This window comes from Citrus sinensis, chromosome 9 (assembly GCF_022201045.2).
Source record: "Citrus sinensis cultivar Valencia sweet orange chromosome 9, DVS_A1.0, whole genome shotgun sequence".
Taxonomy (NCBI): Eukaryota; Viridiplantae; Streptophyta; class Magnoliopsida; order Sapindales; family Rutaceae; genus Citrus; species Citrus sinensis.
Window position 1 is genome coordinate 2,425,218 of NC_068564.1, and position 261,469 is coordinate 2,686,686.

The 261,469-nt window shown below is 34.6% G+C and overlaps 33 protein-coding genes, 3 long non-coding RNA genes and 2 other non-coding genes across 74 annotated transcripts; 19 read left to right on the plus strand and 19 right to left on the minus strand.

The window, feature by feature from the left end:
- Positions 1 to 5,686: 5,686 nt before the first annotated feature.
- LOC102609060 (low-temperature-induced 65 kDa protein) lies at positions 5,687 to 8,362 on the minus strand. The gene is made up of 5 exons (XM_006490319.4): positions 8,181 to 8,362; positions 7,889 to 8,077; positions 7,169 to 7,612; positions 6,035 to 7,072; positions 5,687 to 5,944 (listed from the first exon to the last, which is right to left on the minus strand). The coding sequence occupies exons 1-5, from the start codon at positions 8,251 to 8,253 to the stop codon at positions 5,868 to 5,870; spliced, it is 1,821 nt and encodes a 606-aa protein (XP_006490382.2). The 5' UTR covers positions 8,254 to 8,362; the 3' UTR covers positions 5,687 to 5,867.
- A 1,765-nt stretch (positions 8,363 to 10,127) lies between these two features.
- On the plus strand, positions 10,128 to 19,959 carry LOC102610530 (protein SHORTAGE IN CHIASMATA 1). Of its 3 annotated transcripts, XM_025092166.2 has the most exons (11): positions 10,128 to 10,612; positions 11,814 to 11,900; positions 11,987 to 12,073; positions 12,175 to 12,246; positions 12,362 to 14,325; positions 15,674 to 15,875; positions 16,249 to 16,713; positions 17,431 to 18,346; positions 18,431 to 19,080; positions 19,207 to 19,367; positions 19,470 to 19,959. In XM_025092166.2, exons 1-10 carry the CDS (start codon positions 10,313 to 10,315, stop codon positions 19,303 to 19,305), a joined length of 4,842 nt encoding a protein of 1,613 aa, XP_024947934.1. In that variant the 5' UTR covers positions 10,128 to 10,312; the 3' UTR covers positions 19,306 to 19,367; positions 19,470 to 19,959. The 3 variants fall into 3 exon arrangements, with proteins under 3 accessions (XP_024947934.1, XP_024947932.1, XP_024947933.1); XM_025092164.2 differs by having other exon boundaries at positions 10,129 to 10,612; positions 17,431 to 19,080; XM_025092165.2 differs by having other exon boundaries at positions 10,129 to 10,612; positions 16,255 to 16,713; positions 17,431 to 19,080.
- Positions 16,272 to 16,783, minus strand: LOC127900002 (uncharacterized). Its single transcript, XR_008051907.1, has 3 exons — positions 16,643 to 16,783; positions 16,480 to 16,540; positions 16,272 to 16,408 (listed from the first exon to the last, which is right to left on the minus strand). It is a non-coding gene; the product is annotated as an uncharacterized LOC127900002 (long non-coding RNA).
- A 98-nt stretch (positions 19,960 to 20,057) lies between the features above and the next one.
- Positions 20,058 to 24,681, minus strand: LOC102608477 (uncharacterized). Of its 2 annotated transcripts, XM_006490318.4 has the most exons (9): positions 24,495 to 24,681; positions 24,236 to 24,387; positions 23,864 to 24,064; positions 23,643 to 23,765; positions 23,462 to 23,499; positions 23,259 to 23,328; positions 21,080 to 23,092; positions 20,749 to 20,828; positions 20,058 to 20,583 (listed from the first exon to the last, which is right to left on the minus strand). In XM_006490318.4, exons 2-9 carry the CDS (start codon positions 24,305 to 24,307, stop codon positions 20,337 to 20,339), a joined length of 2,844 nt encoding a protein of 947 aa, XP_006490381.1. In that variant the 5' UTR covers positions 24,308 to 24,387; positions 24,495 to 24,681; the 3' UTR covers positions 20,058 to 20,336. The 2 variants fall into 2 exon arrangements, with proteins under 2 accessions (XP_006490381.1, XP_006490380.1); XM_006490317.4 differs by having other exon boundaries at positions 24,236 to 24,681.
- On the plus strand, positions 23,752 to 29,114 carry LOC127900001 (uncharacterized). Of its 2 annotated transcripts, XR_008051906.1 has the most exons (4): positions 23,752 to 23,881; positions 23,980 to 24,088; positions 24,717 to 24,791; positions 28,215 to 29,114. It is a non-coding gene; the product is annotated as an uncharacterized LOC127900001 (long non-coding RNA). The 2 variants fall into 2 exon arrangements; XR_008051905.1 differs by lacking the exon at positions 28,215 to 29,114 and having other exon boundaries at positions 24,717 to 25,126.
- Positions 29,115 to 29,641: 527 nt separating this feature from the next.
- LOC102608192 (transmembrane ascorbate ferrireductase 1) lies at positions 29,642 to 33,279 on the plus strand. Its single transcript, XM_006490316.4, has 4 exons — positions 29,642 to 30,006; positions 32,247 to 32,295; positions 32,427 to 32,626; positions 32,811 to 33,279. Exons 1-4 carry the CDS (start codon positions 29,863 to 29,865, stop codon positions 33,108 to 33,110), a joined length of 693 nt encoding a protein of 230 aa, XP_006490379.1. The 5' UTR covers positions 29,642 to 29,862; the 3' UTR covers positions 33,111 to 33,279.
- A 12,229-nt stretch (positions 33,280 to 45,508) lies between these two features.
- On the plus strand, positions 45,509 to 48,016 carry LOC102607902 (remorin). The gene is made up of 5 exons (XM_052434205.1): positions 45,509 to 46,165; positions 46,519 to 46,578; positions 46,679 to 46,766; positions 46,912 to 46,993; positions 47,614 to 48,016. Exons 1-5 carry the CDS (start codon positions 45,976 to 45,978, stop codon positions 47,812 to 47,814), a joined length of 621 nt encoding a protein of 206 aa, XP_052290165.1. The 5' UTR covers positions 45,509 to 45,975; the 3' UTR covers positions 47,815 to 48,016.
- Positions 48,017 to 54,965: 6,949 nt separating this feature from the next.
- Positions 54,966 to 56,688, plus strand: LOC102607604 (25.3 kDa vesicle transport protein). The gene is made up of 5 exons (XM_006490314.4): positions 54,966 to 55,295; positions 55,661 to 55,824; positions 55,979 to 56,122; positions 56,224 to 56,294; positions 56,391 to 56,688. Exons 1-5 carry the CDS (start codon positions 55,105 to 55,107, stop codon positions 56,487 to 56,489), a joined length of 669 nt encoding a protein of 222 aa, XP_006490377.1. The 5' UTR covers positions 54,966 to 55,104; the 3' UTR covers positions 56,490 to 56,688.
- Positions 56,689 to 57,639: 951 nt separating this feature from the next.
- Positions 57,640 to 60,234, minus strand: LOC102609620 (transcription factor LAF1-like). The gene is made up of 3 exons (XM_015534006.3): positions 59,923 to 60,234; positions 59,020 to 59,149; positions 57,640 to 58,526 (listed from the first exon to the last, which is right to left on the minus strand). The coding sequence occupies exons 1-3, from the start codon at positions 60,068 to 60,070 to the stop codon at positions 57,863 to 57,865; spliced, it is 942 nt and encodes a 313-aa protein (XP_015389492.1). The 5' UTR covers positions 60,071 to 60,234; the 3' UTR covers positions 57,640 to 57,862.
- A 9,992-nt stretch (positions 60,235 to 70,226) lies between these two features.
- LOC102607311 (pre-mRNA cleavage factor Im 25 kDa subunit 2) lies at positions 70,227 to 73,466 on the minus strand. The gene is made up of 7 exons (XM_006490313.4): positions 73,211 to 73,466; positions 72,712 to 72,757; positions 72,073 to 72,166; positions 71,894 to 71,967; positions 71,382 to 71,468; positions 71,120 to 71,230; positions 70,227 to 70,792 (listed from the first exon to the last, which is right to left on the minus strand). Exons 1-7 carry the CDS (start codon positions 73,327 to 73,329, stop codon positions 70,721 to 70,723), a joined length of 603 nt encoding a protein of 200 aa, XP_006490376.1. The 5' UTR covers positions 73,330 to 73,466; the 3' UTR covers positions 70,227 to 70,720.
- Positions 73,467 to 81,687: 8,221 nt separating this feature from the next.
- On the minus strand, positions 81,688 to 83,348 carry LOC102607013 (WD repeat-containing protein RUP2). The gene has a single exon (XM_006490312.4). The coding sequence runs from the start codon at positions 83,166 to 83,168 to the stop codon at positions 82,068 to 82,070; it is 1,101 nt and encodes a 366-aa protein (XP_006490375.1). The 5' UTR covers positions 83,169 to 83,348; the 3' UTR covers positions 81,688 to 82,067.
- Positions 83,349 to 89,974: 6,626 nt separating this feature from the next.
- Positions 89,975 to 97,314, plus strand: LOC102630910 (DNA mismatch repair protein MSH3). The gene is made up of 13 exons (XM_006490308.4): positions 89,975 to 90,986; positions 91,466 to 91,657; positions 91,938 to 92,102; positions 92,220 to 92,318; positions 92,397 to 92,648; positions 92,894 to 93,145; positions 93,228 to 93,359; positions 93,759 to 94,019; positions 94,108 to 94,179; positions 94,806 to 94,955; positions 95,690 to 96,160; positions 96,523 to 96,839; positions 97,047 to 97,314. The coding sequence occupies exons 1-13, from the start codon at positions 90,090 to 90,092 to the stop codon at positions 97,048 to 97,050; spliced, it is 3,264 nt and encodes a 1,087-aa protein (XP_006490371.1). The 5' UTR covers positions 89,975 to 90,089; the 3' UTR covers positions 97,051 to 97,314.
- LOC127900076 (uncharacterized) lies at positions 96,228 to 96,815 on the minus strand. Its single transcript, XR_008052107.1, has 2 exons — positions 96,677 to 96,815; positions 96,228 to 96,574 (listed from the first exon to the last, which is right to left on the minus strand). It is a non-coding gene; the product is annotated as an uncharacterized LOC127900076 (long non-coding RNA).
- Positions 97,315 to 97,483: 169 nt separating the features above from the next.
- Positions 97,484 to 102,533, minus strand: LOC102631209 (single-strand DNA endonuclease 1). 3 transcript variants are annotated; one of them, XM_006490309.4, is made up of 13 exons: positions 102,376 to 102,533; positions 102,117 to 102,274; positions 101,582 to 101,643; positions 101,361 to 101,488; positions 100,781 to 100,832; positions 100,547 to 100,619; positions 100,393 to 100,466; positions 100,158 to 100,217; positions 99,865 to 100,033; positions 99,210 to 99,309; positions 98,890 to 98,972; positions 98,206 to 98,437; positions 97,484 to 98,041 (listed from the first exon to the last, which is right to left on the minus strand). In XM_006490309.4, exons 1-13 carry the CDS (start codon positions 102,441 to 102,443, stop codon positions 97,549 to 97,551), a joined length of 1,752 nt encoding a protein of 583 aa, XP_006490372.1. In that variant the 5' UTR covers positions 102,444 to 102,533; the 3' UTR covers positions 97,484 to 97,548. The 3 variants fall into 3 exon arrangements, with proteins under 3 accessions (XP_006490372.1, XP_006490373.1, XP_006490374.1); XM_006490310.4 differs by lacking the exons at positions 102,117 to 102,274; positions 102,376 to 102,533 and adding an exon at positions 101,816 to 101,942; XM_006490311.4 differs by lacking the exons at positions 102,117 to 102,274; positions 102,376 to 102,533 and having other exon boundaries at positions 101,361 to 101,492.
- A 570-nt stretch (positions 102,534 to 103,103) lies between these two features.
- Positions 103,104 to 104,746, minus strand: LOC102630606 (membrane steroid-binding protein 2). Its single transcript, XM_006490307.3, has 2 exons — positions 104,325 to 104,746; positions 103,104 to 103,866 (listed from the first exon to the last, which is right to left on the minus strand). Exons 1-2 carry the CDS (start codon positions 104,633 to 104,635, stop codon positions 103,458 to 103,460), a joined length of 720 nt encoding a protein of 239 aa, XP_006490370.1. The 5' UTR covers positions 104,636 to 104,746; the 3' UTR covers positions 103,104 to 103,457.
- Positions 104,747 to 108,838: 4,092 nt separating this feature from the next.
- Positions 108,839 to 112,971, minus strand: LOC102630101 (F-box/LRR-repeat protein At3g48880). Of its 3 annotated transcripts, XM_006490306.4 has the most exons (4): positions 112,641 to 112,971; positions 111,882 to 112,032; positions 109,819 to 110,226; positions 108,839 to 109,652 (listed from the first exon to the last, which is right to left on the minus strand). In XM_006490306.4, exons 3-4 carry the CDS (start codon positions 110,175 to 110,177, stop codon positions 109,094 to 109,096), a joined length of 918 nt encoding a protein of 305 aa, XP_006490369.1. In that variant the 5' UTR covers positions 110,178 to 110,226; positions 111,882 to 112,032; positions 112,641 to 112,971; the 3' UTR covers positions 108,839 to 109,093. The 3 variants fall into 3 exon arrangements, with proteins under 3 accessions (XP_006490369.1, XP_006490368.1, XP_052290312.1); XM_006490305.4 differs by lacking the exon at positions 111,882 to 112,032 and having other exon boundaries at positions 112,641 to 112,970; XM_052434352.1 differs by lacking the exons at positions 111,882 to 112,032; positions 112,641 to 112,971 and adding an exon at positions 112,482 to 112,611.
- Positions 112,972 to 123,379: 10,408 nt separating this feature from the next.
- Positions 123,380 to 129,394, plus strand: LOC102629806 (methyl-CpG-binding domain-containing protein 13). Of its 2 annotated transcripts, none has more exons than XM_025102620.2 (5): positions 123,380 to 123,786; positions 125,872 to 125,967; positions 126,265 to 126,414; positions 127,497 to 127,614; positions 127,906 to 129,394. In XM_025102620.2, the coding sequence occupies exons 1-5, from the start codon at positions 123,700 to 123,702 to the stop codon at positions 129,102 to 129,104; spliced, it is 1,650 nt and encodes a 549-aa protein (XP_024958388.1). In that variant the 5' UTR covers positions 123,380 to 123,699; the 3' UTR covers positions 129,105 to 129,394. The 2 variants fall into 2 exon arrangements, with proteins under 2 accessions (XP_024958388.1, XP_006490367.1); XM_006490304.4 differs by having other exon boundaries at positions 123,396 to 123,786; positions 127,497 to 127,659.
- Positions 129,395 to 129,701: 307 nt separating this feature from the next.
- LOC102629526 (uncharacterized) lies at positions 129,702 to 131,380 on the plus strand. Of its 3 annotated transcripts, none has more exons than XM_025102622.2 (3): positions 129,702 to 130,180; positions 130,300 to 130,510; positions 131,031 to 131,380. In XM_025102622.2, exons 1-3 carry the CDS (start codon positions 130,031 to 130,033, stop codon positions 131,036 to 131,038), a joined length of 369 nt encoding a protein of 122 aa, XP_024958390.1. In that variant the 5' UTR covers positions 129,702 to 130,030; the 3' UTR covers positions 131,039 to 131,380. The 3 variants fall into 3 exon arrangements, with proteins under 3 accessions (XP_024958390.1, XP_052289270.1, XP_006490366.1); XM_006490303.4 differs by having other exon boundaries at positions 129,711 to 130,180; positions 130,300 to 130,504; XM_052433310.1 differs by having other exon boundaries at positions 130,300 to 131,380.
- LOC102629239 (uncharacterized) lies at positions 131,307 to 134,888 on the minus strand. Of its 2 annotated transcripts, none has more exons than XM_006490302.4 (7): positions 134,728 to 134,888; positions 133,298 to 133,486; positions 133,016 to 133,156; positions 132,147 to 132,255; positions 131,977 to 132,038; positions 131,797 to 131,900; positions 131,307 to 131,615 (listed from the first exon to the last, which is right to left on the minus strand). In XM_006490302.4, exons 2-7 carry the CDS (start codon positions 133,388 to 133,390, stop codon positions 131,510 to 131,512), a joined length of 615 nt encoding a protein of 204 aa, XP_006490365.1. In that variant the 5' UTR covers positions 133,391 to 133,486; positions 134,728 to 134,888; the 3' UTR covers positions 131,307 to 131,509. The 2 variants fall into 2 exon arrangements, with proteins under 2 accessions (XP_006490365.1, XP_024958389.1); XM_025102621.2 differs by having other exon boundaries at positions 134,623 to 134,769.
- Positions 134,889 to 136,002: 1,114 nt separating this feature from the next.
- LOC102627802 (protein phosphatase inhibitor 2) lies at positions 136,003 to 139,971 on the plus strand. 8 transcript variants are annotated; one of them, XM_006490298.4, is made up of 6 exons: positions 136,065 to 136,148; positions 136,645 to 136,704; positions 137,294 to 137,358; positions 138,600 to 138,712; positions 139,025 to 139,207; positions 139,570 to 139,971. In XM_006490298.4, the coding sequence occupies exons 3-6, from the start codon at positions 137,354 to 137,356 to the stop codon at positions 139,818 to 139,820; spliced, it is 552 nt and encodes a 183-aa protein (XP_006490361.1). In that variant the 5' UTR covers positions 136,065 to 136,148; positions 136,645 to 136,704; positions 137,294 to 137,353; the 3' UTR covers positions 139,821 to 139,971. The 8 variants fall into 8 exon arrangements, with proteins under 8 accessions (XP_006490359.1, XP_006490363.1, XP_006490361.1 ...); XM_006490297.4 differs by lacking the exon at positions 136,065 to 136,148 and adding an exon at positions 136,192 to 136,277; XM_006490296.4 differs by lacking the exon at positions 136,645 to 136,704 and having other exon boundaries at positions 136,003 to 136,148.
- A 139-nt stretch (positions 139,972 to 140,110) lies between these two features.
- Positions 140,111 to 141,318, plus strand: LOC102627506 (hypothetical protein). The gene has a single exon (XM_006490294.4). The coding sequence runs from the start codon at positions 140,546 to 140,548 to the stop codon at positions 141,158 to 141,160; it is 615 nt and encodes a 204-aa protein (XP_006490357.1). The 5' UTR covers positions 140,111 to 140,545; the 3' UTR covers positions 141,161 to 141,318.
- Positions 141,319 to 141,556: 238 nt separating this feature from the next.
- LOC102627120 (uncharacterized) lies at positions 141,557 to 144,737 on the minus strand. 2 transcript variants are annotated; one of them, XR_371981.4, is made up of 2 exons: positions 142,788 to 144,737; positions 141,557 to 142,173 (listed from the first exon to the last, which is right to left on the minus strand). XR_371981.4 is itself a non-coding variant. In XM_006490293.4 (2 exons), the coding sequence occupies exons 1-2, from the start codon at positions 142,997 to 142,999 to the stop codon at positions 141,704 to 141,706; spliced, it is 663 nt and encodes a 220-aa protein (XP_006490356.1). In that variant the 5' UTR covers positions 143,000 to 143,449; the 3' UTR covers positions 141,557 to 141,703. The 2 variants fall into 2 exon arrangements, 1 of the variants encoding a protein (XP_006490356.1); XM_006490293.4 differs by having other exon boundaries at positions 141,557 to 142,154; positions 142,788 to 143,449.
- Positions 144,738 to 147,637: 2,900 nt separating this feature from the next.
- On the plus strand, positions 147,638 to 149,598 carry LOC102626656 (hypothetical protein). Of its 2 annotated transcripts, none has more exons than XM_006490292.4 (3): positions 147,638 to 148,112; positions 148,490 to 148,581; positions 149,310 to 149,598. In XM_006490292.4, exons 1-3 carry the CDS (start codon positions 147,893 to 147,895, stop codon positions 149,319 to 149,321), a joined length of 324 nt encoding a protein of 107 aa, XP_006490355.1. In that variant the 5' UTR covers positions 147,638 to 147,892; the 3' UTR covers positions 149,322 to 149,598. The 2 variants fall into 2 exon arrangements, with proteins under 2 accessions (XP_006490355.1, XP_006490354.1); XM_006490291.4 differs by having other exon boundaries at positions 147,644 to 148,112; positions 149,298 to 149,598.
- A 12,680-nt stretch (positions 149,599 to 162,278) lies between these two features.
- On the plus strand, positions 162,279 to 166,737 carry LOC102626359 (uncharacterized). Of its 5 annotated transcripts, none has more exons than XM_025102902.2 (3): positions 162,279 to 163,611; positions 164,625 to 164,714; positions 166,432 to 166,737. In XM_025102902.2, exons 1-3 carry the CDS (start codon positions 162,394 to 162,396, stop codon positions 166,447 to 166,449), a joined length of 1,326 nt encoding a protein of 441 aa, XP_024958670.1. In that variant the 5' UTR covers positions 162,279 to 162,393; the 3' UTR covers positions 166,450 to 166,737. The 5 variants fall into 5 exon arrangements, with proteins under 5 accessions (XP_024958670.1, XP_006490353.2, XP_015389527.1 ...); XM_015534041.3 differs by lacking the exon at positions 166,432 to 166,737 and adding an exon at positions 166,246 to 166,425 and having other exon boundaries at positions 162,280 to 163,611; XM_006490290.4 differs by lacking the exon at positions 166,432 to 166,737 and having other exon boundaries at positions 164,625 to 164,929.
- A 4,872-nt stretch (positions 166,738 to 171,609) lies between these two features.
- LOC102626069 (heat stress transcription factor B-2a) lies at positions 171,610 to 173,352 on the plus strand. The gene is made up of 2 exons (XM_006490289.4): positions 171,610 to 172,129; positions 172,235 to 173,352. The coding sequence occupies exons 1-2, from the start codon at positions 171,857 to 171,859 to the stop codon at positions 172,952 to 172,954; spliced, it is 993 nt and encodes a 330-aa protein (XP_006490352.1). The 5' UTR covers positions 171,610 to 171,856; the 3' UTR covers positions 172,955 to 173,352.
- Positions 173,353 to 175,251: 1,899 nt separating this feature from the next.
- On the minus strand, positions 175,252 to 177,171 carry LOC102609351 (leucine-rich repeat receptor protein kinase EMS1; the record flags this gene model as incomplete). Its single annotated transcript, XM_052433428.1, is given in 6 exon segments — positions 175,252 to 175,695; positions 175,841 to 176,076; positions 176,079 to 176,381; positions 176,384 to 176,468; positions 176,471 to 176,769; positions 176,772 to 177,171. Coding segments are annotated over 6 exon segments (1,767 nt in total), but the record flags the coding sequence as incomplete, so codon positions are not given.
- A 13,013-nt stretch (positions 177,172 to 190,184) lies between these two features.
- On the plus strand, positions 190,185 to 190,288 carry LOC127900131 (small nucleolar RNA R71). The gene has a single exon (XR_008052152.1). It is a non-coding gene; the product is annotated as a small nucleolar RNA R71 (small nucleolar RNA).
- A 5,591-nt stretch (positions 190,289 to 195,879) lies between these two features.
- LOC102625780 (protein ROOT PRIMORDIUM DEFECTIVE 1) lies at positions 195,880 to 198,149 on the plus strand. The gene has a single exon (XM_006490288.4). It carries the CDS (start codon positions 196,033 to 196,035, stop codon positions 197,464 to 197,466), a length of 1,434 nt encoding a protein of 477 aa, XP_006490351.1. The 5' UTR covers positions 195,880 to 196,032; the 3' UTR covers positions 197,467 to 198,149.
- A 4,731-nt stretch (positions 198,150 to 202,880) lies between these two features.
- On the plus strand, positions 202,881 to 207,224 carry LOC102625498 (E3 ubiquitin-protein ligase XBAT33). The gene is made up of 10 exons (XM_006490287.3): positions 202,881 to 203,475; positions 203,576 to 203,635; positions 204,088 to 204,159; positions 204,297 to 204,481; positions 204,804 to 204,964; positions 205,055 to 205,113; positions 205,199 to 205,245; positions 205,355 to 205,498; positions 205,691 to 205,785; positions 206,298 to 207,224. Exons 1-10 carry the CDS (start codon positions 203,299 to 203,301, stop codon positions 206,837 to 206,839), a joined length of 1,542 nt encoding a protein of 513 aa, XP_006490350.1. The 5' UTR covers positions 202,881 to 203,298; the 3' UTR covers positions 206,840 to 207,224.
- A 774-nt stretch (positions 207,225 to 207,998) lies between these two features.
- On the minus strand, positions 207,999 to 209,376 carry LOC102625223 (CEN-like protein 1). Its single transcript, XM_006490286.3, has 4 exons — positions 208,954 to 209,376; positions 208,804 to 208,865; positions 208,604 to 208,644; positions 207,999 to 208,495 (listed from the first exon to the last, which is right to left on the minus strand). Exons 1-4 carry the CDS (start codon positions 209,152 to 209,154, stop codon positions 208,278 to 208,280), a joined length of 522 nt encoding a protein of 173 aa, XP_006490349.1. The 5' UTR covers positions 209,155 to 209,376; the 3' UTR covers positions 207,999 to 208,277.
- Positions 209,377 to 214,979: 5,603 nt separating this feature from the next.
- Positions 214,980 to 221,770, minus strand: LOC102624374 (homeobox-leucine zipper protein ANTHOCYANINLESS 2-like). Of its 8 annotated transcripts, none has more exons than XM_052433754.1 (10): positions 221,535 to 221,770; positions 221,324 to 221,402; positions 220,047 to 220,261; positions 219,843 to 219,960; positions 219,107 to 219,757; positions 218,710 to 218,814; positions 218,426 to 218,638; positions 216,508 to 216,682; positions 216,057 to 216,424; positions 214,980 to 215,895 (listed from the first exon to the last, which is right to left on the minus strand). In XM_052433754.1, the coding sequence occupies exons 3-10, from the start codon at positions 220,250 to 220,252 to the stop codon at positions 215,503 to 215,505; spliced, it is 2,229 nt and encodes a 742-aa protein (XP_052289714.1). In that variant the 5' UTR covers positions 220,253 to 220,261; positions 221,324 to 221,402; positions 221,535 to 221,770; the 3' UTR covers positions 214,980 to 215,502. The 8 variants fall into 8 exon arrangements, with proteins under 8 accessions (XP_052289714.1, XP_015389524.1, XP_006490348.1 ...); XM_015534038.3 differs by having other exon boundaries at positions 221,244 to 221,402; XM_006490285.4 differs by having other exon boundaries at positions 221,153 to 221,402.
- Positions 221,771 to 231,226: 9,456 nt separating this feature from the next.
- LOC102624089 (RHOMBOID-like protein 2) lies at positions 231,227 to 233,950 on the plus strand. The gene is made up of 5 exons (XM_006490281.4): positions 231,227 to 231,884; positions 232,466 to 232,629; positions 232,735 to 232,898; positions 233,026 to 233,276; positions 233,658 to 233,950. The coding sequence occupies exons 1-5, from the start codon at positions 231,574 to 231,576 to the stop codon at positions 233,773 to 233,775; spliced, it is 1,008 nt and encodes a 335-aa protein (XP_006490344.1). The 5' UTR covers positions 231,227 to 231,573; the 3' UTR covers positions 233,776 to 233,950.
- A 1,376-nt stretch (positions 233,951 to 235,326) lies between these two features.
- Positions 235,327 to 235,400, minus strand: TRNAV-AAC (transfer RNA valine (anticodon AAC)). The gene has a single exon. It is a non-coding gene; the product is annotated as a tRNA-Val (tRNA).
- A 349-nt stretch (positions 235,401 to 235,749) lies between these two features.
- Positions 235,750 to 236,841, plus strand: LOC102608768 (putative non-specific lipid-transfer protein 14). Of its 2 annotated transcripts, none has more exons than XM_006490408.3 (2): positions 235,750 to 236,122; positions 236,590 to 236,841. In XM_006490408.3, the coding sequence occupies exons 1-2, from the start codon at positions 235,767 to 235,769 to the stop codon at positions 236,597 to 236,599; spliced, it is 366 nt and encodes a 121-aa protein (XP_006490471.2). In that variant the 5' UTR covers positions 235,750 to 235,766; the 3' UTR covers positions 236,600 to 236,841. The 2 variants fall into 2 exon arrangements, with proteins under 2 accessions (XP_006490471.2, XP_052290288.1); XM_052434328.1 differs by having other exon boundaries at positions 235,750 to 236,118.
- Positions 236,842 to 239,200: 2,359 nt separating this feature from the next.
- LOC102623793 (protein IQ-DOMAIN 23) lies at positions 239,201 to 244,051 on the minus strand. Its single transcript, XM_006490280.4, has 3 exons — positions 243,495 to 244,051; positions 241,189 to 241,389; positions 239,201 to 240,124 (listed from the first exon to the last, which is right to left on the minus strand). The coding sequence occupies exons 1-3, from the start codon at positions 243,888 to 243,890 to the stop codon at positions 239,369 to 239,371; spliced, it is 1,353 nt and encodes a 450-aa protein (XP_006490343.1). The 5' UTR covers positions 243,891 to 244,051; the 3' UTR covers positions 239,201 to 239,368.
- A 1,967-nt stretch (positions 244,052 to 246,018) lies between these two features.
- Positions 246,019 to 246,668, minus strand: LOC102608478 (stamen-specific protein FIL1-like). Of its 4 annotated transcripts, none has more exons than XM_006490407.3 (2): positions 246,305 to 246,668; positions 246,019 to 246,217 (listed from the first exon to the last, which is right to left on the minus strand). In XM_006490407.3, exon 1 carries the CDS (start codon positions 246,599 to 246,601, stop codon positions 246,308 to 246,310), a length of 294 nt encoding a protein of 97 aa, XP_006490470.1. In that variant the 5' UTR covers positions 246,602 to 246,668; the 3' UTR covers positions 246,019 to 246,217; positions 246,305 to 246,307. The 4 variants fall into 4 exon arrangements, with proteins under 4 accessions (XP_006490470.1, XP_024958281.1, XP_024958280.1 ...); XM_025102513.2 differs by having other exon boundaries at positions 246,019 to 246,228; XM_025102512.2 differs by having other exon boundaries at positions 246,302 to 246,668.
- A 473-nt stretch (positions 246,669 to 247,141) lies between these two features.
- On the minus strand, positions 247,142 to 250,257 carry LOC102623502 (probable methyltransferase PMT15). The gene is made up of 6 exons (XM_006490279.4): positions 249,271 to 250,257; positions 248,673 to 248,883; positions 248,233 to 248,530; positions 247,749 to 248,141; positions 247,582 to 247,659; positions 247,142 to 247,497 (listed from the first exon to the last, which is right to left on the minus strand). Exons 1-6 carry the CDS (start codon positions 249,931 to 249,933, stop codon positions 247,260 to 247,262), a joined length of 1,881 nt encoding a protein of 626 aa, XP_006490342.1. The 5' UTR covers positions 249,934 to 250,257; the 3' UTR covers positions 247,142 to 247,259.
- Positions 250,258 to 252,767: 2,510 nt separating this feature from the next.
- Positions 252,768 to 255,108, plus strand: LOC102623212 (DNA-directed RNA polymerases II, IV and V subunit 6A). Its single transcript, XM_006490278.4, has 6 exons — positions 252,768 to 252,975; positions 253,349 to 253,382; positions 253,491 to 253,663; positions 253,755 to 253,806; positions 254,515 to 254,582; positions 254,753 to 255,108. The coding sequence occupies exons 1-6, from the start codon at positions 252,941 to 252,943 to the stop codon at positions 254,820 to 254,822; spliced, it is 432 nt and encodes a 143-aa protein (XP_006490341.1). The 5' UTR covers positions 252,768 to 252,940; the 3' UTR covers positions 254,823 to 255,108.
- Positions 255,109 to 261,469: the final 6,361 nt, after the last annotated feature.

Consider the following 261,469-nt stretch of genomic DNA (forward strand, 5'->3'; position numbering starts at 1 on the left):
AAAGGGGAAAAGGAAAAAATAGTAATAAAAAAAATGAGAGAGAGAAACAAATATGACGAAGAAGAAGAGTTATTGTGCTATGGAAATTAGTATGGTAATTTTTTTTTTAAGAATTTTATGTTAGGAAATTGGTCGGTGAAGCAGACACGCAGCTAAAGTAAAATTGGAAGAAAAATAAAGAACAAGCACAATAGAGGACACTAGAAATTACGTGGTTCGGCTTTTAGCCTACATCCACGGGCGAAGACAGAAGGAAATAATTTACTAGTGAAAAGGAGTTACAAGTATTGTAGTATTTTAGCTCACTTTCCAAAACTCCAATACACCCAAACTCTCTAACTCACTAGACACCCAAGAGTTTATTAAACTCTTAAAACTCTCAACACTCAAGAAAGCAATACTTCTCTCTCGATGGAATTGAATGCACAAATCGAAAATGGGAGCTCTCTCATTTTATAGCCAAAATTGGCTATTAAAATAATAATTATTCTTTTTCTTGTCAAAATCGTGCTCCCCATTTTCTTCTTCAAATTTCTTCTTTTTCCATTTTCTTCATTCCAAATTTGCTGCTGCCAAATTCTTTTTCTTCTTCTTTGAACAACTTGTTGCTGACCATCTAGATGGCTGCTTCAAACCATCTAGATGGCTGGCTGCTTTATTTCTCCCACTTGGAGATTTGATTGAGGACCAATCAATCTCCACACCATCCTTCTGCTTCGCAATAGTCATGTTGCCTACGTTGTTGCTAAGCCACAGGAGGATCTACTCCAGACAAACTTATCAGTATTTATCGGCTTGGTCAAAACATCTGCTAGGTTCTCCTTCGTATGGATTTTCTGTAAATCCACACTTCCATCTTCCACTACTTCTCGAACGAAGTGATACTGAACTCCTATGTGCTTTGTCCTGGAATGAAAAGCTGGATTCCTTGCAATGTGTAAGGCACTCTGACTGTCACAAAACACAGGAATTTTCTGTTGTTTGTGCCCGAGCTCCTCCAATAATCTTTGTATCCAGATAGCTTCCTTGCAAGCTTGTGTAGCTGCCATGTATTCTGCTTCTGTTGTAGATAAAGCCACAACGGTTTGCAGTTTCGAAACCCAGCTTACAGCTGCTCCCGCAAATGTAAACACATAACCAGTAGTGGATTTCCTTTTATCAAGGTCTCCTGCAAAATCTGAATCCACATAGCCCCTGACAGTAAACTCTGACCCTCCATAACATAATGCAACATCTGAGGTTCCTCTGATGTATCTCAGAATCCTCTTCACAGCTATCCAATGCTCTCCGCCAGAATTCGCCATGTATCGACTGACTGCTCCCACTGCTTGTGCAATGTCCGGTCTTGTACATATCATAGCGAACATTAAACTTCCCACTGCTGATGCATACGGTACTCGAGACATCTCCTTCCTCTCTGCTTCATTGCTAGGACACATACTTGAGGATAATTTGAAATTAACAGGAAGTGGGGTAGAAATTGACTTACAATCTTGCATGTTGAAGCGCCGCAAGATTTTCTTCAAATAATTCTTCTGTGAGAGCCAAATCTTCCTGTTATTTCTGTCTCGGTGAATTTGCATCCCTAGAATCTTGTTTGCTGGTCCCAAGTCCTTCATTTCAAACTCCCTAGCCAACTGTGCCTTCAATTCTTGGATTCGATCTTTGTTGGGACCTGCTACCAACATGTCATCCACATACAACAGTAAAATGATGAAATCATTATCTTCAAACCTCTTGTAATATGTACAATGATCTGAACTGAGTCTGTTGTATCCAAGGCTCATGATGAAGGAATCAAATCTCTTATACCAACACCTCGGCGCCTGTTTGAGACCGTATAGAGATTTGTTCAACCTGCAAACCAAGTTCTCCTTTCCTTTTTCTGTAAAACCTTCTGGTTGGAGCATATAAATTTCTTCTTCAAGTTCTCCATGAAGAAATGCAGTTTTAACATCTAACTGCTCTAGATGTAGGTCAAATGTAGCACACATTGCTAAGACTATTCTGACTGTTGTGAGTCGAACCACCGGATAAAATATCTCGTTGAAGTCAATACTTTCTTTCTGAGCATATCCTTTCACTACCAGTCTCGCACGATACTGCTCCACTTGGTCATTGCCATCACGTTTGATCTTGTAGACCCATTTGTTTCTAATGGCTTTTCTTCCACGTGGTAGTGGTACAAGTTCCTATGTCTTGTTCTTGTGTAGAGCTTCAATTTCTTCCTGCATTGCTGTCATCCACAAAGCAACATCTGAGCTGTTTAAAGCTTCATGGAAAGTTGAAGGCTCTCCATCCTCTGTTAGAAGACAGTATGCAACGTTGATCTCTGTGACATACTCCGAGTGCCACGTTGGCGGTCGTCTCTCACGAGTTGACCGACGAACTTCTGGAGCCTCGGACTCAACTGGTTCTTGTTCCTCGTGCTCTGATGCTGCTTCAGAAGAATCTGAATCTTCTGGATTATTTTCGACATATACCGGCACAGTCTCTGACTTTTCTTTTACAGTGCCATTATCTTCATCTTTTCTTTGCAGTTGATCTTCTACAAAAATAACATCTCTGCTAATGACGATCTTGTGGGCAGTGGGGTCCCACAGACGATACCCATTTACTCCATCAGCATACCCCAAGAAGATACATCTTCTAGATTTTGCATCCAGCTTTGTTCTTTCTTGGGCATTGTACATCACGTACACAGGACATCCAAATGCATGTAGGTAGGAATAATCAGCTGGCTTTCCAGTCCACATCTCCATCGCCGTCTTCAACCCAATAGCTGTAGATGGCGACCGATTTACTATATAACAGACAGTTTTGGCTGCTTTTGCCCAGAATGAATTGGGTAGACCAGCAGTCCTCAACATAGCTCTTATTCTTTCTGTAAGAGTTTTGTTCATCCGTTCTGCCACTCCATTTTGTTGAGGAGTGTATGCCACCGTGAACTGTCTCTGAATACCTTCTTGCTTACAGAAAGTAAGAAACTCGCCGTCTGTATATTCTCCACCATTATCTGTCCTCAAGCACTTGATCTTTTTACCAGATTCAAGTTCCACCCGCGCTTTGTATTCTTTAAACACAGAAAATACATCTGACTTTTTCTTAATTGGATACACCCAACATCTTCTGGAATAATCATCAATGAAAGTCACCATGTACTTTGCACCTCCCATGGATATATCCGGTGATTCCCAAACATCAGAATGAATCAAGTCTAGAATGCATTTACTTCTAGCAATAGATCTACTGAATTTTAATCTATGCTGCTTACTTATAACACAATGCTCGCAAAATGGTAAACTTACCGATTTGAGCCCCGGAAGTAATTTTCGCTCAGAGAGAATTTTCAAGCCTTGTTCTGACATGTGGCCGAGTTTGAGATGGCACATCATCGTTGATTCTTCTCCATTTGACGCGACACACGCATCAGCCTCCTGTAGTGTTTCTCTTTTAAGCATGAATAAATTAGCACTAATCTTTTCTGCCTTCATCAATACAAGCGCCCATTTAACGATCTTCATTATTCCATTCTCCACATGAGTTTTGTACCCATGACTATCCATTTGTCCCAAAGACAATAGATTTTTCTTCAGGCCATTGACATGTCTTACCTCTCCAATTGTGCGAATTGTACCATCAAACATTTTTATTTTGATAGTACCAATACCAGCGATCTCCAAGGCATGATCGTTACCCATATATACAGATCCTCCTGAGATAGGTTCATATGTGTGGAACCATTCTCTCCTAGAGGTAATGTGCCAGGTAGCTCCCGAGTCTATAAGCCAGACATCAGAAAGTCGTTTTCTGCCTTCTGAAACAGTTGTTGCCTCACTGTAGAGTATTTCGCCATCATCCGAGGTACTTGCTACACACCCCTGAGCATTTGATGACTCAGGTTCTTTGCCCTCTCTTTTCTTCTGGTTACTCCAACACTCCTTTTTGACGTGCCCTTTCTTGCCACAGTTGTAGCATTTAACATTCTTCTTACTTCTGGATTTTGATCTACCATGATTTTGACTCCCACTGGGGCCACGTTCTGTTGATCTTCCTCTCGTCACCGATAGCGCCTCCGCTTGCTGCGAACTTGCTTGTCTGTTTTCCTTGTTTTTTCGCCTGCTCTCCTCATTTAATACGGAGGCTGCAACATCGTCGAAAACTAGACCCTCCACTGGATTGTTGTTCGTCAGGTTGATGATGAGTTGATCATACGAATCTAGTAGACTTTGAAGTAGAAGCTCTGCACGTTCATTTTCCTCTATATTATGACCCAACGTTGTGAGTTGTGAAAATAGAGTCTTCAAGGTGTTGATGTGGTCGGTCACCATTGTAGATTCTGCCATTCGAAGAGTATAGAGTTTTCTCTTCAAGAAGATTTTGTTGTGTAGTGACTTGGCCTCGTACAATTTTGTGAGAGTATCCCATATTTCCTTCGCCGTATTTTTCTCTGCCACACTAGATAATACTCCATCCGCAAGTGCCAAGTGTAGATCAGAAATGGCATTGCCGTCTACCTCGTTCCACTTGTCATCAGTTATCTCCATGGGCCTTTCTCCAATTGCTGCCAAGCAATTATTTTTCCTCAATACAGCTTTCATCTTCATTTTCCACAACGAAAAATTATTTCCATTAAATTTCTCAATTTCATACTTTGCCGCCATTTTATTGATAAATACCGTACACAAGCTAGTGTACCACCTTGAATAGTTGTGAGTATGTGTGAGAATGCACACCAGGAAAGTTCCCAGGAAAGACTGGACGGGTCACAATGGTCCCACTTAAAACCCAGACTCCTTAAGCTCTTATCGCTTTTGTGACAGAACTTTCCTAGACATGTACAAAACCACACAGTTGCTTTACTCACACCACTATTCCCTGCTTTGCACCGCAAAATTCTTGGATTGCTTCCACCGTTTCACGTGAATAGTACCGTATACGTGAATAGTACCGTCTATGTAAACAAAACCGTATATGTGAACAGTATTGTATACGTGAATAGTGTCGTATACGTGTACAGTGCCGTATACGTGAATAGTACCCCTTACGTGAACAGTTCCCGACTCCAAAATACAACCAATAGCTCTGATACCACTGTTAGGAAATTGGTGGGTGAAGCAGGACCGCAGCTAAAATGAAATTGGAAATAAAATAAAAATTATTCTTTTTCTTGTCAAAATCGTGCTCTCCATTTTCTTCTTCAAATTTCTTCTTTTTCATTTTCTTCATTCCAAATTTGCAGCTGCCAAATTCTTTTTCTTCTTCTTTGAACAACTTGTTGCTGACCATCTAGATGACTGCTTCAAACCATCTAGATGGCTGGCTGCTTTTGACATTTTATTTATAAAAAGATAATTTTTGTACAACCCTTATTCATAACTAAATTTGGGTTTAAAAATTTTTTTTTTTAAATAATAGTTGTCATCATTTCTCAATAAAATTTAACATTTACACTAAAAAAATTATTAAATTTTTAAAATTTAAGACCACATATTTAGTTTTTTTAGTATTAATAAATATTATTTTTTAAAATATATAATTTAAGTTAATCACAATAAAAATTAATACAATACAGTGTATCACTAAATATTATAAAATATTATTATAATACAATATTAATATAATATAATATAATACAATACACTAATATTAAAATAATATAATACAATGCGACAAACACACCCTATGAAACTAAAACCACAAGGCACTATATTATTACGAACAGAATTACAGAAAGGCCAATTCACATTTAAGAGTACACAAAATACTAACAATAATCTCCAACAAATCCAAGCATACAACACTTCAAAAAAAAGAAAAAAACTTTTATCGCAATAAAATCAAGGCCCCTGTAAGATGGACAGTCATCAGTTTCCAGTCTCCTGAAGCCTGCGCTCCCCAGTAGTGTTGTTATTGTTGCGTCCTGCTTCATCAAGAGCAGAACCTGAAAAAGCCAAAAGAGCTAGTAAGCATCATCAAATCCCAGCATAAGCTTGATCTTACAAGACGGCCTATTCAAGCAACCAAAACTTACCAACGGGGGCACTATGTGATTGCTGAGACCCCGGAGTCTCCTCTCCTTTTCCACCAAACCACGAACCTACAGCACCTTTGATCTTACCCACCACACCCATATTGGAATTATTCACAAAGCTCGAATCAATTCCCTCATTAGAAGTATCATGCTCTGTGGTGCCCAATCTCCTTGCGACCTCCTCAGATTCAGTCACCTTTCCCATTGGCCTACTTGTTATCTCCTCAGGTTCTTCATTCCGATTATGCAAAGCATCTGAGACTACTTCAGTCACTGGCCTGGACGACGTAGACTTGTTCTCCTGCTTTGCCTTCTTCTTTCGCAGAGCCTCAGTTATGACCTGTGAGAGCGCCCGGTCTTCTTCTCCAGGCCTCAATTTCTCTGCAAAATAGTCCTTCACAGAAACTCCTTTGTCTTGCGCCCCAACCCCGTGTTCCTTCTCGCTGCCTGTATTAGTAGTGCCAGGTATTTTCGACATGAGAGTACTTCCAGCCCCAGCAACCTTCTCATAAACTGGACTCAGTTTCTCTGTCACAGTAACGCCAATCTTCTTTCCGTAATCTACTGTTGATGCTGGCATAGAGCTCTTACTCTTGTCCCCTGTTGCATGCATTTCATGCCCTCCTGTGTCGCCTTGCTCGCCATATCCAAGCTTTGAAGCTACAACATTCTTAGCAGAGATTGCTTTAGCAGCAATTGCAGGCGTGGCTGATGATATTTTCTCAGTGTAGCTACCCTGATTCGGCTGCCTGCCGGAAGCAGTATCTCTTGAGCTATCAAGAGCTTCTTTGGCCTCAGCATAATCGTCATGTGGGTGATCCTGTGTTCCTGTGCTATGAAAAGCTTCTCCAGTGACGGGTTTTGGAGGAGTCAATTCTGGAGAGAATTGGTCATGGCTTCCAGTGGATAAGCTGGTGTGAAAATCTTCAGTTCCAGTGGGCCAGTTTTGTTTCTGTCCTGATTTTGATTTTGACTCATCAGAGATGCTCATCTTCTCAAAAGAACTAAGAGTTGGGCTAATTCCTGCTTCTTCGCCGCCTGCAACATTTGTAAGCACATACAATCAAAACTCAGTTCCAAAACCAAAATCAAATACCAGTAACTTTTCCATGAACATGTATAGTTAGTAGGTACCTTTGCCAGTGGGATCGGTCGCTTTGGTCTGATAATTTGATGGAGTATAAGCACCAGCCGTAGCAGGATCCTCCACCAAGCCTCCTTTTGGCCTTTGTAAGTTGACGTTTGGCTGCCCGGAATGTTCCTCTTGACCAGGAATAAATGTTCTTGTTGGGTCCTGGTCTCTGACGTGATGAGTGTCAGTAGTAGTACCAGCATGAGCTACAGGCGTGTTTTGTGGTGCTTTGGGAGCCTCATCCACGACTGATGTCAATCCAACATTGACCTTTGGCTGACCCCTATTTTCCTCATGCTCATGAACACGGCTTCCAGCTACAGGGTTTATGGTTCGCTCCGGAGGCAGAGGATCAACGTCCATGGCCGTTGATCTTCCAGCATTGACCCCAGATTGTCCGGTAGCTTCCGTTGTCCCAGTACTTTTAATTTCTGCAGAGTCATATACTGAAAAATTCCGAAAAAAAAAAAAAGTTCAATTGAGTATCCTGGTTACACTGCTAGTGTCAACGATGCAAATGATGTACCTAAGTAATAAATTCAAATTTGTACACGCAAGTTGTAGTCGTTTGTTTAATTTCCCTCAAAATAAACTAACATGTCTCCTGTTCAATTATTACTACCGGCGTAGCAAAAAAACTGTGCGACACCAACAATGAAAGCTTCATATATATAACAGAAGTAAAAGAGGAGAAAATAGCCTATGTAAAGAGGGAAGCATACTTGGGGCACCATGAATTTCAGGTTCTTCAACCACCTCATCATCATCATCATCATCATCTTTCTCATCAAGATCATGATCATGGTCGGGACCATGGCCATGCTTAGTAAATGTGTCTTTTATCTGCTTTGCCTTTGCTTTCACCTTCTTGAGAACCCATTTCTTCCCATGGTGATGCTCATCTTCACCTTCTGCAAAAAATTAATTAAAACAACAACATTCATGATCATTCACTATATCAGAGGCCAAACAGCATTTGATAACTTCACATAACAGCACAAACTTAGAACTTACCCATTTGATTCTCAACAACCTGGGGTTCTTGCTCGTGGCCGTGGCCATGAGGACGTGCCATTTCGGATTCCATTATCGGAATTTTACACAGAAAAAAGAAATTAACTTGGTGGCCGTTATGGATGAGAATGTATTGTAGTGGAGAAAAGATGACGAAAGCTGGAAGTTTATAGAGAGCGTGGGACCGCCATATCACAGAGGTTTTGCCACTTCGCATAATCGCACGGCGGTGGCTTAATAGGCTTGTGACACGTTTCATTTACCGACATGACTCCACATCATGCCATGTATTACGTGTCTGCTTCTATACGTGTCCTTCAAACCGTGTAAGGTGGTTTATGCTATGGCTGATCTTATCGAAAGCGTATGACACACGAATGTGCAAAATTAAAGATCTCGTGTGGAGTATGTGTCTGTTGTAAACCTGCAAACGCGCGATAGATTTGATTTGATTGATTGATGATAAATATTTAGCGGACTTTTGACGCTTTGAATGTTATTGGAATTGGCAATATTCTTATTCTCATGTTATAAAGAAACTCTTATTAGTTAATTGGTTAATTCATTTTTCACTAGCTTATAACTTATTAACTATGCATGCGTTTGAGATTGAGGTTGGGCAGCTATATCTTTTAAGCTACAACATTAAAATATTAAGTAAACACTAATTATTATAATTTAAAAGTTATGTTGATATAATTTTTTACTTGTATAATAAAAAAATTATTATATTTTTAATAATTTTATCAAAATTATTATTTAAAATTTATATTTACTACATATTATTAATTTTTATTTTATAGTTATATTTTTTTCCACAGAAACTGTATCTTAAAAGCTACAGCACCCAATTCTTATAGTATAATATTCTGTTAATTTGAGTTGCGTTTGCATGAATCATGTATGCCCACAGAAATTAAATACATATCGAAATGTTATATTCCAAGACTATTTAAATAGATTGCAGCCCGTGATTTTAATGAAATGCATGTTCATTCCACAGCTTGTGTGGTTGCATTAAGGATAATGTTTGAGATTGCTGTAGTATGTGACTTTAGTGCAAAAAAACTGATGTGAATACGATCATATATGTTTTTCTATTGACAAAGCCAAAAAAAAATCTTTGAAGAACTATACTTCAGCTTCTTCAGTTGCGGCGGTCTTATATCCACTTCCACTGATAGCATATATACATCAATCAAAGTTTCTAGTTGTCTAGAGTTCCTACAAATACATGAAGACAAGAATTTTGCGACCGGTAGGATATAGTTCGCTTCATTAAACTCTTAATTTCCCCTTAGTTAATACAAATTTTAATTTTAATCTTATTTGATATTGAGGTACTATATTTTAAAAACTACAATTGTTGTAAAAAAATATAATTATAAAATAAAAGTTAATAGTATATAATAAATGTAATTTTTAGATTATAATGTTAATTAAGTAATAGAGATGTTATATGTTTTTCATCGTAAAAGTAGTAGATTAAATCTATTTAGCTTCCACGACAGTAGTTAGTGTTTATTTAATACTTTAATGTTGTAATTCTTAAGTTACAATTATCTAATCTTAATATTAAACAGAGTTTTTAATTTAAACGGTCAATTGCCTATTCTAAAAAAAAGAGTAGATATGCTCTCTTGAGCCGTTTGTGATGGCCTAAATAAAATATTGAAACACATAATAGAGATTTGAGTTTAAAATTCATAATAAGACGACGTAATGTTTGTTTTGTTCATAACAATTCTCTTATTTTGTGTTTGTGTGTGTTATGTTTACTCCATTCTTGATGTTTTTGTTACTTCTTGTGATAATCTGATCTTGTTGCTGTGTTAGTTCTTTAAATAATTAAATGTTCTCGATGCAATTATTGTGTGAGATCGATCTTGGGGATCGATTATGTTTGCCTGTTTGGTTTGATGACAATTGTTATAACAATGTACAAGATATTAACAGATAGACTCGGAGAGAATTTAGAGAAAAGTTTTAAAAAAACTAAAGATGCGCCCTGCGCACCTGCAGCGCAGGTTAGCAAAATATTGGCGCCTATATATAATGGCCAAACCAAAGCCCGAGCGCCAAAATTTTCAATTTGACATTCAAAATTTCGTTTCCGTTACTCTCCACCTGAAATGCGAACTCGCTTTCTCAACACCGATTACTTCACCACGAGCTCCTCTTCTACTCCAATCGAAACACTAAATTTCCTAAGCCTTCCAATTCCTCACGTTTCTCAGTCACTCCTCTCCGTCGGCAAAGACGATCATCTCCGATTCGATTCCGTCCTCGATGTTTCTCTGGATATCGATCAATTGCCGATTCACTCCGCTCTCTCCAAGTTCTTCTTCGACGTGATTCCTCAAGCGATCGATGTTGATTTTCACGATTTTGAGGATCTGCGGTTTCCGATTTCAATTGTCGGCGGTGATGAGGTGAAACGGTGATTTCAATTTGGTTTAGAATTTTTTTGAAGTTCCGTAGCATTGCATTAGATCTATTGTATGAATTTAATTATTACTGTTGTATTTGTATTTACGTTTATTCTTATGTTTGATCCACGTCATAAACATGTCGGTGGTTTTATTAATATAGTATTCTAAGTGTAGAACGCGCATGATACTTATAGGATTTGGATTTTGAGATTATTGATATCTTATGGTACGTGTAGTTGTCTCAACATTGAAAATAGAGCTAGATAAACCGTTAAATTTTTTGAATTTCATATGGCATGAATTTTGTTATTGCTGTTATATTGTTCTTCCTTTTGCTTGATCCACATCATAAACTCATTGTTCTTTTTTTTGTTTTTCCATTAAATATAATGTTACAAGCTAAGAAGATTTATATTTTGAGATTGATGATATCTTAAGAGTATTTGTTTTTGTTTTTCTGCTGTTTGATTGTGAACATCTTTAACTTATTCAAGTCATAAGAATATAGTGAGAGTTGTATTACCTTTTCAATTTGGTGTTGCAAGTGACGTGATATTGGTTTAATACCATCATATGAGAGTCTAAATCAGTGCTAAATTGTTGGGATTATGTGCATATTGTCGGATACAAAATTTGAGGAAGTAGTATTATTCATATTTCATTTCTTAACATAAGAGCCGAAGTCACTTTCTGATCTTGTATTTTATGTGAATAAGAAAAAATAAACACAGCTAATTGAAATGATATTTACTTGTTTTTCTTAAGAATAAGTCCAGAGAGCATTTTCCATTTCTAGCTGAAAATTTCAGTCATTGGAAAGTTTTTGATTTAAACGCAGTTGTGTCTTGCTAAAAGGTAACTCTCCTTACTTCAACTAATCTAACTGTGGGAAACATTCTTCGAGGAAAATAAATAAAGTTTTCTTTCTATATTTCTAGTTATAGCACAATGGTAAGTCATTCCATTATGTTGTCTTAACTTAATTGCCATGATGCCGGGAGGTTTGTTCAAAGGATTTCACAAGAATGTAGATATATTAATGATTTAAAAGAAGATAACATTGGTACAACAGTGAATTGATTTTTGGATTTAAATTTTTTTCACTGAAGTTGTGAAATTGAATTGAAAGGATGTTGATGAATACTGGCACTCTTTCTTGTTCTGTCTCCAATTAAGTGTGTAGGGTTTGTTTGATGTGCAGAAAGAATCTGATATTATTGATGAAGAAAAAGAAGAGGAGAGTAAGAGAACTTCTAGATTGGAAGCCTTGGAGGTTGAACCACCAAAAGTATGATGATGGCTTTCTTGAATATGAATTTCACTTTTGCTTTGTATCCATGAACCCTGTCCAGAATTTAGTTGATGTCACTGCAGAAGGACAATGAGACTGCTATGGATGACCAGAATACACACAACTTTGAAGTAATCCAATTTGAAACACCAGAGCCAGCCATGTTCTTGGTACAGTGAAATTCTATTGGATATATGATATAGATACAATTTGGTTCTATTTGTCTGAAACCTTTTTAGGTCATGTATTCTAATCTGCTTGTGGTTTTCAGGAAAATGGTTCCCTTTATGAGAAAGAGGAGATTTGGATTGTTTCTGAAGTCCCAGAGATTGACAACAATCTAGTAATATTTGAACCGTCTTACAACTCACGTCTTTTTGTAGCATGTTTGCATTTGATTTGGTCCAGATTTCCTTAATGTTGGCATCATACTTAACAAGTCAGCTATTTTTTGCAAGGATATGCTCACTCCAGGGCTTGCAATACAGTATCTTAATGAGGTTCGAGAATCAGTTTATTCTTTTGACGTTGTCGCTTTCGACTACCATGTGGAACAAGAGGCTTCTAACTTGGAAGATGATGGTTCCTTTCCAGACCAAATGCTCTGCCAAAGTTACATGTTTCCTCTCTTGGAAGTGGATGAAATAAGTCGAGGCACTTTGGAAATCCCATCCACAGAGGATGAACTTCTTTCAATTCTGAAAAAACAGGAACTTCAACACTGGACTCAAAAAGATAATATGCTAATTAGTAGCAAGGAGATTTTGGGTTCTTTGGAGTATGATATCTTAGATGTTCTGCTGGATCATAGTTCATCAAAGCAGTGCCTTGAATCTGAAATGGCATCTCAGGACATGTTTCATGAAATGGACTTTATAGGCATGGTGGAAACTTCACAACTTCAAGAAAATTCTAAATTTCATCAATTAATGGAAGACAGTGATTGTCTCTTGTCAATGAGTCCGGTGATATTTGAGGAATTTGAGATATCCAATGTGGACTTATCCAAACTCTTTGAAGTGTTTTTTAGCACACAAGCACCTAGTGAACCAGTAGCATGTGCTTGGATGTTCAGGGAAGACATGAACTTTAAAAATTTTAATGAATTGATTATTATTCAAGAACTAGCTCTAATAGATGACACATTCAAGTCTTTGCCCACACCTGTTTTCTCTGAAAAGATAAGATCAGTGTATGCTGTTGTGGAGGAAAAACTAGCAGATTTAAAGCCACAACCCTTGTCTGCATCTGATGGGATATACTTGGATTGGCATCTTTTGGATGGAGATGAATGCAGTCATAAATTCTTTTGCTATGATCAGAAGATTTTGCAGGAGATAGATTTACACAATATCGATTTTGATCTTGAATCTTCTGATGATGATAAGTTGGTATCTACCTTCATTTTCTCTGATAATGCTTTAAGTGGGCCAAACATGGAAGGATGTGAGGAATCACTGAACACTGATTTTCTTGGAATTTCTGGGCTTTATGGTCATGTTATGGGAGTTAGTTCAGGTAAGTTATTTGAGAATGGTAGTCCAAAACCAGGAAATGCAGAACAATCAAGTGAACGAAATGCTGAAAGGGTTTCGCTTTTCTTCAAATCCACGTCACAGTTCAATGATCTTGACTTTTTCTTGAATCCGCAGAAACCAATCACTGGAGAAAATTGTGAATTTGCAGTAAAGGAATTTGATGCCCTTTCTCCCTCCAGTAACTCAATGGGAGCAGGCTTATCAAGTGATGTATTTCAGCAGTGGGATGTCACATTGTATAAAGTTAAGTTGTCAGATGATATTTTGGCTCTCATTGATATCTTTAAAAAGAGTTATCTTGCCATTGTGCATAATGAGACTGAGCTGAGCTCGTTTGTAACTTCAGATGATTTTAAATTGCTTAGCCTTCCAAAACAACGGCTGATGGACTGTATTAATAGAAAAAGGTTTCAGAAAGCCAATTCTCATGGTGATGGAAACTGTATGGCACTTATCACTTTATGTTCAATCAAACTGATGGCGTGGTATACATGTTTCTATGGCATCCATACAGCTCGTCTATGTGTGGATAAGCTATGCAAAAGCCAGGGTTGCTTGAAATCAAGATTAGGCTCCCTGCAATCACTGGTTGTAGCTGCAGATGGAAAGATTGACAAAGAAACAAGTTCACATCCCTCACTACTTGTTATCCAGGGGATTCTGCAGTCAAACTCTTCCCAAAGTAATTTGAAAGTACTGATTGTCGCTGAGCAATCTTTCTGGTGGTCACTGAAGTGTTTGGTGATGTCCATGGGGTTATCATGTAGTGAGCTACAGAATTTTTACACACATGTGGATCAACCAGATGTCACTAAAGTTTATGGGTCTGCTAGTGCTAAAATGACTGACCTGCCTATTTCAGATTGTTTAATGGTATCTCATGAGTAAGTACAAGTCTTGAAAGAAAATGTTTTACTAATTCTCTTAATAGCAAATATATTTCAAATGCTTTCTGCAATTTATAAATGATTCCTTTTGTGTTGACTATTATGGAGATGGGGCTAGCATATTACGATGTCAGCTGTTCAGACACTTAGTGAAGTCACAATCCACAAGGTTCATCTGTTCAGGGTCCTATAACTGAACATTTTCTCATAATAAAGTTCACTTATTTTGATATTTAAATAAATTATGGTTTTGGGCAATTAGCCTAGATTTTTTTCCACTGTTATTACTGAAATTCTTGCTACATGAGTCCAGAAAGATTCAAGTTTTCTAAATTCACTGGCATATGACTCCTCTACAAGTGTAAAATACACTTGCGTTGTAGTCAAAAGGTCAAAATTTATCTAATTTTGTGGTATACTTATTATGTATGTATTCGAATGTCCTATATTTTCATAGGTATTGGAAGAGGATACCTGACTAAACTGGTCTATGCAGCTCACTGTATATTTGAAAAACAACCCATATGCATACACCTAGGAAAGGGGGAGGATCTTGCTATCTCTGGAGTGGCTTGCCTTCTTGAAGATGTCTGCTAAACCTCCATGAGCACAGTGCCATGTGTCAGGATTTGTAGGTTTTTGAGGATATGAGTTTTGATTTGGTTTACTATGCTGCCCTTAGATTTTAAATTATGGGGACAATATTATGTGCTCCAGAAACTGGCATGAGTAAGGTCTAGGATTATCATAAATCTAGTTCTTGTTTATGCAAAGGTTCATGCATAATGTTACAAGCACATGTAGGATTAAAACATATCAATCGGACACTAAAACATTTTGATACAGTGAGCATCAATTACCCTTATGTTCAGGAAGTTTGTTTTGCCCTGCGGTTGATCCTTGAGTTTTTCAATATTTCCCTATCCATAATAGAATATTTCGTCAAAAATGTTCTCATTTATTTGATTTATTGTTTTTAATACCTTATACAAGTTTGTTTCTGTTGGAAGAATATATTTGGTGTATACGAACCTTTTCTTTTTCTTTTTGTTTTCTTTGTAAATATCCCCTGAAAAGTGCCACAAATTAATATATTGCAAAAAACTGAAATGTGACGTGAATATATTTGGAACCACCTGCCGAGCTGTAAAAGTCTAATGGATATTGATCAGATCTTTTCCACATTGGATGATACAAAATGCTTGGTACTACTTGGGGCTAGTTTCTGCTGGTGTCTCTGATCTGTTAAATTTTGTTATTTATGCCTTCAGTACTAAATGGCATTAGTGTTCACTGCTTGTAATTTGCACAGCAATGTATAATAAGTGCTTTCTGTCTTTTCAAGGTCTGTTTCTGCATCTTTTCCGTTCAACAAATTTAGTCTCATCTTGGAATATGGTGGTTCACATGGTTCATCTAGGATATCTGCTCTTTCCCCAAAGGTTGCTGGCCTGCCTCATCTTCACTTCTTAAAGGTGGAATTGGACGACTCCAGTGCTTCCAGAGCACTTTGTGAAGGCCTTGATGTGCCTGAAAATATGGAAGTGGTAAATTTCTTCCCTTCATGATTGGGCTAACACATTCCAATTGATCAAAATACAACATAAATGTTGTTAATGAACTCTCAATTGTCGGTATCAGTTAGTTTTCTTTCTGTTGTATGCATGGATAATCATCTTCCAAAGTTTGTTATAACTTGGCTGACATATTGTGAAAGATTTTACAAGGTGACTTGCTGTGTTCTAGGATTTAGTTCTGATGTAGTAATGAAATGTTTGTCTGTACATTGTTCACTTGCTGATTTTCTTGCATATTGAGAAAAAAATGTACAACTAGACTGATATACTTCATATCCTAGGATGGAGAGTTTCATTCTTCTCTGAAACCAGATGATAATATGCTAATATGCTTGCTCTGAAGCTGCAGGAACTGCTAGATCTTTTGCCAGTTGAGGACGGGTATCATATGGGATCAGGTGAAGCTGCAGATACCATAGAAGCTTGCTGTATGCCTCCATCAGTTCCTTGTTCACAATTGGCCATAGAATCTGAGCAAATTCAACCCAGGATGATGTCTTACCCTGTCACAGTCATTGTTGTGAACACTCAAAATGTTGATAAGGAAATGATAGTATCCAGAAGAAGTACCTACCAGAAGATTCTTGCATTGGAGAAAGAAGGGGTACAGGTTGTGGAACGTGATTCGGACCTGCCTGTGGATATTATAATTAGTACTGCAACTTGCCTAGTGTGGTATGATTACAGAAACATTGGAAAGAAGGCAACTGCTTTAGATGAGGCTTCTTCATGCTTACCTTTGTGTGTAGAGAACATTGCCACAAACGTCTTGACATTGCTGAGTTTTACTTTCAGTGTCTGCATTATGGTAATTAGAAACCTACGTATCTTATATTTTTCTGTTTTGACCTTCACTTTTCAACCAGGTCTTTGTAGAAAAACTTTCAGCCTCAAGAGGAAAAAGATGATTTGCACCATTGAGTTTGATATCATTTAGCTTTAGCAATGGAAAACCCTAATCATTTTACCTGGAGGCTAGAACATGATATACTGTGGCACCATTTTAGAATTTTGTTGTGGTTAGCAATGAATTAATTCTATAGTCCTGACGTCACATAAAGGAATTTCCATAAGCAATTCAAAAATGGTCTTTGGTACAAATGAGGACCATGAAAGTAAGTAAAAAGACAGGCATTTAACAGAAGTCATTTTTTAATCAATTTTGGTTTAGAATTTATGATGATTTATGCTAGGTGTATTCAGGCTTGGCTGATTTAATGTATGAGTATTGGTGAAAGTATCCACTTAATTGCTGCTTTTTAGTTGCTGGGGCCATAGAGTAAACAACTTGGTGAAGCTGATTTAATGTATGAGTATTGGTGAAAGTATCCACTTAATTGCTGCTTTTTAGTTGCTGGGGCCATAGATTAAACAACTTGGTGTATCACATTGTTCATCATGATAGAATGCGTGGAATTAGGATGACATTGTTTATTGCTGTATTAAAGCTGCTGTAACCGTCATTAATGCATCTTAGAGGACCCTGTACTTTAAGATCGGTAACTCTCGATTGTTCTTTTCCCAGGTTTTTGAAGGTGATACAAACTTCATTTGTACTGTAATGGAATCTTCAGATGGGCTCTATGCAGCTGCAGCAAGCCTGGGACTTGATTTGCAGCTATTTTGCTCCAATTCATCTGAGTTAACAGATGAAATTATAGTGAGCTGCATTGGAAATTCTATTAAGTTGACTAGTGGGCTTTATCCTAAAATGCCTGAGTCAGAAACTCTTGCAGAATCATTCCTTACCAAGTTTCCTTCAGTTAATCCACTGACAGCCCATGCAATGCTCTCTTCCAAAGGCATGCTTCTTGAGTTACTTGAGTGTCGGCATGAGCAAAGGATCATCGCTGTAAAAAAATATCATGTTCCTGAAGAAAGCACAAATTTATTTAGCATATTGTGCCAATCTGGTGAGCATGAGGACTCAAAATCTATTATGACAGATTGCTCTTCTTCCGTATCTTCTGGTTTAGACTCAGATAAAAGTCATTTGAATAGTGATTCTGGAAGAACACAGCAAAAATCCATCTATAATCCTGACAAGATTGACATACTTATGAATGACTTTCTGCAGTTTGAACCATTGAACCAAGTCACTGATGGCCTCTTGAATCCCTCTAAAGTGTTCAAGCTGTACGATTCTTGGAAAGATCATGAGATATTTGATGACTACCAAAAACCTGGTTCATCTGTGAATGAGTTATCTGGCAAAAAGCAGGAACTGGATTTTGACATGATGATGAAAGCTTCTAGAGTCTCCAAGGCATATAATTCTCAGATCTTTGAGTGCCCTCGGATTTTGGAGGAAATAAACGATCCCAAATTTTCTTTGAAAGATAGTCTGTTGGGTCAGAATCAAGGATTAGGTAGTGCTGGGATGAATAATTTTGATTGCCATAATATCAGTAAAACTAGCTGTCTGCAAGAAGACTTTATAGGTGAAGTTGTTGACCTCACTTCAAGTCCCTTATCAGGTAAGGAATTTTTTTCTGTACCTAAGTCTTCATCTCTATCTGCTTCAGTGCCACAGATGGAAAACAATTCCTTAATGAAGTCTAAAATCGCCAGAAGATTGTCATTTGGTAAAAACGGTCTCCTTCATTTCCCAACAGCTGCTGAGCTCAACTCTGGTTCAGATATAGTAGATTCTGGTAAAGTTCAAAGACAGAGTACACAAGGAACTACTGATCATCCAGATGCCGAGAACAACAATGACAAGTTGCTTTTGGAACACCGTAAAAACCTATTAGATCAGGTTTTCGTGCAAAGATTTGCAGGTTCCAGAGGGGTGCCATTCCAAGAAGAAATATCACATTACAATGGAACCCCACTCTCAAAAGCCATTCGTTCAGCCAATCCACAACCAGGTTCACCCTGGACTGTGGAGTTTCTTAACAGAATCAAAGAAAAGAGCAGATTGCGACAGCAGTCTCTTCCTGCTGATACAGCTGCCCCATGTCTTGGGATTTCAGGGAATTTGTCAAAAGTTACAAAGAGAAGAAGTCCGTCCATTCTTGAATTTTTTAAATACCAAGGAGGCAGCACTCCTGGGAAGTTACCAGAAAAAAAGAAGCAGAAACGTTCTGTAAATTCATCTACCTTATCCGAGAACAAAATGCCTTCAACTTCATTTCTTCCAACATGGACTCCTGTTGACAAGAGATCGAGACAGGTTTGTGTAGATTACCTTTTAAAATGTGTGTGTGTGTGTGTGTGTAATTATGAATACCCCACCTCCACATCAAACACTCACAAAAACACAAATTGCATTTCTGTTTATGCATTTACTTTCCTGCAGACTTTGTCTTTTGCACTGAATGAGAGTGGCAACCAAACTAAGTTGGTCTGGAATGATGGAAATTCTCAGAGTATGAGAAAAAAGTTACGGAATCAATAATTGGAATGGAAACAAGAGTAGTCCATGTATGCTGTCTCAGATCAGTTTGAATGGAGTTAGAGGTCGGTCCCTATTCCCTGCATGACAACACTATCTATTCTTTTCCAGAACATACTGATCATAGGTTATTTTATGTATTATTTGAATTTTTTCATTCTGTGCAGCTCATCTAGCCACATGTTTACAACAGTCAACCTGTGACAGCTACTGCAACATTTCTTTGAAGTATGTATATAAATGGGCTCCTACAAGTAAGCTACAATGTCACACTTTTAACCCTGTTTATTGTAGGAATATTGTAGTCAGCAAAATATTGACAGACTTTTCCAAGGTGCTTAGGCACTTATAAGATATCACAGTAAATGGACACAATCTTTGGGATGAATTTGTACAGCATGAACAGAATATTTCATTGGACAGTGTACCGCAGGAATTTCTCTCTCTCTTATAATGTGTGTGCATGTCCATGAGCATGCCTATGCTGCTTATATGCGTCTGTACAAGCTCGCTTCTTTACCAAACAACATTTTAAAACCTAAGATTCTTAAAGCAGAGTCAAACAGTTAGTGACAAGGTTTCAATCTAGTGAATGTTTATAACTTCTACAAGATTTTAAACTTTTTTATAATTCATAATCTTATAAATATTGGATCTTAAGTCACAAAAAAAAGTTAGTTGACAAGCTTAGAGCAAAAATAATGATGTGAATGAATATGATCTTGTATGTTTTGCTATTGACAAAGACAAAAATCTATGAAGAACTAAGCTGGTTTAGTTGCATTGCACGGAGCCTTGTAATTGAATTGGGGGCCTTTTATCCACTTCCACTGACAGCATATATATCAAGATTCAGATTTCCTAATGTTCCTACAAATACATGGGAGAAAAATGTTTTGAGTGATTGACACGATATCTAGTTCTCTTCATTAAACTCTGGCATGATGATCTCAACTAGATTTGCTTCACATAGGATTGAACTACTTCACCCATGGATGATTTGGAGCATCTGAACTGTGGCATCTTTGGAAATTCTAATTCCTTTTACCATTTTTGAGGTTTCTTACAGTCATTACAAGTTGTTGCCTTTCACCTTCAACCTCAGCAAATTTTAGACTTATCTCTGAATATCTCTCTTGCATTTCTTTCAGCTCAGTTTCCATGCGTTTGTTCTTTTCTTTCAGTAATGACACTTCCATTAATACTTCAGTAAAGTTTCCCTCATCACTAGAATGAGAAGCAAGGGCTGTCACTCCTTTCTCAGAGCACGTTTCTCCCTTTCTGCAAATAGAAAAAGAATAGCAAATACAACAATGTGATTAAAAGCTATATACCTAACATTCTTAATAACCTATGTGTCATGTACCATGAGCATGGTAAATGCGGGGTTCCTAGATGGAAAGTTGCAAAGATTTGAGACTAAATAGAAGTGAACTTGAAATTAACCTGATCATATGCCGGTACTCGTCAACCGCTATTCTGTTGTCTGAAGTTTCCAGCTCAGCTTTGTTCAGTTTTTTCTGACCCTGTTCACATGGTAAACTTGTCAGTTTTAACCTTATGCTTGTAGGTGCAGCCAGCTGTCTTGTAAAACAGGTGAGAAATATTTGTGATCAAGTAAATAGTTGATGATTGGACAAAGGCAACTTTGTAAGAATACTGTGATTAACTTGCATAACTGAGTATGTAGCCTTGTGCACATAATCTTTCTATATTCTTTTTTTAAAAGCAGTATTATATTTAGTTTCTGATTAAAACTATTGTGCAGAGCAATCACCTTTCTCAGTCTCTCCTTCATTGATGTCATTTGCGCATCTGAAACTGGACCACCATATTTCTTGAGTCCTTTACCTGTCCTGTTGATTTCTTCTTTTTTCTTCTGCAACTCATCTTTCAATTGGAATACTTGTTTTGCAAGGTTATCTTTCTCCAATTTTTCTTCAATCAAGCTATTTTGTAGTTTATTTTGCTGGACTTTAAGATTCTCTACTTCTGCCTGCAAATTCCCGATCAACATCTCATTTTCACCCTTCAAGGATCTCATAGAAATTAATTCTTCATGCGCTTTTGCTGCTTCCTGCTTTGCTGAAGCAAATTTTTTCTCCAGGTCATCCCTTTCTCTATTCCATTTTTGTATCAGCATATCAGTTTCACCTGTTGATACTTTTGGTTTATTGTCATCTCTTCGCTTTCCGTGTTCGGACAAGTTATACTGCTCCTTTCTAAGCTTCTCTATCTCAGTTCTGAGCATGTGGATTTCTGTAGACAAAGCTTCATGCTTTTGTGCCTCACTCTTGTGTTCATCTATAAGTTGGCTGGAGCTGTGATCTAGTTCCAAATACATTTTCTGTATTTGTTTATCTTTTTGTTCTAGTTGATCTGACAGCTCTTGCAGTTTAACTCCATTTTGATCCTTAATCAAACTAAGTTCGTCATTGGCTTTCTGCAGCATTTCTTCCAAGTGTGCTTTCTGCATACGCTGTTCATTTGCTTCTGTCATTGCTTTCATGGCCAGCTTCTCATTCTCATCAAACTTAGATGCCATGTCCACAGAAAGCCTTCTGAATTCATCCTGAAGTCGCTCGGCTGTAACAGTGTTTTTCCACCTTGTCTTTCTTAGCTCTTCCTCTGCTCGGATGGCCCTCTGTTCCTGCTCTGTTTTGGCATGTGTCACAGCATCTATATCATCTTCAAATTCTTGGGCTTGCTTGTCTAATTCTCGCTTCAATTCCTTGACCTGACATTCAAGTTCATTAATGGAAATTAATGATTCTGAGTATTCCTCTGATTGCTGCTTGATCTTATCCTCCAATCTTTCTGATTGTGATTCGAGTTCTTTTATGGTGGCCAAAGATTCTATGCATTCTCTTGACTTCATTGATTCTTGTTGCTGAATTTTCTCCAACTTTGAAGTGAGACATTGATTTTCTTGTTTTAAGACTTGACAGTCCTCTGTCAGTTGTTTTATGTAAATCTCTAAATCTTCTGCATGTTTCTTGAAAAACTGTATTTCATCACCCTGGTCTCTGATTTTTTGCTTCAACATGTCTACTTCCTTATCTTTGTTTCTCTCCTTCGCCAATGCTTCAAGAGCTAATTGATCCTCTCTAACAAGTTTACTTTCTTCTAGCTTGCTGGAGAGAGAAGATATTTCCATATTTTTCTGCTCCAACATTTCATTGAGGTCTTTCACCGCAAGAATCAACTCAGCGTTTGAATCTTGCGTCTTCTCCAGTTGCAACCGAAGATGTGCACTCACTTCTTTTTCATAGTTGAGCTCCTCTCTGATTTCTTCTTGCAGAAACTTTAAATGCTCCTCAGATTGCAATCGTCTTTCAATTTCTGCAATGTCAATACTGTTCTGTTTCCTGAGTTGTTCACATTCTATTGTCAGAGCATCTCTTTCACTGCTAAGGCTAATAATTTGTCTTGTTTGATCCTGTGCCCGTTTGCTCTCCTTGGCAACCTGTTTTCGGAGAGACAGTAGTTCGAGTTCTGATAATTCTACCTGCCTCATCATTACAGCTATTTCATTTTTGAGTTTCTCAACAGAACCATCTGAACCAAGGTTATCATCAGGGCTATTTGTGGATTCAGCTAAACTTCCATCTGAAATTGAACCAACTGACCAGTCCGTGTTTGATCTCCGATGTGCGTGGTTATGGGTCTTAATGGCATCAACTGTTCCCTGCTGAGGCACAGAGTTCTGCCTGAGAGGTGACTGTAAGCTCGCAGGATCTTCTTGATTATTCTGGTCGGAGTTGCCGTCCCAGCATGATTCCAATGCATCCTTTGGAAACAATTGAGAAACCATTTAGTTACAACCTTGCAGAATAGGCAATGTGTTTTCAATTTGGTACTTCTAAAGTTCCTTTTAGTAGGAACTTTGTGATTTCATGAACTCTTGTTAAAAGAAAATGCTGAACGTATGATGACAGGAGATAGGGAGACCTTACTTCTGCAAAATTTTGGTCCTGTGTATTGCAATTGCTTTGTTGATCCTTATCTTCATTTTCTTCAATATATCTGAGATGAAAATCCAAAATTTGTTGATACAAATCCAGGAAGGCTGAAGGAAGCATAGAATTGAAAAATATATGAATGAAATACATCAAGAGTGATTGATGAATGTCGAGCTAATAGTTAATGTTCGTGTTACCTTTGGTCAGTAGCCCCATCCATCTTCTCAATTGTCACCTATCTCAAGAATAATCATTAATAGGAGGAGTTATAGCAGATATATGTACAAAACTTTGAACATGGACAGAGCATGATCACAGGCAAGACTAAAATTCCTTCAATTAGTGTTTGCTTGTGTACGTGGGAGTGTGCATGCTTACATGTAAAACGGCACCAGAATTTGCGAACTTAAGGGGCAACGACAGAGTCAATGGTTCAGTTTCTGCGGCAAAATCTGCAAAATCTATTGAAGCTTCGCCAAGAAAGCCAGATTTTGAGGAGCCCTGCAAGAATTACAAGAATTAGAATTGCCAACGAAGACTGCAGGAAAGGGGAAAGGAACCAAAGAAATTGAGAAAATTGAGATGATTCCACAGCATACAGTTGAAACTATAAAATGGTAAATTTTCTCTTTGATGTATCCTGTTTTTGGCTCCCTTATGAGCTTCACAGTAACATAGATTGGATTTTCCCACAAACATGTTCCATTTTGAACAGGTACTTTCTCTAGTTTAAACGTCGGCTTCCCAACGTCATCCGGCACCAGAGATATCATCACAGCAGATTTTTTCAACTTCGGCACCTGAAAATGAGGATACAAAACCAGGTGACACTTTTTAACCATTTGAAGCTGTAAATTTACTTGATCTAATCATTAATCATCTAGCCTATATGCTTTCGGCAGCATTCATTTACGTCTAAACTAGGACAAAACAAATACGAATTCTTGGCTCTTGCATTGTGAAATTTGTACCTGGTTACATTGAAACTGCAATTTGAATACAGCTTTGATCTTGTTCTTGTCGTTTCTCCACGACTTGAACATGTTGTGTTGCTAGAAGCCTAAAAATGCTTGTGATTGTCGCTGAATCTTGGTTACAAGTCTCCTCTCATCTCAGTGACATTCTGGCAAAATGATAATGCCCACTTATTCGGAACTTTTTGCAGAAAAATTTAGTGGTGTTATGAGTATTACAGAACAAAATTTTAATTGCTTTACAACTGTGACCAACCTTAAGACCCAGCTCAGACTGATCCTGTACTGGACCCTTTAGAGTAAAATAATAGAAATGCTGTAGAGGGGTTCCAAATTGAGAACTGAAGATTACCTAAAAGTCTGAAAGTCAATAAAAAATGGATGCATTACAAGTAAAAATTAATCTTGCTCTATATTATATTACTGTAGGGAACATGGAATATTGCTGAGTCATAATTCAGTTTTCTTTTTAATGCAGTAAGGCACGAGGTGCGAGAGCTTTAAATAATAGAGATGACCCCAGGGCCTTGTTCATATGGCTCCATCACCGAAAGTAAGCATTCATTTTTATGCTATATTTCATTATTGAAAACATTCTGAATAATTGATTATGCTTTTAATTTTAACAAGAAATTCATATCCACTCTAAATAAGATTAACGCGAGTAACTAGCTGTATATAAACAAAGGAAAATACAGAAATGCGCTAAAGCTAAATGTCAATTTATAAAAGTAGCTCACTTCTCATTTTCTTGTATAGTAGCAAAAGATGGGAATTTTTAAACACAAATGCCCTAAATAATCTTTAGTGCTAGATAAGCGGTCACATGTCAACCGTTTATCTTGTGCAATGAATTACTTACATCTAAAATGTCCAGCTTTTTTTTGTTAAAATATGAAAAAACGAAATAACGATATAACTACAAATAATGATGTACAAATATGCGTACAAAAAAGTGATATGCCGAGTAGTTTTCTAAATTACCCATAATTTTAAACTATTTCTATAAATTTTCAAGAAAAATCTAGCTTCAAACCAAACAAATCAATGTGGTGTCTTTACATGTTGAGGGAAAAATAAAAGAAAAAGGTTTAGGGCTCATATCGGTAAATAGGTGCAAGCAACGAATTTTGTAAACACAATTGTGGTTTGATTTTGTAACAACAGTTAGGTGAGAGTATGCCCCTGGGAACCGCTTGAATGCGAGGTGGGGATGGTCTAATCTAATGTTCTAAACAACAAAAGGCTATAGGGCATCTGACTGTCATTATTGTGGCATTATTGCAACATGCAGAGTGGGATCATTGTAATTTATAAATTATTTAATGCACAATTGAGGGTTCTGAACAGGTTTGCCCTAAAAATGTGTCCATTTAATGCTTCACGCCATTTTTGAGGTCGCAAGTCAGGTCTCCAACGACTTTGTCTTGTAAATGTCTGAGAACACGTGGGATCATGTGCTTCTGTCTCTTATAATGAGATAATTAAAGAAAATCATCCTTCTTAATTCCTTATATTTCTAATTTTTTTTTATTACATCTTAAACTCGAAAATACTTGAGAAATATGAGCTACTACAAATTACAAAAAATTGGTGCGATGTATGCCTATCTCTTCATGGTTATTCACACTATATGAGTATTAATGTAAACCTTTTTTTTTCTAAATTAAATTTTTGATAGAACACTTATTTAGAAAGGGGGGAAAAAGTTAGTAAGTTGTATAGAATGAAAGATATATACCTTACGTGAGGCATTAATCCATGCATTGAATTTTCTTTTTGCATCTCCAAGCAAAGGGACAAATTAAAAGGAGGGGGGGGGGGGGGGAGGGGGCGGGGAAACAAAAAACATGAAGCAGTGTCTAATCAAAAGTGTTAGTGGTTAAGACTTAAAGAGGCATTCCCTTATCTTTTAAGTAGTGTCTTCTCTTCATTAGTTTCTGCCGACAATTTGTAAAATTTCTTTTACTCTTGCGATAAAATTAGCCAATTTCTTAATTAAGTGAATTAAAAATTTAATACAATTGTTGGGGATATTTGGGGTGATAAATCATTGAAGTGTCAGCATGTTTTTTCACATGATATGAGATATTTTATTTTAAAAGAAAACAGTACTAAAGTAATGATGAGCTATTTTATGATGTTTGATTAATTTATAATTTCAATGCTACCCTTTGATGATAACAAAATTATACCACAAGTTTAGTTACTTACGATATATCGGATAAAACTATTGATTGAAATTGAATCATCACTATCCATTGATAATAGAGTTTTAAAAACGTTTCATTCAAAGCCATTTGAAGCAATAAAACTAATAATGCATACTAGAAGCTTCCTTTTCTCGTCATTACTGAAATGGACCACTCGTACCCACTTATAATGGCAAGAAACCTAAAGCTTGTCAATCATCATTCATTCATTGATACTTTATATTCCTGAGTTGGTACTAGACGTGGTGGAGAAAAATGATTGAAAATTATCCAAACGGTCCTCTCCTTTGGGACAAATCACGTCTCTTTCTGACGTGTGGCCTCTGTGTTGTGTGGTTTAAAATGCTGGTTCCTCATAATAACATAACAACTTTATATTTCATTTCTAAACTATCTAGTGCATATGCAATTTTTATGTATCAAACAAGTATAGTTGTATTTGTCTAGTTGACACTTCACAGTGTCAAATTGTAATCTTGTTTAAATAGCTAGTTTGATAGACACGTATTCGTCAATTTAATCGTCATGTTGTGTTGTATTATATTATATTAATTTTATTTTTCTATTTAAAGCTGAGCCAATTTGTTGTCTCTAATGCCGGCAATTTATTCCAACCAAATTTTATATTTGTATCGAACATAAAGAGACTTTTGTTAAAAAAAATACATTTAGATCTCAAACACATAGAGGTTTGAACTTGAAGTCAAGGCATTAAGCTATCCCAAGCCAGCTATTCCTTTGTTATGGAGAAATGAGTTTTGAGTTTTCATGAATGACTCATCCTCTTTTGTAAATATTTATAAATGTGGAGGTAGATCTTGAATTTCCAACTTCTTATGTTTAGTAGATACTAGGTTGTGTTAGGTTATAATTTGTATGGGTCAATAGATTTTTTTAATTCGGATATTAGTAGATTGTATTATCAAAATTAAAAATAAAAATGAAAATGAAAAACAAAACAAAACGTACAAAAGAAAACAAAGTCAGCCATGTCTAGATCAGATCAAAGTCACACGGTGGAGAAGGTAAGAGTGGAGGAGGAGAGTTTGGTATAAAATTTAGAAACACAAAAGTTTGTGGAGTCCCCAAGTGTTTGTTTACTTCGGAGGTCAATAGAGAGATGTGCTCTTGGTCTTGGCTAACTAACATGTTGAAATCTTCTTATGAAAATATGCAAATGATAATCCAACCGGATTCGGACGGCAACAAATAGTCTCTTATTTAACTGCCAACAGCGATAATTGTTCTTAGCCGTCAATAAGTAAATTTAATCATTTTTGTAATCAAAACATATCTAAGATTAGATACCCTGAAAACGCAGTATTTTAGTCGAATTGCGAGATCAGTGCGGATGCGAAGGTTGGTCCATACGAACAACCACTTGGTCAATGTTTGGGTTTCGGATGCGTACGAGCCCAAATCCCAATTGGCCCAGAATTTTTGGGTTAGGTTTCCGAAGGATCGCACAGCGTGAAGCCTGATCCAACCTCATTTTATTATAATTATTACTCTATTTTTTTTTTTTTTTTTTTGTGTTGGTTGGTGTTTCATTTATGTTTATGAGAATTATTATGATGGAGAAGTTCTTAAGAGTTAAGATTTGTTTAGATTCTAAGTAACATGATCTTCTCCTGATCTGATCACTATCGAAATTTTAATGATTTTTCACCATATGTAATTTAATGGTAGTGTATGGATAAAATTTAATTTCTTTTATTTTTTTATTTATTAACAACTAATCAATAATTAAATTATTTAATCAGGACATAATCAGATCCGAAGAAAATCCTGATCCAGATTGTAATGCGGCTACTGGCTACTACTAAACACTGCATATCTGCAATCCTCTCTAATTCCTCTTGATTGGTCTTCACTCGTATTGGGGATTGGGGGGGAAGGAGATTAGAAGGGTCCACGAGGAAGATGACAAAATCATGGCCATAAATTTCCACATCCTCTGGAAGCACGGCAAAGCGAATGGCACATCTCTGTTAACATCAATTAAAGAAGAGAAATGCCGTGATGTCATCGATGACTTCAAACGAAATTGGGTTCTAGAAGAGTGAAAAAGATCCACGGCCCCCGCGGACAATAACATACCCTTCGCCCTTGCTGTCCGCGTGTCACGAAACGCACGGACCACGGCGTCGTATCGTTTCTCTGGTGCCGCCAATTGAAAATTTTCACCTTTTTAAAATCCTAATTTACCTTTCGTAGATTTTTATTCATCAATCTATTTATCATTTTTGTTATATATATACACAAATAAAGTAAAATGGGATTTCTATTGACTTTACTTACATTCTGCATATATTTTTTTTACAATTAAATCTAAATTATTTTGTGTATGGGTAAATGAATTTGATTTGAATGCGGAAAAGGACAGCAATACAATAGATTGGGTCAAATTATCCAAGCCAACTCAAAGGAGATATGAATTTTGAAGCCCATTCCCAGCAATACAGAAGACTAGTTGTGGATGATAATTAAGAAAATTATTAAATGGCAACATTCAAAAACTTATATATTCTTTCTATGCTTTTTCAATCTTTCATTAAATGGTACATAATTTTATGTGTCTGTCACAAGTATGTTATGATTCCAGCCCTATCTAAATCTAATTGCTTTTGTCAGCCACCACGGTGTCCTTATCTCCTTCTTTATTTTCCTCCTCTTTTGCATCTAATCAAACTGAAATTACATACACAATAGTGTCTTGTTTAGTAATAAGGAAAATTATGGTCAATTTACATAACTAACCCCTTACTTTTTTAAAAAAATAAAATAAAATTGAATAGCTAAAATTTGACATTTCAAACATAAATACTCATAAATAGTTTATTGTAATTTCAACAAGAGATCGACGAACGATCAACAAACAATTTATGATCAATGTACATGTTGAGCATCTAATTTATGAGGGAGCAAGAAATCCTTTTTCCAACCTTAATTCGTTTCATCACAACCTTAATATCCTTTTTCCAACCTTTATTTTGGGTTAATTTTGTAAAATTATTATTTAGAAAAAGGAGTACAACGGTACAAATTACAATGATTTCACGGGTAACATCTTGATGGCGCATGTTTGGAAAAAAAAAAAAAAGGGGGGGGGGGGGGGGGGCGGTGGGGGCATGAATTAGGCCAAGTAGTTAGCTTATAAGGCAGAGGAAGAGACACGAAGCTGTGGAATGTGAATAACCAGCCCAGTAATTAGCAAAGTCCACGTGGCACCGACCCAAGATGAAACAGAGATCTCCATCCAACGGTCGGAGTCAAGTAAAATAATTCGTACAGAAACAACAACTCAGCATACGTAGCCAAAGAAACAGATAAAGGGCCAACGACTTTGGTAACTCTGTAAGCAGCTTTTCTTCTGCCTCTCAAAGAAGAAGAAGAAGAAGAAGAAGAGAGATGGCTATCGGAGTAAAAGCTCTTCCGATCACGTTTGTGGCACACGCGGTTGCCATCGTGGCTGCGATTATGGTGCTGGTTTGGTGCCTTGGCTTTCGCGGTGGATTAGCATGGGAAGATACTAATAAAAATCTCATCTTCAATGTAAGTTCATTTCTTTTCTGGGTGTACGGAATTTTTCGCGTTTTTTTTTTTTTTTATCAAACTGGTTTATGACTGCAACTGTGTCCTGTGTTCTGTCGCTGTTGATTTTATCAAACTGCTCTGCTCTGTTTGTGTCCAACAAGATTTGAGTTTGCTCCTGTTTGTCTTATCATCATCTTTGAGGTTTGGTTAAGTGAATGTTGACTTGTTTCCTCGCATAGAATAAAATTACGATCCAGTCCTCAACAAGTTTTTTTTTTTTTTAGGGTTAATTTTATCTTTCTCTTTTCATGTGCCTGGGAGAAAATTAAGTCCATATGCTCTAACTGCATTTGGATCTTTTTTTGGTGATGTTTGTATTGGGAGCCATTCCATTGACTTGTGGCAAGTTTTTTTTATTTTTTTATTTTTTGAACTTATTTACCCTTAAATAATCTCTTCACCCTAATAAAAAGATAAAAATAAAATCATCTCTTCGAATTTCTTTCACTATTTTTTTGTTACCACATTCTTGGTTTAGTTTTCTTGTTGCTGCTAAGCATTATTACTCAAACCACACTATGGTAGAATAGTGATAATAACAAAACTATCCACTAGCTGAATGGTACATCATGGTTAAGTCAGATTAGTAGCTCTTGTTTGCTTTTTACTAAATTGATGTAAGTGGTTCCGATAAATTTATGATTTTTTTTTTTCAGTTGTTTATGGTCTAAATTTTAGTGGGAGTCTAGATACATACTTATGTAATACACTTAAGAAATTTGTTGAGTATTAACTTAAAAATTTGCTCCAATAAATATGGGGAAATATCTACTCTCTATACAAAAGAATTTGAGGTCCCATTGGAGGGCCAGAGGCGTGAGTTCACCATGGGGACAGCTAAGTCTAAAGATATTTATGGTTTGTTATATCAGTAGATTAGATTTGCGAAAGTAATATTTTTTCTTTTTATTTTTAAAAGGAGTAGTATAAACTACTAACCACAGCTAACCTTCACATGATCAGCTACCCTCCTTTTTTGTAGCTTAAATTGGTACCTAACTCTTGTTTTTTATTCCATAAGGTTCTTGAAAATTAATGCTTTCCCAGCTACCACAATTAATAGTTCCTCTTAAAGAATATATCAATTATTAGACTTTTCCCAGAAAATTCTTTACAGCAAGAAGAATTAATAAAAGAAAATACTATCTAAATGTGCACTGAGTTTTTTGGCATCATCTTTTGATGTTTACTTGGATCTTATCAATTAGAGGCTTTGATTCAGGATTAGTGAACTACAATTAGGACTCTAGACACAACATAGCCAGTAGCCACCCACTTTTCTTGGACTGAACTTATAAAACACCCCAAGATTTGTCATGTGTCATGTATAGATATGGTTATCCATTCTGGACTTATTGAGCCATCACTCACGTGCTGCTGCAGTGTCTTCGTGTGGTGTCAAATGAATTATTGAACTTATATTTATCATCAAAATTTTTCGCTCACTAATTTTTGTCTATGCCTAATTGTCCAGAAATTTTGACAACGAAAGTTTTGCTGTGTCTTTCTTTGTCAAGATTTGTTTAGTACATATCTCAACCTTGTTGTTATCTGAATTCAATTAAATTGATAGCTGTAATTACCTTTTCTAGTAAGTCGGCCAGATAACCTGTTTGCAATAAGATCTACGTACATGAGAGCATCATACAAGAAGCAATCTTTTAAATAAATGAGGAATCAGGTCAAATTTAGACAATTTTATTATATTTGTGTACCTACCCATGACCCATGACCCATGACCCACGACCCATGTGGCTGAAAATTTGAGGTGATGGGATAGTAGTGACACTTTTTTTCCCCCAATAATTTTTTTTATCGCTTGGAACTTACTTAAACTTATAATATTTTATTACGTCCTTAGTGTCAAAACGTTAATGGAAAAATGCATTGCCAAATGGTAAATGTGATGCTCTTATATAAAAATTTAGGACCTCTCTAAGTTACGATTACCGTAAATGTGATAAATATTTAACTTGTGTAAAATTTAAAATTATTAAAAGGTTATATCTACGCTTCAGCAGTTTATTTTTTTCGTTAGTGTTTTAATGCTATTGACAAAATAATGCGTTGAAAATTTACAATTAATAAAGGAAAGTGTCATTCTCCCAAGTAATTATATATGTTAAGTTTATTTAACAATAACATCCCTAAAACAGTGGTTTGTTTATGGTTATTTATATTATTTTTTCTTTTTACAGCTACATCCTGTGCTGATGCTGATTGGCTTAATCATCATTGGGGGTGAAGGTAATTAATTCAATTTTGTCAATTAACCGTACCATGGCTATACTTGGCAAGTTACATTTTGCAATCTCGGGCATATTCTACTTTGTAGGTTCTCACATAATTTCCTTTTTGCCACTCTACAAAAATTGCAGCCATTATGAGTTACAAAGGACTTAATTTGAGAAAAGAAGTGAAGAAAGTGATACACCTTGTTCTCCATGCTATTGCGCTTATACTGGGCATTATCGGCATCTATGCTGCTTTCAAATATCATAACGAGAGCGCCATTGTCAATCTTTATAGCTTGCATTCTTGGCTTGGAATTGCCGTAATTTCCCTTTATGGCATTCAGGTATTGACCGTTCTTCCTTTCCATGCATAAATTAGTTCCACACAAAAAATTGCGTGACTGTCATATTGAATAAGATACAAACCCGGCATGTATAGCATTATTTGGAACTTTTTTTTTGTTAAATTCATTAAAACTTTCTTGTGATTTCGTGGAACATTGAGCTCAAAATAGATATTACCTGCAGTGGTTATACGGGTTTGTAATTTTCTTCTATCCTGGAGGATCAACTGGACTAAGAAGTGAATCGCTTCCATGGCACGTACTATTCGGGCTGTTTGTGTACATTCTGGCTGTTGCCAATGCAGCCATCGGGTTCCTGGAGAAGCTCACATTCCTGGAGAATTCAGGCCTTGCTAAATATGGCTCTGAGGCTTTGCTTGTCAACTTCACCGCTGTTATCACAATCTTATATGGAGCCTTTGTTATATTCTCTGTTGCTTCTCAGGGTCCGGCTGAGGATGACTACAGCTATTCAGCTATATAAATATGAGAACTGTGTATTATACACGTTATGCTGACTATTAAGTTAGTCATCGGCCTAATTCCTATGCAAAGCTAAAATGCGTTGTGTTATTTGTATGTAATTGTAGTCTTTGTTTGTAGACGTTTGAAACGAGACCATCTTATCAATTACGGTGGGAGTTTATGTTCAATTAGTTCGTCTGTTTTAATATTACATTTCAAATCAACTAAAATTCAAACATTTTCTAATTCAATTATGAGATGTTAGTTCAGATGTACATATAGATCTAAGATGGCTCGATCCATTCCTAATTATTTGTTAAAAGATCAGCTCTTACATGCGTAAGAAATTCCAATTTTTTTTTTTAATTATTACAATATACGGATAATATAGATTTACCAGGATTTTGAACTCAGAGAAAGTTCATTTTACCAATCGTATATCGTAGTTAAAATTATATCTTTATAGTTTCTTTTTTCCTTTTCTTTCTTTAGGGTGAAGTGTGTAACATTAATTTTAATAAAAGGGCTCTTCACATATAGTCTTTGCAACTCCGGTAATTAATAATTAATTCCTAAGATCTAAAATCAAATTCAGTTGTATTAGCCATGCTAAGTCTAGAGCTGGCAAAACGGATCGTCGGATTGTGATCGTATCATGTTAAATTTAAGTTGACCCAAATATGACCCATTTAATAATTATGTCAAAATATTAAGACCCAAAATCCCACATAGAAAACAAATGGTTCCCCAATAATCTGTTTAATCTCTACACATTTAACAAATATTACACACACACGCTGACACGCACACACATACACACCCACGTATACACATACCCCCCAAAGTATTACATATTTACACTATTAAAGTTTTTAATTATATATATGTAAATAATATTTTACACACTTATACTATTAAAGTTCTAAATTTATATAAAATTTTTCAAATAAAATATTGTGTATATATATCTATCATTCCAAAAAAAAATAAAAAGAGATAATCATGTCCAATATTTGAGTTTTAATGACAGAAATCTACAATTAATTAAAAAAGTGAAATCATGTCATTAGTTGGATAAATAGATCAAGAATTTTAACCCGACACAGAAAAAAAATCGTGTTGATAGAACTTGGCCATTTAATAATTGTGTTAAATTTGACTACTTATATTCATTTATTCGCATCGTATTCATATTGGATGATTGAGTATATTAAATTTTACCAGCTCTAGTTAAGACTGAAGATTGATATCATTAAAAGCATGCACATACATGCGCCCATTCTGATTTTCTAATTAGCTCCTGTATGCTGGCAATGGGCATTAACTTTCTAGTATTATTGTTTGAAAAAACTAAATAAAATATCCAAAGCATGCGCACTTTATTAAGCCACTTATTTGATTTTCTTAACATATACAACATGCTTGTGAATTGTAATAACAACTAATTATCAGTAACAATATTTCACTTAATTTGCATGCACCCCATGAGGAGGGTGCCATTAATGATTAATCTAGCAATTTTTTTTTGGGTACGAGGGATTTTTGCTAATTTCATTTCTATATATAAATATATAAATAAAGAGTGAGGATTACATGATATTATATCTGAAGCCACACATAAATTTTTCATATACACATAATGTATTAAAATGGAGGGAGGTCCGGATGGTGTTAAGCCACAAAAAGAGCAAGGCGAAAATTATCTGAAAGGGTGGTAACAAATTCTCCTTCCATTGGAACTTCAACTTGTTTAATAAATTATATTTATTATTTAATTTGATGCATATGGCAGAAATTGAACGAATAAAATTACAGAAATTCGAATCAGAAATCCAAGCTTGGGAAGAGAAAGAGAAGGCCAAAATAGATAACAAGTTTATATTTGTTTGATCAAGATTCTTTTTTGTATGTTTTATTGGAATAATTTGATGGGGTTTTTTAGGATGATACAAAAAATTAATTAATTTCAACGGTATTGGACAGGGCTAAGAGGCTACAATCTGAAATTGAGGCAATAATTAAAAAAAAAGGAAGCAGATCGAGAGGCTAAATTGAAGAACATCGAGGTCTCAATTAACATTATTCTTCTCAATTGCATTGTCATAATAAATTTTCTCTTCTTATATTATCTTATATAAAAATATGGTCTCTTTCTAAATTAAATTTATTTAAAAACAATACATAATGATAAGAGTGATGATTAGTTCAACGGGTAAAAAATGGTACAATAAGTCTGAATTTGAAAATAATTTTAATTTCTTAGATTTTTTTTAAAAAATTCTTGTCTCAGTCCACCTTTCACGTGAGATTGAGTTTTTCTTTAATATTATTGTTAGGTTTTACTTTTATCCCTTAGTTTACTTCATCAAATTATTTATCTCATACTTGTAAATCTTAAATGAATGGGTTATTTTTCACTTATGTTGGAAGTGTACGTTAGACCAAGAATATTTACCATGCATGCATATATACTCATATAGTAAGATTATATGAACTCAAGAGAAGAAAGATCCAAACTAACTATTAAAAAAAATAAAAAGCCTATATTCTTATATTTTACAGATGTAAAATTTGACATTAGAATTGCAATATATCAGACTGAAGCAGAGAGATTCAAGCAATTGAAATTGGAAAAGCGTAACAATGAGGAGGCACTAGCACAGAGAACAATAGAACAAAGGAAAGCATCAATTGAAGCTCAAATAGAAACAGAAAAACTCAAGCTCCGTGAGAAGGCTTCAAAACTTCGTTCTGCAAAAGCACTTCCAAAAAAGTGCTTTGGCTTCTGTGGAGAATAGAAACTCTCCAAAAATTAAATTCAGACATGAAAATACGAAACAGTACTACAGAATATAGAAAGAATTATCTAATTCAGTCCTCTTTTATTATTTTTTTTTGGGGGGGGGGAAAAATGTGATATATCCATGGAGTAAATTTATTTTTTGTAAGAAAAGAACGTTTGTACCTGATGTTTAACTCTCTTGTACACTGAAATGCTTGGGGTTCAAGTCTTCAAGGTTTGAAGATGAAAACTTTTTTTTTTTTTTTTTTGTTTCCCAAATCAAGTTCCGGTTGTACCAAATCTTTACGATATAACCTACTAATATTTGGAATAAAATTTTATAAATATTATTTTTTATTAGATATATGAGGATATAGTTCATATTTTTTGGTCAAGAATGAACTAAATCTATTTCTAAAATTTGCCAGATTCTAGTAGAAGTTAGCAATAAGTAACCTACCTTATTCTAATAAACTAATTTTATTGAAACTCGTGCTAACATTCCTGGCCGGGGAGGGCGTCTCCCTCTCCGACCAATATTGTCTTTTTAATTTTTTCCATTTTTTTTTGTTTTTTTTATCTCTGCTTTTCTTTTATTCCCTTTATTTTATATATATATATATTATATTTCTAGTTTATTCTTTGTTATTGTATGATGGTGTTTGGTGTGCTGGTTGTTGTTTCTTCTGAGAGATGGTTTCGGTAAATGTTTATGGGGCTGCCCCAGTGGTTGAATCGGGGAGGGTACTGTACTCCTATGTTAGAGTCGATGGGTGGCTCTAATGGTTTGTGCTTCTAGGTTTCCAATAGCCTGGGACAGGGGCTCCTCATGGGTTTATCAATAAATCACCTCTGAGAGTAGTTTGTTGTGGTTTTTTTTTTTCCCCCTTTTGGTATACAGTAGTTATCTTAATAATATCTCTGAATTTTAGTTTAGATTCAGAGGTTGTGTTACGACGTTAAATTGTGTTTGTTGAGTTAATAGTTGTAGGTGTAGTTGTAGCGGGCATTATAGTCTCTTCCTTTTTCTGATAGTCAAACCTGTAAAGAATTCTCTAACACCTCATCAGTGTTAAAAGCTACAGAGTATAGAAGAATTCTAACTGTTATTAAAATGAGAATAACTTTGGCTATTAAATAGTCTTACATAACGAACCAAGCAACAAAACAGGAACCAAGTTTAACTGACTCCTAAAGACATGGAAGACTAAAATTAACAAATAACGTCACCCTTAACAATAGGAATTTTATTTTGACTAAGTAGTAACAAAATCAACTCAACATTTCCTCCCTTAAACTGAATGCTAATGCATCAGTTTACATCAGTTTCAGAGCAAACTCCTAATGATGCACGCAGGTTTAGGAAGACATCCAGCTTGAGTGGCTTAGTCATTAAATCGGCTAATTGTTCTTGTGTGCTGCAATAGACCAATTCTACAGTACCAGCCTTTGTAAGCTCCCGAAGAAAATGAAAACGCACATCTATGTGCTTACTTCGACCATGCATTACTGGGTTCTTCGAAAGTTTGATTGCAGAACTACTATCACACTGAATAATAGTTGTCTTACCTTGCTTCAGACCCAAATTATCCAACACCCTTTTCAACCAAACTGTTTGACATGCACAAGAAGCCGCAGCAATGAATTCAGCTTCAGTAGTGGAGAGACTCACTATTGGTTGCTTTTTTGATAGCCAAGATACTGCTTCTGAGCTCAACAAAAAAACATAACCTGAAGTGCTTTTTCTATCTTCTAAATCCCCAGCATAATCACTATCAGTGTAAGCAATGAGTTCATTATTTCCTCCCTTCTTATAGAAAATTCCGAAATCAAGTGTTCCCTTCAAATATCTCAGCACCCTTTTAGCTACTTGGAGATGAAGCTCAGTAGGATTCTCCATGTACCTACTGATAAAACCCACTACGAACATCACATCCGGTCGAGTAGCTGTAAGATACATGAGACTACCCACAATTTGTTTGAAATAAATTTTGTCAACCTTAACACCACTTTCATCCTTCACAAGTTTACAACCTGGAACAATTGGATTTTGAACTGAGTTGCTTCCATCCATCCCAAACTTTTGCAGCACCTGTAACGCATATTTTTTCTGACTGATAAACACACCTCTTGAATTCTGCAAGATTTCAAGACCAAGAAAATACCTCATTTTGCCAAGATCAGTCATATCGAACTCATGTTTCATGGAACTTTTAAATTCTGAGACCATCAATTCATCATTGCCCGTAAAGATGAGATCATCTACATACAAACTCAGAATAAAAAATTTCCCTTCTTTCTCTGTTTTGATGAACAGAGTATGTTCATAGTCACATTTCTCAAAACCCTCTTTCAAAAAATAAGCTTCTATACGGCTATACCAAGCACGCGGTGCTTGCTTAAGGCCGTAGAGTGCCTTTTTTAATTTATAAACCTTGTGTTCATAACCCTTTTTCACATAATCAAGCGGCTGTTCCACAAAAACCTCTTCATTCAGCTCACCATATAGAAATGCCGACTTAACATCTAGCTGATAGATAGCCCATCCTTTTTGAGCTGCAAGAGCTACTACCAAACGAATTGTTTCCATACGTGCTACAGGTGCGAATACTTCTGTATAATCTACCCCATGTTGCTGAGAGTACCCCTTCACTACAAGCCTTGCCTTGTGTTTATCAACTTCACCATTCTCATTAAACTTGGTTTTGTAAACCCATTTCACTCCAATTTTCTTTCCACCTTCAGGTAATTCTGTCAATTCCCATGTATCATTCCGTTTTATTGCTTCTATTTCCACATCCATGGCTTTCCTCTATTTCTCGCTTTTTACGGCATCGTCGAAATGAATAGGATCAGCAGTTGTAAACATGGCCAACTGAACTTCTTCTTCAGATAGTCCCTCTCCTGTCTCATAGTCTTGCATCCAAGCTGGTGGTCTCCTAATTCTCCCTTCATTCGAGCTAGGTGAGCTTTCCTCGGCTGGAGAATCAGAGGAAAAATTCTCCCCTTCTTCAATATTAGCATCAGAATTAGATTCACTTCTCCCTACATTTCTATCGATCTCCACCACTTTTTCCTCACGATCACCCCATTCCAAATCACATGCAATTGCTTCCTCATACTTATTGTCCCAATCCCAGCTTTTGTCTTCCTCGAACACAACATCTCGACTTATAATAATCCTTTGTGAAATAGGATCATAAAGCCGGTAAGCCTTCGACTCCTCGCTTACTCCCAACAGAATACAAATCTGACTTTTATCATCTAGTTTTGTTCGTTTGCTATCAGGCACGTGAACATGAGAGATGCAACCAAAGACTCTGAAATACTCTACCGAAGGTTTGATTCCACTCCACGCTTCTTCCGGAGTCATATTTCTCACAGCAAATGTTGGACTTCGATTTAGAATATGTATCGTCCAGTTGACTGCTTCAGGCCAGAAGGTTTTGGGGACTCTTTTTTCTGAAATCATGCTTCGTACCATATTCATAATGGTCATGTTCTTTCGTTCTGCGACTCCGTTTTGTTGTGGTGTGTATGCTGCTGTCAACTGTCTCTGTATACCATTTGCATCACAAAAATTATTGAATTCTTATGATGTAAACTCTCCTCCTCGATCAGTTCGCAGTGCTTGAAGTGGAGTGTTTGTCTCTTTTTCCACTCGGATCTTAAATCTTTGGAAAACATCAAAGGCTTCAGATTTTTCTGTCAAAAAGAAAACCCATGTTTTTCTACTGAAATCATCAATAAAGGTAAGTAAATACCGTTTCTTGCTGTTGGAGATCGGTTTGATCGGTCCGCAAATATCAGCGTGTAACAACTGAAGGATTTGGGAAGCTCTCCAACTGCTTCTTTTTGGAAATGAATCCCTGTGCTGCTTGCCCACCAAACAGTCCTTGCATAGCCTTGAAGGAGTTTTAAGTTGTGGTAAACCATTCACCATTGCCTTTTGTTGAAGAGTTTTTAAACCCGTAAAACTCAAATGTCCATATCTGCAGTGCCAGAGCTGCACCAGATCCTCAGTAATTGTATTGAAACAAACAGATGTTATAGGTTTAGAAATAGCTTGCAATATAAACATTCGATTTGCAGACATCTTCGTATCCATGATCAAACCTTTCTCATGATGAAACACCTTGCACCTTCCATGTTGGAACAGAACAGTAAGCCCCTTTTCTTGCAATTGCCCAATGCTCAACAGGTTGCTCTTCAATTCAGGTACATAGAAAACTTCGGTAATAATTTGTGTTGTTCCATTCACTTGTAACCTGATGTTACCCTTTCCTATTACAGTCATGCTTGAATTGTTGCCCAACTTCACAGAATCTCTAAAATTTTCATTTAGATCTGAGAAATATTCCTTTTTTCCACACATATGATTGCTGCAGCCCGAGTCAAGATACCACATATCTTCCTTGTTGTCCTTGTTCACATCTACGCATGCCATCAACAACATCTCTTCTTGAGTCTCTGCAAAATTTGCTCCTATCTCATTACTTGGACACTCCCATTGAAAATGTCCAAGTTTGTGACAATTATAACACTCCACTGTGGATTTGTCAAATTGTTGTCTGCCTCGTCCTCTTCCTCTTCCTCGAAAACCTCCTCTACCACGACCTCTTGCTCCTGAACTATTCTCATGTGTTATTTTCAGCGCCTGTTCCTCTCCATTATTCCTATGAAATTTCTGCTCATGAACAATTAGTGAACTTTCTAGCTCATCAATTGAAAGCTGATCAATGTTCTTTGACTCCTCAATTGAACAAACAATATAATTGAACTTCTCAGTCAATGATCGAAGAATCTTCTCTACCACTTTAACATCTTGCATATCCTCTCCATAATTTCTCATCTTATTAGCTACTGACATGACTCTTGAGAAATAATCAATAACAATTTCACCTGGTTTCATTTCAAGGGTCTCGAAATCTCTCCTTAGTGCTTGAAGGATGGAACGTTTCACTCGAGCATTACCTTCAAATTTCTTTTTCATCGAGTCCCATATCTGTTTTGAGGTGTCCTTCTTTAAAATTGTTTCAAGGATGGTCCTGTCAATTGCTTGAAACAAATAATTCTTCACTTTCCTATCCTTTAACTTCATCTCATCGAGGCTCTTTTGCTGTGCTTCCGTTACAGCAGCTCCGTCTGCAGGCTCGACAAAACCAATCTCCACAAGGTTCCAATATTCTTTGGACCTAAGGAAGTTCTCCATTAGCATGCTCCAATGGTCATAATGACCATCGAAGCGTGGAATCGCAGGCTGAACAAAACTCCCTTCACTTGCCATCTCTTTCTTCTCTCGTTTTTCTTGAATACAAGTCACTCAAAAGCTACAGCTTTCTATTCTCAGGCCCACTGGAGAAAAGCTCTGATACCAAATGTTAAAAGCTACAGAGTATAGAATAATTCTAACTGTTATTAAAATGAGAATAACTTTGGCTATTAAATAGCCTTACATAACGAACCAAGCAACAAAACAAGAACCAAGTTTAACTAACTCCTAAAGACATGGAAGACTAAAATCAACAAATAACGTCACCCTTAACAATATGAATTTTATTTTGACTAAGTAGTAACAAAATCAACTCAACAATCAGTTCAGACCTAATGTATGAAACTATTTTTCAATTCGGTTATAAAGAAAAAAATCAATAGTAAACAAGATTTAAGGTTTGGGTTTATCCTAAAAATGGTACTTAAGCCTTAAGTACCATTCTAAATATTATATTTGAGTCTATTTTGACATTGTATTTTTATTTTTGTTACCGTGTATTATTGACGGTTTTTAGCCTGTAATGAAAGGTTTATTTTTTATTTTTTATTTAAAAAAAAAAAACAGTGCTTAACTTTAAGAACGAGATAAGAAAGTGTACCCCATTTAATAAAAAAATAATTTACTGTCCGGAATCCCCTTTTTTAAAAAATTTATTACAATCTTCAGATATACTCTGCCGAAGCATGCACGTTTACCAGATCTTTTTTTTTTTTTTTTTCCTAATCACAAATTTATATGCCGCCACCTACCAAAAGAGAAACTGCGTGCAGTGACAGCTGGCATTCTCTGGAGCACGTGTCCAAGTTGAAAATCATCGATGAAATATCAACGCTGCAAGAATCTGTAGCCATCGTAGAGGCCCACCACGTGGCAGCTGGTGGTTTGATGCGTAACATCTCTCTGGTACAACCACCAACATAACCGGGCAAACTTGTCGGCTTACTTTTGCTCGTACTCCAATTTTCTTTCCTTTTTTGGCTTTTTTCTTTTTTCTTCCTTCAATAGTAGTCAGTTAAAACTGAATCGTCAAAAAAATTTAGAGATCAAATAAAATCCTCTCTACGAATGAAACGATTATATTGATTTAAATTGAGTTACATATTTCTCTTTTAAGCTACTTATTACTTACTAATTGTAAACGAGAAAAAAGAAAGAAAGCTTCATATAGTGTTTTTGTTTTATTCACATTGGAGTTTGTAATTTTATTTTATTTTTTTTAATATATAGTTTTTTTCCACTAACTCAAATTTACGTTTTAAAAAATACAAACATTCAAGATTCATAAAACCTGATCGTTATGCATGTAATTATCATATTGAATTGCATTAAGAAAGCTTGTCTCAACTTGGTAATATAAACCAAAAATCAAATGGGATCCATGTCTATCCAATCGACCAAATTAGGCACTTCGAGTGGTTAATTTTTAAATGGACATACATAGCTAATAATTATATCTTGAAATTTAATTTGACTAATGGTTGTGTTTTGTGATTATGCAGGAAGCATGATCACACACGCGTGTTATTATTATTTTTTTTAACCTTTTAACGGCATATACAATAGATATAAGGCTATGACTATGTTGGATTATATCTATGGTAGAGTACAAATTTCAACAACACATGCAAAGTGATAAATAATAAAAAATTTATTATAACTTTAATCGTGTGATTATAAACGAGTGCTCTACCTTAAAGCATACAAACACGTTTTACAATTAATGCGTAACGAACTTCATGCACAAACACAAATTAAATATATTGATTGCAAGTTAATTTTAGAATTCGACCTCTTTCTTTCATAAAAAAGAGACCAAATTAAATCAACTTATTATTTCTTTACACACGAGTGGAACTGTGTAGAGGCTCGAGGGGGCAACGGCCTTCGGACCTTAGAAATTTTTTTAATGACTATAGTGTGTAAGTATGAAAAAGAAAGGAACTTAAATTCCTTCCATTTTTTTTTTGTTTGTTTGTTATTTTTCTTCTGAGAATATGAATCTGTCTTAAATGGCGAACAAACAAGCCTAATTTCGCCATCACATCAACTCGTCAACATCTGAGATTATTGGTGTGTGAATAAGGGAGGGAGAGGGACCAACGATTTTATTGAGTTTGGCTTTATGCCACATTAACGCCACTGCGCTTTAATCCATTGTGTTTGCTCGCTTTGATTAAGATAAAGGAATGAAAGCACTACTTTTTTTAGAAAAATATTTACTAAGGATTCCTAATTACAGAGATGATAAGATTGATTTGGAATCCACTATCGGTTGCATTTCTTTTTAGAGTTAGAATTAAAGCGAGCAGCTCAGACATTTAAAAGTTGCTTTTATAATTTAATTATGACATAGCAATAAATAAAGAAAATTTCGGCTAAAGTAAAAAAAAAAAAGCTGATAATTAATTAATTAATTAATTAATAATGCAGCCATCATCAATTTGACCGATTGCGAATCCAATAAGAGCGCTGCTACTCACCCCGAATATTAACCTCGAATCGCGCCCCGAATTTAAAATGCACTGTTTTGATCAAATTGAAAACGGTGCGTTTAACCCATGTTTCCTTTCCTTTCTTTTGTCGAACCACAGAAACAGACCTTTGCCACTTCCTTTTAAATTCTAATTGCCGCTGCCGCTTCATTGTAGCTTTGTTGCCGATGTTACTTCGTTCTAGCTTTGTTGCCGCTATCGACCTTTGCTGCCTTTTGGCTTCACGATCTAGAATCCATCGCTGCTTCCTTCAAGTCCACAGTCGCCGCCGCTTCCTTCTGGTTCTGTTGTGGTCACTGCCGCTGCCGCTTCCTTCAAGACCGAGCTCTCTAAGCCCCTCACTGCCGATTTTGACCTTTGCTTCCTTTTGGCTTCATGATCTAGAAGCCATCGCTGCTTCCTTCAAGTCCACTGCTGCCGGTTCCTTCAAGGCAGTCTGCTCTCTCTCTAAATAATTTCATATAAATTTATTTTTAATTAATACAAATTAATTTCATGTATCGTTAAATGTTCCTTCAAGACTCGTTAAATGTTCCTTCGAGACTCTAATGAGATGCCTTACAGTGAAATAGATTTCGTAAATCGTTAAATAAAAATAAGTTTTGGTTTATTTGATTTATAATTATGACTGTAACAAATTAACAATGACGAGTGCCGTCTAACTTAATCATATCTGTAATCTTTAACCAAAAATAAATAAAACCTGCAGAGTAAATTATTAATGCTCATGCATGCAAGAATTTAATCAATCAAGCTAATATTAAGGTGAAGGGATTCAGTGTGAGAATTGTCAAGTTAATTGCATGAACAATTGGCTTGTAAGGAAAAAGCAATGAAAGCAAAAGAAAAGGAGTCAAAGCAAAAAAGCAATCAAAGCAAAACGCGCCGTTTTTGACAATATTCGGGCGAGGATTCGGGGTTAAGGTCGGGGGTAAATAGCTTTTCCCATCCAATAAATAGCACACTTCAAAAACCTGGCCCACTAAAAGGTTCCGTCGCCAACACGATACAGTATTATTGCTCGGTATCTTAATCTCACTGAACACTCATGGGCAGGTACCGTGCTCGCCGATGAATCTTTAGAGGACTACGCAATTTATGATGCGACGCCGTTCTTAAAATCCCATATACGAACAAAAGGGGAGATTTGGAATCTTCTAGGGACGTCGTTTTGGTGGAATCGTGGGCAATTTTTTTTGAAAAATTCTTTTACCAAAAAAAAAAAATTACTATCGACTAAAAATTTTAAAATTTCCCAACCCTCACAGGTCTTATATTGCGATTTTGTTAAAATAATTGATTTTTTTTTTACCTCTAGCTTTAAAGTTACTCTCCGTGATTATCGACTGGTAATTTCATTTTTTCACTCTAAATTTTCTATAATTACTTAAAAAGTGGTTTAGTGGAGATAATATGGCTTAAAGAGAACATGATTATCAATTGCCTCGACACTAAGTACTGTTATTGATCAGGACACATGTCACGATTATAGAGATAATGACATCGCATTTAAAACGTATCATCAAAAAAAGAGATATTGCATTAAAATATGATTCCAAATTGATCAAACGTCTTTCAGATAATTATGACATAAAATAAAGTTTCCAATTTGCAAATTCATTTTTTCTTTTTCTTTTTCTTTTTCTTTTTTTTGCCCTTTTTTGGCGAAATAATTTGAGTAACATAAATCTTCGAGTTACTTTGAACCCCCCCGGGAAGTGGGAACAAAATTTAAACAGACAAGACAACTATACATAATAGTGTTTCCCAGTCAAATAATGAATAGATCATTTTTTTTTTCAAATAATATGAGTATGTTAACTGTCAAAAGATAGACTCAAGTTAAGGAAACAATCTCAAGGCAAGGAAGCAAAGCAATCGATCTAGAATGAATAGCTCTGTTGTTTTGAAAGGAAAATCACAGTGAACCCATGTAATTTTTATCCAGAATCAAACCAGCCTTGAACTTATCCAGAAGAAATAATTCAATTCAATCACAGATTTCTTGTAAAAGCGAAATAAGATTTTCTTGTGGGAGTGAACAAAATAAAGGAAGTATTCCATTTATCCCCCCTATGACAATGAGAGTCAGTCTCACATCCAATCGCTCTCAGCCAACTCATTAACAGAGTAGTGGTACCAAATCCACAGCTCTCAAATATTTTGACACCTACTGTTAACTCAATTTCAACTAAAATATATTTTATATATATTTCAACCTCTATCCTCTTTTTATTTCTTCTTTCTCATTCATTCACCAACTTTCTCCTTGTTACTTGCTTTGTAAAGATCTTCAGCTTTGCTTTAAGCTTAAGGTTTCGGAGCAGAGAGAGACATGGCAGAGGAGGAACCAAAGAAGCTTGAAACTGAAACCCCGACCGAGCCGCCGCCTCCTCCTTCTACAGAACCAGCCGCTCCGGCAGCAGCTGAGCCTCCTAAAGATGTTGCCGATGACAAGACCGTAATTCCATCTCCACCTGCTGAGGATAAGCCTGAGGAATCCAAAGCCCTTGCTGTTGTTGATAGTATGTTATCTCTCTCTGTCTCTGTTTTTCCCTTGGTTGAGCTTTCAAAACAACATCATACTCATCATATACCCTGTTTGGATTTCTTGAAAATAATAATTTTTTAAAACTTTTTTGTTATTTTGAACTGTTTCTGGCTATCTCGAACTCAGTTATTTGAGTAAAATTTAAACAGCAGCAATTACTGATGCATGTATAATCCTCTTTATCATAAATATTCGGTTGGTAATAAAATTTCAACAGGGTATTTATTCAAAAAGGAAAAAAAGAATCTTATATATATATATATATTTTTTTTTAATTTTGATGAAGCTTGTGGTTTTTTTTTTTTTTCAAAAATTAAATCTTGACAGAGGCTCCTGAGGCTGAACCTCCTGCTGGTGAAAAAAGTACAGAGGGCTCTGTAAACAGAGGTAAGAAGCCTTAGATATTAATTATTATTTTGATTGTTAATTAAGGTTTCTTTTACCTGTTATAGTAAATAACTTGTCGCTTATATAAAATAATGAACAGATGCGGTGCTTGCAAGAGTTGAAACGGAGAAGAGGATTTCGCTGATTAGAGCATGGGAAGAAAGTGAGAAGTCGCAAGCAGAGAACAAGTTAAGAGCTAGCTTTCTTGAGTTTTTTTTTTTTTTTTTGGGTTAAATTGTTATTATTATTTTGTTTCATGTGTGACTTTGGCACTTTTGCTTTTATCAATTAATTTCCTTGTACTGAATTATATTTGTCGAAAATTTTGAGCAGAGCTCATAAAAAGCTATCTTCCATTGTTTCATGGGAGAACAGCCGGAAAGCAGCTGTGGAAGCTGAGCTAAAAAAGATTGAGGTAAATGTCAACTTCTAGAGGCCAAGTTATTTCTGTAGCTGTCTCATTTCTTCCGCTTAATTTTGAAAACACTTGCACCACTTAGTAGGGACTAGGGAATAGGGACAGAGAGTCAACTTTGAACAACAATAGCTACAAAATTTTTAATCTAAATGTTACCTGTTTGAATTATGAGCTTTAGCTTTTTGAAGACTAGTGGACAACATAGAATATTTTCAGTTTATAAAAGGTACATGGGAAAGGACTTTTTGACTCAAAAGGCAGAGCGTGTGAGTAATGCATATAACAGCTTGATTCGGTCCACAAGGATCAAGGGAGTGTATTTAAATTCAGTCGGGGCGGTTGCCCCCACTTTCCCTTAATTGCCTCCTCCACGAATGCTTATGGAATGTTTGCATCTGTTGTGCTTCGGCTTACTTTTCAAAACAAATTAAAGAGTTACTAGGCTGTTATTGTTTGCCGACCATCCGCTAATTTATACTTTGACAGTTAGTCCTTCAATTTCATTGAAGATTTGCACCACAACTCATCAAATCCCAAACATGCCCTTAGTTGTTTTTTGACAACTTCCTTTGAAATGCATTCTCTGCATTTGAATTTTTAATATGATAATTGCGCAGGAACAATTGGAGAAGAAGAAGGCTGAGTATGTAGAGAAAATGAAAAACAAGATGGCACTAATCCACAAGGAAGCAGAAGAAAAGAGGGCAATGATTGAAGCTAAGAGAGGGGAAGACCTTCTCAAGGCAGAGGAGCTGGCTGCCAAGTATCGAGCGACGGGCTCTGCCCCCAAGAAGCTCCTTAGTTGTTTTGGAAGTTAAAATTCTCAAGCTTGTTTGATAAATTTAATTCTATGTATATTTCCTTTGAGCATTCATTTGTTTATTTAGTGTTTGTGTTTGAATTCATTATGAAGAATTGGAAAAATGTTCATTATTGTGCGTGCATATTGATGTATTTGTGCGTATATACAATTTGTATGCAAAAGTTTGAAATAATGTTGAATCATAACGTAATAAGAAATGACAGTCTGAGCTCAGGTTATGAAATAATATGGGTATGTTGATGTAAAGAATGGAATAAATAAACAGATAGAGCATCACATGATTATGAATATATTTGGTGCATGTATGCATCTATATTCTTGATGAAGCACTGATAACAGATCTGTTTGAAGAGCCTACCTAGATCATAGTTGAACAAAAACACTACCTCCCTATCTTAAAACCTCTGCAGTTCTCCTTTTCCTAATATATTTGTCTTTTTCCTTTTTCCTACTTAATTTCAAGACTATACACAAAAAATTAAAACCGTAAAAGCAAAAAAGGCATCCAATTTAGCATTTCCTGTGTGCCTCAAGAAGAGAAAACAGCGGGTTCAGTCGGATTAAAGGTTCGGAAAATCAGAAATATTACCCATTTGTTCATCTAGGAATTCCATGCCATCGTCATCCGGGAAATCTAGTAGCAGTTTCAATGCTGTATCAGAAGAATCAGTGAATTCATTAGAGCCAATGGAGTCTGAAACAGCCATCATATCGACTTTTGGTTTGTAGCTGTCATCTTGTTCAGGGGCGGTGTCACTGGAAGCACTAGTTCGGTTAGCCTTTGCTTGATCTTCCACAATCGAACCTGGTTCCAATTTCATTTGCAAAGATGTTTGAGATATTGCATTTTCGCTCAATCCTCCAGATTTTCTAGCAGTTTTACGAAATGATCCTCCGACAATTGAATTCCACAAGCCGAGATAGATATCACTGTAAGGTTTATCTACCAAGGGTGAGTTGAGCAGCGATGATGACTGAATTGATAAGGGTGCTTCAGCTTCAACCCTGGCACTCGCACATTTTACCATCTGACGGGTCGAAGGGAAATCAGATTTGACGGTACTTGGTCCCCAAGAGGAGGGAGATTGGTAAGTTAGCAGATTATGATTCATTGATTGCAGATGCTTCTTAAGCCGCGTGTTCCATAAGTTTTTAATATCATTATCTGTCCTTCCTGGCAGGTGGGAGGCTATAGCAGCCCACCTGAAATGTTTCTTATCAAACCCACATACGCATAAGAGTAAAATTTTGCAGCCAAATTAGTTGGGAAGAGGGTAGAAAAAACAAGCACACGATACAAAATACGTTCTCAACACAACTGATAAATATCAAAATTTACATGAGATTTACGTGTCTACTGTTTTGATAATATCAAAACAATTGATCAATTAATTGAGGCTAACATTGGTAACAAGCAAAGACCAACCTTCCCATTTTCACAAGGCACAAACTGTTTTGGGGCAACTGGTTTGAAGACAAGAGCTTGGTTTCGATACCACGTTAATAAAACCACTTGACCCAAAGGTTTTAAGTTATTCAAGACCTAGACATTAGTATTAAGTCTAAAAGTCCTCAGATGCTGAATCCAAAAACAAACCAATCTAAAGCAATATTGAGGAAAAATAAACAGCAATTGTGAGAAATATTATGCATGCTTATTACTTGTTACCGAACAAGCCATGGAGTTGGATGATAGTGGCCACTTCTTCAGGAGCAAATGGACCGCGTTTAATATCAGGGCGAAGATAATTCATCCACCGAAGCCTGCAACTTTTTCCACTCCTTAGAATACCTAATCAACACCATAACCCATCTTTCAATTAGCTCAGCATTTGGAGGAGAAAGTTTATAACTTTCAAGAAATGCAGTGCGTATCAAGAATTTTTTACCCACAAATGATCTGTTTCTGCTAATGCCTTGATAAAAATTTCAAAACGAGATTTTTTTTTTAAAGAAAAGACAAATGAAAAAAAAAAACAAAAAACCTGCTTGCTTAGGGAGGTGACGCCAGGTACCATGGCCATGTTCCTTGATGTACTGAATCAATTTGGCATCCTCTTCCGGGGACCAAACCCCTCTCTTCATTTTTTCCATATCACAAAATGGCGTTTTCCTTTTTCCCATCTTCAATTTCTCTTTCTAAAATCAAGAAGGGAAGCTTTTTATTTTTGTGTAACAAGAGAGGACAATTACAGAGATTAGAGAGTATAAATGCAAATATGATCCGGGGCTTAAATGCTAATGAATAATAATGTCTTCACTAAGTGATGTGTGATTACATGATTACAAATAATATCAATACACACAGTTAATAATGTGACTCTGGTTTAGCTTTTAATGGCTTGATCACCAAGTAAACCAAGAAAGAGAAAAGTACTGTCAGAAACCGCCAGAAGAACTCTGAATTTCCCAAAGGATATATAAAAGTGACTTTGAAAGATCGTGCTCTGTTCTGTTCTTTGAAAAATTCTATCAAATTAAAATTTTCTTTTTCGAAAATTCTATTTAATCACATGTAAAAGAAATTATAGCAGTAACAACGACAAGAGAGAAAAAATTGATTCAAAAATTGAGTATTTAGACATTAAATTTCAATATATTTTTTTTTTTTATAAAAAGATTTACTTTCATTAACAAAGCTTTGAAAACAAGCACATGATTTGAGGAGGGAAAGATCCCTTCCAAACACAAGATATGTCACTACCTAAGGCTATCTTAGCAAGTGCATGAGCAATTGCATTACAGTCTCTAGAGATATGTTGAATTTTTGCCCTGCTGTTAAGTGAGCTCATCTTTTTTTGAATTTCAGCTATATTCCAGAATATTTCCGTTCTGCTGCTCTGCTTATGGAGGACTAAATCCAAGACTTCTTTGCAATCCGTCTCGACAATTAGAGGAAGCAAATCAGCTTCCATTGCAGTCTGGATCCCAATGTTTACTGCTGCTGCTTCAGCTTGAGCTACATTCCCATAGAAGGATGTTCGGTTGACAGCTGCAGCTATCACTTCTCCATTGCTATCTCTGACCACCACTCCCATACCTGCTTCCCTTTTCTCTTCATTTATGGCCGCATCGACATTTGCTTTAAAAAAACCTTGCGAAGGAGGTAACCAGCTTAATCTCTTTTCTGGTGTGTTGCTTGCTGCTGCTAAAATCTTCCCCATTTTTACTCTTGCATAAGCCTCAACTGTGGCATCAGCTTTGGCTACTGTGATATGAGGATCTTGCTCTATATTTTCAAAGATAGACCCGTTTCTTGAATACCATGCTGCCCAGCACAACGCAACTATCCTCCGCAACTCCTCTTTGCTTCTTCTTTTTTCTATTTCCTTCATCATAGATAACAAATCCTGGTTTATAAGCACCTTCATTTCTGCATAATAGGGAGTTAGCTTCCACATCTGCCTTGCTGGTTTGCATTCCCATAGTGCATGGACATACTCTCAGCCTTCATTTTACACCTCGAACATATTGGATCCTGCATCACTCTCCTTTTCCATAGATTTTCTGCTGTTGGGAGCAGATTTTTTACAGCCCTCCACATAAAAATTTTTATTTTCTCCGGCAGCTCCATTGCCCAAATCACATTCCATTGCCCACTGCTATTTTCAGAGCAAGATGATTCTTCAGAGTGCTTGATCTTCCTAGCTATCTGGTATCCGCTCTTAACCGAATACTGGCCTTTTTTATCATAATGCCATAAGATTTGGTCTGGTTGGGGGCTGATTGGGAGCTGGATTTTTAGAATTTTTTCAGCATCTTCTTTGCTGAAATGCTGATGAATGAGTGTTTCTTTCCACTGATGATTGGCATCTATCAAGCCTGCTACATTGGCATCCTCACTTAAAGTTGCCGGAGCTATAGGTTTAAAATTTTGTGGTCTTGGTATCCATTGGCTCTTGTATACCTGAACCGAGTCCCCTGATCCAATTCTCCATCTCATTCCTTTTTGGATTATTTGTCTCCCCCAAAGTATGCTCCTCCAAATGAAGGATGGTTTTGATCCCAACTTGGCTTGTAAGAATTCACAGCTCTTGAAGTATCTTGCCTGCAGAATTTTCGTCAGCAAAGATTCAGGGTTTTGGATTATTCTCTAGCTTTGCTTGGCTATCAGGGCTTGATTAAAGCATGCAAAGTCTCTAAATCCAAGCCCTCCCCTACCCTTTGCGTGACAAAGACTCTCCCACTTTGTCCAGTGGATACTTTTCCGATCCTTTTTTGCTCCCCACCAAAAACCAGCAACTGCTCGTTGTATATCATCACATAAAGTTGAAGGAAGTCTAAACACACTCATTGCATAGGCTGGAACAGCCTGGGCCACTGCTTTTATTAGAACCTCCCTTCCTCCGCTTGAGAAAAATTTGCTTTGCCATCCCGAGATTTTGCTTAAGATTCTCAACTTTATTTCCTTGAAAAGGCTGACTTTCTTTCTTCCGACCATGGATGGCAACCCCAAATACTTTTCATGTTTCGAAACCACCTTTAGCTGAAAGATGTCTTTTATTTCGTTTCTTTGCCCAGCTGAAACGTTTCCACTAAACAACATGGATGACTTTTCGAAGCTGAAAATCTGACCAGAAGCAGCAGCATAACAATCAAAAATCTGCTTCAGCTTTTTGCAATCTTCCACTGCAGCTCTACTAAAGATTAGACTGTCGTCCGCAAACAACAAATGATTGATGAAGAGCTCTTTGTTGAACTTTAACCCCTGGAATTGCTTCTTTTTTTCCGCTTGAATCAGCATACTGGAAAAAGCTTCTGCACAAATAATAAACAAGTATGGGGATTTGAAAACATATAAAGGGCGGAGTTGAAGGAATCATTGTATAAACTTAAAACGCATTTCTTTAATTTTGATAAGAGAGTGAGTTATCCCGGGGCTGTCGTTAGGGGGGAGGGGGAAGATCTTATAATGCATTTATGAACTCTATGTACACCATATATCACAATAAAAATTCAACTAATTATTCTATTCGTACTTACAAAAAAGATTATCATTATTTAATTTAATTAAAGAAGAATCGAGTCCAACCATTGCTAAGTCTGTGCACTTCAACAAATTTTTTTTTAAATTACATGTAACTTAACATTAGCGTAAATAAAATAAGTCGAATTCAGCTAATGGGTAACAGTTTGATTTAATTTCCATCAACTTTTAAGTCGGCGTTTTTCCGTAAACCCTGGTGCGTGCAGAGCCTACCGTCCTACCCAGTCTCTCCTGTCTCTCAGTCAAATTGCTGCGGCCGTCAAGTTCTTTCCTTCGAATGCGATTGCCACCCACGTTGCCGTGGCAAGTTGGTTGTTTGACACGCAAATGCGCAAGTGCTGAAGCGCTGTATTTTCATTTCAACACCCGCAAAAGCACTGTGGAAAATTGAAATTCTGTTCAACAGTGGAGGTAATTGAATTGACTGACTCTCAAAGATTGTGATTCGGTCAGGGAAAATTAGCCTCGTGAAGTCACAGTCATAGGGTCATCTTTAGGATGAGGCATTAAGTGTTATAGCGTTAAAGTACAGCGAGAAAAATAGTCTATAAAAATAAGGGAGTCTCTATGTTACAATTAATGTAACATACACACTCAACAACAACCACACAAATAATGGATCCACACAATTTGTGTGGTTGTTGTTGAGTGTGTATGTTACATTAATTGTAACATAGCATTTGCCTAAAAATAATGCCTGGTCTGGGTCTTGACCCTTGTCTTGGAGGTCATTTATGGTAAAATGACCCACTTTCAGGATTCATGTTCGATCTTATCATTCTTTTGCTTCCAATCTTATCTGTGTTGTTAGTCTTTAAAGGTTGCTTTCTGTCAGATCTTGGTTTCGTGCCCCGCGATGTACTGGAAGAGTTAATTTTCTTCCATAATTTGAATGAAGGTAATAATGAATTTTTTTAAAATATAAATAAAGTAAATATTTTTTAAATATTAAAAAAGATTAAAATTTAGATTGTATTACATAAAATTTATAAATTAATCTCAGTAATTATCTAATTATAAATATTAATATACTTATCTCATTACATATGAATTATAATTTAAGCATTAATCTCGTATAATTAAAAAAAAAAAGTTTTCTGCCTTTAAAAAAAAAAGTGAAAAATGTACGGGACTTCGGACTTGTAGAGCATCAGCATGTCAAGTAATAGTTAAAATACATAGATAGTGCGCTGTAAAATGTTTACTCTAATATAAATATAGTATAATTGTCGTTTATAAATTTACTACACATATGATAAGTTAGAGGCCACTGTTATGTTACGTTGAGTGTAACATACACACACTCACAGCAACAGTAAAATGACGAGACTTGTTACTGTTGCTGTGAGTGTGTGTATGTTACACTCAACGTAACATAGGGTGACCCGTTGTTAGAATGCTTTAAGTAGCATGCATGTCCAGAACATAAATGATATGTAATGATTGAATTATTCTAAAAAATTAATTTATGTTTATTTTTTTATATATTAGTAAGTATTCCTCTATTAATTTATGTTTTATCTTCTCTAATAAAGATATATGTAAGTAAGGATACAACTAAAATACAAACAAATATAAATTTTAAACTTTAGGAATAATATTTTTTAAAATTATTAATATATTGAAATCTATAATTTTTTTTGTCTGTTAAAACATCTCACTTTATCAAAATGAAGATGTTCTCAATAAAATTAATATATATATATAAATTAGTTACTAAAAAGCATTTTATATATTTTATTAACCACTATTATATTCATCAATTAAATATTTAAGTTATTTATTTATGAAAAATATTCATCAAACTTTGGGGACTATAGAGTTATTTGTACCATCTTCTCAACTAATTTTGCCATTGTTGGTATCCTCTTAATTACTAAGGAAGTTTATTTAATCCATTGAACTTCGAAGATCTAGCTTATATATCCAAGGGCAAAAAGGGATGCGAAAATGATCATAAATGTAATTATGTATCTATAGGAGAGAGATAAAGAATGTTTTTTTGGTGCTTAAAAGGCTTTGTTATACTTTTGCCGCCACTTCACAAAACTTTTGGCCTTTTTTCCACCACCCCCAAACGGTTTCTTACTTCGTTTGCATGCCAAAAAGGAATTACTTCATTGTCAAGTTCCCTCACCTAGCTTGCTCTATTTGCCTTTGTAAAATGTTGTAAAACGCTTTGGCTGTTCTATCTCCCTAAGACTTCCCCCTCAAGTACTCCTCTTCTTTATACACACGCACACATATACATATGAACATTTTAAGATATGCAGAGTCTTCGTTTATTGGTTTTAAGCAATGGTTAAGATGACAATAGTTGGAAGGGTGAGCGATGGGTTACCTCTGGCACGAGGGCCCAGGTACCTGAATCAAGAGCATGACAGCTTCTCATTTTACAAGCAACAAGCTGAGTTCATTCTCAAAGAAATCTCAAGAGGAGCCTTGGCCCCTTCGAAGATGACCATTCGTGTTGATCACCACTCATTTCAGTATCCTCCTCCTCCTCTTCTTCGCAACTAGTATTTTACTTTTAAATACATAAGAATTTTCATTTATAGATGTTCGCATGTTCTAAAATGATTGTTCAACTTTGATTTAACATTATGTTGTAGCTAAACAAAATCAATTACTGTCAAATTTTTATTTTCGATGCTTATCTGAACCTGTGTGATCATATATACACATTGCTTGCTGCACATAATTACTTAACCATTTCATTTAGCATTACAAGAATTCATTTTAATTGAAGGTTGTATGTATCATGAAAGTATTTACCATTTTGAGCAGAAGGGTCGGGCTGTTTTCATCTATTTAATTCATTTTCTTTTTTTTTTTGACACATTTTGTAACTAAGCTATCTGATGGAGAATGGAATCGGCTGCTTCATCACATTGTGTGATTCTTCATATCCAAGAAAACTTGTTTTCCATTATCTACAAGACTTGCAGAAGGAGTTCCAGAAGTTTGATATCAGCCTCATTGACAAAATTACAAGACCATACAGCTGTGTTAAATTCGGTAATGCCCATAACTGCCTCAAATTGTTAGGCTGCTCATTAATATTGAAGGGAGTAAGATATATAATCTTCATAGCATATAGTTTTAACATCCCAGTTGTTTTTTCTTTTTTTCTTTTTTCCTTTCAAATTTCCTATCTCTAATGTGTTTGCAGAAAGCATAATTGGGAATATTAGGAAGCAATATGTTGATACAAGAACACAGGCCAATTTATCAAAGCTGAATGCTAATCGTGGACAAGATCTAGATATAGTCATTGAACATATGTACCAAATTGTTGAAAGAAAACGTCAATCAGGTAAGCTACATATACACGATCAATCCATCGTTTAATAACATTAAAAAAATCATACTATATTGTTGAAAATAATATTACATATCTTTCTTGTATTTTTACAGAAATATCTGAAGAAATATTGACAGCAACTCGTAAACATGTCTCCTCAATATGGGGTTCCCCACGGCTGGAGGTATGTGCGCGTCTCTCAATTGCACAAGTATCTTGCAGATCAGATTGAAATTTTGAAGGAATAGCAATTATTTATTTGTTTATTTCTTTTGGACAGGTGATTGCTCTGAAATGGACACCCATAGCGATCATTGTTGCTGTTGCAGCCATTCTTCTATGGGCCAACCTAGTCCTTACAGACGAATTTATAGTTTAAAAGTTTCTAAATTATGCCGAAATTTTATAACGTGTATAATTTATAATTAATGTATTTTGATGAGTATTATGTGCATAAAAAAAAAGTATGATAGCATGATGTAAATTATTTACGCTAAATAGCTACACAAATTATTTATGATATTGTGGGAAACTCTCCCATTCTAGTCAAGCAATTCAATGACTATTTTTCAAAACTATCATTAGTTGAATTTGTTTATTCGATAATTAGGGATATTGTCAATTTTTTTTTTCTGTTGAAATCAATATATTCCACCTACTCCTTGTGATTTTCATAATACCAAAACATTCCCTCTGGTGCTAAAAAAATTTAAAGGAAGAGATGGGTGCTTGATAATTTATCTTGAAAATATATATAAAAATATTTATTATAAGAAAAAATGTTTAAAAATTAAAAAAAAAACTTATTATTAATTTTCATTCACTTCAAAACATATTTCTTATTTTTAGTACTTAAACTTTAATTTTAATTTTAATTTATATGATTTATTTAATTTATAATAAATATGAATAAAAAATTATTTAAAAATAAGAGTAATACTGTAAAATTATGCTACCAGAAGATTATTAGTTATTATGAAAAACTTAGGGGTAAGTAGTTTATATTAATGTTAGTACGACAAACTGATGGTTTCAATGTGTGTGTGTGTGTGTATTGTTTACCAAAATAAATTTCGTGAAGTAAAATGTTATCAATTAAGCAATAAGCAATCCCTGGTCTGTCCATAAAACTAAAGAAAAAGGGGAACCTCACCTAACTGAACATTGCCAACCAAACATGCATGAGGACATGAGGTAAGCAAAGCAACCCAACCAATGACAATATGACAATGAGTGGCATTGAATTTGAATTTTTATGAAGTCTATGCTACCAGAATCGATTGAATATGCAAAAATCGTTATTTCCTATCAAATAAATTAGAAACATGAGGTCGAAGTGAATAATAAATATGCATTCTCCCCCATATACACATTTGATCATTATTGCTCTTGCTATGGGATAATATGGTAATTAAATTTGAACAATAACATATGAACATGGTAATAATCATTTTGACTATTTTGTTTGCAGCCTTATTGTATAAGTAATGAGAGCACCAAGAGAAATCTTAATTGAAAGGAGAACCAGTTCAAGAGAACAAGTTGGATTCTGCATATTGAAACAAGCAACCGGGTGCGTGCATGTCTCCAATTGTATACAATTTCAAGGGAGAAAAACGACTAACAAATTAGCTAAACTAGTGTGATCACTTGTGGCCCCCTTTATATTTTCAGATGCCAAGATTTTTATTAGAAGTGTAATTAAATGTTCTTCTTGTCATAGGTTGGCCGCTTGGCCTAAAAATTAAAACATCATATGTACATTACATCATTATTCATATTCAAAGCACTACATACATCATCCCCAGAGATAGAATCAACAAACCCAATTCCGGAAAACTGATGATCCTCGAATTTGAATCTTGAACTCAACATTTCATCAACAAAACTGTTGTTGAATCCGTTATGAATAAAATCGCCGCCAAATGCTCCCTCATTGGACAAGTAACCATTCATAAATGTATCACTCGAATCTTGGACCAAGTTGGAGTTCTGATTATTATTATTATTATTATTATTATTATTATTATTATTATTATTATTATTATTAAAGCCTTCCTTGGAAGCCACTTGCTCGAAGGAATTTGCGAAGCTACCATCATTAGCATGATCAAGCGACAGCCACTCTGCAAATAAAAGCTTCGGCAAGCAACTTTTCTGACCCTGAGTTGCACACTGATCAGTACTACCGGCTGATGATTTTTCCATGTGGTGCAACGATTCATAGCTTGAGCTGCGAGTTGAGGGATTGTTATTAGGGGAAGTTGAAGATTCCATATTTTCTGAGCTTGGAGTTGTCGCATTAGCTGCTTCCATTTCTTCAAGTTTGGCTAATTTTTTCTTCAAATGGGAGTGCCAATAGTTCTTTATCTCGTTATCTGTTCTTCCAGGCAAATGCTGAGCAATTTGAGACCACCTAGTTGACCAAAAAAGATCATTCGATGATGTCAATATTTTGATTTTGTTCTACAATGAATAATCTCTTAATTAATCTATTTCTTGTCCTAAGATACCAACTCAAATATTGTTATGCATCTAATTCATCAGTACAGATATAAGCACTAATTAGGATGCCGATTCAATCTAAGAAAACGTTGCATATATAATTGCTAGACTGAGGCGTATATTAAAACACGCAAATGTTCACACTGGAAAAAGACTCCTTTTATACATGTCACCAAAGCTTTTATATATATATATATATACTCGTGTCATGGCATGACCTTTTTGGTTCATAACTAAATTTTAGTTTCATTGACCAACAGAAAGCCCATGTCAACCTTAAATTTGATTGGGGAACCCACGTACTAAATTAGAGGTGGGTCTATTCTATTTACTTATGTAGAATAATAAAAAGTTCTACTACATGTAACAGCACAAGAAAAGTGATAGATCTCCTTCTCGCTTACTTGTTTCCTAACAGGCGATGGACGGTCAGGATTGTCTCTTCTTCTTGCATATTGAACACCCCTCTCTTAAGTCCTGGCCTCAAATAATTAATCCATCTCAGTCTGCAGCTCTTTCCATTCCTTTGCAAGCCTGCGTATATGGAAAATAATAATAATTCGTAAGGTTACAAAGAAGTCAACTATTGGAGGGTAGCCTAGTCAATTTAACTTAAAAGTCCTAAGCAGTCTCTTTCACTTGATGACTTATATATAAATATTATACATGTAAGTATTCATTTTTTCCTCCACGCATAAAAGAATTAATAACCCATCTCTATCACTATGTCTAAATTGTGACAAATTCCTTTGTTGACAACTCAAGGCCTGATGCTGCATGCCATCCAATTAAATAATTAAACAAAATTTGGGAGGCAACAAATAGAATACGAAAATTCAAGATTATATCTTTTATAGAAAAATCAGAACATGAAACATGTTCAGAGTATGGAACCCCATGACCTCTTGTTTAATTCTGAGAAAATGTCTGAACAGGATCGAAATTAAAAACCAAAAACAAACTCAAGATTATATTCTGATCATATGCATTCTCGAACTAACTTAATTGCCGAACCAAATCAAATGCAGCTTCAGTCATCTCATTATTACCTTGAACATTAACAGCTATCGAGCATGCTGCAAAGAAGGAAAAACATTTTATACAAAATTCAACATCTCGCAGCAACTGTGTATTATGTTGATGCTGAGGCCTTGGCCCTTAGGTTTAAATTTAGGCCTCCTTAAATCTGCCTTGGTTAAACTAAAATTCTGATTCCGCTGCTATTTGTTATGAAAATGAACAAAGCATGGCAACTGTAGCAATATAGCAGTATTGAAATCAATGTATGAGTTTGAGGGTGCACTCACCGGCATTGATGGGGACGGAGCTCCAGCAAGGGTGGCCATGCTGGAGTACATAGTTCTTGAGCCTCTGGTCTTCTTCGGGAGACCACAAGCCCTTTCTGTGCTTTGGCTTCGGCTTTGCAATTGGCTTTTCCGATGACTTGCATCCCATTTTTGCTTTAATAAGAACGATGACAGCTTGGAAGTGATCTGGAAACAGAAAGATAAAGCTTGAGCGATGGCGTTATGGGAAGAGCAGCAAGAGCAATAAATAGCCGACCATAAAGGCTTATTGGAGTTGCAACATTAGGTGTTGTTGTAAGTCCACGATTTAAAAAAAAAAATTGCAAAATAAATATTATTAAAGCATGAACTCTGTCCTTCAATAATATGACTTTTTTTTCCCAAAAAAATAAATAAGTAATTAAGTAAACAAAGTGAGCTCCTTACGTGAAGTTTCAAATTTACCCTTTATATTTTTATTAAGTCGTGTTTGAGAAGGAAGGAAGGAAGAAAGTGGAAAAAGCAAGAAAAAGTAAAAGACAAAAGAAAAAGATGTACGGATAAAAGTTTTTTGGGAAAAAGAGACCAAAGGATGCAGGAGTAAAAACCTCTTTCTCTCCAAAAGTGGGAGAGAAAGCATCGTGAAACTGTGACTTATTCTCATTACGCTCCTTAAAATGGCATAAGAGGTGTAAAGTTGGAATCGGCCCTACTCAATTACTCATAATGCAGACTTGATGACCATCAACAAAATTGGCACCATATCTTTTCTGGACTTAATAAATTAATATAAGCAAATAATGATGCATATGCTACAGCTCATTAAAAGCCATGTTATTAAAGAATATGAGAACCGGCATAATTTGCATAAGAAAAATGACAAGGAGGCAGCCTTCGCAGAGTGCCGATCGAATCAGGGGTAAAACGATGTCATTTTACCTCTATATATATATAGAAAGAAAGAAATATTTTAATCCGAAATTTCAAAGTGCGAGAACGTCTAGTAGATTTATGCATTTGAAATTTTAAATTTTTAAAATCTTGCGGTTTTAAAATTTTTCCAGACGTTTTCCGTATTTTATAATCTCAAACTAAAAAATTATTATGTATATGTATATATACATATAATTTTTTTTTTTTGCACGTTTTGTCGTCTATGACTTTGTCGGCTTTATGCTAAGGCTTTGCTTGAGTTAACTTTAAAAATTCTTTTTTGAGATCCAAAATTTTTTTTAAAAAAAGTTCTTTATAAATCATAATAAAATAAGAAATGTTTATGTGGTTCGGTAACCTGAATTTTTCATAATCTCAATAATTTTAGTAATATTCATATTAATCTTACTGAAAAATATTTATTGAAAAGTCATGTTGTTGGATTGGGATAAAAGTAGGTTCCTAATTTCGCTATTGCGTATCAGCACTCTGTGTACAAAATGATTAATAAACCCTTCGCGTGGGTGTTTCTTAACTCTACATTAATTCAACCGGGTATCAAATTCAAAACTAATAAAAATTAAAATAAAAAAGCTGACCCCAGTAAAGTGACATGCATGTTCATCGGATACTCTCGAGGATTTGAAACAAAAGTTGTTTAATTATATACGTTATCCCACCCACAAATTGAAGCCTCATCCATTGTTCAAACTTGATCAGCCTTCATCCGACGGTCGGGATCTCAAGTTGTCAACCCTCGTGAAACTGCCTGTAATATTCTGACCGTCCAATTTTCTGATAGTGCCGTAGTGGGAATGTGGAAAATCTTTGTGGGACAAATTGGAAGAATACTATAGGTTTTCGAGAATTTAATTTATTTTTATGGAAAAAAAAATCCTCAGGTTGTGATTTACAATGATTCGTAAAATCAATGACTTGTTGGTTTGGATAATTAATCAGCAATCATTTACCAATCATTGTCAATGACGAGCCACGCTGGTTTTCAAAAATAATTCGTAAAGAGATAACAATAAGTAACTTTGAAAATATAAAGCTTTTAATTAAACACCCAATGACAGATTGTATCTAATTAATTTTTTCAATAATCGAAACGAATTTATGTCCAATGGAAGCATGAGGAAGAGGGGATGATTCTATCCGAATAAAAATTAAAATTTTATTATGTCAAACCCTTGCTCCTATTTGTTCGTAAAGAATTAAACAAGGGAAGCTCATCACCACCAACTAATCTATATTTTTTAAGTACACCATTAACCTACCAAAGTACCCAACAATTTTTTTCTACAGCACGTGCCGAAATTAAGATTTTTAAAGGAATAAAAAAAAAAGAAAAAAAATGAACATATATAATTAATTAAAAGTCATGGCTGACCATCGATTTATGGCTAAATTAACCCAACAAATAACTTTAAATTAAAAAAAAAACTTTTATGTGTTAGGAGGACGCGCAGCCTGCTGGCTAACTCATGTTTATACCTAATCATAATGTGTACAAATCACCAAGAATTTTATAAGTGTTGGCATGAGATAAGATTCCAACCTAAATTAATTAGGTTTCACACTAACTGGGGATAAAAATTAAATAATCTAAAGATTTAAACAATGACTTTTTGACTATAGTTTTCACTGTGTTAATTAGTTACTAAAATCAATAGATCATGGAGTCAACTCTCAAGTGGATCATTCTTAAACCCTTTTCACCTTGAATTTTATAGATACTGAATGCACAGTTGCTTTTGAATATATATCGTTCAAAGAGTCTTCTGTAAAGCCCTTATATTTATTCACATGAACTTTTTGGGTAAATTTCCTTTTATTCTTCACGGTTAGGCATCAGTTTTGATCATAGAATCTAAAAATAGAGATGTTTATCATTCACCCCTCATCAGAAAGTAGTCCTTTTGCACGCCAGAAAAAATATAAGGAAAGATCAGGGTACTCTCTGAAATTTAGCTTCATTTAGTAAATTACTAAATTTTTATCTTATAGTCCCTTATATTTAATGTTAATTCGTTACAACCCCTTGACCTGAATGTTTCAATGTCACAGTTACTGTCGAAACCAAATCTTGGTTTCGCTACTATTGTTTTTTCTTTTTTTCTTTTTTTGGGTTCTAAAAAAAATAACATTTTACATTAACAGAAGTAATGAAAGGATGTTTGACTTTATTTTGTTTTTTAAATACAAAGACCAATTAGAAATTGATGCCTAATCTTAGGGAACAGGGACTAAAGGGAAATTCACCAAAACATATGATAATTCACCAAATTGTTGATGTTATATTTAAATGACTAGATAGAGCTTGAAAAGTTAGACCTGGAAAGGTTTTTGGTTCAATACTTTACTGATCTCATTAGACACGCACTGACGCATAGATTTAATTCATTTGTGTAATTTTCAGCTTTGAAAAGTCTGATGATGACTATTTTATACGTTGAAGTCTCCTGAGGTCGATTCCGAAACTGATGATCATCATGGAGTTGTTAAGCGGGTAGTTGAATAATTAAAAACTAGAATAGAAGCAAAATGCTGTGTGCCAAAGTTGAAATTCATATCGACACAGCAAGTTGAATTATGAAATTACACATGAAGTTAAGCAAGAGCAATATGTCCTTACTGTTTAAAAAAAAAAAAACTACTTAATTTCGCCAAGGTTGCTACAATTTTTCTGTACTCAATTAATTAGCAGATTCAGTAAATTAACTTTATGTGTCTGCTCTCTCAGTAGTAGAAAATTTTGATCCCAAATGCCTAGGAGAGAATTAAACTATGTTCCTCCCAAATGCCTAGGAGAGAATTTAACTATGTTCCTCATGTAAGAGTTTAGGTAGAAGATGAAACTATTTTAAATATTTTAAAAAAAATCATAAAAATGGAGATGCGGGGTAACGATCCCTATACCGCTGGCATGCTAAGCTGAGTGCTCTACCATCTGAAATACATCACCGGTTGATAATGACACTCTGGAAATTTATTACTCTATTGAGAATGTTGATTAACAAGTTCCATAGTCAATGCTACCATTGTTAATTATGGTTTTCATTTCAATTATTACTGCCTTTGCACATTATCTACCAAACAAAAATCGTCGCATCAATATTCACTATCCTAAATATTTAAAAAGCATCTTCATTCTATATTTTTAATTGGTTAAAAATTCGTTTAATCCTTATTTTTTTTAAGTTAGCATCCATTTAGTCCTTATATTTGTAAAAGTACGTCAAAACATTATTACCATTAAATTATTGACAACCGTACAATTATTTTTGTTCTTTTTAGTTTACTTTTACAATATTACCCTCTTACAATAATGTTAGTTTTTGGACATTAACAAAAAGAAAAAAATTAGTTTACCAATGTAATCCCAAAAAAATAAATAGAAAAAAGGAATATACATTAATTTTGGTGAAACACTCTACTGAGGAGTTAATATATTATTCTTTAATTAATGTCCAAGGAAATTGATTTTTTTTTTACAATATTGATTGTTTTGACATACGTAAGTTCCACAAAAAAAATAGTACTTTTTTGTTTTTATTTATTTTTGGGGTTATATCAATATTTTAATTTTTTTCTTTTAATTAATGCGGAAAAAATAAACATTATTGTAATAGGATAATATTGTAAGAATAAGCTAAAATGAACAGAAAGTGAGGGTAGGGGTGTCAATAATTTAACAAAAGAGATGTTTTTAAGTACTCATGAAAATATAAGGATTAAATGGATGTTAACGTCAAAATATAGGGAATAGATGAGCTTTACCCTTTTTTTTTTAGGTTAACGTCATATAAGGATATATTTATTGACAAATTCAAAAAAAAAAACAATAACACCTAGTTGGGGGACATATAACTAGATAGAAACGTTTCATGAAAATATATAATTGGTTAACCATTAGTCTTTTTAGGGTGCATTTGGGATTGGGGTTGGATAATTGTTGCTTTTAAGTTACAACAATAAAGTGTTTGGTAAATACTAATAGCTGTAACTTGAAAGTTATATTGATATGATTTTTTACTTGTATAATGGAGAGTCTATTATATTTTTAATAATTTTGTCAAAATTATTATTTAAAATTTATATTTACTATATGTTATTAATTTTTGTTTCATAGTTATAATTTTTTTTCCACAACAGCTGCAGCTTAAAAGTTATGGCACCGCAATCATAAACGCACCCTTAATTAAACAAAGTACTTTGAAACCAAGGTTGGCCTAGCGATAGTTATGAGAGAAAAACCGAATTTCATCGATTTTTGCCAATAAAATGCAGTTATGACTCCGATTTTGAATACTCCAACGAGGAGATACAAGAGATTAATTAGTTAAAACCAATAAGAGTGGACTTTTTTTCGTTGAGCATTCATAAGAGAATTTAATATACAATTTTCAATGATTTCCAGACCTTTAGCGTGCTCCCCTTACAGAGTACATATATGAAACTGTTGAATGGACCACTAATTCTATAATTCATCATTTTTCAACTCCCTTAGTGACTCAATATTTTGATCATTAAAGTATAATGGAAAAGAACATAACAGTGATGGTTCACTTTAGAATATTGCCTGCCTAGCCGTCTGCTCAATCGGGGATTGCAATGTGTTTGAAATTGATTAGATCCATTTCATGTTACCTAATCAATTGATGTTAACACTGAAATTAATTATGTAAACTGAGACAAAACTATCTCTCACAATATACATGCGACATACATATATTTTAGTTATATAACGATTAGTAAATTAATAAATTTAGGTAAACATGGCCGAAAATAAATTGTTTTGAATTATGTGAGAATGATATATGTCGCAATTTTGAAGAGTCTCCCTTTTTATATTACGACATATATATGCATAGAAAAGGACCTATAAGTGACCCTTTGCTCCGATATTTATTTTGCTGCGACTGTGAAATCAACTCATGATTGCAGTGGAAAAATCTTAACTGCGGCTGCGCGTCACTTGAGTGAAATCAGTAGAATTGATTCATTACTAGGTAACTCCTCTAGTTAATTTCTTGACTGGTGTTTTGTAATTATCCTCTTGTTTACATAAAGCAAACATATCTATGCAAGTCAAGTTCCATTAATTTCTTATCCCTATTTCAAAGAGAGCATGCATATTATAATTCAGAACAAAATCCTTCATTGTCCGCTGAAAACATTTTAATTTTCTGTCACACTCTTAATGTTTTTATTGTTAACATTTCATATCTTATCAAAATGTCCATAATATATCATAAATTGAGAGATATAAATAACAATTTGGAGCGATGATCATTAACAAAAAGATACAACGAAGGAAATTCAAAACAGCTATACCTCCTCTCCAAGGTAAATAATGACCTCCAAGCAGCTGGCATGGTTCTTACCTTTTGCCCTTTACTTGTTTTATGCAAAATAATAATGTTACAGACAGAAGGTGAATGAATCATAATCATGTTGAGTTAAAGTTAATTAATTAATTAATTATAATATTCAAAGACGACCATAAACACCACCTAAAAACACAGCACGTCAAGCGAAAATATACAGAAGTTTCGAATGTCAACGGCTATTATTGTAAAGCAACATTCGTCATAAAATCAAATCAATAAAATCTCGTCAACTCTTTCGTATACATTGAAAAGGGACAGTACATACAATATATCCCAGCATTACATCACATCCAATGAGGCCAATTCTTGATTTATTTAAGCTAAATATACATATATACATGTATGGCTACATTTTTACGTGCTGAATAATTTGCTTGTACATATACAACAAATTCGTTGACAATGATGCTGAGATTTGTTGTCGGCCGGCGTGATACAAATTAAAATAGCTAGCTATACCGTCGTTTTAGGGATAGCATAAGGCACTAAGATTAGATATTCTTGGACGTTTAGCTTCAATATTCATTTGGCCACCTCTCAGGTGATGAGATCATGCTTTTAACTAACACATCATTGATTCCCATATATTTTTCGTTAATTTTAGTTCTGATTCTTTAACATATAACTATAACTAATGAATGAGGTAGGCTATGAGCTCTATACATGAAGTTTGTGGCTTCATAACGCATTGGAGTTTCTTCTTTTATTGCAGTTATTTGACCCCCTCAAATTGTCTCATAAGTTCTCACTTTTCAGTTTATTTTACTATTTTTTAGAATCAGTTTCAGAGAATAAAAAATAATTTTTTATTTTTATTCTCTCTTCCCCACTCCCTCTCTCTAGCATAACCATCATCCCCCCCCCCCCCCAACCCACATTATCTTCATCAAAAACAAGTACATCATCATCAAGAGCACTACCACAACCTATCTTCTTCACCATCAATCCATCACCTCCACTAATATATATATATGATGAGTTTCGGGTAAAAACCTATTTAATCCTTGTATTTTAAAATTAGTGTCTATTTAGTCCCCGTATTTTTAAAGATACCTCAAAACATTCCTGCCGTTAAAGTATTGATAACTCTACCGTTACTTTTTATTTCTTTTGGCTTACTTTTACAATATTACTCTTTTATAATAATTTTTTTGTTTGGACATTAATAAAAGAAAATAATTAAATTACAAATTTAACCCTAAAAAAATTATATTAATTTTTAATTGTCAAAAATTGTATGCAAACTATCAAGTGTGCAAATGGTGCTTGCAAAAAAAAGTAATATAATTTTTTTAGGGTTAAATTGATAATTTAATTATTTTATTTTTATTAATATAAAAGGGTAATATTGTAAAAGTAAGCCAAAAGAAATAAAAGGTAACGATAGGGGTATCAATACTTTAACGGCAGGGATGTTTCTAGGTATTTTAAAAAATACGGGGACTAATGGACACTAATCTTAAAATACAGGGACTAAATAGGCTTTTACTCGATGAGTTTCAATGTTGATTTTGTTAAATTTTATGACCAAGTGATGAGTTTTGTTGTTATTGATGATATTAGTTTTACTTTATGTGATTATCTACGATTTTATTTAATTTCAAATTGGAATTTAATTATGAGTTTATATTTGATTCAAATTGTAAATCAATTGAAAAAATGAGAGAGCTATGAAAGATGAGAAATTAATTTATTGCGAGCTTGAGAGAGAAGAAAAACATTAATTAAAAAGTGGAGGCTGCTGAGATAAACTAAGAGGATCAAATATCACCACTCTTTATAATTAGTTAGATCTCACATTTTATAAATTTGGGCATCCACATTTAAGGACTCATGCATGCATAGTAAAAATTAATACTTGATTAAATAATAGTTTTTGTTGGTTTTGATTTGAGGATGACATGATATATTAATAATTCTATAAATTTATTATGTAATAAAGTTCTAACAAAATCTTATTTTTCATAGTACCCAAATTAATTTTAATTTGAAACTAAATACAATGATATGTCTATTATTTTCTTTCTTGTACAAGTATAATACTTTATGTATTTCATTAGTTATTGTTGTATTATATGTGCTATGTTAAGATAAATAAGAGAGATATTGGCTTGATATATTGCCTCTAGAAAGTCTTTTTTGATGAGTTATTATATAATCATGATCCGGCCAAAGAATCAATCAACTGATTCACTATTCACTCAAACAAGATCAAATCAGACAGATTTCTTTCAAATCAGACATATTTCTTTAATTAGACTACATTTATACATCATAAAAATCCCTATTATGAACGTGATATCATCTTTATAAATTAATAATTTTTAATTTATCAATATATTAGTATTCGCTAAATTAATAGATTTTGTTTTGTGGTCCCAAAATTATTAATTTATCAAATTTCTACTATAAATCTAATAAAGACCTACATTTTTATTTAGCTTTTAACGTATACCACTCACATTTTTACCTGCTTATTATAGTTATAGCTACTTAGTGATTCTATTCTACAGTGCATCTCAATCCCAAAACATATCATTCATTATCCAAAAGTTTGTGAAACCATTTCCTACTTTGCCCAATTTAAATAACATATCTATCCCTATATACTGTATTTTGTATTGGAATAAGCTCCGCTTTGCTGACCTGCAATTATCGTACGGAAACGTTGACAAACTCATTAAAGCATATTTATTTATAAAGTTATATGTGTATGAGTATGACAAATGGTGATGCATGCAATAGCTAGTTGTTTGACTTGGTTCATTGTGAATTGCAAGTTTCCTGTCACCGCGCAGTCGCGTGCTTCATCTGATCACTTCAGCACAACCAAACAATCATTTTCTTTTAGTATATTATTACTCACTCGTTTTTTTTTTTTTGGGTTTTTTTTTTTTTTCAACGTGTGATGATATGGTTTGCACTTTGCACACAATTAATTGGACCCCGGGAAATTCCACTTTTATGCCTATCTCTTTCTTATCCTCTTTTTGAGTCTTTGATTCTTGACAATCGATATTGTGCATGCGACTGATCAACCGAAACCACCGTTTCAAGAAGCAACTGTTGTGCTTTCTTAATTGAGCAAGAAAACGAGCAACGCATTTCTTGGAATACATTAGTTTTATAATTTTTATCATTGTGATGATGATAGATGAGTTCCTCATGACTATTGTGATGATGATAGATGAGTTCCTCATGACTCACAACGTTTTCAAGTTGAGTAATTGTAGAGCCACAACCATATTATACAAATAAGCTGGGTACGTCTACTATGCATCGCCTCTTACTTTATTTTTTATTACACACCCAAATTGTCATTGTCGACGCCCAAAATTTTACAATAGTATAATACAATACATCATAAGCTGAGCAATAAGAATGAAAATTATAATAGTAATTATATAATACATCTTAATGCCAAGGGTTAAGAACAAAAATTTGAAGAAAAAGATTGTTAGCAACCGAGAACTTCGAATTTAAAAACTCTTCAACAGAATTCTCAAAAAAAAAAAAAAAAAAACTCTTCAACAGAGACTGGGTCTGGGTGTGCGAAGCTTGGAGCAAGGCCGAACTCAATGATTGTTCAATTGATTATAAAATAATTTTTAAATAGTTTATTTAGTTAACTGTGTTCAACAGGGAGATAATTAGAAGATGCAATTTAGACCTTCCATTTGTTTCCTTGGAGCAAGGCCGAACTCAATGATTGTTCAATTGATTATAAAATGGCCAATTGCTCAGCTTGTAGCAAAGAGTATGCCCTTTGAACCCGATAATGCTTTATGAGGAGCTCTGCTTGGCGGTTTATTCAAAATTGATTCCAGAGAATTTGAAATTCCTAATTCAAAAAATAAATATCGAGTATGAGAATGAGATCCTGCACATAAAGGAACATTAACCTGCCTGAACAAGCTTCTCTGTCCCGGTACAAATTGACGGGCACCATCCAAAAATTTACCACTACGCAATTCAAGTTTCACCCACCATAAGGCATCAATAAAACCAGCACATGTGATTTTCTTCTGATTAACTACTAGTCATACAGAAATGTTACAATGAGCAACAAGCTCATACAGGTTACAGTAGCAGCATGATCAGCTCTGCCAGGAAAATTTTGCAAAGAGATCAAGCCTCCACAATCTGTCAAATCCCACAATGGTGACACCTTTCAACATTCTGACATGATGTCAGCAAACATTATGTGGCTATAAAAACTTGAACACAGACCAATATCGATTCACAAACTCAAGCATAGCACATAATAAATAAAATAGTACTAAATGAACAAACATAGATTAGTTTGTCACAATGTCAAATGCGTCAGTCTTCCGCATAAATTGGGAAATCCACCCTAACCAACTCAAAAGTTTGTCATGAAGTACCATCAGGTATCAGCACAAGGAATCGACGCACCATATATTCTTGGTAAAGCTCTAAGAATCTAAGTAGTATCATCCAGGAGTGTGCTCTTGAAATCCATGCTAAAGTCAAGCGGTAATCATATTGAACTGGAATCTGGAAAGCTGTTGAGGAATGGTTGAAATAACTGGCCCATATCTCTGCCACAAAATAAGCGTTGTGGTATAAGAAAAACACCAGTAGTAAAGTAATATTACCTTTATCACAAAACTGACAGAGATTAGTGAGAGCTGACAGAAAAAATAAGGGAAGAAGGATGAAGAAGTGAAGTTCATGCACTAGGCCTATGTAAAAGTCATTTCAAACATATTCTCAATTCAGTCCCAAGTAAAATCTCTATCTACCTATGGAATAGGATATCTTGCAGTTAAAAGTTGACAGTCAAAAATCTTAACAACGTATAACTAAAGTAAGCATCCATGATAATATAAGCTGGCAAATAGATGAAAGGCATGAATTCTAAATACCTGGACGTTATCATAGAGTTCAAACAGCGGTACAGCAAGGAGTTTCAAATTTTTGGGCACAGCAAAGTACTCTCTCTCGGACAAGTGAACAAGGAAAAGCTTCTTACACTCCTGCATTACCATTAATGAAGCAAGAATAGAGAGGGAATGCGTGAGCCCATTACACTAGCAATGTGAAATAAATAAATAAATAAAGATGAAGAATGACTAAGAGGCCCACAACATGAAAAATTCATCATCTAGTGCTTTCAACGGAGTTTACCTTTGGCTTTGTGATGTGGGGAGGGCAGTAAGGATACATTATGGTTTCAAAGTTTGGCCTCCACCAGATTGCAACACATTCACCAATCTGAAATAAGAAATCGGCAAAACGAGATGAACATAATTTAAAAAATTGATCCCAAAACCTGGAATATCCTTAAAGACTTAAAAAAGGGCTAAAAGAAAAGATGCCCTCCAATCATTTCCACCAATATATGCAGTTCCTGATACAACTAGAGTCTAGGATACATGATGAAATGCTACTTTTCTCATCTATCACTAAACACACTAAATGTATATTACTACATTAGTACAAATGAGCAAATAAGAAGGCTTGCATTTCCCAGCCAATGCATTCCTAATTGACACAGCATATAATTTCTAATTTCTATCAGCAGTCCTTCTCATGACGCTCTTAATCTGGGTAATACTACTTTCTAAGTTTTCCCATTGACATTATTCTGAACTCTCAAGTGTACACTCAAATAATTGAAGTGAAACAGGATATAACACCTGCCAGTCAGGCACAAGAGCAGGAGAATTCGCCCCAAGCTTGCTGGTCAGCTTCCTTTTCAACCCCTCAATTTCTGTCCAAAACAGTGAAAAGGATAGACATCACAAACAACATAAGTTCCAATCAACATACATATAAGGGACCCACACAATAATGATGTAGAACAGTAAGATCATACCGTTCTCTCCAGGCTTTAAACGTCCACCAGGAAGTTTGCAGAACGTGTTTCCAATTTGCAGAAGTAGTATGTGAGGATGATTATGTTCCTGAACCTGCAAGATAAAACAACATATAGCAAATATTATTGAAGTTATTACATCAGCAATAGTGTCCTTGCCCAAGATAATCTGAAAATTTTGTTGCTTCTGAATTTTGATATAATCAACATGTTCCGAATTTTGTTGCTTCCAAACAGTGTTCTCTGCAAATATTCTTTATACAGTCCATAAGTCATATGTAAAGGCAAATGTGGATGACAACCATGAATCATAACCTCAGGGTTGCAAAGTCCAAACCACAGAGACAGCTTGGAGAATGGCCCATTTTCATTCCTCATTGGTCTTATAGTTTCTAAAGTCTAATTGGTTTGTCTGGTATAGTGAAGCCAGAACTGAATGGCTCAACCATTTGAAGGTGAATCTAGCAAAATTGAATTGATGAAGCTCAAAATTTACCATTACAAACAGGTATTAATCAAGAAACAGCTGCTGCTACTTAAATACATATGCCAGCTCCAAAATCCATGGAAGAGGTTTCACAACAAAATTATACATAAAGCTGTCAAAAATGTAACTCAAGTAACCAAAACAAAACATACCAGTAAAATTGCTTCAACACTCGTCCTCATGCCCTCTTTCATATAGCTGAAACCCAGAATTCCAAAGCAATTATCATATTCTACTCCAAACATAAATTTCCAAAGCTGAAATATTTCTTATAAGAGAAATTATTTCTTCTTCCCCTAGAAACCAAGATCGTAATTCAGTGCAAAGGGGGGGAGGGGGGGGGGGGGGGGGACCATTTTTATTCAAAACTTTCCCAAATAAATTCTAATTAAAATAAGGTTCTCTAATTGACAAATAACATAGCACAGAATTAAACTAGGATTTCGGATCATAGATCCTTCACTTATACATGTAAATTCAACCAAAACATGAACCAACTTTTTTTCTGAAAAAAATAAAAATAAAAAATCTATATGGTTTATCTAGGGTTTTTCATATCGTACTACGAGAGAGAGGAACTGCTAATTTAGAATTTTGAAAAATAAAATAAAAAGGAGATAAATAAGGAAATAAATAATAAAAAAAACGTACTTGACTTTCATGCGGGCAAGGCGATCGGCGACGGAGGTGTCCTTCTCCATCTTCGGCTCTTTGGTGCCGAATGTGTAACTCGACAGCGGGTACGTGTTCACCACCGGTGACGTCACCATCTTCGACTCTTTCTCTCTCTCTCTCTCTCTCTCTCTATTGAGAAACAACGAATCAACCGGCCTCTGTTTCTCCCCCTTAAATCTTAATTGTTCTTTAGTTAACAGTCGAGTCTCGAGTGGTGTTTTGTTTTGCTTTTGTTGTTATGTTATTTTATATTATTATTCAGTTGCTTCTACTCTCACGGCCGATCATTCTAGCTGGGGTGGGCAAAACCGAACCGGTTCGGTTTGGTTTTTTTCGGTTCGATTTTTTTATTTAAAAAAAATCAAATATAGAAATACTGAACCGAATGTTCTGTTTTCGGATCAAACTTTAAAACATCATAACAGGGCGAGCGAAAGTTGATATTCGCTCCAATGAAACTAAGTTATCTTTGTCATTCGAAGAGTTCAACACATTCTGATTTTTTTTTCGTTTTCGAGTTGCAGGTCCTTCTCCTTCCGCCGAGACGGCCCTCTTTTTTTGTTTTGTTTGTTCACCGTGGCACGAAATCATGAAGAAGCTGGAATAACTCAGAAAGAGAAGAGAGTGGCGCCTAGCCGTTGAAAGCCTTACTTGATCGAACAATCCCAAATTCATTTATTTCAACTACATCAAACGATCTTTCAAATTGGTCAAGACTCTCTGATAATATCATTTGAGTCTCTCTCTTTTATAACATTTTAGTGTGACCAATATTTAAAAAATATTTGCATATAGAAATTCTATTATAACCTAATATGTTTTGAAATTTTTTCAAAAAGGGCATTGACCAAAAGTCAGCAAGGCGAGATAACATTATGACCCCTATGTTTTTGATAAGTTATATTATGGCACATAAACTTATTTTATTTTATTTACGTTTTGAGGCAAAAGTTTTGATATTAAAAATAGTGATGATGATAATAAAAACTATTCAATTTAGTCTAAGATTTTGCATTTTTTTTTCGTATACAAATTTGTAAATTATTTTTTTTTGTTGATTATACATTGATTATAATAGGCCTTGTGTTGAAGTTAAGATGAATGGAAAAACTAATTTGTTAATCTGATCCATTAAGTAAACTGTTACCAAAAACCTAAAATCGAATTGAACCGAAGTATCGGTTCCGGTTCAGTTTTTATTTTCTCTAAAAATTGAACGGATTTTTTGAATTTAGGATCCGAACCGAACCAAAACCAAAAATTTATCCCGAAACTGAACCGATGCCCACCCCTAATTCTAGCTTTGCCATGCGGTTTTTGCTCTTCTCATTTTACATTTCCCATTAAAATTCATTGTACTATTTCTCTCTCTCTCTCTTTTAAATATTTTTTGTGTTTTATTTGTAAGTTGTAATGAAAATTTTTATATACTATAAACATCAGTGTTACGAGTATAAAAAATAATTTATCACCACTAAAATTTAAAAGAACTTCACAACAAGACAAAAAAATATACCATTATGATAGAACTTAGGGATAAATTAGGGCCGATTTTTATTAATTAAATTAAAAGAAAGAACAATTATGAGTATAAAGAAAGAACAATTCGAGAGGTAGGTCAATCTCTCCCAAAACTCCTAATTGTTCCTAACATTAGACAAAACTCAACATAAATCATAAATGACTCTTTAATCTCTTATTTATACATGAACCTTAATTAATAAAATTACTAAACTGCTACTGCCCCTAAAATTAGTAAACTATCCATGCCCTTTATATTTGCGCCTAACATAAGTTTTATTCGCCTAACATTACTCCCCTCCCAAAAAGACACATTGTCCTTAAGGTGAAATCTAGGAAATTGCTGCCTCTTCTTCCTCGGCACCTTCTCCGCCTTCCTCCTTATCACACACAGTCAAGACTTGTAGTGATTTATCCTTACATTGATGCCCTGGTGAAAATCTCTCATTGCATCGAAAACACAACCCCTTCGCCCTCTTATCCTGAATCTTTGTCTCCGTGAGGCGTTTGAAATTCACCCCCCGGTCGTGCCGCACCAACCTGATTCCTTTGGGAATCTCTTTGTAACCCCATCATTTACATTTTCTGGCCTCCCAGTTTTGTGCTTTGTAACTCTCACTGAAACCCTAAAGTATGGGTTTTCTAACCTACTAATGGAGTGCTATTTTGATATGAAAAACCAATTAAACTGCTCATATTAACTCGTTCTACTGTGTTCTTATCTTCAATCATCGGTGCCAACTCCATTAACTCCCCTAACCCTCTCGGCCTTTGCAAGCATAGCGAGGCTCGAATTTATGGCTTCAGTCCCTTTATAAAATTCTCTTCCAATACTGCCTCTGGAATTCCCTTTAGATGCCCTGATAGCAACTCAAATTTCTCCCTATACTCCATAAATGTTATCTCCTGGATCAGAGCAAAAATTTTTTCATGCAACTCTCCCTCTTAAATGGCCTGAAATATTTCTAACAACCGATCATTAAATTCACCCCATGATCTCAATGGTTGTCATTGTTCTCGCCAGTGAAACCACGTAAGGGCCTTTCTCTCCAAACATAACGCTGCCGCCATCAGTTTTTCCCTTTGTGAGAGTCCATTGATGGCGAAATAGCGTTCTACCCTATACACCCATCTATAGGCATCACGCCTTAAAAAATATGCTTTTTCAGTTTTCTTACTCTAGAATTTGCCCTAAATTGAGTCTGCCCTGCCTAATTATACAGCATTGGAGGTCTCCAACCTCCCGAGTCTACTCCAGTTTCCACCAATCCCGAAGACCCAGCCCAAAATTCTCTTTGCCCAGCCGCATTCCGGTCATAACCGCTCTTTCTCTCGCTAGAAATCCTTCTTGGCCAATCGACCCCAAATCCAACCCATTCAAACCCAAATTCGCCTTGCTCGGACCTAAATCCAGCCTGCCCATGTTGTGCCTCACCCCCTAACGCCGCCAAGTTGCCCAGCCCGATTCTTGCGCCATCACCCGCCATGGGTTCTGTGCCACTTGATACTTCTTTTGCCACACCGCCATGGCCTATCGATGCTGTCGGGAGTTGGCTTGAGGTGGAGTTCCGTCAATTTCAGCAACATGACTTCAAGGGATGAAAATTGTTGTTGAACAATATTAAATCGCTCATTAATAATGGCCTTGAGCTATCTGACCTCTGCTTTCAATTTTTTTTTTCAAGTGCGTCCACTTTCTTTACTGCCATTATCCCAAGATTCTTGCTTTGATAGGACTTAGGGCTAATTTTTATTGATTGAATTAAAAAAAAAATCATGACCTACAATTCGAGAGGTAGGACGATCTCTCCCAAAACTATTAATTGTTCCTAACACTAGACAAAATTCAACATAAATCCTAAATGACTCCTTAATCTCTTATTTGTACCTGAACCCTAATTAATAAAATTATTAAACTGCCCCTACCCTTAAATTACTAAAATGTCCTTGCTCTTTTATATTTGCACCTAATATAAATTTTATTGGCCTGACACATTATATGTAAGGATGACAATTTGACTCGATCTTAATTTTGGTCCGACTGGCCCGACCCTATTTTTTCAAGGTTTGACCCGAATATTCGGATTTCGGGTTGGGTTTGAGCCAAAATTTTTAGGCCTGATCAAATTTCAAGTTAGGTCGAATCGGCTAAGCCCAACCCAAACTTATATTTAAAAAAAAAAACAAAATGGTTGTGGAATTGAATTGTGTGTGAAATAAATGGTTTTGGTGTTGAATCGTGTGTTTTAAATTTAATTGCATTGTGTGTTTTTAATGTTGGATTGTAAAATTGAATCGTAAAAAATCATTACTATTAATTTGGTTGTTTTGTGAATTATTTTGTAATTAATTGTTGCATATTTTGCCTATTGTGTTGTGAATTATTTTATGTAACTATTTAGAAAAATCATTTCTTTCATTTTATATTCATGGTATTATAACTAGAAAGAGAACAAAAATTGTAAAGTAACATGAATGAAATTGAGATATGGTCATAAAATTACATGATATTGACAAAATAGAACTCAGCCCCAATCGGGTCTGGCCCGACCCAAAGCACAAATAATAGGGCTTTCCTTAGGGTCAGGCTTGTAATTTCATTGGTGGGGTTGGGCTCGGGCTTAGCCATTCCTAATTATATGTGGGATTTTCCTAAGCTACATTTGTTGTAACTTACAGTTCAACTAAAACATGCAAAAACAAATAACATGAGAGGTGAGTCGAATGCGCCAGTGTGTGGTTTTTCCATTATTTTAGCTGGAATGTAAATTACAACAAATGGAACCTTATATGCGAACTTTTTATCTTTTGTATTTTTTATACTATGTTTTGTTTTGTTCTCCATACATATAGTATTATACTATTATAAATATTTTATTTTCCAATTTTTATTAAAAAAATCGATTTTAATCATATTTGGATTGTGAAACTTATTACATGTTGATATTGTTCATGATCTTTCGTATGATAGAATAACATGACAAGCCGACAAGGTGAGATTTTAAAGCAACATTGTAGTTTTCAGAAAATTTAAGCATCATCACGTGTATCATTAACTTGACAACATTCAAAATCATTACAAAATTCATTGAATTTTTTCTTTTTCATGAGAAATCATGTATTGGCTCAAAACGTATATATTTCTTAGTTATTATTATTTTTAACTTTAATTGAAATTAAAACTGGTTAATGATTTTATCTCGTTTTCTTTTAGTGCGTAAATTATCAGGATAAAATTAGAAATTGGGACTTCGTTCTGGCAAAAAAAAAAAAAAAAAGAACCTCTTTTTGTTGGGTCAAGTTAGGGGAAAAAGATTCTCTCCTGATCTGATTCCTTCTGAGCTTGTCAAGATCTCATACCATGTGTCTTTTAATGGTAGTGTATGGGTAAGATTCAACTTCTTTTATTTTTTTATTTATTAACTACCAATCAATAATTGACTTATTTACTCATAATATGATCAGATCATGAGAGAATCCTGATCCCAAATTAGGTTGGTGCCTACCAACCTGCGTAAGTGCAGGATGTGCGGATTGAATTGAGTTGGAGTTATTAATGGTTCTTTCGACAAAATTCATTTATGTCACTACAAAATTCAACTTAATTTCAGCATCATGGCGTTATGCATTTTCGAGTTTTCTCTACGGCTCTTATAGTGGGTCGCAATAAATTTTTTTAGAGTCATGCATTTGACAAGAATAAATGCTTGGACAAAGAGGAAATTTCTGCTCATTAAGTGTATATAATCTACTTTTCTTGATCCTTTATATTGCCGAAAAAACTTATAAGTTTAACGCCAGCTACTAGGGAAAAAAATAGTAAGATAATCAATAAAATTAACTCTTAATGTCAAAAGAATTTGATGGGTCTCAAAATATAAGAGTGGTTTTTTTGAATATTTTTCTGTAAATGACGTATATAGGGTTTAACTCATGTTTTCCTTTGTTTAACGAGGAGAAATTTAATGGTACATTATGACATAAAATCTCTAATATATAGTAGATTTTCTATACATTAAAAGATCTTTCAAGGGAAAAAAAATGACAATAAGTTAAAGAACGTACATTATTACCAAATGGTTGTAGCTCAGTTGGCAGCGCAGCCTGAGTTTGTGGAAAGAGCTTTCGAGTTCGATTTCCACTAAACAAACTATTTAGGAGGGGTAAAGAGTCTTAACTGTGACTACACTCCGAATCCGAATTAGTCAAGGCCCAATGCGGTCGAGGGACACCGAATGGTTTACAAAAAAAAAAAAAAAAGAACGTACATTATTCTTTCTCTTTCATAAAGACGAAAATTATATTCTTTTCATTTAGAGTTGTTTATCAAACGGTACTCATCAACTTTCATTTGATTACACTCAAACAAACATATAGACTAACATTTGTAAACTTCGAGTGATTTCCTTGAAACAATAGTGCTATACATCCCAAATTTTTTATCCAAAAAAGTTATTCCAAATGATGTGTCATTAATTGAGTGATTGATAATTCTTTACAAGATTCAAATGAATTAATTGTATTATCTCACCAACCAATTGATAAATGACACATCATTTGAGATAACTTTTTGGGATAAAAAATTTAAGATGTGTAGCATTACTCTTCCTTAAAATGACACTAGTCGAAAAATGGACAACAGTTTACGAAAAGCGGTAAAAGTAAATGATTATTTTAACTTCTACTTTTTTGCTACTAGCCGATAGAAAAATAGTGTGATTGGTAGTATTTAATTCACAATAATTTCTCTCTCTCTCTCTCTCTCTCTCTCTCTTTAAATAAAAAAGTACTTTTCTGTAATCCAAGCTTACGAGGATGCTCAAGCTACTTATGTTAAGCCTATTGAAATTCCATTAGTAAGCACATAAGAAAGATGGTCTTCTCCAGATAAAAATTGGTTTAAGCTGAATTCAGATGCAGCAATCAATGAGGCTGACGGTTTAGCCGGACTTGGAGTTGTAATTAGAAATTCGAAGGGAGAATTTATGACTGCTTCAAATTATAGAAGACGCTTCTTCGGTGATATTGAACTTGCGGAAGCTAGTGCAATATTGGAAGGTATCAAATTGGCAGAGGATTTGGGGCTTACCCCACTAGTGGGTGCAAGAGATATGCAGTAATCAAGGTATCAATTAATGTCATTAGGCTCATGTCAAGGAAAATTAATAGCAATTTAGAAATTGATTGGGTTATATCTGAAATCAGTGCTTTTATTTGTAAGAAAAGTTTGTTTGCCGTGAAACATATTCTAAGATCTTATAACTCAGTAGCTCATAAAGTTGTTAAAATGACTCTTGGTCAATCAGAGTCTTGTATATGGGTGCAAGAGACCCCTCCTAACATTGCATTCCTCTTGTAATGTTTTAATATAATGAAGCAAATTTTAATGTAAAAAAAAAAAACACTTATGATCATACATATATTTATATATCTTGATCAGAAGATGATTTAATTTTATCGCGGGGCTTCAGGTAGATAATAACAAATTAACAGTAGAAATGAGATTGAGAGGGGTCAAATGTTAGATACAGAGTGGGTATCCACAGTGTACCAATTTTGCAGTACTAAGACATTGCGAGTACATATGTTTTGCGACACAATAGTGCACGGAGCAGTAATTATTGCAGCAGCAGCTCAAAATGAAAGATAAATTCCAAATAAATATAATAAATCAAAACTTCCATGCTATTCTCCATTTTTGTTTCCGGAGAAGTACGTGGATGTCGCACATCATGGAACACAAAATCATCATAGACAAAACATATAATAGCTATGATAACAACAGTGAGAAAGAATCAGAAAACAAAAAAGCAAGGCAGCAAAATCATAGGATTATATTAAGGGAATTTTTCTCAGCATCATTTTTGTTTTGTCATACATATATTCAATCACCATCAAATTTTAAAATATTCTCTACACCACCTTTGTTTGTAAACTTATATCAATCAACTACTTTGACACTAATAAAGTTAGTATCTATTAAAAAATTTAAATAAAATGATCATTTTTACGCTGAATGGATTAAAAGATCATTTTATCATTCAAAATTTTAAAAAAATTATAATTATAATAATACCCCTAAATTTGATAAAATAAATAATTCTCAAAACCCAATATGTTAATTTTTTGTAATTATAATTTTTAAATGATATTATTATTTTGGTAACTAATTAAGACAATGAAAATTGTTTGATAATTGTAATTGTATGATTGATAACTTTTATTAGTTTGAGATACCTCTAAAAAAAAGAAAAAGAAAAATATTTAAGATGAGTATTACACATTTTTTAGGTCAAAAGGATTTTAAAAAATCAACCATATTTTATCAGTTAATTAAATGGGACTCACACACCCATTTTTTAATAATATTAAATGGTAATTATAATTCGTTTTATTTTTTAAAATTTTGTAAGATAAAATGATCTTTTTAATTCATTTAGGGGTAAAATATTCATTTTATTTAATTTTTTTAACAAATTTTTATTAGTGTCAAAGTAGTTGATTGATATAAGTTTATAAACAAAAATGGTGTAAAAAAACATTTCAAAATTTTATAGTGATTAAATGTGTATATGACCATAAGAGGATCACCAAAAGACTCTTTTAATTTAACTCTTCAAATACTTATTTGCTTACCTATATGGCAAATAGAAGAGTGAAAAAATTAGTAATCTCTCAAAAGACTTTTCAAATAAAAGTAAGTTTATATTATTTTAATCAAAAACTTTTTTTCTCCACCAAAATAATATCAATTATAACACATCTCTTTCTTTAAGAATGAGAAGATAAAAAATAATATAATACTAACAAATTGAAGATTTCAAATGACATTATCCTCCTCTCTCTTTAAATATTAAAGAGAGTGAGCATGATAATCTCATTTGAATAATCTTATTTAAAAAAAATTGAAATATTTTTTATTTATATGCGTCTTAAAATGATAAGTAAAATTTTATTTAAATAACATGAAGCTATAATTTCCCTTATCTAGAAAGAAATCATAATAAAAGCCTCGAGAACCAAAGATACAAAAAACTAAGCAGCGAACACAACAAGAAAAATAAAGGTATGTGTGTCAGATCAGTCCATCTGCTTTCATAAAACAAAGAAATATCTGTGAGTTAGCTCTTGGCACTTCCCATACAGAGCATTTACAACGTGACCTCAGTATATCTTCCTCCTTTACTCCCCACTACCTTAATAAGCATTTTTTTAAAGCTTCATCTGTGATTGATAATATCTCATACCATATTCAGATTGTATCCGAATAAAAAAATAATGACTAACGAGAGAGAGCTAGCTAGCTACCATTTTATTGTGCAGATAAGGGCTTCTTTTTGCCCACAAAAACATGCAGAAGCCCATCTGATCCTCCAGCAACCAGCGTGCACTCGTCCTCACCGACTCGTCTCCAGCACACACTGCTAACGAACCCACGTTCAGACCCAGCTGCAGTAACTGGCTCGAAGTCATGAACCCAAACGGGCTCACCCCATCTCACATCATACACAAAAACTTGATTAGTTTCTGATCCGCAACCCAGTAACCCGCCATGCCTCCACACTGACAACCCCACAAAGTTCCTATTATTCACATGCCCTTTGTACGTTCTAATCACTCGCGAATCATTCACGTTCCACAGCTTTAAACAACCGTCGGTCCCAGCCGTCACCAAAGTATCAACATCGAGAAATCGAATGTATGTGACGGTCTTTCTATGACCGTCAAAGACTAACACGGGGTCAACCATTTTCCTCACATCGTAAGCGTAGGCCTTCTTGTCAGCGCATCCAGCGGCCACCAACGAGCTACCGAAGGGGTGAAACTCGACGCAACACACGGCACTTCGTGACGCGCTGGGCTGCACCATGGAAACACACTTCCCGCCGTCGCAGCGTGGGTCCCACATTTGCATGGTGCCGTCGTCCGAACCGGACGCCCCGAGAACCGGGTCTCCCTTGGAGTAGTCAACGCTCCAGACCCGCCTACCCCCGTGCTCGTCCCGTTCGAAGATTGGGACTTTCTTCTCCAAGTCGTACTCCATGACGACCCCGTCGTAGTCTCCCGACCCCAAGACCCGCCCGCTCGTCCCCGGTTTCCACTTCAAGCTGCTCAGCTTAGCAGGGGTACAAATGTAATAATCACAGACTTTGCTGTGGTCTACCACAGCGACAACTGGATGGTCAACTAATACAGACTTTATGTTGTAAATTCTAATCTTTCTGGCGATTCCACCGGTGGCAAAGACGGAATCAGAGGGGTCGAACTCGATGACGCCTATGGAATCGGAAACGGCGGCGTTCGGTGAGCTGCTGGATGAAACAGTGGTACGTAGATTGAAGTCCCATTCGCATCTGGCTCTTTCGTTTGTTGTTTCAGCTTGGGGCTGCTGATGGTCGTGGAAGTTGCTCATTGCCCATTCATGCGAAGTGGGGAATTGTATAACAAGAAACACACATTTTTTTTTTTTTGGGGCTTCTGCGCCAATCAATCCCCGTTAAGCTAACCTGTGTGAAGTTGACGTGGATAAAATATAGGGTTGTTATCTCTCCATATGAAGCGAAATCGCCCACTTGATTAGTATTCTTCTAACGTATATATTCTCTATATTTATTTATTTATTATTTTCTTAGATTCTTGCTATTTTTTTACTATATTGATACTCAACTTTGCTTTTATCTACAACAATGCCAACCTTTTGTTTGGGGAATTGAAATTAGGTCATTTTTTAAATAACTTGACAATTTATTTACACTGATCCATATGAGTGGGATTCGAACATTAAAACTAATGTGACGTGAGTGGGTTTAAAGGTTAGACCTCTTGTAATACCTTTAGAGATTTTATCAGTTAAACTAACTTAACTAATATATGTCGTAACCAAATTATATTTTACCACATACATTTTGTGTAGTGATTTGGTGCTACTAACTTCAATACTTGAAGTTTTCTATGCTTTATAGTATGTTTTTGGTGCTATTATTGTCATAAAAACACATGAATCTAAATTATTTTAAAATAATTACTTAGATTTCTTGATTTTAAATGATAGTTGATTCAACAAGAAAACTCTTGTGGTGATGCAAAAAATCCAGAGTTTATTCCTGCTCAAATAGATAAGAAAATAATTTATTTGTCATCATGCCCAAAAAAAAAGGTTTACACAGTTCCAATATATATAAGCAATTGGTATCATCTAAGTTTCACTTAGGGAATATAAGCTTATACATATTTGTCTTTGTGATAAATTAAAAAAGAAGCAAAGAAAATCGATCAAGCTCTTAATTATCGAAAATAATGAAATGGCTCGTAAGGGTATTTTAGGACAAGAAGAAATATAAATACCCGACCCTTTTTCTTTTATTAATTTTTTTCTGAATTTTATACGTTAGAGGAGGAGAAGCGTATTAAATGTTAAATTATTATGGGGGAAAGAGGGAAGTGGTGGTGGGTTTTGTGCCTCAATTTCATGTATGGGATGGTGTGGATACAGGCTGTTGGCTACGTTGCCCATACGTGGTTCAAGTGCAGCCTTTTGTCTTCTCAACTTCTCTCAACTCTCAAAGCCTCGGGCTGAGTTAAGCGAAACACTCACGATATCACATGCCACGGCCACCCCTCATTCACATCATTTCACAAGCTAGCCTAAGCAATATTTCTTTCCGCCAGCTAATACTAGCATTCGTGCGGTGAGACATTCAGTCTCCTTAAATTGTGCATCATGTGGCAGTTATGCAATAGCGTATAATTTATAAAGAACGTAAATACGTTTCGAGTCTAATTCTTACACATGCATGCATAACGCTTGAAATTTTCTCAATCCTTCTGATCATTTTACACCCCTCAACCCCACTCACCCCAAATTCAGAATTGGAAATTCAGGAATTTTTCCCTTTCAAGTGGGTGTAAAGTGAAATCGATCGATCATTCCCTGGGCGTTACTTAGGTGTTCATGAATATATATTGTGCTTAAAATCACCTAAGTTTGAATAATAATAATACAGGGATAAAGCTTGACATCTAATGGCCAATAATAAAAGCATTTGAGTTCGTTTAAATAGATATACACAAGAAAAGACATATATTATATTAAATGTGCTTGAAATTAAAGGAATGGTAGCTATTAGCCAACGCAGCCTATCTAACAGGTTGTCTTTTTTATTGGCAACTTGTGGATATTCTTTCATACTTTCAAAGTAATGGATGAAAAAACTGCTGCCTTGTTTTCCAACAAATGACTGAAAAACAACACCAATCAATTCCGTTATAAGTTAAACAATAAATGTGCTTGGAAATTAAAGGAATGGTAGCTCTTAGCTGACGCAGCCTAGCTAACAGGCTGTCTTTTTTATTGGCAATTTGTGGATATTCTTTCATACTTTCAAATACACATGTCATACCTGCATTATTAGTTGTATTATCTCTTATGTGTTGCATAATTTCTCCTAGCAAAAGAAACTTCGGCATGTGCACTCTTTTTTGCCAAATTGTAAATTAATCATTATTAAATTAGATTGATTATACTAACTTTATCTGTTCTTATGTCATTTTAGGGGGGAAAATGAAAATGGACTTGTGCCGTTTATTTTTTAGTGTGACTAAATTTTATTTTTCTTTTTAAATATATCTATTGTGAGCTGTTTATTTTATTAACTTATTACTTATTGTCAGACAATTTTATTTGAATAGAAAAAGTTAATTTTTACATGAATTATGAAATTTGAATGGAAAATTTTAATTTCAAATATCAAAAATACCCATAAAATTCATTTATTCACTATATTATATATAAACCTAATATTTTTTGTATTATCCTTGAAGTTTATTTTTTAATTGCTTTTTATTTCTATTCACATGGTAGCATTAACTAAAGTAAAATATTGGACAAATTAGATTACGTCTATTGTGATGAATTAAAATTAAAACAACAATGTTGACTTTATAATGAGAGTTGATGTTATAATTACATCTTTTATTGTAAAATTAAATTAAGAAACAATGATAGTATTATTCTTTTCATGCTATCAAACTAATCAATTTGTTAAGTTTATAAATTGTGAATAACGAATATATGCACCACTTAAAAGAATGTTAACGTCAAACAACTAGTTTTAAATTTTTTTGTTCAGACGTTGAAAAAAAAAAGAAAAACAAACATATCATTTAAAAATTTCTATTCAAACCTATTCAGACTTCAACTAAATTTAAAACTATTTACATTTCATTAAAAATAAATAAATATAACCTTAGTTCCACTATTGCCTAGCTCTTGTGAATGGAAATAGATATGAGAAAATTTCCTATAAATGCTGGAATTACTAACTTATAATAATTCAATAACGTTCTGTCATATATACATGTATATGAAAATTTATATATCAGACAAAATAAGTTAATACTGATATATTGTATTGCCTCTCACGTACACAACATTTTTTTGGGCCGGCATAAATTTCACTGTTGCTGGAAAGAGTTTACTGCCTCAGCCTCTTACTCTCTTATCAGGTTGCCAAATGCCCAAATAATCCAAATATCAAATGACTGTCAAAAGGGCCTTGGAATAAAAATTGGTAAAGAGTGGCAGACATAAAAGCCCTTGCAGCCTGTGAAGTGTTTTGGTCACTTGCAGGCACCGATGAATGCTTTCAGGCCCAGGGAAGCACTGAGAAACAAAATTTAGGAGGGAAAATTATACCACAATTGAATTTGACGCGGAGTTGTGAAACTCAAGACTTCCCCATGGAAAGAAAAGCAATTTTTAGTCATATGCAACTTAACCTATGTTTGGTAGTCTCCTGACTTATAAATTATAATTTTATCAACTTAGATTTGTGATAACCCCGTTATTGTAACAAAGAATTGTTTGACTATAATCTTTAAGGAGAGAAAGGTAGAAATCCTCGTATGTTATAGTTGTATGAAGTCAGACTTTCGAATAGATTATATTGGATGAGAAAAAGGTAATGGTTATGTTGTAATTGAATTGATTTATATTTTGATAGACCCTTAATTATACAGTAAAATCTCTTTATAATTATATTATTAAGACCAATTAATTTTATTATTATTAGAAGGTTATAACTTAGTAGAGGTATGTATATGTGTGTGTGTGTCTCACACACACACACACACACACACACACATACATATACATATAGGGATGACAATGGGGAGGGGAGGGGACCAATCTCCTCATACCCATCCCCGATATTTTGTGTATGTCCATATCCCCATCAGAATTATTTGAGAGAATTTTCATCCACTTCCCGAATAATAACATGAGATCCCTAAATAATTAATAGATTTTTTTTTTGATTTTGAGTTAATTATATTAAAATAAAAAATTCAAATAAAGGTAAAGTTTGAAATATATCTTACATTAGCATTGATCCATCACAAAAGTCACATGCAAAATACAAATTATCAAAATAATTATCTTTGTCAATCTTTATAATCCTACAATAAAAAGAAAAAGAATTTACTTTTATATCGACAATAAAATAAATGAAATAAATGTACATACTTAATTAATATTTTTAATTAAACAAACTTAAAATTAAAACAAATTTTCCTGGGCTAATAAAATCTACCCGGCCTTTTTAATGTCTTAAATAAAAGTTTAGGATTTTAATTAGTTAATCAAGCCTAAAAAATTAATAATATAAATATTTTGATATTTGTTATTTTTACCAATATTTATAATTTTTTAATATAATTCAATTTTTATTATTTATTTACTAGTAATTTTAAAAAAATAACAATAAAATTAAAAATTAAAACGGGAGAAATGGGGAGGGGATGGGGATTCCACATCATCCCCGCCCCTTACCTGAATAAGAAACTCAGTAAAAAAATTTTCTCGTCCCTTCCCTGAATAAAAAATTTGGTATAAAATTATCCCCGTACCCTCCCTGAATGGGGAAAATCTCGAGGGTAGCCATCCCCATGGGGATTTTTGCCATCCTTATATACATATATACATATATTCTTTCTCTAGTGTGGATACCCTCCTTTTTTTTATGTAGACACGATTTTAAACCATGCGGTTTAAGAGAATTAATTTTTAACTCCCATAAATTGCACTTTTTAAGAGCATGTTCGTATTAAAAAAATACGGGCATTCGCACTTGAGAATGATTATACACACACAAACATAAATACATACGTACGTACGTACATGCACACACACACACAAAAAAAACTATATAAATAATAATTATTATTATATAGAAACAAGTTACTTAATTTAGAATTTAGAAAACTTATAACTTATTACATTGTACAGTTTATTCTTAGTTATAATTGACTCAAATTAGAACAAAATTTTTTTATGACTACATAGAAGTTATTCCTATGTAGATATCACTATAAATAGATTTTGCTATAATATACTAATTGTTTTACCAAATTTCCGCTAGGATTGAATTCGAACCAATTGAGTGGTTCTCTCTAGATCTAGCTCAAATATAATTCAAACAAATAAATTTATATTTGAGGGGAGACTATGCTAAGTTTGGGTTTAAGGGGTTTTTTTTTTTTTAAGGCAAGTAATTTAGCTACTAATGAACTAAAGTAATAGACAAAATGAGTTGAGATGGTCATACAAGGAAAAATAAGGAGAGCTTAGTAAAGGCCTATAAGAGTTGATATAGGGGGGGTGCTAATATACGTTTAGGTGCAGTTCGGATGTACTCGAGGAACAACTTAGGTGGTCTCACAGAATACTTGGTATAACTAGGGTAGCCCAGATAAGCTCATGTGTAAAACACAATCTTGACCTTAAATTAAAAATATAACAAAATAAACATAACTATACATAACACACAATATTTACGTGATTCTGCTTTTGACCTACATCGACAAAAGTAAATCATCACCAATATATAACTGAGATTTTACATAAGATTTTATATTATAAAAGATGAATAACACAATATGTACAAATATTTGCTGTTGATAAAATAAATATGGTGAATAAAGATACAGAGAATGATAATATGTTGGAGAAGATTATGAAGGTAGAGAATAAAAATGGCCTTAAAAAATTAAGAAGTGCTGAAGTGGTTGACAATCTAAAAGATAGATAGAACAAAAAAGAGAAGAAGAGGCAATGATATGCTGGCATGCCCTAATATAGGCGAGTAAAATATTTATATAGTGGAGACTAGTGGTAAGGAGAGTGCATAAGAATTAGAGCTAGATGTTATCCTTAGGTTGAAAGAATATAATGTTTTTAGTGTTATGTGTCATATTTAAGTAAAATGGTCAAGAATATTCTTTTTATATTAGGTTTATTTTTTCTCGCAGATATCTTGAAGTGTCTAACATTGACCCTTGATTTCTAAACCCATCTAATGTAGTAAATTCCAGACTTCTAGTATTTTTATATTGGTCCAAATATTATACTAATTTTACCCTTGTAATTGTCTATGTGTCGTTCATTTTTGGGCTCAAAATACCATTCTAAATTTATCCATATTCACTAATATTGTTCATTGGATTACAACATACTCTAAAATAATAATAAAGAAACCATCTAATACTAGGTATTGATAAATTATTTTTCTTCCCCACACAATTTTGTTTTTGTTTTTCTAACTATTTAAGAATAGATTCATTCACTTACACCGTAGATTATTGGCAACCCAACTCCTCAACAAAAGTTAGAGATAATGGGCTGCAAAGATTCTATATATTCTCCTCTCGTAGTTAGATCGGCGCAGAATTTTGTTTTTTTCCCTCACAAACGTGAACAAAGTAATAAACCATAATAAAATATAATTGATTGATGATCTTTATAAGTAAATTTCAAATTGTATAAATGAACAGACTTCAAGTGATGAGATCTAGAAAAATTTGAACCTGCATATTTCGCCTACCATAAGTAGTACCTACCAACTTTTTAATATGTTATTGCAGTTTGTAAATAGTTAATCGCATGAGCTCTTTCATCTAAGTTCCAACTTTTCAAGTTCTAAAATATATGTGAAGCCAAAGTGTAACCGTACTAATAAAGAGTAGAGTTACTAAATCTTAAGTACTAAGTTTAAGCTTCGATGTAAATTAGTCTCAATAATAATTTGATTTGTAAATATTAATAGTAATATTATGGAACATAAATTATAATAGTCTAATTATAATATTAGAGTGAAAATTTTTTTTTAAAAAAGTTCAAGGTTGAATGCTCGGCTCGCATTAGTTAATATAATTATAAAAAAAAAAAGTCCGAAATGTGCGCCACACCCTCTCAGCTGACAGAAGTGAAAGCGCGCCAAATCCAAATCCCCGTATAAAAACATTTTTTACCCCAACACAAGACAAGAAATCAATCTCAATGGGAAAGCAAAAACAGCAAGTAATTTCCCGCTTCTTTGCTCCCAAATCCAATCAAACAACGGCCTCTTCGTCTGCTTCATCACCGCCGCCACCACTGCCGCCACCACAACAAACCCCGCCTCCCAAAATCGCAGCTACCGTCTCATTCTCCCCGGCAAAACGGAAAGTCGTTTCGTCTCTCTTCCCCCCAAAAACTCCCAAAAAGCCCAAACTCTCCCCCCACACTCTCAATCCCATTCCCACACCCTCATCACAAACCACCCACAACAAAAAGTACACCCCTTTAGAACAACAAGTGGTTGAATTAAAAACCAAGTACCCTGATGTTCTCCTCATGATCGAAGTCGGTTACAAGTTCCGGTTTTTCGGGGAGGACGCGGAAATGGCGGCCAAAGTGCTAGGGATTTATGCCCACCTGGATCATAACTTCATGACGGCAAGCATACCCACTTTTCGACTGAATGTCCATGTGAGGAGATTGGTTAATGCTGGGTTTAAAGTTGGGGTTGTTAAGCAGACCGAGACTGCGGCTATTAAGGCCCATGGGCCGGGTAAGGCGGGCCCGTTTGGTAGAGGGTTGTCGGCGTTGTACACGAAGGCGACACTGGAGGCAGCCGAGGATGTGGGTGGGGGTGAAGATGGGTGTGGGGGTGAGAGTAATTATTTGGTTTGTGTTGTCGATGATGATGGTAATGTTGGGAAAATTCGGAATGGGGTTTTTGGTGATGGGTTTGATGTGAGACTTGGGGTTGTTGCGGTGGAGATATCGACTGGTGATGTTGTTTATGGGGAGTTCAATGATGGGTTTTTGAGGAGTGGGCTTGAGGCTGTGCTTCTTAGCTTGTCTCCTGCTGAACTGCTTCTTGGTCAACCACTTTCTAAACAGACTGAGAAGGTTGTTGTTTTAGACTTTTAGTTAAACTCTAAAATATATTACTATTTGGAACTCATACAAGCATCAATATATTTTGTGTGCATGCATGAGTGTGCGTGTGAGCCTCGTACTGTAATTTAGGAAAACAATTTAGTTTTTAATCATCGTGCAAGGTGGTATTTTTTTTTTCCCCATATATGTGAGAGTAGTGGTTGTGGAGTAAGGAAAACTGGTGTTGAAAGAGAAACTTTGTTCTCAACCTTTAAGAGATGGCTTTATCATGATGGCAGTAGATCCATGTAATTCGTCATTTTACTTTCTAAAAGAAAAAATATGTCTCCTCATTTGAGAATGGTAACCATGTCTGGAGTTCATGTCTCTAAGACTTGTTAGTCCAAAATCTAGAATTATAATTTTTTGTGCTTGTTTGAACAAATTAATACTTATTGTTTCAGCCCTCAAATTGCCTCACTGACCTCGTGGAACTTTTCTAATATCAGATGCTTCTGGCCTATGCTGGACCTGCTTCAAATGTTCGTGTGGAATGTGCCTCGCGGGATTGCTTTATTGGTGGTGGTGCACTTGCTGAAGTGATGTCATTATATGAGAACATGGGTGAAGACACTCTATCAAATAATGAAGACCAAAACATGGATGTGCCAGAGCAGGGAAATCATAGATCTGCAATTGAGGTTTGATGTTTGAGCACTGAGGTTTTCTTTTATGCATGGAGCAAGATTTTAATGCAAATGGTTGTTTTCAGTACTGGTTTAATTTTAGCGAACGGCTGATGCTTATGTATCCACTTTAATTGCTAAATGGCGATGCCATTTGTTTAAATGATAAATGCTACTAAGCTGACATCTGCTTTCTAGTAAGCCATTTATTTTTGTCAGTTGTGATGCTGATTACTCAACCTGACTCTATTATTTGTGCTTTTCATTCCCCTAATATAATTTGTTGGCATTGAAGGGAATTATGAACATGCCAGATTTGGCTGTCCAAGCATTGGCATTAACAATTCGTCATCTCAAACAATTTGGATTGGAGAGAATTATGTGCCTTGGAGCTTCGTTTCGGTCTTTATCAGGCAGTATGGAAATGACCCTCTCAGCCAATACGCTTCAACAATTGGAGGTAGTGTACTTTGTTCACGTATTATGCTGAATTTTTTTACTTTTTATTTTGTTTCTTTCCAGTAAACCAGTTTCTCTCAGCCAATTTTAAACCTGATAGACATGCTATTGCGTTCAGGTTTTAAGGAATAATTCAAATGGGTCTGAGTATGGCACCTTGCTGCATATCATGAATCATACTCTTACTATATATGGTTCAAGGCTTCTAAGACGTTGGGTATGAGATAAACCTATTTTGATTTATACTGCTTGCTGCTTTTCCATAATGATATATGAGTTTCATTGCATGATACAGGTGACTCACCCTTTATGTGATAGAAATTTGATATCTGCTCGTCTTGATGCTGTCTCTGAGATTGCAGAGTCCATGGGATCTTATAGAACTTCAGAGAGTGTTGGTCAGCATGATGAGAAAAATTCTGATGTAACAATTGTAGAACCTCAGTTCTATTATATTCTTTCTTCAGTTCTGACATCTTTGGGAAGATCACCAGATATTCAACGTGGAATAACGAGAATCTTCCACCGCACTGCTACTCCATCTGAGGTAACATTTTTCTTTCCTTGGGCACTAAAATGTGAGCCTATGCTTATGAAGTTATGAAGTATTTCTGTTATTTTTTCTGCTAATATTTTCTGGGTGTGTTCATTACAGAATGTTAAACCTGCCCAGCCACTCCTGTTGAGTTTCAATATAGTGTTTATGAGTTTCATTGTTATATATGTACGGACATATCTATATGACTTTCTGCACGGTATCTGCTGATAGATTTTAAATGATTGGTTGTGCAGTTCATTGCAGTCATGCAAGCTATTTTATATGCTGGAAAACAACTTCAGCAGCTTCAAATTGATGGAGAATATAGAGAGAAAGTGACATCAAAGACTTTGCATTCTGCTCTGTTGAAAAGGTTGATTCTGACAGCTTCTTCTCCTGCTGTAATTGGCAAAGCCGCTAAATTGTTGTCTACAGTAAATAAAGAAGCGGCTGATCAAGGGGATCTGTTGAACTTAATGATCATCTCTAATGGCCAGTTCTCAGAGGTTTGTACTTCTTTTTGGCGGTTGAATTTGCCTAAACATTATAATTCTTAGAAACCTGGTTGATAGGGTTTTTGGCATACAGGTTGCTAGAGCCAGGAAAGCTGTTCAATCAGCCAAGGAGGAATTAGATTCTTTGATTAATATGTGTCGCAAACAGCTTGGCATGCGAAATTTGGAGTTTATGAGTGTTTCTGGAATAACACATCTGATAGAGGTTGGTCAGTTGATTACTTTTAGGTTTATTTTAAAAGAATCTAATCTTTCCAGCTGCGGGCTATATGTCAACCCTCCAATGTGTTCTTCTTTTTGTATCCTGCTTAAAAAAACACACCCACCCACCCGTTCATTTGTCACTTAATTTACTGGCATGTACCTTCAAGAATGGACTTGCTACTTTCTAAATCTTGAATTGAATTTAGATAGTGATCGCAGTAGATGTTATTCTCTTCATTGTGTCCTTTCATGCTCCCTTCTTTGTGTCTCTCTGATTTGATGTGGTCATACTTCGTGGACCTTTATCTCAACAAGATGCTGCCAAATTGTTTATTATTCTTTTCTTTTGGAAGTTCATCATTTGATCCTTACACCTGAACCAGTGTAACTTTGACTGCAGTTACCTGCAAATTTCAAGGTGCCTCTTAACTGGGCTAAGGTAAACAGTACCAAAAAGACGATCCGATATCATTCACCAGAAGTATTGACTGCTTTAGACCAATTAGCGCTGGCCAATGAAGAACTCACCATTGTCTGTCGAGCTGCTTGGGATAGCTTCCTTAAGGAATTTGGCGGATACTATGCTGAGTTCCAAGCTGCAGTGCAAGCACTAGCTGCTTTGGACTGCTTGCATGCGCTTGCCACTCTTTCAAGAAATAAGGTAATCTTGGGATGTTAATTATGTAAAATTCATGCTTCACCTTGCAACCAAATTGATATTATATAATTCTTTCTGTTGTTTGTTGCAGAATTTTGTTCGACCAGTATTTGTGGATGACCATGAGCCTGTTCAGATACATATCTGTTCGGGTCGTCACCCAGTATGTATATGATGCTTACCAGATTTAACTACACTCATTACTTACAGCATTTTGAGGGAGTGTATGGACAAAAAGTATTGATTTCAATATATATTAGTAAAAGTATACAATTAATCAAGTTCCTAACCTGTCATCCATCTTTATTGTTCCTTGTACACAATTTTCATATATGGAAAGCCCAGCAGGGGCTCATCTGCTCCTTTGGTTGTTCCCTGGTTTCTGGGTGTGAGAAAGAATGGATTAGAGAAGAATATTTTTCCCTTGTGCTATAATTTTATGCACTTGTGAGAAGAAAGATTTGGAAGTTTTTCATCATTATCATAGATATTGCAGATTCTTTCAAAAAAAAAAATTTGGTGTGCAAAGAGTATAGAGTGATGTAAATAAGATTATGTTTTTCTTCCTTCCTGTGATGCGGGCTCTAGTAGTTGTATCAGTTTCGTTTGTTTGGTAGTTCATTAGTTGCCTCTGGTTGTTCTGAGTTGCTCTTATTATATGGTTGAGTAATACAAGTACTAAGTTCATTATTGCTTTTACTTAGCGTTCTCCTCAGGTTTGTTCGTTGCTAAGGTGTTCATTTTTTGCATTTTTTTTTTTGTAAATTAATGTTTACTAGTTTTGACCAGGTCCTGGACACCATATTACTAGATAATTTTGTCCCGAACGATACAAACTTGCACGCTGAGAGAGAGTATTGTCAGATTATTACTGGACCTAACATGGGTGGAAAGAGTTGCTATATTCGTCAAGTTGCTCTCATTGGTATTATGGCTCAGGTAGTTGAATAGCTATTTTAAACATATGTTTGTTTTATGCGGTGAATATGAGGCCATAAGCTCATGAATGCCATACTGTGCATCTAAAGATGTTACCTTTTGAAGATATCTAGTAGGATAGTAAGTAGTATTTATTATAATGGGTCAATGTGAAAATAACTGGTTCATTGCTTTCCTCATTATGCTAAATGATAAGACTGCATCTTCTAGGATATCATTTCACTTCAGAGTTCATTCAAATTGTTGTTCATGTTTATCTTCTAGGATCTTATTTCACTCAGTCAGTTGTTGGTCATATTCATCTTCTGGGATGTTATTTAACCTCAGTTAGTTCTTGGTTCTATTTCACTCACTCAGTTGTTGGTCATATTCATTTTCTAGGATATTATTTCACTTCAGTCAGTTCTTGGCTTTCTCTCTCTCTTCCACTCCTAAACCTGGTGTTGAGGTTGTATTCTTGTTCATTGGCTCTCTTATATGCTCCATACTTCGTGACAATGCTGAGTTGGTTGATTTTTGGTTTTTCTAATGCTAAGCCAGTTTTTCGTTCTTCTGGTGTTATTGATTGGTACATTATTCTGAGTACACTTGTGCATGATTTTTAGTTGTGCACTGAAACAGATGAATTTTGTACCAATTGTCTTCTCCTACTAATGATGGTTCTTTATTTCTTCTCATTAATAAAATCAGTGCCTTCTGGTCATTGCTTTATTGATACTTTCTGATACCTCTAGGTTGGTTCCTTTGTACCAGCATCATCAGCGGAACTGCATGTGCTGGATGGCATCTACACTCGGATGGGTGCTTCTGATAGTATCCAACAAGGGAGAAGCACCTTTCTAGAGGAACTAAATGAGGCTTCTTATATACTCCGCAATTGCACAGCTCAGTCACTGGTTATTGTTGATGAACTTGGAAGAGGCACAAGTACACATGATGGAGTAGCGATTGCTTATGCCACATTGGATTATCTTCTAGAGCATAAAAAATGCATGGTTCTATTTGTTACTCACTACCCTAAGATTGCTGACATAAAGACCAAGTTTACTGGCTCTGTGGGGACATACCACGTTTCATATTTGACCTCACACAAGGTTATGGGCCCAATGGACTCAAAATCTGATCAAGATGTCACCTATCTTTATAAGGTTGTGCCAGGTGTCTCAGAGAGTAGTTTCGGGTTTAAGGTTGCTCAGCTTGCACAGGTAATTCTCAGACTCTCTCCAGCCTTTTGTTGGTCTAAGTGATTATATATTCTGGAAGAAAACAAGCTTGCAATAAACTGAGTTTCTATTAAGTTACGTGATGCAAAACACAGAGAGGGAAATTCATAGTGTTTTGCCTGAAAGGAAAGGAAAGGGGATAATAGGAGAGAGAAAATTCCCTTTGTTGACATAGCTTGTCAATTGGGCTCCAGAATTCAGGTTTCATAATTAATCTGGCCAATTAGGGAATCTTTAACTTTTTGGATCTTTGAGATAGAGTTTCATAATTGAGATGTATTGTTCACCTTTTTTATGAAGTTGGCTCTTTTTGTTTAAGTTGATTGTGCACCATCTCATTGCAGCTACCTCCGTCCTGTATTAGTCGAGCCACTGTCATAGCTGCAAAACTGGAAGCTGAAGTAAGCAGCAGAGTCCAGAACAGATCAGCAAAAAGGGACCTATTAGTAAAACTTAGTGATCAAGAACAGGAAGCGCAAGAAAATATGCCCGTATCACCTGAAAGTTTCTACTTAGGAAGGGTAGAGGCTTCTGAAGATTTGATTAGCTCTTACAGGGACTTGTTTCTAAACTTGAAATTTGCAACACATGACGATAACCCTGCAAAAAGCTTCCAGTTTTTGAAGCATGCTAGAAGTATTGCAAAGGAACTAATAATCAGGTACGGTGTATGTGATGAGTATTACTTATTTTTTTCCTCTTAAGTGTTATTCAATTTTGTTTTTGCTCCTTTCATTCTTTCGTAGTAGTATCTTATTTTTATTAAATGTTTTTGAGGTTTGAGAAGGTAGTCACCCTGTTGTCACCTGATTATCTATGATCAATCGCTGACTGATCTGAGAATTCTTTCAATCTTCTGCTTTTCCAGATAAAAGTCGGTTAAGATGAAGCAGATCACAATGTATTCTGCTGAGGACGTTTCTCTAATGACGACTCAGCTCAAATAGTCTTCAGTTTTTTAGATATTTTGTCGCGTAAAAGTTCCTTATATAAAGTGAATGCGACAACCTTGTATAGTTACTAGCAAATTGTCATCGGTTGGCATGTACACGGAACCCGGCAATCAAAATGAGCCGTAAGTTATGATGATGCCCAGGGAGCAATGTAAAAAGAAGTGGAATTTTCCCATTCGGTTTCCTCGGAGTTGTACACATTTTCCCTCATCATATTATTATTATTGTATGCTTTTGTAATCTATCCTTTGAGAAGCAATGTGTTCGGCACAAAATTCCAAGGATTTGAACCAAGTAATGAACTTGAAAAGGCAGATCAAACCTGGGCTGGCCAAACGCACATACACATTCATTAGGATATCACAAGCCCGAATTATAAATAAAAATTCTTCCAGATAATTCTAACTTCATGAGCGATTAAGAAATGTCATCTCTAATGCTGGCAATGAACATTCTAAGCGCTCTTGCCTTCCTCTCAAGCTCAGGTGACTTTTCAGTTTCTGAATCACTTAATTCTATTGTGTTAATAGGCTGATCACTCATTTCTCTAATTCTGGAAACATTTCGGCACTGCACTGGTGAAGGGCTCACAAGGTCAATGATCTCAGCTTTGGCAGCAGTCGAACCAGTAGGATAGCAAGACATGTTGGCATTGCTTTTTGATTCTGCATCAAGCAACAGGTCTTGCCGCCTTGTCAAATCAATTTCAGTAGCAGCAGTCCAGTCTTCTGACATCACTACTCTTGACGAAAAGGATGCATTACTTGATGTGCTGTTTTCTGATTCAATGTCAAGCATCAAAGCTTGGAGTTTCTGATCAATTTCAGCAGCAGAAGATTTGGGTTTTGATTTCTTTGGTTGTCTAAGAGCCCTTCTCTCCTCAAACTCCACAATTTTTTCAGGACAAGCGCTACAAGTAAATAAGGGGGGTGGGGAACCACAGCATTGACATAAGATTCTTAACACACAGCATACTGAAAAACAATTCAAACTATAATGAAGACGACAAAACTAGCAACTTATTATATGTCTGTGATATTGAAATACCAATCTAACATAACAAGGACAGATTACCTTTCTATTAGATCTGCTGGAACCACAGAAGATTTAAGTCCATATGATTCTTCCCATGAGACCTCAAAGCATTCTTTCCCTTGAAGTTTTCTGGACTTAATAATTCCTGTTATAGGGCACTTAACTGGTACCTTCTGTAGCGGAAGATCAACCCCTAGCGCTAATGTATTTGCCCGCAAATTGGCAAATCGACGTAAATCTCTTTCAGCAATTTTAGGAAGGATATACTCATCTGAGCAAATAATAAAAAAATAAGTTAAAAAGAGCATGGAAAGATGCCGGAACTTTTTCTGAGCAAGTGTTCCCTCAATTTAAAGATCTCCCACCAAGATTTTTCACTTGAAATTCAAACAGTTAACCGTACAATTTAAGGAATTTGAGAAATTAAAAGATATGAAAAAAACTTGATTTTGATGAAAAGAAAAAAATCCAAACTCACATGCATGTTAAAAAAAAAAAAAAAAAAAAACTGTTTTGAAGTGCTCATATCAGAAATAAACTCTCCTTCTCACATTAGAATCTTAAGCGGACTTGACTGACATGCTCAAAGTCCAAATGACAAGCTTTCATAATATTCTTGCAACTCACGAATGTGAGCATGAAGATGCAATAAACATGTCTGACGCAGAAAGTGTCTCTCTCTAGTGTAAACTAAAAAATCACCTGTTTTACACTAAAAATCACCTGTCTTTTCAGGAGGCCACTGAAAGAACTGTACACATACTTGGTGAAGTCTGGCATGCTGAAATAGATGTTGAGCAAGAACCCTGACAAGATAAAGAGTAGACATTCATGACAAAAAATTGCTGCAGGTTGCACTTGTATAAATTTATTAAAAGAAAAGTCTTCGTAGGTAAATAACAGTTCAGCCTGCTGTAGAAAGCCTAGAAAGAAACAATACAACAGCACCAATCTTACCACCTGTGCACACTCATTCATCTGTGTATGTGAAAGAGCAAGAGATGGGAATGGGGGTTTTAGTACAGAATTGTGACTAATTTTACCTGTGGACTGCCTCAGAGTCTGCTGAGTAGCACTTTGGGTTTGAATATGCATCAATCACTTGTGAAAACGGAGTCTCCCTTTGTAAAGAATGATCAGTTCCTATCATGACCATCAAGTATTTCGGAGAAAGTTAATAAGCAGCATCTTTTTCCATTTGAGAATGTCAATCAGTTATTCTTATGAAGAACCAGCTTTTACCTTTCAAATACCTTGATGGAAATCCCCTCAAGTTGGACATTTTACAAATTCCAATTTGTAATACTTAGGTTTAAAGTTTATTGAAGGAAAAAAATTAAAACAAATTACAGAAAATAACCAAGTAATCATTTTCAACTGAAGAACGAACTAATGATGTCCAGTTCACTGTTTCTTGGGTGAAATGAATCATCCCTAATTTCTGAATACTTGGACAAATTGGGATGTAGAAATTTTTTTTATTATAAATCTCAAAATTTAATAAGCATTTATTTGTCTGCTTCAAGATACTAAGCTAAAGTCTAGTCCTCCAACATGCTAATTTTAGCTCATGACCAATTCCGTCATGTGAACTCACAATTACTTCAGAATGCTCTGAAACACACAACTAAATAGAGCTATTGAGCTAGATGCAAAACATGATAGTAAGATGTGGGCACAGAAGGTTTTTTCTTTCACCATTTACATTGATCTCTTGATTCAAAGACTCTTCCTTGTTATTGCACTTGAAAGACCATCCCTCTTTCTTTGAATTTTTGGCCCTCTTGACAAAAGATAGCCCCTCTGATGCTATTCGTTGAAGAACAACATTATCTCCAACAGATTTAACAATCTGGCATGCTGACTCCTATAGCCAGGGAAAATTTGCCACAACATATGCATTATTCTTACTATTCTTATGTGACAGCCATTTGTAATGAAGAAAAAAGTAATCAATGAGAGCTTAAAAGCAATAGAGAATAGAAGCATACCGGACCCAGACCACGAACTCCCTGAGAATAATCACTGCCAAGAAGTAGTGCTAGAGTAATCTGAAGACCACAAAATAAAGTGGAAAATGCAGGCATAAGATGAATAAACAACATAGTAAAAAGATAAGAATTCATCCCTTCCTGCACATACTTCTTCTAGAAAAGATGTTTAAGAAAATGGTAAAAAGTTGAAGTGATACGTTCTAGTAGTAGCTCAAGAAACATAGAAACTTACCAATGAGTTCCTTCCAAACCCAAGTTTTCTCTCTATATCATCCATTTCATAACAAACAACATAGCCTCTCTCACCTAATTCCTTCGAAAATGGTCAGCAATATTGGTACTGATTAAGTGACTAGTAAACAACTCCTAATCCGCCATCTACTTACCAAGCCAAATGTCTCTGTACACTGTCCTTGCACCAAAAAGAAATATATCTGAATCTGATGAGAAACATCCATCCTGACAATAGTTAACAACATCAAATATTTACTAAGACAATGGCATGTGTTCGTAACTTGTAACTTTCAAACTAAAATCAAATAATCCAAACTTACCTTGTAATTTGAAAAAAAAAATGGAAAAAGTAGAAATAAAGAAAGATAGAGAGACGTCCTACTTACACATAATGATTCTAGGTTTAACAATGCACACTGTGCTTCAGCTTCCTCAACCCTGAGTTTGGAAAAATTAGAAAAGTGAGAATAAGACCAAGGTTATCTCACGAGCAATAAAATAAGGAAAGAAAAATTTCAGTAAAATATTCTTATTAAATTGGTCATGGTTTTGTCACTCCTAAATCTTTTTGATCCTGATTCTGTGAAGTTAAAACCATTGTCTCTAACTGGAGTTATTTTGCTTTTCATTCACTATAAAAAATTAACAAAAAGTAAAGACAAAAGAAATATAAAAACTAACAAAATGAGGAAAATTAAGACCGAAAAAAGTGTGAAAATTGTCATTTCTATACCAGAATTATTAAAAAAATTTATTTCAGAAATTTGATTGTGTAGATGTATAGTTCACGGTTACATAATCAAACATTGCTCCAAAACTTATATCTATAAATTTTTTTCTGATAGTAGTATGGTTTTGGTTAATCCAGCTCAGTACTCTTATATTTTGACAAAATGATGTAGTAGTCTCAGCTTTGGAATTTACTTTCTATCAAATGAGCGAAAATTAAAATCCTAATACAATTACCCTTCCAAGCAAGGAACGCCTAATGATAATCCAAGCGCTTTTGCCTCTTTAATCATGCAAGAGAACTCAGATCCCATATTTCTTCTTAAAGATGACATCTTATCCAAGTTCTTGTCATCCTGAGTAACCTGTCTTTCATCAATCAATACAAGTTGGTCAGAGTACAAATAATCCTTTTTCATACAGAAAAAAGTTTGATTAAACTCTAAAAAGCTTTCTACCTCTGATCCTGAATTTAAACGCCGTCTGTAAGTGGATAATTTGATGGCAGGTATCGATCCATCTAACACAAACAAAGATGTATCAGACTTTCAGTGTGTTTTGATTCAACATATAACAAGCAATGTGCCATCCTACTAAATAACTGGATCAAGAATTAAATGCAATTGTAGGAAGCACGCACATTTTTAGAAAGCGCTTAAAATTACATGTAAGAATGCATAGTGTAAACTCACTTAAGCTTCTCAATAAAGCACTTGAATAGTGAAGATAGCTTTTCATCAATTGTTGCCCGAAAAGTGCTTGTTAGAAAAGCACTTATCATGTGCTCATCTCCCCCCCCCCCCCCCAAAAAAAAAGGCATTTTAATATCAAAAACCATTTCCATATATTTGGAATTCAATTCAATCTAACAATTAAGGCTATTTCAAAGCACTGAAAAGAAACTGTAAGTAAGTTATGATTTTAATATTAATATCAAATTGCGGAAGAACAAAAAGACCTCTAATAAGAAATAAACAAAGAAATGAAAAATACCGGAAACGAAGATGAGGCCGCAATTCAAAGCAATGAGAGCTCTGAGGCGGTGAAAGAGACCCCTCAGAAAGAGCTTGTCCGTTTGCGGCCTATAAGATTTGTTCACGTTTTGAAGTTGCACTATCCAGCACGACAGATCTATGCATACCCTCTTGTTCCTTTCCAATTTTAATTTTTTTAAATTACAAATTATGCAAATCAAAATGAATTTTGGGAAAGAGAGAGAGAGAATGAATTGAGTTAGAAATTAAGGACTTACTGGAGATGGTGAAGTGGAAGTGTTTTCTTGCATGATTCTAGAATATCCCACAGATTCTTCACTCCCATTTCTGTTTGTTTTGAGGGAAAGGAAAAGAGTGATCTTTTCTCTCCTTCCAAGAGGGAAAGTCGAGGAAAATGAATTTGAAATTACCCGAATACTTTCTTTTATTTACTACCGAGATCCGCCTACCATCCGACGTCGTTTGACCAGATACGTAACCGAAAACGACATCTTTTTATTTTTATTTTTTAATTTATTCACTTTATTATTTTAAATCTTACATCCTTTACGCTTCGCTTTCCTATTATGACCAAGTTCCAGTTGTTTACGAAACTTTGGGAATTCAGTAACCGAAGATCGTATCATATGCGCGCAAATTCCAGAAGATAGCTCGAGGAGTTTTGGTTACTTGCCCCATTTTTAACAAATATGACTTGAACTGATTACTTTCTTTGTGCCGCTTTGCCTTTGCTATTGTTGCTGCTCGCTCCCTTACATTACTTGAAACATTGTCAATTCAATTCACGCAAGAAGAATCAAAGCCCTAGAGTGGCTGCATTAAAGATCCATGCGCAACAATTCACATGAAATTTTATGAACCTTTTGATATGAACAAATGTTAGTAAGCGGATTATCTGGGAATCTAAATATTAAAAATTTTCCGAGGCATGAAGAAGTTGAAAGCCTGGTATCACAACGGATAAGGATAGACAATGCAAACTGAATTAGTAACCAGAAGCACACCATCCATTTTCATGGCCTAGAAGCAATACAAAAAAGGGGTCCTTACATATTGCATATTCCACTAGAACAAGAGGAGAGTATCTGAGCGATATCAAGCCAAACTTCCCAACAGAAACTACATAGTTCCATTATGAATTCCCAAAGTATGATTTGCCCGGTTTTATTTTTCGACAAAATTAAGCATTAAAAAACAAGTCTGCGATAGAAGTTTCCTAGACTAACAATGTAAACTTACTAATATGTGAAAAAATTCACAAATACACGCAGCCAAACAGATGGGGTTTGCCTTATGATTAAATTCTACTCCTCAGCATCATCAACAGATGGGGTTCGGCTTACTCCTTCTTAGTATCATCAGAAGATGGGGTTGCCTCAGGTCCAGCGGCTGCAGTTTCTGACGGACCATATTCAGCAGGCTTAGCGATATCTACTTCTTTAGTTTCTGCAGGTGTATCAACAACTCCTTTACTTTCTGCAGGTGTATCAACAACTCCTTCTTTAGGCTCAGTGGATTCACCAGAGGAGGCTCCATCTGTTACTGGAACTGTCGACTTGATAGATCCAACCTTAACATACTTGCTCATGAACTTATACTCCCAGTCCTGCAATGCCTCCAACTCAAATGGACCAAGACCAGAGATATCACCAGTTAAATCTTTTTCCTCAAAAGACATCTTGGCAAGGGCCCTGCTAGCATCCTTTCCAGCAAACAACGCATATGGCCCACCAGGTCCATAAAACATCCTGCAAAAAGTTGATAGATCATTAGATTGAATATCACACTTTAAATGTTTGAAGCCAGACGGGCTTCTTCATTGAAAGACCTATTTGAGCTACATGATGCAGTACGAGAAAAGCAACTCGCTTGTGTCGAATTGTGTGGAACAAGATACAAGGCATGGTACTGGACTTTTAATCCACAAGTACTGCAAAAGTGCGAATTCGTTAACTTTAGCCACTATACGGTCAAAATTAAGCAGTTCGAAACATATCTATAAGATTAATAAAATTATAATCAAATTCTTGGGTTGATAACAGATGAGGCAAATTAATCTTGATCTCCCATCAAAAGAAAAATAAATTTTTTTACTTCTGAAAAATCTCAAAAGCTAAACTTTACTTAACTTGCAAAAGCAAACACCAAAATCAGCGTTGACCCACAAAAGGAAACGCCAAAAAAAAAAAAACCCACAAAAATATACCTGCTCTGAGAGACATCGTAGATCTGGCTCTTGATGGCCATGAGAAGGGGCTTTTTGGAATCGGAGCCATCGTACTGTTTGAGCTCCTCCTCGGTAATCTCGCCTAGCTGAACAGGCGGTGGCAGAGGCTCCATCTGTTCCTCGTACTCCCTCGATCTCTGCTGATGATGATTATCGGACGAACCAAACATTCCCGACAGAACATAGTATATGGCCCACAGCAACGCAACAACTGTAAAAAACGCCGCCGGGGAGAGCCCCGTGTACGCTGTTATCGCCTCCTTTAGAGTCTCCCATAGTTGCAGAGCCATCACGGAGGTCAAGATTTTTTTTTTCCCCGGTCCCCTTTGGTATTATCCACTCAGAGTCTGTAGGGGTTTGGTCTTAAATTGGCGGAAAATTGTTGCTACTGTTAAAGTCTCGCTGTGTATTTATTTTCGGAAATGGGCTGCTTTAACTAGTTTTAACCTACAATTTTAACACTCGATGTCTCTATGTCCCTATCAAAAAAAAAAAAAAAACATTTTAACATAAACTTTTGTCATAATATTATATAACATTATTTTGGACAAAATTATGGTGCAACTGTGGTACCATAACACAGCTGCACCTAGTCATTAAATTTAGCTGCACACATGTATTATAGCTGAATTTAATGATTAGGTGCAGCTGTAGTATAATACCACAATTGCACCATAGCTAGACCCCATTATTGTAATGGTAATTACTTCACAGCCGTCCTATGGTCAAATAGTAAAAAAATTTCAACATTTATGATACAAAATAAAAAAGACTTTGGTCACATTATTCCACAATATTAATGATATTGAAATTTAAGAACCAACTAACTTTACTCACTGTATGATCGACAATTAAACACATAAGACAATTTTAAAGATATAATTAGTCAAATAATTACACTAACTTTTCATGATTCGAGAATATTGAATACTATTTTTTCACATTATATTTTTATTTTTAGATCGTTTGATATTAATTATAACAAAACTTTTAACTTAAATTTTAAAATATTCTTTGACCTTAATTTTAATATATTTTTTTCTTTACATGCTTTATATTTCTCTCTCTTATCTCTTGTTTATTTATTTATTTTTAAATATGAAAGATTTCGCAAAAGAGCGCATACCATTATGATTGATTAGGGATGGCAATGGGGAGGGGAGGGGAGGGGATCGATCTCCCCGTATTCATCCCCGATATTTTGCGTATGTCCCCGTCCCCTCCCCGTTCCCGTCAGAATTACTTGAGAAAATTCTCATCCCCTCCTCGAATAATAACAGGGGATCCCCGAGGGTCCCCGATCCCCGAATAACTAATACATTTTTTTTCAATTTTGAGTTAATCATATTAAAATAAAAAATTTAAATAAAAGTAACGTTCGAAATATATCTTACATTAATATCTATTACAAAAGTCACATACATTAAATTATTAAGTAACGCAACATACAAGGAATACAAACTTCTTTTACAAACTATCATGAACAAATTAATAGTTTAATACAAAATTGTTACAAATAAAATCGAATTTATATTCAAAATTAACTTTTTCAATGGTGGCGTGGGCACTTTATAAATGTGGACTATTCCCTTTACAATACAATAGTTAAATCGGAGCAAATCAAAAGCAAATATTAGATTAGATTAGATTAGATATTAAAATTGTGATTCGCTGTGGGCAATTATAACATCGAAAAAATAAATAAAAAATAGATTTAAATTTAAAATATTTAAAGAATATTAAAATTATAAAAAAATATTTGGCTAATAGAATCTACTCAGTCTTTTTAATGTCCTAAATAAAAATTTAGGACTTTAATTAGTTAATTAGGCCTAAAAGTTTAATAATATAAATATTTTGATATTTTTTATTTTTACCAATATTTATAATTTTATAATTTAAATTTTATTATTTATTTACTAGTAATTTTAAAAAATTAAAATAAAATTAAAAATTAAAATGGGGAAATGGGTAGGGGATGGGGATTCCACCTCATCCCCGTCCCCTCCCTAAATAAGAAATTGGGTAAAAAAATTTTCCCGTCTCCTCCCCGAATAAGAAATTGGGTATGAAATTATTCTCATACCCTCCCCGAATTGGGAAAATCCCTGAGGGTACCCGTCCCCGTGGGGATTTTTGCCATCCCTAATTATGATAAGGTAATAAACATTGTAGACTTGCAAGCATTTTCACTTTTCCACATCTTTTATTACTGTTATTTTATATTTTTACAGCCGTTAAATTAAAATTTAATGCTTGTTATTTACTTATATTTATTATCTTATTATGTAAGGTAACAAAATCCATTAATAATTGATTTATTTTATTTATCATTTTAACGATATTTCTAATTAGGGTAATAACACATTGATCCTGATTTTTAATAGAATCATAAAGAAGAGAATACTTTGCAGATACTTTTCAAGGGTCCCTTCCTTCCTTGTTGCTACGTTTTTTTTCTTTTTCTTTTTTTTAAGCAAAACATGATGAAAAAGTTCGTTAAAAGAGTTATTAAAAAAATTAAGGGAAATTATCATTGCACCACTTCGATTTTGCCTTACGTTCATCCAACCACCACAAAATTTTAACATAATCTTTGCACCACCTTTCTTTTTAAATTTGTATTAATTAGCTATTTTGTCACTAACACCGTTAAATAATTTAAACGAAATATCAATTTTACTCCTAAATAATTTAAAAGACCACTTTATTTTATAAAAGCGTTAAAAATAAAAAAAATATAATCATAAAAATACCATAAATTTCATTAAAAATAAATCTGAAAATTATAATTTTTATTTTTAATAAAAAATTATAATTATAAAAATAACTACAAAATTTTGGGATTTAATAAAAAGCCCCTAAATTATTAAGATTTTGGGATTTAATTTTTTATAAATAAATTCAGTTATTTTAATAAAATTTTGCAAAATTATAATTTTAATAAAAATAATTATTAAAATTTTGCAAAATCTAAATTTAATAAAAATCAATTGAGCACCTCTATTTGAGATTTATTTTTTTATTAAATTTAGGGATATATTTATATTTATAATTTTTTTATTTTTCAAAGCTTTTATAAAATAAAATGGTCTTTTAATTTATTTAGGGATAAAATTATCATTTTATTTTAATTATTCAACGATGTTAATGCAAAAGTGATTAATTCATACAAATTTTTTAAAAAAAGTAGTGTAGAGTACAAATTAGAGTTTTGTGGTGGTTGAATGAGTGTAAGATAAAACCGAGATAGTGCAGTGATAATTTCTCAAAAATTAATTAACTAACTATTATTTCTTTGAAAAGTTTATGAAAAAACTAAACTCTCTAAAAAAAAAAATATTCAAGGGTTTATGTTTATATGTCATCATCCATTTCGAATTACTTGATTGCCCCTGGTAGGGGTAGGTGGACCTTTCCGATTGTGACGAATTTGCATATTTTTGGAGTTAAAAAAAAAAAATAGCGTAACGGTTGATTGAATATTAATGCCTTTATTCAACATTCATATGCTGGTTGAAAAATCGGGGTATGATTTGAGGGGTAATTTAGTCATTTGAGATAGGTAGAGTAGGTGGACGGTTGATTGAAATAACCAGAAGAGAACATAGCGTTTGAAATATTTTCAGGGTTTTTGTCTTTTCCCGAAAAAGAAAGAAATTTTGTAATTTCTATTTTCTAATAATGTTATTGTTAGAAGGAAAAAAGAAAAAAAGAAAAAAAAAACCTTTTCTTTGGAAAGTTCAACAATTTAGAAAATTTTGATTAAGAATGAGCTTGGAAAGATATGATATTGTCAAACGAATCGCAATAAAAATTTAATGTAGTTCACATATTTGAATTATCCTGTCACGGAGAAAATTCCGAGAAAATTTTTATTTAAAATTTTGGATTGATTAATAACATAATTTATTAATATTACAAGAAAAAAAAAGGTAACTCGGTGCCTAAAAGAGTATCCTAAAGGACCATGTCCAATATCCATAATTTTTAAACACAAATTTATACTAAAGTTGGGGACTCACTTTCTAATTGCCGAATTCCAGTCCAAGTAAGGTTAAAGCTAGTCTAATTTTGGCGGCATTTAATGAATAAAATAATTAATGGAAAGACTTTTAGAGAAAAATCGGTTGCTGAAAGCAATAAGATTTTATTTGGTCAAGAGGAGACTTCGGATCTGGTCACATAAATACAATTGTTTTTTAAATTTTCTGGTAAATTTTAAATGCTCCATAAATCGCTGGTTCACTAAGGAACCACGTGCATTATCAAACCACTACCCTAAAAAGGTTTCAATTGACTCAGTACCATCACCAAAAGATCAGTCAAACTTGTACAACAGCTATGATTTTTTTATTTTATTTTATTCTCTTTTTATCTTCATATACATAAGACAATGGCAGGCAGCACCTGAAATATTGAAGAAATGAATCATTTACCAGTAAAGGGCTATGTAATAACAGAAGAACCCAAAAAAAAAAACACAGATCAGCTTGATGAAAACCCGAAAATGAATCATTTACCAGTCACTTTATATACATAATGTTCACTTACAGACAGATGAGAGGATAACTCACACACAACAAAACAAGGCTTCCATCTATGTTTTTTATTCACCAGTCTTATTCTGTTATTTCATAGAAGCCTCCAATCCCACCCCCCAAAACCCCCAGAAAAAAAGATAAAAAAGGGGTATAAGCTATGGTTTCTAACTCGCTAAAAAAACAGTCTCCATAATGCTCCGGCAATCAAAGAGCAAGAGAGCTCACCTCATCGTCTTTCCAAAGGCCTTCCTCATATTTGTACCACCTCATTATACCTTCATCATTTTTAGTGCGCTGGCACATGATGCACGAGTCCTCCATGCATGTTAAGAACTTGCGTAATCGAGCAGCCTTTTGCAGGATGGTTCGATCAAGCTTCTTAATGATTTTTTTCGGAGCAGGAGCTAGGGGAACGTCTATCAGAAGGCAATGTGATATATTGAGCACTTCCAGGTTTTGTAAGCCATCCAATATAAGGATCAGGGCATCCCTATTTAGCGTTGTGCATCTGAGGCTTAGTACCTTTAATTTTGGAAGATACATGTTTAAGGTAGAAGCAAACAAAAGGTCGAAAGGACCCATGATCTTGAGTTCACGGAAGTTCCTGCAATTTTGGGCAATTTCCTCCATGAGATATGGGGGATTTGCTATGCTAGGCATTGTAAGGGATTCGAGATCTCTCCACATTCGAATAGCCTTGCATATTCCGGTCTTTTTTATTCTGTTCCAAGCTGGCATAACAAGTCGCTTGAGCTGTGGGCACCTGTGAACAATGAAAATAGTATGTTATTGCCAAATTAGCACATTTTTATAGGAAGGATCATAATAGCATCCCCTCCCAACCCCTTCCTCAAACCTAAACCATAACAGAAAAACAAACAAACAAACAACACCTCCTTACAGACGTTTAAATGGGAAATTGAATTTACCTTTCAGCAGTATAGGTCAACTGATCGTCGCTAACATAGAGATTGAAGTGAAAAATCAAGGTCCTAATGGATCCTCGGCTAAGACTCAAGGATATCTTTAATATTCTAGTCAATTGCTTGTCAGAATGACCATGCACATAAACATATGGCTCCAATGGGATTTTGATATAATTTGATATCAACATTGATAAATCAAGTGTCTTCCACAGCAGAGGATCACAGCAAGCAGAACGCCATGAACTGCAAACATGAGCAATGCCTGAAGTTAACTCAAAGATATCGAAAGACTGGAAGATCTTCACCAAAATATCATTGTCCAGGTCCTCCCATCTCCTCACAGTAGATGCACTCTCTTCCATTGAATTAATTTCCCAACTATCTCAGAGGAGTTTCAAAACAACATAAAACCTGCATATGATGTATATGGAATGTTAGCATCATATATTCATAACACAATGCAATCAAAAAGACCTCAAACTTTTGTTACTAATATTAAGTGTAAGGAAGTATTTTATATCATTCACAACACTAAGCAATGAAAGAAACATCCAAGCTCTGTAAATTTATTTAAGTGTAAAGAATTATCCATATCATTCATATTAGTAAGCAAACAAAGCATTTAAGCTCTGTAAATAGTCTTAAGTAAAACAGGAATATGCTTCTCGAGAGGCAGAAAAAACCAGAAGAGAATATTATCCTTACTTAAACATTTTGAGGGTTTTGACATTGATAAATGATAAACGTATAAAGCAGGTACAGAAACAGACACAAAATGGTGTCGTTTTGTTACTCAGTTAAGGAGGAGGAGGAAAAATGATGTCTTTTTGTGTTGTTTTTGTCCCCGTTTTGTACATTTCAATGTTCTAGTATGTTAAGAGTTTTGTTATTTTAGAGAAAGATTTTTACTCCTTAGATATAAGGATATAATTTTCTTTCGTATTTAGATGGAGATTTTCATTTTTTTTTCTTTTATATAGTAGGATTTGATTTCTTTCTTTAATACTTTGATTTTTACAATTTTTCAGGACGGTGTAACCATATTTTAAGGGGCTGGGTTTTCATGTTTAAGATAAACTTCACTCTTGATTTCCTTTAATTTTTGTCCCATTTCTCTCTAAGTTCCCCACTTTCTTCTCTAAATTTCTAGTCTCTCTATTCAATTATTATATTTTTTTTTATGTCTTTCTTCAAATTTTCTTTCTTTAGTACTTCATATAATATCTCTTAAAAGGGCAAATGGCTAGTTAAATAACATGGCTGAAAGGAGACTAATTCTGATTAATTCCAAATTACTTAGTTTGATTACTATGCTGCAATGCATGATACAAAGAAATTAAAGGACGTAGCATAATCTTAGAAAGGGACGGAAAAAATGTAGGAGAAAAAGAAGAAATAATTAAACCAAGACCAACAATGATCACAGAAAAATCTGTTACTTGGTGGTTTTGAGGAAGACAGTAACACAAACATTTTGAAGAAATAACACATGATTCATCAACAGCAAACTGTATTTACTCAACAAATATTTAGGAATCTGATAGCAGAAATTTCTTAGTTCATGCTTTTTCCTGCAACATGCAGCTAAAATTCATATCTATACTCTTACTCCTCAGTTCTAGCAGACAACAATTTAAGTTTCCTTCTGACATGTAAATCCCCTCTAAAACCTCAGGCCAGAAAATTACCATTCCATATTTCAATAAGCACTTTCACAAAGCATAGAAACTTCAAATAGGAAGGAAAAAAATAAATAAATAAATAAAAGGTCTTGATCCTCTCATATATATCCTTGGTACAGACTTTGAACTAGTATTTTTCTATTATTCAGTCAACAAACAAGCTTTTCCGTACTTGCTAATAAAGTACACAGGTATGAATAGTGACAGGGAGTAACCAAAAGACAATTTTGAAAGTCATAACGGAAGCTTAGATAATAAGAAATTATAAACCTGCATTGCTCCAACAACAAGGTTTAACAATGGAATAATAAAATGAGTCCAAATAGTTTGTGGCCTATTTCTAATCCTCTTCTATGGCAGTAATGAAGAGAAGCTGCCACTTACATTTGCTCGAAATAGGTAGCACGTGTTCATTTTACTGCCTCCTCATGTAATGATCCTAACAGAAACCCAAATTTTCAAATAAAGCTAATTCACTTATTCACAGATTCCAAACTCCAGATCTACCATCTTCTATTGTCAATATGAAATCCATCTGTTACATAAGAGAGATTTATTTATTTAACAAAATTCATTTCATTGATCATACAACAGCCCAAAAAACACCCAGTTTACCAGCAACATCATCACCAGTCTCTACTATACCATGGATAATCAAGCTAGCGCAACAAAAGATAATCAAATTTGTCGATTACAGTCTCTACATGCCAGTAATTCCAATCCTGGTTCTATTCTTATCTATTTTCACACACACCTCACAATACCGTGCTCTCTTCTCCAACTCTGATTCAATCAGCAATTTACAAGAAATCACATCACACAACTGCCATTACTAAACAACATCCACAAAACAATTGTGCTACCAAACCAATCAATCAAACAGACAAACAGCAATTAAATTCTTGCTTCTCATTCTTTGTATTTAGATCTTGCTCATCAATTAAAAAACTGTTTTTTTTTTTTTCAAATCAAGAGTTCAAATACCATTAACGAGAAGTTAAAACAACCCAATCATCCCAATAGATCAAGAAAACAATAATTCCAAGAAAGATTTGAATGTTTTCGTCACGAATTAATTGTGACAAACCCACATAAAATTTTCATAACAAATTAAAGTTACGGACGGATAAAGAGAGAACTTACAATGACAGGACATGAGATCAGCAAACTACTTGAACTGGATAAAATAAGCAGTTTCGTGTTCAGATTCTTTCCCCCCAAATCAATCAAAGAAACATGAGGAAGCGAGGACTGGGTTCGGAGAGAGGGTGGGAAATGACTGAAAGACCCTTGATTTAGCGTCGTCGAGTTCCGGCTTTAGGAGGATTTGTTTGTACTTTCGGCTAGTAAGTTGTCTGTGACTGACTGACACCTTCTTGCTAACTTCAAGGAGCTGTTACGACTCGTGAGTCAACGTTTTAGATTTTTAAGTTGCAGTGCAGAAAGGAGAGCGATTGGCCTGCGTCACTTTACTTTCACTGCCTTTATTTTTTTGGCTAATTCTTTCTCTTTGCAATAAATATCTGGGTTTGGATAATTAGATTGGACTGTTTCTACCACAATTAGGCTGTGTCCACGTCACTAAAATATTGCTCTACATAAGAGTCTGATTTGCTTGAGGCCAGATTTTTTTTTCAGGCACGATATTAAAAATAAAAAGAGTCGACGCGTAACAACTTGCCCTTGCGATGGCTAATAATGGCGTGACATATGTGCATAAGTTATAACAATCAAATTGAAAGATTTTATTTATTTTCTTTTATACTCTTACTTTCTATAAAATATAGTCGATGTTACAATCTAGAAGTATACACCGAGAAGTTTGAACACGTACATTTATAATTCAAATAAAAAATCTATCAAGTGCAGCTCCAAAATATACTCCCACTAAAATTGGACTAATGAATCATGTTGAGAGTGTCACTTGGGCTTTAATCCAATGGTGAACTATTACTCTCAAAGTTAAAAAAAAAATTATGATGGTAGTGATTCGAGTCTCTATAAGCTCAACCTCTCTCCATTAAGTAAAAAATTGTGTGGAGTTAATTTGTAAGTCTTTCTCCCTTGCGAAATACAAGTGTAGCAGAGATATCCTTCGTCTATGAGAGTCATAAGTTTAAGTATATACCTCATAGAATTAATATAATAATGTAGGTCTCAAGTTATATATCTGATTGAAACATCAGTTTATAGAATTAATGTAATAATGTAAGTCCTAAGTTATATATCTGATTGTAAATATCAGTGTAATGTATGTTCTAATAGTAATTGTAAATATTTGTGTAATACAGTAATCTGATGTGTAATCAGTATAATGTCTGCTCTAATAACAATTGTAAATATCTATGTAATATAATAATTTAATGTGTAATTAGTATTAAAAAAAATGAATTATGTCGAGAGTTGAGACAATATTGGACTGAGGTACTGCATGAACGAGCCCACTTTTGTTGGATCAGGCTCACAAAACATGACCCATTCGCCATCTCAGCCGACAAATATCGTCGACCTGGCCCGTTTGGCTACCCCGCTATTACCAGAGCTTCCATCAAGAGTCCAAATTCATTGACCTTTTTAACTAGCAAGCAGCAAGTAGTAGCAATAGGGCAACGTTACAGTGGAATCAAGTTGCACTTTATGATACCAGATTTGGACCAGAAAATTGCTGTGTGCTTATTGAGATTAAGAACGTTCAGCCAATAAAATATGCTTCATAATAACAAAGCGTGACAGGTGGGTACCCACTTGACCCCCTATCAATTAGTTAGGAAACCGATTGTTTAACATAATATGCACATTAAATACCCTTTGAATTTGTGACATTTTAAATGTATAAACGCAAAGCCGACATGTTACCCCATTAATCTAAGATTTGTTCAATTGATGGGTTTTGCTTCTTTAATATATTGCATATGAGAAAATGACACTCTCTATATATATGTCAAGACGTCCACTCAAATTCTTAACGTTTTAAAAATAGATAGATAAACTCTCTTGTATTAGGTATTTTCTATTTATATGTGGATATTGAGCACCGTTAAATTGTATGTTCTAAGATCTATGCGATGATCTATCAATTTGTTAAACTGTATGTTCTAAGATTTATGCGATGATCAATCAATTTCGTAGAAGGGAAAATGGAAGAGCCATGTGCACAACATTATCATAATTATCTAAATTAGATGAGTCTATGTGTCCATTTCTAAAAATATTGGGCGTAAGTATCATTTTTCCTTGATGTCCAATCATGTCACTTTCAATTATAAAATTTTGGAAAACTTTGTTGATGATAACGTGGAGAGATACGCAGGAGGTGCTCATGTTTCAAAGAGAAATGATGTGTTGTACGATAGCAAGGAGAGACCCAAATATATGTTACGTTTGTGTTTCTACAGCCTGAAAGCTTGCCTCAGATTGCCGAAACCAAATTCCAACCAAAGAAAAAAAAGCAACTCACTGTAGCTAAATTGGACCACAGCAACAAAGACATGGACAGGTCTTTAATATGTTAACTTAGCTAGCGATCCGAGACTGGCAGTTGATTTCCGCCACTGAGATTTCTAATCAAATGTACATTCAATATTTCATTCAATGCCTTGGCCCCTTTTCAGCAGACTGCATTTCTAGCCCTCTCTTCGATTATGGAAATTATTACTCTTCAAGTTACACATAAATTCATCATAATTGATGCCCCTTGTCCTGTAAAGTCATGGCCTCTCAACAGTTTCTGATTTTTTTTTTTAAAGAATAAAGGGCGATTCCTGATCCTGGTCAACAAATTTAATATTCCACCAAATGCTCGGCTTTTTCTTTTATCCTATCTGAAGACTTTCATGATCATCAATTGTGTTAGGACTAATGGGCATTCATGTAATTCTAAATTTATATGTTTGATTGTAAATTTGGCTCTATCTTCTTGATTCCCTTATAAACTGGTCTTGTGCTGAAACCTACCAAAGCTGATCCCGTTTTCTCTGCGTCAGACTTCTTCTCCTTGCTTCATTTGGAAACATGAGGATCCATAATTCATTGCTTCCATTTATGATTTTCTTAATTATATTATCCGTGGTTCATCTTTCCTATTGTCGACAACTCAGTCATGCTAGTCCTGCTACATATCAAGAATCAGAGCAACAAAGCAAGAGCAAGTCTTCTCTTCAATTCAAACAAAGATTTGTTGCCGTTTCTCGACTTGTAGAGCTTGAAGGCAGGAAGGTGAAGCCAGAGTATGATGTATCCCATCAAGTTGTGCCTTGTGGACCAAACCCACTTCACAACTAATTATGCTGGTTCACATACATGTACAATCTTTCTGGGAAACAAATAATTTTTTTTTTTAGCAGGAAGAAACAAGCACACTAGGTTTCTTGGAAAGAAAGAAGGAAATCAAAGGAAATCTTTAAAACTTTTTTCCTTATTTTCCTTGATTCTTTCTGAGAAACCGGATGATTGTTTAGATTGTGTAGTAAAGAATCATGCTGTGTAGTTTTCCGAGTGACAGGTGTAAAGCAACCGCAATAGTTCATGTAAGATTATTGAATTTGCCGGATGAAGTTTGCATTTATGAATGTATGCTGGTAAAATTTAGCAGATTTTCTGCTGTAAAAGTCTTATGAGAGCTAATTTGTGATTTACATTTGTGTTTTTGTGTTGAATATGATTTGTATGATGTTTGAAAGGCTGGTGAATTGGCCGACTGTTGCTTGAAGAACTAAGGAAAAGGGCAATCAGTAAACGCTACTTTCTCAATAACAACAAATCCTCATTAAGCAAACATAAAGCAGTCAAAACAACTTAAAAAGCATAATCATGAAGGTTAATTGTCTTACAATTTCCCAACAATTAACACATAGCATGAGAAATGCCCCTGGTTGCAATTAGGTAAGCATAGGATCTGCGACTCTGACTCCAGAGAATAGTTGTAAATTTATTGAAGCAATTAAGCATCCCTAGAGAGGGTTCGTCATATGAACTAGGCTAATATCATTTGGCTGAGTCTATTCGTTAAGGCCAACTTCCTGAATCATCTTCATGATCTTGCTGCTAGAGATTCCGAGCAGCTCCCTGAGCTTAATGAATCCGAATCCAGATAAAATGTGGTGAAGTGAACTGATGAAGAAGAGAGGAGTTTTTGTTTTTAATTGCATTAGTACACGCTTCCAACTAAAAGATAACATCACCGAGCAGGCTGCGTTAAGTCAATGCATAGATACGGCCAAAGCAAAAATGATATAAAATTGGAACCAGGTCAAATCTCAAATACAAACAAAAACCAGGAGTTGATTCGATTATTTAATAAAAAAATGAGCGTCATTTCATTGTTAATCTTATTGCACAGCCTGCAAGCTGACAGCATTTTGATTACACACTGATGCATCAATGATAAGAAACAGAAGTAGACTGATAATCTTCTTCTTATTTTAATAATCTTCACCTGTTTTATTCTCTATGGTTGCACATTCAATGCCTTTAGGAAGCAGTACAACACATTGTGTTTATTAGATAAAGCAGGAGAAATGCATTTTCAAATCCTCAAACTTCTGCTGAATCTAAAAATTCCATCATGCTAGTGAAAAAAAAAAAAAAAAAAAAAAACAATCAGACTCTCAAGATTTATCTTGAGGTATAAGTAAACCTCCAATATTTTAAAAATAAGCACACGTACTTTCTTTAAATTTGGGTCGTTGCATTTAATATTGCGCATGTGGTTCCTTCATTTTTCTTTTCATAAAATCAATCTCACAATTGCTTAGAACTCGAAAAATAAAGTATGAAAATATAAAGATATTCCCAAATAAATGAAAAACATTAACAAGAGAGGGTCTATGTGTCTATATTCGCAGCAATAGTCTATCCACATATTGAATAGCTTTTTTACATTCGTATAAAAATAGTCTATCCACATATAGTAAAAAAGCTTTTTTTTTAAAAGCTATATGTGTCTCCTATTTTTTTTTTTTTTCATTCTAACATTTCCTAATTTTGCAAATATAGTAAAAAAAAACAAGCTTTATCGTAAATAAAGTGAACAAAATTGACTTATTGTTAATACTAAAATTTAAAACTCAATTTTGACCGCTCACAAAATTAGAGGAGGTTAGCTTAGAATAAAAAAAACATTAGGGTAAGGGAATATGATCCTCTCCTGATTTGAGCTTTATTGAGCTTTTAAAAATATTTTGTCACGTGTCTTTTAATGGTAGTATATGGGTGAGATTTAACTTCTTTTATTTTATTTATTTATTAACAACCAATTAGTAATTGATTTATTTACTCAGAACATTTTCAGATTATGAGAGAATCCTGATCATAGAACAAGTGTGTTTCGGCTCAGATCAAGAGAGGATTATGATCCATTTTGGTTAACCTATTTCCATTATCAATTGTCAACCATCCAAGTGGCTTCATTAATCAAAACCCTTTACCCTTATTTAGTTTCTGTTTAAAAAATAAATATGAGAAGTAGGCAGCATGCATAGTACAATGTACTTTGAGTTTGGTTAGGCAAATTATTAAGCGACCATACTGCAAGAAAATTCAATGGTTCAAAATACGTTTTTAAACAAAGCTACAAATGGCTTAAAATTTGAAAGTCGTTTTATATAAAACTTTGTTAAGAGTTAAGAGAAGTTATATGAGCAAGAAAGCGACTTTCTGAAAAGTCAACGTTTGGATCTCTAGAGATACATAAGATGTGCTTGCAAGATAGTTCTATCATCTTTAATTTTTTTCCCCTCTCTCTCTCTTTATCAGAAGTCAAGATTTGATAGTATAAATAAATGAAAGTCCAACTCAAATTCTGCTCACCACAAGCATTAGCTTGTTTCCCATTTGCACCAAGTCCGATTTTCTTTAGATATTTTTCAGCCATTTCCATGATGAGAATCCAAAACTCTCCCCATCTATCCCTAACTTTGATTATTCTTCTGCTAGCAGTATTAATCCAGATAGCGAGTTGCCGATATGTAAACCATGTGACAGCTGAAGAGACAGGACAAGGATCAAGAACCAAGTATACTTCAATGTTTTGGGAAAGCTTCTCTGCAATCGTCAGCTCTATGGAGTCGCACAACAAGAAGATCCACCATATGCACACGGTGTCACGCAGACTTGTCCCTGGCGGACCAAACCCCCTTCATAATTGACTGTACGCACAAATCTGCATTATCCATTTGTTTCTTCTTTGGTTTTTCAGACTGATCATAGTTTTTTTTTTTAAGTTATAAAGAGAATTATTTGCATATGTATATGGTTTTGTTTCTGTGATTTATGCATTCCAAATATTATCTTGTAGAGTACTTTTCAGATATATAATCAAATATTCTTTCACTCCACTAAATCCTCGAGCTTCCATAAATAGGTTGTTTCTGTAGCTTATTGTTGAAAAGGGTTAGTAAAATTTAGATGTCCAAATCTCGACTGAACAATAAAATGGAGGTGACAGGAAGTAAGCCCCGAGCGGGAGCAACTTCTACAGCAAATTCAGACTAAACTGGATCTCTTCTCTTGGCAGGGGGGGTTTAGGAGGTATTTTTGAGCGCATGTTGATCATTTCATGGCGTGTGTCTTAATTTTTTTTTTTTTCCAACATTCTTTCATGATGGGTGCTTTTTAAAAAATAAAATAAATAGGTGTCAAAATTTGATTAGATGGGTACATGAATGACGGGATCATGCGCCCGTTCAAAATAAGACTTTCTTTCAAACAGGATTGGCTATTGGGGTCAAATGAGGATAACCTCCAAACAATCAATATTGAGAACTAGTCCTAGTTAATTAATGTGGACGCTTAAGCGTTTGAGGATGATAAAAGCAACAGATGAGTCATCAGTGAGGGCCACGTTGCTTGGCATGAATTTGGTTTTTCAGATAAGTTCTTGCATATTAGTTTGCGGAAGAGATAAGATTAAAGACCAAGAACATCATGTCTCTTGAGTACGTACAGGTGTTAAGAGAAGTCAACTTTTGGCTGTCTACAAGTACATAACATGAGCTTGCAAGAAAGTATTATCATTTTTCTAGAGAGTTCAAGATAGATAAATTCAAGATAGATAACATATATATTCTCTAAGAAGGATATATATCCTCATTTTAAAAAAGTAGGTAGGGGTGGGCAGGGTTCGGTTCGGTTCGGTTCAGTTCGAAATTAAGTAGAACTGATTTAAATCGGTTATTTTATAAAAAGAACCGAACTCAGACGGTTCTTTTCAGATCGATTCGGTTCGGTTCGGTTTTTTCGGTTCTGGGCCTATTTTGAATTTTTAAATTTTTAGCCCATTGGGCCTCATGAATGTAATAATTTTTTTCAACAATTAATTTATCCTAATTTTATTACAAATATTAACAATAAATACAAAGTATTCAAAACACATTTTATCACTAATATCTTACTAACTATTAATAAGATACTCCCAAAATATGAAATATTAAAATTTCAAAATACATAACCAAACTCCAATATTCCATCTATATAAACATAATCATAATGTTATAAAGAGAAATAACACATGTTTGATTTGAATAAAATTATTAACACATGTTTGATTTGAATAAAATCATGTTTGATTTGAATAAAATTATTAACACATGTTTGATTTGAATAAAATAAAAAAATAATTCGGTTTTTCGGTTCAGCTAAGTGAACCGAATACCGAACCGACATTTCGGTTTTTTTTACAAACGGTATATTCGGTTTTTTAAAAAAATAAAAACCGAACCGAACCGATGGTTTTTTCTAATTCGGTTTTTTTAACACTACGGTTTTTTTGCCCACCCCTACAGCTAAGTGAACCGAATACCGAACCGACATTTCGGTTTTTTTTACAAACGGTATATTCGGTTTTTTTAAAAAATAAAAACCGAACCGAATTAGAAAAAATCGTCGGTTCGGTTCAGTTTTTTTAACACTACGGTTTTTTGTCCACCCCTAAAAATAAGAATGTTACTTAGAAGGAAAAAAAAAAGTCTTTAATGTATATTTTTTTTAATATTCTAACAACACACTCTTATTTGTTTATTATGCGGACATATTATTAAGTCATATAGTATAATGGAATTAATGTTCAATTCACTACTAAACTATGTGGTTTAATAGTGTTCAATTAACTATAGAACCATATGATTTAATAACATATATGCATAAAAAAACAAAACTAAGATGCCCGCACTTGAGTATAAACGCACACATGCACACACGCGCACACAAGTAGAGCCTCTCATGTTCGGATGCCTAAATGTGGATTTCGTGTGGATTCGTTATTACACCATATAATGTTATAGTGTTCTTGCTCAATTAATTGTAATAGCGAAAGCACAAAAAATCTGCATTTAGCCATCCTAACTTGAGAATTTATACATATAATTTTTTTTATAATGAGGAAATTATTATTTTAACAAAGTGAAGATACCATTAATCCAAAACGCACACACACACACACACACACACACACACACACACACACACACACACACACACACACACACACACACACACACACACACACACACAAACTTCAATACACTAATAGAAAAAAATAATAATTTCTAACGTATTGAAATATGTGTTTTTGTTATATTTTAGTGGCATCGAAGTAAGGATATATATATATATAAATACACATGGATGCCCTCATTTAGTATTATTATTATTTTTTATATGGATATGTTATTAAGGTCTTGTTTGGAATTGAAGTGCTGTAATTTTTAAATAACAGCTGTTGTGAAAAAAAGTTGTAACTATGAAATAAAATTTAATAATATATAGTAAATATAAATTTTAATTAATAATTTTGATAAAATTAAAGATATAACAAATTTTTTATTATACAAATGAAAAATCAAATCAATATAGCTTCCAAGCTATAACAATTAGTGTTTACCACACACTGTAGCATTATATCTTTTAAGATATAGTTGCTCAATCTCAATCACAAACGCACCCTAAATCATATGATTTTATAATTAATTGAATATTAATTTTATTAAACTAAGGGTGGACAAAAAAGTCTGAGTCAATCGGCCCAAACTTACGGACTTTAGACCCAGTCCGCATTGTCAGGCTATGGACATATGTCAAAATTTTTAAAGTTTATTGTGAATGGACCTAATTAAGGATTTGTAAGCATTATTTGTAGTTTACTATGTTGTATTGCTAGTATTTTGTGTATTAGACTATTAGTCTATTATGTATTGAATAATTATTTTTAATTTAAATATTCCTTTTTTTTTTTAACTTTTAACTTTGTTAAAAATTTATTTAAAAATTTAACGGAGGCCTAAACTACGGACTTTCAGAGGGTTTGGATCTATTAACAATAACATATTCTGATTCAAGCCCACAATTTATTATCTCTAATTAAATTATATGATTTAATAATAAATTAAACATTCTCTCTATTAAATTATATAGTTTAGTAGTGTGTCTACATTAATATATATATATATATATATATATATATATATATATATATATATATATATATATATATATATATATATATATTGGCATGAGAGATGGAGTCAATAAATTAAATCATGCTAAATCGTAGCTCACTGCAGTGACTTTGTTCCCTTTGTTACAAACTGCCAAATCGCACAAAAAAACAAGTCCCACTGGTTTCATTGTTCAAGCCTTCAAGAAAAAAATAGTCGTTGTTCAAGAAACAGGACAAGGATCAATAACCAAGTGATGCTTCAACAATGTTTTCAGTTTTTACAAGGCTTCGCTGTTAAGTTTCTTCTACGTCAATTGTCACTTTGGCTCCATTTTTTTTTAAAGAACGTTAGCAGGAATAATGTATTTTTTTCGACAAGAAATTTTTTGAACATGAAAAGCTTCAATTGAGCTTTTCAAAGTTCGATTGTTAAGACTCAAATTGGGCTTGTAGTCCAGTGGTAGACCATTGGCCTCATAGTCATGCTTCGAGTTCCTACGGACTCAACTTTCTCCAATTAAACATAATTGTGTGGAGATTTCTATAAACATCTTTCTCCCTTGCAAAATGCGAGTGGAGTAGAGACATCCCTCCTCCGTGAGGAGTATTTGGGATGGACATGTACTTTATAAAATAAAAATATAATAATATAAGTCCCATATATATATATTTGATTGTAAATATCAATGTAATAACCTGCTGTCATAGTAATTGTATATATATCTGTGTAATACAGTAATCCGATGCTTAATCAGTTTCAAAAAAAAAAAAAATTCGATTGTTAAGACTCAAATTGGGCCTCCGAAGGCCCATCAAATGAAAAGAAACGTAACGTACACCGCATTGAAGAAAGGACAGAAGAAGCCGAAGAATCGGAACCTTTTCTAAAATGCATTTTCCATCGCAGAGTCGAGCTGTTGTCTTCTCCAAGTACAGTGTACTGAATCAACGGCTACGTGGTCGTCTATGATTGGCATAAGTTACAATAATAGACTGCACTCAGTTTACGTGTGCGACAGTGGCATCCATTATCTAAAAAGGGCGAAAGAATACCAAGCTAACACACACACACACACACACACACAACACACTCACTCACTTTTTGTTCAAGAAAATATATAAATTTTTAAATACCCGTTTTATGCTTTCTTGTCATAATTTCTTTAATTAATATATTTATTTATTTGGAGAGATGAAAATTTAACTGAAGATATCGGAAATGTTCATTTCCAGACTCTTTATTTCTTATAATGGTGATTTAGGACAAATGAGTTATTATCTCCAATGTACACTGCGTCTTTATTTTAGGAGGAAAATGAGGTAATTGATAAGGCAATACAAAGCACTCGGTCACCATCACACACACTGGGAAAGGAAAAAAAGATTGCTGAGGAGAAGATTAAACATTGGAAAAAAGAGAGAGAGAGAGAGAGAGATATATATAAAATACTGCTAACAAGAAGTAAATTAATAAGAGCGAGTGGGCGGGGGGGTCACGTTTCGATGGCACCAACAGCAACACGGGAAATTTGGGAACACGTGGTAACTGTAAGAATCCCCACTTACAAGTCTTGTTTTGTCCGAACAGTAAACTCCATCTCCAAAATAGCCTTTGTCCTTGACTCGTCAGTCGTCACATTAACATACACATACAGCCAGCTGAGCTAAGAAAGAAAAATAAAAAGACCCGTTTTTTTTTTTTTTTTCCCCTCTTCTTTTGTTTATTCCTTTTGCGTCTTGTTCTTACCGGAGACCCTGGGATTCCGGTGAATGGGTGACCGGGAAAACAGCGATGAGCTGCTGCCTGATGGCTGCAGAGTGGAGGTCCGAGTGAGAAAGAATGGTAAAAAAGACAAGGTAATTTGTTTAATTAACCGTTTCCTTTTATTTATTCTCTAATAATTTTTTACTCTTATTATTATTATTATTATTTTTCTTTTAGCTTCATGATTGTATGTAAAGATCTTTGCTTTCTCATTGATGGGTTGATCTTGATTTTACTGCTGGGGCTACAATCTTTGAGGTTTTTTTTTTTTTTTTAATTTTCAAAAAAAATATATATATATATCTATATGGTTACGTTTTTGTGGGTGAGAAAGCGGTTATAGCTTTAGCAATTGAAGATCTTTATCATATGTTTCTGGTTTGTTTCTGTTTTACTGTCGGGATACTTGTTCTTAGATTGGACTTTTCATTTGGGAGTAAAAGAGTTATCTTTGTGCTTTAAGAAGCAGTTTCTTCTTGAATTTGGAGCAACATTTTAGTATAAGTTTGACAGCTAGGGTAGAACGTTTGTTGGTGTAGTGACTTATGTTTACCTATGGGAAGAATTGTGGGTTGCATGTAAGTTTTAGCTTGTTTGTAAATTTTTCCGGAAAGATTTGATTTTCTTGAATATAGTGAGAATTGAAATGGTGGAGATAAACACCGTGTGCATGGTGTCTGGGTAGATAAATAACGAAATGGGAAAGAATTCTGTTTCATGGTTTCTCCACTGCATGTTAGTTTATTCATGTGGTTGTAATACGGAGGGTACAAAATAATACATGCGGATGCATGTAGGAACGGTGGCATTCTCCTGTATCAAGCAGGCAGTAATGGAAGGAAGGTTTTTAATAGATATTTTAAATAAGAATAAATTCGAGAATGTTTCGAGAAGGTTGTTATGACTGTAAGTATTTGAAAACAACTTCACACATATTTCTAATTTTTCTTTCGTGTCACTAAATCATCAAAAGTACTGACAATGGATTTTTTTTTTTAAATTTGATTATGTAGAAGTGTAGAAACTTTTGTTTACATATAGGAAGAATTATGGCTTGCATGTAATATTTAGCTTGTTTGTAAATTTTGAGGAAAAGGGTTAGTTTTCTTAAAAATTTACAAAGAATTGAAATGGTGGAGATTAAGACTGTGTTTCTTGTGTGAGATAGATAATGAAGAAGGGCACAAATCTGTTGCATGTTGTATGAATTGCACGTTAAATTTATAATACTGAGATTATTAATAATATGAGGATACATGTGAAGTTGTTTAAAAAGTTCATCGGCATTCTCATGTTGCGAGCAAGCCATGACAGAAGCAAGGTTATTGTTAATAAAAAATAAATAAAATTAAGGATACATTCAGGAATGTTTGGCAAAGCCTTTTGTGAGAGGAAGTATTTGAAAAAGCCTTCAAATGTATTTTAAATGTTTCTTTCACATCATTATTCTTTCTGGTTGTCTCAAATTAAAAGCCATATTTCAAACCAAGAGACTAACATATTTTTTTGTAGTTTTTAGGCAACCTAAAGTAGGTTAGTTGATTATATCATCATTCTCTGTGAGGGAGTAGCAATGTTTAAAGGCATCCTTTTTTGAGCTTTGGCTAAGTCATCCTCTTCGGATAACTTCCTCGACTGCACTTGCAAAAGCTTCCTTACTTTTTATTCTTTACCCCTTATGGTATTGTTATCTATTGGTACATATTCTTTGCAGCTTTATCCATATCTATGTACAATTCCACATTCTTCAACCTATTCTGACATTCTTCACTTGTTACTTTTTGTGAACATTGTGGTCGTTAAATTTATTAATAATTCTTACTGTGGGTTCATTAACAATTGAAAGTTATAACGGAAGAAACTGATTAATAAAGATCTATGGAGAATGGTTGACGGAATCTTTTGGTGGTGCTTTTTTCTGCTTTCTTTGGTGATAAATTAGTGTGTTTAAGATTGTTGGGCTCATTGCAGTGCAACTTGTTCCCTTGACTTATTTCAATTCCAAGGTAGGAGGTTTTCACTATCTCAATATTAAATCTGAAGAGACCTAGCAAGCAATCGGGGAAAAATAGTCTGTTGTCTCTTGCTTGACACAAGCTACTCAGTGTGCTTTTATTTGTTTTGTGATTTTTTTTTTATCTCGCTTTTTTGTTTTCTGAGAGGAAAGTTGAATGTAGATCATAATCGAGAAGGACACACCCGACGGGTTACCTCCAGGCTGGACTAAAGAAATTAAAGTGACAAAGACAGGACGTAAAGTCCGAAGAGATCCGGTATTCAACTATCACTTCCATTTTTTGGTGTATTTTGGTAGTTTTAGCACTATTTTTTTCTTGATGTTGTTCATTCTTTTGACTTTATCATGAGATTCTAGTTTTTGCTTGGCTGATTTTAGAGTTTATTAGTTGCTCAGAAAAGTTTTCATTATTTTGCTTTCTCAGTGGACAGCTGGTCCACTCCCTATAACGACTCTTCATCATTAATACAATTTATAGTTTTTTTTGAAAAAAAAAAATTGTTCTGACTGTTTAAATAAGGTACATTTCTAATAAAAAATTTATCTTCTGCAGTATTACATTGATCCTGCTAGTGGTTATATATTCCGATCTATGAAGGATGCAGTTCGATATGTTGAAACTGGCGAGATAGGAAGGTTGGCATACAAACCTAAGGATGATGGCAACCAGGATGAGGAGGACCTGGAAGATGATAAAGACAATGTAAGCCTGCTCATTATTGGGCACTCCAAGTCTATATATTTGTTTCATCAAGCAATTAAATGAGCTAGAGTATCTATCTTTGGATTTCAAATACATTCTCTATTTCTTGTTATTAATTATTAAATCTATTCTGCAGATTTTTAGTAAGTAAAACAGTTCCCTATTGTGATCAAACATTACCAACAACAAAGTTTTTCCTTAGAATGATTAAGTAACGAGCTGTCTGTTATATTTTATCATGAAAAAACACCAAAATCCATTGCAACCCCTAATACACAATGGACATATAGGAGCACCAGAAACTAGAGGAAATAACAAATTATTTTACAATGAAATTACATGAAAGAACTATTTAAAGAAGATACTGGAAGCTATTTGAACAATCTCGGAAATCACTAGTTTGAGTTTCTAAATAAATCTGCAGTCCCTGAAATTCCCTTTATTACTTCTTATTTAGATACAATATACACCGCAGTTAACGGATATGCTCTGTGTGATCTTTTCTTGTTCGCACCCACCAATATCTTGCTAACAGAAAGCTCAGCAACATTTTGTGGCATCAACTGAAACACCACCTGAAAATAGAGGATATTAAATACTGAAGCTCGCTGATCAGTGCAAACGCAACTAGTATACAATCCATCTTTTTGTTGGAAAAAAGGACTTGAGATACTTTAATAATGCCATTGATTCTGCAAGACTACATAGATTTGTAAACATTCATTTTTTTAGGTTTGGTGGTGGCATATTAAACTGTGATGGAGTGCATGTTTATTATTAGATATTTCACTGCTGTTGGCCCATATGTTTATCCGTACTCGAATCATTACATTCTTGAAAACAGTTTTCGATATTTTCAACCTCCAAAGATGCCATATATACCCAATAATAGGACAAGAAAGTACTTTTAGTAACTTGCTTTGTCGAAATTATACATTCTTGCAGCATTTATGGCATTCAATTTTTTATTATTTTCCTTCTTTCCATGCAATGCCAGGTGGAACTGTTGTTTGCATTAAAATTCTCAGTTACCTATTTTTATTTTTATTTTTATTAATTTTATTCTTCTTGTCTTTTCTCAGTCGCCGACAGCTACCAAGAAACAGAAATTAGAAGTCACTGGGACAGAAACAGATATTACAAGCCAGAGTACAAAGTTGAGTGAGGTAGCGAAGGATGAAGATGCACTTGATTCTGCGGGTACGAGAGAATGCATATCCCACTCTGAACATACTTCTGGTCAGGGTAAAGTCCTAAATATCCATCTCAGCTTGACACATTGTTTTAATGTCCACTAACAAGGAGACTCTTCAATTGCCATGCAATCATTTAGGGAACTTGTAGCAAGCAAACAAGATACACCATTTGATCTTTTGTTATTTACAGTATCTGCTGATATTGGAGGATGTATTCTTGGTTTCCTTGGGTTCTCACGAATGTCCGTTACTAATTGAAATCTTGCCTTTAATATAAATTTAATGCATATTGCAGTTGAGGCTGGAACCGAGCTGAGGGGTTCAAACCTTTCAGAAGCCAAGGATTCTGACAAAATGGATTACAGGAAAGATTCTGATAAAAACGTGCTTTCAACTCCTGTAGTGGTAGTCCTCCCACAGGGGCAGTCATCAGATGTTGGGGAGATGATGGATGAAACTATGAATACCACACTTGGAAAGAGTATGTCCAGGAAGAAGAAAGTGTTTGACTTGCCTCGTCGAGCTTCAAAACGACTTGCTGGGCTTGCACTTGATCCAACACCAGAACTAAAAACTAGTAATCGAGTGCGTCGTAAACAGTCGGATAAGATAGAAGCCAGTAGTACAGTTGAGGCTTTTTGCTCTGGCAGTCAGGTACATCTGGCATCACAGCAACCAGATCAGCTTGAGGCCAAGCCTGAAGCAAACTGCGCCTTTGACACTTCTAAAAGCACAGAAGTTTCCTCGGCTACAAGTGAGGCCAAGCATCCTTCTGGGGATCTGAATGCCTCTTCAGGAAAGATTGAAACGGGATGTAAGAGTGACCAGCCGCAAGGATGTGCTGTCGATTTGACTATGAAGCATCCAGACAATATTGAAACTGACATCGAGGCTGATAAGAATCCGAGTCCCCTTATTGACCTGCCTTTTGGGGATTTATTGTCAGACCCTTGTATTGCATTTGCAATTAAAACTCTTACTGGAGAAACTTTTGAGACTTCCAGTGACAAAGAAGTGTCGCTTGAATCAAATAGTGGCAAATCTGAGGGCTTTGCATTTTTGGAAGGGCAAGCTGGAAAGAAAAGGGAGAATGAAGGCGAGGAAAAACAGGAGAACCTAGCTACTTCAGAAGAACAAGCCGCAAATGTTGAAAGCAAACTTAAAACTGATGAGAAGCTGGAAAATCCCCTCGATTTGCCTTTTGCAGATATCTGGAGAGACCCATGTATTGAGTTTGCCATAAAAACTCTTACTGGTGCAATCCCAGTGGGTAATGATTGGGACGTCCAGGATTACTTCCAGCAGCAAATTAACTCATCACAAACACAACCGAATAACAACTTCTGCCAAACTGAGTTCTTGTGCCAGCAATTTGACTCCCTGGAGAAGCCCGTGTCAAGAGAACAAGCTCGGACAGGTAACTTAAGCATCCAAAATCCAGGTGGATCAGGTTTTCACCAACAAAGTGAAAAGAGGTGCAATGAATGCCATTGAAGGGCAATCTGCATGAACTAACTTCCAATTGTATAGTCAGAAAGCTTTGTAGAACAGTGCTTTAAACCTTTTCGGCAGTCGCTGTGCATCAGAAATTTTCATTGGGATACCGATGCTTAGTAACATTAGCTTCTTTAGCCGGTAAACTCTCTAGTTAGCTTGACAGTCCAAATGTAATAAAAAAAAACCTTTTCTGAGTTTGGTAGTGCTAGTGTTTAGTTGAAGACTTGGAACCTTTTTTTAAAAACTTTCCTGGAATTCCCTTCTTTTATTCTATTTTCTGTTTCTTCGTTGTTTGTCTAACCTACGATGTTGATCAAAGATAATGTTGTTGATCAGTGTTTAGTATTTCCGTTTCGGAATCCAGCACACAAGGGGAAATTTGGATTTTCATTATTCAATGCTGAAAAAAGCATTCTATTTTTAACCCCCTTAATGGCTAAAATGAACATTTTGAATATAAATATCTTTGAGTTATCTGTCATGTACTCGTGTTAGACTGTCTATGAGTAATCGGTAAGTAATTAATTCACAGAATGCTCGTTTATTTAACGCGACTTACAAGTATTTATATTTGAAACACTTATTTTTTGATAATAAAGTAAAAAGAAGAAGAAGAAGAAGAAGAAGAAGAAGAAGAAGAAGTGGGGTTGTTTTTGTAATAAGGTTGGATTTTTAGAAATTGAAAGAAAATTTTTTTTTTTTAAATAATGAAGGCCCTCCTCAGCAATAGATTAAACGACATCGTACATCTCCAAGGCGCCAGGACCCAACTGCTTGCCGCCAAAATTCCCAAATCAATGTTCTTCTCTTCTCTCCCACGAGCCCAAAGGTTAAATTTTCATTTTAGCCTAATATTGCAATCTAGCTTAGAAAAATCAAGGCGAAAGAAAAAAATAAAATAGAGAGAGAGAGAGAAAAAAAAAATGCAGATTCGAATCAAGTGTGGCTGCGGTGCGGAGTCTTGTAGAGAATGGGCAATCATAGAATTACAAGGCTTCGTCGAAGTTCAACCCTCTTTTCAAGATCGCCTCCAGAACCTCGTCATTGGTCAACTTTGCCGACCTTCATCTCAGGTTTTAAGATTTTAATAATAAGATTTACGTTTACTTTCTCTACTTATTTCATCATCTGAAGCAGAATAATTGCAAGCATGCCCCTGATTCTGGGTTGTACTGTTTTGCTTTTTTTTCAGGAGAGCTATACTTTCACAGTTGGGTACCATGAACTGACGGGGTCAAAAGTGCCCTTGAAGAAGCCATTGCTGGTGCTGAAGAAAGTGAACTGTATGGATGTCGATCAGAGCTGTGAGGGTAGTTCAGCAGGGACGGATTTGGAAGTTGTTGGGATTATTCGACACCGGATTCTGTTCAACACCAGACCACAAGCCCTAATATCCAGTACCAGCAAGCTTCTTCTTCCCCTTTCTTAAATATGATTTAACTCTTAATTGTGCATTGCTAGTTTCTTGACTCTTGACTCATATGTGCCAGTAGTAAGTATTCAGGTTTGTTGCTGATTTACATTTTTTGGTTTCTTGAGGGAATATTTACGATGCAGCAAGCCTCCACTCTTTGTTTAATATCTCTTAACAATTACAGTTAATATAAACATGCATCTAAGTAGATTAATCTTCTAAGACTGGTTCGAAAAAAAAAAACTTAAATCTTTTAAGCAACATGCATTCTTTACTCGTGGGGAAGTATAATGTTACAAAACTTACTCTTGTTTATTTTTGTACAATACCATCTTCATTGGATTACATTGTGCGACTTCCTTGCCCAAAAGAGAAATCAATTTACTTGACATTCCTTAGTTGAGCACTTATTTAACTTTACAGCTCTGCAACAGAATTAATTTAGTACCTAAAAGAAGATCAATTGAAGCCTCCTTTCTCACCCTTTTGTTTTTGTTGTTTTGTTCCAGAACCATAACCTGTTGTGAAGAAAAGAGCTAATCCGCAGCTTCTCAGTACTCGTCAAGTAGAATGGAATCCATTTGCATCAGTGGGTTTGAGTTGAAGCAAGTGCTTTTAATTTTCAGTATTAGCTAAATGTGTCAATCTGCCAAGCCAGGCTTATAGACTATAAAAGACTATTCATGTCACAAGAACATAAACCTTGTGTATATTTCTGTCATCATTGAACATTTTGACAATTTAAGGCTTTAAGATTCTAATACAAAGAGGCGACACAGGTAATCTCTTCATATGGGTTTTGCCCATGGAATTAGAATCAAAACTTTCAAGAATTAAGACTATTTGAATCCCACAACAATTAAAACAAGAAAGCACCGATTGGTAGAATCAACCTCTAATCATGGCAAATTTTAATGTCAATCCTGATTTATTTACAGAAGCTACAAAAGGCAGAGGACATCAGCTGTGATTTAATATAATGTTCCTACTAAACTGAACCAGTACTTGCACCAGCACGAGCTCTCAACATTTCAGTTCTCTTGCTCCTCTCCATTACCTCGACCAACCACTCTACACTTTCTTTTATTCCGAATCTGCAACCAAATTTCAAATGAGATCACTTCTGCTGTTTAGGTGCACATTTCGGTGCCCAAAAGATTGTTGATATGGAGTAAGGAAAATTTGACTACAATCCCAACTCTATACAATTATACATGCAAGATCAGATTGCATATTTTACTAGCTTTTTGTCTTCCTGTGAACCATCTAACTTACCCATCATAACCTGACACTGCTTCAAACATGCAAACCCGTTCATCCAACTTCTTAAGGTCTAGATATCGTGCTAGTTCATCAGCTGATACAGCATCAGGAAGATCCTGGCATTGAAACAACTCACAAAATGACTACTGATATTGGAAAATTCAACAAAGAAGATATAACAAAATAAATTACCTGTTTGTTTGCTAGTATCAAAAGTGGCGCTCCTTGCAAATCCTCATTCCGAAGAACCTTTTCTGGTATGAAAAAATTTAAGATATGAGTACATTGAGGTATTGCAAATTCCAACCTTCCTCACAAGAGACTGAGAATGACAAACTATTCAAAAGTTCCATATAACTTGCCTAGAGCAGTTTTTGAATCTTCAAAACGTGAAGGGCAAGCAGCATCAATTACAAATACCACAGCATGTGCCTCTTCATAATATTTCTCCCAAATTGAACGAAGGCCAGGCTGAAAAAAATCATCAATGACCAGGACTTCAGGTTTGCAGTGGATAATATATAGTCCACAAAAGTTACACATCAAGAATGTAGCTAATTTTGTCTATCAAACAAGACAATCATAAGCAGTTAACCTCACATGGAGCAAGAAAACATCCTTTTCAGAACCTAAATTTTCAGCTCCTCTTTCCCATTTTGATTTTAAAAATATGAAAATTGACAGCTAAGGAGGCCTGAAGACTAAAATCAGCTGAATAAAGCTGGATGCCATAAAAGTCAAAATTTAAAAGCCTAAGGAAACCTGAAGCTAGTGTTTCCAGAAATGTAATATCATGAAAACTGTTAGTTCTAGCATGAATCATTTTAATAGGTGGAAAATCACAGGGCTAAAATATAATTGACCAGTACAAAACAACTGTAATTAATCATGATAGATTTTATTTGAGACTACTTGTAGAAGCTAAAATGTTTTCTACTATTTCTTAGCCATCTCCAGACTAATAAGTAACATTGTCAGTGTGAACTTGATTATTTATACCAATAATGAAAATCAAGAAATTGTTACATAACTGAAAACAACACATAATAAGCAAGCAACTCTTAAAGCTGTTAGAATCAATAAAAATCAAGATCTACCACATATCTGCTAATCATAACCACAACCATGTTACTATAGCATGAGGAAGCAGCACCTCTGACTTATTTAAGTGTAACTGAAAATAATAATAATAATAATTATTATTAAAATATTGATGGTTTCGCTCACATGCCTGACCACCCAGATCCCAGAAGACCAGCTTTGAATTTGAAACTTCAATACGACCAATATTCAGTCCCACAGTAGGAACAATTCGATCAGGTGGGAGGCCTTCCACATTTGAGTAGACAGACTTCAACTTCTCCAACAAAGTCTACAAATTAAAAGATAATATCATGAATTCAACAGATACATTCAACATAGATAAAGCCAAGATAAACGATTAATATTGATGGAGTTTCGGAGAAGCAAAATGTAACAACTATAATTAAGAGAAGTCGGCAAAGCATATTACCGTTTTCCCAGCCTTGTCAATTCCAAGAATGAGCACATGAAACTCAGTCTTAGTAAATATATACTTCCAAAGTCCATAAAACAGCGAGAACATCTCTAACTTCTTTAACGTTAATTTGTATTTATTCCCGCTAACCTTCAACTGTGAGAAGAAAAGGGCTTCATAATACCAAAGTCTCACTCATGTACACTGCTTGAAAAAAAAAATTAATAAGGTCCAATTATTAAAAAAAATTATTAATCAAGACTGGTCAACAAAAAACAAAAGAGCCAAATCAAGGTATTGAAGTTGAATTCATGTAGCTCAATCTTTGTTTACTCTTAATCACATATTAGTATAGAAATATGATTATCACACATCCAGAAATTATTAAGGTCCAATTATTTCGAACATCCAATCTAAAATACAATTGACATGCAACAAACACTCTGTGGCCAGTTTAAATTCATAGCAAACACTTATGCCAGGAAAACTTGAAAAAAATCTCATGCATTAAACTTGTAAGACCTCAATTATACACACGTACAAATAATGATAGGAAATCTAGCTACTGAACAACTGATCAAACTTATGGCCTCAGATAGTGTGGAGGAAAGCCAATTCCAACTATTTCAACATTGACGCTTAGCAGAGGACCTGAAGTGTTTGATAAAAATCCACTTTTACTTGGAAGCTAATAATATATCAACCACTCTTACTTACCAACTACAGCATCTATTCTACAACAGCAGTGGATTAAAAGCCACAAAACCTCAATTCCAAACATACTCTTTGTCAGGTAGACTTGCTTTTAAACTACATCTCTAATTGTAACTGTAACTGCATTCAGGGAAAGACAACTTATGCAATTTTTTTCTTCAATCAAGCTTCTTTTTCTACCAATAAAACTACATCCGAAGCATCCAAAAGAATACAACAGTTGGATCTTAGTTTTAACAAGAAGTGAAAATTCAACAATAGATTTTGTCGTTAACATGACACTTCTTATTATCCTAGAGCATATGATCTTAGAGCCAAACCAATGAAACAGCCCAATTTAATTACATCGAATTATACATTCCATATTCTTGGAATGTCTAAAAAACCAAATAGGAGCAAAAGAATAAACAAATTGGATCTAATCACCAAGTATTACAGCTACAAATAAATAATGTGCTAAAAAATGAGATCCCATCTACCTACTGAGGAAAACAAACCGACCCACAATCATATACGATTTAAAAATGGAAATTGAACATAAACCCAGTAATTTTCCAGCAATGGAAGTAATATTGCCAAAGATAAAGAGAAAAAACGAGATCAAGGAAAAAGGATCACGACATTACATGTTACATATTCATGTATAATAAAGCTGGAGCTTGGAGATATTAATTCAAATAGACAAATTTTATTCGCTTAAGTTGAATGTAAAATAGATCAAAAGCGCGTACTTTTGAGAGATTGAAGAAGAGAGCTCTCGGCAATCCCTCCTATTGGCTCTGCATATGAGAGCTTATTTTAGGTATCGAAGTTTTTATATATTGTTTTTCTTTTTCTTCTTTTTCCTTTTTTTTTAAAAATTAGTTTATTCTTTTATTTACTTATTTTGATACGATATTCCCAATTTCCCATACGATACTCCTCTCATTAAAAATCACGCCACAAGAATAAAACTCCATGTGATGTGGCATGTAGCAGAAGTTTACACCCAAATTTTTTCAAGAAAAAATAATTTGGATAAAATACACATTTTTGTTTTAATAATTTTAACTCATTTCATATTAAAAAACTAACTTTTTTTTTAATTATATGATCCTAAAAAGCTTGTTTATTGAATTAATTACATTATAATCGTTAAAACTAGGACAAACAATTAATAATTTTTTACTGTGAAATTATTAAAAAAAAGTTCTTACTTAACTTTATAAAAAGGAAAATTATCTATTAGAATAAACTCTATTTAGATTATCTCTATTTAATGAGTAATGAGTTACCCTAATTAATTTTAATTGAGATTAAGGTGTTAGAATTTTTATTTATTTATTGAAAAATAATTTTGATTAAGGGACATATAACTTTTAAAATAATTGTTGTTAGCTGTTCTGTAAAAATTATCAATTGAAAAAAAAAATTAATTAAATATTTAATAAAATTTTACTTTTAAAAGTACTATGAGTTTTATAATTAATTGTATGTGTTTGATAAATCTTATTATTAAACTACTGTAAAAATATAAATAACTAAATTAAATAAAATTTATTTATATATTTATAAACACATATATATAATATTTTTATTGTGTATATATAATAATTAATAACTAAAATAAATATTTTATATTATTTATTTTATTTTTTATTCTATTACCTCAATATAATTAGTAATAATAACAATCTCTTTAATGATTTTATTTATAAATCAATAAGAATAATTTCAAACTTTTATAACATATATCAAGATTTCTACGAAATTACTCTTTTCTTATTTTTTAAAACTTATAGCGATTTTACTAAAAATAATTTTTTTTAAAATTTTCTAAATACTAATTTATAATTTTAAAAAACATTTCTCAACTTCTCAAAGACAATTCCAAAACGGACGCTAATTCTTTGACATTCTCTGCAAATTTATCCAGGAACTTACAGAGTAGTTGAAAGGACGAAAGAAGTCAAATCAACGGAAATTTGCGGTCATTCCACTGCAGATGGATAGATGATAGCCCACCCTTGCTGTCCGATTTAATTAAACCGCCAAAACATATTGTTTCGACCGACAAGGGCATTATTGGAAATAAAAAATAGGTCAATATTACCTGATAATAGAAAACGGGGAGCACACGCGGAATAAAAACTTCCCCAAGGACGTTTTACTGGTAAAAGTTTCTCCCATTCAAATCATTATTATCTTTCTTTCCTTTTTTTTTCTTTCTTTCTTTTTCTAAATTTCATTTTCCTTTAACAATTTTTATTTTCCTGCATTTTCTCGGTTGACAAACAGACTCGTAAGGATCCGTTTTTATCTGATATTTCTCCTATTTTGTAAGATACATGCAGTTTATTTCAGAATTTAATGATCCGTGGCTTGAATTAGTTTGATTAGTTTCATATATGTCTCGATTCATGAGCTATAGATTACTGTGCCTGATTCTTGCTATATATATATTAATTATCCTAGCTTCAAATTTAGGTTTTAACAAGTATTTTATGGATAAAATTTATTTTTAATTACTATTTTTCCTTGATTTTGGTAAGTTTCTTTATCATGATCTCATTAAATAGTGGATTCGTCTTCTTAGTGCATTTAATTATTTTTTTTCAAAATTCATACAAGCTTAGATTTAGAGGTTGAAGTTTCATATACTAATTCAGGTATCAAGAGCATCGAGATGCAATTTGAACAAATGAAGGCTGAAAAGTTATGTTGACATTGTATGTATAGTCGTTTCATATTCCGTTGTTAAAGCTTTATGTAGTAGCTATAACTCCAATTCGCCGGAAAATATCTGAATTTTTTCTTTTTCTTGTTGCCTCTCTATTTTTACCTTTTACTCAAGTTACCATTAGTATGTAATTTGTCTTCATTGTTCATCACATGCTGACATTACACCATTATGACTTTTAAATGTGCTTGCTCAGTTCATTTTTTCTCTTGTCTTGTATAATGTTAATCGACTGAAACTGTTTCTTTTGGGTGTTAGAAAGAGCATTTTACCCTTCAATATTGTTGGTTGAGAAATCGATGGCAGCTATGCATATTTAGGATTTCAGAGAGTCTTATTCATCATTCTCATCTTGTAGAAAGAGCATTTAACCCGTCAATATTGTTGGCTGAGAAACGGATTGCAGCTATGCATATTTAGTCATCTTGTCCCCTGGCCTACAAGAACAGTGATATTAATGGATATGTAGAATTTGTTAGTCTATTGTTTTATATCTCTTCTACCAGATAGCGCAAGTACTTTTTACTTGGCATCAAAATTTTAACAAGTGCTTTCGTTTGTTTTTTCCTTGATATCAGGTCGATTGAGTGATTGCCTGGCTTGCTCTCTGTGTTGAAGAAGATAACTTGTCTTGTGAAATGAAGTAATTTATGCAAACTTTTTAACATAACATTTTCCTTTCTTTTAAATTTTTTGGTTTAGGATGAATGCGGACTATTTTTGTTATTATTTTACAATTTGAAGAGAATGACTGTAGTTAATGCATTATGTTGGGTTCCTTGATGACCATCATCATACATTAGCTGCAATGCCTGTACTTCACATCATGTCTTTTAGTAAAGTAGTTATATATGCAATCTGGTCAAAGTTGTGAAGATTTGATATCATAAAGATGTCTTGAGGGAAATTGTGCAAATTGGGAATTACATGGTTGGCTTAGTTTAGGTATTTTTGGTATATTTAATGTAAAGAGAACCTTGCTTGCTTAGTGCCTGCTTGGTATAGCTTATCTAATGGTCATAAGTACTTATTTAATTCCATAAGCTCTTATCAAAATTTTTATTATTGTTTGGCTGTCTTTTAGTAGAGCTTTTAAAGATTAAATAAGCTATTTTGCCTCTACTAGCAAAAGCTGAAATTTTGAGCTTTTGGGAGTAGAGATTGAAAAGCTTTTTTTAAATGTTAAAATATCTTAAATATCATTTACATATTTGACAATCTTATTTCATTCTTTTCATAACACAACTTTAAAAAACTTGCCTATTGAAGTAATTTTATAATTTGTAATAAAAACTCTCATTGATAACCAAACAACTAAAAGTTTTTGGGTAAAATCTCTACTTGTAAAGGCTCTACTAACAAAAGCTCTACTTAAATAAACTCTATTTGGAAAGTTATAACGAACAGAACCTTACGCAATTGGAATTTTTTAGTATTACAGAAAAATTAATGTTGTAATTATTTAAGGCCTTTAGAATATCTTATACCGTTTTATATATATATATATTCCTTTTCGAGGTAAGACCACCGTTTCTATTGTTTCAGATAAATACTTTGCAAACCCCTGCCTGTCCTTTTCCAATTGGTCCTTTAATCTCATTACTTTTGAACTTTGGCATTATACTGTTCTGTTTTTAAAATTTGACATCTCACACGGACAAATTCAAAAGTTGTGAAATTCTTGCATTCAAATTAGATTTTGCTAAGTGCAAAAAGGTTTTAATAGCTGTCAGTAAACGATGGTAATTTGTTTTCTGTTGCTTTTATTCTTTCTTCCTCTCACCACAAGGTTTCCCACTGTTTGCTTGTGTAAGATATTATTTTTGGTTAACCATCGTATCAGACTATGCAAAATCAAATGTCTGAAGTTTATTGGATTAACAGGGGGCGTGTGAGGTGGGATGAAGATAATCTTGGGGAAATTGAAGCAAATAAACCTGTAAGGCAGAAAATTACTGAACCCAAGACACCGTATCACCCAATGATTGATGATGATGGTATGTTGATCTCAATTTTGTTTTCACTTCTGCAGAAGCCATACAAACGATGTGTATTTTTAGATATTTTATCGTAGTTAGTGGATGCCTATATGCTAAAATGCTTATTGACTAGGATGGAAATTGGAATTGTGGAGTTGTTACTTCTAAGTTGGGCTAAAACTATTGTTACCATTACCTGGTGCTGGGTAATATTTGGGGTGTTTGATAAAGATAAAGGGATATTACATTGTCAGCCCTCCTTTTGAGCTGTTTAGCAATGAAGAGGTATATTCCTGACCAGTGCCATTTGATATTTTTTAACAATAACAGATTATACCTCTCCTAGACAAGGTAGCTTTGATCAGTGTGTTGACGCCATTGCTGATGGTATGAATGCTGAAGAGTTGAGGACAGCTTTGAATGATGTGGCTTCTTCAAGTGGGAAAACTACAGGGAAATCTGGCTGGACATCTTCTGAGGACGAAGCAGATCCCATGGAAGAAGAAGATGAAGGTTTTCCATTTTAGTTTTTCCTATTTAAATTTAGTTTTTTCTTCAGCATATTGAACATTTTTGTAATTGCTTTTGATGACTGTGTTGTGTGTGTGTGTGTGTCTAGAGAGAGAGAGAGAGAGAGTAATTTTACAATAAGGAACTCCTTTATGTTAATAAACGAAGGGACAAGCTAAAAGACAAGCATTTTGAGATTAATCTTCTGAAATTACTTAAATGAAGATAAAGATGATATTGTTGCATTTGGCTTCTAGTTTTAGTTTGGTTTTTTGAATTAATTCTTTGTTGGGTAATGCCTTAATTATATTAGCCACTCTTGTTTGTGAGGTGTGGTTGACAGATCCTTTCTTTTGTTGTTTCAGATTCGGAAATGGATAGGGGTTCTGTTTCTTTTAGAGAGCACAGAAAAGCACACTATGATGAGTTTCTGAGAGTGAAAGAACTCCTGCGTGAAGGCTCTGTACTTGAGGAAGAAGATGAAGATAATGGTAATGGGAAGGCAAATGATGGGATATGTGATTCATCTTCATCTTTAAGCGCTGGTGTGAAGTGTATAGACATCGAGAGAGACACCGCCACCCCCCAATCTGAACCTCCAGCCAATGGAGCATAATAACTCAGACAATTCCAATTTAAGATGTGACGCTGACTATTTTGACATGGTGCTTACTGTAGTTTCTTTGTATGTGTACAAAACAAGTACGTGACTCCCATTCTGTGTTTCTTGTACTTTGCTTGGAAATGGTTTTTTCATTTTCTCGTTCTGTTTTTTTTTTTTTTTTTGACAAGTCATCCGCCTCTGCGTGCATGTTCTTTACCAAATAAACAATGTTAACATCAAGGTTTTGGCTGCAATACCTGCCTTAGTTCGGGGAGTTTCATGCTGGTGAGGGCTCAATTTTGGGGGGTGATCTTTATGATGTATTTTCTCATTTATAATGTTAATGATTGTTTGTTTCACCAAGAAAACGATCTACCACTGAGCTAACTATCCTCAGCTTCCCTAGTGTCGGGCTGATGTGGGCAAAATTGCATGGGATGGTCGTTTTTGATGTAATTTGTCATTTATATCATAGCTGCTTGTTTCACCAGAGAGCCCTTGGAGCATAAGTTTTGAAAGTCTGGATCCTTTGTTGGGTTTGTTGTTGAATGGGTGGTATGCTTCATTTTGTTCTGACGTTTCAGAAAAAACACAATTAAGTCAACAGTAACTCCACAACCATTCCACAATCTCACACATCAGCCACGCGTGGTGGATAGAGCCTTACATCTCTATATAATAAATTAAACCCTGAAAGCCAACCGGCCCAACACAAAGACAGAAAGAGTCTAGTGTCGATGGCCTCTGAAAACTCGTCTTCAATGTCGAGTCTAGCTTCTCAAATCTGTAACCAAATAGCCTCAATCTTCTCCAAACCCACAGCGCCACACCCACCACCGTTAGATATCATGGTGGCCGAGCTCACCAACACAGCAACCCAAAAGGGCAGCGTTTTCCTCTACGGAGTTGGCCGTGAGGGTCTCATGCTAAAAGCACTCTGCATGCGCTTAGCCCACCTCGGAATCTCAACCCACTTGGTTTTCGACATGACCACTCCCCCAATCTCCTCTAACGACCTCCTTATCGCCTCCGCTGGGCCCGGAGGATTCTCCACCGTGGATGCCATATGCTCGAGGGCACGATCGTATGGCGCCAGAGTGTTGCTGCTGACAGCTCAGCCAGAAAGCGGGTCCAGCGTGAAGCATGCTAGTGTTGTGGCTTATGTGCCAGCGCAGACCATGGCGGATGATGACGATGAACAAGGGAAAGAGAAATCTAGGCCGTTGATGCCGATGGGAAGTGTGTATGAAGGAGCCATGTTTGTGTTGTTTGAGATGGTGGTGTATAAGCTTGGTGAGGCCTTGGGACAGAGCCCTGAAGCTGTTCGGTCTCGCCATACCAATCTTGAATGAAAAATCAATGTGTGGCAAAAAAATGTCTTATCCAACTTTAACAAACTATAGTTGTGTAGTAGTCTTGTCCTTTGTGTACACTTCTGTTGGTTTCTGAAACTCAAAGACTCCGATGGTAATGTCTTTCCTCTTTAATTAACGGGATTAAGAACGAATAATGGTTTGTTTTGGATTTACTAACCCTGTGAGGCCACTCTGCCTTTGGCGGGTGGTCAGGGCTGCTGCTCTCCCCCACAAACGTACGTATTGTGGGGTAATTAATTTCTTAATTATAATGTATAATTGGATGGAAGCAGTCTTTTAACTAGTCTTTGATAATAGTATGATTTATAAATATAAGATATGGTATTATATAATATGAGTTGTAGTTGTGATAAACAAGCCCACTTCGATCCCTTAAGAGTCCTTTAATTGCATGTACTGAGTTAGCGTTTGTGCTCTGCTTGGCACAAACAATCTGAATTATTGGACTTTCAATTGACAAATCGTGGTCAGCACCAACATCTGTAGCACTTATATGCGGTTACGCCATCACCAAAATTGCTAGTCTGGAGAATTCAAAAAAAAATTAAAAAATTGCTTGTCTGGAATGTGATGGCTGCTGTGATATCGCATCAGACGGCAAGCACACAGGAGCCTGCATTGTTTATAGCAATGTCCTTGGCAACTCTCAGCCTCTCGGGCCTCAGCACAGTGCCGCCTCAATAGCAGCCCTGAAGGTATAACATCACAGACGGTGAGAGATCGAGGAGGTTGGTTAGCTGATAATCTGCGCCGGGCATCTGTACACATGAGGTTGTACAGAATACAAGGTGTGTCGTCTTTGATTTGGGCTGACCCCCACTCTTTGATAGCTGCTGACGCTACTTTTGCACCTGGTTTTGGTACTTCTTCAGGCACTATATCCTGACGCTTGTTGGGCGAAGAAGCCATGTAGGTGCTTATATTTGGGTTTTGTTTCATCATCTCTTCAGTCAAGTGCACATAACGTTTTCTAATAATTGATTTTTCAACTGCAAATGCATATAATAATTTTGGATCAGAATCCATTCATGATTTTAGCTTTTCACGAGAAAAATGATTGAAAATTAATAAATGAAAATATAATAGTAGTTAAATCTTTATCTTGTACTTGTTGACACTTAGCAAAACAAAATAGAGTGATGGTAAATAAATATAACTCTAAGATAGGTTATCAATTTCAATTCAAACATGGGTTTGATTTACACTCCATGTACTGAGAAATATTTACCATTCGAAAAGGGAAAGAGGAAAAAACAGAGTCTTTGTTCAAAGAAATGCATTGAGAAAGGGCAGATGTCTAGGTATGTAATACAATATCTTCAAATCGTCATCAAGAAAGAGGATTGTCCCACAAAATTTAAGTTAGGGATGGGCATCGATTCAGTTCGATATCAGGATAAACCGAAATTTTTAATTCGGTTCGGGTCACAAATTCAAAAAAAAAACTTATTGATTTTTAAGGAAAATAAAAACCATACTAGAATCGAGAGTTCGATTATGTTCGGTTTCAGTTTTTTCGATTCAATTTTAGTTTTTAAAGGAAAAGAAAACTAATTCCAAGCAACACACACACATATTAACACAAGAAAGCAAGTTAGATTACCTGGTAGCAACAAATTGGAAACGGTAGGGGCAAGGCCAGCGGTAGTGGCAGTGACAACAATAGTAGACTGGAGATAATAAGATGGATGTCAAACCTGAACGAACAAAGGTCATGGTCGCAGTAGTTGTGGTGAAGCAAAGGTCATGATTGGCAGCGACACTGCGAGTTTGTGGCAGTGAAGATTCGGCAATTGGCACTTGGCAGCACCGCATCAACCAGCAAAAGTTAGGAACTTAGGGAGTTAGGGTTCAGTTATGTGAACTGAATTGCGATTCAGCTAGCACTTGTCAGTGTGTGTATGCGTGCATGCGCATTTATAAATAAATGCAATTGATATCAGTTTGGTTTGGGTTTTATAACTTTTGATCCGAAAACTAAATCGAACCATTCAGTTTGCTTCGATATTTATTTATTTCGTTTTTCAACTTAAAAAATACCAATATGAAATCGAAAAAATAAACAGAACTGATATTTTTGGGTTTCAGTTCAATTCTGCCCACCTCTAATTTAAGTAAGGTGTCATCTTGACACCAAGAGTAGGAGTAAAGCCACTTGATTTATAGCACTACCTCGTTGTCATAAAGGTGTCACCTCGGCACCAAGCGTAGGAGCAAAGTGTCTTGTTCGCATCACCTCTTTACCCACAAAAGTGTTACCTCGGTACCAAGTGTAGAAATAACACGCTTTGTTGGCGCCGCCTTGTTGCCTCAAAAATGTCACCTTCGCATCAAGCGTAAGAGCAAAGCACCTCGTTGGCATTGTTTTGTTGCCACGAATGTGTCACCTTGGCACCAAACGTAAGAGCAACGTGTCTTGTTGGTGTCACTTTGTTGTCATGAAGTGTCACCTCGACACCAATTGTAGGAGCAACTTACCTTATTAGCGTTGCCTCCTTCCCACGAAGATGTCATCTTAGTACCACTGCATTAGGAGAAACACACCTTATTGGCACTGTCATTTACCAAGAAGGTATCGCCTTGACACCAAGCGTATGAGCAATACACATTGTTACCGTCACTTTATTGCCACGAAGATGTCACCTTAGCACTGCCTTGTTGCCACAAATATGTCACTTCAACACTAAGCGTAAGTGCAACACACTTTGTTGGGGCCACCTAATTGCCATAAAGGTGTCAACTCAGCACCAATGCATTAAGAGCAATCCACCTAGTTATACAAAGGTGTCATCTCGGCACTACTTCGTCATTACAAATATGAGATTTCATCTTGACATATGACTAAAGAAGCATTTCGATTACCCACATTAAATGCCTATCAACATTCGTTTCTAAGCTAAATGCAAGTCATTAGATCTAGAGTCAGTGTTTGGCAAATAGGGTGTAATGTTAGTTGGCGTGGGATCGAGGTCTTGAAACAAGAGTAAAGTGACTAGTTGATGTGCCACTAAAGAGCAAGTAAGCGTGGTTATTTAATTAATCAAACATATAATGCCCTAATGATGTGTGTACGTGGAAGAAGAAACCAGTGCCTAAATGATGCGCGTACTAAGTGGGTATAACTCTTCTTTCTCCATTTGCCTATAAATAGAGGAGAAGTTGAAGGTAAAGGGATGGACAATCTTTTGTCTTCCTATCTCTTTTTCCTTTCTAAATTTCACTCTCTCAAACTTGAGCGTTAGATTATTTCATCATTGAACACCACTAGCAACTCTAATTGTGTTTGTTTTATAGGCACTGTCACTTGATTTTGAGGTTGACTTGTTGTCTGGTGAAGATCTTAACCTCATCTTTCATTATTCTCTTTATGTATTTCTCTTACTAAATTATTTGTATTCTTAATGTGGAGTATAATTTGAGTTGTATAAATTTTTATATGTATTTTAATGTGTTCCTCACAACAATATAAAATCATGAATGTTTATCAAATTTTTGTGGTCGCATGTTCAAAATTTTGGCATCAGCAGTACTATTACTAATAGAAATGGGGCGCAAAATCAATAAAAACTAGGGAAAATAATATTTTGTGCATAAAACAATTTGCAAGTATCATTTTACAACAATATTTTAGCAATGACTGTTTTTTAATATGTGCACCTACTTTGTACAATTATTTAGGGTTATCAATTTAAGGGTTTGGAATAGGCTTTTTCAAGCCCATGCCCAAGTCCATTAAAGTAAAAGTGTAAGGGTTGGGCTTGAGTTGGGCCAATTGCGGGCTTGGGCTGGGCTTGGGCCAAGCTTGAGCATTTGCTTGTTTTTAAAAAAAATTTAAAATTGTTGTAAACTCGAAATGAGTTAATAATAATCAGTTGTTATAATCAACAATGAATTAAAGAAAATAAATATTTCAAAAATAAAATAATAACTAAAGAAAATAAAGCAAACAAAATTTTATAGATTTAAATTTTTGTACTGAATTCTCTAATTCACGGACTCTCTTAATTAATTAATACTTAAAAGAGATTTTAATATTATAATTTTAAATATTTTGATTCATTATTAATATATAAATTAAGGATTCAAGCTTTCTATTTTTATGTTTCAAATTTAAATTTATTATTCTGATTCATAATTTTTTTTAAAAAAAATATAGGGTTTGGGTCTGGCCCGAACTTTTTTTACTAAACCCTTGTCCAGACGCTCATGCGAGAGGACTGGACCAAAACCAGGAAGAATGGATAGGACCGACCTGGAGTTTTTTATCATCTACACAATGGTTCTTCTCCTAAAAGTTACAGTTACACGCCCAAAATAGTGGAAATGTCGTTACTCTAAAAGTTCGTAAGACTTTAGATGATCTAAAGAACATCCTAATTCGTGACTGTAACCTACATGAACAGGTCCTATAATGTTTACGCTTTTACTAATTATCAACTTTTGTAACATCTCGTTACTCCTTAACATTAGTCAAGTTTAACGGACAAAAGACATACCACCCGCAAGATAATTACTTCCTTTTGATGAAAGTTTCGACATCCCCAAAGTGGTAATAAAAGAATTTGGATACAATGCTTACTTACTTCTTGGTGTTATTCGAACCAAACTCGATTGATTCAAGAAAGTTTAAACAACCCAAACCACCAATTGTTGTATTTGAATGAGATGATCTTAAACTTGTAATCCACGAACCAAAACGCATTTTATTTCTGTTTGGACATTTTTACCCATTCCTATTTTAGAGTGTTTTGAGTAATCAATTTACCTGCCAAGAGGGCATGGGCGGAGTTAGGGGAAAAATTCCACAGGGGTCAAATTTAAAATTTTAATTTTTTTGTTGTTATATATGTAAAATTATAATTCTACAGGGGTTAATATAAATATTTTACACTAATTTTTCACTTTAAAAAAAAAATTAATATTTTTTAAATTTCTACGGGAGCCACGGCACCCTCTAGCCTTATACTAGCTCTGCCCTGCAAGAGGGGCTGGAATGAAGGAAAGTCGGGCTAACAAAGTGCAAAATCGACATCCAGCTTTCAGATAAAAATTTGCATGCATTGGTCCTTTTTATTTATTTATTTATTTATTTTGACCTCTTATGATTATAGCCACTAGAAAGATTACATCTGTAACATTCCCTCGCAATGGATAAGGATAAAAGGTCATTACGAAACGCCAACAGAGAAAAATAAAAAAAATCAAAACCCAGCGGCATCTCACATCCGGAATCTAGATAGCGGTCAGCATCTCATCACTCGGGATCAAACCCCCCTCAAGATTTTTTTTTTTAAAAATATTTTTACTTTTCCTTTTCCGGTTATTTTGTTTTAATTATATAATATAATAAATGAATATACCACAAAAATATCTTCCAGTTCTCGATTGGTGCCGGAGATATTTTCACTTTCTTTTCACCAGAAATCTACCCGCGCGCGTACGTTTAAATTTTCCTACTCGCTTTAAGGCTACGCGAATAGTTCTTTCAGATTATAAAAGTGCATATGGGGCCAACGCTTGCTTGCCACTCCCACGTGTCACTTGCACTGTCGTACCAAATTATCAATATTGAGAATTACAAAAATTTATTAAAATTTTAAGTAAAAAGATAAGTTAAAATAGCCCATCATTCTTAAATATACTTATTTTTTAAAATTTTTTCAGCATATTTTCATTTGATAATATCCAATATTACAAATAAAGAGTCGGTTTCTATTGATGTACGTATTAAAATACAAAAAATAATTAATTGCATTCAATACTTAAATTTATTTAAAATTTTTATAACGTAAAATGATAATTTTGAATCTTTTATTATTTGAGTAATATTATCGTCAAAAAGAAAACAATACATGACACATTTAATTTTTTTATTATTATTTTGTAAGACGATCATTCAACTAATAATATTTTCATTCAAGTTTATAGTTTTATAGAAAATATTTTTTTTAGAAAATATTTATAACTCTGATTAGTTATTATCTTTATTTATAAACTTGTATCATCATGATCAATTTACACTTTATGAATATCGAAAATTATATTTTAAAAAAATATAAAGTTGTTATTAATGATTATTGAATAAACACGCGTGTGTATAAAATTAAATTATCACCACATGACATAAATTTTTTAAAAGGTCTAACTCAACTCTCAATAATATATTAAATCTAAATTCATTCGCTGTTATGGAACTTACAAAGTGGAATAACTATTAATAAAATTCCAATTGCAGGACAGCATTTATAAATGTCAAAAATACAGAACTTGACACTATATAATGAGTATCTTTTTTTCTTTATTCTCGGTAAAATATTATTTAAAATTAAATAATTAAAAAAATGAATGAAGCGAGTATGGTTCAAACTCTCTCCTCTCAAGTACTTTGGCAGAACTTAAAGAAAGAGAAGCCATTCTAAATAAAAAAATAAAATAAAATAAAATAAAAAGAAAGAAAGAGAAGAGAAGCCAAGTTGCCAACCACGAGCTCTCTGGGGGGAAACCTCTGTGTATATAAAGTCCTCGATCGAACCACCAACATAGATCATCAATCCAACAAAGACCAAAGCTATTTTTATTTGCTTCAAAAGCACTTCCAAACAAAAAGTAAAAGCAGTTTTCAGGCGAATAACCAGACCAGACCCCAAACAAGGTGGTAATATCCCCCCTGCGAAACAATATTAATATTGATATTAATATTTGATATTAATGGACACAGCAAGTAGAAGCAGCAGCTTTTCGGGGCCGTGGACGAACGAGAAGCACTTGCACTACTTGAACGCAATGGAGGCCGCGTTTGTTCATAAAATGCTTGACAACAAGCGTCGTCTTCCCCGTCTCGACCGTTACTTGCCTGATACCTCTGACTCAACCCTAGATTTGAATACTCACCCAACCAAAAAGCAAGCCACCACCTCGCGCTCTTCAGGTATCATAATATATTATATTGATTCATTCATTCGATGGGTTGCGAGTTTATTTCGCGCTCTTCAGGTATCAAATACTTGCATTGTTTTAGACCTTTAATTTACATAAAACATTCTTTTGGTCAAATACCTGAACATTGAAATCAACTTAAACCTGAAACCGGTAAGTAAACTTGCCGTCCAAACAGGACCTACTGAACGTGAAAAATCACGAATATGCCTCAAGATATTTGTGTGCCATGTAACCCCTTTTTTTATTGTTCTTTTTTGTGTCTTCATTCGCTTTATTGTTATCTTTTTAACTCTCTTTTTTTTTTTTTCTTAGTCATTTTATATTATTATTACATTATTCTCATTTTAGATTTTTGGTTATGGGCAGCTGGTAATAAAACTGGAATGGACAGCAGAGCTGACAAGAGACTGACTAGAAGAAGACGCTCAAATCGGCCCTACACTTCATCAGAAGATCAGGTTTGATACACAAATATCATAAATTTAATTTGCCGTAAAATACACAATTACTATGGAATGCATTCTTGGGTGAGGATCAAAGGCGCATTAAGGCAAATGTGGTCACCCTTTACAAATACTTGTAGCTTGATTTTTACCCTCTGATCTTGATTTCAAGTTTTTGTTCAATCAATGTTTTAAGTGTACTAAAAATATATGCATCTAAACTCTCGATAGAATTCAAATATATATGTATATATTTAAAAAATATATATATATATCCGCAGGAATTTACCTTCTCTCTCTACCCACTCATTCTCTCTCTATCATTTTCTTCACTATGTCTCTCAACTTTCTCTCTCTCTCTATCCTTTTCTTCACTACTTCTCCCGATTTTCTCTCAGCTTTCTCTCTATTTAGCATTAAAAAAAAGTACAATTATTTCCCCGGCACGATCTATCATACGAGGGGTCCAAATGATACTGTCACAAATTTTTTTTTTATTAAATTTTACAAGTTTCTTGTTATAAACTCAATTACTTTCTCATCATTTTTTTTTAATTTTTGGGTTATATATAATGTATGTGATAATTAAAACAGTCATTAAAAAATTTTGAAAGGGGGTGGCGTAACATTAAATTCGTTGCATGGTAAAGATGACTTTTTTAATTATCATTTTCTACTTTTGTTGACTCTGGATATATTTATGAAAACACTGAAGACTTATATATATACAGGTGGTCCCGCAGATTGAAAAGTAGAAGAGGTTATAAAGACGAAAGTGACCCTCCTGCTGCGTCCACCTGCCGAATGAGATGAAGATTCTTCTTTGTATTAGGGTTTTTAATCATGTAATAAATTTATTATCATTCTTTTTGTTTTCCTTTTTTTTTTTTTCTTTTAAGTTTGGTGTAGTTGATCTGGACCATCTGGTAATGTAGTGTACGTATTTTGCAGTGAAATTTGCTAATTAATTAGCATGACTATGTACTCAAAAGTTGATATCCATTAAATGATTTGGAGCTTGTTTGTTTTTTATTAGAAGTTTTTAAGTTTACTTTTTTATCAGGCATTTTAAGAGTTTTAATTGTTTTTTTTTTTTTATAAAAATTATGTCTGATTATAAGGCATTTATCTCTAAATGAAACAAGTTAAAATTACTGATTTTTATCTTAATAGAAAAAAGTCTGAATAAAAAATAATTTTTTACTCTCAAAACTGCCCCTGACAGATATATTATTTTACACTACAACACCAACATCATCAGTTCTTACGCGTGCATTTGATCAATTTACGTATGGGTTGAAGACAATACTCTTAGCAGGTTGTAGCCGTTTGCCTTATCATGGCAGAATAGCTATAATTCCTCTCACATTTTTTATCTTTTAAACAATTTAACAATCATAATAAAATGTATAATTTTTTTTTTTTGTATTTTGAGCAATGGTTATCATTTTTATATTATTTTAAGATAAATGATTCATTGATTTCATTTTTGGTTATATGATCAAACAAAATATAGGTAATATACATGTACAGGCAAATAGTATCATTAACATTATATATGTTAACTAATGTACATATGTTATATAAATGTTGAATAAATTATTAGGAGAATAATACTTTCCAATTCAATTCCCTCCTTACCTATGTGGGTGGGGTTTAAATTCCAAACCTCTTATTTTCAAAACAATAGATTTTACCAATAAAATTAGTTGATCCCCACGAACATAAATATTTTGGATATGTACTTTGTAATTATTTTTTTCAACTATAATTTCTAATTATTTAACTAACGAAATCTATAACAATCATATGTCCTACCTACAAAGGACATAAATGTCAAAATATCAAATTTTAGATATTTTTTATTCCCAAAACAAAAAACTTAGCATTTATATTTAGACGTCTAAAAAAGAAAAATAAATATTTCATTAAGATATTTATATACAAACCTATTCAGACTTCAATAAAATTTAAATTTATTTAAATTTCAGATAAAAAAATAAAAAAATATGACCTTTAGACAAGGCCTTGCGTGAGCATGTTACGCATGTAAATGACATAAAGCAGTTGCTTTGTGTAATTAGCTGGCATCCCATGTGATTATGATTAAAACACAATTCTTGATTTATAGGCTATATGAACATGCTTTTGCCAGCTGCTTATTCGTTCATTGAAGATATTTTACAAGTTCTGTATATTAAAAGATCGCAAAGGTTGGATGGCGAAAAGAGTATGGTTTTGGAATATTGCAGATAAAGATAGATGGATATCATATTTCAGTCTTGATCTCTTTGCCAAACCTTATCTTTTAGACTTTAATGATAGGAGCTGACAGCTTAATATATCTTACCATACAAATTTTGCTGACCCAATTGCCCTTTTAATATCTCCTAGATAGCAGCAATGCATGTGACTACTGCATGCAAATACCGTCGGGGTAAGTGGGCAGAATGGGGAGAAAAGAAAATGAAGGATATTTGTAAATCGCGTAAACTACTAAGTGATTTCATTTAAATATCAGCAATATGAAGTGACCGGATCATGTGGTCAAAAGTTATTGATTCCTAATGAGATTTTGAGAAATGGTTGATTCTATATCCAAGGAGAATATTTCTCTCGTATTATTACTGTTAATGGTAAAAAAAAAAACATGGATAAATTCTGTAGCAATGTAAAGTTTCATGTTTTTTTTTTTTCTTTCTACCGTTCATCAAAATGAATTGGAGTCATATACGCAGACGCATAAGTTTAATGGTAGATATTTATGAAGATATTATTCGATGAACTCTTTACTAAAATCCATTAATGTGTGGGGCACCAAACTGAATGGATAGCTCACCCATAATTAAGGATCCTCCATTTTTTGATATTTTAACTCATATATAGTTTTCATATGTGTATAATTTATACGTAGGTGGTGATTATTGGACAAGCTTAGATACCATTACTTGGGCCGCCATTTTCAAGCTTATATTTACTTAAGTATTAACGCATTATATGTGTTTTTGAGATGATTTGACAATCTTATTCAAATCTTTTTAACATGAATTATAAATTCAAGAGAGTGAAACGAGTTATTTATTCTAATTAGATTCATGTGACAACTCTAAAGGTTCCTTTGGGGCAGCTGCTCTGCCACAGCGCAGCTGCACCCCATGCTTTATTCTGGGGGAATATCCCCTAAAATAAAGCACCACAACGCAGCTGCTCCAAACGCTCTCTAAATATAATTAAAATTTAACTTTTGTCCTTCATGATGTATTTAATCGACAATCATTTTTATCATTTATGGTGCCTATATTTTAATTTGTATAATATTCGCATGAGAAATGAAAATATTTTGGTTGTGAGATATTGGGAAAAGTATATTAAGGGCCTATTTGATACGCAGGATAGGATATGATTGAATGGGATGTGATGAAATTAAATTATATTTAGTACTATCTCATGTTTGGTGATTGAACTAGATTGGGTTACAATAATGTTGTCTTGTGTTTATTGTAACATAAGATTGGACAAAGTTTTATATAAATTTTAATAATATTAAAATATAAAATAAATAAATATTAAATTTGATTACAGAGTTTATAAATAATATTTTCAAAATAATAAATTTATATATGTAAATTTGAAATTATGAAAAATTACTTATACATTATCACATTTATGAAGCTGATGTAATATTTAGAAAATATTATCTCAATTATTTATTTAATGTGAAAAAAATAAATTGTATAATATTTATTCTATTACTTAAATTTAAAATTGTAAAGAATGAATAATAACTTAAATTAATAGATTACGGGGGAATTACCTTTGAAAAAAATTAAGATTAACTAATTTTTAGGGCTTCTAACGTAACCCTTTTATTTTGTGTTGTTAACATAAGATTAAAATTTAGTCTAAAAAGTTTATCCTGGGGGTCCCTTCATGGCACGTGATAATTTGGTAAGTTCAAGTTGTATTATTTCTAGTTTACTTATTCATGCAAAAACACTATATTGGGATTAAATTTTAATAAAATAGGCTTATTCTACCACCTTTGGCCGCATTCAGGAAACCCTAATTATTTAGGTTTTGTATATGAAGCAAGATACAATTCCTTTTTTATTATAGTGGTAAAGGAAAAAAAAAACATAAAACGAATAAGAGAAGGGAAGCATCATTTTTCTAAGCTTTTGTATTTAAGAAATTAATCTAATTTATGTGATTAGAAAACTATTAATTTAATTTATGTGATAAGAAGACTCTTTATTATTTGATATTTTGAAATTGTTATATGTTTGATATTGAATAAATTAAGATTTAAGGTCGGACAAAATGATTAATAAGAAGACAGAGAATAATTTTTTTTAAAAATTTTAAAATATATTATAATTGCTGCTCATTATATGAAATTATTGAAACTTATAGTTTTTATTATTTACAGAGGACAATAGCGATTACTGAAGAAAATGTCAAATAATTTTTTTAGAATTTTAAAATTATTATATTTTAGTTGGGGCTCATTATGTAAAACTTTTGAAACTTATAGTTTTTATTATTTACAGAAATATTAGGGACTGCCAAATAAATTGCCACGGGGACAAGATAGTTCTGTCCCGGCAATCAACGCAGCCAATTAGATCAATTCTTCAGAATATATTTGTATCTACCTGGATTACGTTTACAAGAGTTTTCAAAATAGTCAAATTTGCTTTTTAATAATCATATGTATTTTTTTGGGAAATTTTACAAATTAGCCATTAAAATTTTGCATTTCTCACTTTTAACCCCACTAACTTATTTCTATCAATATTAGCCAAATAACAAACTTTTGGACCATAATACCCTTGCAATCTCACCCAGAGCTCACCAAAGCTTGAACTCACCTACACTTCTCACCAAACGGAAGCACCATAGAGAGCCAAATCGGAGACCATCATCGGCGGCAATCTCACCGGAATCCCGTTCAGCAACACTAATTCCACCAAAATCACGTATAATAGCAATCAAAATCTCCAAGATAACAGTTGAAGTTCAAAAACCCTAGGTTAGCAATTTCAAACACATGCTTTATATTGTTCTTGTGTTGTGTTGTGATTGTGTATTGTTGTGATGATGTTTGTGGTGGTTGGTGGTCTATTGTCGGACTGTGTTGGAGGCAATACGTTGCAATGGCTGTTGACCAATTTGTGAAAATTCAAATTTTTTGTGCGATAGGTTCCTGTCGCACCAAATTTTGCGCGACTGCCTTTCTGTCGCACAAAAAATATGATTACACAATCTGAAATTTTGTGCGACAGGTTCCCGTCGCACCAAATTTTGTGCGACTGCCTTTCTGTCGCACAAAAAAATCTGATTACACTATCTGAAATTTTGTGCGACAGGTTCCCATCGCACCAAATTTTGTGCAACAGATGCTATCGCACAAAAAAATCATATTACACAAAATTTAGGTTATTTTCTGGAGGTCATAATTACAGCTAAATAAATTCATTTTTTGTGTATAATATATCATTTCAACGCTTGCAACGAAACAAATCAAACCCACAATGTGTAACCACATTTGTTATATTTTTTGTATATTTTGTAGATTTAATGGATTCAGTTGTACTTCAACTGTGTTACGACGGTTGGTGGGAGATGTTGGCGGATGGGAGTATGGAGTACGTGAATGGTAATAATACAGCCTTTCTAATTCGAAAAGACTGTACATTTGATCAGTTTCTGGCAAGAGTTTATGATGTGTTACAGATAAATCGTAATGAATACAATATCACCATGAAGACAACTTTGAGGTCTAGTAATACAATGTATCGTACATGTTCACTGCCTATGGACATATTTAACGATGAAATAGTCAAGGTTGTGTTACATATGGCCTCTGATGTGGTAAATTACGGATGCATTCCTATATTTGTGACCACATCTTCTCGAGTTGATTACCAAGATCTTGAGCCACCTGTAAAAACTGAAACTTCTTTTAGAGCAAATGTCTCTGTTCCTGATAGTGAAGAAGAGGTATTACCACAGACACTGTCTTTACAACAACGTTACTCTCCACTCCACGGCTACAATGACACTATTAATGACAATGGCATTACTCTAGCGGATGTTGAAGCAGAGGCATTACCACAGACACTGTCATTAGAGCAACGTTACTCTCCATCCTACAATAATGAATTTCGCAGTAATGATGATCCTATTGACGACATCGGCAACACAGCAGTAGATAATGTTTGTATGGAACCATATAATAATACAACGGACAACCATTTCAATAGTTCAGTTTGTGATGGAGGCGTTGGTCCTTCTCATATTCCTACTAATGTTGATGATGATGATCAGAATAGTATTCCTATTAATAACATTGCCAACCAACCTATTCCTTCAGTGCCACGTTCAAGAAGGAGAACAACAGTTGACCACCTCGCACAACTTGCTCCAGTTTTACCTTCAAACTTAGCTGCTCCTAACTTGGTCAGAAATTATAATTATGATGATATTAGTGTGGGTAAGTTGTTTGTTGCCAAGAATGAGTTAATACTACAACTGCGTAAAGTTGCCTTGAGGGGTAAATTTGATTTCAGGATCACACGGTCCACAACAACACATTTCGAGGCTCAGTGTTCTTCGGAATTATGTAAATGGCGTATTCGAGCAACAAGAGTTTCGAATGAGCAGAATGTTCCGTGGTTAGTGAGAAGAGTTGACAACGTACACACTTGTTGTAATGAGGTATTGGCTGGTGGTGTTCATCAAGTAAGGAGTCGGGTTGTTGGTCATATTATTGCGGACAAGTTCATCCAAGAAAAATGAATATATACTCCAAATGACATCAGAGCAGACATCCAGCAGGAATACGGTGTCCAATTAACATATCAGCAAGCATATCGGGCCAAAGAAGTTGGCCTTGAAATAGTTCGAGGCAACCCTACAGAATCATATAACTTACTTCTTAAATACTCTCATGTTTTGACCAAAGCAAATGAAGGTACAGTTACTCACCTGCGGCGAGATGGAAATGATAATTTCTTATACTATTTTGTAGCTATTGGCTCTTCTATCAAGGGTTTCATGCAGTGCATGAGGCCAATGATTGCTATGGATGGTACTCATCTAAAGGGGTTATACCGTGGAACTATGTTTGTTGCGACCTGCCCGGATGGAAACAACCAATTGTATCTGTTAGCCATTGGGGTTATGGATTCGGAAAATAATGATGCTTGGGAATGGTTTATGACGAAATTACATAGAGTAATTGGTGATATGCCGGAGTTGGTATTTATCTCAGACCGATGCACTGCGATCAAGAGAGCCGTTTTAAAAGTATTTCACTCAGCTTCCCATGGCGTTTGTTTTTACCATGTCAAAGGTAACGTTAAGTCAAAATTCAAGATGTCGAAAGCTCTTTGGGATGAATTTGAGCCTGCCTTCATAAACGCAGCGAAAACATATGGACACGAAGAATTTAAAAAACAACTAGAGGGGTTGTGGCAACTCCACGCGGGTGCAGCTAACTACTTAGAGAATAATGTTGGCACATGTAATTGAGCAAAGTCTGAGTTCGAAGGTAGAAGGTACAGTATTCTAACCACCAACATTGCAGAGAGCGTGAATTCATTATTGAGGGGACTGAGGAAATTTCCTATAACTCATCTTGTTGATCACTTTAGGAAAATATTGCAGCAATGGTTTTATGATAGGAAAATTACGGCTGAGTTGATGAGTACTCGTCTAACAACGTGGGCAGACGAAATAGTCTCTGATAGGAGAACTTTGGCTGAAAGAATGATCGTTCGTCCTGTGGCTCAGTATCGATTTCATGTTTTGAGTGGTGGTATTAAAGAAGGGATAGTTGACATTCGTGAGAAGACTTGCTCCTGTAGAGTGTTCCAACTTGATCAGCTTGTTTGTGCACATGCAATTGCTGCTTTCATAACCGTGCGCGTGGATTACATAAGTCTTTGTTCCGAATTTTACACTCAGGAATCATTAGTGACGGCTTATGCACAACCAGTAGAGCCTGTTGGCGACATGGCAGATTGAGAGGTTCCTGAGGAAATTTGAGCAATGAAAGTTAACCCACCAATAGAAGCACCACTGCCTGCCCATCGTCCAGAGCTCAGAATACCCTCTGTTGGTGAGGATGTTGACAGGAGAACTATAAGATGTGGCCGGTGCAACGAAGTGGGTCATAACCGAAAAAAGTGCAAAAATCCCATTGCGTCGACACGAAGCTAATTGTATCATTTTAAATTGTTATGTATTTTGAGATTTGATTTTTATTTATTGCACCATTATATATAACAACCTATTTAATTTCTATTATATTGCAAATTTTTTATTTCAATTATATGTAAAAAAAAGTTTTGTACACACCAATAATAATTATAAATACAATCGTCTAAAATCCAATTTCATCATTATATATCACTGCCACAATATCCTAAAGGCCGATATCACCATTAAATATGTCTACAACAATTTTCTTCCTAAAGTATTGCTCGTGGCCACTAGTAAAATTAAGTCTTAGCCCAAACATTAAATACATCGTGATCATCAACATAAAAACGCCGCAATCGCCACTACCAGGCTCTTGTTGCGGCACACCCTTACATATTTTGACATTCCAAGGGTTGGCATTCCGCAAGTCATGTCGGACGTTGTAAAATCCGACATCTTCTAACCATCGAGGGAAGACGACTTCAAGTGGCTTGAACTTATCCTTGTACGTTTTATCATCACGAATTGCCACCAACGAGTCATAAATCCACACATTTTTCTTGCGAAGGTCGACTCAAGCTACTATCCAATGATCGCCGCCCAGATTCACGGGAATGAAAACCTACATACATTAATTAATGCAAGTTAATTGTTATGTTTAAGATATTAAAAAAAATATAAACCATCTTGAATTGCGTAGCTATTCTAACCATATCGACGTCTGTGAAACGTTTCGACATGATTTCTTCTCGTCCATCAATATAACTATTAAAGTTGTAGCTATATTGTAATGAATTAAGGTCACAGTCACCATCGTTCCATAATTACTTCAAAAAGACCTAGAAGATATATTCAAAGAAAAATAACAGGAGAGTATCAATATCAACATGCTATTACAATATAAGAAATTGAGAGGTTAATTACAAGTTCTGTAAGATCATTACCCAAAAAAACGTATATGTATGCGTGACACGTTGAGACATGGCATTTGGATACTGTCTCTGTTTTTCACTTATCAATCGCAAGTACTCATGGATGTACTGTAGCATAATATAAACATGTTGGTTTAAAATAGAAATAGTAGATGAGACGTATAAGAAAAAAAACATTTAAAAAAGCTAACCTCATCCCCCAACCATCCAAGTGCATCGTGGCCCAACAGTATTTCAAAAAATTTATGCGATTGTCGAATAGTGCGATCCACTGTTATTGCGCTAGCAAACCACTGATCGAACTCATCGAATCCTCTTGGATCCTCCAATCCTCTAAGTGAGTTTATATCGACATTGGTTCTTTCATCGATATCACGATCCATTATTTGGAGTGTAGGCGCAGGCCTAATGTTCTTTACTTTCTTGAAAGGAGGAATCATGTACGGACTATCAAAAACATATGAGGGCCGGTAGGGACGTCCAAACTTACTTATGCATGGCGGCGCCTCCGTCAAGATTTGCACGCTATCACCACTTACTTCCCCGTACAAACTGTATAATGACATGGGAGTCTGATCGTTGTTGCCACCAACATCAGTATATACTCCTCGGTCTCCCAGGGTCTGTCATTTAAAATAAGATAAATATATTAAACTAATGTCAGATTAAAATATCAAATAACAAACATAAAATGCTAAACTACCCTACCATATACGAGCGTCCAGTCGGAGAAGTATCGTATCCACGCTTGGACGTACCATCATTATATGAATGAATGAACCCCATCACATCTTGTCTAAACTCCCTTAATTCTGACTTCAGCGCAAAAATGGAGCTATCAATTTTGTCCATCCGTCGAATGACATAATCGAAGGACAACTTTGTCCTAGACTGGTATCAGGGTAGACAAATATAACAACATAGTGTTAAAATGATTTATTAATTTATATTTGTGCAACAAAGATGATTATTAAGAAAAATATAACCTCAGGATCCTTTGTGTTGTCAGAATTATAGTCCCGGTCGTCCTGGTCAGCTGGAGCATGCTCGTTGCGGTCGTTGTAGTCAGATGGAGCATGCTCGTTATGGTCATCGTGGTCAGATGGAGCATGTTCATCGCGGTCAGATGGAGCATGCTCATCGCGGTCATCCTGGTTAGCTGGAGCATGCTCATTGTCAATAGGGTTCTGCTCCGGTACCTTCATTCGAATGAGCGGCGCATTGACTATAAATTGATGCTGCACATGGTACAAAATAATGAATAAATAATTAGTAACATTGTCGAGATTTGATAATATACATAACTTTTTACTACTCCATGCCACTTACATTACGAACCCATATTGGGATACGTGGCACGTAATCCTTCACAGACTTCCAATAATTTGTAATTTCCTCATTTGCATCTGCCTAGAGGGTTTGCATAACATTCCCCTGTCAGTTGATTACCAAATTTGAAGTTAGAAAATCTTTTTAGTACTTAACATTTTTATCGTTGTTTAAATATATATAATACTTACAACATGAGTGTTATCATTGAAAAACAAATGCACTGCATCATAAGTTATTTTCGAAGAAACAAATGCCTTCCACTTTAAGATGCGGGGAATATGATTGTTTATCTTTACGACCCACTGTGATGGTATCCCCTCGATCACTTCGAAAAGTCAAGCCTACAACAAACAAAGTTAAAAAACCACATAAGTTAATTTGGTATAAATATACTACTAACGAAGTCTAATATATATATATTTTTTTACCAACTCACCTGAACCCCATAACTGAACCCATAAATATTGTATTTCTCAATATTATGAGAAGGATCTTTCAAACGCTCCATCTTAAATTTGTTGGCCTTCTGGTTCAATGCATTGTTCAAACTGTTGTATATTATTTCCCACGATAAACGACCCCATGGACGACTTCGAAAGTGGTCTATATCGTCAACATGATTCATTAGCTGAAAGTCAGCTTGACTATGATCCTTTCTCCCCTTCAATACCCTATCCGCAAAGTAATACAACGCGATTTTCAAGGCATCAGTGTCGTCCATGGCACGAAATTTCAAAGCGAAAAATCTAGCATCCAATTGCTTGAGAGTCAAGTCCTTAAACCGACCACCGAAGTACTTATTAAGCAACCTATGTTGCGTCTTCAAATTTTTTGGTTCGACATTTGGACCATTGGAAAGCCTCGTAATGAGGCACCATTCTCCAATTGATAAACGAACCAAGTGCTCTCCAATTTGAAACCATAATTGATTTTTATTAGTTTTTTTATGTGCCACTTGCCTAAGCAATAGGTTGTGAAATATAACACCACTGAAATTATAACTACCCAAGTCCAGAAAGTGCCCAAAAACATCACTTCTAAACAATGACAATTGTTTGCGCGTTAGCTTACACTGGATAGTTGCGATGATTTTTTTAAATTTTGACATCTCTGAAATACGACCCGAGAAATGATCATCAAAATATAACTTCATCACGCCCGACTCCTTCCCAGGTTCAGGCGGATTGCGCTTTGCCAACTTAGTTTTCGCCATCTACCTGAGACAATTGAAATTTTATTCATTATTGTGTTATTTATAGAATAATAATATTAATAATATAAAATAAATAAGGTATCTACAAAGTAAAAACGGCCTTGGGTGTAATCTATATTTTTATGCGACAATCTATTGCTGCATTTTTTTATCACACACAATCTGAATTTTTGTGCGATGAGTGCCCGTCGCACAAATATTTTTGCGACGGCCATTTATCGCACAAAAAAATAGTCTTTTCTTTCAGCAACATGCTTGAATTTAAAGCCGACGGCCACCCGTCGCACAAACTTTGGTGCAAGGGGCACCGGTTGTACAAAAATTAAGATCAAATACTCTTGAAAAAAAATTCTGAATTTTTGTGCGACGGGTGCCCGTTGCACAAAAATTTGTGCGACTGACACCCGTCGCACAAAAATTTTTGTGCGATGGGCACACTGTCGCACAAATATTTTTGCGACGGGCACCCGTCGCACAAAAATTCAGAACGTGTGTTTTGAGTTTTTGTGCGACGGGCACACTGTCGCACAAAAATTCAGAACGTGTGTTGTGAGTTTTTGTGCGACGGGCACACTGTCGCACAATTTTTTGCGATAGGCACTTTTGTGCGACGGACAAACTCGCGCAATGGGAATGGGTGCAGCAAGCATTGCACGAGCTGCAGCAACCATCGCGATGCTTGCTGCAGCTCGCGCGATGGGTGCTGCACCCATGGCGTTGCAGCCCAATCCCACTGCACAATCACGCACCCTTCGCACAAAAAATCTCCGTTACAAAACAACACACTCCCAAAATCCACAACCACCATTACAAGCACTACCACCACTATTGTTATTCTCAAATTTCATTCTTAATTAATCAAATATAAATAAAATGGCTTACTTATGTTGATGGTGTGTGAAGCCGTCGCCGGTGATGGTTGAAGCTGCCGCCGTTTTGCCTCTTGGAGATCTCACGTGAAAGAGGTGGAGTTGGGGGAGAGATGGAGAGGGCACTTTGGTCTTGAAATTTTAGTTTTGGCTAATATTGATAGAAATAAGTTAGTGGGGTTAAAAGTGAAAAATGTAAAATTTTAATGGCTATTTGTGTAAATTTTCCTATTTTTTTTGTTGAGATATGTTATTAAGGTACTATAAATTTCATAGCTAAGGAGTAAATTGATCGTAGTTTACGTAGGAAGCAATCAACAAAGTGGAGTAATCATTAAAACATGCTGCAGATAAAAAAAGCTTTCCGATCTATGATTGTTTCTGTGTTTTGAATGAATGTAGTAGTCCCTTAAGCTGCACTCAATTCTCAATCCCAATCATAACGTGGCGATTCAATACGAAATGATTCTCGATGCATCTCTATATATGGTATTTGAACCTTCTTCTTCTTTTTTTTTTTTAAATAAGAGAAATTATTATTCTTATACCTTATAGATATTATGTTATAAAAATACCATAACACTTTGATGGTGTATCAATCGTTCACCCTAAGTTGACAAAATATATTTGCCGTCCACCAAAACGTTATTTGCCGTTTAAATAGGATAACGCCAGATGGGTAATTTAGTATTTTCATATGATATAAGTGATAATTTCAAGGTATACAAGTGATAATAAAAGAATTTAAGGGTATATAGGTGATACTTTTCAAGAGTAAAATCGTCAATTCGCTATAATTCCGTTAAATTTCAAACAGTAGCTAACAATTTGGTGGTCGGCAGATAATTTTTGTTAATTTAGGATGGACAATTGATACACTCTCAAAGTATTGTAGTATTTTTTATAACAAGACATCTATAAGGTATACGAATGATAATATCTTTTAAAATAATAATAATTCAAAACATGCTTTGATGATAAAACTTGTATAAAAGAAAGATGAGTTTCGTATAGAGGATCGAACTCGTTTCCTCCACAATTTATTTAAAGATCAATGAATTTGGGCCGATCCTTGAATCCACAATCAGCCGAGAGGACCCAGAAACAAATCCAAAAATTAGAAGCCCTTTTCACGCAAATAAATACCAATAACAGCATTAAAACGATCTACGAAACGAAAAACATTTCTAAAACCACCTGCAACAGCTTCTCACTCGATCAATCAAAAATTCAAAACGAACGCACTAACTAACGAACGAACGAACAAGCAAACATGCTGTTCACAATCTTTGAAACACACAAGAATTTAATCCTACAAGCGACACTCTCAATATCACTCACTTTGCTCCTCACATATCTGAAAATACCAATCATTTTCTTACAAGGCCTTCACACTTACATCCAGCCTGAGAATCTCGGCTACAACAACAACAACGGCAATCAAAATGGTCTCAGAGCTGCAATTCGCAGACCCTCGAGCTCTAGCCTTGATGGGTATCAATCTTTGTCCTCCAAAACAAACGCTGAGCTCCAAAAGAGGAGTAAACCCAAAGAAAAATTTGAGTTTGATGAAAGTAAAGCTCAGATGTTTAGGCTGAAACTTGATGAGTCTCATCTTCGATCACGGGTGTACTTCAACGGGTATTTTAATTCGTTTGTTTACTCCTTTGTGGCCTTTTCTTGTTTGCTGCTTTACGCGTATTTGGATCGAGATGAAGAAAATGGGAATTTTGCTAATGGAGTTTTAGTTGTGGTCGTTTTTGGATTTGTTAGTTTATGCAAAGTGTTTACTTTGTTAGTTAAGACATCGTTCGAGAAATCTGCATCAAAGAGGTCGGAGAAGCAACTGAGTTTGGTTTTTGGTTTGTTGGGGTTTGTTTTTGGACTCTTGATTTGTTCCGGGGTTGTTAAAAAAGTTTTGGACTTTGATTTTGATTCAATAGATGGGTTTGCAAGGATTGTTGTAGCTGTTCTGATGGGTTGCATCGCGGGCTTTTTATACATGCCCGCAGGAAAGAGTGCCCGGTCGTTTTGGCTTGGGACTGATCAGCTTCGAAGCAATTTGTCTATGGTTTTTTGTGGATGGTTAGGTAGAATGATTTTATACACGAATTATTTGTTGATTGTTTCTACGGCCTTGCTTTGGATTAATCCGTTCACTGACATTCTTGTCAACAAGAACATTGGTGTTGGTAGAGGAGCAAAAGGAATTAGTAGTCGTAGAGATGCTGATAATTTGATTGGGAATGTTGGTTTATCGCGGGGGGATTTTGCCAAGCTTAGGCTTTGGTGCTTGTTGCTTTCAGGTGTCATTCAAATTGTCGCCCTACGTCCAAACTTGCAAATGTATTTGAACGAAGCAATGCTGTCTTGGTACCAAAGGTTGCATGCGAGCAAGGTGCCAGATTTGGATTTTAGTAGGGCTAAGGTTTTTCTCCACAATCACTACTTGTGTCTTGTAGTTTTACAGTTCGTTGCACCGGCAATCCTGGTACTTCTCTTTCTTGGCTTGTCTCAAGTTGATGGTAACTCATTTACAAATTTCAAATTGGTTTGTGGCTTACTGCCTTGCTCTGCTCTTATCAAAGAACTAGCTTTATTAATGGCTTGGTGGGTTGTTTTTGTTTCGGCTGTTTACACTTCAGCAATCCTTATTTTGTATCGCCATGGCAGTTTGTATATTTCATAATGATATGAATTTTCTTGTGTTTATCTTCAACTTTTGGACATTGACTTGTTTGTCAAAATTTTGAGGAAGAGTGCTGTGCTTGTATCAGACATTACTATTGTTAATTGATTCACTGCAAACTATTGGGCAACAAAATCTATTCTTGGATATATTGGCCCTCTTGCTTATTTTAGTTTGTTATGCATGTAAATTTTTACCTAGATACTGGCAGAAACAGACACCTGATTAGAACCGGCAGACGTTTATTTGCAGCATTTAATATTTCTCTATGAAAGAATTAACTTCATCGACTTCTTATATTGGTGCTTGTGCTTATTGGTGAAAATTTATATTGTCATTTGAAGATAAACTCCTGTAGTTGTCAGTCATAAGAGTATGAAGGTAACGTAATATGGGTCGTAATTAGTTGTTTAATGGTAAGCAATTATTGCTGTTTAGAGATATCATTCTTGTGATTGATAGACATCTCTTGAGTTTTTTTGGTTGTGAGCATGTGCTTCCTAGTGATACATTGGTAACTTCATGTACATACTGTTCTATGTAGAATCTACATTCAATGTCATCTACATGATCTGATGAAAGTTTGATTTTTTTTTTTTATGACACGTGCGAGGCATATACTTCAGTTTTTGTTAGTATTGAAGTGATGTTGAAGTTTGAGATCGTTTCACATCAATTTTATATTATGAGAATTTGGCAATAGCATCAATGCATGAAGTTACAGAAAAAAGTTGTTAATATCCTATATCATTTTGAAGACTTTCCCTTTGATGCCACAGCAAGTTAAATTTAACTGACGAGGTAAATCTGTGTAGTCTGCTGCGAAAGTGAGTTCTCTTGTTGGCCAGAACATAGATGAGATCAAATGCAGCATTGTTATGCCAAGGCTTCAAACAATTCTGCAGGTACAAAGATTAAGAGCCGGTGCTTTTTAGGTATTAGGTATAAGGCTTACCAGACTCCAGTTTGTAAATCTTGCTTGGTAGTGGTTAACTGCCTTTTTCTTATTGCATCATGCTGAGTTGTCGTCAATTCTTTTGTTGTCAGCATTCTTCACTTCTTTTATGTTCATCTTGCTGCTAATTTTTTAATAAATCGCCTGGTGAATTTTATTTCTTAATATGCTTTGAAAACTTGAAAGTCAGAGCTTAAATTTATACACTTGCATCTGAAATGTATTTCCAAGTGCGACTACATTTTTTTTTTCCCTTTTATTGTTAAGGAATAATAAGATCACAAATTCAAGTTGTAAATTTGTGATTGGCAATGCTATGAAAGCCCTGTTTAGTATTAAGATTAGGTAGTTGTAGTTTCCAAGTAACAACACTAAAGTATTTAGTAAATATTAGTTGTTATGGCTTAAAAACTAAGTTGATTTGATCCGCTACTTATTTGATAAAAAAAATCTATTATATTTTTGCTACTTTCGTCAAAATTATTGTAAAAATTTATATTTATTACACATAATTAATAATGATTTTGTAGCTACAGTTTTTTCCTTCCTTTTTTTCTTTTAACAGTGATTGTATTTTAAAGTAGAGCTACTTTAAGCACATCATTGACATCAACACCAAACCGAGCTGAAGTTATCCTCGTCTGATTCATTGTTGTACTTGTAACAAAGAGTGCTGCTAGGTATTGAGAATGCCGAGAGAAAGCTGAGAGAAACGGCAGCATGTGCTGAAGTTTTTCTTCTCTCTCTCTCTCTCTCTCTCGCAATTTAATATTTTCTTAATTGTTAAAAAGATAATTAAAAAAAAATGAGAGGAAACATAATCCCCATCACTCCATCACTCACTCTCTCTCTCGACTTTATCCTCACTGTCTCCGGCTACCAAAATCCCCATCACGCTCCTCTGCTTTTTCTATAAAAATTGAAACTCAACTCTGCTCTTTTCCTTCACCAAAACTCTACACAAATTCTCCCAAACACGGAAGCGCCGCCCGTTTTAGATCTGAAAGCAGAACTCAAAGTTGCTCTCGAAGTTGAACCCACTACCGAGGTTGTTGAGTCTGCTGTCAAGGAAGAGCCCAACCACCGCCTGTTTTATGGTCAGTGATTAAAGAAAATGATAATGTTTTGTGTTTTGTGCATTCTTGGATTAATTTTGTGAATTCCATGGGCTTCAATATCTGTTGTTTGGTGGTAATTATTTGATTATAAAGATGATTAAAGAATTTACTTCGTCGACTTCTTAGGTTGGTGCTTGTGCTTATTGGTGAAAAGTTATATTGTCATTTGAAGATGAACTCTTTTAGTTTTCAGTCATAAGAGTATGAAGGTAACATAATTTGAGTTGTAATTAGTTGTTTAAATTATTGCTGTTTAGAGATACCATTCTTTGTCATTGATAGACATCTCTTGAGTTTTGTTGGTTGTGAGCATTGCTACCTAGTGATACATTGGTAACTTCACGCACATACTGTTCTATGTAGAATCTGCGTTGAATGTCATCTACATGATCTGATGGAAGTTGGATTTTTTAATGACAATTGCGAAGTATATACTTGGTCAACTTGACATGATACCTACGCTTTATAAGAATGCTTCAGTTTTTGTTAGTATTGAAGTGATGTTGAAGTTTGAGATCGTTTCGCATGACTTTCCCTTTGATGCCGCAGCAAGTTAAATTTATCTGACGAGATGAATGAGATCAAATGCAGCATTGTTCTGCCAAGGCTTCAAACAATTCTGCAGGTACAAAGATTAAGAGCGGCACTTTTCAGGTATTAGGAATAAGGCTCGCCAGATTCTTGTTTGTAAATCTTGCTTGGAAGTGGTGAATTTTATTACTTGACATGATTTGAAACTTGAAATTCAGAGCTTACATTTATACACCTGCACCGGAAATGCATGTCCAAGTGCAACTACACTCCTTTTTTTCTTTTACTGTTAAAGGAATGTCACAAATTCAAGTGGACATATTTGTGACTGCCAATGCTATCAAAGCCTTATTTAGTATTCAGACCAAGTAGCTCTAGCTTCCAAGTAATAATACTAAAATATTTAGTAAATATTAATTGTTGTGTCTAGAAAATTAAGTTGATTTTATTCACCACTTATAAAATAAAAAATATATAATATTTTTACTATTTTCACTAAAATCATTATAAAAAAGTTATGTTTACTACACATAATTAATAATTGTTTTGTAGTTACATTTTTTTAATTTTTTTTACAGTAATTATAGTTTAAAGTAGAGCTCCTTTAAGCGCATCATTGACATCAATACTAAACTGAGCCGAAGTTATCCTCGTCTGATTCATCATTGAACTTTCAAATATTTGGTTTCCACGGAGTAACAATAATTACTTTTGGTTGAGTGATTAATCAAGGGACTGTTTGTTTTCTTGACTTAATGATTTAATTAACTTAATTTCAATTAATTAAGTTATTAAGTCTGTTTATTTTTTTAATTTAATGAAAATTTTGGTTGAGTGATTGATTAAGGGGGTTTTTTTTTTCTTAATTTCAAAAGTTTGAATGATATCATTAAAAAATATTCTCTAAAATGTCTCTATCCGATTAATTAATTTTCATCTTTACCTAAATAAAATTTAATAATTAGCATTATTATCCATCTTTAACTTGTGAATTGTGATAGTCTAGTTATTATTATTGTTATTATTTTCTTCAAATTAGTATTATTTATTTTCTTAATTTTTTATGAATATTTTTTTAAAAAAATTATAAATTACAATAAAATTAGTTAACATAAACTAATTTAGAATACTAAAAGATTGTATTCAATTGAACATAATTTATATTATGATAACATATTATTTTATTTATTTTCTTTAAAATACTTATTATTTATTTTGCATTTATAATTTATAAGGATATAAATGTAAAAATATTAATTTTAAATTTTTTAAATTAAAAAATAAATAACTTAATTTAAGTTTATTCAAATTTTAAATTAAAAAAAAAACACAAACGCCACATACATCTAACTTTTGCGTATAGGAAATTAAATTTCAGCAGATAATTAAGGATAATTTTATGAACCACAGGATCTCTCCGCGAGTATGATCCACAAAAAGACAGTACGCTGGATAAACGAAATCCGATTCAGGAGAAACCCAAGCAACCGTTTTGTATTTATGTTTCAAATGCGAGACAATTTCTTCATTCTTCTGGGCATTAATTTGTTGAAAATGACTTTTCCCGCAAAATGATAAAAGCAAATTAAAAAAAGGCCGCTTTCCTTATGGTTGGTTTGGAGGCTCGTATAAGAATCTGGAAACATCTCTTATGGGGGACTGAAGGGACAATTTTGGATTACTCAATCGTGGGACCAAAATTGGACGTTTGGATAAAAAATTGTTCTTTACTGTTAATAAGCACACTGCCAGCAAGCAGCAAGACAAATTTGACCATTTTGGGGGGGGGGGAAGATTTCGACAGTATTAGCCGAAAACACAGGGGACGTGCCTTTCTTGTTCGACTTCTCCACATTCGCATTCAATAGTAAGAACCAAAAATCTAGTGGATGGATTGGCTTCGCTCGCCGTTATGATGAGCGGCTTCATCGCAACATAACACTTTACTTAGCTTGCAGAACTTGGTTCATTGAATATTGTGTTATCATAATCCACGCTCTCTCACATCAAGAAGACTAGGAGGTAGTTTTGAAGAAAAGCAAAAACAGAAAAAGCCTCAATTATAAGGAGCCCCTGCGTTATTATTAACATAACGCACTTACACACAACAACAGTATTTATTGATGGGATCCACTATTATTGTTGTGTGTGGGCGTATATTACGCTAATTGTAACGTAGCACTAACCCAATTATAATTAAAAGAGTACTATTTTTTGCCGATGAGCTCGGAGTTCATAGGTAATTTATGCACTTAAGGGTATGACTCTCAACAATAGTTAAAATTTGATTTTTGTCTTGATAAAATTAAATAGGGATCTATTTATCTCCTCGTCAAAAATTTTGGAATGTTTCATAATAAAATTATTAAAGAGAGTTTTAATTGATTTTTGTTTATAAATATCAATAATTCTCTAATTATAATATATTAATATATGAAAAAAAAAAGAGCACTACTTTTGTCACATAAAGCCATTGACAAAGCTCAAAAACTCAAATATTAGTACTCGTCATGCCTTGGTAGCACCGTTAGGTCTAACCAAAATACAAAAATCTAATTTGTCAAAAACAAAAAAAACAAAAATCTAACAAGAAGGATATAGCTATTTGATACCAGTGATGGATGATTCTTGATCGCTCAATTTTTTTTTTCAAATAAAGGATAATAATAATAATAATAATAATAAAGAAACAGGATGAATGGTCAAGTCATGAAAGCCTGCAAGGGCGGTGTTATGCCAAAAGTCACTAAGGAATTAATGGAGAAGAGCAGAATAAAGTCCAAGAAAGACACAGAGCGAAGAAAAAATGAGTATAAATTTAATAACAACTTTTTTTTTATGCATTGATAAGTATATTTCAATTAAAATATATTAGTATTTATAATAAAGAGATTTTTTTTAAAATTATCTTGATAAATTTATTATAGAAAAAAATTAAATTTTTAAGTTCAATTAAGGACATCATTAGAAGACTCTTTATATAAATTCTCCAAATGAAATAATATTTCTCTCTATTCTCAAATATTAAAGAACCATACATTAAAATCTTTTTTGAAGAATCATTTAAAGTTTTTAATTATTATTCTTTATTTTTATCATTCTTGAATAAAGAAATATATTAAAATTATCATTATTTTAGTAGAAGAAAAAAATTTAATTAAAATAATATAAATCTATTTTATTTATAGAGCTATTGAGAGAAAATTTATTTATTCACACTTTCATTTATCACACAAATAAATATTTTTAAGAAAAATCAATAAATCTTTTAATAATGCTCTTAACACCATAAGATATCTATTTTACTCAATCTTTTTTCTTTATTCAATTCAATTAAAAAATAAAATAAAATGAGTCCCAATAATAATAACTAATCGGAGCCAATCCCATTGCCATCCTCTGGAATGTACCTGAGTGCTTGGGTGGTGCCAATGGGCTACGTACCAACCAACTGGCTAATGTAATAATGATTTATGATCTTCTTCAGATAATCACTTCACATCATCGAGCCCCGTTATTGCAAATCTGTCAATAAAGCCGAAATTACTCGACGAACGACAAAACCCTTTCAATCTGGAAAGGGCAAAACCGCCACCGCGATTATATAATTATATAATTATACATTCTTTTCAATATTGTACACAATAAAAAAAAAAATCCAAACATAATCCAACATACGACGGTCCAAAATAAACACTGAAGCACCAAAAAAAAAAAAAAAAAAAATTCTACATTAAGAGTTATTTGAATAAAGGTAATTATTTTTTTTATAAAATATAAGTGGAATAAATATTTTTTGAATATTAATAAAGATAAAAATTTAGACATGATAATATTAACAAATAATTTATCCGGATCCACCTATCATTAATCAAAATTTTTTTAATTTTCATTGAACAAGAACAGCAGCAGCAGCAGTTCAAATACTCCTACTGCTTTGATTCTTTTAACCATAATTTCAATTTTCATTTCATGATCGTCATTATTTATGCAGCCTCAAGGAAAAGTCTTTCCTTCTTGTTTCCTCATTTTCTTCAAGAACCCAAAATAAAAGCATACACGACATGCCGCCCTCCTAATCTTTTATTTTATTTTATTAAGCAACCAAATTGATCAAGCTTCGGTAGAGGGAGCTGGATGGAAGTGGAGAGTGAGATGGGCGAGAAGTCACGGCGCGACATGACTCGTGAGCAGAAACGGCATGGTGAGCCACCACTACCAAAAGAAGAAAAAGAAGCTAGACAATGGGCTGATTCCTATTTCCTAGTGATGATATAGCACGGTAGAGGAGATGCGATAATTAGCTAATTCTGCAATTTGGGCGATATGGCATTGGATTTGGAGCTGTGGGATTTTGGTTTCTGGGATTAGGTTAGAAGTTTATGATAGTTACAATTTTAGATTTATAACTTAACTTTTTTTTTTAAATATCTATTTCTAAAAATTAATACGAATTTTTTTATATATGAATCTTTCGAATCTTTGTGCATACAGATTAGATCTGAATTTTTTTGTCATCTCTATTCATATATCGTGAATCCTCCTCGCATCATCCCATCGTTGATTTTAAAAATTCTACACAAATATGTAAATAATATTAAAGAAGAAGTAACACGTAGCATAACAATCATTTTATTGATGTTACTTATTAATACTGTATTTTTTTACTTAGTTACCCAGTAGAAATAAAATATTATTAAGGCAAAAGAATATTAAAGCCAACAAATTCTTCCACACACAAGTCGTTGATCGCTGTCTAGTCAATGAGAAAAACATTTAGCTGATGATGTTACTTATTAATAAATAAAATATATATTTTTCACTTTGGTTAAACATTAGTAATAGAATATTAAAGCCAATAAATGCTTTCCACACAAAAGTTATTGATTGGTGTCTAGTCAACGAGGGAAAAAAAGAAAAAAAGAAAAAAAGAAAGAAAAATTGGTAAAGCGTTGCAATGACCCAACAAACTAATTTTTTGCCAATAAATATAATTAAATAATAACATATGGATCCCTGATTTTTTTTAATGTTTTCCCAGACCTATATTATAGAAATGAACAAACAATGTCATTATTTGTAAAAACATGGAAAAACAGGGACTAAACACGAACATTCCACTCATAGCAACTGCCACGTCGAAAGTAAAATAGAACTCTATCGTAACCCTGGAGAAGGTTCTTGAAAAGACGTTACGTAGCTTTTCTTTGTTTCCCTTCCCTTGCACACGAAATGCGCTTTGATTGCGTCGTCGTTTCGTTTCCTCTCAGCTCGTTCTCTCGCTTCATCTCGTTCCCTCTCCCTCTTTAACTCCTCATTCCGAAATGACGAACCTTCTAGAATCACCATAACCAACTTCTCACCTTCACCCTCCCCACAAAGAAAAATTAAAGAATAAAAAAAATCTCCCCTTTCAACCTGATTTCAATTACACTTTATCCATATGACTCCGCCTCCGACGGCAATGGAGCAGAACGGAGACTCTACACCGTCGCCGACGACTACGGCCAGCGACTCTCAACGTTCTATGCCGACGCCGTTTTTGACGAAAACTTATCAGTTAGTTGACGATCAGGCGATTGACGACGTTATTTCGTGGAACAAAGACGGAACTACGTTCGTCGTCTGGAATCCTACCATTTTCGCTAGAGATTTGCTTCCTAGATACTTCAAACACAACAATTTTTCTAGCTTCGTTCGTCAACTCAACACTTATGTGAGAGGATTAACAAAAAAACACGCACACATATATATTATTAATATTTTTGTTATTATTTTAATTGTATTCTTGTGTTGATTTTTTTTTTGGAATGATTTACAGGGGTTTAAAAAAGTAGTGCCCGATCGGTGGGAGTTTTCTAACGACTGCTTCCGCCGTGGCGAGCAACAGCTTCTGCGTGAAATTCAGCGACGGAAGATTCAATCAGCGGCGACGGCGCAGCCTGTCACCGTTGCGGTGCCGGCCGTGGTTCCGGTGGCGAAACCGATTGTGTCGCCGTCGAATTCGGGGGAAGAGCAGGTGATTTCGTCGAACTCATCACCGGCAGCGGGAGCGGCCGGTGTAACCGCTCACACGTGTGGAGGTGGTCACACGTGTGCGGAGATAGTTGAAGAGAACGATAAATTGAGGAAGGAGAATGCTCAGCTGAACAAGCAGGTGGCGGAAATGAAGAATCTCTGTAACAATATATTTAGTTTGATGTCTAATTACACCCGTGGTGGTGTTGGTGGTGGTGACGGCGGCGGTCAGGCGGCGATGGAGTTGTTATCAGAGAAGCGGTTTTCCTGTGGTGAGGGAGAGGAAATGAGTACGAGGTTGTTCGGTGTTCCAATAGGCGCGAAGCGCGCGAGGGAGGTAAACTGCGGCGGTGAACCCTCCTCGTCGACGGCGGAGAACGCGACTCGTTTGCAGCTGCAGTTAAAATCCGAGCCGTTGGATTATCAGATGGGCGGCGGCGGCGGCGGCGATCACTGCGATCGTCAAGAAACGCCGTGGCTGCGGCAGAGCCACCACAGGCCTAACCAGAGGGTGTGTAATTGATTAGATGATCCAAAAGGGGTTAGGTAGCGCCTAGATTGATCAGTCACGTGTCAGAACAAACACGTGCTAAACTGAAATGTGACACGTGATTCCTTGAACTTTCTGGAGGCCGAGTGGGGGGTGGGCCCCGCCAGAGGAATATTTGCGGGGATTTTGCTTTTGGTAAAAAAGGGACACGCTTGGATGGAAATGGCAGGTCAAATGAAACTCCCTGATAATAGGCGGAAACGTGTTGGTTAGAACTCATAAGAAATAAATAATATATATAATTCACTAGTTAATAGCATAATAATCTTCGTCTTGCATTGTTCTCTCTTTCAATTATAATTTGGTTTGAGCTTAGACTATGAAATATCATAGAGTATATAATATAAAATATGTCGCAGTTATTAATTTTATTTTACTTCATAAACTGGGGGAAACGTCCGTCCAAAGGAAATCGAGCTCAATTATTATGAATGCGCCATTTGTTGTGCTGGGTAGAGTTTGCTGCTGAGCTCTCACATACGTTTGTGTTTACTTTTTTGGGTCCTCATGCACCAACCATCTCGCCTTCATTGGCTTGTTTCAAAACGTTTGCTAAGGTATTTTAAGGCGCAAGTTCTATCGCGGCTTATTGGTTAAGGGGCCGATGTCCCATGTTCTTTTAGATGCATTTTCGGATTAAAGATTAGATGGATAAAATGATTCATAATTGTCTTTTTAACCTGAGTTTCGATCCAATCTGTTGGCGCTCTAAAAGAAAAGAAGTGTTGCTTGTTTTTCCATGGGAGTATGAATATCAAGCGGTTGCCTTGGCTGATGTTGATTTGATCGCTTGAAGTATGAGTATCAAGTCGTTAAACAAGTTCTACAAATTAGTAAGCATTGGTGAGTACAACCAAGATAATTAATAAATTCACTCGCACATTTTCACTCCTACATAAAGTGTGTAAAGGTAATCATTGTCACACATGGTGTTCAAATTAGAATGTAATTAATTTAATATGTTACTAACTTGGTATTCTACCATTGGTTGATAAATTAAATGACAAGAGGGGTCATGGTTTTCGGCTCCAACATGTCATTAGCTCATCGTTTTGAACATGATTGTTCGCTGTGGAATTTATTAAAACAGGGCTCTCATTTTCCAGCTTTGGCGTCCGTAGACTCTGGCAGAAAGGTATCAAGATTTGTTTTTAACATCTCATTCAATAAGTAAGTAAATAATATTAGGTGGAAGAAAAACGTCTGCCTGCATTATCTTTATTTAATTTTCATAGTCAACAAGTCAAAAACCATCAATTCTGGACTGCAGTTAGTAAGACCCATAATTTCTGATTTGTGCTGAGTCATCGTCCCTCATCGGTGATGGATGACCAATATTATTGTGTCCGCCACACAACACTGCGAAGAAGTCGCTTAGCTCGGGTGATGTTGATCTTTGTCTTCCCACGTGTTTTCGAAAAGTCACAGTAGTTTTTCCTCTAATTCAAAAATATTATATGGGTCAATCTCAAAACTTTAGTTGGGATCCATTTATGACTACAAACTGAATCACGATAGCTGAAACGTTTGATAAAACGACATTAATCTCAAAATAATGCATTAGAAGTCAACAACATCCCAGTCTCCGTAGGCTTAGTCCGAGTATTTACTTGATGACATTCTGATCTGATCATTTAATCAGTAAACATTTATTTAGTTCACGTCTCAAGGACAACGAAAACCCACTTGTTATGACAGTACTGTTACTATTAAATACAAGAAAATGACTAGCGTTGAATAAAAGAAAAGAAACGTTGAAATTCAGTAAACCAAGAGACAACAAAACCAAGTTGAAAATTATAAAAAAAAAAAAAAAGAAAGAAAAAGCAGCAGCAAGAGGAACATCCCTTGATGAAAAAGTCAACATATGGAAAAACTGCTACGAGATTAAATCAGACAATGGGATTCGGTTTTCCAAAACTAAAGGCGTTTTTCATCATCAAATCTTAGTCTCCAGCTTTTCTTGCAGGCCAAGTTAACGCACGTGTTCCAGTTAGCCTTAAATCTGTCCTCAAAAGTTCAGAACAACAAGTAGATGGAGAAGATTTTTGAAGCTAACTTATGATTAGATTAGTAATAAATCTAATTACTAACCAATACAACTGTTGCCAAAAACTTGATAAAAAGGCAGTCCCAGGTAATCAATTTAATTGACGATGAAGAAGATTCTGAAGCTAAAATCATGATTAGATTAGCAGCAGTACATTTAATAAGTTGTCATCCTAAGCTCTTCCTACATATTTTACAAACTTATGGGAAGAAACTCTAACTCAGTCAACAATCTCGTGCAGCAACTTCAATACATGAAGCATGGTAGGCCTAGTAGCGGGATTATCTGCGACGCAATCAGCTGCAATTCGCAGCATCTTAAGCATCATCGGCTTCGAACCTGCATTGAGAACTGTTGGATCCAGAACATCATCAGCCTGTTGCTTCTTCATCTTTTGAAACACCCATCCGACCAAGTTCGCACCTTCTTTCTCTTGGAATTCAGGCCCAGTAGGTTCTTTTGCGGTCACCAACTCAAGCAGGATTACACCAAAGCTATATACATCGCCCCTTGTGGTGGACATCCTACTCTGCCCATACTCCGGGGGAATGTAACCTAATGTGCCAGCTATATCGGTGCTGACATGGGTCTCACAAGCACTGATCAGTCGAGCAAGCCCGAAATCTACAACTTTAGCGTCAAGATGTTGCTTGCTTTGATATCCCTATGGATGAAATGAGGGGTGAACCCTGATGAAGAAAAGCTAGACCACGAGCAGAACTGCATGCAATTTTGTAGCGTTTAGCCCGATCAAGAACTTCATGGGATCCTGTAGCATTTCTTAGCCAAAGATCTAAGCTACCATTTACCATGTATTCGTACACAAGTAGCTTCTCCTCATCAAATGAGCAATAACCAAGCAACAGCACAAGATTCTGGTGCTTCACCTTGCCCAAGGTTTCCATTTCAGCAGTGAATTGGCGGTGACCCTGTGTTTTAGCTTGGCTGAACTTCTTAACTGCAACCGTTTTCCCATCAGGCAAAGTGGCTTTGTATACAGTTCCAAAGCCACCATCTCCAATAATATTGGACTTGCAGAAGTTGTGGTACCTTCAAGAATATCAACCAAAGTTAATTTCAGAAGAGGCTGCTGAAACATAGATATATTGATTCTCAAAGGCCCTTTCGACCTACTGCTACTCAAATAGAGATTATAATCTTAAAAACGGTTTTCTTCCTCCTCAGGATCACTTTGCTTGCTGCTTCTATTAATCCGTCTCCACCAAGCAAAGACAATGGCTAAAATGAGAAACACAAATGCAATTATTCCAGCGAGTTTGAAAACTCGTAATGCCACTTTATCAAAGGTTTTGTCCCGACAATCTGAACCCACAATTTTCCCACAGAACCTTTGTTCCCAGGAAGTGAAATTTTTGAGAGGTTTTGGCAAATACCACTTTGCGGCACCAGCCCTTCCAATCTACTTTCTGCCAAACTTTTAAGTAAAATAGATTGAACAAACTGCAAATTTTCTCTGGAATCTTTCCACATAGCATGTTCCTTAAAACATCCAGGTGTTCCAGTTGCGCAAGATTACCAAGGTTTTGAGGAATTTCTCTTGTAAACTTATTATCATGAAGGTCCAAATACGTTGAGTATGAAAGGTTGCCCAAAGAACGTGGCCAACCCCCATCAAAGAAATTGCTACTCAATTTCATTGTTTCAATCTTCTAAGTAACTGAATTTGAGAAGACTTCATCCACTGGACCAGAAAGTTTATTGTGCTGAACATAAAGCCCACAAGGCTTAGCAATTGTGACAATGATGAAGGAAGTTCACCATTAAGCGAGCTTAAATCCAAGTGGGAAAGCCCTTTCAAGTTCCCAAGACTAGTCGGAACTGGACCAGAGAACTTATTGCGGGTCAAATTTAGCTTTACCAAACCACCCAACTGACCTAAGCTACGAGGAATGGAGCCAGTAAGCTGGTTATTTCCTAAATACAAGCCTTGAAGCTTGAGAGAGTCACCAAATTCTGATGGAATGGAGCCTGTTAACTAATTTCCAGACAAATTCAAGGTTGTGAGATTTGTTAGCCAAGAGAGTGATCTATGAATTTTACCAGAAAGCATGTTATTGTTGAGTAAAAGATCCACCACCACCACATAGCCTCCTAGTTCTTCAGGTATTCGACCAGATAATCAGATCAAGTTGTGTCATTTGAATTGAATATTGTTAGAGAAGATTGGAGGTAAGTTAATTCTTGGTTTTTATTAATTTGTTATGGAGAAGTATGATTAGATATTTGCAACAGGAGTACTACCCCAATTCTCTTAAGGGTATTTAAGTATTTTTAGGTTTTTAGAGATATTTTTATCCTAGTATAAAAAAAAAAAGATGTCTTTCCTATTATGAAAGAGAGAGAAAGAGAGATCGACTAAGATGAGGAAAAAAACAAAATACGACAGAGAGAAAAAAGAAAAAGAGATGGAAGGAAAAGAGAGAAAAGAAAAGAAAAAAGAAGAAGAATAATAAGAAGAAAGTCTTCTTCTTGGTTCTGCCATAAGCAATGCATGAGATTAAGTTGTGTAATTTGAATTGGATATTGTTGAAAGAATATTTGAGGTAAGTTAATTCTTGACTTTCATTAATTTGTTATGGAGAAGTATGATTGGATATTTGCAACAGAAGTAATACCTCAATTCTCTTAAGGGTATTTAAGTCTTTTTAAATTTTTAGTAATCTTTTTATCCTGGTATAAAAAGAATAAGATATCTTTCCTAATATGAGAGAGAGAAAGAGAGAGAGAGAGATCAGTTAAGATGAGGAAAAAAAAACAAAGATCGATAGAGAAGAAAAAAAAGATAGAGGGAAAAGAGAGAAAAGAAAAAAAGAAGAAGAAGAAGAAGAAGAAGAAAGTTTTTTTCTTGGTTCTTCCGAGAGCAATGCATGAGATCAAGTTGCATCATTTGAATTGGATATTGTTGAGAGAAGATTTGAGGTAAGTTAATTCTTGATTTCCATTAATTTGTTATAAAGAAGCATGATTAGATATTTGCAACATAAGTAATACCCCAATTCTCTTAAGGGTATTTAAGTCTTTTTAGTTTTGTAGTAATCTTTTTATCCTAGTATTTAAAAAAAAAGATCTCTTTCTCATTATGAGAGAGAGAGAGAAAAAGAGATCGGCTAAGATGAGGAAAAAAAAAAGAGATGAAAGGAAAAGAGAGAAAAAAAAAAGAAAAAAAGAGAAGAATAAGAAGAAAGTCTTCTTGGTTCTGCCATGAGCAACGCATGAGATCAAATTGCTTCATTTTAATTGGATACTGTTGAAAAGAGATTGAAGGTAAGTTTTAAGGGTATTTAGGTCTTTTGGGTATTTAGTAATCTTTTTACCCTAATATAAAAAGAATAAGATGTCTTTCCTATTATGAGAGAGAGAGAGAGAAAGAAAGAAAGAAAGAAAGAGAGATCGGCTAAGATGAGAAAAAAAAACCAAAGAACGACCGAGAGGAAAAAAAAGAGATAGAGGGGAAAGAGAGAGAAAAAAAGAATAAAGTCTTCCTCTTGGTTCTGCTGTGAGCAACGTATGAGATCAAGCTGTGTCATTTGAATTGGATATTGTTGAGAGAAGATTGGAGGTAAGTTTTAATTCTTGGTTTTCATTAATTTGTTATGGAGAAGCATGATTAGATATTTGCAACAGAAGTAATACCTCAATTCTATTAAAGGTATTTAAGTCTTTTTAATTTTTAGTGATCTTTTTACCCTAGCATAAAAAGAATAAGATGTGTTTCCCATTATGAAAGAGAGAGAGAAAAGGAGATCGGCTAAGATGAGAAAAAAAAATAAAGAACGAAAGAGAGGGGAAAAAAGATGGAGGGAAAAGAGATAAAAGAAAAAAAAAAAAAGAAGAAGAAAATTTTCTTCTTGGTTTTGCTGTGAGCAACACACGAGATCAAGTTGCATCATTTGAATTGAATATTGTTGAGAGAAAACTGGAGGTAAGTTTTAAAGGTATTCAAGTTTTTTTAATTTTTTAGTGACCTTTTTACCCTAGTATAAAAAGAATAAGATGTTTTTCCCATTATAAGAGAGAGAGAAAGAAAAAGAGATCAACTAAGATGAGAAAAAAAAAACAGAGAACGACAGAGAGGGAAAAAAAAAGATTAAGGGAAAAGAAAGAAAAGAAAAAAAAAAGTCATGAGCAACGCATGAGATTAAGCTGCGTTATTTGAATTGGATATTATTCAGAGAAGATTGGAAGTTAGTTTTAATTATTGGTTTTCATTAATTGTTTATGGAGAGGCATAATTAGATATTTGTAACAAAAGTAAAAACTTAAGATTTTGCTGAAAATATACTGATAGTGTGTTATTTTAAAAAATCATAGTAATTTGTACAAATTGATTTTGATTCTTAACTTTGGGTATGTTAAACTAGACATCTTCTAGAATTGTTTGAAGTTGTTTCAAGCTAATCAGATGAGACTTCAATTAATTACGATTTTTCAAAGTCATGTATGAAAACCTAACAATTTTTTTATTATTTTAGTGAAGAACATAAATTAAGAAATTATTTTTTACCATAGCTAAACTTTTTCAAAAATTATGAAATTTTGACCAGAGATTTTTATATATGTCTTGTGTGATTCTCTAAATGTTCATGATTTTATGATAAAACAATAAATTGTTTTATATTTTTAAAGCAAGTATGTTCAAAATAGAAAATTGTTTGACAATATTGATGATGTTTAAAACGCAAATAATTTTCAATCGTTTTTTAAGGAATTAAGTTATGAAATCTTTATTAATGAATTTTATATGTTAGCATATAGTTTGTAAAATTTGATATTTTTCCAATAAGGTAATAAGTTATTAAAAATTGGAGAAGATAGACTGTTTGGTTTTGAGGAAAGAACATTGAGGGCATTTGAGGTTAGGTTTAGGAGTTGTTTAAAATGAGATACTTGAGGATATTGGAGTTTATGATCATAACTCGATTATATCTTATGAGAATTTTATTAATATTTTTAGGTCTATGATATTAGTGTTGTGCAAATTTTAATGTACTCGCAAGCGCACGAATCTATTGTAGTATAGATCTATGGTGACGAGTGTCGATCCCACGAGGAGGTGGATTTTAATTGTGTATAGAATTAATTTTGTAAATGGGTTGTTGGATTTATGGTGGAAATGATTTGGTATATGCTAAAACTTAAATTAAAATGGCGAGAATAAATTGTAAAATTGGAATTGCAATGGCGAGAATAAATTGAAGATAATTCTATTGAAATGACGTACTTGGGTATCTGGATCCGTATCAACATGCATCATGGGCTAAATAATCCGTATTAATGCCAATTAAATCATGAGGGGGGAATCCACACCTCATGAACCACGCTCTAATCAATATGGTGCTAAGGGCTTATCGTGCCAAATAATAATAACCTTATACTAGAGAGCCGGTGTAACCAAGGCGGTATCTAGACAAGACTATTATTATTTGTCGACGAGAAGTCAAAACATCCACAAAAATTAGAGGGGAAGAGAAAATAAATTTACCAAATTAAGCCCATGACACATGTTGAGACTTCACCTTCAACCCAAGCTTGAAAGAAAATTAGCCACTCATAGTTGAACTAGGGGCAAAATAGGAATTTATTAAAATACGAAGAAAATACAAGATGGAGAGGGAATTACAGAAAATGGATTCCAAAAATGGATTCAGAGATATCAAATTAGGGGGGGGAGGCCCCCTTTTTATAGATACATGGAGTAAATCATGGCCATCGGATTAAAAACAGTTTGGACGCTCAGGATTGCGCCACGTCATCAGTCAACAGTCCACGGTTTGACCACGCGGATGAACAGTAACACGGTTTGACTCGACTTTGAACAGTAACGCGGTTTGACCCGGATGAACAGTAACGCGGTTTGGTTGAAAATAATCCTGTGTGATGCATGCACCGTACGCGAGATTTTTCGTCCACTGATATGCTGCCACGTCACCATCAACAGTACATAAGAATTTTAGTCCAACAGGATCGTGACACCTCATCAGTCAATGCCACATCATCGGTCAATGCCACGTCATCATCCGTTTATGTGAACAGTGTCGTGAACAGTAACGTATACAGTACCGTACACGTGAATAGTACCGTACATGTGAATAGTGCCATTTTTCCTTTTATGCTCCTCCTAAGGTTTTCGACCGTCCTGAGTTCAAAAGTGATGTCCGTTTTGCCGTCTGATCTCTCCTTTATTGTGAAATGACTATAATGCCCCTAAAATACATAAAATACTTAATTAAAATAAAACACATGTAATTAAATCACAAGAAGGTTAAATATATAACAGTAAGGGTTGTTAGTAAGACTTAAAATGTAAAATGACGGTTTTCTCCTTTATAAATATGCATTTTCTAACACTCAACACACCCCCCAACCAGCTTATTGCTAGTCCCTAGCAAATAAAGCGAAAATAAAATTCAAATTCAAAATATATATATATTTTTTTTTAATAGAAACACTCGTATTTATTCCATCAGATTAATGATAGCAATCAAATAAAAGTATAAGCATTATCTCCAGTCTAAAGCAACATCACACCCACATCAACCATCCACATGAATTAGCCCAGTAGACTTTGTTTTAGCTACTCTCAAGAATGACATGTCAAACCCCAAAATCTCACTGGAAGTAGTGACACTCTCACAAATAGATTAATCCCAATAAAAATAGTCACTCCAATGAATGGTAATTGAGAGAGAAAATAATAAAGAAGTGATATCACATGCTCTCACCAAGATGAAATAAATATGCCCTCAGCTTAGAAATAATACGATCTCAAGTCAAATAAAATGTTAGTCAACCCACTTTATTTATCTTTTTTTTTTTTTTTTAATTATGCATCACTACATCTTTTTAGCCCATATAACTAGCTTCTACTTCGGACTATAGTTCCCTAAAATCAAGAAGGACTTTTATTAGGACGTAACGTAGGCTAGGGACATGGTTAACAAAGAAGGGAAATAAGGAAAACAAAGTGTATGTTTGAGAAAAATGCAGAGAATTTTTTTTTTTTTTTGGAAGTTGCAAGGTGGATTTCACCTATTTTTATTCTTTTGAAACAACAACTTTTGTTTTTGTTTTGTTTTTTTTTTTTTTGCTTTTATTTGGCATAACTTCACTGAACAAAATAATTATTTACATTTTCTCAAACATAAATAGGTGATGGAACTTATAAGACATCGGGTAATACTCCAAATCGGAGTGGGTCAAGATGATAAGTTGACAAAGAAAATGTTTTTTTTTTTTTTTTTTTTAAAGGCTCAAAAGGGTTAACTATGGATATTTAATAAAAGGGATGGCTAGAAAGGCTCAAACGGATCAAAGATGGCCTTTCCATCGTCTTTTAGGGCTCTGAATAACCTTCCATATCTACTAGTTAGATGGGCCTCCAAATGTAGCAACACACTCTTTTTTCTTTTTTTTTATTTTACAAATTTATTTTTTAAGGGTTAACTCAAAAGTAATTTAGAGATCGTGTATAAAATAATAAACTGCTAAGATGTATAAAGAGTGGGCAAAAGGGTTATTCTCCAAGAAAAATAATAGGCTCAAAAACTCACTTGGTACTTATTATGACATTTTCATTCCTTCAAGCAACTCACATTTGTCTCCGACATCAACATGTAAAGTAGCAAACATAGCGTAACATCACTTAAGACCAAAGATAATACAAATACTAAAATTTGAAATTAATCATGTCATCCAATGTTAAAACAAATCACACATTTTTTTTTTTTTAAAAAAAAACATTCTACCTCCCAACCTATTCTAAACATAAAAAAGAAAAAAATATACATGCAGAAATGTGAAAATGATGTAGAAAAATTAATTTAGAAAAGTTACATTTAAAATGATAGAAAAGAAAATGATTTTTTTATTATTTTTTTTAAAGAAGATGCGTTTCTAGAGGAACTACACTCCATATTCAGCCATCTTCGACTCAAAAGTTGGAAAATGTATATTTATAGAGGAGAAATTAAAGAAGAAAAATAAACATAAACACATAATAAAGAAAAAGAAAATGTCTGAATTTTTTTTTTTTTTATAAACGATGAAGATGCGTTTCTAGAGTCACTACACTCCATATTCAGCCATCTTCAACACAAAAAGTTAGCAACAGTTAGTTTCTACAACAAAAATTAGTAAAAACTTAACCAAAATTCCACAATTGTCGACTATTCCCTCCCCCCAACCAGAACTAAACATTGTCCTCAATGTTTGAAAGGAAAGAAGTAGAGTTTAGAAGACATCACCTGGGTGGTGCAACACAGAAGAAAATATTTATAGGCGGAGAGTTAAATCTAATTTGTACTTCTTACTGCTGCTACTGTTACCATCATTATTTGGACGCTCCAACACGAAGGTCCAGGGGTCTGGCTCCGGTCTATAAGCTTGTAACAGATCAAGTAGCTCATTAGCAGTGTGAGCACAAATAAAGAGTTTTTTCACATTAGCGGGAATGAAATAGTTTTTTATTGCATGGTTAAGAAATGCGATAAAGCCATCATAAAAGTTATTGACATTTAACAAACCGATGGGTTTTTGGTGGATGTGCAGATGGGCCCAAGATGCTAGCGTGATAAGTGCCTCTAGTGTTGCAAGATCTCCTGGAAGGAAAATAAAAGCATCAGCATGATTAAGCATTTCAGTTATTCTTTCTTGCATACCTGAGACGACTAACTCTTCTCCAGTTGATGAGTCAGACGAACTGCCCAATGGTTTTAAGACTCTTGGGATGATGCCTAACACTTGACTTCCTCTGATAAAAGCTGCTTCTGAGACCATTTTTGATAACCCTCGATTACCTCCTCCATACACCAAGTGTAATTTTCTCGCTGCTATGCTTCGACCAAGATCTATGGCTGCCTCAACGAACTCTTTATGTTTGCCATAGGTAAATCCAGAAAGCACACAAATGTTCTTGAATTGTCTATTGGGAGTAGCTGCCATTGTGATACTTCTCGAAAACAATTTGTGAGTGCTTGACAAAAAAGAAATCACATTTAAGAGTCTCGGTGATAGTGGGTCATGGTTGTGTATGAGGTAATATGTTAGTGTCAAATAACGCGTAAAGCACGTGGCTTGCAAGTCAAAAAGAAAACAGTAAAAAAGAAAAAGCAAACAGTAATAAAATTATTAAAGACAATAATGCAAACAATAAGACAATAGTGAAATAAAATAACAATAAAGTAAAAGGATATTTACAGGTAGTTGCGACTGTGGCTCACATCTTCCTCTGGTTTTACGTCCAGAAACGGCTTGAACGCCCTCTATGGGTCGAGGATAGGCTTCCTATCCAGTTTTCTTATAAACTGGCAAACAGGGTCGTTTATAGTCAGATTCCCGAGACTATATCGTGCATGCTTTTTCTGGAATAACGGCCATAACTGGAGAATCGCTCCTTGCACATATCCACTGGGATGCGTTTCAAGAGACAAAAGGATATCATCCAATGACTCCTTATTCAAGCCATCCCTAATGAATTGAATCTTATCTTCCCTGTTATCAGACACCATTCCTAAAGAACATGGGTTTTTATTGCAACTCATTCTGGCACACTTATGACAAGCAACAGAAATTCTTCGAGCTCGTCGTTTTCTTGCATAATTTCCTTTACCACAACCAGGCATGTATGCAATAAATTTTGGAGGTAACTCACCTGCCGATCGTACTTTAGCCTCGATTAACCAACGGATGTCAGCAGGTATGTTATTCCTCATGAGTAATCGCATGCGTTCGGACCGAGCTTTATAGATCGTAAGGAGGGCATTCTGAGGAAGTGAAGGGAATCGCTTGTGAAGCTTCGCTAGAATCTCGTTTCTGTCCATACCTTCGCCTCAGAATATCAGTTATTATGGGAAACTGAAGTAACCGACTTGATTGTCACGGAGTACCGTTATCCGCCACTTCACCGGGGTAACAAACTAAAGCACACAAATAGAAAAACAAATTAAAACACACAAAGAAAATTAAAATCGTCCTCTTATTGAATTTACCTCAAGCTCCAACTGGATGTCGTAAACACTTCTCTCAATGTCTCTGAGTTGGTGTTCTAAACCCTCAACATAGGCTACTAACTCTGGTGGTTGTAGAGCCCAAATGCGATGTGTTTTACAAAATTGAATCTGTCTTTTGAGATGAGTTTTGACACGTTGAAGTGGTTTAAGAATGTTCAGGAGGAACGGTCTAAGTATGAGACTCATGATTAAAAATGATAAGAGAAAACTTAATGGTAAAATAAACACACTTATGCAAAAACAATTTCAATTAGCAAAAGAATAATAATAAAAAGAAAGAAAGAAAAATCAAATCAACGAAAAGAAAAAAAAAATCAATTCAAATTTGGTGGGTCACTCAAATTTATCTCGATGTCTTCTCCATGTGGTTGGTATTCTAGATATGACTTTAATCTTTGACCATTAACTTTAAATGTGACACCGTTCTTTGGGTCCTTAATTTCAATTGCCCCATGTGGAAAAACAGTATGAACAATAAATGGGCCAGACCAACGAGAGCGTAACTTACCTGGGAACAGGTGCAAGCGAGAATTGAATAAAAGCACTTTCTGACCTGGAGTGAAAGATTTTCTCATAATGTGCTTGTCATGAAAGACTTTCATTCGTTGCTTGTAAATCTTGGCATTTTCGTATGCATCATTGCGAATTTCTTCAAGTTCTGCCAGCTGTAATCTTCTTTCTGAGCTGGCTTGCTGCATGTCAAAATTGAATTTCTTGATGGCCCAATATGCACGATGCTCGAGTTCCACAGGTAGGTGGCAAGCTTTTCCATACACTAGCCTGTAGGGTGACATCCCAATCGGGGTCTTGAAAGCCGTTCTATATGCCCATAATGCATCATCAAGTCTTAATGACCAATCTTTCCTGTCTGGCCTCACCGTTTTTTCTAATATGTGCTTTATTTCTCGATTGGAGATCTCAACTTGGCCACTGGTTTGCGGATGATACGGGGTCGCCACTTTGTGTGTGATTGAATACTTTGTCAAAAGTGCTTTGAATGCTTTGTTACAAAAGTGGGCACCACCATCACTGATTATTGCTCGAGGGAATCCAAAGCGTGAGACAATGTTGTTTTTTCAAAAATCCTATCACCACCTTGTGATCATTGGTTCTACATGGAATTGCTTCTATCCATTTTGAGACGTAGTCAACACCAACCAATATGTATTGATGGCCAAAAGAAGGGGGAAAGGGTCCCATGAAGTCGATACCCCATACGTCAAAAATCTCAACCACTAAAATTGGATTTAGTGGCATCATGTTCCTTCGTGTAATGCTCCCCATTCGTTGACACCTATCACATGAAGAACAAAAAGTGTAAGCGTCTCGAAATAGTGTTGGCCAATAGAAACCACATTGTAAAACTTTAGTCGCTGTTTTCTTAGCACTGAAATGGCCTCCACAAGCTTGTTCATGGCAGAATGAAATGATATTCTGAATTTCACTTTCTGGGACACATCGTCTAACAATTTGATCCGCACAATACTTGAACAAATACGGGTCATCCCAAAAGAAATTCTTTATCTCTGCAAAGAATTTAGCCTTGTCTTGCTTGGTCCAATGCTCTGGAAGTTTACCTGTAACAAGATAATTAACTATATCAGCATACCAAGGTAATACTTCCACACTCATTAATTGTTCATCTGGAAATGACTCATTTAATGGTAATTGTTCTATAATTGTGTCAAAATGGAGACGAGAGAGGTGGTCCGCCACAACATTTTCTGTCCCTTTTTTATCTTTGAATTCCAAGTCAAATTCCTGCAAAAGTAACACCCAACGAATTAGTCTGGCTTTTGCATCTTTCTTTGTGAGAAGATATTTAAGAGCAGCATGATCTGTGAATATAATTATTTTACAACCAATGAGATATGATCGAAATTTTTCCAATGCAAACACTATTGCTAGCATTTCTTTTTCAGTAGTTGAATAGTTCAACTGTGCATCATTCAATGTCATACTAGCATAGTAAATAACATGGGGAATTCGATCAACTCTTTGTCCTAATACTGCTCCTACTGCATAATCAGATGCATCACACATTAGCTCAAATGGTAAGTTCCAGTTTGGGGCCTGAATGATGGGTGATGATGTCAACAACTGTTTTAATTTTTCAAACGCCATAAGACATGAATCATTAAAGATAAAAGGTACATCCTTAGCAAGTAAATTGCATAAGGGTCTAGAAACTTTGCTAAAATCTTTAATGAAACGTCTATAGAAACCAGCATGCCCAAGGAAAGATCTTACTTCTCTGACTGTTTTGGGTGGAGGAAGATTAGAAATGAGATCCACCTTGGCTTTGTCAACCTCAATACCTTTGCTCGAAATGATGTGACCGAGAACAATACCTTGTTTTACCATAAAATGGCACTTCTCCCAATTTAAGACCAAATTCTTCTCGATACATCTCTGCAGAACTAGCGTTAGATGATGTAAACATTGATCAAACGAGTCACCAAAGACAGAAAAGTCATCCATAAAGACTTCAAGGAATCGTTCAACCATATCAGAAAAAATGCTCAACATGCATCGTTGAAATGTAGCAGGTGCATTACATAATCCAAATGGCATTCTCCTATATGCAAATGTGCCAAAAGGGCAAGTGAAAGTAGTTTTCTCTTGATCTTTTGGTGCTATGGGAATCTGATTATATCCTGAGTAACCATCTAGAAAGCAATAAAATTCATGGCCTGCTAATCTATCAAGCATTTGATCAATAAATGGTAAAGGAAAATGGTCTTTACGTGTGACAGAATTTAATTTTCTATAATCAATGCATACACGCCATCCTGTAGTTACTCTAGTTGGTATCAATTCATTATCGGCATTCGTAACTACTGTGACTCCTGACTTTTTGGGGACAACTTGTACAGGACTGACCCATGAACTATCAGAAATGGGGTAAATGATACCTGCATCTAATAGCTTAAGGACTTCAGTTCTAACCACTTCTTTCATATTAGGATTTAACCGACGTTGCATTTCCCTAGTAGATTTAGCATTTTCATCAAGGTGAATGTAATGCATGCAGTCTACTGGGTTTATACCTTTGATGTCTGCTATGGTCCATCCTAATGCCCCTTTATGCTCTTTTAAAACATCCAACAACTTACCTTTTTGTTCGTCATTGAGGGATGATGAGATGATTACCGGCAGAGTGCTTTCTTCTCCCAAAAACGCATATTCCAAAGTGTTGGGCAATGGTTTGAGCTCGAGTTTCGGTGGTGATTCTGATGATGGAATGAGTTGCTTCTCTGATGGTGCTAGTTGTTCAACTCTTGACTTCCATTTATTAGTGTCCATAGATGGTGCTGAGTCAAGCAGGGCATTGACCTCTTCGACCGATCTGTCAATATCAAAATCAAAACCAAAGTGAGTTAAGCATGTCTGTAAAGGATCATCACTAAGGTTTGAAACAAAAGTGTCATCAACTAATGCTTCTATTAAATCCACATCAACAATTCCATCATCTGCACTGTGAGGTTGTTTGGCAATGTTGAAAATGTTTAGCTCCATAGTCATGTTGCCGAAGGACAACTGCATATTTCCAGTCCTGCATTGAATGTGAGCATCCGCAGTTGCCAAGAAAGGTCGGCCTAGAATAATGGGGATGTGCTTCCTTGAATCCTGTATTGGTTGAGTGTCAATTACAATGAAATCAACAGGAAAATAAAACTTGTCTACCTGGATAAGCACGTCCTCCACAATACCACGAGGTATTTTCGTGGACCGATCTGCAAGTTGTAACACCACTGGAGTTGGGTGTAATTCTCCCAGTCCAAGTTTCACAAACACAGAGTAAGGCAATAAATTTACACTAGCTCCTAAATCCAACAAAGCATTCTCAATTGTGTGGTTCCCTATACTACATGAGATAGTGGGGGAGCCTGGGTCTTTGCATTTTAAAGGAATTTTATGTTGGAGTATAGAACTAACGTTTTCTGTTAAAAATGCCTTCTTTTGAACATGCATATTTCTCTTTTTAGTACACAAATCTTTAAGAAACTTGGCATAAGATGGAACTTGCTTTATAGCATCAAGTAAAGGGATGTTAACACTTACCTGTTTGAAGATTTCGAGAATCTCACCTGTAGATTTTCCCTTTTTTCCTTTCGCTAACCTCTGAGGAAATGGAGCTTTGGGAACGTATTCTCGTGGGTTGGCTTCTTCTCTCTCCTCCGGTGGTGAGTCCTCAACGTTCACAGGTACAATTTGATTTTCCTTTGTCACCGGCATCTCCACTTTGTTGTCGATTTCTTTTCCTTTTCGCAAGGTCATTATTGCTTTGACCTCTCCATGCTGCTGTGGTGAACTGGTACTTGCTTCATGTACTCCTTTAGGATTAGGCACTGGTTGACTTGGAAACTTGCCTTTCTCAACAGTCATTGCCAAGGTCTGAACTGAAGAAGCAAGTTGTCCCACCATCTTCTCGAGGCTTGAAACTGATTGGGCTTGTGAATTGAAGCCTGCTCTCAACTCATTTCGTAGTCCATCAATGGTGCGGTTCTGTTGCTCAATCGTGGAGTGAGTAACATTCCTGAAATTCTGGAATGCATCCTCCCATGGTCTAGGTTGAGAGTGGTTCTGGTTCTGATTGTATGGTCTAAATGGTGGTTGAGAGGCTTGAGAAATTTGAGGAATTGGTTGCATTGGTGGAGCTGGAGCTGCTGGTCCATTCTGTTGGAGTCCTTGAGACCATGAAAAATTGGGGTGGTCTCTCCATCCAGGGTTATATGTGTTGGAGTATGGGTTGTAATTCGATGGTTTTCTCATTACACCTATGGCATTGGCTTGATCTGAGTATGAGTCATGGTCATGTGGCTCTGTTGATTTAGCAGTCGATAATGATGCTATTTGTCGAGAGAGACCTTCAATTATCGCTTTGACTTCTTTAATTTCTGAACTTGATTCGCCAATTTGAACCTCATTCACTCCTTTAATTCTTCTAGTAGTCCTGAGTGATCGACTCCGTTGTTGGGAATTATCTGCTTGTCGCTGGAAGAATTCCCAAATTTCTGATGCACTTTTTGACATTAGCTCTCCTCCACTTGTTGCCATTAGCCATTCTTGCACATTTGGTAGTAATCCCTCCAAAAAGTATTGACATTGGTGCCATTTTTCGTACCCATGATGTGGACACTTCAAGAGTAGCCCATTAAATCGCTCCCATGTTTCAAAAAATTGCTCGTCCTCTCTCTGGGTAAACTCCGAGATTTCCCTGCGAATAGCATTGGTTTTATGCACTGGAAAATATTTATTTAAAAATTTTGTAACCATTTGTTCCCATGATGCAATGCTATTAGCAGGCAATGTATTAAGCCATGAACGAGCTCTATCTTTTAAAGAAAATGGGAATAGTCTAAGTTTAACATCATCATCTGAAAAATTCTCATATTTGAATGTTTGACAAATGGCATGAAAATCATTCAAATGATTATATGGATCCTCATTTTCTAGGCCATAAAATGTAGGGAGACAATTTAACACACTAGGTTTTAATTCAAAACTCCTAGCAGCTACATTTGGGTATCTTATGCATGACGTGCTCAAATTAGCTAAGGGACTAAAATAGTCCTTAAATGGCCTCTCCTGTGGTGCTTGTAAATCCATTTTATTTTTAACGTGTTTGTGTGTGCGAAGTGTTTTTTCTAATTCAAGGTCTATAGGTTCAAGATTAGGTAATAATGACCTACGACCATGCATGCAAAATAAATAAAAATAAAGATGCAAACAAAACAAAAAATAAAGATGGGAACAAAACAAATAAAAATAAAGAAGAGGAAGAAATTACGATACTAACCTTATTGCGCTATTACAACCTTTCTATAAAAATACACAAAAATAAATACGTGAAAGAAATTAACTAAAAATTAAATTAATAAGATAAACAAAAAAAAAATTACAAAGAAAAATAAATGGAAAATTAAATTACAAAATTTTAAAGAAGAGAAAAAGAAAAGAAATACTAACCTTTAAATGTAGATTCACTTTTTTTTTTCTTTTTTTTTTAATAATAAAAAAATACAAGAAAACAAATAAAAGAAATTATTCACAAAAATTAATTCTATGAATTAAAATTACTTACCTCCCCGGCAACGGCGCCAAAAACTTGTTGTGCAAATTTTAATGTACTCGCAAGCGCACGAATCTATTGTAGTATAGATCTATGGTGACGAGTGTCGATCCCACGAGGAGGTGGATTTTAATTGTGTATAGAATTAATTTTGTAAATGGGTTGTTGGATTTATGGTGGAAATGATTTGGTATATGCTAAAACTTAAATTAAAATGGCGAGAATAAATTGTAAAATTGGAATTGCAATGGCGAGAATAAATTGAAGATAATTCTATTGAAATGACGTACTTGGGTATCTGGATCCGTATCAACATGCATCATGGGCTAAATAATCCGTATTAATGCCAATTAAATCATGAGGGGGGAATCCACACCTCATGAACCACGCTCTAATCAATATGGTGCTAAGGGCTTATCGTGCCAAATAATAATAACCTTATACTAGAGAGCCGGTGTAACCAAGGCGGTATCTAGACAAGACTATTATTATTTGTCGACGAGAAGTCAAAACATCCACAAAAATTAGAGGGGAAGAGAAAATAAATTTACCAAATTAAGCCCATGACACATGTTGAGACTTCACCTTCAACCCAAGCTTGAAAGAAAATTAGCCACTCATAGTTGAACTAGGGGCAAAATAGGAATTTATTAAAATACGAAGAAAATACAAGATGGAGAGGGAATTACAGAAAATGGATTCCAAAAATGGATTCAGAGATATCAAATTAGGGGGGGGAGGCCCCCTTTTTATAGATACATGGAGTAAATCATGGCCATCGGATTAAAAACAGTTTGGACGCTCAGGATTGCGCCACGTCATCAGTCAACAGTCCACGGTTTGACCACGCGGATGAACAGTAACACGGTTTGACTCGACTTTGAACAGTAACGCGGTTTGACCCGGATGAACAGTAACGCGGTTTGGTTGAAAATAATCCTGTGTGATGCATGCACCGTACGCGAGATTTTTCGTCCACTGATATGCTGCCACGTCACCATCAACAGTACATAAGAATTTTAGTCCAACAGGATCGTGACACCTCATCAGTCAATGCCACATCATCGGTCAATGCCACGTCATCATCCGTTTATGTGAACAGTGTCGTGAACAGTAACGTATACAGTACCGTACACGTGAATAGTACCGTACATGTGAATAGTGCCATTTTTCCTTTTATGCTCCTCCTAAGGTTTTCGACCGTCCTGAGTTCAAAAGTGATGTCCGTTTTGCCGTCTGATCTCTCCTTTATTGTGAAATGACTATAATGCCCCTAAAATACATAAAATACTTAATTAAAATAAAACACATGTAATTAAATCACAAGAAGGTTAAATATATAACAGTAAGGGTTGTTAGTAAGACTTAAAATGTAAAATGACGGTTTTCTCCTTTATAAATATGCATTTTCTAACACTCAACAATTAGTATACATTTGTTACATCAAGATGTCAAGAGGTAAGTAACTAGACTTTTAAATTAATCACAATAAACAATATATATGTTTGACTTGTGTGAAAAATCTATTTTTTATATGTACGAATATAGATTTATATATCTCTGCCCATGTATTTATGCAATGTGTTGTTGTGTGTTGAGCGTAATTATGTACATGGGCATATGTATGTGTAAAACTTCATTGGCATAAGCACAAAAATGCATCATGTTTTCTGTGAACTGAGAAAGTGGATTTTAGCCAAACTGAATTTGAAGAAAGAAATTGAGTTTTACAATTTTTGGCTTGGATGCTTGAATTCGTTACTTGTCTAGTGGAGGACACTCTGTATGTTATGTTGTATGGGTGACGGACGTGTTTACATATAGCCTAGGATGTATGAAAGTTATGAAAGTTAAGTGAGTGTTCTATTAAACGGTAATTGAATGAAGGTAGCTCAAGTATTTCAAGTATTTTGAAAAGTTCATGGCATATCTTCCATTTGCATTATGTATAAGTATATATGTATTTTGGTATAAGAAAAACTAGTTTGCTTACTGAATTTTGTATTCGTTATAGTTTATTGTGATTCAATTTCTACAAGTCATGATTAATTCGTTATGAGTGAGAAAAAAAACTTTAATTGAGTTATTTTGTTATCTTTTGTAGTTGAAGCTTGAATTATTATCGATTGTAAAGAGTTATTTAATTCTACATATGAGTTGCGGTTAGATTTATCCTCAAAGTTTGGGATGGGGTGTTACAATTTTCTTCTTCTTTAATTTGTTTGCTTGAAAGTTGAAACCATGGGTTCATTTTTGTTGGGTTTGTTTTTCAATTTTGCCCATTGGTAATTTTCTTTCTAGTCTCACACAACTTGTTTCCAAGTTTAGCAAATGTTACAGATGAACAAAATATGATCATTATGCTTGTATTATTTTGACTATTAACACCCTCTAGTAGGGGTGGGCGTTTGGATCGGGTTAACATGAATCGAACCAAACCCGAAATTTTATTTCGGGTTCGGTTTACTTTGGGTTAACTATAAAATCCAAACTGATTCAAATTTCCAACCTGTTCGGTTGGATTTCGATTCAGGTTGAACTCGAATCGAAATCGAAACCAGATCAGGTTAACTAAAAAAAAAACAGAAGTCAAAACGCCAATCAAAATCCCTATTTTCTCTTTTCTCTTCTTTGCACTCCACATCTAGACAAGCACAAACTCAACCCTAGCACACTCACAATCTCGCTCACACACACCCACATGTCGTTGGTGTCAATTCAACTCCGTTTAGGTGCATCGGTGTTACAATTTCAGATCCAGATGCTGCCTCCTTCTTCGTTTCAGATCTAGTCTTTTTGGGTCGTTCGCTTTAGATCCAGTCGTTGCCTTCTTCGTTCGTAGTCGTCGAGCGCACAAGGTGATGTTAATGTCGGGGATGTTAATTTTAGTGATGTTTAGAATTTCATTTTCAGTGATGTTTGCATTTCGCTGCCTCCTTCTTCGTTATTGTTAATTGATTGTATGTTTTTGGAAGGATTTGGTTTTTGGGACTTGGCTAACAAATCCAATCTCATGTCATATTCCTCTATTGATACCAGTTTGCACTTATCCATTAGAATTTTATTCTGACGTTGCAACTCTCTGCACAGCAACTGTAGTTTGTCTTTAACAGGAATGGATGCATCTCTTTCAGCAAGAACTTGCTGATATACATTCTAGATTATGCTTATTTGCTTAACACCAATTACGATAGGCCTTGATATGTACTCCAAACTCTTGCATATATAAAATTGAACCTTTTTTTTATTCTGATTTAAGATTTAAGATTTGAGAATTTAGAATTTTGGTTGGTTAATGACGAATGCTTGGACAATCAAATTGTTATAACCCGATTTGAACTCAAACCGAAATTTAGATCCAAATTTTCAAACCAAACCGATCTGAATTATTAACCCAAACCAAACCGAACCGAACCGAAAGTTGGTTCGGGTTCGTATTTTGAACTCGATTGGGTTCAGTTCTCCAACCCGATTGAGTTGGAACCCAAACCGAAACCCGATTTACCCACACCTACCCTCTAGTCTCCTTATAAACATCTTTTTCCAATTATTTTTATTTAATTTCAAAAACATTATTTTTTTCACTCCTTTTAAACACACTCTTCATTTTTTTAATTTAATTTTTTATTGTTAAATATCAAAGTAGTGTAATTTATCTATAAATAAAATGAAAAAAATCTTGGGTGATGAATTTTTTAATGTCAACCATTAAGTTTAATTATACATATTTTTAATTATAATTTGAAAGTAATCTTAGATATAAGAATTCTTAATTAATATGAAATAAGAAAAGAAAAATATATTATTATAAATTTTACAATTTATTTTAGTTAAATAGAATTGACAAGTAGAAAACAAAAAGAAAAAAAATAATTGATTATGAGTGCAAGTAATTTGTTATTAAAAAAATTTAAGTATGTTTAATTTTTGCTTGTTTTTAAAAGTAAAAGTTGGACTATTGGCACCCCTTCATTAATCTTATAAAATCTCTGTTATATTACAATTACATTTAAGGACAAATATAAATAAAATTAAATCATTTATATTTTCTTTCTCTCTTCAATTTTATTTTGCTTGCACAATATGAATATTTTTTATTATCAGTAAAATAATATGAATATAAGAAGTAATCCTTTAAGCCAAAAAAAATTCTTGTAATAAACATAACAAATTAATTAAAATACAATACAGTGGAAAAATATGTCAAATAAAAATTTATCCTACTGTAAATTATTTTTTAAGAATTTTCAAACTAATTGCTAAATAAAAAATTTATAGGTAGAATAAAATTGTATTAGACCCATAAAATATTCATTATTTTCTAAGTACAATGTTTTTCTTACTTTTTAAAAAAAATCTTTAAAAATTAAATAATAAATAATGTTTGAAGAGAGGAATTCAAATATTAAAGCTGAAAGAGTGAGGAAAATATTAAAAACTGAAAAATTTATAAATAAAAAGAGTGTTCATTTAGAAAAAAAAATGGTATTTTTGACATAAATGAAATATAATTGAAAGAGGAATTTTAATAGGATTTTGGAGAGGTGTTGATAGTCCAAACTCTAAAAGTAATTTTATTTAAAGTGGGGTTTTATAAGGATAGTAAAAGGGTGCCAAAAGCTCCACTCTTGTCATTGGGCTATACAATTTCAAAGGTCACAAACACTACTTAGTCCACTTTCCAACATTGGGCCAGCCCATAATACAGGAAGTTATACCCCAGTAACGTCCTTTAATTGCACAATTAGTCCGTCCTCTATTCATTTTCACCGCTTTCACCCCTCTACTGGTCCACTTCTTCTCCAGTCTTCCTTCTGACCTTCTCCCGCACTCTCAATCGACCAATTCATCGAAATCAAAAACCTTGCAGAACTCTAAACCTGAACCCACCCACAAAATGCCCATTCTCTTTTCGTACGCAGCCAAACTCTTAAACCCTAACATAACAAAAGCAATTACAACAAAACTAATCTCAACAATCCCGTTAAACTTCACATCAACGAAACACATGTCCCAGAAATGCACTTCAATTTCCAAAAAGCAACAAAGAGTACGCGACCATGCTTACGATAACTACATGGAAATCGAAAAAAAGATGCGCAAAGTCTTAAAGTTTCAAACTTTATTCCTGTCCCAGCACAATCAAACGCTGCCCGTTTCTCGCTTGGACTTTCTCGCTCGCCGTGTTGGGTTCAAACGACAAGAAGCCGGTTCGTTTCTCCTCAAATTCCCTCACGTTTTTGAAATTTATGAGCACCCCGTTCAACGTATTCTTTATTGTCGTTTAACTCGAAAAGCTTTGTTACAAATTGAGCAAGAAAAGAAAGCTTTGAATGCCCAGATACCCGAAGCCGTGACTCGCTTAAGAAAGCTTCTTATGATGTCGAATTCGGGTTGTTTAAGGCTTGAACATGTTAGGATTGCAAGGACTGAATTTGGGTTGCCTGAGGATTTCGAGTACTCGGTAGTTCTTAAGAACGCACAATTTTTTAGATTGTTTAATGCTAAGGAAAGTACAGAGAAGTATATTGAGCTAGTTGGTAGAGATCCTAGTTTGGCTGTTTGTGCTATTGAGAAAGTTAGAGAGAAAGAGTATAGAGAGAGAGGTATTGATGCCGAAGATATAAGGTTTTCATTTCTTGTGAATTTCCCACCTGGATTTAAGATAGGGAAGTATTATAGAATTGCGGTGTGGAAATGGCAAAGGGTTCCTTATTGGTCGCCGTACGAGGATGTTTCAGGGTATGACTTGAGATCGCTTGAGGCACAAAAGAGAATGGAGAAGAGGGCGGTGGCTACTATTCATGAATTGTTGACGTTGACTGTGGAGAAGAAGATTACTTTAGAGAGGATTGCACATTTTAGATTGGCAATGAATTTGCCAAAGAAGTTGAAGGAGTTTTTGCTTCAGCATCAGGGGATATTTTATATTTCGACAAGAGGAAATCATGGGAAGCTTCATACTGTTTTTCTTAGGGAGGCATATAGGAAAGGAGAGTTGTTAGAGCCGAATGATTTGTATTTGGCGAGGAGGAAGTTGGGTGAGTTGGTTTTGATGAGTCCGAGGAAGGTTAAGATGGATACAGAATTGGTTAGGAATCGGAGGGATAGACATGATGGTGGTGGTTATATGGGGCGTAGTACGGTGGTTCATGCGAATAATGGTTTTGACAATTTTGGTGTTAAAGAAAATGCTGGAGGAGATCAGAAGGGGGATGCTGATTTGGATTCAGATTTAGGTTCTAATGTTGAGTCTGATACTAGTGATGAGAATGATGATTATGATTCTGTTGAAACTATTGATGCAGAGGATTATGATATGGGGATGTAAGCAGGTGACTGATGTAGGTTTTTGGCCTACGGTTCATTTTGACTTTGATAGATCTAACTGTTCCCCCCCCCCCCCCCCCCCCCCCCCCTCCCGCCCCCAAAAAAAGAAAAAAGGACTAAGCCTCGGGATCATGTGAAGCTGTAAAACTACAGATCTTCTTGGGGAAAATTACAAATGATACCATCAACTATTAGATATTCATGAATTGATCAATGATGAATGACTGGCACATGATGTAAGTTTCTTATTCAAGGATGAAGAAGGTCCTCATATCTGAATTGGGTCTGGCCAGAAACATATTTGGGAGGATATTTATTTAGACTCAGTGATCTGTTTATTATTTGCCAAAGAGAGTGCTGAGTGCTGCAAGCTTGAAATGGGGTGAACTCGAGGTCCTCAACACCCAAGATTTTCTGTTGTGTCCTTACCTTGTTTTGATTTGCAAAGTGGTTGAGGAAATTTTCAATGGTCAGGGCAATTCTGCATGGTTCGAAGAGATTCAGCTCCAAGATGCTGTTCTAGCTATCATTTAAGTTCACCTAGATAATTGCTTTTCTAGTCTGTATGATGTTAAATTATTGCTAACGTGAGACTGCATTGCAATGGATCTCTGCCTTCATGTATATACACATTGGATCCAAGCATAGACAAGCTTTTTCATCTATTGAATTTTACTGCTGAGATATGAACTCTTGACTTGAGTATTCTGCTACTCAAGTGGCTTGAAATCTCTGGTGAATGAGAGGAAATCAAGTAATGCTAGTGAATGGCTTCAGTTATGTGTTAAAAGTAAGTTCAGAATCGGCATAGGAGTTTTCAATTTTTCATCTAACCAACACAGGCAAAATTCCTCCATGCATTATTTCTTCCCAAGTCAGAACTCAAAGCCCATTTATGCTTGTTTTGTCGCTTTAACATCAAGACCCTGTAGATGACAAAATACACATTGCAGTCAACCATCACTAAGATCTCCTGTCTTAATCACTCAAAAAATGGCATCTATAAATGTCTTTCTCCCCCAAAGCTCTGGTGCTGTATCTTTGTTAAACCCCTTTTATTCAAGCTAGAAGCTTAAAAACACTGGCATCTACCCAAGTTTGTAAAATCTATATGCACATTTTATTGTAAGAAGCACGGCATATGGTCCAATTGATAATTGTTGCTTGTGCTTGTTTTAAGCTAGCTAACAAGCATTTTTTATTATTATTATCTTTTCCATGGTTTTCAGATTAGTTGACTACATGTGCTTGACTTCCTGCTGAATCAAGCCATTTTGATATGCAAAAGCCAAGCTAGAACGGTAGGATGTCCATTAGCTTCAGCCAGAAGCCACTATCCACAAGCTTTTACTTTGCAAGTGCTGCTATATAAAAGCATCAAACATGCAAGTTGGTTCGTATTCAGTGAGTTTGTTGACATCAAAGAGAGCAAATGAATAAAGATTAATGGCCACATCTGTCTATTCAGTTTCATTATGAACCGATTCAATTTGCGTATCCATTATAGCTGTAACCACTGATTGAAAACAACAGATACCAGTGTATGCACGATGAGTATAACTTTTCAAGATATCTCATTAGAGAAGTCAAAATAATTTGAATTATAAGGCCAATTACAATTGATAATCCTATTATTATTATTTTAATATCATAGTTACGTCATTATGCTACCAAATACCAATATCCTAAGACTCACATAAACAGTCCATCAAAGTATTCCCAGAAAAGATCTGGACATGCATCTTCTTTTGATCATAGATTTTCACTAATCCTCAATTTATAAGATCATCCTAAATAAAGTAACTCTCATGCGGTGAATTGTGAAAAAGTGAAATAAGTCTAGTAGAGTGAAAAAACACTGGCTAATTGGTGAGTTTGTATCTTTTTGGAGATAATTTTTTTAAAAAAATTTGACATTATTCAACATATAACTTTAAAAGTGACCACCCATCATTGATCATTGATTGATCTTTGCCCATAAATCAAACTTCATTGCGATAATTGTTGGTGTTAAGAGTCAAGGATTCACACATGCATAAAATAATTAAACTACTTTAGTCCTTTCATATTTATGGACTGTATCGCGCATATAATATAATGGTTTCGGTGACAATGAAATAAAATAGACGAGGATCAAGAATTGCACAAGAATCTTGGATATTTTCGTGTGGCAAAACAGGTGTATCCTTTTATAATCTTAAAAGTGATGCAGCAGGATCCAACTTGTGTGCTAATTAATCGCTAATTATCTTAATAAAACGTCATAGGATGGATGTTGGGGCTAAATTAGTGACATTTAATTAAATAAAATACAAGCGTTCGACAAATCGAAGCTTAATTAGCACCATGATGATGCCCTTGTCATGCACTTCGTTTGCCTACTACACGCTACGTGATTGATTTTATATGTTCCAAATGTTTGTTTATTTTATTTTTCTAAAATGTCATTTTCAATATCTTTTAATTGGACAAAAGGAATTGAGCACTTGATGCAAAGGCTAGCTGTTTCTTCTTGCATGGTGCATTGCGATTGAAATGAAAAAAAAAAAAAAATCACCCTTTGTGGTTTTAAGTGTCTTTTATATGATTCGAGGGGTTAAATATCTTGAATGTTAAGTAATTATTATAAATTATATCTTCATTGAGAAGCGGACACAATCTCACTTCATTCTTAAAGTCAAGATATATTGTATGTATATTTTTATGCAAGTTGATTTTTTTTTTTTCTAATATTTGAAAATATATTAGATACACATTGAGGCTAAATATTCAAATGGTCGGGTCACATAGCTAATTTAAGAAGCTCTAATACATTTTTCGAGTATAAGCAATTTTTTGTTTAGAAATTAGAAACTCAAAAAGATCACGTCAACATTGTACTTATGACATTTGTGTCTTATTCTAGCTAAAGTTGGTGCCAAGATGAGCAAACACGTTAAGAAAAGAAACTATTTTTCTTTTACATTAGAAAATTAAGACATTGTTTACGATTATAAATTCAAGATCATCATTTACATCAAAATAATTTATTTATTCCACATGGTCTTTTTTTTTAATAATTTAAAATTTGCAATACAAAGATTAAAGAAAATTTAAAATGGTAAAATATCAATAACCATTAGAATGGTTGTATGTTTGTTTATACATATAAAAAACTGTCCATACAAATTTTGTATGCTCTTTTCTTTTTTTAACTAATCCTCTTTAATATTCGAGTGGTGTACAATTAGGTTATTCAATAAATTATACAATTTTTGAATAATCCTTTTTCATATTCAAAGAGTGTACAATCAGAGTATTTAATAGATTATACAACTGAGATCTCAAGTATAAGTATTGTCTAAATTTTTAAATATTCTCTAATATTCAAGGTGCGTTTACTGCCTCAACCATTTTCTAATATTCAAACAGTGTCTACTCTATTTCACCCCAATCTAATATTCAAAAAATATTTACACTACTCAATTATTTCATAATTAAAGAAATATTGACATTATTTCGCATAATAATTTTATAAAGCTCAAATGTTTACTCTCTCAATTGTGAGTGCAAGGCCCTCACTAGACGAAAGGCCATTGGTGAATTTTGCATGCTTTGCTTTTCTGTGAAGCGTCACATTGGTGCTTTCAATTCTGGCGTTACCAATCAACGGCCCACATTTCCCCACCAAACTAACCTAATCCATTGCCGTGGATCACGAGGGTAATTTGTTAAGTGATCTCCAATCTTATTACTCACATCTTTTAACGTGAACCTCAACCCAATTAGTATCTCTCAACCATTCGATCACGCCCCACGTGTACGGTACCGGCACTGTGTTAGATCTGCATTACACTTTATCTGTTTGGTCGGTCCCGCACACATTATTTTCGTGGTCCGTGCGGTACCTGATATTTTCTTTTTTTCCTCTCGGCTCAGACTTCGCAGAATCACAGAGGGCACGCGTTTTGACTATCTCTCAATACAGGCCTGCCAAGTGGGCCTATCAGGAGCTGTTAGAAAAAGTTAAATCTGTCCAGTTTGTTATAGACCATTGCATACGGTTTCTACGTTTACCCAATCGGATAATAACACGTCATTCATCGAATCTTTGAATATCATTTGGGTAGCCAGTTAATTTTCTTTTCTTCTTTTAATTGGTTCCGTTTCCAATTTCAAAATTCAATCTAAAAATATGATTTTTCCATCAATAACCTTCAATTTAAAACATACAGACTTGTTGCTAACTTTAAAGAGAAAAAAATTACTTTACTTCACTAAATCGACTCGTGGACAGAATTAGACAGAATATACCAAATCTATTTCAAATATTTAAAGCAAAGCCAAGTAGTTACCCAAATTTTAATTTTTGATGAATAATTCAACAAGTAATTAGCTGTAAATTATTACGATTAGATTTACCTAACCCCTCATAATGAGCAATAACTAAGATGTGTAGAGAAAAGACCCATACTGACCTCTAGTGTTACAAACTTACCCGACTCATCTAATCAATTCTTAATTAACAATAAACAAGGTTACAATGATAAAGACTCACACTATTACACCAAACTAACTGTTAATAAATTTATCGACATAAATTTCAAACTTTCATTTATATCGCATTTACTGACTGCCCATGCTAATAGTAATTGAGGTTTGGTCATCTAAAACTAGATGATAATTTTTATAGAAAAGTATAAAAAAGCCTAAAATTAGAGTTAATTTTTTAAAAAAGTGATCCATAAAGAAATCCTTAAGTGATATGTAGCCAACAAATAACTTACAGGTAATCAATATGTTAAATATTAAATCTATGAGCGATCAACATCAACTTATATTTCAAGCATCTGTCAGCGATCAACACTAATTTATATTTCAAGCACCTATCAGCGATCAACATCAATGTATATTTCAAGCATCTGTTAAGCATGACAGATTATTTAAGGATAGTAATGTCTAACACACCATTTTTGACTGATATAAGAAAAAAAATTAAGTGAGATAATTTTATAAATTGACCATATTTTTATAAATTTTTTCTTTATATTAGGCTATAATTGAGGTACCTTATCCTATAAGACATTGCTAAATGATAAAATTTTATTATTAGATACAATAGAATCAAGTAGCAAATTTGTTATATGTTTAAAAAAAAAAAAAAAAAAACTTCAATGGCCAAGAATTAATATTTTGGACATAAACGATTGACACGATGAATAAATGGGTGATCCAAATACAATCAACATGTCTGAGAACTCGATTTACATACAATCGACGCATCGATCACGTGTCCAGCACGATGTTTAACTACTAAAGCAGAAAAAATTAGTAGGCGAGTTATTTTTGTAAATAAATCATAATTTTGGTCTATAGCTGTAAATAAAATAAAATAAAAAAAGGAAAAAAACCCAAATTGCGAAAGAGACAAAGTGAAACTAAAGTTGAGTTGCTGCAACACAACTCGAAGGGCAACGCCAGTCGGATGTCCACCCCATTTGTCTCTTAAAGCAAAAGCTCTACAACAAACTGCTGCTAACAGAAGCACCCAATTTTTATTTATACAGCAATAGAAAAATAAATAAATAAAAGAGAAAAATGCCGTTGCCACGTTACCCTCTCTTCATTTCTCCCCAAATTTAGATCCTTTCTTTGCATTTATAGCTAATTTTAATTTGTTTCTCTTTCTCTGTGCGTGTGTGACTGTGTGTATGTTTGTGTGTGCTTGTGATGATCTTTTTTTCTACGACAGTTGACCTAATATTCGTTCTCATTCAAAAGACAAACACACACGTTGTGTAAGAAAGAAAGAAAGAAAGAAACGGAGTGTTTGTTTGTGTAGAAGAACAAAAAAATGGGAAATTCATTTGGATGTTCGGCATCAGGAGAGAGATTAGTGTCAGCAGCGAGAGATGGTGATTTTGTTGAAGCCAAAATGCTTTTGGATTGTAACCCTTGTCTTGCTAAATATTCAACTTTTGGTGGCTTAAATTCCCCTCTTCATTTTGCTGCTGCCAAAGGCCATAATGAGGTTCCTTTTGTGTTTTCTTTTTTATTATTTTTGGTAATGGGTGTTTTTTTATTTTGTCTTCTTGTGTTTATTTTGATTAATTTTTGTGGGTTGTGATCAGATTGTGGCATTGTTACTTGAAAATGGAGCCGACGTTAATTCCAGGAATTATTGCGGCCAGGTGCTTGATTTGATATTTTTTTCCCCTTTTTTTCTCAGCTGGGTTTTGTTCTTTTTGCTGTTTCTTTATTGGCTGGCTTTGATTTTGGAGAATCATGGGTTGATTTGTTCAAATCTTGTGAGATGGGTTTGGTTCTGTTATGGAGCTTAAGTTTGCTATGTCCAGATAGATGATGCACTAATTTTATTGGAAACCTGGTACAAGATATGAAATGGCATTTGATTTTGTAGTTGAAGCTGAAATAAGAAAATTAGAAAAGTATCTGATCATGAAGGCTTGTTATTTTGATATTTTCTGATGTGATTTTAAGTCCAAATATTTTCCAGGGCAACTAGACACAATCTTGAAGCAACTCTGCTAAAATCTGCTTTTCTGATTAGCGACTAGACACAAACTGATTGACCTGCTTTAAAACCAACTCTTTAGTCATTTTTTGTAATCTATGCTTGTAGACCGCATTGATGCAAGCATGTCGATATGGGCACTGGGAAGTTGTACAAACTCTTCTGCTCTTCAGATGTAATGTGAGTTCAATTTTCAGTAATCTTAACTCTTGCAAATTATTCCCATTTTTTGTTAAAGTTGTTTTTCAGGCAATTAGATGCTCCTTGGTTAGGATGTGCTTTTGGTTTTAAACTTCTGTGGCTATTCTCTTTTTTAGGTCACAAGAGCAGATTATCTCAGTGGGAGGACAGCCCTACATTTTGCGGCTGTAAATGGGCATGTTAGATGTATTAGACTAGTTGTGGCTGATTTTGTTCCTAGTGTTCCTTTTGAAGTCATGAATACTCAGATCGAAGGCGATAGAGGGGACGGTTCCAGTGTGAAGAGCAAGTGTGATCAAAGGTTTTGAATTTAGTTTAGTTATTGTTTGCCTTCTTGGTAGATTGGGTTGAGACTGGAGCATAGTATGCCAGATGTTAGCTAATACTCCTTTTTAACTGTTCCAAAACTGCTAGTTAGTAATTTTTTTATGCTGTAAAGTTTTTGGCAAACAGATGACTCTTGATAATCACCTCGCGAGCTGGATTAGATTCCAGCTTCAATATGATGTATTATCTCCTGTTTTATTGATATCTGATGCAAAGGAATTTATTTATTTTGTAAAGAGTGAAGGTAATAAGCATTGGCTTCTTCATCCTTTTTAACACCTGATTCTCTAATGCAGTGCCCTGTCCAAGTTTGTAAATAAGGCCGCAGATGGGGGTATCACTGCTCTTCATATGGCTGCATTGAATGGGTATTTTGATTGTGTACAGCTTTTACTTGACCTTCATGCAAATGTATCTGCTGTGACATTTCATTATGGAACATCAATGGATTTGATAGGTGTGCTTCTGTAATTTAATCCTTGACTGGTTTCGTAGATGGTCTCTTTGTAATTCATGGTTTGAAATAACAGCTAATATTTACTTGTAGGAGCTGGAAGCACTCCTTTGCACTTTGCTGCTTGTGGGGGAAATCTAAAATGCTGCCAGGCAAGAGTTTTATTATCTTTTAAATGTTCCATACCAAACATCTATTTCTCCTAAATTTGAGATGACTGTAGTATTATTTCTGCAGGTCCTACTTTCAAGAGGTGCGAGTCGTATGTCTTTGAACTGCAATGGGTAAATTGCCTATGTTTTCTTTTCTGACATTTGCTCTTTAGCTTGGTCATATGACTACCATTGTTTTGAAGTAATGGTATTGCTAACAGAAGCTTGTGTATTTCTTCAGGTGGCTGCCTCTTGATGTTGCTAGGATGTGGGGGCGCCATTGGCTCGAACCATTGCTGGCACCCAGTTCTGATGCTGTTATGCCAAGATTTCATCCTTCCAATTACTTATCCTTGCCTCTTTTGAGTGTACTTAATGTAGCCAGGTAATTCTAATACTAATTATGTCAACATATAACGAGTTCCTAAGGAAAGAAAAATATGGACATGCTGATTATTAAAAACAAATAAGAATATGCTGAATATTCATCACATCTGTGCTTCTGCATATTAATTTTTTAAAAAAAATCTTCTCCTTTTAGTGAAATTAAAAGTGAATGTGATACTTTATGTTGCAGAGAGTGTGGGTTGCTGTCTTCAACAACCTCCTCCTCAGATGATGCTGATACATGTGCTGTCTGTCTGGAGCGAGCATGTACAGTTGCTGCTGAAGGTTTGTTCTTTCTTTCTCTGTTTTTATGTTTTCCATATGTTCTGTGACATTATCTATAATATATGATGAAGATTAATGTAGTAACTTGTAGAATAACATTGTCTATAATATTTTATTAACACTGTTCACATATGAAGGAATTTCAAATAGAGAGAGCATAAGTGAACAATTTGGATATGCATTCTGCTGCTAGGTTTTGCATTTGGTTTCACTAAAGGTGTATCAAGGGAAGCCTACAGTTTAACATGCCATGATGTTGGAATGATTTCCTGAGGGGTTTTGAGTAATGAAAGACTTGTAATTTGATTAATTTATTCACAGAAAGTAAATAAGTTGGTGAATTTAGGTGACAGCATTGAGAAAATAATCTCTTGTAATATGTGGGACTGTGGGTCGTAATCTTTACGCTTGTTTTTATGCTTATTTACTAATGAAATATGTGGGACTGTGGGTGGTAATCTTTATGCTTGCTTTTATGATTATTTACTAATGAAAACTGCTTCATTCTTCAGGGTGTAGGCACGAGCTTTGTGTAAGATGTGCACTGTACCTCTGCTCAACAAATAATATTCCTTCTGAGATGGTTGGTCCGCCTGGCTCCATTCCATGCCCTCTCTGTAGACATGGCATTGTCTCTTTCACCAAATTGCCTGGCTCCCCGGTAAAAGATATTAAGCAACCTCTGTCCCTTGGCCTTTGTACCCCATGCATGCTTCACACTCGTGATGCTGAGTGTGAATCTCCAGCATGTGCCCCAGAGATTCGGAAGAATCGTGTAGCTTTGGTTTCCTCAGATATGTTGTGCCCTGTGACTTGTAGTCCATTTCCTTCAGTTGCTATCCCTTTGTGCACTTGCAATGATGGTCCGTGTCCATCTTTTGAACCTCGAGAGGTAGAAACACAAGATGAATCTCCTCGACGCTCTCAAGGAGGATCGGTAGAGCAGGATAAAATGGAAGGGCCAAGACTGGAGAGAACAACCTGTTCAAGCATGTTCTGGGGCAGAAGAAGCTGCAGCAGAGAACATCAGTGCAATTCAGAAATAAATGCTTGACAGGTTCGATAAATAGTTGTTGCAAACAGGAATTTGGATTGAAGCATTGAATCCAAGGGTGTGGTTCTTGATTGCTTGCTCTGATTCCAAATCACTTAAAAGAGCTTCCAAATCCATGATTTGCTTCTGCATATTGTTCAGCTGGCTGCATGCTAGTATGGATGTGGGTGTGGAATCATATCATTTTGGTTAGGTTGTAGATTGCTTTCAAAATATATGTAAAGTTTGTATGTTTTGATCAAGCATTGATTGTCGTTGGTCATTTAAGCACTTTTTTTTTTCTCATTTACCACGACGGCATGTTTGCTAATGATTTGCCAAAATAGCGTTCAGTTTAACTGGACTAATAGCTATGATCAATGGTAGTGATTTTGGTTTTAACAAATCACAATGCTAGAATTTTTCTATATCTTTCTTTCAGCGAGTGTTTTCACACACAATAATGTTGCCCTTGCAGTCTTTGCTCATAAAAAGTGCTGGTGATAGGCGTTAAGGACTCTGGGCGTGGCGAAAGTGCAAAAAAGATATATTATGATTGGATTGGTTAGGATGTGAAATTATGAATGAATGCTATAAAGTAAAAGAAAGTGACAATCCTCTTGTAACGTTATAGGTTCTCATAAATTCCAAAACTTGTATATTTTCCGTACATTGATTGGCACTTGCATTCAACATTCCATGGCTCCACTACTAGCTAATTGGAAGGGGAAAGATTAGAAAGGCAACGCCATTTTGGCAACAATAATTTTGTTTTCAACAAATCAACCGTTTCAAGCAAAATCTTCTGTTCTCCCACTATCTAAAAAGTGTATCATCATTCATGAACCTGACTCTGCATTGTGGCCAATTGCGGCATCCATGTACACAAAATTTTAAAATGCAATAACACTGTGCGCGCGCGCGCGTGTATATATATGTATGTATATATGATCGAGATTCAAAAGTGGAGAGAAGACATGATGGCAATAAACATTCGGATTTTGAATAAACACGAGGAGATCCTAATCCTCTGATATTTCTGTGATCCATAGATATGCAGAACCCAGAACAGGCGGGTGCATTCATCCATAAAGTGACAAGTGGCTACTAAAGTGATGTAGCCCCAGTGGTCCGATGATCTTATTCTTATATATCCATCATTGCAGGAGAAAATTAATCGTTAAAGAACCCTGATATCGAATAGTAAGTGGGACCATTACACACTTGCACATGCCAAACCCTAAGTAGTAGTTTGTTTGTTTATTTTTGTTTTTGAAGCAAACCCTAGCAATAGTCACATAGACAGTAATAAGAAGAAAAATAGAGAAGACAATACAAAGCTGGCGAGTTTAGTACGCATTAACTTCAATTCTCTGTGAATGAAAATGCAAATAAATTTATTGGTAATGGATCGATCATGAGGCAACGTCAAGTTTCTCTACGAATCAATCAATGATCATCATCGTCTTCTGGCAGCTGTTTCTCTTTGGGCATTGAAGTAAACGGCAGCAACAGGGAGGCCTAAGCCATTCTCTGCTGAGAATTGCCTTGTGTTGAAGTGGTCCCTTGAAGCAGGTGGCCTCACTGTTTGCCTGCCTCTCTGCTTAAACAATATGAACACGTATCTGTGGATGCCCACCACCGGTTTTGGTGTCTCATAGCTCACGATTTCTTTTCCTGTTTTCAACTAACTAATTAATTAATCATCTGATAATTAATAGATTGTATGTGTACGTAAAAAATGTGATTAACGTAAACAAGTTTAGCTTAATTAATTAAACTTACCAAAAGAAGCGTCAGTGGTTCCAGGAATGTCTGTCACCATCCTGAAAGATAATATATAGAATTAGAATGAGTAGGATTAGATTGTGCATAAGGATTTGCGCAATGAAATAATAATTATAAATACTGTGTATGTATTAATATATAACGACTCTATCTTTGACTCTCTGATTGTAAATATCACCGTTCAAATTGATACGAACCAGTGGAGATGTTCTCTTAAGCATGGATCACTAGGGCTTGGAGCATCAGGGTCTGTCATAATCTTCAAACACAATACAAGATAAACAAAAAGATTAGTACGTAGTAGAGTTAAAAGTCGTAAAAATATACTAAATCATGCATTAACTTACCAAGGTATAAGCTGATCTCATGTCCTCGCCGCCAATATCGACTCTAGGCTTAGCAATAATGACAGCAGGCATAAGCTCGTGGCCATTAGCAACTTGCTTATTAGAGTTATAAATCACGTTCATCTTCACACTAGGAATAAAAGTATCCACCACATCTCCCACCACGCGTCCAACAGCTAGTGGATCAGTCGTTCTTGACATTTTTAGTAAGCTGAGACTAATGGAAGCTCAAAGAGAGAAGTGCTTTTAGTGGTGAGATCTGTGTTTTAACGTTTGTGACAATATAAGTGCTTTTATAGGGGAGAGATAAGGAAAAGGATTTTATGAGAACAAGAGCTTAACTTAGAAGCTCAAAGATTCGAAAATGCTTCAACATACCATAATAGCAAAAATGGTGCCTATTTATGGTAAAGACATGTGATAAGCTTAGAAATTGAGTTGTTTTTTTAACGAAATTGTGACAAGAAGCCACTAGAGAGACGGGGTTTGCTAAGTTTTGTCCTAAGATATCCCTTTTTAAATAACTTTTATATTAGTACAAATAATTTTTTGTATGTAATTCCAACACGTCTTTAGCTTATTGGCTAAATGAGAATGAAGAATCAAACTTTATTAATTTCCCACTTTAATATATAATATCTTTGGGAAAATGGAATTTTCAGCTTTTATTGGTGCTCCTCTCCATACACATGCTTTCTTATATTAGAAAAGAAAATATATATATATATATATATATATATATATATATATATATATATATATATATATATATATATATATATATATATATATATATATATATATATATATATATCTTATCAATAAAGCTGGGAACGTGTAGTTAATTCAAGAGAGGCAAAAACGAATCCCAATTTATTTTGTTATTGGTTTTGGTCTTAATTTGGTATCTTAATGCACTTTAAAAAAATAAAGAAAAAAAAAACCTAGATTCGGTTTTTATGTAATTAAATCATGTGGGGGCATGATCGAAAAGTTGTAGCAGAATCTGAAGTTTCACTTATAATAAGACCCGATGCATGCTGAGTTAGCAACTGGGAAATCTGAGCTGGGCATTTGCTAGCTAGAAATTATATCAATACTGACACATGGCCATTCAGTTGATGGAATAAAGCTACAAAGCAGCTAGTGAGTATTATTCCTTCAGCATTGGCCTTCTTTGACAGAGATCATGCATGCACTAAAAATCCTCATTGGCTAACAAGATAAGAAAGAAGCTGCCAAATTTAACATTTGATTCGTTAAGTAATTCAAGCAATAAAGATCTTGCAAGATGTTGTACGGTCAAGAGGACCTTTCTCTATTTGTTTTTCTCTGAATTTACGTACAGGCCGTACCATGCAAAATGTAACAGCAATTCTAAGTACCACCCATATAATAATTATATATGCAACTGCATGCTAATGGTTATTGGCTACATAAGCCTAAAGATTTGATTTTTTTTTTAATTAATTGAGAAAAGTTAACACGAGACCAATTAACCTTAACAGAAGTTAAACATGGTCGTGGAGGTATAATGATCCTTTTTCTTTCGTCCGTTCTTTATTTGCAAATCCTGACGGTTCTTTAAATATATAAATAAATATTCTTTCGAAACCATACTTTGACAAATTAAGACACTATTTTGGTATTGGGATGGTATCAATGCTTCGAAATTATAGTTGACTTTGTAATAGAAGCTGTTGCTCTCAGGTTAAAGTTGACGGTGTTTGGAACATACACATAGAAGCTTATGTAATAACCTTCCAACACCTCATGTGGGATAATGATCTTCTTAAGACTTTCGTCAGAGGGCAGTTCATATTTTTTCTTACTTATCCTTGTACTGTGGAAGGATAGTGTTAGCCCCCACTTTGATGGGGTTAGCTTTAATGTCGTATAAAAGCTAAAGGATAGTGTGGCCTCTACTTTGATAAGTTTAGCTTTGATGTCATATAAAAACTAATCCATACACGTAACTCATTTTTAAAAGCTAACTCAAGAGTTGGAGCTGTCCAAGTTTTATATACATAATTTAAGACTCACTCTCAACTAATATCAAATAATCTTTTTAATAATAGACGCTACTATTTGTTGAGTATAAGATGGGGAAGATCTTTTTTTAGCTATAGTAAAAAAAAAAAAAAAAAATCAACCATGCAGCCAAATTAAAGTTATCAAAGTGCTTGGTACTAATACCAAAAAAAAAAGAGGAGCCTAAGGCCTTGTTCGACATTAAGATTGGGAAGCTATAGCTTTAAGCTACAATACTAAATGTTTGGAAAAAACACTAGTTACTGTGGCTTGGAAACTAAGTTAATTTGATCATACTTGCATGATAAAAAATATATAATATCTTTACTTTTTTTAAATAATTAATTTAAAATTATATTTAATGTAAAATATTAACTTTTATTTTATAATTGTAATTTTTTCCACAATAATTAAAATATTAACTTAGAAGTTACAGCAATGCAATATTAAATTGGATCTAAACATCTAAACATAGATATTAATTTTTGGACTTAACTATGGTGCAGCTGTACCTAGTCATTGGATTCAATTATGGTGAGAGATCTAATGGCTAGACAACTGGATCTAATGGCTAGGTGCAACTGTGGTATGGTACTACAATTGCACCGTAGTTGGACCCTAATTTTTTAGCAATTCCATGATCAAAAGATAATTAAGAACCTTCAATAGTTGAAGATAAAGAAATAAATGCATTGTCATCTAATTCGATGCATTTTTCTAAATTTTGACGTGACTAGAGGCCAAATTAAAATAATTGACGTCACAAAATTAGATATCTTTGCCATTCCATCTCCAATTCTCTATTCATGATTGGAAAAAACAAAATTAAAGTAAATTCTCACCCACTTTCAGATAAATTAATCCATCAAAATGGCATTGAATTTTCGTGTATCTTGGCCGGATAAGTAACCTAATAATTCAAAAAACAAAAATAAAAAGAAAACAAACGAAGCCGCCCACTTAAAGGCAGGGGAATCATTCCCGGCCAACTACAATTGTCTATTAACCAGGTACTTTATTAATTAAAAATTTTAAAAAGACAAATCCTCATCTTTTTTCACAAATATTGAGATACGTACTATTGCTGTGAAGGCCAGGTTTAAAGCACGCATTAGGCATTCATAATTTAATCACACGTAAAATGGTTCTTCTCTCTTTAGGGACGACTGAATGGAACCTGTAGAAACATGACACGTACTCGCTGGCTGTGAAAGACAGAAGCTTTTTGTTAATATTCTTTTGACTGACTGATGAGTGGGGACTGTATTTCGGCACTGCTCAGTTCTTTGGGTTCTTCCTGTTCTTCTTGAATCATCAGCAACAGCATAAGATAGGGGAAAATTTTTTGCTTTTGAGTTGACACGTATGACTATCACCTTTTGGAAGAAGTTCAATCGGATTGGTCAAATTTGCTAGCTGTCCTTCTCCTGTGCACTCAGCGCCTGATGGTACTACAGTTATCACATGCTAGCACTAATTTGCTCGAGAGTTGATTGTCGGCGAAGTGAAACTCTTGACTCATCAAAATCTCTTGTGAAAATAATAATAAAATTAAGGAATAAGGTAGTGGTTAAGTTAGAGCTGCTGCATGGTAGAGTATAAATGATGATTGTGGATCGCAGCAGTAAGTACAAATTTAATATTTATTTTTATGATCGTACGGTTATCCATATTGTTCTACCGTAAAATAATTTCAACATAACCAGACTCCAATAATCATAATAAGGCAATGGTTATTTTGGAGTTGCTTCAAGATAGAGCACAAATCACAACCACACACGTAATGTGATAAATAATAAAAAAATATGTTATAACTTTAATCGTATGGTTGTGAATGTTTGTTTTACCTTAAATCGATTTCAACATAGCCGGATTCTAATAATAAAAAACCAATTCACCCAAAATAGTAAAGAATAATTTCACACTCTTGAAATATAAGCATTGATTGGAACCAATGATTTCATGAAAACTCTATATATACTGTATCCAACTAATATTAGCAATTATCAGTGTTGAATGTGGGTGTCATCAATTGATCCAAAGATAAAAGAGTCTCTAAAGTTGATATGAGATGCCTTTGATTTGAACGCCAGGGAAAATTTTTAATTTTTAGTTACGATATGCTTTGGGGAGGGGGAAAAAAATCTATGCCCAACAAATGTTATGCTTAAAAAACAAGAACACAAACACAATCATAATTTTGTCGATTCCAAGAATGAAGCCATAATAGAAAATTTTCAGAATGAGGAAAGAAGCCCATGTTGGGCAACGCAACACTAAAAACATCAGCTTGCACCGTAGAAGATGGAAAAATTAATAAGCCCATTGGGTTGGCTCACTTCATGGGCTCAACTTAAATGTCTACGAGTGAAGCTATTCAACCAGTAAATTGTTTTAGCGGAAGTCTACATAAAAGCTATTCAACATTTCAACCAGTTAAGTTTTTTACCTATAGTGTAACATGAACTATATATATATATATATATATATTTTTTTTTTGAGTAGTGATATTTGATTTCCCCAATTTATCTTGTCAGCATCTATTTCTCAAAATTATCATTTATTTACACAATTACTCTTATTTATTACTTTTTAATTTTTATGAGCTCTTATTTAATTTTAAAAATTGGATATATATATATATATATATATATATTCAGTTGATCTCTATTTGAAAATGATCGAAAAAATATATATGAGCTCATATAATTAAGTCTACTGAAGAAAATCATCATTATCTAATTAATTTTGCTTGAATAACAAAAACTGGCACTATAATTAAGTTTACTATAGCTGCAATCGCAATAACAATCACCACCACCACCACCACTAGTCGCAGCAGCAAGAGTAGCTACTGCTGTGGTGCACTACCAAATCCCAAATTCAGGATCAAATAACTTGGGGAACAAACTCAGCTCGTAAGATTCAATATTCAAATCTGCGACCTTGAATCCTTAATTAGAGTTATGATTTTCTTACAGAGTGATGATGATTCCATCGTCATAGAGAATAGAAAAGCTAGCTCTCTGATATGACATTCTCTTTCTAAAAAGTACTTAATTAGATGCTACAGATGAGAGTGAAAGCTTTAACATTTATGGCAAATTTTGATAAGGGTAATTCAAAAAATAAATATTATAAATAGAGAAGTGGAGGTTAATGAGATAAATTAAGAGTTCGGACTAAATATCACTATTTTTTTTTTTAAGTACGGTTCAAGATATCTTTATTTTTTATTAAAAAAAAATTAAACTCATTTAAGCCCGGCCTGAAGTAAACTCTAATTTGAAAATTTGAAAGTTTTAGAAACTTTTTTATGGTGCAAATTCAGAAATGGGGCTAGGAATTCATTTTTGTGTTGCCATGAATCATGCAACTTTACTACTTCAGAGATGGGATCAAGGCAAAACATATACATTTTTCTAAAGGCGAGAGAGTCGGCCCTGCAACTATTGACCAAGATTCACAAAATACAAACTTAAAATCATTTTACTACTATTTGTTGCACTTGCACCCCCACCCAAAAAAAAAGGTTACTTTGAGGAGAGAGGGATTTTGGAAGAAGAGGCCAAAACTGAAAATCTATAAACTGAAAGAGAGGGGCCGGGGGGCAGAGTGCAAAATTTTCAAACCAATTGGCTAAATCCTTACCTTCTTACAAAATTTTTTCAAACTTTAGTAAGGGCCTAGGGTCCCAATTCAAGCCTCTAACATAGATTCCCTGCTTGAGTGGGAACAGCCTCATTAGTCATTACGTTGGCATAAGTGATGAGATCATCCAACCAAACTTTGTCCCATTAAAAGAGAGAATTTATTAAGAACAGGTGGCCAAAAAAAGAAAAAAAAAATCCCTCTTGGCGCAATTTGGTTGAATAATCCCCCCACCCCATCAGCATCTCAAGCGTGGTGAGTCTGTTCCGCCTGAAATTTCTTTCAGCAAATAAAAGCAAAGCCTTTTCACCAAATAAAGTGACATAAATTTCAGCACTCACAGCTTCAAAGAGAAGGAATAACGGGAAATTTATTTGTGGATGCATAGGTATAAACACCAAAGGAGAAGCAATCCACTTAATACAAAGTCACGATAACCCAGTATTCCAACAAAACCAAAACACAGAAGAAACATCCGGAGTTTCTCTAAAAGGTTATCTAGCTTTGCTTATCTTTCTATAAGATGACTAATTAACAAAACACATCTACTGATCGGGCCTTTTTGCAAACAGAGCAACTCGCTGGTCAACCGAGTCAATACCCGAACCACTACACTGCCCTGATACCAAACCTTGAAGACAAAACCCTCCAGCTAATGAGATCCACAGCCCAGCAAAAATTCTCCACATGCGGTTCGTTCTTGACTCGAAACCCCTCTAATTACGGGAATTATCATCTCGACTATCAAGCTTTTCCATGTCCATTCTATATCTCCTATACTTTTCACATATATGATTTGATTTTCAAAAAACAAAAAGAAAAAGGATCAACTAAGCTATGCAGCACACAGTTACCTATCTCCCACAGCTATGTTTCTAGAACAGCTGCTTTGATCTTTTGAATTGTGCAGGAGATGAGATTGTTAACGGTCTCAACTGATTCTACTGTCAGTTTGGCAGTTGGAAGGCTGTTCACCAAAATCTGAAATCCAACGGTAAGGAGGCATCCGCCACTTTCATTACTGCTGCCCTCAGTTTTGACCATTGTCCCATTGCTGTTGATTAGTCCACCATGGCCAAAATAACCATCTGGAAGAATGGCAAATCCCGATGGCAGGAGTGCAACACAGGTAGAATCCCCACCATTCATCACCATACTCATTGATGGAACATCAACGGGTGCATACACTACAAGAGAGCCCGAGGAATCATTCCATGTCTCTTGCAATATCAGCATGCCACTATCATTTGCATTCATGGCCTGTGAAACCAAATGAAATATCAGCCAAACTCATCATACAAGCAAAACAAAACCAAAAGAATTTGGATGAGGAAGTAGAAAACAATCAATCGCCAATACTTTCAAATCAAGTTAATAATCATCAACCGATGATTACTCAAGATTAGTTGATGACCACTCACACCAGCACGAAGGAGAGAAGCACAGTTGCCAGGTGCCTGACCCTTGGCAATGTGGACCATCTCTTGCAATGGCCCACCATTGGATAAAATGTCCCACTCACTTCTCATGCGTTCATCGCGCATGAAATCAAAAAGCCTCTGCCTTGTCATGGGAAGCCAGACAGTAGTCGCAGCACATAGCACAACTCCAGGTGGCTCACCAGGGTCGTTTACATTCTTCCGTGTCAACACTCTCACATCCTCCCCCACATTTCCAACACACAGCTTGTCCCACTTGCGCACACTTGAAGCACAAACACCGGAACAGAAGTTATAGGTCATGCGCTGGGCCAGCTTTAACATGCTCTTCCTACCAATTGGACTTATCCCTGAGGTACAATGATAATCATTAGAAATGAAATTTACCATATTGGTCAGGTATGTCAAAAATGGAAGGGCAACAAAGAAGAACCTGATTGATCTTGAACGGTAATGGTAGAGGACATGAGAACAGCTAGGCACTCACATTGCCTCTGTAAGGTAGCAACCCACTTTGGTGCACCAAAGCCCATGCCGGAACTGAGTAATGGCCGGCAGAGATGGTGGACAATACTCTCATCATATTCTGCATGTTCAATCCAGGTAACCTGCATTATACCAGCCAATCCAAGCTAGTGTTAACATTCCAGTCAATACTAAAAAAGGAAGCAGAAGCATCCACTTACCAACCATAAGGATTAAGGAATTGGCAATGAAGAAAGCAAACATAATGTCAAGACTCAAGAGAGATTTCATCTCAAATAGAAAATGGCCAATTTCTAAGTTGTCATTCTTATCATAATTTGAAACCTAAAAGGTATACATAGTCACCTCTGTTAGCTTTGAGGAGTTATTTTACACCTGAAAAGTATACATAGTCTCCTCAGTTAGCTTTGACACCTTTAAATTTTTTTGGATAGAAAATCTATAGAGAAATGCATAAGGCAAAGATGATATTCAATTTCATTGGAGGTCCTGAAATCTAGGCAAAGTATAGCACCAATTCCGTATGCACAAAATTGTTGCGTTTTCTACAGCAAGAAAATGCTTGCCCTTAAAAACGAATTAAAGATAAAACTTCTCGTCGTCAAAAAATTGACCTGATTAATATTCTTCTGAGTAAGTGAAAAGTTTATTAAGATATATGGCATTTGATTCTTTTTTTTTGAAGAAACTCCATTCAAATCAAGAACTTCAAGTTGTTTTCTGCCATAGACCATAGTGCCATATTGGACACGCAGTTGGCATATCGTTAATCGAATCAATAGGTTCCTTAGCTCTTTCATGCGCAAGGAAACTATTAAGACCTGACTTAGATACAATTATTGAACCATTACCTATTAGTCTAAACCTCTGGGTCTTGTGGTTTCTCTAATAAAAACACTAGCAAAGGAGATATTCCTAACCACAAAACTTTGAGTCAAGTTTCCCCTTCCTAGAAAAAATTTTCATCATTGGCATGAAACCCAAGGCTCTTGTAGATTAATATTTGCTGCAAACATGCTATGGAGAGGACATGGGCTGAAGTCAAAAAAAGTCTTGAGGGTCATGCTAGAGAGATAGAACACAACCCTTCCTACCCAATTGTTTAATCAAGGCAAATTTCTAAATAATACTACTATATACAAGGAGCAAATGGTGAAGTGAAATATCAAGGCGGTCCGTTTTGCAAGATTCAAAATAGAGGCATTTTTTAAAACTTAAAATAAATAAATAAATAAAATCAGTTTGTACGTCTATAAAAAAGTGACACATCTAAATAAACTAATTTTCACCAAACACGAGGTCGAAGAGATTACAATGTAATGACTGGATCCAGGTCACAAATCCTTGGATTTAATAAAGAAAACATTAAAGACAGAAGAAGAGATAGGAATAGAAGGATCAAATATATAGAATAATCAGCAAAGATTGTAAGTTCCAAAGGTTCACCTTCATGTAAAGATTATGCATGTTGTACTCTCAAAACTGATAAAATACACATAAAGATAATACTAATATAAAACCATGAGCACTAAGCAGGAGAACTAGAAGAAGACAACTAAGTACATGCAAAGTCACTTTAGTGTTGAAACATAAGACTGTAATATTTAAATCAAGAAAGCATCTTCTTTCTTATTCTTAGGTAAAGTCTAACAATATTTTATTGAGAAAAATGAAATAAAAAAGAGTGCAATTCTTTTGAGTAGTAAAAGCGAGTTAAATACTAAAAGCACAACTCACTAAGGTTAGAACTAGGGGTCCAAATGTAAATAAGATTACATCTATATAGTTTTGAAGTTCAAAATTTTCAATGAACTCAAAACAAAAGTCATGTAATTTACAAATAAAGCAATTAAATTAACAATTACCTTGGAATAATTATTTGGCACATCTTGCACAACAAAGCCTGAAGGAAGCCTCCTGTAGGTTTGGAAAGGGTCTGCACTAAGGCCTTCTCGATTAGTGTCGATAGAAACATCAACCACAGCCCAAACACCCTCTATGTGCTGCTTGCAAAAGCGCAGAAACTTTGCTTGACGGACAGGAACAAGTGGTGAAAGCACTTGAAATTCAGCAACCATCTGGTACGATCTTCAAATTAGTCTCATTTAAGTTTGCAGCTAAAAAGGAAACAAATAGCAATGGAACATACCACTTGCAGAGCACCATTTTTTGTTCCAGTTACACTGGGGGATAACAACACATCAGTGGTGGCAGATCTAGCAATCATGCACGGGAACATTTCTGCCCATCGATTCTATTCAAGGAACAGAACTCAATGAACCATTCAAATTCTAGTATTCAAGCATGACATCAATAAAATCAAGTAATAGAAATGTCTAGCAGACAATGGAAAGCACTACTTCAAATTGATGAAAAGATTTAATGAAGCAACCCAATAAAATTATCAATTACAATTTTTAAAATGGCAAATAAAAGCTCAGATAAAAAAAATAAAAATATAAATCATGGGATAAAGATATAACATTTTCTCTAACTAGAAAAAAAAATCCATTATGGAATCAACACAAAGGCTTAAGATGGCATACCGCATCCATCATAGTCTCTATGAGTGCGGAGCTGTTGATGATTACCATACCCGTTTCCCTTGAAGCCTCGGTCACAAAGCCATTTGGTTTCATTCCAATACAAGGAGAAAATGTTCTCATGTACTCCTCCTGATTAAACACATCCCTTCCTCCATCCAAACTTTTGATCCAAAGAGGACTATCTGCCTCAGCCATCTTAATCAGCTCATCCATAGCAGTCAATGCAAGATCTATAAGCATATTTCTATCATGTGGCATTGTTAAAGACATTACAGGTCCTTCAACAAACTCAAGGCTAGTTTGCATCATCGAACCTGGAATATTAGCTACACCACCAAACCCATTTCTTCCAACACCAAGCTCCAAACTGGAGTTCACACCTTGGGGAGAAATAGGGCCAGCCGAGGATGTGAGTGGCCTGCCCAAGAACTTATTTGCCAAGATGCAAATCCGGCCTAATTCATCCTTCAATCGAGCATTCTCAATCCTAAGCTGCTGCAGCTCATAATTAGACACACTGCCAGGCACTGCAGGACCACCACAGTTGTTGCATGTGGGGTTCTTCATCGCATCCTTCAACATCTCATTCTCAGCTCGAAGTTTATCATGTTCTTGTCGAAGAATGATATTCTCATGACGTTCCATTTGGGTCTGATTCAAATACCAACATCCATATGATTAAAAGAACAAATAAAAATACTAAAGAAAAGACAAATAAAAAATGTAATCAATTTACCTTCATTTGGGTTCGCCTATTCTGAAACCAGAACTTGATTTGTTTACTCTCCAAGCCAAGTCTCCTGCTAAGTTCCGACCTTTGTTTCTCATCTGGGTGTGGACACTCCTTAAAGAAACTACAAAACAAAACAGAAGAAAAATAAACTACTGAATACATAAAACAAATACATAAAACTTGAAAAGAAAAGGTTGAAGGCCATACGATTCAAGCTCTTGAATCTGATGAGGAGTATGCCTGTGGTACTTTTTCTTCCGCGGCGGGCCATCTTCGTTAGCTTCTTGATCGTCACCAGATGCACCTTCAACATTATCGCTTCCAGACCGGCTTTCAAACTCCTCCTCCCTGATCCTCCCCACAACACTAGGATCAAATTGTTCCCCAATCAGACCCATCTCACCAGCATCCATTGCGTTCTTCTGCCAAAAAAACCCATTTAAAAATCAACAACACATATATCAAAAAGAACATAATCCCAAACACAAAACCAAGATCACAACTAACAACAATAAAATAGAGCATGAATAAAAAATAAATAAATAAAATAAAATGAGCATACAATAGATAGAGAGAGAGGAAACTGAGCAATGGCACCACTTGCCATACTGTGACAGTGTGGAAAAATTTCAGCCACAACCCTTGAGCCCATACCAACACTATTACTCCCAAAACTCATCAAAATCTTAGAAAAGATCTTTCTTTTTTTCGTTTTTGGATTTTGACGGTGAAGTCACTTGTCTAGGTTCTCTGAAAATAGGCACTATCACTTTCACCAAAAAGAAACGCTTAGGTTTGTGTTCAACTTTCTCGTTTAAAAAGTTTTGACCTTTAAACAATGCCCAGATTGTGGAAAAAATAATTAAAAAATTAAAAAAATTACAATGAAAAATGATGCCTCCTTGTCAACGCTCATGCATGACTCAGTACAACAAAAGCCACAAGGCTCTCTGGAAAGCTCTGACTTTCTCCAGAAAATAATCAGGTTTAGAATGAGAAACTTGTCAAGAAAGACTCGTTTTTTAAGTTTTTTTTTTCTACTGTCAAATATGAAAAGGAAACCCTAAAGCACAGCAAATGCTTGACCAATTATTTGTCAGTATTGAAAACGAAGAAGGATCCAAAAACGAAGAAAAGGAGAAGGGTCCTTAAAAAGATGCATGAAAAAGGGGAACCAAAGATAAAAAGTTTCAAAACTTCTCTCTCACATTCACACTACACACAAGTAACACTTTTCAATAAGGAAAACCATTATTGTGAAATAATAATGATGCACATAATTAAAAATAAATAATAATAATAATAACACCAACCAAATCATCAAAAAAGGACCCAGTTGACCTCTCTTCTTCTTCTTCACTGTCAAGTGTGAAGTGGATAAATGAAACATAAAAGGTGCGGTACCTTTTTATATTTTTTTGACAGTGAGAGTAAGAAAAGAAAATAGAAGCAGCAAAAGCAGAAGTCTCTGTTAATGCACGCACACGGTACAACACAGAGATATTTGATATGGATTTTTAAAGATCCTCCCAAATCTTTCACTTTCTCTTTCGCCGTTGGGATCTGTACAAGAGTAAAAGACAGAAAATATATTAATATTTATTTTCACATGAATATATGTGTAAATGATTAAAAAAACACATAAATGCGTAAATAAATAAAATATTAACACAAGAAGGTTTGGAGCTGACTTACAAGAACTAATAGTCAAATGGGTTCTTTTTTTTTTAACAGAAATTTAAAAAAAAAATTTCAAAGCCTTCCTAGATTATATCAAAACAAAACCGCGATAATGAAAAATCATATCATATGATATTATGATGATGATGATTCATGGCTTCTTCAGTTCTTCAATGGCCTCCTGCTTCCTTCAAATCCCATGCAACTATTTTCTCTTTTTTTTTTCTTTTTGCTTTTTACTTTTGAGCGAGTAGTACAATAAAGTAAAATGAGAAATAGCAGATATAAAAGAAAGACATGGAGATATGTGGGGCCCACTTTACTTTCAAACTGGGTTCGTGATGTCCGCCCCACACTGAGCACACGCGGGCATTCCGCGCGTGTCGTGTCGTCACAAGTTGTCCGGTCCTGACTTTGGAGGGCTGTTATCACGTGTTGTCAGAAACATACAACTCTGGCTTGCAACCGGCTGCCTCGGCCAATACATACCCGCCAAATGACAACGTGGCCCCCCGCGGACGAAGGCCATGTCGGGGGTAAATAATGTAATTTCGACTTGGTGGGGTCCATTATACAGACTCGTCAAACTCATGTACCACTGGCGTGATAGCAGCCGTTGGATTTTGAAGAAAAGCCAAACCAGTGAACTACTTGGAAGCCTCTCTTGTTACTTAGCTTGAAATAGTGTTTTGACCTTTTGATTTTATCTCGCCCTCTTGTCCTTGTCATTAAATCCAATTTTTTTGGTAAAATAAGTTAATAATGTGTGTAATTATCTTTTTCTTTCAAGCCATTAAATTTTAAAAGAAAAAGATTTTGAGTGTTGTGAACTTCCATTTAATTTTCACGATTCCAAAATGATTTTTTTTAACTCATGCTCGTCAATTATAAGACGAGGTCGCACCATCCTTTTCTCATTAGTTAAAAGATTTTCAATATTAGGTTTGTCTCAGTCTTATGACGTGACATTTATTTATTTATTTATTTATTTATTCGACGGTGAAATGATTAAATAAATTTTTAAGAAGTGTAATATTTTAAAAAATAATAATAATCAAAACAACTTAATTTTATCTAGCGCACTCTGAGAGACTTATAGGATTAAAAACAATGCCAACATTTATAGTAATTAAACCTTCTAAAATGATTAAATGGTTGATAAGTTATAACAATTAGACAAATGTCAATATTTATTTATTCAATGGTAAAATGATTAAATGATTTTTTAAGAAGTATAGTAATTTTTTTTTTTTGAAAATAATCAAAACAACTCAAATTTACCTAGCGCACTCTGAAAGACTCGTAAGATTAGAAACAATGTCAACGTTTATAGTAAGTAAACCTTCCAAATGATTAAATGGTTGATAAGATATAACAATTAGACAGATGCTAACCTACGCGATACATGCGGATATTAATAGATTCAGTAACCAATAAAAAGAAAAGAAAAAGATTTTCTCATCATTATAATATCAGGTTTGTTTTGGCATGGTAATTAAGTAAAAAAAAACAACAAAAAGCTTTGTTTTGGCATGGTATTAATAAAAAGAAAAATAATGAGTACAAAACGTGACGTTAGTGTGAATTATGATATTTTAAAACAAAATCCAGGACAAATTTACCAGATGATTGCATTTTAATGGCACTGAATTTGACTTACAAATAAAACACAAATGTCATGAACTTGAATGAGAGATTGAAGACAAAAATTATTTAATATAAGTACAATGCAATTTTAAAATATAGTCCTCTTATTTAAAATAGTTATACTTACGAGAAACATTCAATGTGTTAGTAGCAAACTTTTTTTTTTCTTTTTTTCATTATCTATCTAATTGTGTGTATTAATAGGAATGATTTTCTTTCAAATATTAGAAGTAGTTTCAATCCGTTCTAGGGCCAAATATTTGAATTATGTCATCATGTAGTTGATCTATTATGAGTTCTTTTTATCAAATCCCATAAAGATGTAAAATTGTATGACTTGAAAACTATTACATATTTTAATTTATTTTATTTTTGTAGAAAGAGAGTTCCCCTTTTAAAGCACTTAATTATTATGGTTAAGTCATTAAAGTTGGTAAAACTATAATATTCATGGTTATCTTCCTACGCAAAGTACTAACTACGTTCTCCTTTTCTAAACCAAACTCTAATTGTTGAATTCGTATGTTAAAAAAAATAAAAATCTATGCACTATTTTTTTTTTTTTTGCAGCGTTTATATTTTATTAATAAAATGACGACATACTCATATGAGAATAAAAAAAATATAACAATGATTTTTTTTCTTCTCTGTCGTTGAAATTGAACTAGGTTTGTTGTTACTTATTGTAGTATAGTAGTAATCATGTCAACTAAAAAAAAAATTGATATAAAAAAAACTTTAAAAAAAATTTGAAAAAGATTTCTTAAAATATATATTACATTTGGTTCGCATTAAAAAATTTTGACTAGAAATTTTGCTGCCTTCCAAACGCTTTTCGGCCTGCCCCCGTCATTATGATCGGATTATTGACTATTGACCTTAAATTAACTATTAGCGGACAAAGATAAAAGGAAGGTTGGGACAAACATTTCAGTTCTTGTGAAAAAAAAAAGTAAAATTAAATTTATAAGCATTGATTTTTTATTAGTGATTTATTTATTTATTTTTATAGAAGTAGAGAGAGATTGACAAGTTAAAACAACTCAAGCATATAAAATTGGAGTTGCTGATTTAAACATCATTAAAAAAAATATTTCACAACATAATTGGAGGTAAAACTATAATATTAATGGTTATGTTCCTACGCAAAGTACTAACCACGTTCTCCTTTTCTAAACCAAACTCTAATTGTTGAATTCGCATGTTAAAAAAAAAATTCTATGCATTTTTTTTAGTAGCATTTATATTTTACTAATAAAATGACGATATACTCATTTGAGAATTGAAAAAATATAACAATGATTTTTTTCTTCCCTATCGTTGAAGTTGAACTCGGTTTATTGTTATTTATGGTAGTTTAGTAGTAATCATGTCAACTAAAAAAACTATTGATACCGTAAAAAAAACTTTAAAAAGATTTTTTAAAATATATATTACATTTAGTTCACATTAAAAAATTTTGGCTTGAAATTTTGCTGCCTAATGTCCAAACGGTTTCGGCCTGCCTCCGTCATTATGATAGGATTATTGACTATTGACCTTAAATTAATTATTAGCGGACAAAGATAAAAGGAAGATCGGGTCAAACATTTCAGGTCTTGTGAAAAAAAAATGTAAAATTAAATTTAGAAGCACGTATAGATTGATTTTTTATTAGTTATTTGTTTATTTTTATAGAAGTAGATATAGATTGACAAGTTAAAACAACTCAAGCACATAAAATTGGAGTTGCTCATTTAAACATCATTGGAAAAAATATTTCACAAATTTATATCTTTGTTTTTAACATTTTCTTGTAGCACAACAAATGTGGTTTTTCCATGCCAATTAATTTTTTTATTTATATATTTTACGAGCTCTTTTTGTAATTATATTGTAAGATATAAATATTAAACATATATATATGAAAGATGTAACTTGTCAAAGCTTAATATCAAAAATCACTTTTAGCACATTAATTTATATAATAATACTATATCTAGCCCTCCAGTTAGGGTTTAAAATCGGTTTGGGAGTGTGATGAGGTAGCCTAACTGCTAAAACCCAATTACAAATGTATTTGGTAGCACTTGTAGTTGGATTTTAGCAGCTTAGCATAATTTTTTTCTCAGTTTCTACTCTACAACTATATCTTTTTCTCCACAGCAAATACATCTTAAAAGTTACAACACCTCACTCTCAAACATACCATTAGTCAAATTGTGAAAGCTTAATATCTAACGTTTATGAATGATGAAGCTATAAATGGAAATAGATAATGTTAATTGATTAACAATTTAGCAAAAGTAACCTTTGTTAGATGTCCGTAGTTCTCTAATGTTCGCTTCAATTAAACCTCATATAAATACAACCATCTATTTCCAGAGTGTTGATTAGTTAAGTTGTCAACCATTCAGAAGCTTTAAAGAATCTGATGACATAATGTTTTATCAACCATAGCTGATTGTTGAGAAAGAGAAAAAAAAAAATAATTCTGTTTACAAATCTTTTACGAAGAGATTTACCTTAGCACATAGTTACCACCTATCTGGCCCGGACTGGCCCATAAGCATAGAAGCCGTTGGCCCATAAAACAAGAGTAATTAGTTAATGTAAATTTAGTATGAACCGAACTGCCGGCGAATACAGCCATAAGCAAGGTCACATCTAATATTTCAATCGGTAAAAATTTATTTAATTCTTATATTTTGATTTTAATATCTGTTTATTCTTTATATATTTAAAAACACTTTAAAATATCTCTGTTATTAAATCATTTACACCCTTGCTAGTACTTTTCGTTCATTTTAACTTGTTTTTATAATATTACATTCTTACAATAATGTTTCTTTTTTTTTACATTAATTAAAAAAATTAAGTTATCAATTTAACCCCAAGAAATAAAATAAAAACAAAAGGAACATATATTAATTTTTGTAGAGTATTTTGTTGAGGAGCTAATATATCCGTTTTTTATTAATGTCCAAAAAAATGAGTGATTATTTACAATATTAATTTTTGGACATACACTTGTTCCACAAAAATTAATATACATTCTTTTTATTTTTATTTTATTTTTTGGAGTTAAATTGATAATTTAGTTTTTTTTCTTTTTATTAATGTAAAAAAAATATTATTGTGAGAGAATAAATTATAAAAGCAAAGCAAAATGAACAAAAAATAACGGTAGGAGTATCAATAGTTTAATGACAAGAATAATTTGAGGTATCTTTAAAAATATAGAGAATAAATGGGCATTAACCTCATAATATATAGATTAAACGATCTTTTACTCTATTTCAATTTAGTATAAAACAGTAATGTAAATCTAATAATACAATAGATTTAAAGAGTTAAAACAATTCAAGATTTGTTTGAATGTCCTTGCAACATAATTAAATTACAGCTAAGACTATTTCTATATTACATACCCATTTGTATAAGAATAATAAATTATTGATCTTATATGCCTTATTACACTATGTATGGTGTAAATCACAAATATAAAATAATCAACAATAATTTTTTTTCAACTTATGACCACATATGGCTGAACCCATTCTCCTTTTAATCAATTTTTCCACCACCAACCCATGAACAAGACAAATTAAACACAACTAACAACCACTTATAAAATCTTGAAAACAAGAAAATCAAAAGTATTTAAAAATTTTATACTTTGATAAAGTAAATAACCTCTTACAAATTCCAATACCAATGGCATATCCCAGCCACCGTCGATCGTCACCGGTTGGCGGCCTTCTCCGACCACTCATGTTTGTCTTTTTCATGTGTTATATATGCTCTTTGTGTTTATTTCTTTTTGTTCTAGCAACTGGGAATAAGGGAGTGGAGTGAAAAATGCTTTGATTGTTAATGTGAGAGAAAGAAATCTCCATTACTTTTTTTGTGATAGAAAAAGAGAAATTCACTTTTTTATACAATAGATATTGTGTGTAATCGGATAATACGATTATCCAATGGATTTCAAACAATTTTTTATTGTTACTTGATTTTTTTTAGATTTTTAGCATGTCTTTTACATTTTTGCCCTCAAATACTAACGTTATATGTGTATGTATACTAACGGCAGGGGAGGTAAGTGATAATACAATTAATCTTCATCTAACTGAAATTATATCAAACCTCAAGGGAGGTTTCTAAAATTAGCCTTTAGGAGAATGGCACTCTCTATAAATTGTTTTTACTACTTTGGGTCTATTATAAATTTATAATATTTATACTTCACATTTGGTGTCAAAATCTAAAGAGAAAAAAAATATTGTTGAAGGAAAAATATGACCTTTTAACTTATAAATTGATATTAGATAAAATTTATCATGCGTACAAATAAAAACTGATTAATTTATATGTTATAAAGTCACATTTATCCTTCGACAGTGTTGTCCTTTCATTAATATTTTTATAATATACGTTATAAATTCAATAGATTCTTTAACCAATTAAAAAAAAAAGGATTTTCGCATTATTAACATATTGGCTTTATTTTATTATGCTGTAATAATGACAATGAGTAAAAATAGTAACGTCAGAGTGATTTATGAGTTTGAATAAGAGATTCAGAACAAATTACCAAATCATTGCATATTTTTTAACAACACTGATCTAAAAGACATATCTCACCACTTATTTATGAGTTTAAATCAGAAATTTAGAATATATATCACATTGTTTTATGTACTTTTCTTTATTTGAAGCAATGTCATACTTAGAAAAGTGTTGTGGTCTTCATTTAGTCTTCATACACAAATGATTAAATGTTCAATAAATAATAGATAACATAACAAAGGGTCGTGTCTATTCTTATCCGATAATGTGAAATTTAATAATACAATAATTTTTTGTTCACACGTCATTTTGTAAAGTACTCGGTATGTATTTGCATAACTTATATGTCAAATGTTTATATTTTTTACAAGTTCATCTATAATTAAATTATAGGATATAAATTTAGTTAACTTAAACAAAATTTTTATTAAAATCTTTCGATTGGACAGCACCCACCCAAAAACCTTTATTCAGTGATTTTTATACAATGAATGTTAATAATCACATTTGCACTTGAATTAAACCTTATGTAAAGATATATTTTGCGTGCTAATTGGCTAGATAAATTCTTAATTACACATGAGGATTTAAGGCAGCGGATGGACTAATGTTGTGTCATCATATATCCAGTAAGGGTTCACAAAGTCATTAACAAAGAGTGTTCGTTCAGCACTTCAGCATGTCATAGCTGTCGGTTCTGGGTCATAGCGGCCCATGAATTATTTTATGGGCTTGGCCTATGATTTGATAATTACAAGCCCATTTAACTGTGCACGCATGACTCAAAAGTTTTGAGGGTTTTCTTTTTTGTTTGTGCTTTTGTCTTAAAGTTAAACAATAAGATCAGGCTACGGTGCAACTGTAGCACCGTGCCACAGTTGCATTTAGCCGTTGGATGCAGTTAGATTGGTGAGATCCATTAGTATCCAACGGCTAGATGCAACTGTGGCACGGTGCCACAGTTGCACATAAGGTTTCCCCTAAACAATAACCATTTTTTGGACTTATACGCAAAAGTAGCATTTTGTGGAAAATTATTCAAGAAATACTTGGCAAGGGAGATTGGACACTTTTCATCCCTCTTAATAAATTAATTTTCCTATTTAGGCTTCTTATAAATTCTTATTATTTTATTAATTTTGTCATTAGTTCAAGTATTAGAGCATTAACGAAAAAAACACTTAAAAAGAGAGCCACTAATAATTTTTTTATATAGTCGAGATTAATTGAACGAACATTAAATTATTGATTTTTTTAGCTTTTAAATCACTAATATCACATCAATGATCACTCTTAATCAAATGGGCATTGATGTAACCACTGAACAAATCCAAGGCCGCAAGAAAATAACATGATGAGCTGTTATATAGATGTGTGTGTGTGTGTGTGTGTGTGAGGGAGTAGCTTGGAAGTAACAACAGCACCACTTCGACTGTTTCCTTCAACCAACAACTACATCGCCATAATGACAACAAAGATGATATGTTTTATTCATTTTACATATCCGTGTGTGTGTGTGTGTGTGTGTGTGTGTGTGTCCGTCTCCAAACTCACCAACTCCACGTATATTACGATTATGATGGCTGGGTACAGTCTCTTTTGGATCTACTACAAGCTTCTCCGTTGCGTCCTCTTTTTGTATTCTTCACCGCGTTTGAGTTTTACGTTGCTGACGCGTTGAAACGACAACAGCATATATATGAAAAGTGAAAACGAGTGTTGATAGGTCGCACTCGGTCGTGCTAATATTCTAAAGCAGTGGTATAACATATATATTTTGAAAGGAGATCAATTCCCTGTAATTCTCAATAGGGCAAAAACATAAAAAAAGAGGCTAGGTTCGCACAAATACACGCGACCCCCACAGTCGTGGTGGGGGAGGGGTTCCCTTCGCGCATGAGTTATTGGGCAGCTAGTAAATAAATTCTTGGAAGGCTTCTTGGAAAGTTTTGGGGGGAGGGAAGGGGGAATGAGTTCTTGTGCGCTCAGATAATAGATTCTTGGAATGGGTTCTTGTTTTGGGTTTAGCTTCATGTGACCTTTTAATGCGCTTGTTAACATGTTATATTTGGTTTCAATAAATAAACTAACTTGTATTTTTTTTTCTTCTAAATAATGTAAGATATTGATATTTTAAAATACTTATTGAAATCTCTAACAGACGCCACCATTTACTGTATGATAGGTAATTATGCACGAAAATTCTTCAAAGATTCAAGTTCTTGTAACGTGACTTCTTAAGGATTTTGTGACATTGAATAATGATCTTAATCTTTATAATGAAAAACATTTACATATAGTATATTTCTATCTAAATTCTTGTTAGTGCTGATCACAAGCTTTAATTATTTTAGCTAGTAGTATTAGTATTAGACTGTTAGTTGCTATTGACTAAAAGATCGAGCTTTAAAAAGGACAAGCACTAGCACAATTAGTAAATTGAAAAGTTGAGAATAAAGATGTGAAAATGATCGACGAATTAGTGAGTTGGGTCGGCTTGCTAAGTACGATATGGGAATCAAGAAAAGTTGTAGAGATTTCCAAAAATTAAAAAAAAAAAAAAGAAAGAAGAAAAGATAAGCATTAATCGCTTTTTCTTTTTTGCTTTTTATCGATATGCTATTTTCTAAGCATATAATCTAATCTTAATTGGTCTGTTATTTCTTGTTAGATCATAGATGGGGGAATAAATTTCTTATTTTTTATTTTTTCAGACATTGCATAATTATTCTCTGTATACTTCTATAGAAAGTAGGAAAAAAACACAAAAGCAAAACTCTCTTCTCACAATAAGATTATCAAGAAGAAAAGTTTAAGTAACATGATTTTAATATGACACAAGTCAATAAAATCATGTTGTGTGTTTTAAAGTCTCCTATTACTAATTTTCTTTTTAAGATTAGTTAACTCCAAAATAAATATACACGTGACACGGCTTTATTAAATGGTAAAAACTCGAGTATTATAAATTTTTAGGAGGAAAAATCAGGTAAAATAATTTTAATGAGATTATTCAATAAAATTATACTTTTAATTGTTAGTATCATTCTCTTAATTAGTTAACTTTAAAACAAATACGTACGTGACATAATTTTATTAGATTGGTGTATGAATCACGTGATGTACATGAATTAATTCATTGAAGATGGCTTAAGCAATCTCCTGTAATAGAAAGATGTGGGAACAAAGAATTGCCTTTAATAAATATTTCTACCAACATGGCGTGATGTCATATTCAATGATTTGAAAATTAGGTGGGATTTCATTTTTAAATTCTAATCTACATGTAAAATTATTATAGGCGAGGAAGAAAGAAGAAGACCGTGTGAAGACTGAGATATTTTTCAATTTCTATTGCCAATTAAAATCTCATAAATCATTATCATTTTTTTTTTCTTTTATCTTGGACTAAAATTGACCCACCATCGTTTAAAACGCGGCAATGTCGGTTTCAAATAACCGCGAAACGTAAACTTCCAGTTTAGTGGAAAGGAAACCAACTGAAAAGCATGGGATCTGATAACCCGCTGCTACAAAACCCCACTGAATTTGCAGTGAAAAAGAACCAACCAAATTCGGCCACGTCAACATTCCACTGTCTTCGTCAACGTGGCGCACACATATTGGCTTGCTCGTAAAGCAGCATCACGAAAACAAGAACCAACCGGAGGTTTCGTCTGTGCTTTACTGCGACGGTTACAAAAACCTCAAATGAAAACTCTCTCACTTTCTAAAAAAGGGGGTCCTCAATTAAACCCTTTCACCAGCTCGTTTGCAAATCATTTAACATCATCATCATCGTTCATCACCATTTTTACGCAAAGAAACAAATAGTTTGATCAGTTGAAAGCAAAAAAGCATGTCCGGGCAAGACATCGAGAGAGGGCAAAGAGCGAACAAGAACAGAACAGGCAGCAGCAGCAACAACAACAACGGTGCCCACCTTCCATCACCAACGTATCTGATCGAAGACACAGAGACCCAATGGACTTCTTGGCTCGTTCCCATGTTTGTTGTTGCTAATGTTGCCGTCTTCATTGTTGTCATGTACATCAACGATTGTCCAAAGCATGATCAAGCGTTTAAAGGCAAGTGCGTGGCAAGGTTCTTGGGGCGGTTCTCGTTTGAGCCTTTGAGAAAGAATCCTCTTTTTGGTCCCTCTTCTCACACGTAAGTGCTTTTTAAAATTTTATTTTTCATTACCCATTTCGTTTCCTGGTTTTATTTTTATTTGCTGATGAAATTTGGTAGAACTTTGTTTGCTCGTTGTGTTGATGCTTTCGTGTTTATTATTTTGGGAATTTGTATATAGAGGTTAATTTGGAATGAATTATGGTAACTTGATGTGTTAATTTCATTGATCTTTGATTAATCAAGTGTTCTGTTGTCAAACTAACTCTGGTTATGGTATTTAGGTGCCCGAATCGTAAACTTAACTATGTGTCTAGAGGTTTTGTTTTTGGAAAATGAAACCTGGTAGCCTTTGGCGTTAATATTAGATACTTGTTTGCTAATTGAATTCCAGTCTAAAAGTAAGTCGTTATTTGGTTATAATTTGAGGTTATCAGTGTCTTGATATTTTATGCTTTCATTGATTCATTGCTTTGTGGGTGAAAAGTTGGTGGATCTGGTGAGAAAGATGGAGCTTTGAGTTATTTGGAGGTTCTTCTTTTTCTATATGCCATTATTTTGCTTTCCATTCGTGGCCGAGAAAGAAAGTAATTGAATATATTCTTTTCCTTGTTTTGAAGATTGGAGAAATTGGGTGGTCTTGAATGGACCAAAGTGGTGCAAAAACATCAAGGATGGAGGCTTATCACTTGTATCTGGTTGCACGCCGGTATTATTCATCTCCTCGTAAACATGCTATGCCTGGTTTTCATTGGTATTCGCCTTGAACAGCAATTTGGGTTCGGTATGTTGCTCTTTCATGCTATTTAAAATGCAAATGATTAATTTTTTTTTTTTAATTTTTGAGCTTAATTTAGTCTATTTGACGTCTCTTGTTACGATGGGACAGTGCGGATTGGAGTTATTTACCTGTTATCTGGATTCGGTGGGAGTGTTCTTTCCTGCCTATTTATTCGAAACAGCATCTCTGTTGGTGCCTCCGGTGCACTTTTTGGGCTTCTGGGAGCAATGCTTTCAGAACTACTTACTAACTGGAGTCTTTATACCAACAAGGTGAGTGAGGCCAGCTGTTGTCTGCACATTTTACTTTGCTTATACTACTATTATTGCTAGTTCTTGTGCTGTAGGTTGGGATACACAGTTTTTCATGCTTACTCCTTTAGATGATGTTGTTTTGTAGGCTGCAGCCTTGATTACTCTTTTGGTCATCATTGCAATTAATCTCGCTATAGGAATTCTGCCGCATGTTGATAATTTCGCTCACATTGGTGGATTTCTCACTGGGTTCTTCCTTGGTTTTGTCTTGTTGCCCCGTCCTCGGTACGGATGGCTTGATGGCAGGAACCTTCCTGGAAGTGCCGCCATAAAATCCAAGTATAAGACACATCAATACGTGTTATGGCTGGTCTCTCTGGTTCTACTAATTGCAGGGTGAGTGACTCCTAATAATTGCATTTTCATAGGAGAAAGCATCATCTGAATACCAACAGCACAATACAAATTATATATAAGTAATGATTTTATGAAATTCTGAAGTGGTTTGCCGGGGTCCTAGGCAGATTATGATTGCTGAGGAAAAGGGGAACATAATTGTATCTCATAATGCCTCGTTATAGAAGTTGTGGGCCATGAATTCATTGTCCCGACTCCCAGTTCTTGGCAATCAGAATGTAGAGACCCCGTGTAAAATTATTTTTAATCATTTGGTATTGGAAGATGATATCTGCAAGAGAAAGGTTGCGAACGAAGCCATTTTAAAGTTCCGGGTACTGACTACTGAGTGGTTTAATTATTATTCTGGCTTAATTGCAGATTAACAGTTGCACTGGTGATGCTCTTCCGGGGAGAGAATGGTAATGATCGTTGCAGATGGTGTCACTACATGAGCTGCGTTCCCACCTCCAGTTGGAATTGCGAAGGAAATGTGTAGATTGCAATTGCTAGCTCTACGTTCACATGTAAATGCATGCATAGTTATAGCTTAGAAGCTGGATTTCTTCATGCTTGATTCTTTATCATGATTTTAAACTCGGGAGACCACCTTTGTAGTTGCTTTTACTTTCGGCGTTTTGCCATCGTAATAGAATTATTGCGTGTATACTTTAGCTTTCTTTCTCTTAACGCATTTGAGTACGACAAGTAAACAACAGCCAGTGGCGGACCTGCACGTGGGCTAGACCGGGCCGTAGCCCGGTCTAGTTTAGAAAAAATGATTTACACCCCTTACTTTTTTAATAATTTAGTAAAATAATAGAGTTTTCATTTTATTTTCATATATGTCCCTAACTCAACTACCTTATATTTTCATCAATTTAGTATAACAATAGAATTTTCATTTTATATTTAAATATGTCCCTAACTCAATTACCCATATATTTTCATTAATTTTATATAATAATAAAGTTTTTATTTTATTTATAAATATGTCCCTAAGTCAATTATATTATTTTCAATTGAAATTAGTGACTTATTTTATAAAATGATTAACTTATATATTTATTGAATAGATTGAAAACATTAGGGTGTTAAAATTTTATTGCTGCCTTAATTTATTTTAAAAAGCTTCTAATTAAAAAATATATATGTCAATATAATATAACATCATCACTAGACTTAAAAATACTTACATAAATAAGATATATTAGCAATTATCAATATTTTCATAAAATTTTAATGTGAATTTTCAGATTTTATTTATTAGTTATATTAACTAAGAGAACAAGTTAGAAAATAAAATTTGGATATTTTAAGAGCTTTTAATAGAAGAATCACCAACTTCTAGTTCTTTAAAGAAAGATAGAGTATCTGACAAAGAAACAACTGTACCCAAATATCTTTTTGCTGAATTGAGTTTAGTTTATTTATTGAAACTTTTGACTAAAAATACTTTTACAATTTGAAAGGATGAATAAATTTTAATTATTTAATTTATTAAGTCGAGTAATTTAGTACTTCACTTCAAGCATAAAAGTTTTACTTGTAATTTTTAATTGATTGTAATTACATGTATTGATCTATTTTAATTTAAAATTCTTAATTGATTTTTTAATCTTTATATAATTATAAGTTATATAGGTTGCAATGTCAAATTCTATAATTAAAAAATAATATTTTCATATTTGAGTTGGCTTTTGTTTTCTACTCTTTTTTATAATTATTTTTGTTTATAGTACATATTTAGAAAGATAAATTTCTTGGTATTTCTCCTTATTTAATATACTTATTTCTACTTATAAATTTTTATGTTCGCTTCAAAATATAAATTTTAAAATTTAGTCCGGAGTAATATTAAATCCTGGATCCGCCCTTGACAACAGCTGCATAGCAGAAGACCAGAAGTTACTCCAATTAGTGAATTTTTGAAAAAAAAAATTACAAAAAAGTAATGATGAGATGTTTTATGATTGTAAAATTCAAAAATTGAGAAATTATTTACGGGTCATTATTTTAATGGAATTAAAAGTTCCGTTAAAAAAGAACATGGCGTCGCCCGGACTCGAACCGGAGACCTTCAGTGTGTTAGACTGACGTGATAACCAACTACACCACGACACCACTTACGTTCTAAGTTAATGCAGAGTAAAAGATAAAGGTCTAAATAAACTATTATTCATGTATATAAACTATTCTTACAAACACACAATTCAATTGAACGAAGAAATGTGGAAAATAAATGCAATAAATAAGAAAGCAACATGACAATAACACAGACATGTTTTTGTACATTAGATTAGAGGTACCATATTGACTGTAATGTCTTGCTATATGTGCAGGTGCATGACTAGAAACTCATTCAACCTTAGTGAAGGAGCACACACGTTCTTCATTTCCCACCAACCCCACTTTAATCAACACTATAAACTTTCCAATTTACTACGCAACTTAATTGAAATTATCAATTTAATGCACTTAATTAATAAAATGCAGTCCCACAAAACCCTAATAGCAATTTCAATTTCAGTCTTGCTAACATGGTTGGGCTTGTTCAATTGGGCATTGGCGGAGGTAGACTGCACCACAGTGACAACACTAGTCTCTTCATGCTCGAGCTTCATCGAGCATGGCTTCCCCGACCCAATGCCCAGCTCACCATGCTGTGAGGGCGTGAACAGCCTTAATGTAATTGCAGATACTACAGAGAACAAGCAGTCCGTTTGTAGTTGCTTGATGGACCTCATTTCCACTTACAATACCAATGCCACTGCTATTGCTACTCTTCCTGGCTTCTGTGGTGTTGCTTTGGGCTTCGTCATTGATCCTAACACCGATTGCAGCTAGTATTTCCTTTCTATTCCTCTGTACCTTTTCACTTTTTTTTGTTTTTGTTTTTGTTTTCCACAATTATATTACAATATACTGATATTGAAATTCAGGGCCCTTCCTGAGCCTCTAATTTTCATACCATTGTCGATTAAGAGTCTGTCGACTGTAGTTTAGAAATCTATGACTAACAAGGGAGAAATGAGTCTCCATGGGAACTCAAATCATTGCCTTCTATGACAACAATGTTATTTTCTGGGATAGGCAAAACACCAAAACATTCTGGTTGCGGTAAAAATGGTCTTTTGCTTTCCTGGCCCAAGCAAAACAATATTTTTTGCTCCAAAGATAGTGTTTAACCAACCGATCAATGAGCCCAAGTGACTCATACATATTCTTTTGGTTGATCAATTTGCATGTTCGATTGTAACAATTTTATATTTCCTGGTAACATTATTTATTTGATATTTGAAAACTGATGCAGCATTCCATGAAGTGGGCCGGAATCAAAGACATGAAGTTGGTATAGGGAAGATACGCATGTTCACATGGGAGATCAAATAAGGATCCTTTCGATCTTCAGCTGCAAAGAAGGGGAGCTGGCCATTAATGTAATTTTATTTTTCAAACAGAAATAACCCTAATGAGTCGCTAAAACTGTAGCTCCTATTATAACTGAACTTGATACTGTTGTCAATTTTGCTAGCTTATTGATTTTACCCACCAACTTAAGTTTCGAACATTCTTAATACGTAACATGAAATACACACGTTGGGTTGCATACTAAGGTTGGGCAAAAATTTCGATCCGACCCAGCCTGATTTGATTCGGAAAAATTAGGTTAAGATAAGATCATATTGAAGACAATATTTGATATGATGTAATTTTGTCAACCCGATCGAATCATGATCGGATTGGGTGAACTGAAAACCCAATCGGGTTAGCTTCAAAAAAAAAAATTAAAAATTAAAAAGCAAAGCTCACAGCCTCACACACTACACACATATGTAGCACACAACAGCGTCTCTCACCCTCAAGTCAATAGCAGAATAGCTCAACTTAGAAAATAGAAACACAGACACAACCGACACCCAAAGAGCAACGACAACCTCCCTCAACTTCTCATCTCACTCTTAAGAAGACGAGAAACAATAAAACATTCACACATATACGTGGAGTCTCCACTCTTCACGCTCAGGGTTTGACATACAACACATCATAAAATAAAGTGACAGTCAATCACAAGACGCAGCAATCCGATTTTGCCACAGTTGTTTGGGAAATAAAATAGGGTGACCATGATCTCTTCCAAGTAAAGTGAGCAAATGGTTGAGCAGACCACCTTGACCAGCAGGCAATTCAGGTGATCTTGAGTAGATGAGTTTGAGAAGATATTGAACCAAATCAGCAAAAAGCAAGACTTAGTCAATATGAACCACCAAAGATCTTGTTCGAAAAAATCAGGGTGCTAATTTAATCCATTAATGGTTATTGCTATGATCTAAGATCATGGGTTTGAGGTGTTTATGAGGGTTCAACTTTTCTCTCTCTAGTATATTGTTTTTACTCTTTTCACTATTAAAGAGTCTTCATCCATCTTTACAAAAGATCAAAAACTATTTATTTTATTTACTCTTATTCTAGTAAACTCATAAATTGACTTGAGCGTTGGAGGATTCACGTTAGAAAAACTTTTGGCGCCTCTTATTGTTTTTTGTGATTTCAGGTGTTCGCTGGTTATTTACAAGTGGTCGCAGGGCATTCTTGATGATTGGGAAGTCGTTCCACCACCACATAAATTTAATGCTGATGTAGGGATCTAAGATCGAGTCACTAAGCAACTCAATCAGATTCTGGCATCAACGGCAATCGCCGCCAATGCCAACTGAATCTACTGCTCCACGAGGATTGCTGCTAGATCTGCTGTTCACGCCTCCACCATCATCAATTTCCTCCTCCAAGCTCCATCCGAACGCAACAAACAGCAACCCAAATTTCCCTTTTGAAGCTTCCAACCTTCAATGGTATATACTATATAGTTGTAATGTGTAATATATTATATATTATATGTTAAATTGTTAATTAGTAATTGACCCAAAATTTTATTGATCTGATTTCGCTCAACCCGTATTGACCTGAATCCAATTTGAACTGTATCTAATCCAAACTCGATCCGAACTGAACTCAACCTAAACTTTTGATTCGATCCGATTGTAATTCAGATCGGATCAGATCGAATTATAGATTTAGGTTAAATTTAGATGAACTTTTGTCCAACCCGATCAACTCGAAATATGATCGGATTGATTTGAATATGACTTTGTCCAGTCCTAATGCATATGTGCGTATGTTCATTAATTATTTGGATTATTTTTTGGTTTCACGTGGTGCATTTACGGCACATGCATTATATATGCGTTTGATGTTTCTGGTCAGAAATTGACCAAATCTCGCTTCTCTTTCAATGTCCTCAACTGCCACACAACCATCTGTTTTGCTTGTCATCAAGATTATTCTTCCATTGTATAATCCACTGGCCCTGTAGTTGTGCTGTAGGTATCCAAGGTTAATTAATTTGGTTTTGTTTTGTTATAGCTTTTAATGTCACTTCGCTGTGTCGCCGGTTCAGACAAAATCCTTTGTGGGGCAAATGGGGCCACCGCAAATCCAACCTCCGTGAATCTACAGTCGTTATATATACATGCAAATTGGGGTGATAATCGAGATGCCAACCTTCAGTAACTTTGGCTCGTGCAGTTATTTACCAAAAGTGAGCAAATAGCAAATGTCGAATCCACTAATTCGCTTATTGTCAGAACAGTGCGATTTCATTTGGTTTGTCTCATTTTCCAAGCGCGTGCAATCCAAAAGTTACGAGAAAACTCACTTTTAAAACATCCCATCGTGTGACAATTGAAAAACGATGGCTAATTAAGGCAAAACTACAGTGCTTTGGCACCATCAATACATCAAACCAAGCTTTTCGCTCAGTTTAAGTTTTTTGTCACGACTCAAGTTATGAGTTACATTAAATAGTTTTTACACTCATTAAAATCGTGTAAGCGGCGCTCGATAATGCTTCTTACTCAAATACAAACTGAAAACTATGTCCATTTTCAACATTGACAATGTTCTTCGCTTGTACAAGATTAAGTTTAATTGTAAGGCAATAGTCATTTAATTACAACACCAGCAAACTCCCATACACTTGGAAAGCGAAAGCGAAACTTACAAAAGCGAAAAATGAAAGCAAACGTGCAGCATCACCTTAAATTTATGCTCCCGAATTTACTCAACCGGTCAGATGTTGGAGAAGCTCTGTTCCTGAAGTCAGCATGTTGAGCAAAATCTCTTTCGGAATTAATGCTACCATCCCAAAACCCGTGAGCTGACCTCTTGGTTGAACCATATCTCTCGAGCTCAAGTCTTTGCCTTGGGGCGCTCAGTGATCTGACCTTCGCTCGTGATGATTCCGTGTTAGCCATATAATTTGGGTGGCCTATGCATCCACTAAAGTAGCCCCATGAATACTCACTTCTTGTGGGCGTGAAAGGGCCTCTTCTTGCACTACTTCCAGGTCTATATGATGCAGATGATACTTGCGGGCTGTTATCAGCAGTCCTCAAAGCTGCATCACTTTTTCCCACCGGAACTTTCAGTGAGCTCAATGATAAAACCTCCCCTGGAGATACACTTGGGATTGGATTCATATTTTTTACTGATAATTTTGATGGAGAGTCGATTGTCATGTAGCTGTGATTGTTATAATCCAAAGCAGAACCATGCGGTGAGGATCGAATGACTCTATTATGTTGTCGGGGGTTCAAGTGAGGCTTCCATGTATCTACTTCCAAGATCTTGTCACTCTTCTCATCATCTGCAGGAGGTCCACTTTTAAGTTGACTTACTCTATGGCCGTTCCATACACTTTCTTCCATCCAACGATCTAACCAATTTGAACCCAACCGTCCTTTGTCTAGGTCAGTGATATCTCCAAAGTTCGAACTGGAACCACATCTCTGCATCAAATGAAACAGACTACCATTAGAGTTGCCTTGCATGGTAGAACTTTTTGATGAGATCAAGATCAATGTTCAGAAGCTAATTCTAAAATTTCACTGGAATTTATATTGTACTTCTCTCTAACATATATAACATGTATAAAAAAAGAACGGGAGTACGTATCATAAAGACTTGAGAAAAGTTTCTGAGAACACAAAATAAGTTCTTTGTAAGAATTGTATACGCATAGAAATATGTAAATAGATGATTCTACAAAACCACTCTAGTCCTTCAGGATGGAGGGGCCATTAACTTTAGTACTGTAAGCACGAAATTGGTTCTCTGATTTGTCAGGACTTCGGGGAACCTAAAAGTCCGTTCAAGAATTTTGTTCAATTATTGAAAAGAGCAAATTACTCATGCAATTCAAGAATTTTATTCAATTATTAATAAATCAAAAATTCCCTACTACGACACTCGGTTGTATTAATATTAATACAGTATGTGAGAGACTCTAAATTACTACTGGTAGCCAAATGCTTACGATTTTGTTTCACCATGTGAAAAGCAGTCTATTTTGGCCCCTTTAAATTCTGCAAACCAAGGCACAGAATATAAAATTCAAAACTTTATTAGGTAAAAATAAGACCTAACTCCGCTCCTGAATTGTCAATTTGCAACTGAAATAATGACCCATATCAACCGAATACTAGTATGCAGAAATCCCATGAACCAATCCGAAAATAAAGGTCTCTCTTTAGTCAATACTTTTGGCATTTAATGTCAAAAAGTAGCGTAAGAAAATACTGTGGCTCTCTGGCTCAGATCAGTGGCACTTTTTTCTGAGCCCCATGCCTTAATTAAAATACAATTTTGCAAAGAAATTGATCTTTGTCTTATAAAAAGACATATGGAACATGAATCTAATTAGGTAAATTCAGAATGTGGTCCCTTAAAAGCTACAATGCATGTGTATTGAGAATCGTGGGTCATGATTTTTAATCATGCTTCTCACTGGAGAAACTAATCACTAAACCTTGCCGAAAAACAGATTAAGGTGAGAATAATAACTCTGGCTTACCGTACTGCGAGAAAGAGATGATTTGCTGCTAGAAAGCAAAGATTCTGACGTGGGAGTGCGACTAGCACGGACCCGTGCCTGCACTTTGACTAATGTTTGCATGCGCTTTAGCATATCTGCTGTTTGCTTCCTCACAATGTGACCTCTCACCAGTGCCTGAAGCTTCACCAATGCTTTCAGTGCCTTCAGTGCCCTCCTTGCCTTCAGATCAACATAAGAAATGATGGATCAGACGCCCATTTTCATCCCAAAATATCAAAACAATCCAATTCAATAAATGATAATTAACTCACCCAGGATGTTGGGTTTTTTTTTTTTTCTAATATCAAAAAGTACATACCATGACATTGAACATGACATAAAATCTAAAAAGCTTTGATGGCACAGGGATCCAGGAGTTTAAAAGGATATGCAACAGATTAGCATGTAAAACCAAAGGGAGAGAAGCATGGGTGAAATCATTCTCTCTCACACATACCAAACAGAAAAAGGCCCAGTAAAGTAAAGAAAAATGATGAATCTCTAACCTAAGCATAATTTTAAAATCAATCATTAAAATTTTGCACCCAAAAAGCAAAAAAAAAAAAAAAAAATTCATTAAAACTTTAAACTGTCAGGGAGGAATAATTAACTTCAGAGTTCAGCCAAACTAAACATAAGCTCTTTTTCCTGAACATTCATGATGGCAAGCTTTGGGAATATTGATTGAGATTCTTCTATAAAAAATAAAAGAATAAAATCAAAGTTGCTCATAAAGTTAATGCCTAAAGGCTAATCTAATGGGAATATTGACAGAGATTGTAGCATCTTTCACATGCAAAAAATTCTAGAAATCCAACAATGGTTAATTATATTCATGGGTCATAAAGAGGTCTGAGTTCAAACCCACTCACATGTATGAAGAGTGGATTTAGCCTCCAGTTTCACTACACTTCAAATATAAACCAAGAGAGTCTAGTAGGCGCCATTGCTAGTGTTATGGTCATTGACCAAGTAGCAGTTGCATTTTTTTCCTTTTAAAAAAAAAATTCACAAATTTCAACACTGTTCAAAGAATAGTTACAAAATTGCCGCTATGCGTTCAATTGCTCACTATTAATGAGCAAAGTTACTATATCATTTCTGCCTGTGTATACATGCTCATGCACAGTAGAGTCTATTTTTTTGGGCCAGACATAGTGGAGCCACCAAAAACAAAAAAAAGTTGTAAGATTGAAGACAAAGATAAGTCCAAATACCAACCCAAAAAAAAGAAATAATAAATAAATTGAAGACAAAGATGATTCCATATTTGGTCAGACTTGTCGTTCAAGTTTAATGTAGCAGACACAACATCTCACCACTACTGGTCAACACTTTCAATTCACTATCAAACCCAACCACAGGCAGCCACGTCATCATAATTAATAGACTACTCTCACAAGGGTAGGAACGTGCGAGGACTTGGCACGTGCGAACGGAGAATTTTGAAATTAAAATGGAAGCACAGAAAACAGAGACAGTAAGCACCGTGGATAACAGGGAATCAGTTAAAAATTCACCCATCACCCACTTGTGTCGGCGCAAATTTGAGTTTTGTGGGCAGAGCAATGGCTATCAAACTGTTGCTGTCTTTTCTTGTTTTTTCTTCTGTTTTTTATTTTTATTTTTTATATGTTGGGACCATTTACCCTTCAACTTGAAGAATCTACCCGTTTTAGATTAGTTAGTTGCAACATAATTCTTGGAAACACGGAGGAAAAACAAACACTTCCATTCCGCCAGATCCCCAATAATGCTTTGTTTAGCCGTTCGGTATAATATCTTAAAATTATTTTTGAAAAACTGATTTACAAAATGAAAAGCAAAACAAAAGAATCCTCGAGAGTTAAAAAGTAAGATTCTTTTTTTTCATGAAAAAAAAAAGTCTTTGCCTTTGATTTTCGATCTCAAATTGCAGAAAATGAGACTGAGAAACAGAGAAATAACAGTACCCGGAATTCAAATTTTTGAACTTTTAAATGAGGCTGAGAAACAAAGAAGTAACAGTATCCAGTATTCAAAATTTACAAAAAATTTTTCCTTTTCCTGCGTTTTCTCAGGAAACAAACAAGCTGACCACTGAATTTTAAAAAAAAAAGATATCTTGATAAACAAGATTGAGAAACAAAGAAGTAACAGTATCCAGAATTCAAATTTTGCAACTTTTTTTCTTTCTTTGTCCTGCGTTTTCTCAGGAAACAAACAAGCCGACCGCTGAATTTAAAAAAAATAAAAAAATAAATCTTGATAGATAGAAAGTAAATGCTAGTAATTAAGTTACTGACCAGATAGCCTCGAAATGCGCACTGTATTCTGACCGCCGCAAGTTCGTGTTGCCACCTAACGTGAGCGCCGGGGGGAGCAGCAACACCAGCACCACGGCCACCGGTACTCGTCAATCTAACAACCTCGGCGGCGGCATGAGCAGCAGCGAGCGCCGCCTCGGCTACGGCGGCAGTGGCGGCGGCGACGGCTATGGCGTGCTTGTTGGCATCCAAATTTGCTTCGTACGAGGCGTCGGGCTTGGTGGCCTGAGGCAGAGACTGAGGCTGGGACTGAGACTGAGACGGCGTCGTTTGTTTGGAGGAGGATCTAGAGGTGAAGCTCCACCTTCTCTTCTCCTTCGACGATGAGTGGGTCCCGGCCTTTTTGGCGCCAAAAAGTCGCCGAAAAAAGCCCATGTTTCATTGCCGGAAGGTTTAGAACGAATTGAAACGAAACGAACCGTTTTGGGATGACTTGGGTGACGAAAGCTCAATGTAAAGTGGCAAGTAGCAAGACTTGTGAAGACTTGTGTTGTGTGTTCTGAAGAAGCGAACCGAAAAGATTTAAGTAGCTGTTTTGCTGGGGAATGGAGAGCAGTTCATGTAGACGCGATTTAAACAGTTTGTGAAACACGCGCGGTGTTTGATTCTTTACTATTGTGCGCGTGTGAATGTGGGACTGACCGTGGGCTTGCAGGTGGCTTAACTGATATCCTCACGTGAAGGCGGGGAGCTGCCTATGGTGATGCAAGACTCATTGACTTTAATTTTGTTGTAATTTCATTTTTTTTGGCTAAAAGTAATTATTATCGTTACTATTTTTATTCCCAAAAAAAAAAAAAAAAAGATAATGAACTGACATAGTTGTATGAAAAATATCTTAACGAATAAGCAGCATTGTTTAGATTAGTTCATTATGAAAAATATTAATAAATTATATTTTTAAAATGATATTATACTGACATAGTTGTATAGGTATAACCATACATAGTTGTATGGTTATATCTTAACAAATGTGACATATGAAGTATCACTTGTTGTCATTAATAAAATATGTAAAATTAGTAAGATGATAATTAGATAATAAAATCAATCAGCACCATACACACAACACAATTATTGATAGGTGGAAAAAAAATTATATATCTCAACCATATAAATACGACATCATTATTTAAAATATTATGAATAAAATTTCTCGAATTGCAAAGACATGTTGTTGTATTATTATTATTATTATTATTATTATTTATTTTTAACAAATGTTTGAATATAGAATTCTTTGGTCTAAATAAAAGAACGGAAATATGAAAAAAAAGACACAAATACATATTTTTAAACCTTAATCTAATAAATTAAGATCTTAGCTCCATTTTAGCGGTGATTTTTTTAAAATTTTTTATAATTTTATCATTATTATTATTATTATTGGTTAAGAAAAAAAGAACATTGGATTAGGATGTATGATTTGTTGTATGTGATGAACATAAACATAAACATAAACATAATTACAAGAATAGCCAAAGCACAACTAAATGGGACATCCTCCCAATTTAATTTCTATAATCCCTATATATTCAATGATTTATTCGTGTCAAGGTAATGAAAACGGGTAATTACAAAGTACGAATTTTTCTTCTTGTTTGAAGTCGTCATTTAGTTTATTAGTCACCGAAACATTTTGATTTTTCAAATTAAATGCTTTGGTCCCTCCTCCAACCACACCCAACCCAACGCTAACAGGCAGGTCCGTATTCACCTTTACACGTACCATTTGCTGATGTGATACTGAACCTAAACCAAAATCAAAGCACCTTGCATTATTATATCACGAATCTGAGCACCCTCTGCGTGTGACGCGTGCTAATATTATAAAGTCCCATCAACATCGACCGACTGGATTTCTGTGTGCTAATATTAAAAAGAAAAAAAAAAACCCTCAAATCTTGAAGCATTTCTGTGTCAGCTGCGGTATATATATATATATATATATATTAAAGGGCCCAATTGGATTTCTGGTCTCAATAAAAGGGCCCGAGTCGATCCTCGAAGCCTTTTGCAGTGAGTGGTGCTTTTCACACCGGCCTACAGTCCGTATAACCCCACGTCTATGACCACGGTTCTATCAACACAAAAGGACAAACATGAATTCAACTAAATTAATATATTCTTACACTTGTAAATCATGAACCCTCCTATCTTTAAATGACATAAAGAATTTTGAGGCAATGATAAGATTTTTAATTATAAAAAGTTATGTTTAATATTTAATCAAACTCAATTTTGATCGTTTGTCATTTTCTATAAATTTTTTTTTTTATCAAAATAAGAACTATACGTATAATAGGCAGGGTGTCATAAGAGTTTAAAAGGGTTGTTTGTTCAATAACCTGTGATTGAAATGTACTATTAGCGAACAGGCTTTTATTCTCTCTTTTTAATGACTAACAAATGCTGTTTAGTGCAAGTGACAGATATGCATATGATTGTTTGCCATGCAAGTAAATTTTGTAATGTAAAGGCAAATACAAAAAAACTGCTCAGGTTATGTTTAATATATCATCATTATTATTATTATTGCTCTTCAATTCATATAACCAAGTACTCTGATCTTGACTGACAGTTCAGTCGCGTATCAGACTCTTACATAAAACGCGACATTGAAAAAAAAAAAAAAAAAAAACCGCCATTATTTGCTGACAACTCTCGCTTGGGCTCCAAGCATTGATTCTTGGCCTGCATCACTGCATATAGACTAAGAAGGATTATTATTACCGCTGTGTCAAAAAGAAGGCACGCTAATTAAGAGTAATAAAGCATGTGCTTACTACCAATCAAGGAGTGCAACTGAGAGGTGGGAGATTGCATTGGCTAGGAAGGCGAGCCGCGATCCTCACGGTGTTGCAGAAGCAGTCGCGATCCACAGACTGGAGGGCGGCGCAGCAGTCAGAGGAAGGAGTTGTGGTCGCGACGCCAGGGACCACATACGGGGCACAGGAGTTGAGGTTGGTGAGCTCAGACGTGCAGCTCTGTGCATGAGTCATCTGGGTTTGCACTGCTACCGCTATAAGCAGAAGAAGCAATGCAGCTTTGGTGCTGAGGGAAACCATTGACTTGATTGCCGCCATCACTAATTGATTAGTTTATCTAGCTCTTATTGCTTTTGCTTTCTTTAATTCTTGTGTGTTTAGCTTCTTCGCATGAAGGTTAATTTATAGTTGGTTTCTTGATGGTAAGCGGTGAGCTTTTGCATGATTCAACCAACTGAACTTTTGAACTCAGGGTTATCGTGATGGATTCCCAGATTGTTAGGTGATGCATAAGTTTCTAATGGGCATACTGAAGAATTTTCTGAATATCTCGATAAAAATTCTTGCGCTATCATGCCTGCCATTTCAATTAGTTCAAATTGCAGAGTTTGAATTAATGCATTTAATTTTAATAAATTGAATTCCCTCTGTTTGACCAAATTTTTATATATATATATTTTGAAGTACTAAATGGTATGGATTCTTGATCTAGATCTCCTTGCTCGATGGATTAATACACTCGATCCTGTTCCTTGTTTAGAAAGAGAGAATGTAATAGAGGTTTTTTTTTTTTAAAAAAAGCTGAAATTATGGCTTGGCACCTGCTGAAACTATGATTTGTTTTATTTTATGAAAAGGGACGCAAAATGCAAGCATTTTATAAGCCAGATTGGTTGCAATTAATGAACTAATCTGAAAGAATGAGTTAAAAGAAAAAGAATAACGAAAAATACAACTACAAAGTAAAAAAGCTTTATTATGAAGATTCAGAGGCAGTTTCTTCAGCGGGCGCAGTCCAATATAATTTAACAGCAAACAGAAGCTTTTCCCTCTCCAGAGGTCCATCTTCATGATCAACAATTTGGCTTTGCCATTTCAATGCATCAATGATCCTCTTCACCTTCACCAACTCATCAACGTCGTCTCTGAAGATTACACCCCCTTCGGGTCTTAGAATCCGATCCATTTCTAGCAAAATATCTTCCGTTTCACATCTGCAACACAAATGCTCACATCAAATCAAGTCCTTATTATTAAGTACAAAAATCATGTTCGCGTATAATTAATTAATTAATTACCGGTCTTTGTAGAGACTAAACACAGAATCAGCATGAATAAGGTCATAAGTTCTAGGATAAGTTGACATTGCCTCACACCTGCACCATAACAGACAAGTACATAAATTAAAAATTTTGATTTTAAATGTAGCTGTGAATCAAACGCAGGTATTATGAATTATGTTTACCAATTGGTATATGTTCCGACTAGGCCTCTTTCGTATATGACTCCAAGAGTGTTGATTTTAGCCTCAGCAGGAACAACATTCATGACCCAAACCGGGAAATCAATAAGAGCAGCAGCGAAACCTCCCAAGTGAGCATTCATGTCTAGTATGTTACGGTACCGTCCGGATTGGCCTAATTGATTGTTCATTGTTTTATAATACGACAATCTCTTCTTCCATAGCTCAGAATTTTGCTGAAAGATCTCAGGAGTGATCCCTTTCACAGTTCCTTTACTAATCCTTGGTGGGACTGCATTGAGTCTCTGGGGCCATTTTGCCAATTCACCCCCAGCAGTCTCCCGATCACTTGAAACTTCAGGTAAACGAGTCAAACAAGTACCCATTTGTGTGTACCTGAAAAATCAATTCAAGAATACACTTAAGATAACAGTTAAAATGAAAATACATAATGTTAAATTTGGTTTAAACTAAAAGGAACACGAACCAGGCTTTATCTGGATCCTGAACCGGGCAGAAAGGTGGATTCTGAGAGAGTTTTTGATTTGTTTTACAGTTCAAATGATTAATAGGCTTTCGCCAGATAGCAATATCGCCTTTCTCCTTTATTTTTTCCCAGCAAAGGCTCTTAGCTACATTTTCAATAGCAGTTTGTTCCTTATTCAAATCCTCTTTTGTTCTTTGCCAGCCTCTCGCATGCTTCTTCCAATTAATCGGAGGGCCAGATAAAATCCAGTACCCTCCAGGTCGTAGCACTCGATCAACTTCTATCAAATAAATCCCACCTATATATATATATATATGTGTGTGTGTGTATATTAACAATAAAAATAACTATACAAGATATAATTAAACATTTAATTAAAACACAATATTAATCAAGAAATATTAATGTCCACATTAGTAGAATATAAAATTAAAGTGTACCGAATTGGTTCCAAGGAATAAGGCAGCGAGAGCAATGGGCCATATCAAAAGCTCTGGACGGATAAGGAAGCCTCTCAGCGGCGAGGACTCCAATTAAAGCAGGCACCCCACGCTCTAAAGCGAATTGAACTTGAGCTTCATGCGTGTCCCTTGGTGCAAATGACATTGTTATGATGTTGCGTGACAGAAGATACGCCCCCCAACTTGCCACCTACATAATTTAATTTAATTACCTATTAAAATAATTTTGACCCTTGATGAACCCAATTTCCATTAATTTCATTTAAATAACAATGAAATAAAATATTCTTTTGGTTTTGTCACATTTATAATGTGCATTGATATTGGATGCCCCGGAGCGTGTAATGCAAGTCAAACAAGATCCCACTTAACAACTCCTATGACATGGAACCGAGTGCAAAACGCTAAAAAGCGCTTTTTTTGAGAAGCGCTTTACTGACGCTAAAAAGCGTTTTTTTTGGCATGTCTATCGCAATTCCCAGCCCTTCGATTCACATGTCCAAATCAATTCAAAAATTACCAAATTTATCCTAAATTAAATTAAAAAATATATATTAAGAAGAAGAGATTAACGTACCCCACAACCAGTATCAATGGCGGTACGTATAGAGCCATCATTGAGATTGATCAACTTGCCAATATCATCGATATAAGCGTCAGCACCATTAGGGAACATGGTGCCTCCCCCAGGGAATCTAAACCGATCACCTTCGTATCTGATCCAATTCTGCACCGCCTTCTCCACCGTCAACTCCTTGTGCGGCACATTAGCATACCACACCAGATCCCTGCTCGTCGGCCACGCAAACGGGTTCCTGTAGCCGTAGGGCGCCGGCACGCGGCACTTCAGCAGCTCGCTCTTCGCCGGACAATGCCTCTCTCTGTATATCAGCCTGCGCCTGCTAAATTTCAAGGATCGTTTTCCGTCCTGGCACGGAGTGTACTCACTGTATGAGATGTTGCACAGAGGGTAAGTTTTCATCACAGCCTCCGATGACGTGGCCGCCACGTGATGGGCTGTGAAATCTATGGTTTTCGGGGCGGTTGCTGTTGCTGTTGCTGTTGAGCAGGCGATATCGACGACGGTGGTGGTGCTGGTGGTGGCGGGGAGGAGGGGCGTGGGGCCCCCGTGCTGCCAGAGACCGAATAGGTAGGAGAAAATACAGAGAAAGAGAATTAGGGTTAATGAGTATACGTTTGTTCTTATGATAGAGGGTTTTGAAGGTTTAGGGCCAGCCATGGATGGCTAATGGGGCTTGGTTATTGTATGATCTTCTAACGACCGTGTGTGTATATATGGATTCAATATTTGACCACAAGGGTTGATGAAGATTTGGTTTAAGACCAAGTTAAATCATGTGGGCGATGAGTGTACTTTCGAAAAATTCTAATGGTGATGGCGAGAGAGAGAGAGAGGGGAGATTTGAGTTTAAATGAAATGGAAAAAAAAGGAAAGTAGAGGCTATCAGGCCAGGGGATGTGCAGCTGTAAAATGGAGAGAAATAGGGAATGACAGAGACGTTGGCAATAATTAATTGATTAAGCAATTACTTGAAATGCTTAATTGGGGAGTTTAAATCTGGTCTAAGTTAAATGCTGGCCAGTTAATTATAAGGTGATGGGAAGAACTAAAGTGCTGTATGGGGGAAGAAGTATGTGATTGGTTTGCTCTGGTCTCCAGTTGGGACAGACAGTGCATTTTGTACGTGCACTGACAACATTGTAATGTAAAAGTAATTAATTCTTGTTTTAATTGTTTCCGGCATGCGCGTATGTCGAAAACTAAAATGAAACTACATTTGTATATGTTACTTATTAGTCTGACGAAGAACGAATGCATTTTCCTTTACTACATATGTATTTTTATTTCAAGTAATTAAATTGTAACAAATTTATTTGAATATTATTACATAGTCCGATATTGATATTAACAAATAGATGTGTTTAGATGTGTAGTGCACAGTGTGTTGTTTCGAGTTTCGATTACTTATTATTATTGTTGTTGTTGTTGTTGTTATACAGTAACTCTACTTTTATTGTCTTGGTATCACCCCATTGTTCAAATTTCCGAAAAATATATAGAAAAAAGTGTTGCTTGTTTTTACAAGGGGTAGTTTTTTTTTTTTTTTTGAAGGAAATATGAATTTCATTTAAATAGACAAAACATTAAACAACTAGAGAGATGGAACATATCTCCACTCATCCAGACCTGACATAGAACCCCCCACCCTAACAATAATATAGGCAACGGTGTTCGCAGATCGACATAAACATAAACAGTGGTGTTTTTATGTTGAGGAACTTTGAAGTTAAAGAATATCAATAAATAAATGAAATTGAATAACTCAATTTACATAAACATGACTAGATTTCACCTACTATTTATTTTATTTATGAACATTTTGCATCCCCCCTCCCCCCCACCACAAGTCCCAAATAAATTTTGGCATTTGTGCAGACTCTATTATTAAAATATATATTATGTCATAATGTTGTTAAGTATATATACTAATATCAATGTGACCAATTTGTCATAATGGCATTGATATACTAGTATCATGTGACCAAGTTGCATATTGTTTAGTTTCTCTGCCTGTAGGGCCAAATTTTAGGGTAAAGCTCTTGTTAAGGATAGGGCTATGTGTAATATACTTTTTTACTTTTATTTTTTAAAATTTTTTAGATCTCAGTGGAATTAAAAAATTTAAAAAAAAAATAGAGTAGTGGATGTAATGAACAAATGATCCACTTACTTTCCATTGTTATTATTTATTTCAATTAGCTTTCTAATCGACAATATGCAAGTATGCAAAACCAGCAGAATCACCCATGAATTCGTTGACTCTGCCTCGTGAAATGCAACATAACTCGTATGTCGCAATGCTTATTCAATTAACTAAAGGCAATCCCTATCTTACATGTATATTTTATATTACATGTAAGATAGGGGGATCCTTAACTAAATGCAGATCTCTTACTAATTTTAAAAGTTGATAGTGTAAGAGAAATTTGAGTTTTAAATAATAATTTCAATAAAAATAATAAAATTATTAAAAAAATTTAATCAAACGAGTATGAGATTAATTCAACATAATTTTTAAGACACAATAACAAGTGTTTATTAAATTTTTTTAATGCTACAACTTTAAAATATAAGTACTAAATATCAATATCAAACACAGCCTACACCTTTATAGCCCGTTTGAGAGTGTAGTGGGATAGTTGGACTGTCAAAACCTAGCTACTAGAGTGTTTGATAACACTTGTAGTTGGGTTTTGTCAGTTTAATAATTTTTTTTTCCAACTTTTACTCCATAACAGCTGCAACTTAAAAGTTACAGCATTTCGCTCCCAAACACACCATTAATCCACCCGGCAGAGGCAATGAGTTGGCACCTGAATATAGGGAGCTCACTATTTAAAGCCCAATAACTTTACACGGCTCAATTCCAAGTCTAATAATAGAGTCGTGAAGTTTAGTTCACAAAATGGGGAGGGTGGATATGGTCTTTATGCACGACTGCCACTGGTTACAAGGCAAGTTTAGTTGGCTTGGGCTTCTTTAATTGAATTGTTTGTGCTTATTTGTTCGAAGAATTAGTGGGAATAAGCACAAACAATTCAATCAAATTTACTCTCCTATCTTTTTTTTTAAGTCCTAAAATTTCCTTTTTAAATAAAATTTAATTAGTGTAAATTTGATTGACAATAACAAAGCATACATAGAGAATTCCAGTTTGACTTTGCCATAACATATTGATTTTCCCAGCACATAACATATTATTAGAATGTAAAAAAATGCAACACCAGATTGAAATCAATTGTGCAAGTTTGTTGAAAATTAAGGGTGATCTTGGTATTTAAGTTTGTTGCAAGTTTATCAAATGTGAAATCTTATGGATTTATGTCGAATACTCGAATTGGTAGGTCCATGTGTCCATGTATCAATCAAATTAATTTGGTTTGTCTAATAAGCTCAATTTAATTCAAGTCATTCATCGGGTTTGAAGGGGTACTGACGTTATTTGTGAGGTTTAAATAGCAACTAGGGTTCAAAAATGAAAAAATTAAAAACCGACATATTCAATCCACAAGCCCAAGATCAGGGCTAGCCCACTAGGGCTCCCGATAAATTCTTCTCCTCACGGTTTCGTGCTGGGGTTTAGGAGCCGGGTAGCAGAAGCACATCGCCTGAATTCTTATTTAATAAACTCGACCGGCGACCAAAGAAACTCGAGTAGTCCACAATGGCCGACGAAGACTACAATGATTTGGACATGGGGTTAGCTTTCTCTTGTTCTTTTTCTTTCTCTCTCTATATATATTTTTCTCTTGTTTGCTTAGGCTCCCACGACTTATGGTTTCGAGTTCTTCAATTTTTCTTTTTTCATCTGTTATCTAACGAAATAACTGAAATTTTACATATTTGAAGTTTTGGGTTTCGTTTCAGGACAGAAATTTTTTATTTTTATTCTATTAACACTTATTTTTAAGTTTGCAATTTGGTATTAGGGTTTTATAGCGCTAGGCCATGCTTTTGTGAATAATTTATGATTTATAGTCTTTTAAGGGATACGGTATTTCGATGTTGCAATCATATGATTATGCTTTTGTGTTTGTCAATGATGTAATTTGCATTATTTTATAATTTGCAGATACGAGGATGAGCCGCCAGAGCCTGAAATTGAAGTATGATTTCCTCACTTTGATTTTCTGCGTACTGAAAACATGTAATGAAACTCTTTTTTCCTTTGTTTTTACAAATTTAACTATCATTTGGTTGGAATGGCTGGACAGGAAGGCGCAGAGGAGGATGCAGAAAACATCAACAATGATGACATCAATGGAGAGCCTATTGAGACCGAGGAAAAGGAGGAGCAGGAGCAGAAAGAAGCAGCTCGGAAAACTTCCAAGTACATGACTAAATACGAGCGTGCCAGAATATTGGGTACCCGAGCTCTGCAAATCAGGTTTTTCTTCTATCATAAAACTGTGTGTCCTGTGTTTGGTTTTTTCGGGCTAGGATTATGTGATAATAAATTTTCTTTTTTGGCTGATCAGTATGAATGCTCCTGTGATGGTTGAGTTGGAGGGGGAGACCGACCCACTTGAGGTATGACTCTTCACATGCCTTGTCGGATGGTATATCTTTTTCCCTTCCTGGTTGTGTGTGTCTGCAGACCTTGTTTTTATAGTCAGGATACTAGTCATACCCACTCAATACATGGATCAAATGATCAACCTTGTTTTTGTTGCGGCCATGTGCATTTCATACACGTGTAAATTAGAATTGGACTGACAAATGTATACGATATTTATGTACCAGAAAAAAGCTTTGACTGCCAGTATTTTGGTCCTTTTGGTTTTTTCATAAATTTTGGATTCCTCTTCATAAATACTTGTTGTTGCAAATCCTAATTGGTCTGTCTATTTCTATTGCCATGATGAATGCCTTTTGGAGTTTCTTGCATATTCAGACCAAAAGTAGACTGGTAATCATGGGAATAAAAATAGTTTCCCTGTAGCATAGCTCAGACAAAAGAAAATTGTGGCCGAGAGAAGCTACGACAAAACAGGAGCAACTTTGCTATTCTGGCTGCCATTTTTGTTGTTTAGGCTATATGTGCTTTTTAACCAATATTTTAGATGTAAAAGCATACCTTTCAGTAAAATTGTCATGATTTTGGTCTTCTATGTCATTGATGCTAGTTTGCAAGTCGATTACATGAAGAGCTAAGCACATGATTTATTGTTCTACTATTATCATAATCTGTCTTTCATGCTATACTATTTTTCTGATATTGCATATGCCATTGTCTAGATTGCTATGAAGGAGCTACGCGAGCGGAAAATTCCCTTCACAATCCGTCGCTACCTCCCTGATGGAAGGTGAGATTCTTAAGTTGAAAGGAACTTTTTTTTTTTTTTTGGTTGGGGGGGGGAAGGGGTTTGTGTGTGTGTGTCTCTCTCTCTGACACTCTGTTTGATTTTGAGTGATCTATATCAATTATTCTTTACAACATAACATGTTTTCTACTGGATGTTGTGTGATTTTCCAGTTATGAAGATTGGGGAGTCGATGAATTGATTGTTGAAGATTCGTGGAAGAGACAAGTGGGTGGTGATTAATCGGTTATGGTCTTGGGATAAATCTTTTTTTAAAGAATGCGTCTATGGTAATTAATGGTCAAATGTAACATTTGTTGACCCATCACCATGAGCTGAACAGTCGAAACTTAGATATGTATTAGTACTTGATTTTTGGATGCCTTCGATTGTAAACAAAATGAATGTGCGTGGATGGTTAAGCAGGGATATTGTTTGTTCTTTTCCCTTGTACTCTGTTTATAATTAACAAGTGAAACAATGAAATGCGTCGAGAATAAGTCAATGAAAATTTTCTTCAATCAGCCAATATGCGGGGCTAAATTTTAAAAGTTGTGTCACTGAATAAATTCCTTCAGAATTCAGAAGTGTAATTTAGTCATTCCCTGTTCCCCTTTCAGTTCCAATTTGCAAATTTTGTTCACCGACGCAACTCTGATCAGGTAGAATTGATTCTCCTGGATCACCACTGCAATAACTACTTCCGCATGATAGTGAGATTATTTTCTTCAAAATAATTTAAAGAAAAGCTTCAGGTCTGATTTTGTGTAGGAAAAAATGTTCTGCTGAAATCAGCCATAACTTCGAGAATATTATGTTATAAATGAAAATATAAATCTGCCCAGTCGTTCTCGAACATAATAAATTGTTACACACGGGGATAATAAATTTGTGCCCCCGTTACTGCTAAGTGTGAGGACAAGACAAGGAATCGAAATCATCATTGCCCGATTCTTGAAATAGACTTGGGTTTCTGGGTTTTATTTGCAGAGGCCAGCAGCCATGGCGAGAAGTAATTATAATCCTAAACCTTTTGGATTTGATGATTTTCAAAATACGTATTATGAAAGATTATTTGGTGCTGCTGATAATATAACACTGAGCTTCTACAACAACCGTGTACCTAAAGCTTCTCTTCATAGTGTGTTCTTCTTTTTTTTTTTGTTTTAAGCACTTACCGTGTACTTAAAGCTTCTCTTCATAGTATTTTTTTTGCACTTACTTATACTCAAATTTTGAAAGCACCGGTGGTTTCTTTTTTTTTTTTCCTTATAATTTTCCTATTGTTTTTTCGAATTTTGTCCATTTCATTGCATAGGGTAATGAGGCCTAATTGGTCGTATTCACATTGTGCGACGATATTCAGGATCATTCGGAGAATATGGTCGGTATGACGATGAAGCTATTGCTAGAGTGCTGCAGGCGCAAGAGATGAACGACGACTTCCGAGATATTTCTATTAATGGTAAGCCCTCCTGTAAGATGCAACAACCACTCGAGCAAAATTTGTGCACAGAAGTCATTTATAGGGTTAGGGGTGGCAAAAATTTCTTGCTATGCTTAGAAACAACAAACGTGAGGGAGGGCTGTAACATAAGAGCAGTGAATTATAGGGGGTTGCATTGAAAATTTTCATATAATGGAGAGTTGAGACCCTTACATTTCTCTGCAATGGCAGACGATAATGATGAAGCTATAGCTAGAGCCCTGCAGGAGATGGAGGATGGTGGTACTGAGAATATGTTCATTAAAGAAACCAATGGAATTTCAACTGGTAAACGTTATTCATCATACCCTACATGCAAATAGTATCACTTGCGGCAGCGATTGGCCGATTGCTTGCTATTCCTGTGAATATTTTCTCATTTAATTTTCCAAAATGCCATTAGTTAAGAGTATTTTAATACAATATTGACTTCAATTTATTAGCCTATCCATGTCTGTTTAAAGACTATAAATGAATAATAAGTATAAAAAAAAGGAAGAAGAAAAATTGCTTCTTTGTTCATGATGGTATATTGAATCAATCTTTATGTTGATTTGCAGATGCTGTGGGAACTAGCAGTACTCCCAGAGTAGCACTTGTTACTCCTGTTGCGGTGGAAGATTATTTACATTCTAATTTTTGTTTTTTATATTATTTATTTTATGGTATTTATTTAACAAGAATCCGATCCTTCAATCTATACAGCCTATGTATCAAGATGAATTTTATCCAGATAATATGGATTATGAGGTAATTTTCTGATGGAGACTCCCTCTCAGTCAATACATTATAAAATTTGAATTTAACACATCAAAATTTTAAATTAAAGTGCTAATGTCCGCTCTAGAGAATACTTAGTTGCTCTTTTTTTTTTTTTTTTGGGTCAGGAAATCACTCGTCTAGAAGAAACCATTGGCAATGTAAGCAGAGGACTATCAGAAAGGAAAATCTCCAGGCTACCATCTCACAAGTTTAATAAGTCATCATCAAAAAGATGTGGCAGCTCTGCAGATGAAAATAACGAGTAATGTTCATATAATAAACACACACACACACACACACATTACATATACTCTGCAGATGAAAATAACGAGTAATGTTCATATAATAAACACACACACACACACACACCTTACATATACTTGCTAAAAATGTGTATCTTCAAAGAGTAATGATACAGCCACAAACTCTTGTACAAACTTATTTTGTACAAACTGATGTAGCATGATAAGATTGGTTGAATTAAATATTACTTGTCCCACATGAGTTGTTTTTATTAATTTATATTTTCATTCAACCAATCTTATCATGCCACATCAGTTTGTACAAAATAAGTCTGTACAAGAGTTTGTGGCTATATCATTACTCATCTTCAAATACTTTTGATTACAATGTCTGCAAGATGAATGTTTGTTTCCTTGTCTACAATTAGGTGTGCGATTTGTAAACTGGAATATGAAAGAGGCGATAGGTTGATCACTTTGCCCTGTGGCCACAAATATCACGATGAATGCATTAAAACGTGGCTAAGAGATAATAAGGTATGTTATATATATTCTTTCTTTGGTGCAGGCGTCATCAATTTTTTTTTTAATGCGGATAGATTTTTAAAGGCGGAGTTTAAGAGAGTTAATTTTTAACTTATTTAAACCACACAACTATATATAATTAATTTTTAACTTCTTGTGATTAAATAAATATAGCCAAATATAAAAATAAAACATGATTGGTTGTGTGCGTAAAGTGGACAGTATTAGAGCATGCTGTTACAGTATTAGCCCAATGTTAGTTTTCTAGCTTCAATGTGCATATTATGACTTTGAAATTTTTTTTTTTTTTCCTTCCCCTTTCCTTCTCAGAATTGCTGTATATGCAGAGAGGAGGTGGTTGTTTAGCTTGAACGTGAGAGAAAAAAATATTATAATTAATAAAAAAGCAGAAGGCATCCTCTCTGGTTTCTTTTTTGATGGCTGAGATATGCATCTCAAATTACGGATTTATTCATGTAACAGCCAACCACAAATATTATCGTGCAAAGCAACATAAAAGTATTAAGAGTAAGCAATTATGGTCAGATTCACGCTTTTCACTAGTATTAGAAAAAATTCCAATGGTGTAGTCCAAATGCATTTAACTAGCTTTAATTATGAATCGAAATGGGAGCAAATTCCTCTTTCTAATAATTATCCTCATTGACTTGGAATCATCTCTGCATGTCTTCATGTGATCAGTTTTTCTAAACCTACTCAACTCTTTCAACTACTAAATCGGATTATGGCTGCGTAAGTAGTGGTTTAATCATACGTCGTCATCTGTGGGAGGCCATTCGGAGTGAAAATTACCCAAATGAAGAAATAATCTCTACAAAAACTATTTTATAAAACAAAAGACTCACGTAATTAGCAGAAGGATAAAGGATAGAAAAGAGAGATCGTGTTTTTCGATTATAGGGCACGTACGTGATCCACTTAAACACACTAGATTAATCTTTTCTATAGCTTATTTTTCATCAACTGAACAAATGATCGACTTGAGCGCTTTAAGTATCTTTTATAAGGAAACATCCCACGTATCCAAGATCAAAAAAAAAAAAAAAATCCAAGAAAAAAAAAGTAGAAAAGAGGTTTAAGGAGGTACAATTCGGATATATGATGAATGATTAGTCTCCTCTTCGAGCCGGTTACAAGATTTAAAATAACATTCGTAATTCAATTCCGAGCGATTCATGTTTAGGAAGATCTAGAATTAGATAACGATTTACCAAACTATTATTGGCTGGTTTTTTCAATTGACAAGTTTTATTTTTTTCAAACTCAAAACAACGACTCGAGAGTGATTATTACTCTTTCCAAAAGATTTATTCTTGTGTTCGAGAATCCATTGACGATGGTGCTGATTGAAGTTTGAAAATGAAAGAATGGAATCATATTCTAGACTTCGGCCATGCACTAACATTTTTTAATAAGAAGAATAGATCAAAACAATCGACATCCAAACAGTAAACAAACCCCTAAGTTTCATTTTCGTAATATGATCAAGAAATTGATCGATTGAAAATTGAAATAAATTAATTGAGGATAAACAGAACACGTGAGAGTTTACGTATGAGAATTTTGCTCCAATATATATCATGTTAGTTTGAATTGTTTGGTCTAATAGATTAAACCTATAAGTAAAGGTTCATTGATTGATTGGGTTGAATGGTAACTTCTTATTAGTCTGGGAAAGAGCCTCCTCTCAAAGATTACTGTATAAATGTTGTGGAAAATCCTTTACCGATACCAGACAATCACGGTAGCTAAGACCATGCCCAATCGTAAAATCCAGCATCGATAAAAGTAGACTTGGGACTTCTGAGATAGTCCAATACTAATAGCAAAAATGTTAAAATCGAGTGATTAAATAAGAAAATGCTATAATGCAAAACCCCAATTTTAGGGAAATTAAAAATTCTAATTATATTGTGATTTACAATCATGCATATTATATTAATCTACTAATATTTATGAATGAATGTGATGTAGAGTGTTGTGTGTTGCAAGTAGAGTACCTTACAAAGGTTATAACTTGAGATACAAGCGTTTATTTTCAACGTATAATATACAATTTTGAAGTTTATGACAAGACGAACAAAATTCATAACTGTCTAAGCCATTCTCCCTCTTGATTGAGCTGAAATTCTGGACATTTTCTAGTTTTAAGTTTTTTTTTTCTATTTTTCTTGATTCTTCTAAGATTTTTATCTTTTTTCTATAACTCGTATTAGTACCGTTTGTTTTCCTTTTCATATTTTGACTAGGAGAATTTAATTATTATATTATATTTATGATTTGTTTATTTTGATAAATTCGGAATATCTAGACTTATTATAAAAAAAAGTCTCAAAATTCTAATTTAATTTATTCAGAATTTTAATAAAATTTATTATTATTATTTAAAAACTAATTTCTTCAATCAAACAAACTAAATAGCGTTTCTATTTTGGCAGAATATAGATATACAATTCTACCCGGTAGGCTCCCAATAAAAAGACTCAGCCCCACGTCGTGGACATTGTATTTGATGACAAGTGTCAGTAGATGGCAGTACCTCATTATTTCAGGCAATGTGTGGTTCGTACTTGTGGTGACTGAGCCCCACGCCTGAAGATTTTTGCGAATCATGATTCGTGTGAATTGGTTGGCAAAATTATTTGCTTCAATTGAGCGAACTTGCTAATTAATTATTTATTGATATCAGTTTTTTTTTTTTTTGTTTCTTTATAATTTGCGTGTATCCCCGTTGGTGGGTTTGAGGAAATAATATATATGTAATTACAATAAACTGTGTTTGGCAGTGCAGGAGGAGGTACTCTAAAAACTAAATATTAACTTAAATAATTAATTAAGTAGATAGTTGCTAAGAAAAATGTTTTCAATTTAGAGGTGGACAAATCCAATCCAACCCAATCTAATTTTGATGGATTGAATAGATCATTGTGGATTAATTGAGTCAAATTTTTAAACCAAATTAATAAATGAGTTGAGTTAATTGTAATGATTCTGTCTAACCCACGTAAATAATAATAATAATAGTAGTAGTAGTAGTAGTAGTATGTTAATCATCTATCGTAAAATTTTAAAGATCTGAATAGCTAATTTAATTTTTAACTCTTTTTAATTTTTTATTTTTATAGAAGAGAATTTCAAGACCAAAATCACTCTCTCATATAAGTAAATTTATTGTCTTATAAAGTTAATTTGAAAGTAAATTGGTCTCAATTTCTCTCTTTTTTTTTAGTAAACACTTAACGGTACATAATTATTTATTACTTTCATTTTTTTATTGGATATGATGTTAGCTAATTATTTAAAAGTTCTAAATTTGGAATTCAAAAAAGAGTAGCAGAAAGCTGAGAATAAAGTCTAGAAGTTCATTGACGAGATTTTCTTAATTTTAAGAAAGTTGGTTTTTTATCTTTCTTTATCAAACACTAGACAACGAATGGCATTTTTATGTTATAGTAAATTTATGTTTGATTTTAATTAGTTTCATATTTTTTAATTTTAATTTAACTTTCAACTCGATCAATCCAACTCTACCCGTCCCAACCCAATGATTTAAGAATTAAGTTAAATTGTATTAAATATGTTTATTTAATTAGGTTATATTGATTTTATTCAACTCATTTAATAGCGTGTTGGATTTGATTTTTACAAACTCTATCCAACTCAATCATTGCTCACTCCCTAGTTTTCATTATCTTCCCAATACCTCTCTTTAATTTGAGGGGAAAAAAAATTGTTGATAAGATTTGATTAAACCATTCGGCGTATGTTTGGACGGCTCATCTTTTTCCTGATTTATTGAATTGAAAAATGAGAAAATACATCTCATAATGAAAAAAAATAAATAAATTTTGTCC

Bases quoted from the DNA above. Each gene is read 5' to 3' on its own strand.
- LOC102609060 (XM_006490319.4), bottom strand. From the start codon at position 8,253: ATGGAATCCGAAATGGCACGTCCTCATGGCCACGGCCACGAGCAAGAA. The intron at 7,073-7,168 runs GTACCTACTAAC...CAAATGTTGCAG, and splicing joins GACCGATCCCACTGGCAAAG to GCGGCGAAGAAGCAGGAATT. The intron at 5,945-6,034 runs GTAAGTTTTGGT...TGGCTTTTTCAG, and splicing joins ATCACATAGTGCCCCCGTTG to GTTCTGCTCTTGATGAAGCA.
- LOC102610530 (XM_025092164.2), top strand. From the start codon at position 10,313: ATGCGAACTCGCTTTCTCAACACCGATTACTTCACCACGAGCTCCTCT. The intron at 11,901-11,986 runs GTATGATGATGG...ATGTCACTGCAG, and splicing joins TGGAGGTTGAACCACCAAAA to AAGGACAATGAGACTGCTAT. The intron at 16,714-17,430 runs GTAATTAGAAAC...TTCTTTTCCCAG, and splicing joins CTTTCAGTGTCTGCATTATG to GTTTTTGAAGGTGATACAAA.
- LOC102608477 (XM_006490318.4), bottom strand. From the start codon at position 24,307: ATGTTCAAGTCGTGGAGAAACGACAAGAACAAGATCAAAGCTGTATTC. The intron at 23,329-23,461 runs GTAACACGAACA...TTTTCATCTCAG, and splicing joins GATGGGGCTACTGACCAAAG to ATATATTGAAGAAAATGAAG. The intron at 23,093-23,258 runs GTAAGGTCTCCC...TTGTTTCCAAAG, and splicing joins AGGACCAAAATTTTGCAGAA to GATGCATTGGAATCATGCTG.
- LOC102608192 (XM_006490316.4), top strand. From the start codon at position 29,863: ATGGCTATCGGAGTAAAAGCTCTTCCGATCACGTTTGTGGCACACGCG. The intron at 32,296-32,426 runs GTAATTAATTCA...CAAAAATTGCAG, and splicing joins AATCATCATTGGGGGTGAAG to CCATTATGAGTTACAAAGGA. The intron at 32,627-32,810 runs GTATTGACCGTT...TATTACCTGCAG, and splicing joins TTTCCCTTTATGGCATTCAG to TGGTTATACGGGTTTGTAAT.
- LOC102607902 (XM_052434205.1), top strand. From the start codon at position 45,976: ATGGCAGAGGAGGAACCAAAGAAGCTTGAAACTGAAACCCCGACCGAG. The intron at 46,579-46,678 runs GTAAGAAGCCTT...AATAATGAACAG, and splicing joins AGAGGGCTCTGTAAACAGAG to ATGCGGTGCTTGCAAGAGTT. The intron at 46,994-47,613 runs GTAAATGTCAAC...ATAATTGCGCAG, and splicing joins CTGAGCTAAAAAAGATTGAG to GAACAATTGGAGAAGAAGAA.
- LOC102607604 (XM_006490314.4), top strand. From the start codon at position 55,105: ATGGTTAAGATGACAATAGTTGGAAGGGTGAGCGATGGGTTACCTCTG. The intron at 55,825-55,978 runs GTAATGCCCATA...ATGTGTTTGCAG, and splicing joins ATACAGCTGTGTTAAATTCG to AAAGCATAATTGGGAATATT. The intron at 56,295-56,390 runs GTATGTGCGCGT...TCTTTTGGACAG, and splicing joins GGGGTTCCCCACGGCTGGAG to GTGATTGCTCTGAAATGGAC.
- LOC102609620 (XM_015534006.3), bottom strand. From the start codon at position 60,070: ATGGGATGCAAGTCATCGGAAAAGCCAATTGCAAAGCCGAAGCCAAAG. The intron at 59,150-59,922 runs GTGAGTGCACCC...CCATATACGCAG, and splicing joins CTCCGTCCCCATCAATGCCG to GCTTGCAAAGGAATGGAAAG. The intron at 58,527-59,019 runs GTAAGCGAGAAG...TTGGTCAACTAG, and splicing joins CATCGCCTGTTAGGAAACAA to GTGGTCTCAAATTGCTCAGC.
- LOC102607311 (XM_006490313.4), bottom strand. From the start codon at position 73,329: ATGGTGACGTCACCGGTGGTGAACACGTACCCGCTGTCGAGTTACACA. The intron at 71,231-71,381 runs GTAAACTCCGTT...ATGGTAATGCAG, and splicing joins CCCACATCACAAAGCCAAAG to GAGTGTAAGAAGCTTTTCCT. The intron at 70,793-71,119 runs GTATTTAGAATT...ATTTTGTGGCAG, and splicing joins AACTCTATGATAACGTCCAG to AGATATGGGCCAGTTATTTC.
- LOC102607013 (XM_006490312.4), bottom strand. From the start codon at position 83,168: ATGAGCAACTTCCACGACCATCAGCAGCCCCAAGCTGAAACAACAAAC.
- LOC102630910 (XM_006490308.4), top strand. From the start codon at position 90,090: ATGGGAAAGCAAAAACAGCAAGTAATTTCCCGCTTCTTTGCTCCCAAA. The intron at 93,146-93,227 runs GTTTGTACTTCT...TTTGGCATACAG, and splicing joins CTAATGGCCAGTTCTCAGAG to GTTGCTAGAGCCAGGAAAGC. The intron at 94,956-95,689 runs GTAGTTGAATAG...TGATACCTCTAG, and splicing joins TCATTGGTATTATGGCTCAG to GTTGGTTCCTTTGTACCAGC.
- LOC102631209 (XM_006490309.4), bottom strand. From the start codon at position 102,443: ATGGGAGTGAAGAATCTGTGGGATATTCTAGAATCATGCAAGAAAACA. The intron at 102,275-102,375 runs GTAAGTCCTTAA...AAAATTGGAAAG, and splicing joins CTTCCACTTCACCATCTCCA to GAACAAGAGGGTATGCATAG. The intron at 99,310-99,864 runs GTGAAAGAAAAA...TGGTCATGATAG, and splicing joins TCAAGAGATCAATGTAAATG to GAACTGATCATTCTTTACAA.
- LOC102630606 (XM_006490307.3), bottom strand. From the start codon at position 104,635: ATGGCTCTGCAACTATGGGAGACTCTAAAGGAGGCGATAACAGCGTAC. The intron at 103,867-104,324 runs GTATATTTTTGT...AACTTTTTGCAG, and splicing joins TACGATGTCTCTCAGAGCAG to GATGTTTTATGGACCTGGTG.
- LOC102630101 (XM_006490306.4), bottom strand. From the start codon at position 110,177: ATGGAAGAGAGTGCATCTACTGTGAGGAGATGGGAGGACCTGGACAAT. The intron at 109,653-109,818 runs GTAAATTCAATT...CATTGTTCACAG, and splicing joins TTGACCTATACTGCTGAAAG to GTGCCCACAGCTCAAGCGAC.
- LOC102629806 (XM_006490304.4), top strand. From the start codon at position 123,700: ATGGGTGACCGGGAAAACAGCGATGAGCTGCTGCCTGATGGCTGCAGA. The intron at 123,787-125,871 runs GTAATTTGTTTA...AGTTGAATGTAG, and splicing joins AGAATGGTAAAAAAGACAAG to ATCATAATCGAGAAGGACAC. The intron at 126,415-127,496 runs GTAAGCCTGCTC...GTCTTTTCTCAG, and splicing joins TGGAAGATGATAAAGACAAT to TCGCCGACAGCTACCAAGAA.
- LOC102629526 (XM_052433310.1), top strand. From the start codon at position 130,031: ATGCAGATTCGAATCAAGTGTGGCTGCGGTGCGGAGTCTTGTAGAGAA. The intron at 130,181-130,299 runs GTTTTAAGATTT...CTTTTTTTTCAG, and splicing joins TTTGCCGACCTTCATCTCAG to GAGAGCTATACTTTCACAGT.
- LOC102629239 (XM_006490302.4), bottom strand. From the start codon at position 133,390: ATGTTCTCGCTGTTTTATGGACTTTGGAAGTATATATTTACTAAGACT. The intron at 132,039-132,146 runs GCAAGTTATATG...TTTTCATACCAG, and splicing joins AGATTCAAAAACTGCTCTAG to AAAAGGTTCTTCGGAATGAG. The intron at 131,901-131,976 runs GTAATTTATTTT...TTTCAATGCCAG, and splicing joins TGATACTAGCAAACAAACAG to GATCTTCCTGATGCTGTATC.
- LOC102627802 (XM_006490295.4), top strand. The intron at 138,713-139,024 runs GTATGTTGATCT...TAACAATAACAG, and splicing joins CCCAATGATTGATGATGATG to ATTATACCTCTCCTAGACAA. The intron at 139,208-139,569 runs GTTTTCCATTTT...TTGTTGTTTCAG, and splicing joins CATGGAAGAAGAAGATGAAG to ATTCGGAAATGGATAGGGGT.
- LOC102627506 (XM_006490294.4), top strand. From the start codon at position 140,546: ATGGCCTCTGAAAACTCGTCTTCAATGTCGAGTCTAGCTTCTCAAATC.
- LOC102627120 (XM_006490293.4), bottom strand. From the start codon at position 142,999: ATGCGGTGCTGCCAAGTGCCAATTGCCGAATCTTCACTGCCACAAACT. The intron at 142,155-142,787 runs GTAATCTAACTT...ATCAATTATTAG, and splicing joins TTCCAATTTGTTGCTACCAG to AAAACGTTATGTGCACTTGA.
- LOC102626656 (XM_006490291.4), top strand. From the start codon at position 147,893: ATGGACACAGCAAGTAGAAGCAGCAGCTTTTCGGGGCCGTGGACGAAC. The intron at 148,113-148,489 runs GTATCATAATAT...GGTTATGGGCAG, and splicing joins CACCACCTCGCGCTCTTCAG to CTGGTAATAAAACTGGAATG. The intron at 148,582-149,297 runs GTTTGATACACA...ATATATATACAG, and splicing joins ACACTTCATCAGAAGATCAG to GTGGTCCCGCAGATTGAAAA.
- LOC102626359 (XM_006490290.4), top strand. From the start codon at position 162,394: ATGCTGTTCACAATCTTTGAAACACACAAGAATTTAATCCTACAAGCG. The intron at 163,612-164,624 runs GTACTTCTCTTT...AAATCTGTGTAG, and splicing joins TCGTTGCACCGGCAATCCTG to TCTGCTGCGAAAGTGAGTTC.
- LOC102626069 (XM_006490289.4), top strand. From the start codon at position 171,857: ATGACTCCGCCTCCGACGGCAATGGAGCAGAACGGAGACTCTACACCG. The intron at 172,130-172,234 runs GTGAGAGGATTA...AATGATTTACAG, and splicing joins TTCGTCAACTCAACACTTAT to GGGTTTAAAAAAGTAGTGCC.
- LOC102625780 (XM_006490288.4), top strand. From the start codon at position 196,033: ATGCCCATTCTCTTTTCGTACGCAGCCAAACTCTTAAACCCTAACATA.
- LOC102625498 (XM_006490287.3), top strand. From the start codon at position 203,299: ATGGGAAATTCATTTGGATGTTCGGCATCAGGAGAGAGATTAGTGTCA. The intron at 204,965-205,054 runs GTGTGCTTCTGT...ATTTACTTGTAG, and splicing joins AACATCAATGGATTTGATAG to GAGCTGGAAGCACTCCTTTG. The intron at 205,114-205,198 runs GCAAGAGTTTTA...TTATTTCTGCAG, and splicing joins GAAATCTAAAATGCTGCCAG to GTCCTACTTTCAAGAGGTGC.
- LOC102625223 (XM_006490286.3), bottom strand. From the start codon at position 209,154: ATGTCAAGAACGACTGATCCACTAGCTGTTGGACGCGTGGTGGGAGAT. The intron at 208,645-208,803 runs GTTCGTATCAAT...ATTATCTTTCAG, and splicing joins TTAAGAGAACATCTCCACTG to GATGGTGACAGACATTCCTG. The intron at 208,496-208,603 runs GTAAGTTTAATT...AGTTGAAAACAG, and splicing joins AACCACTGACGCTTCTTTTG to GAAAAGAAATCGTGAGCTAT.
- LOC102624374 (XM_006490282.4), bottom strand. From the start codon at position 220,518: ATGAGTTTTGGGAGTAATAGTGTTGGTATGGGCTCAAGGGTTGTGGCT. The intron at 216,683-218,425 runs GTAATTGTTAAT...GGTATAATGCAG, and splicing joins TGCCAAATAATTATTCCAAG to GTTACCTGGATTGAACATGC. The intron at 215,896-216,056 runs GTGAGTGGTCAT...TTGGTTTCACAG, and splicing joins CTTCTCTCCTTCGTGCTGGT to GCCATGAATGCAAATGATAG.
- LOC102624089 (XM_006490281.4), top strand. From the start codon at position 231,574: ATGTCCGGGCAAGACATCGAGAGAGGGCAAAGAGCGAACAAGAACAGA. The intron at 231,885-232,465 runs GTAAGTGCTTTT...CTTGTTTTGAAG, and splicing joins TTTGGTCCCTCTTCTCACAC to ATTGGAGAAATTGGGTGGTC. The intron at 232,630-232,734 runs GTATGTTGCTCT...ACGATGGGACAG, and splicing joins TGAACAGCAATTTGGGTTCG to TGCGGATTGGAGTTATTTAC.
- LOC102608768 (XM_052434328.1), top strand. From the start codon at position 235,767: ATGCAGTCCCACAAAACCCTAATAGCAATTTCAATTTCAGTCTTGCTA. The intron at 236,119-236,589 runs GCTAGTATTTCC...AAACTGATGCAG, and splicing joins TGATCCTAACACCGATTGCA to CATTCCATGAAGTGGGCCGG.
- LOC102623793 (XM_006490280.4), bottom strand. From the start codon at position 243,890: ATGGGCTTTTTTCGGCGACTTTTTGGCGCCAAAAAGGCCGGGACCCAC. The intron at 241,390-243,494 runs GTCAGTAACTTA...GTTGATCTGAAG, and splicing joins GCGCATTTCGAGGCTATCTG to GCAAGGAGGGCACTGAAGGC. The intron at 240,125-241,188 runs GTAAGCCAGAGT...CATTTGATGCAG, and splicing joins CATCTCTTTCTCGCAGTACG to AGATGTGGTTCCAGTTCGAA.
- LOC102608478 (XM_006490407.3), bottom strand. From the start codon at position 246,601: ATGGCGGCAATCAAGTCAATGGTTTCCCTCAGCACCAAAGCTGCATTG.
- LOC102623502 (XM_006490279.4), bottom strand. From the start codon at position 249,933: ATGGCTGGCCCTAAACCTTCAAAACCCTCTATCATAAGAACAAACGTA. The intron at 248,884-249,270 runs GTACGTTAATCT...TAAATTATGTAG, and splicing joins CCATTGATACTGGTTGTGGG to GTGGCAAGTTGGGGGGCGTA. The intron at 247,660-247,748 runs GTAAACATAATT...GTTATGGTGCAG, and splicing joins GTCGGAACATATACCAATTG to GTGTGAGGCAATGTCAACTT.
- LOC102623212 (XM_006490278.4), top strand. From the start codon at position 252,941: ATGGCCGACGAAGACTACAATGATTTGGACATGGG. The intron at 253,807-254,514 runs GTATGACTCTTC...GCCATTGTCTAG, and splicing joins GGGAGACCGACCCACTTGAG to ATTGCTATGAAGGAGCTACG. The intron at 254,583-254,752 runs GTGAGATTCTTA...GTGATTTTCCAG, and splicing joins CGCTACCTCCCTGATGGAAG to TTATGAAGATTGGGGAGTCG.